The sequence below is a fragment of the Tamandua tetradactyla genome, chromosome 8 (genome assembly GCF_023851605.1).
Source record: "Tamandua tetradactyla isolate mTamTet1 chromosome 8, mTamTet1.pri, whole genome shotgun sequence".
NCBI lineage: Eukaryota > Metazoa > Chordata > Mammalia > Pilosa > Myrmecophagidae > Tamandua > Tamandua tetradactyla.
The window spans coordinates 111,815,256-112,053,437 of record NC_135334.1 but is presented as its reverse complement, the minus strand read 5'-3'; the positions used below and the strand labels follow the sequence as shown (position 1 = coordinate 112,053,437).

Genomic DNA, 238,182 nt, shown 5'->3' with positions numbered 1-238,182 from the left:
TCTCTGTGCAACTTTTGTAAAATCCTTATTTTTTTGTTTTTTAGCCTCAGAACAAGTCTACAGAATGTTGAAAAAAAAAATCAGAATTCCACATGCATTTCTGTTTTATCCAGTTCATTTCCCTGGAAATTATTTCCATGTTTGCGCTTGAAGCAAGGATTAATGCAGCATACTGAAAAAAAAAAAGAAAAGAAAATCAACAAATGTCAACTCAAACATCAGCATAGTGTACCTACTGAATCGTGTTTCTTACTTGGTTATTTCCACCTTCCCAGGCTGAAAAGGAAACAACTTAACTTTCACAACACAATGTTATCACATTTGGAAAATTTTTAAATGATATTTTGATATTTTAAGAGGATATTTTTGTTTCCAGGGTCATGGAGGGGCAGAGGTTGTCTTGTTATCGTTGTTACTTGTTAACTTTACCAAAAGGAAATTAAAATTCCATACTGTACAGTTCAGTATTTGACAGTTTGCCCTCTTTTGAGCCCTCAATAGAGGAAACTTAGAGACAGAAGGTGATAGAACTTTTAGAAAGGAACTTTATAAAGTTCTGGTGACAAAATTTGGCAGACTCACTGAGTCAGACCTTCTTGTACACCTCTGCATGGAAAGCAGAACTGTCTGATTCCCAGAAATTAGAATATTTGGGAGCATCTAGAGACAGTATTCTTGACATATTATTCTATTACTGCATAGCAGATTACCCCAAACTTGGCGTCTTAAAACAATAAACAATGGTGGCTCAGTGGCAGAATTCTCATCTGCCATGCTGGGGCTCCAAGAGCCTGCCCATGTGTTCTAGTTTGCCAGCTGCTGGAATGCAACACACCAGAGACAGATTAGCTTTCAATAAAAGGGGATTTATTTAGTTGAGTATAGTTCTTCAGAGGAAAGGCAGCTAACTTTCAACTGAGGTTCTTTCTTACGTGGAAAGGTACACAGCCATCTGTGCTGGCCTTCTCTCCAGGCCTCTGGGTTCCAACAACTTTCCCCAAGGTATTTCCTTTCTGCATCTCCAAAGGCCTGGGCTGAGCTGTGAGTGCTTAGATGTGGTATGTTGAGCTGCTTGGGCTGTGCTACGTTGAGTCTCTCATTTAAGCACCAGCCAGTTAAATCAAACATCATTCATTGCTGCAGGCATGCCTCCTGGCCAACTGCAGATGTAATCGACAACAGATGAGGTTCATATACCATTGGCTCATGTTCACAGAATAGAACTAAGTACCTTCACCTAGCCAAGTTGATGCCTGAATCTAGCTGCCACATCATGCCAAAAATACAAAAACAAAAACTATAATCAATTGTTATCTCACAAATTTCTGAGTTAGGAATCTGGGAGTGGCTTAGCCAGGTTTTTCTAACTCAGAGTCTCTCAAGAGATTTCAGTGAAGATGGCTGAGGCTGTAGTCACCTGAAGGCTTATCTAGAAATGTAGAATTCAATTCCAAAAAGGCTCACACACATGGCTGTCAGCAGGACACCTCCATTCCCTACAGCTTTCTATAGGGCTGCTTGGGTAACCTTATGACATGGCTGTTGAAGTTCCCCAAGATCAAGTGATCCAAGAGAGGGCAAGGTGGAAGTTGTAATGACTTTTATGACCTAACTTCAAAGCTCATACGCCATCATTTCTGACACAGCCTATAGATTAATTTAGATGTCTTAACTAATGATTTTACAGCCACATCCTCAGTTTCAACCTTAGATGTTACTTTTTGGACAGTGCTTTGTATTTTACCTTTGCCTAGAAGCCATTTCTTCATTTTAATATCATTTGCCCATTGATTTTCAAAACTAGCAAGTCTCATATCCTTTTTGTTTTATAAAGTGCTTCCTTTAGATTATCTCTCTCTTCTCACACTTTTCTATAGTCAACAAGAAGTCATCACAATGGAATTGAATAGAGTGTTCTGATATAGACCCTCTCATCTATGGAGAGTTGATCTTTGATAAGGCAGTCAAACCAATTCACCTGGGACAGAATAGTCTCTTCAATAAATGGTGCCTACAGAACTGGATATCCACATGCAAAAGAATGAAAGAGGATTTATATCTCACACCCTACACAAAAATTAACTCAAAATGGATCAAAGACCTAAACATTAGATCTAAGACCACAAAAACTTTTAGAAGAAATAGTAGGGAAATATCTTATAAATCTTATAATAGGAAGCAGTTCCCTAGACCTGACACCCAAAGCACGAGCACTGAAGAAAGAAAGACATGAATGGGAAATCCTCAAAATTAAACACTTTTGTGCATCAAAGAACTTTGTCAAGAAAGTAAAAAGACAGCTTGTACAATAGGAGACAATATTTGGAAACGATATATCAGATCAAGGTCTAGTATCCAGAATATATAAAGAGATTGTTCAACTCAACAACAAAAAGACAGACAAGCCAATTACAAAATGGGCAAAAGACATGAACAGACACTTCTCAGAAGAGGAAATACAAATGGCCAAAAGGCACATGAAAAGACGCTCAATTTCCCTGGCTATTAGGGAAATGAAAATCAAAACCACAATGAGATATTATACCCACCAGAATGGCCATTATCAATAAAACAGAAAATGACAAGTGCTGGAGAGGATGTAGAGAAAGAGGCACACTTATCCACTGTTGATGGGGATGTCAAATGGTACAACCACTGTGGAATGCAGTTTGGCAGTTCCTCAGAAAGCTAAGTATAGAATTACCATATGACCCAGCAATATACCATTGCTAGGTATCTACTCAGAGGACATGAGAGCAAGGACACAAATGGACATTTGCACACCAGTGTTTATAGCAGCATTATTTATAATTGCTAAGAGATGGAAACAGCCAAAATGTCCATCAACAGACGAGTGGCTAAACAAGTTGTGGTATATACATATGATGGAATGTTATGCAGCTGTAAGACAGAATAAAGTTATGAAGTGTGTAACAACATGGATGGATCTGAAGGACATTATGCTGAGTGAGATTAGCCAGAAACAAAAGGACAAATTCTGTATGGTCTCACTGATAATGAACTGACATTAGTGAATGAACTTGGAAAATTTCAGTTGGTAACAGAGACCATCAGGAGATAGAAATAGGGTAGATATTGGGTAATTGGAGCTGAAGGGATACAGACTGTACAACATGACTGATTGTAAAAATTCAGAAATGGATCACACAATACTACCTAACTGTAATACAATAATATTAGAACATTGAATGAAGCTGAATGTGAGGATGATAGAGGGAGGAGGGCTGGGGGCACAAATGAAATCAGAAGGAAAGATAGACAGTAAAGACTGAGATGTTATAACCTAGGAATGCCTAGAGTGTATAATAATAGTGACTAAATGTACAAATTTAAAAATGCTTTTGCATGAGGAAGAACAAAAGAATGTCCATACTGCAGGGTACTGAAAATAGCTGGTAATTCATATTTTAAAACTTTAACTTATGTTTGAGACTAAAGCAAAAAATGTTTATTTGGTGCAAAATTTATATTTTGACTAGTGCATTTACTAATATAACTTATGTGGACAGCCTAATTGAACACCATAGTACATGGAACCTTGAGTAGGGCATGATATTTTGTAGGTTTGTCTAGAGTGATGCCCTGGTAAATCCCAGAGTGATTTGAACAGTGAATAAAAAAGTATTTGCAAGGTCCCTGTCTAGTTTGCCAACTGCCAGAATGCAACACACCAGAGATGGATTGGCTTTTAATAAAAGGGGATTTATTTCATTAGTTCTTCAGAAGAAAGGCAGCTAACTTTCAACTGAGGTTCTTTTTTACATGGGAAGGCACAGGGTGATATCTGCTGGTCTTCTCTCCAGGGCTCTGGGTTCCAACAACTTTCCCCAGAGTTATTTCTTTCTGCTTCTCCAAAGGCCTGGGCTGAGCTGTGAGTGCTGAGATGAAGTATGCTGAGCTACTTGGGCTGTGCTACATTGAGTTCTCTCATTTAAGCACCAGCCAGTTAAATCAAACATCATTCATTGCAGCAGGCATGCCTCCTAGCCAAATGCAGTTGTAATGAGCAACAGATGAAGTTCATGTACTATTGGCTCATGTCCACAGCAACAGAACTAGGTACCTTCACCTGGCCAAGTTGACAACTGAATCTAACTACCACAGTCCCCTTGAGGGAATGGTAAGAAAGGGGGAAAATTCAATTTCCCCAAGTGGAGAATTTTTGATATTCCCACAAGCAGTGGGGACCACCAAAGCAATAGGCTGAGCCCCCAATCTTTGGGTTTGTACATATGGAATCTAACCCCGCAAAGGATATTCTAAGCCTACTTAAAATTAGGCATAAGAGTCACCCCCAAGAGACCCTCTTGTTGCTCAGATGTGGCCTCTCTCAGCCAACACGACAAGCAAACTCACTACCCTCCCCCTATCGACATGGGGCATGAATCCCAGGGGTGTGGACCTTTCTGGCAATGTGGGACAGAAATCCTAGTATAAGCTGGGACTCAGCATCAAAGGATTGAGAAAACCTTCTTGACCAAAAAGAGGAAGAGTGAAATGAGACAAAATAAAGTGTCAATGGTTGAGAGATTCCAAATAGAGCCGAGAGGTTATCCTGGAGGTTATTCTTATGCATTAAATAGATATCACCTTTTTAGTTAAGGTGTAATGGAGAGGCTGGAGAGAACTGCCTGAAAATGTGGAGCTGCATTCCAGTAGCCATGTTTCTTGAAGATGATTGTGTAATGATATAGCATTCACAATGTGATTGTGTGATTGTGAAAACCTTGTGTCTGATGCTCCGTTTATCTACCTTGTCGACAGGCAAATAAAACATATGGATTAAAAATAAATAAATAATAGGGGGAGGCCATTAGAGAAATGCAAATCAAAACCACAATGAGATATCATCTCACACCCACCAGAATGGCCATTATCAACAAAACAGAAAATGACAAGTGCTGGAGAGGATGCGGAGAAAGAGGCACACTTATCCACTGTTGGTGGGAATGTCAAATGGTGCAACCACTGTGGGAGGCAGTTTGGCGGTTCCTCAAAAAGCTGAATATAGAATTGCCATACGACCCAGCAATACCATTGCTGGGTATCTACTCAAAGGACTTAAGGGCAAAGACACAAACAGACATTTGCACACCAATGTTTATAGCAGCGTTATTTACAATTGCAAAGAGATGGAAACAGCCAAAATGTCCATCAACAGACGAGTGGCTAAACAAACTGTGGTATATACATACGATGGAATATTATGCAGCTTTAAGACAGAATAAACTTATGAAGCATGTAATAACATGGATGGACCTAGAGAACATTATGCTGAGTGAGTCTAGCCAAAAACTAAAGGACAAATACTGTATGGTCCCACTAATGTGAACTGACATTCGAGAATAAACTTGGAATATGTCATTGGTAACAGAGTCCAGCAGGAGTTAGAAACAGGGTAAGATAATGGGTAATTGGAGCTAAAGGGATACAGACTGTGCAACAGGACTAGATACAAAAACTCAAAAATGGGCCGCACAATAATACCTAATTGTAAAGTAATCATGTTAAAACACTGAATGAAGCTGCATCTGAGCTATAGGTTTTATTTATTTATTTTTTTGTCTGTCTGTTGGTTTGTTTGTCTTTTTTTTTACTATTATTATTTTTATTTTTTTCTCTATATTAACATTCTATATCTTTTTCTGTTGTTTTGCTAGTTCTTTTCCTAAATCGATGCAAATGTACTAAGAAATGATGATCATGCATCTATGTGATGATGTTAAGAATTACTGATTGCATATGTAGAATGGAATGATTTCTAAATGTTGTGTTAATTTCTTTTTTTTCTTTAATTAATAAAAAAAATTTAGGGTGATAAAGTGAAGTGAAATAATTCTCAAGATGAGATCACTAGGGTCAAGCTGTCTTTGGAGACAAGTTGGCTGTGTACAACAAAATAACGTCGTAGACAGACAGAACCTGCCTTGAGTATCCTATGTCTGTGTGACCTGCCACCATTTCATTTCAGCAACTTAAAAACAAAAACGGCAAACTTGCCTCTACGGCACTTGGTATGGAACTCAGAGAAGCCATTATCTGAGCCATTTTGCAGACTGAATTAAGTGGATTTATTGGGAGTCCTTAGTTCATCTGTAAGGGTCATTAACAAATGGAGATTTTTGAACATTGTTGTAAGTAGCAAAACTTTTATGAAAGGAAAGGAAGAAGGATACATTTCTGTCCTTTGATGTTACATTGCACGACTTTTCCTGCATTTTTTAATATGTTGAGTTTCAATAACTATTCACTTTAAATAATCTGATCCATCCCTTTGAACTGAAAGATTTTCCAGAAGATCAATAGTAACTGTTCCTAATAAAACACTTCAGAAAAGTTGGAATAGAAAGAAGTTGCTTAAACATAATGTAGATTATTTTCCAGAAAACTCAACATTTATTCAATCAACAAATATTTATTGAAGGCCTGCTAGGTGTTTTCACTGTAGATGCCAGGATATAAGGAAAGTAAGATACTGAAATAGTCTGATTTCATCAAGTTTATTGTCTAGCTGAGATACAAACAGACAAGTAATATACCTGCTATGGTATATGGGAAATTGGTGCTATGAAGAAAATAAAGCTGGATCATGTGAAAGTAACTGAAAAAAAAATAATAATAGGGGGAACAAATGTTAAAATAAATGTAGTAGATTGAAATGCTAGTGATCAATGAAAGGGAGGGGTAAGGGGTATGTATGTATGAATTTTTTTCTGTTTTCTTTTTACTTCTTTTTCTGAATTGATGCAAATGTTTTAAGAAATGATCATGATGATGAATATACAACTATGTGATGATATTGTGAGTGATTGATATGTATCAAGAATGGAATGATCATATGGTAAGAATGTTGGTGTTTGTATGTTGTTATGTTTAATAAATAAATTTTAAAAATTTAAAAATTTAAAAAAAGAAGTCATCAGTCGGTGTTAGAAAAAATGCCATACTTGAAAGTGAATAAACGCTTACCCAATTGCGGAGAAGAAAATAATTTATTCACGATTTTGCAAGAATGGGCACCCAGCCAAACAAAATGGTGGCTGGTGCACCAAGTAAAAGAAAAATAAAACTATTATACCTGTGCCTAGCTTGCAGACCCTCCCCTGTTTCTCTATTGATTGGATAGGTTGCAGCCTATCTGAATAGTCTAATTCAAATTTCCAGCGGAAGATAATGACCCTGGCCGTTACTTATTTAAACTTGCTTCTACCTGTTTGGTGCCAATTCTAGGCTTACGTCAGAGGTACTCTCTTTCCCTGCTTGCAAAACCAGTTTGAGTTATTCTACAGCCCTTTCCTGTGCCATCTTGTGTGAAAGCTAAACTTAATTTTCTTACAGTCAGTACCTTTAACATTGTACTGGAAATGTACTTAGCTAGATCACCCATCTGATTAAGTATTGTGTCTACTTTTCACATTAATGCAGGTAACAGCATTGCTAAACATCCTACCACTACATAACAAGGACCCCCTTTCCTCCACTTTCCAAACACATTTTCCTCATTTTGTTTTAAACCCTCACAGAAACCCTCCTTGGGTCAGCAGGATTCTACTCACAGTTTCTCCAAGACTTTCCAGGTTTTCACTAGTGCTCTTCTCAAATTCCTTCCAGCTTCCATGCACTGCCTAGTTCCAATGCCATCCCGTTCTTGATAACAAAATCTGTATCAGTTCTCTATTGCTGCATAACAAATTACCCCAAAACTTGGAGTCATCTTCAGTACTGAACCACACTTGGTATTGGCACTATCTTTTCGTTAAAGTTAGCAACAGCTGTAAGACATCTTCAGGATGCTCAGCAAGCAGTAGATGTAGAAAAGAGGGGAGTCATCAAATGGGCTTTGCAGTCGAAACTGCTTTGTGTTTGTAAGTAGAACTTAAAGACATAAATGGCATATTCCCAAAATAAATAGGTATCTGCTATTATGTGGGTGAGAGTTCTGAAGTCAGTAGAAATGTGAACTCTATACAAGTGAGGAAACAGATCCAGAGAGGTAAAGAAACTTGGTAAAGATTACCTATCTAGAATGTGTCTGAATTAGGATTCAAATTCAGAGACAGCTGACTCTGTCCTATCATGTTGCTTGTAGTATGAGTGGGTTATACCTCCAAATTGCTTCAGTGCCACCTAGTAAATTTCCAGCTTCTGAAATTCATTTCTAACCCACAACAAGCTCTTCTATCAAAATAGGAGAACCGAGTTTGGTAAGATTCTTAACAGACTTAATTTAATTTCAAAAAAGCCTCTGGAGGTTGACAAGAGAACAAGGTAGAATTTCTAAGCCCCCTGCTTTAGAAAAGTTATATGCTCCCCCTCAGCTGGTCCCATCTTATGTAATTAGACTGTCACTGTAGTGACTGATTTCATTTTCCCCAACAAGCTCCTGCGATCACCTAAATCTCATCTCATGCTGTTATCATATTAGCCAACATCTTATCCTATTAAAGTCAGTACAGTGAAATATGATATTCCCCTAGCCCATCCCAGCTCTGCCAAAACAGAAAGAATGACTCCTTTACAGGTGGGCCTGACTCTTTCTGTTCCTCAGAAGGCTATTGGAGAGGGGATATACAAAATACTTCCATTTTTATTTCATTCAGTGCTTACGAGTGAATGGTTCACTGCTTGGTAATATAATGCTATAAACATTCCTGCCACTTAAAAGTAAGTACATGTGAAGAGAACCCTAGATAAACTCTGATCTGGATATTTTTTAATTACATCATTTTCAGAATGTTACTTAGAAACAGTGTTGAATAGCTCTTTTACCAATAATAATAATACAAAATGCCTCATTTCCGTAACCACCATATCTTTCACTCCAAAAATTCTAAAGATTCCATTGACACTTGATTCAGTTTTCTTCATCCACTTTCTACAAAGTCCCTGCTGATAGATGCCTTCATTTGATGGTGTGGAAACTAAAGGCCAAGTGATTTATTTTAAAGAACATCCAGCCAATTAGGGTTCACCTCTTACTTCCTCCCTCGCCTTTAAACCACCTCCCTAGGCCCTGGATGATGGTGACTCATTTCGGCAAAGTGATGCTTTTCAAACTCTTCTCCTCGAAAGCATTTTCTTTGGGTGGTCTTAGGTTTTATTTGAGTGGGCTGCAGGAAATGAAGACAGACACTTAATCATCTGTGTTTGGGAGTGAGAACAATCCCTAAATTGGCCTTCCATTACTGCAGTTGGGAAAGCAGTCATCTATGGACTAGAACTAATGAAGACTTTCTATTTCAGTGGCTAGTATACTACCCTTGTAACTCAGGGATTATTAGGGAAAATCTCCCTGAAAATTTTTTCTCCATTTATTTATTTATTTGGGGACTCAGAAACAGATAATCAAGCTATTCATAATGCTTAATTTGCAGCATATCTCTAGTCCATACAGTATATCTTTCTTATTTCATTTCACTTTGACTTAACTTGATTTTATTGCTGTATCTCCAAACCCACTCCCATTCCCCCAACTTCTTCCCCCAGAAACTGTCTCTAATGTATTTGATAAAAGTACTTGACTATGTATGTATTTTTAAATGTTCTGTTATTTCGTAGATGCATGCATTAAGCTTTACATAAATATTTGGCACTTAAAAATGCTTTCTGTTTCTTTCTTTCTTTTTTTCTAACCCATTGTTGTGATTGTTACTATCTTGGTTCTTCACTCCTTACCATATTTGGTGGTAACCAACTTTCCAATTTTCATCAATTCAATGGGTATAACATGGTAACTCATTGTGGTATTATTTTCTTCATCTTGAATTACTAATGAAGATGCATATCGCTTTATATACTTGCTCTATGAATAGCCTATTCTTAACTTTTGCCATTTTTCATTGAGCTCTCTGCCATTTTGCAGGAATTTCTTGTACCTTCTAGTTATTAATCCTGGTCAGTTTTAGACATTGCAAATACCCTCACCCAATCTGTCACCTGAGAATTAACATTGTCTATAGTGGCATCTTTTTTGAATAGAGATCTTATATTTTGATGTAGCTGAATCCATTCTGTTTAAGACGTCTTTGTCCAGCCCAAAGTCATAAAGATAGATCTTATGCTTTTATCTTTATGGATTTATTGTTCAAATTAAGATGTATCTGGAGGTCACCTTTGCATGTGATTTGAGGTAGGCATCTGTATTAGTTAGAGTTCTCTAGAGAAACAGAATCAACAGGGAAAACTCGCAAATATAAAATTTATAAAAGTGTCTCACGTGACTGCGAGAACACAGAGTCCAAAATCCGCAGAGTAGGCTGTGAAGCCGATGATTTCCATGGAGGGTCTGGACGAACTCCACAGGAGAGGGTCACCAGCCGAAACAGGAAGAGCCTGTCTCTTCTGAATCCCCCTTATAAGGCTTTCAGTGATTAGATTAAGCATCACTCATTGCAGAAGACATGCCCCTTTGGCTGATTACAAATGGAATCAGCTGTGGATGCAGCTAACATGATCATGATTTAATTCTATGAAATGTCCTCATCGCAACAGACAAGCCAGCACTTGCCCAACCACCACTTGGCCAAGTTGACACATGAACCTGACCATGACAGCATCCATCTTTAATTTTCTCTGTATTGTGAGTCAGTTTTCTCAATATGCTCACTCAATTTATAATCCTAAACATGAATGAATTTTGTACTGTGAAGGTATCATAACAAACTGACTAAGATTAGAAAGTGAGGGGCAAGTACAGAGGGTGTATTCCCCCTAAACATGTCCCCTAAAAGTTGTGCCTTTTCAAAAGCTATATTAAGGAAATATGTTTGCATAATATACTTTAGACTATAATGACAAGGCATTAGAGGCATGGAATTAGAGGAGTAAAAGGCTCCAGTTCAAGAAAACAGGTAGGCTACAGATGCAATAAAAAAGAGGAAGAACCATTCTGAAAATTCTTGATGCAGCCTCTTCTGCTGAGGGTGGGGTGAGGAGTGAGAATGAGTAATTGTAGGGTTGGTGTTAGCAGAAAATTCATTTATTCATTCATTTAATATATGTTGGTTGCTTTCCATGGGCCAGGTACTCTTCTAGGCTCTGACGATGCAGCCACAAAGCACAGCCAACAAGAGCGCTGCTGACAGGTGCACTCACATTACTCGCATAAGTTGATGTTCTTCCACTTCCGGTTCCACCTCCATGCCGCCACCAGAATAATTATTTAAATGTAAATTTAATTAATATACACTCATCTCTTGAACACCCATTAGTAGAATTCTGTTGCCTACAGGGGACTTGGCATAGTATACAAGGTCTTCTATGATATGTCTTCTCTTTAATTTCATCTCTTGCCACTCCACCAAATCTATGCCTTGGTTTCCAATAGGGCAAAGCATTGTATGTGCTCAAAATTAGGTGACCCAAATATAAAGTAATTCCCCCATTGTCCCATGGGAGGATCCTCCAATAAAAGCTTTTATGGCCAATTTAAATGTATAAATGTTTGGAGATAGAGTTGAAAAATATAAATGTTTACTTGAAATATTTAATGTATTAATTTAAACATATTTTAAATGAGATATTCCATGAAATATTAATTTATATATATATATATTTTTTGCACGGGCAGTCACCGGGAATCGAACCTGGGTCTCTGGCATTAATTTATAAATAATTTTATGCTTCTAAAACTTTATGAAATAATTTTATTCCAACTCTTCATGGGTGGTACTACTAATAGTGTCTTTTCATCATTAATGGAGCCACTTGTTTGAGTCATTGAACACAGTTTTTCAGAGCATACTATCTTCATAGCTTTCTATGTTTTTTGAAACGTTTTTTACAATTTTTAGAACTGTGAATGCTGCCTACCTTGGAATTTTTATCACAAGTCACATAAATCCCTTCATGGAAAAACTGGACATTTAAAAATGTCTCCAATAGGTGTATATATATATTCTTCACAATGTAACCATGTGCCATGTTGGTTTTTTTCAAAGTGGTCTTGAAAAGGCTTGTTTATGGTGACATGTACCACTTCAAGTTGTGCGGACACACCTCAGGCCAGGGTTAAAACTAAATGTGGATCAAATCAAAGCCCCCGCTCCACCCCCACCTTCTTTCTCTCTCTCTCTCAGCTGATTTCATCCATACACACTCAAAAGTAATGTTTCTTCTCCAAAGGGTAGTTTTTTTTAATTCAAAATAAAGCAACTGGGAGATCACCTGTTAAATGAGAAAGTTTGGAAGAAATAAAATATAAGGTGGCCCTTTTCTGTAAGATAATTTTGGGGGTAAAAATGTTGGTCACCTGGGGCAACTGGTTTCTATGGGTTCCTGAACATGCCATGCCGTTTCATGTCTCCAAGCCTTTGCACTTGCTGTTCTCTCTGCCTGAAACACTCTCCCTCATAGCCTCTCTCAACTGCTGCCTACCACTGTGCCCAGCAAGACCTCTGATTTGTGCTTCATAAAGCAGAAAACTATTGTTTGTCTCCTTTACTGAGCAGTGAACTCCTTAAGAGCAGGGGCTATGGCCCCTGATCCTGGTGCCCTCAGTACTCGTCGCAGCATCAAGTTTCTCTTTCTCGAAACATGAAGTGGTGAGCTGAGAATGACACATTATCAAAGGAGTTACCTGGTAATTCATCATCCAAACTCGGATACCCCTGAGAGTGGAAGGGTACCTACTGACACTTATGCCAGGACAAATGCCAGGCAAAGACCAAAACTGTGCTGGGTAAACTGAAATGTATGCTCATCTTATTAAGGTGACCAAGGGAGACAGCCTTAGATTTCTGGTTCCTGACTCACTTATGATCAATATTTTACCTTTCCTGGATCCACCTTCTTTCCTGTTTATGCTTTCTTTCCCATTTTTCCTTCCCTTCCTTTTTTTCTCTCTCTCCTCTTTCAGCAAGGCTCATATGAACTTGTGAAATTACAACGCTACAATTCTCTTCCTTCACAAGACAATGAATCCTGATATGTAGTGTGCAGTATGTGGGGGTAGGGTGGGAAATGTCTTGACACCTCTTGTGAAGCAGAAAGAACTAAAACTGTTTTTTTCTTTTTTTTTTTTTTTTTATTATTTCCTTCACCAGAATGAACCCTGGTGAACTAGAGCAAATGCTCAACAAGAAAAAATTCTTAGAATGATCCAAACATGTTTACTCTGGCTTCATTATGTGTGCCTGTTTGAAATTGTTGTGTCCCTCAGAAAAGCCATGTTCTTTATTCCTCATTCAATATTGTAGGGTGGGATCTTTTTTATTTAGTTATTTCCATGGAGATGTGACCCACCCACTTGTGGGTGTGACCTTTTGATTAGGTGGTTTCCATAGACATGTGTCTCCACCCAAGCACCCATTGGTTGCTTACTGGAGTCCTTTAAGAGGGAACCATTTTGGAAAAAGTTTTAGAGCCCACACAGCCAGAGACCTTTGGAGACACAGAAGGAAAATGCCCCTGGGGAAGCTGTTTGAAACCAGAAGCCAGGAAAGAAAACTAGCAGACATTGCCATGTGCCTTCCCAGCTTACAGAAAAACCCTGAATGTCATCGGCCCTTTCTTGAGTCAAGATATCTTTATCTGGATACCTTAGTTTGGACATTGTTATGGCCTTAGAACTGTGAAGTTGCAACTTATTAAATTCCCTTCTTAAAAGCTGTTCCACTTCCAGTATATTGCATTCTGGCAGCTTTAGCAACCCCAAACATCCTGAAATCCATCTTGATCTGAGAGCACATTTTAAGAGATCAGATGCAGAGTTAGGCTGAATTGAATCACAGCACTGTGCAGGAAAGGAAAACTTGATTTGTTGTGGAAATGCCCTTGCATGTCAGCAGAAGCTATGTAACATGACTGTTTAAAGAACAAGACTTTCAGAACCTGACAGATACACATTTCAATCTTGGCTCTACCACCTACACAGCTGGGGTAACTCTGAACAAGTTAATTAACCTCTTTAACCTCAATTACCTTATCTATAAAATGACTCCCATTTTATAGATAAAATATGTAGGTTTTAGCTAAAAAAAAAGTAGGTTTTATATGTCAAACCTACTTGATAGGCTTGTTGTAAAGATTGTTTGATAATGCATTTAGTATTATGTCAAGCACATAGTAAGCACTCACTCAATGCATACTATTACATTAAACACAAAAAGCAAAACGTTACAAATGCTCCCACTTTGTCTGGATGGAAATAGTATTGGCAGCTCTAGCATGGTACAATGATCAGAGCAGTGTATTGAGAATGTAGAGATCTGAGTTCCAGTCATGCCTCTGCCACAATTTAATGTCTCTGGTTCTTCGGTCTTCTCTGTGAAATGAGTAAGGTGGAGCAGACAATCCCTGCTTCAGTTACCTATTCCCGTTTCACACCCCACTCCAAAAAGCAATGTGTGAACACAGCAAGGACTCACTGTTTTCAGAATCTTGGTGGCTGTCTGGGCTGAGTTGGAAGGTTCTTCCGCTCCTTATGATGTTAGCTGGAGTGATTGATGCATGCAGCTGCTTTCACCGGGGTGCTCAGCTGGGCTGGGACATCCAAGAAGGTCTCCTTCACATATCTGGCAGTTGGTGCTGTCATCTGGATAGTCTCAATTCTACTCTGTATGAACTTTCATACTCTAAGGCCTCGCACTCCCTGTGGGCTCTCCAGAGAGATAACCTGGACATCTTCACATGACAGCTGGGTTCCAAGAGGGCAAAAATGGAAGCTTCAAAGCTTCTTAAGGCCTAGGTCCAGATGTCACAAACTGTTACTTCCACTGTAGAACACTGGTCAAAGCTAGTCGGCGGCCAGCCCAGACTCAAAGGGAGGGGAGAAAGACTCCACCTGTTGACAGGAGGGATGGCAGAGTCATATCACAAAAGGACACTCAGGGTGAGAGGCATTGTTGTGTCTATCTTTCAAAGTAATCTACCACTATCCCTATGGTGCCTGCTGGCATTGACAACCCCTGATTAAACCTAAACCTCTAAATCAATCTCACTCCTTCTCGGTTTGGTATATTGACTCTGTGAAAATACAGTGAGTGCCTAGTATTTTCCAGGTGCTGAAATGCTCTCTGTTCTCAGTTTAGTGCCAACAGAAATCATTCTTTTTGCCTCCTAGTGTCCTCTCAGCCTCCTTCTTATGACCTAACTCCACAATTTCCATCCAGGGAACTAGTGCAAACACAGCTACTTTCAAGTCAGCTGCCATTCCTCATTCATCCTTACTAACAGAACTCCGATCCCCCCACCACCACCCCCGCCCCAGATATTTAGATGTCAGCATCTTCAGTCCCGGGACAGGAATCTTCATGGTGCCAAATCAACCATGATAATTCCATCACCTTTTGCCAGTAGTTGTTTTTGAGGTGCACATGTGACCCAGTTCTGGCTAATGAGAAATCAAAGCAAGTCTGGGGTGGGGGGGGCAGGTTGTAGAAAATAATTTAACCTTGCCAAAAGAGAATCTGGCCTTTACTGTCAGATTCTGGGAGGTAATCGCTAAACCCTTGGAAGGTCATACCTGCCGGAGAACCTTTGTTCACCTGGGTCCTAGGGCGAGCCATTAATAACAGTGTGGTTTAGGATGGGGCTTTAGATCACATGGAATCAGCTCAACCTCCTGAGGAGCTAGAAACTGAGATCAGCCATGCAGGTAGGAACCCCAGTAAACACTCACAGCCCTTCTCCACCTTGTAGGAAAGTTATTCATTCACTCCACAAGTATCTACTGAGTTCTACATGCCAAGCCTGGTAATTGCTGCCATGGACTTGGCAATGAGTGAAACAGTCATTTCCCTGCCCTCAAGGAGGCATGTGCTCTATGGCAAATGGGATTTTATGAAAGTTTATTTGGTAATGGGCTCGGAATACACCAAGGAGAATTAGAAGATGCAAGTCAGGACAGCTGTAGGGAAGAGCTATGGGACAGAGACCTAGGAAGAGAGTAAGCAGCAATAGGCTATGGTCAGAAAAGTAGCAGGAGGGTTTGTCAATTGGAGCAAGAGTTGGGAGAGCAGCTGTTTGAAATTCCACATGAGACACAAGTCCTGAAGTTAGGTTGGTCTGGCTTCTCTGCGTGTGGGCTCTGGGAGGAGGGCGATATCAGTTTGGGTAGGAGGGGCTGTGAAGAGGGGACAGGAGTGAACATTTCACAGGTGTCAAGCACTGGGCCATCTCCTTTATATAGTGATGCTTCAGCATCACAGCCTTTTAAGAGATGTTGTTAGATCCCTTTTACAGAGCAGGAAATAAAGGCTCATAGAGTTTAATTACCTCAAACACATTTACACAATAAGTAAATGGCAAAATAAAATTTTATTTATTAACTTAATTAAATTAATTTATTTCTTTAACAACCAAGGAGCCACAAATCCTCCCTGTCTCTTGTGCTGTGTTGGCTTAGTTGTTTTGATATCTATGTCGACCTCATGTTATATATTATTTGGAGGAGAAAACTGTTTGGGCTGATTTACTCAGAGCAGTGCATCAGGAAGCTTAATGCTTACTGCCATATTTCATCAAATCTTAGACACTATAAATTATAATATGCACCATTATTTTACACAGCACTAAGAAAAACTGCTTGAGATTGTAAGGTGCATCCTAACCTAAGTGGTGACAAAATACGTTCTTTGTGTCCATAAAAATGAGTAGTATTTATTTTTTTGACAATGTTGAAAAAGTTGTCAAATTTCAGTTTGCTGGTCTATTCATAGGCTTATACAAGATCTAGGCTTTTTATATTTTAGCCCAGACAGTTTAAAAATGTCTCAAGTAAATTCACTTTGAGCAATTCCTCTGGAGGTTAATATTGTCCAAAATACAGTACTATCAGAAATGTCTGCACAAACATCAGTAAAGATATATACCATTTATTATGTGCCGGGCCCTGTGCTAAATGCTTTCAATACACTATACCTCTTGATTTCTCATGACAATCTCATGAATAATTAGGGTTTTACTATTGCCAGTGATAGAAGAGAATATCGAGGCTCATAGAAGCTTGGTTATTGTCCAAGGCTGCCAGCTAGCAAATGCCAGGAATAAGAGTTGAGTCCCTGATGGGGACTTCTATGCTTGTGCCTTGAAACACTCTTTCTCATATAAGCAAAAACAAGAGGGGAAAAAAAAGGCCTCTATTTTCCTTTTAAAAATATTCCCCGGCCTTTGGATCATGTAATGAAGATCTGCTTTTGCTCAGTGTTTCTGAGTACTTACCCAGTTATCCCCCCAGTAAGTGCTTTTACCTCCCCGTACTTAATTCTTGTTCTTTTACAAGTCATTCTCCAGAATTGTAATCATTTTGGCTTGCTTTTCTGACAACCTAACCAAAGACATGCCCTGGAATTGCAGTCAGAAAAATGCCCTGAAAACTTAGAATAATAATAATAGTAAAAAGCCTTTTATAGTCGTTTTGATCTACACAGGAAATTAGAAAACACCACATACTTAACAGGAAAAATATTTGAAATGAAATGAAAAGGAGGTTTACTGTTATTTAGATTTTGATTAAAAAATATTTATCCCTTATCTAAGGCTTGGGGACACTGGAAATGAAGGAGCTTTATGGAATTCCAATGATCTTCTCTTATGATGTTATATTACCATTTCCTAAGCCTATGGTCAAATACAATAGCTTTATAAAAGCTGTGATTCGGTTAGAAAGAGGAATGAATTTTTCTGCCACAGGAGCCCTCGTGAGAGATGAGAGAAGACCACAGTGCTGCCTAGGGGAAGAAACCCCCCCAAAAGAAACCATGGGCTGTGGGTGCCTGGGCCCCGCAACCCCACCCCCAGGGACTGCCCTTCCTCCTTGGAGCCAGGCTGGCCTGAATTCACTGCCTAAGAGCCCCGGGGGTTACTAGTCGGCCAGGCCATTTAGAGAAGGAAAATGAACAAAATAGAAAAGGAGGTTCTAGGGGCTGCAGTTTGTTTAGGGAATGCAGCTGCCTGTGTCCTGTCTCCAGTTCTGATGGAGCGCCAATAATCACAACGACTCGCAATGCAAGCATTTACTACCGGCCAGGCACTGTTCTAATAACACGGTCCATTTGTTACATCATTTAATCCCCTCAATGACCCCGGGAGGTAGATACTATTATGATTTGCACTTTACAGGTGAGAAGACTGAGGCAGTGAAAGCAACTTACCTATGTTTACACCGTTAAGTGGAGGAGTTGGGATTTGAACCGACACTTTGTCTCCAGAGCAGGAGAACTCAGCTGCTATACTATACAGCTCAGCACCCACCTGCTTCTGGCGGCAGGCCATGCATGCACTCTGGAGGCTAGTTAGGTGTGGGAGGGAGAGAGCCTCCCAGAGAACCAATAACTTCAGTGCAGCCTGAGAATAGAGGGATTTGGAAGGAAATTGTTATGGGGCCTTCCGACTGAGGCAGGGCTGGCTTCCTTTGAAGGGAGAGAAAATGAAGCAATTTCAAAGAGTTGAGTGAGGTTAGAGGTCAAGACTAAGCTACCGTAGCTAAGTGAGGTAGAAATGCAAGGCTGTCATTGCTAAAGTGACAAAATAGAATATCAGGACACATTCAAAACAACCTCACACAATTAATATGGAAATTAACTGTTGCTATTTCTGAGGCATTTTTGCCAGCTGTATGAGGAACATATGACATCATGAACAATTACTGATGAAATAAGAGGATGAGGAACTGAGACTTGGGGCAACCATGTGTCCTTGGCCCAGTTACTTAACCTCTCCAAGCATCAGTTCCTTCATTTGTAAAGTGGAGATATTAATAGTGTTTACCTCTTAGTGTTCTTGCAAGGATTAGATGATGGTAATGCAGGCAAAGTGCTTGGCACAATGCTCAGTGCACAGAAAGTACCCAACATATGTTAATTCTCCCTCCGGCTCTCCTGTCAATTCCACCTGCTATAAAACTGGGTCCCATCTGTCAGGAGGGAAATAATTATTTACCCGTGAAGAGAAGCCTTTGAATACCAATCATCCAACAAATATTCGTTGAGTCCCTTAAGGATGAATGTTAGATAACTGATGGGGAGAACCCCATGGATCAAAAGGGTCCCAGGTGAGAGGAAGAGCAAGTGAGAAGTCTCAGAGTAAATGCGGAAGGAGGCCTGTCACAGAGCTGAATGCAAAAATGGTCCAGTTTGGCTGGAGCTCAGAGAGTGGGAGGTGGCTGGTGTCAGAGAAAGAACCAGAAGTGGGAATAGAGAGGTCTTACAGCCACGTTCTGGAAGCCGGCTTCTCAGGCGAGGCCCAGAGTTTAGCAGCAGCCTCAGAGCACTGCAAAAAAGTCTAGCGTTAGGTTTCAGAATGGTAGAATCCCGTGTTGTGTGTGAGTGTGTGTGTGTGTGTGTGTGTATTTCTTTGTTTCTATATGTAGCCAGGTTCAATTGGGAAAACAAAGGCAGTTGGATGTATTCTAAAACTGAAAGGTTATATAGAAAGAATTTGAGTTTTATAAAACTGGGGTGGAGGGAGGGGACTGGAGGAGCTGAGGTCAGGGAAGCAGCCTCTGACCATCTAATCTGGCTGCCCCAAAGCAGGGGACTCTCAAGGGTCTGCTAGGGAGTCACTGTGGATTTGTCTGCCTGCGCATCTGCCTGCAACTACTCCAGGAGAAAAAAAATGGCCTCTCCTATCCCTCCTTCCGAATTCTACACAAGGGCTTCTTCTCTGCCAGCTTGAACCTGAAACCATGCAGGGAAGGAGGTTCTGGAGAAATCTCTGAAAGGCAGACAGAGCATCAGTAAAACATCTCACTGTACAAGAGATGTACAATGTTTTTATCAAGTCTGAGACACACTATTATTTTATGTGCCACAAAGAAAAAAAAAATGCTGTGATTAAACAGGCACAATGCTTTCTGGTCATCAAAAGATAGACACATCACATTTCACAGATGTAAACATGTAGGCAAAAAAGTGCCTCTTATAATTGAAAAATGATAATTAAAAAAAAGTTAGCCACTGGCCTTTTCAACTGAAGTCTTAACTTCCAAAAGAATACTTGCCTTAAGGAAACTGAGACAGCTTTACAACCCCACTCCTTGTCAGGACTGAGAAACCTACTTTTCTTTCTACTGGGTATAAACATAGCAGTAGATTTGGATATGTGTTCAGCTTTACAAGATACTCCTGACCCTTGAGTATTAGGTTCAAAAGAAGCTTCCTTGGCTTTGTCCCTCTGGAGATCACAACAGCCCTGCTCAGGAACTTTTTTCAAAGAAGCTTCCAGACAAGGACTTGAACCCCGGACACATTCTGGAGAAAAGAAAATGGCTTTCATGTAAGCAGCTGAGCAAAGAATGGAGCAGCAGGCACATTCTCTCCAGGCAGAAGGAAGAGTTAGGTGCAGGGATGTGCTAGTTAAGTACACTAATGCTCGGCAGCAACGGAGAAGACTTTCCACTGGAAGTGTCCTTTGGGAGGATTAGTTCTTCCTTCACCTTATTTGGCACCTTGTTACCTGGGCAGATCCAAAGTTTCGGGTTTCAGGGGCCTCTATATATTTTGCATCCATGGCAACGCATGCTTTACATACCATTTTATTCCAAATAATGGGAGATTAAACACTTGATGTGGGGCAGTGTCAGGTTTCAGGCTGAAGGGTGGGAGAGGGGGACAAACCTGTGTCTCCAAGTGGCAACATGTTGTAAGGAATGCCTAATGAACTTAAGGAAAAGTGTTGATAGAAGGTCTCCTTGTTCTTTGGCCTGCATAAAAAATATCTCTTACTGCCTGCTTCCCTCAGCTTTCCCCACCCTTGCACGCTGATTGCATCTCAGAATGTAAGACACACACACACACACACACACACACATACACAGAGCAATTCTAAGGATTAAGCAGAAAAATAATAAAACAAACCAGTCTTTAGAAGAGAAGACGTTTGGGGGGCTAACTGGCAGAATCAGGATGGTAGGCACTCAATAAATGTTTGGTGAATGAATGAATAAATGAATAAATGAATGCAGGCATGCACTCCTCAAGAGGGAAAAGGTGACATTGGGGATTGGATTTCGTTTTGTGCCACAGTTTCCTTATGATGACTCTTAATGATTTAATTCTGTGATTAACTTTATATCCTAATAAAGTACTTTTAACAATTAGGGGCTGCCTTTCTGAAGTTGTATTTTAAATTAATTAGGTGGTGTATCTAACAGCTCCCACCATCTGTTAATGCCAACATGTACAAATGGCAGGTGGGGAGGTGCAGTCCTGTTCACAGCAACAATCCTGCCTATCTCTTTTGAAGTTTTGTATTTCATTTTTGTTGATTTGTTTTTGTTTTATTCTCGCTCCCCATCAGTATCTCAAGAGAAGGGAAGAGTGGCTAGTGGCACTGGCAGGACAAAAAATCAAGTTCGGTGTGAAAAGCAAACAGATTTAAGGTTCTCTCCTCCTTTTTGTCTCTTTTGATGTTGAAATCATTGACATTAGAGTTTTGCATACACAGAGGCGTCGCTGGCTCCACAGAGGGGAGACCAGGATGTTCTCGCCACAGTGTTTTGGTTTAGGATTAAAAGTCTCTATTCCTTGTCACTTGAACGGAATGTTACGTTTGGTTGCAGGTTTTTTTTTTTCCTAATAAATGTATAAAACACACTCACACTCACAAAAGTGTGAATGCCTAATATTTAGAAAGACAAGTCTGGCAGGTGGAAATGAGCTCTTTTGACAAATCTCTATTTATTGTGTTACTTTACCAACAAAGGCTCAAATGCTAACTAGCTTTGTGAATAATTTGTGGATGGGAATGTGATCATTTTTCTAAGTCAGCCGGTGGGCTCAGTTTGTCGCACTCCCCATGTAAAAATAAATTCTCTGGCTGACTGTGAACATACCGATACTTGCTGCAAGTGAAGCAAACTTATGGGGACCATTAAAGTGCCAGGGCATTGGAAAATAACAGTGAAGTGACTGCTGATTTGCATTTATATCATAAAATAACTTGTCACCTTCAATTTATCACAGTAATTGGTAGCAGAGGAGAATGTTTGATGCTTATACTTGGTTCAAAGCCACCTTTCCTCACCTCCCAGTCCCTGCCTCTCCCTGCCCTGAGACAATAAGGGGTGTATTCCTAGAGATGAGCAATCTTGGTTCTTTTCCATATCACTGGAGCTTGAGAAATAAGATGCATCAATATATTCAAAGAAATTAATAATAATGACTAATATACATTGCGTGTTTATTTTAAGCTGGGTACCATGCTAATCAATTTCTTTCATAAAGCAATTAAATCTCCCAATAATCCAGTGAGGTAGCTGCTATTATCCGCACATGATAGATAGGGAAACTGAGGCACAGAAAAGTAAAGAAATTTGTCCAAGTTCCTATAACCAGTAAGTCGTGAAGCCAGGATTTCTTACTGCGCAGGCAGTAAGAGCCCAGAGCCCATGATCTTAGGCCATACTTAATGCTATACTGCCTGGCTTAGAGGGTAATATGAATCCTAATGATAAATATTGGGATGACATCAATTTCTGGGGAAAGCACATATCCCCAAGATCTTCAGACCCATAAGAAAAAACATAGTGAGAATGGCACATCGTTACCATTTTCAAACCAAGAAAGAGACCCAGCTGGGGGTAAATAAGTCATCCCAACTGGGTTTAGAAAAATAACCAGTGGTTTGTGATCATTACAATGCAGTTTGGGCTTGGCTTTCTTGATCATGATGGAATGCTTTGAATCCTGCAATTTCGATAAGCTGCATCTTTATTGGGGAAATTGTCCAGGTCTTTCTCCATTTGGTTATTACCAGCACGCACTATATTTTAGTTCTGTGCATTATAAGTTGAAGTCTTCTACTGATGAATTCTAAAGTACTTCTGAGCTTGGGTTTCCCATGTTTCAGAGAACAGGTAAATTCTGCTCCATCTAACCCTGGTTTATGAACGCCCTGAGAGGGTTGCACTTTTTTCAAGCATTTTGGGGGTGTGTAAATTGTACCGCGCTTGACAACAGGCAGAGAGCAAGGCTCACATCCTTGCTATTTCACTGCAGTAGAACTTGGGCAATTTACTAGAACTCTCTGATCTCCAATTTCTGACTCTGTCCAGGGAAGCTGATGATACCTCCCTGAAGGTTAAGTAGTTACAGCAAGTGCATACATTTAGCTAATATTTGTAGGACACTTACAGCTTATGGAAATGAATATGCAAGCTGTCTTTCATTCGCTTCATACTTTGTAAGCATTTTGATCACATGCACTGGGCTGAATGTCTTTTTACATATTATTTGGCATTAGCAGAGGTGCTGAGAGGTGCCATGGGGGAGTCTCAGGTGCTCTTGCAGGAAGGGCCCACCATCAACCCCCCCAAATCAGTCCAGTGACCTGCAAGGCAGCTCCGTAAAAACAAGCGTACACTATTCAGTCACTTAGATCCTCTGATGCCTGCCTTTCCTTCCTGTAGATGGTTGACAGATTGCCAGAGTAGGGGAAAGTAATCCCCAAGATATTAGAATGCAAACCAGAATGGGGAACAATATGGATTAAAACTGTTTTTCTCTACTGTTTTGCTATAGATATGTGGCTGAATGTGACACATATCCCACTCCCACCCCCACCTCCTCTTCTCTCTGCCAAGAGCTGAGAGCTAGGGTGTGTTAACCCTTCCCGAACCAGCATCAATGACTTCCTCAAAGCGTTCAATGTTTCAGCAGCCCTGCCTCTGAGCAGTAAGTTAGCTGAGAAGCTGCCAGTCACTTGATGACATCAATTGTACCATAACTGACAGACACTGAAAAGTCTCATTATCACCAATAACAGGAGCACCTTATCCATATCATACCTGTCAAGGCAGTCAGGTTGGGTTGTGCATGTATCTGGCAAAACTCATCTCTAGCATCACACACAAGGAGAATCCTGCACTCGGGTGAAGTGCCTCACCCACTCAACTCAGTCCCCCTGGAGAAGCTGCAGGAGAAGATCAACCAGTAAAGACTATCCAGAAACCAAATTCATTACTATGTTGATGTAGCTTTTAACCTGTTCCTGATCTTAGCAGAGAGGTAGGCTTTTCAGTGAGAAAAGTGTTGATTCAGTGGATCATGAGAAAGTGACAGGGACTTAGGAGGGAGCCATCTGAGCTGTAGCATTGCAGTGCAGCCCTGTGCACTTTGCAGAGTCATCTTCCTGAGTTGTCCAGACAGGGCTTTCTAGGAAAATCACTTCTGACTGCATTATCAGGGGGCCTGCTCTGAGGGAGACGTCATGGGACGTGGCATGATGATCATGGGTTTGGTGGCAGACAGACTGGGGTTTGTGCATTAATTATGGGCTTATCAGGTATGTCACAGAGGGTAAGTGACTTAACCTCTCTGTGCTTGTATCCTCATCATTGAAATGAAGAGCATTAAAAAAATATCTACCTTGTTTTTGTCATTTATTAGCTATATGGACTTTGGGAGTTCAACATTTAATAAGCTTTAGTTTCCTTCTCTGTAAACTGTATATAATAACTCCTGTCTCTAAAGAGTATCTATGAAGATGAGAGAAAATTTAGGACAGGTAAATGATATATAGTACACAGTACTAACATAACTGATAAATATTTCAAGCTGCCTCCCATTATTTTTTTTCAACTCCCATCAATTTTTTGTGGGGTATGCGGTGAGGGTGGGGAGTGCATAGGCTGGAAATTAAACTAGGGCTCCCACATGGCCAGAGAACATTCTACCACTGAACTACCTATGCACTCCCACTTCCCATCATTTTGATGGTCGATAGGGCATAAAATTAAAATATACATACAGAAGACAAAATTTGGCCTCAAATAGAAAAGATTTGTATTGAATTTACCTGGGAAATTGCCACTAGCATTATTTGTCAGGGTTCTCTAGAGAAACAGAACCAACAGGAGAGATCTGTAAATATGAGATTTATCAAGGCATTTCATGTACCTGTGGGAATGGAAGAGTCCTGAATCTGTTGAGCAGGCTGTGAAGCTGGCGGCTCTTATAAAGGCTCTGGACGAACTCCACAGGAGAGGCTCGCTGGCTGAAGAAGCAGTGAAAGAGTCTCTCATCTTCCTTAAAAGTCTTCAACTGATTGAATTATTTCATTTGTGGGAGACATGCCTTAGTTGATTGCAGATGTAATCAACCGCAGATGCAATCAACTGACTGATGACTTAATACCTCAGCCTTCCGGTTTGTCAACCAGCCACAAAATATCCTTGCAGCAACAGCTAGGCCAGTGCTTGCCTGACCAGACAACTAGGCAACATCACTTGACCAACTTGGCACCAGAACCTAACCATCACATTATCATTTCTGCCTGGATATTTGAGTCTGACTTTTCACACTCTAGAGGGCGGGAGCCTTTCATAATTCAGATTCTCTCTGTCAGCATGATGCTGTAGTTAAGTGAGATGCCTCTAGAGTCAGCTCACAGCATTTCCATTTTTTAACCTTATGATTTTTAAAATTTTCTTAATCCCTTTGAACTTCAGTTTCCTTATCTGTAAAGTGGGGACAAAATTTTTTCCTGCCTCAGAGTTTATGATTAAATTAAATGAGTTAATACACGCAGAGTGCCTAGAATTGTGCCTGATACATCCAGGGTGCAGTGTTTAGTTAGTCATTATTATTACCCAGAAGCTTTCCTATGTGGCTTTTATAGTTAGAGGGGCTGAAGCAGGGGTGTTTTTTGGTGCTGACTCACACAGTCTCTGAAGAGCAGATTGTATGTATCTCTCCCAAACTCTGCATTCAGTGACATCACATTGATAGCTTGAAATTGGCCAGTGTGACATATTTACACCATGGAAATTGGCAAACACTGCATATCAGCACCTCTCCCTTACCATTACCCAAAGTCAGTTGTTATACATTTACCAGCACACTGCTGGGTGCAACAAACCAGCTGCACCAGGAAGCCAGCCTTTACATGGCTCCCAGTTGGGTCAAAGGGCCAATAATCAATCAGGCAGATAGGGTGAGGCAAGTGCTTTTCCTCTCCTGACCATGTAGTCTTCACTTCTATTTACCCTGTGACAAAGCATTAGATGAAATATCTGTTGTCACAGGAAATCTTCCAACACATTGTTTCTATTCCTTCTACTTTTTGATTGCTCTCTGTATCTGTCAGGGGTTTTAAGTGTAAGCCAGAGAAACCAATTCTGGCAAACATAAGCAAAAGAGGAATTTAATGGCCAGAAATGGGAAGACTCACAGGCTTGTGAGTTTGAAGGAAGTTGAAATAAGTGGCTTGGAAGAGACAGGTTCTGAGCAGCTGGAGAAGATTCTGGTAGCAGAAACCCTTCAACGTCTCATGAGCTGAAATAAATAGACTCAAAGTTTCTTATTTCTTTCTTGCTTAAGAAGCAATCTCAGGAGAGAGAATCCAACTGGCTGAATTTGGATCACATGCCCACTCCTAAACTGTACGGGATCATCTAAATTTAGGACTCAACAAAATTACCCACACTGGGTAATTTCCCAAAGTAAACCAGGATGTTCTGGGGAAGAAGAAATGAATTGCAAATATTTAACTCTATCTATCTTCTCAGTCCATCTGGTTGGAAATGTTCTGTGGGCCCTTTCTCCAAAGGGGGTTGTGACGGTTAAGTTCATATATCAGTTTGGCTAGGTTATGGTGTCCATTTGTTTGGTCAAGAAAGCACTGGCCTGATTGTTACTCTGAGGGTATTTTGTGGATTTAAATCATTTAGTCAGTTGATTGCCTCTAAGCCTCATTAAATCTACAATGAACAAAGGAGATTGCCTTCAGCAATGAGAGAAGTATCATTCGATCAGTTGAGGCCTTAAAGGAGAACTGATGATTTCAGCAGTGAAAAAGAGGAATTTTTATCTTTATTTCAGCCAGCCAGCTTCAACTAGGGAATCCACTGAAACCTTCATCGGATTTCCCAACCTGCGACCTGCCCTATGGAATCTGGACTTGCCAGTCCCCACTTGTGTGAACTAATACCTATAATAAATATCATAATAAATATTTCCATGTATATCCTGTCGGTTCTGTTTCTCTGGAGAACCTGATTAATACAGAGGTGGCCATACCAACCAAACCTCACGTGCATGGTATCTGACAATAGCACATATCAGGGGAAAACCCTCAAGGCCCACCAGACTGCCGAAAATAATGTTCTCAAGGGAAGAGCTCTTTGCCTTTAGTTTGAACAATCCCAAAGTGTATTGCGTTCATGATAGTGCACTTCACAGAGTGATTTCTATGTGGCATTCTCTAGGGAAAGACATAAGAACTTAATCAGCCCTTTTCACCTCCAATTTCTCCTGTTCTTACCCACAGTGATTAATGCCATGATGGCTTTGATGATAACTCTGTGGAATCCTCAGGGATCTATAATCTTGGGCTGGCATCAAAGGATGATTTGTTTCCTCCCAGGCAGGCCCTCATCCATTCCTACAGGCACCATCTAAGCACTTGGGAAAGTCTTTTGTAAATCCGTCAGAGGTATGGCTGGACCTTGGTGCACATTTTCTAATTTGAATTTCTTTTTCCTTCTATTCCTCATTGTAATCGATTTCAGGGAGGTGATTTCATCCTCTTTCCCTTTTTAACAGCTCTGTAGATGATGGCCTTGCTTCTTTGACACTGTCTGGATGATCACCCTTTAACAGCAGGTTTCTGGGACTTTTAAAGACTTTGCTAGGAGATTTGTTCAAGGAGAAATCAGTAGCAAACCCCAAAGGCATGTGGAATGTCCTTTTGATAGAGTGGGTCATGAGAGGGAAGTCAACAAGCAAGCTTCTCATGACCCACTGGTGAGACAACAGCACAGACAGCACTGGTACCTTTAAATGGGTTATTAAACTCGGAATATTTTACTACAATCACCTTTGAATTCAGTAGAAATAGGTAAAGAAAAAGCTACTTAATCTATATGTGCCTCCATTTCTTACGTGTGTCCTAGTGATCAACTTCTAATATTTTTCAAGTCTACCACGCAATATTCTAAGGGCTTTACAGGTGTTAACTCATAAAAAGGTAAGTGCCATTATTATCACTCTTTTCAGAGAGGACACTAAGGGTCAGAGAGCATAAGTAACTTGCCTAAGGTCTCAGAGCCAGAAAATGGAAGAGCCAAAGTTTGAGACCAGAGAGTTTCCTCCCTTCAGAATTCAGCCCTTTCCACTATGTTATGGTGACTCCCATAGCCATCTCTTGCCCTCTGCATCCGGCAGGTAGTAGGTGTCTGTTCACCTCTCTAGCCTTAAATGGTGCAATTCTGCCTTGGGGACAACACTCTCCCATCATATTGGACTTCTTCCATTTCTGAACAGCAAGCTCATTCTCTCATGGACTTAAATATGTCATTTTTTTCTGACTGAAATGCTCTCTACTCCCTCTCTTCCTCTCTACACTGAGTAACTCCTGCTCATTGCTATGATTTCTGTTTAAATAGCACATCCCTCAACCTTCAATGTGAGGTTGTCCCCTATTAACACTCTCATAGGGCCCATGTATTTTCCTGTCATCTTGTTTATCACAGCGATGATTTGCTTAATGTCTAACTCCTCTACCAGATTCTGCATTCCAAAATATCAGAAACCAGTTCTCTCTATTTTGCTGACCTGTCCCCAACATCTAGTTCCATGCCTGATCCCAAAGTAAGCAGCCAGGAAATATTGGTGGGATGAATAGAGATTCAGTGCATGCTTGCCAAATAAATGAAGGCTTTACATAAAACAGGAGAACCAAAGACGGGGCTTAGGATGACAACTCAACTGTTCCAGGGAGTACCATTATACCTTACAACCTGGGGGCGTTATTTAAATCACATAACTGAGCAGTCAGAACTCATTGCTAGTTTTAGTGTTGGGCCCTTCCTAGAGATGCCCTGCTATGCCAAGTGCTAACCCATCAGTTGCTGGATCCTGGGAAGGTAGAGGTGGGAAAGGAGAGGAGCTGGGGTAGTTGGGAAGGTAGGACACTCTGGGGACTCAGAGGAGTAGGCATTAATCAACCAAGCTGGAAATATTTCAGTAGTTTAACAACCAATATAACTGAACTGATATGTACTGCACAAACCTGGGCCATGGGGAATGTCATGAAAATAACCCTATAGGGATGTCACACGAAGTGCCAGCTTCTGAGTTGAATCCAGAAACATTTCATTATTTTTGTATGACATGAGCCAAGCGTCTAGGATCATAGCATCAGAAAAGACACATGCTTTATGAGTTGGGTCATCAATATTATAGTTCAGGGAGACATTGGATGGGCTCTAACTACAAACAGGTGGAGGAGAAGGGAGCCACTCAGCAACTTTTTTTTTTGACATCTTTTATTAATTTGACATCTTGAGAAGTCAAAGATGCTTAACCTCTGCCTTCATTAGCATTTTCAAATTTGCTAATGGGTCACTAGAGACGGGCTCACAGTAATGAAGCCAAATGCGTTGCCTCTGGAAATACAAGGTTTATATTCAAGTGTGATGGCAAAGGCTTTGTTTTCCTCACAAGTGTTGGCAGAGTCAAGTCTTTAGTGTCAAGGGGCCGAAGATCAATTGGTGATGGCTGGACTTCTCATCGTTGGGAGCTGTGGCAGAGGCAGGAAGCTGACTGCAGAAGGAAAGTCATTTTCCCTGAAGTTACTTGACCTTTCTTTAATCCTAAATGTAACCTGCAGAGGCACTGGTTCTTTTGCCTGCAATGTGGTCTCACTTTTGTTGGCTCTGATGCTGATTAAAGTTCAATCTGAGAGCTAGATGTACCAGAGGCAAAGTCTGTCCCTTTGCCACTCTGCCACATGTGCTTCTTTTTAACAATCCACCTACCCCCCCCCATTCCTTGTTCCTCTTCTTCGTCCTTCTTTCCTTTCTTCTTTCTTTTTAATCATTTTCCTGGCTTTTATCTAAAACTTGCAAGTGGAAAACAGAAGAGACTTGACTCCTGGGGTCATTTGTTTCCTGGATTATTTCAGGTCAAATCCTATTAAAGTAAATGTTTCCACTGTGGGGAAATCTCTCCAAAATAACAAAATAGGGCATCTAATCCTCAAGTAAGGGCCGCTTATTGAAAGCAGGATTTGATTGTAGGGTTTAGAAAGAGCTCAGGTGGACTTTGTTTCCAGCAATAAGGCAAACTACATGACCTAAAAACCTTCCCTCTGTGAAACACCTATAAATGTTTTATAAAATATAGCAAACATCTTTTTAAATGCATAACTGAGCTCATAAAAATGTAAGGGAAATCCCCAGGGAGCCTAAACAAAGAGAGAACCAAAATCAGAGTGATAAGTGTGAATTGAAATGGGCTGTCCTGATTTTGTTTGGGGGGTGGGGGCAGTGATGGTGTTGCTCATCTTTGTAATAAGGAAACTTCCCCAGCTGGGGGAAAAGTTGGCCCTAAGACCTTCAAAAGCCAAGAGCCTCAGAAGAAAAATCTGCCCTTCCAGCAAAGGAAGATGTGAGAGGAGATTGTCTAAGGTTGAACTCTGATTGGGGGAAAAAAAATCAAGGCTTCTGGAAGACTCCTTCTGTATATCACACATGTGTGGTATTTAAATTTACACTATCGATTAAGATCTCAACTTCTAGGCAAAATAATTAATATAAAAGTGAACCACTTCTGGCATTAACCCTCAGGTGCCAGACACAGGAAATGAAAACTTCTTGGGAAGAACATACCTTCAAACCAAACAAAATGAGAGTGTTACGGATAAAGCCTGACTGAAATTTAGATTATAATCTAAAATTACAAAATACCTAGAGAAATAAGCTCCATAGTTATGTTGCCAGACTTAGTAAAAAGAAGGAGGAGAAGGAGGAGGAGAAATTAGGACACCCACTTAATTTTGAATCGCAGATAAATGACAAGTAATTTTTTTAATATCAGCATATCCCAAATATTGCATGCAACATACTTATTTTAAAAAAGTATCCATTGTTTAGCTGATATTCAAAGTTAACTTGGTGTCTTGAATTTTATCTGAAAACTCTACATGTACAAAAGCCAGGAGCCGCAGCAAGCAGTATAATTAAACTATCCCAGAACTTCAAATCTAGAATAATTAGATGTATACTTTCAGACGATTGAATACCTTAAGGTCTGAAAGTCTTAAAAACAAGAAGAGACAAGAAGACAATATAAAATGACTGGGAAGTTTTGAAAAAGAACTAAATAGGACTTTTGGAAATGAAAAATAAAGTCATTCAATATTTCTAAAAGGAAAAAAGTAGAAGGAATAAGAGAAGAAACACTTAAAGAGATAATGACTGAGCATTTTTCTAAACTGACAAAACAAAAAAAGAATCTTTAGCTGTAAGAAATGCAACCAACAAGTTCCTATTAGGAAAAAGCAAATAAAAACCCACATTGATGATCATGGTGATGAAAACACAACTATGTGATGATATTGTGAGCCACTGATTGTATACTTTGGATGGACCGATTGTGTGGGAAGATATCGCAATAAAAAATTAAAAAAAAATAAATCTAAACACAGTATGTAATGAACTACAGGACACAGAAGACACAGAAAAGATTTTAAAAGAAACCAACGAGATAAGACCGAAATTTTTTAAAAAAAGGGAAAGACAAAATAGAAAGGAAGATTAAAAAAAAAGGAGCAAAAAGTGAGATACAGCTTTGGCATTAGACAGATCTGTTTTCAAACCACAGCTCCTCTCTTCTAATTATGTGGGCAGTTTATAAAACCTCTTTGAGCCTGACTTTTCACATCTGTAAAATAAATATTCAATAGTTCAGTAGCTATTATTGCTAATTCTCACAAGCCTGAAAAATGTCTAACACAAAGTCTTGTTCAGTAGAATGTGTTCAGCAAAAAGTAGCTGTTAATATTATTTACAGAACTAATTTCCCCATGATAGTTCCTGAAGCATCACCCTCTCATCCACCCAAACTCAGGAGGATGAATATTTAAGTGACGGCATTCCTGCTGGAAGAGCTTAAACCATGGGGTCCCCTCAACCCTCCAAGGCAAGATGTTGAGATCATGCCGTTTAAATTTTCCTTGACTTCTCCCCGGGCCAGCTTACCTATTCCTGTCACATGGTCCTATTGTACTTTCCTCTACTGTAGCATTTATTGTCCTTGGTTTCCATTAAAAATTTTTCCATTTACCCTACTAGACTCTAAGCTCCATGAAGGCAAATTCCTTATTATCTTGCTCACTATAAAATCCAGTGCCTAGCAATTGGCCTGGGACATAGAAGTCACCTAAAAAATTACTGAATCTGCAGGTAGAGAAAAGAAACTGGAAGTTAGGAAAGTAATTTATTTGTGGAATTGCTGTACATAAAAGTGTGACATTTTTCTAGATTTGAAAGGGACTCTAGAGACCATCTAGTCTTTCCATTGCTTTTCCAGATGAGGAAAATGAGAAGTCCATTAATTTGCCTGAAGGCTATTAAATAGTGGAAATCAGGTACAGTTCTGCCAGTTCCCAAATGACATTGCTTTCACCCAAACATGTTGCCTCCACGATCAAGATCAGGGCTGTGCTGTGCTCATTCTCCCCACTCTCCTTGTCTCTGCAAGCTATTTGTAGGATGAACGTTAAAAAAAGTCTTCGATGACTGTGAAAAATTGATTGCGAGGAAGGTGTGAACAGGCAGAGACAAATGTATGGTACAGGGCCATCAAATTAAAGGTGACACTTCTCTATTATTAACCTACAATTTCTCACCAGAGTAAAATCTGTGAGCTTTTTATTGGAAAAATGCCAATTCTGTAGGCTATTTAATTTTTTTTGGATAGAGTATAAAATAACTGTTAAAACCATAAAAGACACCATATGGCACTGAAGAAAGGGAAAAAAAAGGAGGTTTTTTGTTGTTGTTGTTGTAGTTGCTTCAATGAACAATTAGTTCTCTATTCTGCTAAAAAAAATTAAGGTGCCATTAAGAGAAAAATTTCAAAAGTGTCAAGAAGACATATCCAAAATGGAAGGAGAGTTGTAAAGATAAATAAAATGTGCATTCCTTTAGCTATATTTGGTGGAGTCCTGCAGAGAGAAAAATTCCAGCTCGGCAGCACTGAGACATAGCTTATTAATGCAGTTTCCCCCACAGCAGGACACAGAAAGAGAAACTGGTAAAACAGTCGCATTAAAAAATTATGACTCCTACATCTGATCTTAATGAATACATAGAAAATAAACTGTCCTCTTGAGTCATCCTTGGGCCAGGTTGAAGCAGAGATGCAAAGGATTATTATTTTTTCCCTCTAAAGACCCACAACAGCACTATTCGCTCACACACGGTTGGAACAGGCTGAAAGTTACTTCACATTTTTAGGAGATTTTAAAAGTATTTATAAAAAGACCATAGGTAAGATAGCGATCAGTTGTCCCAATTACATTTTGAAATAAAGCACTTAAGTCTTTGGTTTTTAAAGAGCACACAAAATTGAAATGTTTTTGTATTCCCTTTTTGGAAAAACTGTATGTGGTGGTGGTAAACTGGCTACAAATGGAATTTCCCTGGAATCTGGAATGGGAGGTCACCAACCATCTTCTCCAATGTTTTTCATACTGTAGTTTGCGCCCTACTGATAAATTATGAAATCAGTTTAGAGGATCACAATTAGCATTAGAAGGTAGGAGAGAAAGAGGAAGAGAATTGAATACATAGAAAAAGGTATATTGCACATACTGTTTTGTGAAAATTGTTTGCTTTATGAATATATGGGGGTCACAGTATAGTATGTTGCTTATTGTAAGTTACAAATAAAAAAAAAAATTGAAAGGTACCAATCCTGTGGAACACCCTGCTACTCCAGATAAAACAACCGGAGCGCGTCACACAGAGTCTGGAGAAACCCAGGTCTCCTGACTCCCAGTGCCCTTTCCATTAGGCTCTAATGATGAAAGTATGCTTAGGAGTGGGTACCAACCTTGCAGAATGGTTGCCATACCACCTTGGCAGCTGACACTATTTCCTTCTGGAGTGTTTCCTGTGCTTCTGAATCAACCGGACTTCCCTCTCTGCTTCTTCAGCATTCCCACCCCACTCTTACATCACAGGGGGTCAGTGATTCTGTGGGGTGGGGCAGGTGTGTGGAGCAGTGCATAATCAGTGCCCAGGCTTGGATGCTCCATGACTACTGGGTAACTCAGAAGTGCAAAACCCCACAGGTAAAAGAAAAAAGAAAAGACAAAACCCCACAGCTCACATTACTCCCTGGAGCCGATGAGTCAAGGGAGAAATAAATTCACAGCCTCCCTGTGAAGAAGAGAGGGCTACGTATAACGACTCACAGAGAGGGCATTCTCAGAAACAAGACAACCAGTTGGAGGCTGTGGGCTTGAGGTAATTCCTGCCTGACTCATGCAGTCTAGCTGGTCTCCCTGGACCAAAACAGCAGCATAGGAAAATGTGCTATAATAGCAGAGAAATAGCAGGATTATGAAAGAGAGCCCTGCTTGGTAACCCTCTGGTTTTGACTTACCAGTTGAAAATGTTCTAACCCACCAATAAACAAACACACATATTGCACTCGCTATGTGCCAGGCACTGTTCTGAGACTATGACAAATATTTATTCATTCAACCCACATAATCACCCTCTAGGCCTTAGAGGACTCTCCTAGCTGTAGTCTTAGGCAGAAGGTTGAGAAGTATTAAGACATGTTAAAACAATTTGTTTTCCTTCCTGATTCGAAGACAGGAGGGGGTGAGTACACAATAGAGTTTAGACCTATGTCATTGATAAAGTGAATTAACAGTCAAATCCAGGGAGAAAAGGTCAACTACCTACTTCCTCTTGGCTGAAGGAATTGGGAGGATGGTTCTTCTTGCAAAGATTCATTACTTTTTGATACTTTCTAAAAGTGGTGATAGATTTTTTGCATGGGCAGGCACTGGGACTCGAACCTGGGTCTCTGACATGGCAGGTGAGAACTCTGCCTGCAGAGCCACCCTGGCCCACCCTACTTTTTTTATAATCACCCTCACATGTTTGTAGCATAGCTGCCAGGGTGCAGGGGCTCTGCTTGGGTCCCGAAACCACCACTCAAACCCATGTGGTATCAAGCCTGTGCCCTTGACTTCATGATCCAGTGCTTTACATAATGTCTAAAGAGGGACCTCAATGAATTGTTGAATTTCTTTGCTACCACATGCCAAAAACTGCACCTGACCTTGGAAACAGCTCGATTTGACTTTGATGATGAAAATTAGTAGACCTTTACTGAAGTGTAAGAAGGGGAAAGAGTTTTTTTTTCTTTTTAAGTATCTATTAAGTGCCTATATGTTTTATACGTTAACACTTAAATCCCACAATACTCTGATCGAATCTCCATTTCACAGATGAGGGAACTAAGTTAAATGACTTGCTGAAGGTAAATAGATGGAGGACAGAATTCAGAATAAAGTCTGCCTGCAGACCCCATTACTCTTTCCACCACATCACGCTGCAGCCCGAAAGAAAGTTTTTTTATTTTTTTCTTTCAGAACGCTTTGGTTCCCTCAGCATTCACTGACCATGGCAAAACTTTAATTGATCTTTCCATGCCATAGCATATTGATTATCCATAAGGAATAGCAACAGTTAAAATCCATTCTCTGTAATTAAGTCTTGGTTCCCATGACTTAACAACTCTACCATGTAATTAAACTTATTTCTTGAACAGACAGATATGGTTCACTAAAGAATCTTAGAAGAGACATTTAAATTACGCTCAGTTTCTTTCTCTAAGTTAACCATGGTCAAGTTTGGGCTTGGGACTGAAGTTTAGGAGGAATGCAGAGAATGCTGCTGGGCCAGAACTCACCAGTGATGAAGCTATACAGGAGTCAGGGGGTATTTCCTGTGCAATCTGGGAAGTTTCTGATTTACTGCCACTCATTGTTTTCCTCCATGAACATGTTGGGTAAAAATGCAGTTTGATGAATATTTATCCTTTCCTTCAAACAGCTTCCATTGGTTTCAGCAGCAAATTTCCTATGGCTATTAACCTTCAGAAATGGAAAGTGTTTATGAAAGGTTTAATTATCAGAGACGCCATACTAATGTCTTGAAAAAAGATATATTTGCTATTATCAGTATTATTCTGTGGCTCTACTAGGAGAAAAATGGGCTTATGCCAGAACTAGTTTAAGGGCTGCATTTTTTTCTTTCTTTTTTTTTTTTTAGTAGAGTTAAGATTTGGCTTCCCATAAGGTACTGAAAACATAAGGATGGAATAAAACAGTTAAACATGATGCTGTAATGTTGAGTGAGTAGGGGACCCCTCAGAGATTTAATACGTTCACGTGCCTGTAAAACCCTAGGCTTACACATGGAAGTCAAATAAAAAACTATTAAAGTCATAACCAAAAGTTGCTCTGAGTTCAAGGCCATGAAATAAAAAGATAACAGGCAAGATTGCTTGGACCCAAATACCAAATAAAATGCCCTGATAAAACACCAACGGACTATAAAAACAAACAGCAAAAATCACTCCCTCCTTATCCCCACCAATGGGTCAAATAGGAGTTTAAGAAAATCCAAAAATACTTTCTAAGGTTGAAGTCCCCAAGAAACAAGGATTCAAGCATCACGTACAAACTACTGCACATTTCTCTGGTCTCCCAGCAGCTGCTGTGAGAAGACCATACAATAAGCACTGGGAAAACACAGTACAACCTCCTGGGAGACCTGGGTAAATCCAGATGTTGACGATTATGATCTTCTGAATGCAATGGAATTTATGCCAGGAGATTAAAGAAAAGAAGTAATTTATGACTTTTTCTCTAACCTGTTTGCAATATGTGCTCAGCTTATTATCTGCACATTGTGATGCACGGTAATTACAATGCTGAAAATAACATGCCACACGTGACCACTCTACTTAAGTTTAAAAGGGGGGCATTTGTTATTTTTTAAGCCTGCACATCTGGTTCTATCATATTTGCCAAATGATTAATATGGAAGTATATTACAGTGAAATCCTTTCATATCAAAGTTTTATTTGCCAGGAAATAGAACACTTTCCCCATATCTCTTTCTACACCTCCCCCACGTTCTACACTGAACTCTGAATTTTCTAGCGCTAGGGTGCTTTCGAGCCAACAAGACAAGGAATCTGTTCTTGCCTTCGTTCAATTCTGTAAGTTCTGTAGTCACAACTGGGAGAAATATGCTTCCTTTGTTTTAAAATGCACTTCCACAGGGAGAAAGCCATGCGCTTATTCTGTAAGCAGGTGGTCCATCAGGTACCTCCAACAGTTAAAACCACAGGAATTAAAATTCTAAATTTTAAACTCCTTTTTATTGAAATATAAGTTTGTTTAGTATATTTACACTGCACTTTATGCACATATATACACAGAAGGCAAATTCTGTCAAAAAAGTTTTTCTTAATAAAAAATTAAAATAAACAAAATAAAGTGCATGAATTTTTTTTCCTTCTGTGGAACATCCTATCCTCACTGTCAACATTTTGGTAGGCTGGGAGGGGAAGGAAGAAGAAATTCATTATTTGACTCGGTGCATATAGCTGGTCCTGCCTTCGTTGCTTTCTTGCCAAAACGACAAGCTGTAAGGAAGGAGTCACACAAACTGTCAGGGTCTGCAGGGCTCCCGGGGGTCTGGAGGTCGTGCTCTCTTTGTCCTATTGGGAACCCCTGCTCTTAACAGTGATCTCACCCTCACCGCGCTGGAACAAAGGGCGAACACAGGCAGGGGGCTCCACCTAGCCAGTGTCACAGCACTGCTCCGGGGCCACCAGCGTTGTCTTTGGTAGGAAATTGCCGAATTAGCTCAACGGCTCTAACGCAAAATTTCCTTTTTTTTTTGTTTCGGAAAGGGAATGAGGGGGCCCGGGAATGGGGTGCATCTCCCACAAAGACGGCCACCCGGGGGCAAGAGCCCGGCAGCCAGTTACTTCGGATCCCAAATTCCGTGTTAGCACAGAGAAAAAAAATAATCCTTTTAAAGGCTAGGTGGAGGGAATGTTACACTTCTGGCCTCGGTGAGTTTGCCCCTCTAGAACTCAGAAAGGAAACAGCGTGGGATTGAGAGAAAGGGGCAGGTGGATCCAGCTGAAGTTTTTTCAGACGCCTCCGCGCTCGGGCCACTTGCGGGGCGTTGGCCAGCTGGTCCCAGGCGCTGGAAGAGGCGACGGTGTCGGCCCTTCCCTCACTGTCCAGACACGAGTCCGGGGTCTCTCTCTCTCTCTCCCTCCCGGTTCGGCTAAGTCCCCAGCCGCCGCCCGTACTTGGTCTTACAGTGCAAAATGTGCTTGGCGAGGAAGTCGAGGCGGCGCTGCAGCAGCTGAGCGTGGGGTTCGGCGAGCGCTGCCAGCTCGGGGAAGCGGGGCTCGTGGCGCTGGTAGAGACGCAGCAGCCGGGAGGCCGCGTCCTGGCCGCGGTGCAGCTCCAGGACACGACGCGCCGTCCGCTCGCGGAACACGCATACCGACTGCAGCAGCGGCTCGTTGTACTTGTCCCACATGCCCGCCACCCGGTACCCGTGCACTAAGCCTGCCTCGTTGTCCAGAAAGACCAGCGCCCCGCCGGGGCCGCGGTGCAGGTTGCTGGTGGCGCGCTCCATGACGCGCGGGTCCCACTGCAGGCTGAAGAGGTTGCTGACCAGCCGGTCGAAGTTGGCAGTCAGATAGTCGAAGAGGATCAGGTCGGTCCATTGCACCAGGTCCACCAGTTCGGCCCGGCTGCGGTTGGCCAGCTCGCCCCCGGCGGCGCGCAGGGGCCGGAGACGGCCGTCCTCGGAGCGCCAGGGCGCCGGCACCACCACGTCCGTGAGGTTGGGCAGCCAGCGCGTTAGGCTCACCACGCTACCCTCGGTCCAATGCGCGGCGCGCAGCTCCTCCTGCACCTGCGCCCACTGGGCGCTCCGCGCCTCCACCCGCGCCAGTGCCAGCGGCGGCACGTGGCGCTGGAGGCCCAGCAGGCGCGCCAGGTAGTAAGACAGGGCCTCGCCCTGGATCTGCTCCGGGTTGATGCCGTAGCGCACGCAGGCGCGGGTGCCGTCGGCGAAGCGAGCCAGGCGGTTGGAGCTGCGCCCGCAGCCCCCGCGCTCCAGAGCCAACACCCGTGCGCCGCGGACCACCTCCAGCCACACCGCCGCCTGCGCCTCCGAGAAGCCGCGGGGCACCTGCTCCTCCAGACTGCGGCTCCAGAAGACGCCCCCGTGGTCCGCGGCGCGCTCCTCGGGCTCGGGCTCCCCGGCTGACACGTGCCGCCTGCGCCCACTCGTGGGCCGCTGAGGAGGGCCGTCCGCGCCCGCCGCCAGGGTGAGTAGCGCCCGGAAAGTTTTGAGGGAGCCGCCGCGGACATCCCGCGGCAGGGGCGGGGGCAGCGGGAAGCGAGGCGCCGGCGCGGGGTTGCCGCTCCGGGCCGGGCGCCGCGGGAGTCGGTCTTCGGGCGGCCAGGAGGCGGGCAGCTCCATCCGCGGCGGCAGGAGCCCGCCCCAAAGAGCCAGCAGCGAGCCCAGCGCCAGCAGCCAGAGTCCCGCCGTGGCGGCGACGCCCCGCATTCTCCTGCCCATGTTCCCGCGGCGGCTCGGGGCCGCCGCCACCGCTTCAAGCCGAGCCCGGGCGGCCGGGTCCCGGCGGCGAGGCGGGCCCGGCAACTCGCTGGCTCCGGGGCTCTGGGCGCCTCAGCCCCATCGTGGTCGCGGGGCGTTGCGGGGCTCTGCCCGGCGCTGGGAACTCGCTTCGCCGCCGCTTCCCAGCTGCTTTTGTATTTCGCTGTGAGACCCTCCGGCGGGCGCGATTCACAGGCGTCCGGACCACGTGGGAGCGAGGGGGGATCCCCCTCCCCCCTCCTCAGCCGCCGCTCCCGCCCCCCGCTCCCCCGCCCCCTTCCCCTCCTCTTCCACTTAAAGCGGCGATGGCGCCTTCCGACCGCGAGAGCGGCCCCACAGCGGGTCCCGGACTTAGGGGCCGGGAGGAAGCGGGTTGGTTGCGCCCGCGCGGGGGCGTCAGAGGGGGCGGCGCCGAGCTGGAGTCAGGGGCCCTGCCGGAGAGACGCGGCCCTGGCGGGGGTGGGGGGTTGCCCCGCCCTTTGGCCTTCCGCAAACTTCACCCAGACCCGGACCAGGAGACGATCTGGGCGGGTCCCTTTGCATTCAGGGTTTCGGACGGGTGTGACTCACGCGGCCTTATGCAAGTCCCTGGGAATCTCTCGGAGCCACTGAGAATGTGACTCCAGGCGGATAGAGGACCATCTGTGGCAAACAACTTTGAATGAGCCCCCGAGCCCCCCTTCCGAGAGCGCTCAATAGTAGGGGTTACTGCTGGCGTGAGAGCTTCGAGAGGCCGCTCGCTCCGGACGCACAGGGAATTAAGCCTCGCTGTGCACGTTAAACACCTGGGGCAGCTCCCTTTCCTTCGTTCCGGTTATTCGACGGGGCAGCTCTCTTCATGTGGTCCCAGAGCAGTGAAATGCACAGATCCCGGACCAGTCCTCCCGGAGCTTACACCCTAATGAGGGCACATAACCGGGCATCCCTTCTAGCGCGCGGGACGGGGCCGCCAGGGGCACTTCTCTGAAGAAGTGATAGTTTTGTCCCTGAGAAAACACGCACAGGGAAGGGATGGGACTTGCTCAAGATTCCAGAGCTAGCAAGAAGAGAAGTGAAAACCCAAACTCGGGTATTTAGTACACAAGCTACCGATTTTTTCTCCAACAAGGAAGTTCAATAATTGTATCAAGTTGCCAGCATCCTCAGTTTTAAAATTCTCTGTCATCTCGTCGGTTGCGTTATCCCCCAAATGTGATTTTCATTTAAACAAACAAACCAACGAACAATCTCATATAGCATTTGAGTCACGTGCTTAATGGGAAAAGAAGTGGTGGTGGCGTTGGGATGTAGCAAGAAACAACACATCTTTAAGCCACCTTTGGGTTTGCCGGGAAGGCTCTTGGGCCCTTCCCCTTCCCTCTGCACCCAAGTCTGTCCCAGAACTGAGCCTGGGTTCCCATTATCCAGGTTGAACATAAGGAAGGCAGGGGATGGGGGAGAAGATCCACCTCCTGAAAGCTGGAGTTTGATATCTGTTTCCTTACATGTGTTCCTTTTCTTCCTCCCTCCCCCCGTCAGGTGCATGTGAGGGTTTTCAACTGGACTGGCCCATCATCTGGCACTGATTATAATTTTTCCCCAAAGAATGAATTTTCTGGAGGTATAGGGCAGACATCCTAACGCTTGTGACTGAGCAGATGCAAAGAAAGACCCATTTAGGGCCCTAAAGAGCTGATCCAGGATACTCGCAAATGTTTTCACTGGTGTAGGTAGTATTGGCTGAAGTGTGGAATCTCCGTTGAGTCTATTCCGTACCACGCAGTGGCTGTATCGTGCCTTTCTGTATTTTTAGTGTTGATGAGATTGCCGTGGCTCCTATATGAATACTTCAAAACATAATAATATGCTAAAACATATTGTCTTTCTGCTCTGCATACTTTCCCTTCCTCCGCCTTTTCCTAGAGGAAAGGGACTATGTCTTAGCAACTTTTACTTTTCCCTACGCATCTAATGTATATTATGCTAAATAGCTGAATAGGTGGTCAATACATTTATTTATTTTTTTGCCTTTCGGTTTAACTTCTATGGGGAATTTTTTGTTTTAATTGTAACATTTCGGATTGGGCAAACTGTAAGCAAGTGCTCCACCTTGTGGGCACAAGTAGACTATCACCTAATTAGGGGAAAGTAGACAGTAAAAAGTAACTGGAGGTAACAATTAAATTGTGAGAATATTAAGTAGTTACTAAGACCAAGCCATGTCCTAGAGGCTATGAGAAAATACCAGGTAGTTGGTGTCTGTCATTTTGGCTCTTAACAAAAGTCACAATAACTAAAAAGGGATGGTTTCCTGTAAACTCTATGAGGAATCTGGCTTATCCATTGTTTTATGGTTGTCTGGCCACAATGCCTGACACTTAGTGGGTGTTCAATAATAATGTACTGAATAAATCATTGGAATGTTAATGAGATGAAGCTCTCCAAGTAATATGTATCAAGTTTTATTTTTCTCAACACTTTACTACTGAAGGATACAGAATACTAACTTTCCTAAATTTTAAGGGGGGGGGCGGGAATATCCCTGAAGTCTTTGCATAGTGTAAAGAGAGGAAGTACATGATTTTCAGTCTAGGAGAGACTGTAATCTACCCCTGATCCTGTAATCTACCAATCATGTCACTGATTTTACTAATAAGGAAACAGGCTTGGAGAAGTTAGCTGGTCTCTTGCACCTCTGAAGATGGGACTGATATCACTGAGTAGCCCTTTGCCTGTAGCCACAGGACAAATGTACCAGGAGGCACTAGTAGAAAACTTAAAGTTCATTGAAATGCAGAATTGCAGAAAACCAAATGGAATCCAGTTCTCAAGTGTTTAAAACACTCCTCTGTTTAACTACTGGATGAAAACACTCCTGCCACATTTACTTCTGGTCCTGGAGATTGCCTCCTGTCCCCCAGCCCGAGCGCCCCTGGCTCTGGTTGGTACAGAAGAGTTCATTGTGAAGTGCCATCTCAGTCCCTTCCGCTCTTCTGGCTATTGATGGGGACAAGGGAAGGTTTTGTGACTGTGCCTAGACAGGCACCTATTTTCACCTTGCAAACTTCCTTGATATTCCTCAGAGCCTTCTCCCAGGGCCTCGCATTCCAATTTCTTCAAACTTTTTGCACAGTGCCTCCTGGGAAAAGAGAGCACCTGAGGTGGAGGGTTGGGAGCAGGGGAGGAGGCTGAAACTGGAAGATGTTTCAAGGCTGGCCATTCCACTCCCAGCTGTTTTCTTGGTCTGCTTATTTACCATCTATGAGCTTTTGTTTCCACATCTGAGGAATGAGAATAATAAATCCTAGCACCCTCACAGGGTTGTTATGAAGCGTAAGTGAAATGTTGATAATAACTGCCACAACAATAGCAGCAAGCACTCATCCACTGCTTATTAGGGGCTAAGCCTTGGACTTGTGTTATCTTATTTAGTGCGCCCAACAAATGCTATTCTTGACCCCACTTCACAGATGGGAATATCAAAGTTTAGCCAGTAACTGGCCAAGAGTTGTACAGCAGGGAAGTGGCAGGGCTGAGATTCCAGAATGAGGGATAGAATATCCTTTTTAAACTATAAAGTGCTAGAGAACTGTCAGGTATAAAAATCATTGCCCCAGATCAATGTTGAATCAAATCAGATACTATTTTGCTTTGATATATTCTCTGGGGTTGCAACTAATAATTGGGAATGTGACCTCTGAAGTCTGATTGTCTGGGTGTGAAACCCAGCTCTGCCATTTACCAGGTATGTGACCTTGAGTAAGTTACTTAACCTTAAATGCCTCAGTTTTCTCATCTGTAAAATGCAATCATGATAGTAATATTATTAGTTTTATTAGTAATTTTAACAATGATATACTATTTAATAATTAATAGTAACAAGTCCTATAGATTATTGCAGTGACTAACTTAATCCCCATATGGAAAGTGTATAAAAGACCATCTTAGGGTTCACTACTGTTATTTTTGTTGTGGTTGTAATTTTTTCTTTTGATTTCACTGTTTCATAGGCCACATGGGGATTTCCTTTGTTTTCTGTTGCTGCTCTCCTCCAAATTCACTTGGGTCTTTATTTTATTTCTTACTGATATATATATATATATACTACCATATAATCATCCAAAGTGTACAATCAGTGGTTCGCAATGTCATCATATAGCTGTGCATTTATCAAAACAATAGACATTTTTTCTTTTTTATGAAAAATAATGTATAATAAAAGGCAATAAATTTCAAAGCACATCGCAACAATTGTAGGACAGATTTCAGAGTTTGGTATGGGTTACATTTCCACTATTTTAGGTTTTTACTACTAGCTGCTCCAAGACACTGGAGATTAAAAGAAATATCAATATAATGAATCAGCAGTCACACTTATTTGTTAAACCCTACTTTCTCTGCATCACCATCACCTTTGATCTTTCACTCACCCTTTAGGGGTATTTGGGCTATGCCCCTTGTAACTTTTTCATGTTGGAAGGGTCTGTCATAATATGGGAAAGGGGGATGGAATACTTGATGTTCTAGAGAGGCTGGCCCCTCTGCATTTCAGGACTTACCTGGTCTAGGAACCCATCTGGAGGTTGTAGGCTTCTGGAAAGTTACCCTACTGCATGAAGCCTTTGTAGAATCTTATATAATGTTCCAGGTGTTCTTTAGGACTGGCAGGAATGGTTTTGGTAAGCTATGATAGGTAGCAGTGTCTAACTGAAGCTTGCTTAAGAGTGACCTCCAGAGTAGCCTCTCAATTCTATTTAAACTCTCTCAGCCATGATACCTTATTTGTTATACTTCTTTTCCTTCTTTTGGTCAGGATGGCATTGTTGATCCCACAGTGCCCAGGGTCAGACTCATCCCTGGGAGTCATCTCCCATGCCTCCAGGGAGACTTTCACCCCTGGATGTCATGTCCCACGTAGAGGGGGAAGGCAGTGCTTTCACTTGCAGAGTTGGGCTTAGAGAGAGTGAGGCCACATCTGAGCAACAAAAGAGGTCCTCCAGAAGTAACTTTTAGGCATACCTATAGGTGGGCTAAGCTTCACCGCTGCATAATAAGCTTCACAAGAGCACGTCTCAAGATCAAGGGCTTGACCTACTGATTTGGGTGTCCCTAATGTTTGACACAGAATCAGGTGTTTTCCTGGTGGTAAAGTTAAATAGTTCCATATTTTTTCTCCCATCCCTAGAGGGACTTTGCCAATACTTTTTGATTATCTGCTTAATATCCTCTGGGATGTATCCAGGCATTTCATTAAGATATGCAGGATTAAAGACCTTCATTTTTATTCTGGGCTCCCTGTGTTTGGATTGTTTAAATCATCTATTCAAACAGGTTGAGTTAGGTTATGTGCTGCTGAAGATTTAGGTTCTGGCCAAAATAAACCTTTCTTCCTTTGGTCTCAAAGAATAGGTGAAATTCTAAAATACAGACAATGTCTTCCTTCCCCCTGCATTCTGAATGACCTTAATCCTGACCTGGTTATCTTTGTTCTTATCTCTAAATGCTAGTTTATACATATAGAAAATAGCCTCTCAAAATCCAGAAATGACAAATACTGCTCTGGACTAAATGGGACTGCTATAAGAGCTTACACTCTAGGCTCCAGTTTTCTTATAAATGTTGTCTAAATGAGACCATACAATAATTGCTGTTTTGTTTCTGGCTTATTTTGCCTCACTCAAATGTCCCACAGGTTCATTCACAACATTGCATGCCTCACAACTTCATTCCTTTTTTTGTAACAGCACAATATTCGATCATATATATACACCATTGTTCACCAGTCTATTTTTCAGTCAGTGCATCCTTCAGCCACCTCCATTCATTAGGCATCATGTATAATGTCCAATGTCAACAGTGCATCAACACTCTCAATTTTAGATAACTTCATTGTTCCCAAGCGAAAGATAACTGATACACATACCCTCACCAAACAGAAAATCCAAACCTCCCCTTAACTTTTGTCCCTCCCCACATTATTAACCCCTGGTATTGCTGTGATACTGTTGATGTATTCCTGTTAAACATGGCATGTAGCATGCAGTAGAAGTTTTCCCCCATACCCCCAAATTATGCAGTCTTTGTACAAGATTCAAACCTTTGCAGTAGTTCGTTCAAGAATTTATTTATATTTATAGTGTTAACTGGTGGAACACATGAGTGTATACAACCCCTTTCAATCATGTTCATCTTCAATATGATAATATTACTTATAGACCCACTAGAGAACCACCTTCATTTCCATCTATTCCCTTACATTTGAGTTCACCCTCATTAGCCTACTGTTCACCCATCTCTAGCTTTCGAATATCTCTAGGTCCCCTTTCATTGGGTCTTGAGAGACCCAATAAAGGTGGTGATCCAGCCCAGTACACCCTCTTTATTCCCTCAGTTGGTGTCTTCCCTGACATTTTTGCTGTTTTCCTTCCTCAGGGAGTGGGACCAGCTGGACTCTACCAGGATTTCCAGTGCAGCCCTTGCTAAAAGTCCATGACCTCTCCCAGCCTCGTGCAATCAGCTCTGACTTCTACTCCACTGCTTCTGCCAGTCCTGACCTTTCCTGAGTCTCCTGAGTTAAAAGCCCCTCTGAAAGAGCTCCCCAAAGATAGCCTTATGGATGCCTCTACTAAAAGGAAGCGAGGGAAAGAAGGTGCCAGGTAGAATTATAATATTCCTTGAAACTCCTGCTTCAGCCTTTGTTAGCTGTGTGACGCTGGACAGCTTTCTTAACTCTCTGGGATACAGTTTCATTTTCGTGTCTCCCTGATCCCCATTCTTTATTCCCTGAGAGTATGTTATTTTTCTGTTTAGAAATCATTTTCCTTTTCCTGGAATCTCTCTGTTTGACTATGGTCTGGGTCTTACAAGAATCACTGCACCGATCCCATCCTCACATACCTGGCTGTTAAGAGCAGGCAGATAGAGTCCTGGTTCCAGGTGAGTCATATGTAACAGCTAGAAGGGGGTCCAGAACAGCTTTTGAATGCAGTTAACCTGCCTCTCTGAACAAGCCCCACTTTGAAGATTGTGTTTCTAGTGAAAAAGTCAAGGTTGACATACACACTTTAAATTATAGTGGGACTAACATTTGTATGATTTCTGTATTCCATGTGGCTGTCTTTTGGGCTTGCTTTTGCAAAAGGTTCCTGTAGTCACCTTTTAAAGTGTTAAACACTGGACTCTAAAGGTCAGAACATTGCTCAATTAATTTCGTGAATGTTGGCGTGGCCGCCCACACACGTCTCAGGCCCACGCTCAGAGTGTGATAGTAGGAACTCTGGTCTGGGAATTTGGGGATTCAATTTAATTCAACCGACATTGATTGTTCCCATATTAAAGGCCAGAGAACTGGGTGGTAAATGATGGGGCATCAGATTTCTTCTCATCCTTAATGCCTGCATCAGGGAACATTGGATTTCTTCCCTTCATCCTCCCTCTCCCCTCCCTCCTCCTTCGCAGGTCTTCACTCTCCTCCTCTTTGTGTGAGGCTGAGAGGGAGGCTGGACCCTGGGTGGGGTGAACCAGTGCTGGTGGTCTCAGTCCCCTTGCTGGTGATGGGTGTAGGTAGAGGCCACATGACTCGCGCCAGGAGACCTGAAGGGAGGTCCACTGGGGGTTTCTGGAAGAGATTTCCACACCATTGCAGAGACAGAGGACGTTAAGGACACTCTTCTGCTTTGGATGGTTTGGTTCTGAGTGGGAACCAGGCCTGGAATTGGGCCGCCATTGCAGGACTGCAAGGAGAACTGCGTCCACAGTAAGAGGGAAGGACCTTGGGCCCTTAGTGATGTCACCCAGTCCCCAAATTTATCAGCTCTGGAGCCACCCTTCCTCTGGACCTTCCTTATGGCATAACCCACTTTGAGTTGGGATTTCTGTGGTTTGAAAACAAAAGGTTCCTAACTGATATATATATATATATATCCCATCCATAGGAGTTCATAGCAAGCAGATCTCTTATATCACACCTGTGCTACCAAGGAGGCAGTGTAGTTTAGTCTTTTGGAGCATGTTCTTTGCAGCCAGGCTGAGTCTTCTACTTACTAGCTGTGCCATTTTGGGAAAGTCATTTAACCTCTCTGGGCCCATTAACTCATATGTAAACTAGAGGTGATAACTGCACCTGCCTTGTAATATTACTGTGAGGATTAGATGATTGCATGTAAAACAGTTAAGTAGTTGGTAGATATTATGGAAATAGAAACTATATGGGAGCATAGAGGAGGAGCATCTTTTTCTGCCAGGGAAGTCCAGGAGGACTTCACAGAGGAGGAAGACATTGAGCTCAGTCTTGCTGGGTTGGGTAAGAGTTTGCTGGTCAGGGTTGAGGAAGAAGGGCATTCCGGGTGGACAGCAGGAACAGCATGTGTGTTCAGCAGCCGTGTGTCCAGTGGTAGATTGCCACATCTTTCAGAGGCTCAACGTCCTTATCCTTGAAGTACACTAAAGTGTTTTGAATTAGCTTAATTCTCTTTTAATAAAAGAAAAAAAATATCTCAGCCTTCCTTCCCTAAATTGAGAGGCACTGGATTTGAACATTTCTAAGGCCCCTTCAAGCACTAACCTATGACAATTTCAACCCACCCTGGAGAAATTCACTCAACAAACATTTCCCAGTAGAAGAGGTGCCTCTCATCAGCTTTGTTGATTTCCTTTCTTCATCACCACCCAGAGCTGTATCCAGCATGCAATTAGCAATGCTGTGTCTCCTCAGCTACCCGAGGCCACATCTCATCAGTCAGATAGATGTTGAGACTTAATTAAGCTTGTAAAGCTTTTTGATTTCCTCCGATGAAAGGGGGCCCGTAAGTACCAGATTTTATTTTGGTGGCTCCTGCCAGGGATTATTATAAATAGGACTTGGTGTGACGTGGCTGAGCTCTTAGGGCGATAATGTGTCAAGACCAATCCAGACTGCCGAAAGCGGAGGTATTATCATAATGATTCCATCATAGGCAGTGGGTGTTAATGGAAGTGGCTGTGAAAAAAGAAAAGTGCTACAGGCAGTGAAGCTGGAATAGAGGTGTCTGCAAGTGAAATATCAGCTGCTTGTGGAATCTCCATCATAATCATTAGCTGTATTAGCCTCAGAACCATTCTTCTGCCATCTCTTCTAGACCAGGCCCAAACTCAAATAAAAAATGGATGCTTTAACTCCAAATGAAAATATATTCTCTTGCTGCTTTTTAAAATCCATTTACATTAAAATGATGGCCAGCAGGTAAGTAATTTATAACTGGAGGCTTTTTGCAGAGTGGGCCAGTGTCCTCAGAATGATGAGCAGAGTAAGTAGGAGACCAAGGGATCTCCAGACTGGGAAAAGTTATCACTATTGACTGAGGAAGGGCTGGCAAGGACACCCAATGTCAAGGAGTACCCATGGGCACTTACTGGTGGAGAATATTGAATGCAGAGGTAGTTTCATATTTCAGCAATAAGGTGGATGAAAAACCACCTGGAAAGTTCTTCAGTAATGTAGCGCTGGCTAAGAAAGTGTTAGCTTCATGGCACCAGGTTTCATTGCCAAAAACTACTGCTCTGTATCCCATAGACAGATAGATGATCGATAAAATTTAATGATGATGATGATGATGATGATGAAAAATGGTATACACCTGTTGTTGGTCAAGGCGTCTCTGCTCCTTTGTGATCCAGATACACAGGACCAAAATTCCTATTCCATGGAGGATCCAGGGACCTCCTCCTGATTTCTGTGGGTCCTCGGGCCTTTGTTTCTCGAGCTTTTCTCTCTGCGTCCATCTCCTTCCATACTTGATGCTTTGATCAGCACACGTGAACATGGCATCAGGTTCAGTTCCTTAACTGACTCCCGCCCCCCACAACAAGCCATCTGCACCAAAGATAGCATGAGTTTAGTAACTTTACTGAAGATTTGGGGGTTCCCCAAGGGGAGACCCAATGCTGTGCAAGGCCTTGAACCACTTAGCTATCCTTTCCCTCCTCTCTTTCCCTATTTCTCAGGCAGAATTTCTTTTCTCATGTAAAATAGAGCTACTCCTATTCAGGCTACCTCAAGATCTTGGGTTCTACCTCAGGCCAGCAGACCTGCCAAGATTTGTCTTCTGGTCAATTGGGGAGCCCCCTTAAGGAATTTGTTGAACACAATTTATTCTACCTCGTTATGAGAAGGTACATTTCAGGAGCATTTTCCACATACTGATAGTTTGCTAAGGGCTTTCCGTGCACTGAATCTTTAAGATCTCCATGGAAGGTATAATCCCCCATTTCAGTGATGGGAAGACTGGAGCATTGTGAGAGTAATCATGAGACCAAGGAGATGCCCACTAATTAATGAATGAGAGTCTTCAACTCTGGTGGTAGACCAGAAGGCTGAAGTTGCATTACCCATAATTCCGCATGGCCTCCTTGTGCTGAGAAACACTCTGGTGAATTAGCAAAGTGGTCTCTTTCCTTCACACTCGCACATCATCTTTCTCCAAGTATGTATGAAGCAAGCACTACTTACATCTCTCCTTTTCTCTACTGTGTGATTGAGCTCAGGCCCATTTACACTAAGACAAGTTGGCACCCAGAACTCTCCCCATGGTTATAGGGTGGTGTGGTAGTTAGATTCGGTTGTCACCTTGGCCAGGTGAAGGTATCTAGTTCTGTTGCTATGGACATGAGCCAATGGTATGTGAACCTAATCTGTTGCTCATTACATCTGCAGTCAGCTAGGAGGTGTGCCTGCTGCAGCGAATGATGTTTGACTTAATTGGCTGGTGCTTAAATGAGAGAGTGCAATGTAGCACAGCCCAAGCAGCTCTGCATTCCTCATCTCAGCACTCGCAGCTCAGCCCAGGCCTTTGGAGATGCAGAAAGAAATCACTCGCGGGAAAGTTGTTGGAACCCCGAGGCCTGGAGAGAAGACCAGCAGAGGCCATCCTGTGCCTTCCCACGTAAGAAAGAACCTCAGTGGAAAGTTAGCTGCCTTTCCTCTGAAGAACTAACAAAATAATGCCCCCTTTATTAAAAGCCAATCTGTCTCTGGTGTGTTGCATTCTGGCAGTTAGCAAACTAGAACAGGTGGTAAGTGGGTGAGTGTGGTTGGAAGAGACTGGCCTCCCAGTGCTGGAGAGAGCCCTGTCTCTATCTTGAGTAGCCTGGGAAAGCATGGCAGTGCAGCATGGCTGACATGATTTCTCCTTTGGCTTTACCCCTCCAGGAAGCCAACTCTGAGATTGCCGCAGGGAAGCCGCCTTTGTTTCTGGGCACAGGCCTGGGTGTGTTTCTTATATATCTTGTTCTGAAATCCACTCCTGATTCTCTGGTCCCTTTGCATTTCACCTGAGGGAGAAAGGAAGAAAGAAACCTCAGAGGCTATTCCTTGCCTGCCTGAGTTTCAAAGAATTTTTGCATTTCGGAGATGCATGTACCTGAGAGCAGCAGCAGGAGGAGGAGGAGTGGGGGTCATGTATTTATACAGCCCCTCACAGTTCTCCCATTCCAGTCCCATTGGAGATTTCCCAACAGCCTTCTAGGGAGGGATGGCAAGGCAGGTGTTATTTACTGTTCCTATCTGATGAAGGAAAAAGCTGAGCTTCGGAGAAGTTATGGGATGAGCCCAAGGCACACAGCTACTTCCTGACAGACCGGGAATTTGAAAGCATTTTTCCTGATGTCTGCATCGGAGCTTTATATGACATCCCTTCTTCTCTCAGTTCTGTTCACATTTGTAGACTCTGCCACTACTCAGGTTTCCCATATGGATATATGTATGTGTTGCATGTATTTTCCAATTTTCAACTAAAATTCCAGTAATGAGGGCAGAAAAAGGAACAAAGGGATGGTTCTTAACAATCTGGAATGTTTAAAAGCCCCTCTTCCATTAAGAGATGCTTTCTATCTCTCTTGTTCACAGCAGTGATAGAAAGGAGGAAGAAAAGAAAAATGAGAAAGGGGGTTAGGAGAGAGAGAGAGCTGGGGGTGGGGAGAGAGGGTAGCAGGGGTGAGAGAGAGCGGGTGAGAGAAAGAGAGAGAGATTGATTGAGATTATTTTAAATGCTATTTATCTGGCCCTTTCTTTAGTTAACAAGCAGAAGATCTGCTCAAAGGGAGTGGGGGGGGTGTGATGGTGGTGGTAAGGGATAAATATGCCACCAATTGTTTCAGTTTGCTCAAGCTGCCGGAATGCAATATACCAGAAATGGATTGGCTTTTACAATGGAGATTTCTTAGCTAAAATATACAGTTCTGAGGCCTTGAAAAATGTCTAGATTAAGACATCAATAGAACAATACCTTCTCTGAAGAAAGGTGGCTGGCATCGGGGTTCCTCTATCAGATAGCAAGGCACACGGCCAGTGTCTACTGGTCCTTTGCTCCCTGTTTTTGTTGATTTCAGCTCCTGGGTCCAGTGGCTTCCTCTCTGAGCTTCTGTGGGTCCTTTCTTAGTATCTCTGGTCTTCCTCTCTTTCTCTCCCCTGTGGGCTTTATCTCTAAGCTCTCTCCAAAACTTTTTGGGTGTTTCTCTCTGAACTCTCTGGGGCTTCTTCTCTCTTTTATCTTCTCACAAAGAACTCTAGTAAAAGGATCAAGACCCATCTTGAATAGATCTGCACCCACGGAATGGGTTAAAAAAACATAGCCTTTTTCTGGGGTACATAACAGCTTCAAACCAGCACACCAATCATTGAATGTTTTTCAGAGAAAGAGACCAAAATAACAACAATAAAAACAAAACTCATCATAAAACAATTCTGACATGGCTGAGAGGAAATGGTAAGAAACAAAAGCTACCTCTTTCTTTTCTGCTCCTGTGCACGTTGCTCAAATAGGGTAAAACCTGGCCAAAAGATGAAAGGATAGTGCTTGATTTTGTCTTCATCTTTCCCCATTGACAGCGTCATTTATCAGGGATAATGACAGATCTGCATGGCTAATTAAGATCAGTGAGGATAGCTGGAGTACATAAGAGTCTTCCAGTCTTGGTTTTCTCATTTATAAAATGGAATGTTAATGCCTGCCTCATAGCAGTATTGTGAAAAATAAATAAGGTTATGTGATTAGATAAAATATAGTAGATGAAAAGTTCCAATACATTCCCTGTCATATAGTAGGCATGCAAGAAATATTTAAAACCACAGACACAGTTGCATAAGAAAAATGTCTGGGAGGATACATGCTAATCTGTTAATAGGTGTGCTGGTTTCAAAGGAAGTATGCCCCCTAAGAAAAGCCATGTTTTGATATAAATCCCATTTCTTAAAGGTAGAATAATCTCTATTCAATGCTGTATGTTTGAAACTGTAATCAGAACTGTGAATGATGCGATTTAGTCAAGAGTGGTTGTTAAACTGGATTAAGGGATGACATGTCTCCACCCATTTGGGTGGCCCTTGATTGGTTTATTGGAGTCCTATAAAAAAGGAAATATTTTAGAGAATGAGAGATTCAGAGAGATTCAGAGAGAGCAACACTACAAAGCAGAGAGTCCACCAGCCAGCGACCTTTGGAGATGAAGAAGGAAGACGCCTCCCGGGAGCTTCATGAAACAGGAAGCCAGGAGAGAAAGCTAGCAGATGACGCCGTATTTGCCATGTGCCCTTTCATCTTAGAGAGAAGCCCTGACTGTGTTTGCCATGTGCCATCTCACTTGAGAGAGAAACCCTGAACTTCATCGGCCTTCTTGAACCAAGGTATCTTTCCCTGGATGCCTTCGATTGGACATTACTATAGACTTGTTTTAATTGGGACATTTTCTCGGCCTTAGAACTGTAAACTAGCAACTCATTAAATCACCCCTTTTAAAAGCCATTCTGTTTCTGGTATATTGCATTCAGGCAGCTAGCAAACTAGAACAATAGGATTATACCTGGAAAAAGTGTTTGAGTGTGGGACACACTTTTGCTTTTTACTGTATATACTTTAGAAAGCATGTAAGAATGCCATGCAAATATTAATGGGTTTATGTGGATGTACAGTTAAAAGTTATCAAATATGGAGTAATAAAGACTGTGACATATTTGTAGTCTTGTCTTTGTGTAATTGTAACATTTGTATTCACTACATTGAATCAGTTCACGTTCCTTCAGTGGCAAGCAACACAAAATGACTTGCTAAGTTAAGAAGCAAAAATGATGTTTCTTAGAAGAGTACTGGGATAGCGCCCACCATTAAGGAAGAACTGAAAACTGGGCATTGGGAAGCAGCCCTAGATGTCAGCAAGAGGGCTTTCTCTTAAGAGTGTGGGCATAAGATGTCTCAATACAGTCAGCTTCCATTCAAGCTTTTACATTCCGAGAAGAGATGTCTGATTGTTTCACTGTGGGCCCAAAGTTTACCCCTTTGGCTCCTCTAGCCTTTGCCAAGTGAGAAGGTGGGTGTTATATAAAGAACAGTTCTGTGCATGTTCATGTATTTCATTACACTTGGTAATTTTTCTGTCATTATCTCTTTGACTATTCCTTCTTTCTCTCTTTCTTCTCTTTTTTGGGAGTCCCATAATGTGTTTATTGATACTTGATGGTGTCCCACAGGTCTGTGAGGCTGTGTTCATTTTTTCCCCATTCTTTCATCTGCTTTTCAACCTGAATAATTCTGATTGTCTTGTCTTTGAGTTCACTGCTCCTTTCATCTGCCAGCTCCAATCTGTTAATGAGACCCTGTAGGGAACTTTTCATTTCAGTTCTGTGGTCTTCAACTGTATTTCTGCTCGGTTCCTTTTCTCATATTACTCATTCATTGTTTTCCTTATATTCTTTAGTTCTTTCTCTGTGTTTTCCTTTATCTCTTTGAGCATATCGAGGATTATATATTTTAAAAAGTCTTTATCTGGTATGTCCAAAATCTGGCCTTCTTAGTTAATGGCTTCTGGATTTTTTATCTTGTTTCTTTGGATGGGCCATCATTTCTTGTTTGTTTATCTTGTAATCCTTTGTTGTACTCTGTGCATTTTAGTATTTTAAAGTGTTAACTCTGGGATTTAGTCCCCGATCTGTCTGTTTCTTAAGTTTGTATAAAGCTAGTGATATGACAGAGAGTTCCTTGAATGCCAGGCGCTATCAAAAACAAGCCAATGCCAAAAAACACCTTTCACGATCTTTGCAAATTGGCCGTGCATTGACTGGTGCTCTCCTTCAGGGTTTAGCTCTCCATTAGAAGATCAGCTCGAGATGAATGAGGAGTGCAGTCTCCTCTCTGTCTTATTTGAACATTCAGCTTGTCTTAGGTTTATGCTTGCTTGTGGCCTTAGGAATTCCCCCATTTTCAGGCAGAAGTCCTCCTCTACTCCCTATGAAATAGAGTTTCTTCCCTTCCTGAATGCCCAGTTGTATGACTGAAAACAGGTCTAGCCTGCTTGGATTTAATTTGCTCTAGCCTGCTTGGATTTAATTGTTTCTTCTGCTTTAGCTGTCTGCAAGCTGCTTGTGCCTACAGGGCAAGTCTGGGACAGTGAGGCAGAAAAGAGGTTCCCAGCCTAGTCTTTCAGGCTGCCACCTGATAGATTGGCACTGACAAGCAGGCACCCAGGATGTGCTTGGGAGTTACTCTGCTGGGTCTGGAGCAGGGCCGTGGACCCAGGATGGGAGCGCAGGCTGGTCCCATGCTGCATCAGGCCGATGTGTGTGTATGTGGGGCCAGCAGGGGAGCCGCGAGCACCTCTTACCATTTTTAAAGGTGTGTTTTCTTGATTTGGCACTCAACCGGCTACTCAACACTTTCATTGTTTTCCAGAGTTTTGGGGAAATGGCTCTGCCTGTGGGTTTTGTTTTTTCCTATTTGTTCAAAGATTCCGTGGGGGAATGACACCCTGGTGTGTCTTACGCCACTATCTTGGTTGACTGAGCCAATTTTTGCCTTACTTTAAAAATAATTAAAAAAAAAACTCTACAACAATTCATAAAACAAGTAGAGCTATATTGAAAGATCCTAACAAAGCATGATCTTTGCTTCTTCTGCAAGGAGCCAATAACATTTGACACCAAGCAACATGATTTATCACTCACATGCCTAGTGATGCGTCACTGAGTGACACATCTGCCTTGGGGCTGGATAAATGTTGATTGTGACCGCAGACACACCCATACAGTGATAGCAAGACTCGGATTTTTGTCTCCAACAGTTAGCGGATACAGAACTCCCATACATTTGCTAAGTGCTGGCTCCCAGATTGGGGTTATTATCTTTATTCAGATAAAGAAAAGTAATAGGGCATCTCCTCAATTGTTCTTCTGCAATGATTGGGAAGCAGGGAGTATGAAGCACATGCAGGGTATATGTAGTATAGTCTGTGTGTGTGTGTGTGTGTGTGTGTGTGTGTGTGTGTGTGTGTGTGTGAAAGAGAGTGGCGGAGAGGGGAGAGGGAGAGAGGGAGAGAATGTCTCATTGCTCTGGGGAAGAATGACATTTAGCCAGTCTCCTCTGAGGACTGAACTTTCTATGCTGACCGTCTGTGTTTCCCAGGAAAGAAGGGCCCAGCCAAAGCCCAGGAAGTTGAGGAGAAACAGAGGAGCAGAGAGCTTGTCCAGTCTGGGCGGGGCTCGGGGAATGCTTGTGTCCTTAGTAATGCCTCCTGGTCACATCCACAGAGGCCTCGTTTGGCTGCTTGGTCTCCTGTCAGCCCCGTAAGCATTCTTCCCAGTGTCAACAAATACTCCCTGTGGCCCCCACTCCTTCCTTTTGACTTTATTTTGGTGGGGGGAGGTACTGAGGATGGTGACTAGAAGCTACTTATTTGGAGGCGAAAACCACATCTCTAAAAATAAGAGGAGACTAACAGAGAATACCATTTACTGACTCTTCCTACATTCTCACATACTCTTAGCTGGATTCTATAACCCTCATTTACGAAAGAGCAAACCAAGTCTCAGAGAGCTTAAGTAAATTGCTCATGCTTGCACAGTTCATAAATGGTAGGATTAAACCTGGGCACTGTGCCTCCAGGCCACCTGCTCCTAATCCTTTGTCCATGTTAGAAAGCCAGCTCAGAAGGACTCAAGTCCTGGAGCCACCAATGATCATCGGCTGCTCTGGGACCGCTCATGAAACTGTTGAGGTCACGGTATTAACTACAACAAATTGGTAATTATTACATAATACCTGCCCCCAAAGCCAGCACTGTAATAACAGTTTTAAGCCAGGCAACTTGTATGGTAGGGAATTCAAGGTGCTGTGGACTCACAGTGTTCTTACCCAGTTGTTAGAATTGTTTCTTCTAAGACACCTTGTCTGCAGCTTTGGATTCTACGTATTCTAACCTTTAAAGTTGCTGGAACAGGACGATTAGGCTGAGTGGTTTTACTAGAATTTAAAATATTGTGGATTTCGTGATAACTCCTCTAGCCATAGCTGGAATAAAAAATGACATTGCTCCAGACAATACCATGTGCTAATTAAACCAGTGGAGAATGAAACAGAAATACAACAGCAACAAAAAGTGGAGTCACTGGCTAGCTTCCAATCACTCCCCAAACAGGGCAGTGGAATTTAAATTTCTATTCTTTTCAGTGAATGTGGCCCTAAGGAATCATGTAGGAATTTTTCTTATGTGATTTCAGGACAGATTCTCTCCTGCAATATAATAACTTTATAAAGCTACAGCATGCTTTGTTAAAAAAAAAGGCATAAAATATGTGCATCCCTAGGAAAAGTCCAGGAGGACACACACATAACAGTTAACAGGGTTACCTTAGGGAAAGGACATTAGAAGAGAAAGGTCTTTATTCTTTTTCTTTCTTAAAACAGTCATCTATTTCCAGAGTGTTCAAATTCCTTATACTGAGCATGTATTTTTGAGCAGATTGGAATTTTTAAGGGGATGTTTTAGAATGAATGACTCATCATCATGGCACCAGATTATCAAAAGGCAGATTAGGTAGGCAACCTTTAAGAATCTGCTCTGCTCGTGACCCCAAATGGGCAAAGAACTTAAATAGATATTTCTCCAAAGAAGATACACAAATGGCTAATAAAATACAAAAAGATACTCAACATTGTTGGTCGTCAGGAAAATGCAAACCCAAACTATGAGATACCCCTTCACGTATAATAGGATGGTTAATATTATAAAAAGAGAAAATAATATTAGTTGACAAGGATACAGAGAACTAAGACCCCTTATACATTCATGATGGCTTTATGAAATGGCGCAGCCATTGTGGAAATCGTTTTGCAGTTCCTCAGAAAGTGGAGAATAGAATTACCATATGACCTGACAATCTCACTTCTTGGTGTATATCCAAAAGAATTCAAAGCACGGACTCAAAAAAGATATTTGCATACCACATTTTGTTTATCCATTCTTCTGTTGATGGACTCTTTGTGTGCCGGCTTGAATCAATTATGTACCCCAGAAAAGCCATATTCTAATCTTGATCCAATCTTGTGAAGGCAGCTGTTTCTTTTAATCCTGATTCAATATTGTAGGGTGAAAAATTGATTAGATTATCTCCACAGAGATGTGACATGCCCTGTTGTGGGTATGACCTTTTGTTTAGATGGAAATGTGGCTCTTGATTAGTTTACTGGATTCCTTTAAAAGGGAAAGCATTTTGAAGAAACCTCAGCACAGAGCTGATAGAATCGAAGTAGATGGTTAGAGAACAGTTGCTTTAGAGAGCAGAGAGAGATACAGATGTCTGGAGATGCTTGCAGCCCAGCAGATGTTGCCGTATGCCTTCCCATGAGATGTTATGCAAGAGAATGACATGAAGAGAATCAAGGGAAGCCAAGAGATGAAAGTCCCAGAGAAGCAAAGTGAGGAACCCCCACAGGAACAGAGGCTGAAAACAATGGAGCCTGGGAGCTGGGGACCAGCAGATGCCAGTCACATACCTTCCCAGCTAGCAAAGGTGTTTCAGATCCATTGGCCTTTCTTGAATTAAGTTATCTGTTTTAGTTTGTAAGCTGCCGGAATGTAATATCCCAGAAATAGAATGGCTTTTAAAAAGGGAATTTATGAAGTTGCAAGTTTACAGTTCTAAGACTGTGAAAATGTCCAAATTAAAGCATCCAGAGAAAGATACCTGAACTCCAAAGAAAGGGCTGATGAAGTTCAGGGTTTCTCTCTCAGCTGAGAGGGCACATGGCGATGTCTGCTAGCTTTCTCTCCTCATTTCCTAAGGGTTCACTGGAGGTGTTTTCCTTCTGAATCTCCAAAGGTCTCTGGCTGTGTGGGCTCTGTTGGCTCTAAAGCTCTTTCCAAAATGACCCCTGTAAGCAACCCCACCTTGAATGGATGGAGACATCTCTATGGAAGCCATCTAATCAAAAGTTACCACCCACAATTGGGTGGGTCACATCTCCATGGAAACAATAAAAAAAGACCCCACCCAACAATATTGAATGAGGTTTGAAGAGCATGGCTTTTCTGGAGTACATGACAGTTTAAAACCAGCATAGCGTCTTTTCCTGGATGCCTTAATTTGGACATTTTCATAGGCTTAGAATTGTAAACTTGTAACTTATTAAATTTCCTTTATAAAAGCTGTTTCATTTCTGGTATATCGCATTCTGGCAGCTTAACCAACTAATACACTTGGGTTGCTTCCATCTTTTGGCAATTGTGAATAACATTGCTATGAACATTTAGTGTGCAGATAATCTCTTTAAGTTCTAACCATGAGAAACCCAAATCCAAATGGCTTAAACAATAAGAGAGTTTGACTTGAGGCGCAAGTTACTAGGTCTTCTTGATTTGTTTGATTTGGTTGGTATCAGTGTCATCATATGCCTGGCTCTGTCTAGCTTTCTGCTCTGCTCTTCATGCAGCAAGTCTGGCTTCCTTGTGGTGGCAGAATGGATGCAGCAGCTCCAGATTTCTGTCCCCATTATCTTCTTCAAGGAGATAGAACTCCCCCCACCCCCAGAAGTTCCCTGAAAAATCTCCTATCAAGTCTCACCAACTCAAATTTAGTCTCATGTCCGTTCTTGACCGAATCCCTTTGGCCAGGAAAGATTGATTGGCTTAGGATATGTGAGGCAGTTACAGTTACATGGAGAATGTGAGTGATGTCAGCTCACCCTCCCCCAGCCCATATGGTGGCTGCCTAGTAGAGAAGGGGTGGAGGGGATATGGGAGAGCCAACAAGCTCTTGTGTACGGACCACCAAGCTCTGGTTTAGGAAGATGAAGCAGAAATGGCTTGTGTTTATGGATGTGTGGGGAATGGAAAGAGTTGAAAGAGGAAAATGGTAAAGGGTGAGGGTGGGACAGGGGTGATGAATTTTCCCAACTGCAAAGCGGGACCGTGAGTTTGTGGTCTACTCGTGGTTGATGCCGGGGTCCCCTCTAGAACAGCAGCACTAAGCCTATGGGTATGGATCCGGAGAAACAAATGGTTATGAGGGTGCTGGGAGACTGGGCATGAAGAACCAAGGTCCTAGTGTTGTAGGCAAGGGGCCTCCAGGGCCAAGTGTGGCTGAGAGGAAGTCCCCTGAGGAGATGCTCTCTTTCAAAGGCTGTGTGGGTGTGAGCAGGGAGCTGGGAAAGTGGCACCCCATGCTAGCCTGAAGCAGCAGCACTGGACATGTGTGGATGGTCACAGACCCAGAGTCTCTGTGACCTCTAGGGCACTGAGTGATTCATTTAAGTACAGTGTTGAGAGTACAAGGCAGGAGGGCGCGCCCAGTGACTATTATAGTAATTACTATTATTACTTTAAATTATTATGAAGTAATGAGAAGTAGTAGATAGCAGTAGCAGAAATAGGAGAACAAGAGATCCAGAACTCCGTCCTGCTTGAAAACTGCAGCCTGATGAATCTCCTTTTGGACCATGTGAGCCCCCGGGAAGGGAAGCCTCAAAAGTGGGAAGACTCGTGTGGGAGCTTGAGCAGGTTCTGATTGAAAAATAAAGACCTGTGGCGTTAATAAGAGCATGGAGTAGTTGCTATATTACAGACTTTAAATACATACATTATTTTATTCAATCCTTCAGCACCATATGAGGTAGTCATTATTATCACCATTTCACAGAGGAGGAAAATCCAATTGGAGGCATGAAGTCCATGGCCCAAGGTCTAGAGCTAGAATATAGTAGAGCTGGTACTTTAACCCACTATCCATCTCCCCCACCCCCAACTATTCTACCTCCCTAACAGAATGTAAATTTGGGCATTTATCCCACCATCCCCCATCAAGCCAAGTTCCTCAGGGAGCATGACCTCACCCTCAGTTCCAGGGGAGAGATTATTGATCTAAAAATAATTTCTTTCCTCTTGACCTAATTATAACTGTTGGAACTCTGTTGATGGGATTCTGGGAGAAATTTTCTCACTTCCAAGAGAGAGCAATAGGAGTAGTTTTTCTCCTCTTCCTCTGTATATCATCACATCTGGATAATGTGAAACTGTTGCAGCCACTTGCTACCAACCTGAAAATGAGGTCAGCACCCACGTGGCAAAGCAGAGATTGAGATAACCTGGTGTCCCTGATGGTCTGAATGAGTCACTAGATAACCCACCCTGGAAGCCTCTACCAGCAGATGCTACTAGTTGCCTACCCAGTGTGCATCCTTCTCTTCTTGTTTAGTTACAGAGAACCTGTATTGATGGGTGTAGCAATGTACCCAAATATAAAACCACATTTCGCAGCCTCCGTTGTTAATGGGGCCAGCCAGTGACATGTTAAGTGACCCTTTGTTCTTGCCCATCTTTACCTTCCTGCTTCCTGAAATGTGGACAAGATGGTTAAAACTTTGGCAGCCATTATGTGACCATGTAGCTAACTTGAGGATGGAAGCCACATGCTACAAGAGATGGTAATGCAGAAAGTGTGGGTTTTGAATGACTGTGGAGCAGCCATGCCAGTTTTGACAGTTATTTCTGGGCTTCTTTTATGTGAGAGAAATATCAGTTATTTGGGTTTTCTCTTATATGCAACTGAGTCTAATCCCAACAGAGAAATCTGTATATTTCTGAATTTCCTGTTGGGTGGGAATTAATTTCCTTCATGTGAAAGTGTTTGGAGTTAGAATTCTTTTATGTGCAATCAATAATCTCCCAGTGTTTTCCTCTTCAAACCCCATAGTGTTCATGTCTGCAGTCCGTAGTCAACTACAATGCAAAGCTGAATTCTTCAATTCTCTATTATTCTTGGTGTGAGAGGTCCTAAGGTTTGGATCCCCACCATTTTCTGTGTACCTTTTCTGCCTCTACACCCCCATCTTGGGGCAATAAAGAACTTCCAGAAAGCCCAAACAAAACACTAATGCTCTGGCTAGCTGCTATAGGGGTGGCACAATGTTGGCAGGGAATCCAGGTGGTTTCCTCGGCACCTACCCCAGACCATCACAGTAGTACCCTCCCACCTGACAGGTAGGGTCTGGGCTTTGAGTGGTCTCCAGCATGCCCTTCCACTTCCCCCCTGCTTGCTTCTCAGTTCCTCTGCCCAACCATGTGGTCTGCCTCCCACCCAAACCTCAGGGTGAGGAGCTTTTAATAATCGGCGAGGCAACTATTGACTCAGGTTTTGTTTGGTTGCCACTAAGTTAGCGTTTAATAAATGCAAGAATCTTGGCTTAGTAGGTCGGTTATTGGGTATTATTGAAATGACAAATTAATTATAAAAAGCTATGCTTGAGTTATACCAGGGATATAACCAAGGTGGCCTCTCTTGTTCCTAATTTGCAGTAAATGTTGCATTTCTGGCCAGTCAGTATTTATTTCGGGCGTAATAACTATCTTGTTAAAACCAAGTCTGTTAAATCTAAATGAAAGTCAGGAATTAGTCATGGAGGGTGGGGATGGGGGGCTTAGGCTGCCTCTGTTGAGAGCACCCCAAACCACTAGTTTCATTACTTCCATTTCCCCATGAGATGGCCAAAGCCAGCTAGTAAAGCGTGGTTGAATTAATAATCATTCATTATCTAGGCACAGAGCCCATCTATGATACTTAGTCTAAGTAGCTTTCCTTTGGATAAAAATCTATAAAGTAATAATGATGATAATGATAGCCATGATTTATCAGTGCTTATTTATGTGCCAGGGCTTTAATTCCATGATCTCCAAATCTCACACTCATCCCAATTTTCAGGTCAGGAAACTGAGGCTTACAGGGGTGAAATAAACTGCCCAAGATCATACATATTGTGCTGGTTTGAAATGATGTATGTACCCTAGAAAAGCCATGTTTTAATCCTAATTCCATTTTGGAAAAGGCAGCTGTTTCTTCTAATGCCTATTCAGCATTGTATGTTTGAAACTGTAATTAGATCATCTCCTTGGAGATGTGATTTATTCAAGAGTGGCTGTTAAGCTGGATTAGGTAGAAGCGTGTCTCCACCCATTTGGGTGGGTCTTGATTAGTTTCTGAAGTCCTAAAAGAGGAAACATTTTGGAGAATGAAGGAGATTCAGACACAGAGTGGAATGACATAGCCACGAGAAGCAGAGTCCACCAGCCAGCAACCTTTGGCGATGAAGAAGAAGAATGTCTCCCGGGGAGCTTCATGAAACAGGAAGCCAGGAGAAGCTAGCAGATGATGCCGTGTTCGCCATGTGCCCTTCCGGATGAGAGAGGAACCCTGACGGTGTTCACCATGTGCCCTTCCACTTGAGAGAGAAACCCTGAACTTCATCAGCCTTCTTTTTTTTTTTTTTATCTTTACAGACTTTATTTATAGATATTCTTTTTATTAATTAACGGAAAAAAGAAATTAACCCAACATTTAGAGATCATACCATTCTACATATGCAATCAGTAATTCTTAACATCATCACATAGATGGATGATCATCATTTTTTAGTACATTTGCATCGGTTTAGAAGAACTAGCAACACAACAGAAAAAGATATAGAATGTTAATATAGAGAAAAAAAATAAAAGTAATAATAATAGTAAAAAAAAAAAAACCCTATAGCTCAGATGCAGCTTCATTCACTGTTTTAACATGATTACTTTACAATTAGGTATTATTGTGCTGTCCATTTTTGAGTTTTTGTATCTAGTCCTGTTGCACAGTCTGTATCCCTTCAGCTCCAATTACCCATTATCTTACCCTGTTTCTAACTCCTGCTGGACTCTGTTACCAATGACATATTCCAAGTTTATTCTCGAATGTCGGTTCATATCAGTGGGACCATACAGTATTTGTCCTTTAGTTTTTGGCTAGACTCACTCAGCATAATGTTCTCTAGGTCCATCCATGTTATTACATGCTTCATAAGTTTATCCTGTCTTAAAGCTGCATAATATTCCATCGTATGTATATACCACAGTTTGTTTAGCCACTCGTCTGTTGACGGACATTTTGGCTGTTTCCATCTCTTTGCAATTGTAAATAACACTGCTATAAACATTGGTGTGCAAATGTCCGTTTGTGTCTTTGCCCTTAAGTCCTTTGAGTAGATACCCAGCAATGGTATTGCTGGGTCGTATGGCAATTCTATATTCAGCTTTTTGAGGAACCGCCAAACTGCCTTCCACAGTGGTTGCACCATTTGACATTCCCACCAACAGTGGATAAGTGTGCCTCTTTCTCCGCATCCTCTCCAGCACTTGTCATTTTCTGTTTTGTTGATAATGGCCATTCTGGTGGGTGTGAGATGATATCTCATTGTGGTTTTGATTTGCATTTCTCTAATGGCCAGGGACATTGAGCATCTCTTCATGTGCCTTTTGGCCATTTGTATTTCCTCTTCTGGTAGGTGTCTGTTCAAGTCTTTTTCCCATTTTGTAATTGGGTTGGCTGTCTTTTTGTTGTTGAGTTGAACAATCTCTTTATAAATTCTGGATACTAGACCTTTATCTGATATGTCATTTCCAAATATTGTCTCCCATTGTGTAGGCTGTCTTTCTACTTTCTTGATGAAGTTCTTTGATGAACAAAAGTGTTTAATTTTGAGGAGCTCCCATTTGTTTATTTCCTTCTTCAGTGCTCTTGCTTTAGGTTTAAGGTCCATAAAACCGCCTCCAATTGTAAGTTTTATAAGATATCTCCCTACATTTTCCTCTAACTGTTTTATGGTCTTAGACCTAATGTTTAGATCTTTGATGCATTTTGAGTTAACTTTTGTATAGGGTGTGAGATATGGGTCTTCTTTCATTCTTTTGCATATGGATATCCAGTTCTCTAGGCACCATTTATTGAAGAGACTGTTCTGTCCCAGGTGAGTTGGCTTGACTGCCTTATCAAAGATCAAATGTCCATAGATGAGAGGGTTTATATCTGAGTACTCTATTTGATTCCATTGGTCGATATATCTAGCTTTATGCCAGTACCATGCTGTTTTGACCACTGTGGCTTCATAATATGCCTTAAAGTCCGGCAGTGCGAGACCTCCAGCTTCGTTTTTTTTTCCTCAAGATGTTTTTAGCAATTCGGGGCACCCTGCCCTTCCAGAAAAATTTGCTTATTGGTTTTTCTATTTCTGAAAAATAAGTTGTTGGGATTTTGATTGGTATTGCATTGAATCTGTAAATCAATTTAGGTAGGATTGACATCTTAACTATATTTAGTCTTCCAATCCATGAACACGGTATGCCCTTCCATCTATTTAGGTCTTCTGTGATTTCTTTTAACAGTTTTTTGTAGTTTTCTTTATATAGGTTTTTTGTCTCTTTAGTTAAATTTATTCCTAGGTATTTCATTCTTTTAGTTGCAATTGTAAATGGGATTTGTTTCTTGATTTCCCCCTCAGCGTGTTCATCACTAGTGTATAGAAATGCTACAGATTTTTGAATGTTGATCTTGTAACCTGCTACTTTGCTGTACTCATTTATTAGCTCTAGTAGTTTTGTTGTGGATTTTTCCGGGTTTTCGACGTATAGTATCATATCGTCTGCAAACAGTGATAGTTTTACTTCTTCCTTTCCAATTTTGATGCCTTGTATTTCTTTTTCTTGTCTAATTGCTCTGGCTAGAACCTCCAACACGATGTTGAATAATAGTGGTGATAGTGGGCATCCTTGTCTTGTTCCTGATCTTAGGGGGAAAGTTTTCAATTTTTCCCCATTGAGGATGATATTAGCTGTGGGTTTTTCATATATTCCCTCTATCATTTTAAGGAAGTTCCCTTGTATTCCTATCTTTTGAAGTGTTTTCAACAGGAAAGGATGTTGAATCTTGTCAAATGCCTTCTCTGCATCAATTGAGATGATCATGTGATTTTTCTGCTTTGATTTGTTGATATGGTGCATTACATTAATTGATTTTCTTATGTTGAACCATCCTTGCATACCTGGGATGAATCCTACTTGGTCATGATGTATAATTCTTTTAATGTGTTGTTGGATACGATTTGCTAGAATTTTATTGAGGATTTTTGCATCTATATTCATTAGAGAGATTGGTCTGTGGTTTTCTTTTTTTGTAATATCTTTGCCTGGTTTTGGTATGAGGGTGATGTTGGCTTCATAGAATGAATTAGGTAGTTTTCCCTCCACTTCGATTTTTTTGAAGAGTTTGAGGACAGTTGGTACTAATTCTTTCTGGAATGTTTGATAGAATTCACATGTGAAGCCGTCTGGTCCTGGACTTTTCTTTTTAGGAAGCTTTGAATGACTAATTCAATTTCTTTACTTGTGATTGGTTTGTTGAGGTCATCTATTTCTTCTTGAGTCAAAGTTGGTTGTTCATGTCTTTCCAGGAACCCATCCATTTCATCTAAATTGTTGTATTTATTAGTGTAAAGTTGTTCATAGTATCCTGTTATTACCTCCTTTATTTCTGTGAGGCCAGTAGTTATGTCTCCTCTTCCATTTCTGATCTTATTTATTTGCATCCTCTCTCTTCTTCTTTTTGTCAATCTTGCTAAGGGCCCATCAATCTTATTGATTTTCTCATAGAACCAACTTCTGGTCTTATTGATTTTCTCTATTATTTTCATGTTTTCAATTTCATTTATTTCTGCTCTAATCTTTGTTATTTCTTTCCTTTTGCTTGCTTTGGGATTAGTTTGCTGTTCTTTCTCCAGTTCTTCCAAGTGGACAGTTAATTCCTGCATTTTTGCCTTTTCTTCTTTTCTGATAAAGGCATTTAGGGCAATAAATTTTCCACTTAGCACTGCCTTTACTGCGTCCCATAAGTTTTGATATGTTGTGTTTTCATTTTCATTCGCCTCGAGGTATTTACTAATTTCTCTTGCAATTTCTTCTTTGACCCCCTTGTTGTTTAAGAGTGTGTTGTTGAGCCTCCACGTATTTGTGAATTTTCTGGCACTCCGCCTATTATTGATTTCCAACTTCATTCCTTTATGAGCCGAGAAAGTGTTGTGTATGATTTCAATCTTTTTAAATTTGTTAAGGCTTGCTTTGTGACCCAGCATATGGTCCATCTTTGAGAATGATCCATGAGCACTTGAGAAAAAGGTGTATCCTGCTGTTGTGGGATGTAATGTCCTATAAATGTCTGTTAAGTCCAGCTCATTTATAGTAATATTCAGATTCTCTATTTCTTTATTGATCCTCTGTCTAGATGTTCTGTCCATTGATGAGAGTGGGAAATTGATGTCTCCAGCTATTATAGTATATGTGTCTGTTTCCCTTTTCAGTGTTTGCAGTGTATTCCTCACGTATTTTGGGGCATTCTGGTTTGGTGCGTAAATATTTATGATTGTTATGTCTTCTTGTTTAATTGTTCCTTTTATTAGTATATAGTGTCCTTCTTTGTCTCTTTTAACTGTTTTACATTTGAAGTCTAATTTGTTGGATATTAGTATAGCCACTAATAAAAAAATTAGTATAACCACTAATAAGAAAATTAATATAGCCACTAATAAGAAAATGCTCTTTTCTGGTTGTTTTTTGCATGAAATATCTTTTCCCAACTTTTCACTTTCAACCTATGTTTATCTTTGAGTCTAAGATGTGTTTCCTGTAGACAGCATATGGAAGGATCCTGTTTTTTTAATCCATTCTGCCAGTCTGTGTCTTTTGATTGGGTAATTCAGTCCATTAACATTTAGTGTTATTACGGTTTGGATAATATTTTCCTCTACCATTTTGCCTTTTGTATTATATATATCATATCTGACTTTCCTTCTTTCTACACTCTTCTCCATACCTCTCTCTTCTGTCTTTTCGTATCTGACTCTAGTACTCCCTTTAGTATTTCTTGCAGAGCTGGTCTCTTGGTCACAAATTCTCTCAGTGACTTTTTGTCTGAGAATGTTTTAATTTCTCCCTCATTTTTGAAGGACAATTTTGCTGGATATAGGAGTCTTGGTTGGCAGTTTTTCTCTTTTAGTAATTTAAATATATCATCCCACTGTCTTCTAGCTTCCATGGTTTCTGCTGAGAAATCTACACATAGTCTTATTGGGTTTCCCTTGTATGTGATGGATTGTTTTTCTCTTGCTGCTTTCAAGATCCTCTCTTTCTCTTTGACCTCTGACATTCTAACTAGTAAGTGTCTTGGAGAACGCCTATTTGGGTCTAATCTCTTTGGGGTGCGCTGCACTTCTTGGATCTGTAATTTTAGGTCTTTCATAAGAGTTGGGAAATTTTCAGTGAAAATTTCTTCCATTAGTTTTTCTCCTCCTTTTCTCTTCTCTTCTCCTTCTGGGACACCCACAACACGTATATTTGCGCGGTTCATATTGTCCTTGAGTTCCCTGATCCCCTGTTCAAATTTTTCCATTCTTTTCCCGATAGTTTCTGTTTGTTTTTGGAATTCAGATGTTCCATCCTCCAAATCACTAATTCTATCTTCTGTCTCTTTAAATCTATCATTGTAGGTATCCATTGTTATTTCCATCTTTTCTACTTTATCCTTCACTTCCATAAGTTCTGTGATTTGTTTTTTCAGTTTTTCTATTTCTTCTTTTTGTTCAGCCCATGTCTTCTTAATGTCCTCCCTCAATTTATTGATTTGGTTTTTGAAGAGTTTTTCCATTTCTGTTCGTATATTCAGCATTAGTTGTCTCAGCTCCTGTATCTCATTTGAACTATTGGTTTGTTCCTTTGACTGGGCCATATTTTCAATTTTCTGAGCGTGATCCGTTATCTTCTGCTGGCGTCTGGGCATTTAGTCCGATTTCCCTGGGTGTTGGACCCAACAGGTTGAAAGATTTTTCTGTGAAATCTCTGCGTTCTGTTTGTTTTGTCCTGCCCAGTAGGTGGTGCTCGTGGCACACGTTTGTCTGCGGGTCCCACCAGTAAAAGGTGCTGTGGTTCCTTTAACTTTGGAAAACTCTCGCTGTGGGGGAGGTTCGCCAGCCGAAGCGGCTTGGAAGAGTGCCAACCGGCCCGGGGGTCTGAACGCGGGGAGGGTCGCCGGCCGCTGCAGCCTGGGAGAGCGCCCGTCCAAATTTCCTAGTCGGCCCCGGGCACCAAGCGTGGCGGGAGGGCACCAGCCGCCGTGGCCCAGGAGAGTGCACCGTTCCCAGCCAAACCAGGGAGTCACGTGTTTGGAAGGGACCCCCCCGGTCACAGTTCTCCGCGGCCTGGGGATTTCTGATCCAATTTTCTCAGTTGGTCCGGGCGGCTGCGCGTGGTGGCGGCGCCAGCCGCCGCGGCTTGAGGGGACTGCCTGCCCAATTCTGCCAGCTGGCCCGGGAAGGAGGAGGGGAGGGACTCCGGCCGCTTGCCGCCCCGCCCGGGGAAGCTTGCACCCCTCGGCGATCTCACCGGAGTGGGTTCTCCCAGCCAGTCATCTGTTCCAGGATGGGGTACGCTGTCATTTTGAACTCTGTCGTGGCTCCGGGAGCTGTTCTGTATTGTTTCTACTCCCCTAGTAGCTGTTCTGGATGAGGAAATGTGAGGATGGCAAGGCTGTCGAGGACAGTGGCGGAGGAGCTGGTGAAGGCGGAAGACGGCACGGTGGTAGTTGGAGAGCCGCTGGAGTAGGAGGAGAAAGGGAAGGATAAGATGGCAGATGGAGCACCGCCAGAGCAGAAGGGGAAAGAGAAGGGCAAGATGGCGGCAGGAGCGCCGCCGGTGGAGAAAGAGGAAGAGGAGGGCTAGATGGCGGCGGGAGTGCTGGCGGAGAAAGAGGAAGAGGAGGGCTAGATGGTGGCGGGAGCTCCACCGGCGGAGAAAGAGGAAGAGGAGGGCTAGATGGCGGCGGGAGCGCCGGCGGAGAAGGGGGAAGAGGAGGGCTAGATGGCGGCGGGAGCGCCGCCGGCGGAGAAAGAGGAAGAGGAGGGCTAGATGGCCTTCATCAGCGTTCTTGAACCAAGGTATCTTTCCCTGGATGCCTTCAATTGGACATTTCTATAGACTTGTTTTAATTGGGACATTTTCTGAGCCTTACAACTGTAAACTAGCAACTTATTAAATTCCCCCTTTTAAAAACCGTTCCTGAATCAACGTTTCTGGTATATTGCATTCTGGCAGCTAGCAAACTAGAACACATATGCTAACTGGGAGAGCTGGGATTCAAACTCAGGTCATCTGAGTTCTAAAGCCCACCCTCTCACCAACTGCCGAAACCCTGAAGCCTTGGAATGTATTTCTGTGTTCTACACAGAAGAGTTCCGTGTCTTGCCTCGCGACTCAGCACCTTATTACAGAGTAGTCTATTTTAAGCCCAACCCCAACTCAGACCTGGATTGCTCCTCATTTGCTTGGGTGGGCACAGTTGCCTTCTTCCATTCTAATGTGAGAGGAAGCTCTCCTAATCTACCTTTATGTGTTCACTTTTTTTTCTGTCCATTTGTCCAGGGTTGCAGGGCTATAATCCAGCTCTAAGAAAATCTTGGAAAACTCTAAGGAAAAGGCAAAAAGACCCCCATGAAGATGAAAATTTCCAGTGTATCCAAGCTAGTTTCCCATATTCTCTCTTTGAGGTCCTGCTTTCTGAACCTGTTAGATCCCCTTCAATGTGGGCCTTGGGCTTACAGCTGAGACTCAGCAGCCAGATGGTGGAGAAAACATAAGGCACGAATATTACTGGAACTTTATTATGGCTCAGACTTAGGATGCCAAGGTGCCTAATTTGAACCATGCATAATGTTGCTTTGCAGCCAGGCAATATGACTCAAATAGGAAAATTCTACTGGGCTTCTATACAGAAGAGCCATGTGATTCATTCATTTATTCATTCACTCAACACATATTTGTTATTTTACCTGCATTATTTCAGTTATTGTTGTAAGGCACTAGGTCTTTGATTTCACGTTAGAAATCATGAAATTCTGGGGCAATGTAGATGAAGGAGCACTAGAGAGAGAATTAGGAGTCCTGGGTTTGAGTTAGGGTGACCAATTGCCCTGGTTTGCCTGGAACATTCCTGGTTTTAGCAATGAAAGTCCCGCATCCCAGAAAATCCCACAGTGTCTTAGTATGGTTGATTAATCCTAGTTTGAGTGCCAGATCTGTATTTACTAGTCCATCAGTCAATAAATATTTCTTGAGTATCTATTATGTGCCAGACAGTGTCTTTGTGTTGGGAGAGCAGCAGTAAATAAAGCAAAGTCCCTTTGCTTGGTTGCCACGTTCTATAGTGACAGATGATACAAGTAAAACCAAATAAAAGAAGGCATATCTAATAACATTAAAGATGAAAGAGGTACTGTGAAGGAGAGTGACTGCCTAATGGAGGGGACTGTTTTAGTTAGGATGCTCAGAGAACACCTCAGAGGGGACTGAGCAGAGGCCTCAGTGATGAGAAGGAGGCAACCATGTAAAAGTATGGGAGGTAGCTGTCCAAGCAGAAGGTTCACCAAGAGCAAAAATTCCTGAGATGAGAATAGATCTTTCAGGTTTGAGGGTCTGAAAGTGGGTTAATGTAGATGGTTACAAAGAATGAGGGGGTGAGAGGGTGAGGAAACGAAGAGGGAGTTAGAGAGTCTGTCAGGGATCAGATGATAGAGGGCAGTGGGCTCTGCACAAGGTATGTGATCTGGGGGGAATTACTTTCAAATGAGGAAAGAGTGGGGCCAGATACCCTATTCCATAGGGCTGAGGTCAGTTCTCATAAGTTCCTCCCCAAACCTCCTTTTCATCTTGGGTTTTTTTATCTTAGTTAGGGTGTCATCACTCACAGAGCTGTCTGAACCCAGAACCTCACTGAGTTGCCTGGGTTTCTCTTTTCTGCTTCACCTCTCCTGTCCTTAATCAGTTAGTCTCCAAGTCTTGTCATTTCTACCTCCTACCAAACCTCAAATCTGCCACCTTTACCCATCTCTGCTGACCTTGCTCTGATATTATCTCTGTCTCCATCTCCTATCTGCAATAATTTCCTGACTGATCTTCTTACTCTTAATTTCTTCCCTGTTTTTATATGTGTTGTTGGTACTCTTTACATAGACCAAATCATGCAACTCTTTTACTTAAACCAGTAACACTTAGCATATCTTCTTAAGTTGGATTTCCTGGAAGCAGGTCCTGAGATGGAAATTTATGTGCAGAAAATTTATTGGGACTTGTTCTCAGTTGCTTATATGGTGAATTACATTAATTGATTTTCTAATGTTGAACTAACCTTGCATTCCTGGGATAAACCCTATTTGGTTATGGTTTTAAATAATGCTGGATTTGATTTATTAAAATTTTGTTAAGGATTTTTGCATCTGTATTCATGGTTGTAATCTTTTGTAATGTCTTTGTCTGGTTTTGGTATGAGGGTAATGCGGCCTCCTGATGTGAGGAGAAAGAGACTTAGAGAGTAGGAGTGGTAAGCCATGGAACTGCTGTTTTTCATTTTAAGATTTCTAGCACTATTTAATTTTTTAAGTTTTCCCTCTAGTCCATTAACATCAATTTTTAAAAACACTAGAAAAATAATAGAAAACAAAATACAACCCTGTGGTTTTCCATGAGTGATTCTTTTTCTGAAAGTGGATGTAGAGAAAGAACTGAGGTTGTGGTAATTTTCCTGCACAATAAATAAAGGGTAGGATTAATAAGCCTGAATCTGCGCAAGGTAATCATATATAGAGCACTTCCTAAGTGTTGGGTACTACACTAATTTAATTCTGATAAGAGCTTATATCCATTAACGATCTTGCATTTCAAATCATTCCAAAACTTAGTGGTTTAAAACAACAATTATTCAGCTGTTTGGGTGTGTTCATGATTCTGTAATTCAGGCTGGACTTAGCTAGGTGGTTTTTCTCTGGTCTTGTTTTGAGTCACTTATGTGTCTGGTGGCTCAACTGGGGCAGAACAATCCAAGATGGTGAGGTGATCAACTGGTGATCACTATGTCTGGTGATTAGCTGGAACTGTCACCTGTGATAGCTAAGTTCTTTTCCATGTGGCTTCCCTAATAGGATATCCTGGTTTTCTTACATGGTGGTGGCAGTACTCCAAGAGGACAAACTGTAATGCATAAAGCCTTGTCAACTGCTGGAGATATCACATGTGTTGGTATCCCATTGGCCAAAGCAAAGCACATGAGCAAGCCTTGAGTCAATGTTGGAGGGGCATATGCAAAAGTGTGGATACTGGGAGATAAGATTCATTGGGGACAATCAATGCAACAATCAGAACACTATGGAGCAGGTATTTATTCTTTTTCGTATATTGTAGATGAGGAAACAAAATTAAATAGCTGGCCCAAGATATGGTGGAGCTGGGTTTTGTATTCTTTCTTCTGTTTGACTCCAGAGCCCAAACTTTAACTACTATGCTGCAGTATCTCTGGTTCCCTGCCTTGGTATAATTTATTTTTGCATAGTCCATTGTCAGATTATCCTGATTGACATGATGATGAATCATCTGTTCTTAGGTCTGCTGCTGATCTCCTATGTGTCTGCTTTCCAACTTCCTCCCAAAACACTACACACACACACACACACACACACACACACATAGACACACACACACACATATCCAAGAGAATACTGATCCATGTTTCTCTCTGCATATTACTGTAGAGACATTACAAGGATAATTTCCACTCATTTCTTTATCTGTGGGGCCTAGGGTTGAATGAATGCCTATCACATTTATAGGGATGTCCCTTTGTATCTTGTACCATTCCAGGGTTGAGGTGAGTCCATGTATCTAGTTGGTATGAACTGTTCTCTTTTTAATCATCCTCTTAGCATTCGCTTACAAGGAAATGGCCAACTCAGACAGAAAAGATCTGTATTCTTTAAACCATCTTTGACTCATCCATCTCCTTCTTCCTTTTCTGGCAAAGGAGCTTGCTACATTACTTTCCTACCCCTCAGTAGACTGATGGAAACAGGAGAAGTCGAGTGCTCTCCTCATCTTTGCTATCAGAAATTCTGTAGTGTCTGACAGACTGAGACAGATGGCTTCTAATTCAGTGAGGCCTGTATTGGTGACAGGGTGCAGCCCAAAGACCCCAAGCACCATTTTGATGTTGTTATTGGCAACATGATTGAGAGGGAAGCTTGGCGGTCTGTCAACTTGACCTTCGTGGGACTACTAGAGTGAAGCAAGAGATAAAATGTATTTTGTTTTCAGCAAGGTTCCATTATATGTCCTGCATGATAAACTCCAAGACATGCCATAAAAATATGGCTTCTTATTATCCCTGCCTTTAGGGCACTGTGAAATTGTGAGGAGAGGTACAAGCAAAGAATTGAGTGTTAATCCTTCCTGAGCCATATGATGCTACTCCTTCTAAAATCTGACTTTTCAGCACTCCTTGTGGAAGGAAAAATAATCCACCCCACCACCAAGAAAAAAAAAGATGTCCATGTCCTGGTGTATTGGAACCTGTTGATATATTATGTTATATGGAAAAGGGCAGTCAAGGTTGCAGATGGAATTGAAGTTGCTAATCATCTGGCCTTAAAGATTTTTAAATGGTGATGATCCTGGATTGTCCAGATGGGCCCAATATAATCACAAGTGTCATTAAATTGGAAGAGGAAGCCAGAATGTCAGAGTGGTAAAATGTGAGAAAGACTTAACCTGCCTTTGCTGCCTTTGAAGTTGAAGGGGAGCCATGAGCCAAGGAATGCCAGCAGCCTCTGGAAGCTTCTGGAGCCTCCTGAAGGAATACAGACCTGCCAACATCTTGATTTTACCCCAGTGAAACAATTTTAGATTTCTGACCTCCAGGATTGTAAGGTAATAAATTTTTGTTGTTTTAACCCACCAGGTTGGTGGTAATTTGTTAGAGCAGCAATAGTGAATGGATGTATTATTTTTTTTATTAGTTCCTTGAATAATGGCCAAGGTTCATAGCGTTTATGGAGGGCTTCAACATATATGATAGGAGCAGAATTAATAGTCTTGCCTGGGGATACTTATTACCCCATTCCTCAAGCTTCCATAGAAAACCATATTAGAACCACATGTCCTGTCTGCCCCTATGCTGGTGAAACTTATCTCATTGATGAGGCTCAGTAACAATTTTTAATTGTCTTCTGCTCATATATTCCTTTGTTTGATGAAGATTTTGTGGGCTGGCAATCTGTGCAGAGCTTGGCTGAGATAGTTTGTCTCGGTTCCATGTGATGTCACTTGGGGTCACTGTTGTGTTTGTGGTCAGTTCACAGGTTAACTAGGTGTTGGCTGATCCTGGAAGACTCACTCGCAGGCATAGCAGTTGACTGGGCTTTGAGCTGGGGCACTTTGGGTTTTGTCCTAATGGCCTCTCTGCTAGGCAAGAATGGCTTTGGGTTTCCTCAGTAGTGGCCAGGTTCCAAGAGACAGAATACAGTGGTCTCTTGAGGCCTTGGCTCAGAAATTGTATAACATCAACCCATGCTTCCTGTTGTCCAGGGCAGGTCACAAGGGAAGCCATGTTTAAGAGAGTAGAGAAACAGATGACTTCTTGATGGAAGGAATGGCAGCACCACACAGCAAAGGGGCATGCATGCAGGGATGGGAAGAATTTGTGACTATTTTTCAACCTTCCACACTCTTTTTTTTTTTTTTTAGGGGGGTAGGTGCCCTGAGTGTGTCTCCATTCTTCCTTATGTTCCTGCCTCTTCCACATGATAAGCCCACCAGGTCAAAATCTCCCCATAAAGAGAGAGGCCTGCAGTTTTCCTGCTGCTGGGACTGTGACAGGTGGGTAAGGGCAATTTAGAGGGCAAGGATGAGAAAGCTCCTTTATGCCACGGGTCAGTTTCCATTCACCAGTTCAGGTAGCCATCTGTATTATTATTCAGACTGCTGACTGACTCTTTTGTATATTTCTCAGTATGTTCAGAACTTGGATGGGAGAAAGGCATGATCAATTAATGCCCTCAAGAATCTAGTGATTCTGCCCTCCTCCCCCCTACGTTGGACATAACTCCCAGGGATGAGCCGAGACCAACATCAAGAGATTGAGAAAGCCTTTTGACCACAGGGGTAAGAGAGAAATGAGACAAAATGAAATCTCATTGGCTGAGAGATTTCAAGCAGAAGTTATCCTGGAGGTTATTCTTACACATTATATAGCTATCCTTTTTTAGTTTATGGTATATTGGAGTGGCTAGAGGAAAGTAACTGAAACTGTTGAACTGTGTTTCAGTAGCTTTGTTTCTTGAAGATGATTGTATAACTATATAGATTTTACATTGTGACTGTGGGTGAAAATCTTTTGTCTGGGCCCCTTTTATCCAGGTTATGGACAGATGAGTAAAAAAAAATACAATACAAGGCAGCTAGAAATACAAGAGTTGATTTTTAGAAAGATAGTTTGAGTCTACCTTCCTCTTCCCCATACTACAGCAGGTCACAGAAAATGAGAATTGTAGCAGTGACTTAGGAGGAAAGTGAGTGGCATGCTAAAGGTAACTGGTGTCCTTGGGACTATCCGTTGACTTTCATGCTCCCACCCAGGCAGTGGTACGCACATCTCCTTCCCAGGCATGAAGGCAAGAAAGTCTTCTCCCTTGCTGGGCAAAACCAGAAGGAAACTTCCTTTATTGTAATAACTAATGAAGCCCTCAAAAGAGGAGGAGGCAAAACACAAAGATTAGGCTTGCTGATTAAAGAGAACTCAATCTCTTCCAGCTCAAGATGGTCCCTCTAGGTAAATATTATGAAATTCTGTTTCCTTTTCAGGTATGTTTTTCCCTTTTCAAGAAATTGTTCTCTACTTTTTTCCCAAGATGGCATCTGAGGCAGAGGGCACAGGGAGCCCATAGGTATCCTTGTGGGAGAGGAGATGGGCCCCTTGTCTGTGTGGTCCTCTAGTTGAAGTATCTTGCTCCTTTCTTCTCTGGGCCTCAGCTTCTGCTCTCATGGCCTTCACTGTGTCAGTGGAAGCTTGGTGTATCCTGTGGACATTCCCTCAGCTGACAGAGTTCAGCCATCTTCCGCTGTTGCCTCCGGCCCATCTGGAATCACACCAGTACTGAGACTTGGTCATACCACCATCAGACCCCCAGACCTGGCCAGATCTCCCTGTGGTCTCTGCTACAGAGACTCCTCATCCTATATCTAAGCAGGCTTCTTTGTTCTTGATTCTTGACTACCTTTCCTATTCCTTTACAGATCCTTGAGAACTTTGTTTTGCTCTCCTGAAGCCAACAGAAATTCGAGGCACTATCTTTATAGGTAACTGCTTCTGCCCATGCTGCCTGATTGGACCCATCATTTGATTTACATGGTACCCTTTGGAAAAGTGAATTTCTTCCCAGACTTGTAACTCTCACAGGCTGCACGTGGGGAAGCAAAGCACAAACCACAACATTTTTAGGTTTCTTCAAACCTGTCTTGATGTTTCTGTGTGTGCTTACACCCACCACAGCCTGGAGGTTTTGATCTGGATGGGGTGGGGAATCAGGACACCATGTCTCACTTGCCCCTCTGTTCTAGTTTGCTAGCTGCTGGAATGCAATATACCAGAAACAGATTGACTTATAAAAAGAGGAATTTAATAAGTTGCTAGTGTACAGTTCTAAGGCTGAGAAAATGTCCCAATTAAAACAAGTCTATAGAAATGTACAGTCTAAGGCATCCAAGGAAAGATTCCTTGGTTCAAGAAAGCTGATGAAGTTCAGCATTTCTCTCTCAGTTGGAAGGGCATGTGGTGAACATGGCAGCATCTACTGCCTTTCTCTCCAGGCCTCCTATTTCATGAAGCTCCCCCAGGAGGTGTTTTCCTTCTTCATCTCCAAAAGTTGCTGGCTGATGGAATCTCTGCTTTGTGGTTCTATGGCATTCTGAAGCTTTCTCCAAAATACTTCTTCTTTTATGGGATTCCAGTAAACTAATCAAGACCCACATAGAATGGGTAGATACAGTTTCCATGTAATCAAGTTTAATGCCTACACTTGATTGAGTCACATCTCCGTGGAGATAACCTAATCAGGTTTCCAAATTATAGTACTAAATAGGGATTAGAAGAAACTTGCTCCCACAAGCTTGATTAGGATTAAAACATGGCTGTTTTAGGGCACATAAATCCTTTCAAACTGGCATACACTCCTTCTCTGTTAGCCCTTCTTCTCAGTTCTTTCTTCCACTGGAAGCACTTTCTACTCTCTACTTCTTTCTGAAGGAACTGTCCCCATATCATCTTTTTTTTAAGAAATACTTTAATTGAGAAATCTTCCCATGCATAGTCCAGCCATATTATACAATCAGTGGCTCATGATCTCATCACATAGTTGTATATTCATCACCATGATCATTTTTAGAACATTTACATCACTCCAGAAAAAAAAAAATAAAAAGAAAAGAGAAAAAACTCATACATCCCATACCCCTTTACCCCTCTCTCTCATTGACCACTAGTATTTCCATCTACCCAATATATTTTACCCCTTATTCCCCCTATTATTTATTTATTATCTATATTTTTTTAGTTATCTGCCCATACTCTGGATAAAAGGAGCATCAGACACAAGGTTTTCACAATCACATAGTCACACTGAAAAACTATATAGTTATACAATCATCTTCAAGAATCAAGACTATAAAAAGAAAAAGGCTATGGAACACAGATCAACAGTTTCAGGTACTTTCCTCCAGCCATTCCAGTACACCATAGACTAAAAAGGGATACCTATATAATGAGTAAGAATAACCTCCAGGATAACCTCTCAACTCTGAAGTCGCTCTGCTACTGAAACTTTATCTTTGTCTCATTTCTCTCTTCCCCCTTTTGGTCAAGAAGGCTTTTCTCAATCCCATGATGCTGTGTCCTGCCTCATCCCTGGGAGTTAGGTCCCATGTTGCCAGGAAGATTTATACCCCTGGGAGTCATTTCCCATGTGATGGAGGTAAGGCAGTGAGTTCACTGCCCAGTTGGCTTAAGGAGAGAGGCCACATCTGCTTGGGGGTGACTGTTAAGCATAATTGTAAGTAGGCTTATTCTCTCCTTTGCAGAAATAAACTTCATAGGGGCTAGCCCCAAGATAGAGGGCTCAGCCTATTGAATTGGTTGACCCCACTGCAGGCAAGAATATCAGAAATTCCCCAGATGGTGAAGCTTAATATTTCCTTCTTTCTCCCCAGTCCCCTCAGGGGACTTTGCAAATACTCTTTTATTATCTGCCTAAAAAACTCTGGGATATATCAGGATATCACACTGACCTGTATAAACCAACAAGATCTCATGCCCTGTTCATGAGTCCATGTAAATATGATATTCAATTAAACTAATGATACAAGTTAAATTAGATAATTGTGCTACCCTAAATATAAATTTTGCACCAAGTAAGCATCTCACCCCTTGGTCATGCACAAAAGTTGAAGTTTGAAAATATGGGCTATATCGTTCTTTACCCAGTATTCTGATTTACCTTAGTCCTATCCAGATCAGCTTCATTCATATCTCTTGTCGAAGTCTGATAATTTTTTTCCACTTTTTTGACAATTTCTGAATGGGGTAGTATGGACTTTCTTAGCTTCGGTGTTTTAACTCTGAGTCTCAGTTACCTGAAGTTTCTGGGAATGACCAGGTTATATGCAAATAGCTCAGCTATCATCATTTCTTTCCTGTTCTTTGGCCTTTGCCCTCCCCTTTTCAGGTCCAAAGAGGCAGAAGGACTACAAGGGAAGAAAAAAGATTTCCATCTAGGGTGACTGCAGAAAAGAAGGTGTCTGCCTAAGGCTGCCTGTTCCCAAGGCTTGGTGAAGCCAGCAGAGCAGGCAGCGACTCAGCCTTCATTGAGACAGTTTGAAGCTGAGAGCACCCTTAGATTTCTTCTGCTGTTAACTAGGATGAGGCACAGAGAAGCGAGGTGATTTGCCCAAGGTTACATTGCTAATAAGTTGATTTGGTTCCAGCGTTCATTCTGTTTTGCCATGCTACCTCTCTATAGCTAGTTTAATATCAATGCTAAAGCATTGCGAATAAATATAGGGAGGTAATAGCAGTAATAACAAGCAGAGACCCACTGCTGTGGATCAGGAAGGAGTTAATGGGTTTATCCAAAAAGGATCCACTACCTCATCGCAATGGGCATAGGGGGTTAGAGATCACATCTGGATTTCAATTTTAAATGGCCATCTTGGCCCTTCTACACCATATCAAGAAAGGAAGGAAGATAGATGATGCTGGAGGCAGGAAATGGAAACAGGGTGTTTCCTCACTTTCATTAGTTAGTTCATATTTATATGAAGCAAAAACCAGCTTAGACTCACTTTGGTTAAAGGGGGAGTTTATTATAAAGACCTAGAGGAGTCTTTTGGAGGCCTACAATGGGAACCAAATGGGAGCCTTGGAAAAGTACTAGGGTCAGGGACCAGAACAGGGGTCAGACTCATTCTGGGTCTTGCTTCTGATCTCCTCTCCATTCTTCTCATTCTTGCTTCTGATCTCCTCTCCATTCTTCTCGTTCTCTGGAGAATTGCTTCCTCTTCTTCTTGATTAACATGCACTGAATATGTCCATTGTACAAGTCTAATCATCCAAACAATGCCATACTCTCTTTTTCTTGATTCCATTTCCAACTCCTGGGGGAAGGGAGTTTGGTCAGCACAACTTGGATGAGTTGCCCATTTCTGGTCCAATCAATTATGGCAGAGGATAGAGGAAGCAGTTTACAAAATGGCTGCCAGAAACTCACAGCTGTGGATGAGGAGGGAGTTGTGGGTTTCAATGTGAATTGGGCAGATGTTGTGCAAAATGAACCACTCCCCCATTTCAGTGGGTGAGGACTCCAGTGAGTAAAGATCATATCCATGAGAATTAGAGTGGAGCTCTTGCCTCTCCCTAGCATTCTATCCATTCTCTCTTTGGCCCTTTCTTAGTAACTGATAGCAGCAAAGAGTGTGGATGGGAAATGCCACCCTCCTTCTTGTCTTCAGCCGAGGGCTGATATGGCTTGTAGCTGCTGGGAACTGAGGGTCATGCCATTGCATTGCCCGAAAATGAATCTCATTCACAATTCAGTTCATGGTCCAAGAAACAAAAATAATATTTAATGAGCAAAATCTTCTTTATTTAATTATGGTAAATGTCAAGGTTGAATCCAAGTGCTTTGCTTAAGGTCAAATGCTCAGTGCTATCAAAAGGCCTTTAAACCAAAGCTGATGGGCTATTAAAGCCTAGGCTAGTTAAAATTGGGCACAGTCCTTTTGTGATTTATTCTCCCCTATTGGAAAAAGTAATGTTCGAGCTGGAACAGTTCACCAGCAGCTTGTGTTTTGCAATTCCCTGCTGTTCTCTTTTTAGACTGTGAGGGATTCCCTGATGGAAGCAATGCCCCAAGTCTTCCAAAGAGTTACCCCCATGACTTAGGAATTCAGGTTCCATCAGATCAGTGTTTCTAACCGGCCTGCATATTAGAATCACTGAGCGGGCTTTAAAAAGTTCCGATGCCCCGGTTTCTCTCCCAGAGCTTCAGATTTAATTAATCTGAGATGTGACCTGGACATTGATATTTATTTAAAGTTCCCAAGTGTTTCTAATATGTAGTGGGGCCGAGAACAACTGTGTTAAATGCTTGGCTTAGTTAGTTAAAGCAAAACGTGGAAAGCCCTTGTGTCCTGAACTTTCCTCCATATTGCTCTATCCTTTCTCATAGTTTGCATTCAATCCGAATTTATATTCCTCCCTGCTGCCTCTTATTATTCGAGCCCTGAGCTGCCTCCTAGGAGAGCACTTCTGTTGCCAAGCTCCATAAAGGGCCAAGTTGCAGTGCCATGGTTTCCCTGTACTTGGTAGAGAATGAGATGGAAACTGTCCCCAAAACTTCCCTAGCCCCTACCGAATGGATTAGATAAGATCAGTTCTGAAGGTTTAGGAGACAAATGAGGATGCAGATTATGGTAAGGTCCCTTCAGGCAGTCGGAAAAGAATGGGTCAGGAGAGCTTCGCTGAACAGAAAGGAAATCTTTCTCCTTTTATTTATGAACAAGACTTCACTGTTCCTTCTTTTCTTTTTTGTCATATAATAGAAATAATGATCTTGATGCAAGACCCAGTGCTGCGCTAGGACAATTAATCACCCACCAAGTCATTTATTTCTTTATACTCTTGTCCACCAGGACCATTATCCTGTAGGTAAACAGAGGTGCCAGTAAATCATGGACAGAACACAAGTCAGTGGGAGAATAGCTGATTTAAGTGTCTCCATAACTTACAGTTGTATAACACCCTTCATCCCAAAGGATCTCTAAGCACCAGATGGACTGATGAATACGCCTCTAGCCAGCCCCATATTTGTCATTTTCCACACCAGTGCCTCAGGGGGGTGCACTGTTTATAGCCCTTGTCATGCAGTTACCCTCGAAAACCTGTAGTCTTGGATTAGACAGGAGGCAAAGAAAAGAACTTTTCCGCTTCCTTATCCTTTTAGGCAACAGAAATCAATTACCAAGCAGGAATTCAGTAGGAGTCAGAGAGTAACTGACCTGCCCTCTTGGGTAAAATTTCTTCGGTTAATGAAATGATGCGAGTTTTGGAGAATTCCATGTTTACTCTTCTAAATTTGGCAATGACAGAGCAGACATTGAGGTTGAATGGCTAGCTAGGTCAAAATCTAAAATAAGAAAGTGTTACCAGGGCAGAAATATTTAAGGATCTGCTAGAATTATAGTCCAAGGGGAAAATATTGAAGGAAGGAACACATACACACTAGATTTTAAAAATATTCATGGGCCACAGTGGCTCAGTGGCAGAGTTCTCACCTGCCATCCCGGAGACCCGGATTCAATTCCCAGTGCCTGTCCATGCAAAAAAAAAAAAAAAAATTCATGCTAGTTCTGCTCCTTAAACTGAAGTAACATGTTAACTTCTTTTAAAGAAAAAAGCAGTTTCTACTTTCCTCCCAGTGTTTACTTCAATTGTTTAATTATAATGCTACCTTTAAACTTATGCTTATAGCTCTAAATAAGCATAAAACCAAAATGAATTTACAAATTAAATTCAAACAAAACTACAGTCAATGTGATTCAATTTAGCAACTGTAGTTTAATGGAAAGGATGATGGCTGTTTTGCTGAAACTAAATTACTTCTCAAATGAGAACACGATACTGACTGCTAGTCTTTTGGCATGCCTGTGCTACTGAGTACCATGTGGTGACCCAGTTTTCCACCATTTCTCTCTATTTGAACTGCCATGGACCCTCCCTTTGTGAGGTTCACTATTAATTTATTTGGACTTAATTTGGGGTGAGCCCAACATTTCTGTGCTAAATCTACAGATGTACACTGAAATACCCAAGGCCATTGGAATCCCATGGCAGGATATACTTATGATGAGTCATTAAAATGATGCAGAAGATGGTAGCATTCAGTTTTAAGATTATGATAAAAATAAAACTTCCCAATTGGAAAAAATCCCCATAAAAACTTTTAGAATCCACTGGGGGTTTGTGGGAGCCACGGAGCCTAAATTAAAACACATATATCCAAAGCTCTTAGGTTTAGGCCCACAGTGGGTTCAAAGCTGGAGTCAGTAATAAATTCTGGAAAAAAAAAAAAGCAAAGTAATATTAAAAGATAGCATGGCAATAAAACTCATTCCTTATTAGAACTGCGGACTTGGCTATGGAATCTTGTCGTAGGCATGGCAGAGGTTGTTAAATGTCCACCTGTGTCCATTCTTTCACTTTTTTCCTTTTAGTAAGAGAACCCCACTTCTCACTCCCACCCCACAGGTACTATCGAGGATCATGACTAATCAGCTAGAGACCTCATTTCTCAGCCTCCTTTTGAAGCTAATTGTGGCCATGTGATCAGAGTCTTGCTAATGGAATAGGAAGAGAAGTCTACAGCTGCCACATCACTCCTTTAAAAGGAAATTGCTTGCGTTCCACTCTCTTTCCCCCTTCCCTCTGGCTGGTTCTTCCCTATAGTACTGCTGGACCAGCCTCAACCATGCATGTGAGGTCAACACCCTCAGAGGGTATAGAGCAAGAAAATAGAAGGAACTCAGGTCCCGGTACTGTCTCCTGGAGCAGAGCTGCCAATCTCCCCTGCTTACCGCTATTTTGTTATGCGAGAAAGATATAAATCTCTGTTTCTTTTAAGCCACTGTATTTTTGGGTCTCTTTGTTACAGTCTTTTAATTTATACCCTACCCGGTACAGAAAGTGAAAGCTTAAGGTCCTATTCCATTCATTCAAAAATATGTTTTACATACTTATTACATGTCATTCACTGGGGAGGGAGGATTTGTTTGATACTGCATGTTCAGTTAGTGGTTGTGCTGGGGCAAAATATAAATCTTATGATTTCCAGCCTCGCACTCTTGCCACTTCATTATATGTCCTCCTCTAGCTGTGTAGGTGATGCTCCAATTATTGCAATTAATTAGGGGAGTGCCCAGCGTTCCCAGAACTGTTGGTGACCCACTAAGCTTTACTCTCACGTGGCTTGTGTGACCCTTGTTTGTTTTGGGTTTTATTTTTTAAAGGAAAAAAATAATAATAGTCCAAGCCAAATTAGAGGAGTTACTCACCGAAAAGAAATGTTTATTCATCACTGCAGCCCAACCCTGTCCCCTGTGTATTGAGAAATGTACAGGGAAGCTCTCCCACAGTATCTCAGGGATATGGCTGCCAGCAGTCATTTGTTAGGGGAAGGCAGAGACTGGAGCATATCGTCTAAGCCAGCGTTTGTGTCAGAGAAGAAAATGGACTGGAGTCGGATTATAAGGTCACCAAAATGATGCAAAATAAAGCCTGAGGGACAAGAAAAGAAAATAGCAGTAAACATGATTAAACACAATAGGTTCTCTTCTCTCTCCCCCAAGAAATCATTCTTAATTGCATCATGATTTTTATTTTCCTTAAGATATTATCATGATCAGATGTTTTCTTCTTTTTTTTTGTATTGCCATTATCTTTTTTTTTTGAACTTTTTTTATTGTATGGTATAACATATATACAAAACAAAGAAATAAAAAAGCAATAGTTTTCAAAGCACTCTTCAAAAGTGGTTACAGGATAGATCCCAGAGTTTGTCATGGGCTACCATATGATCCTCTCGTATTTTTCCTTCTAGCTGTTCCAGAACATAGGAGGCTGGAGGGCTTAAATACTTTTTATCATCACAATTGACTTTTTTTCCTTCTTTTTTTGTGAACAATAACATATATACAAAAAAGCTATATATTTCCAAGCACAGCACCACAATTGTAGAACATATTTCAGGCTTAGATAGGGGTTACAAATTCACAATTTTAGGTTTTTACTTCTAGCTGCTCTAAAATACTGGAGACTAAAAGAGATATCAATTTAATGATTTAGCATTCTTATTCATTTGTTAAGACCTATCTTCTATGTATGATTCCACCATCAACTTTGATTTTTCCATACCTGTCTTTGGGATTGTTTGGCTGTGGCAATTCTAAATTTTTGATATTAGAAGGGTCTTTCACTGATATGGGGTAGGGAGACGGAACTGTCTGATGCTCTTGAGAGGTTGGGCTAGGTTTCAGGACTTATCTGGACCAGGGACCATCTGGAGGTTGTAGGTGTCTGTCAAGTTATTATAGTACCTGGAACCCTTGTGGAATCTTATAAATTGCCCTAGGTGTTCTTTAAGATTGGCTTGAATGGTCCTGGTTGGGGGTTGGCAGGTTATGATAAGTAGCAAGATCTACCTGAAGCTTGCATAAGAGCAACCTCCAGAGTAGCCTCTCGACTCTATTTGAACTCTCTCTGCCACTGATACTTCATTAATTACACTTCTTTTCCCCCGTTTAATCAGGTTGGAATTGTTGATCCCATGGTGCCAGTCTGGATTCATCCCTGGGACTCCTCTCTCACGTCGCCAGGGAGACTTTCACCCTTGGATGTCATGTCCCATATGGGGGGGAGGGCAATGATTTCACTTGCAGAGTTGGGCTTAGAGAGACTGAGGCCACATCTGAGCAACAACAGAGGTCCTTCAAAAGTAACTCTTAAGCATGTGTATAGGTAGTCTAAACTTCTATGCTACCTACATAAGCTTTGCAAGAGTAAACCTCATGATCAAGGGCATGGCCTATTGATTTGGGTGTCCCTAAAGTTTGACACAGTATCAAGGGATTCCCTGATGGTAAGGTTTAATAGTTCCATAGTCTTTCTCCCTCAGGGGACTTTGCCAATACTTTTTGATTATCTGGTTAATATACTCTAGGATGTTTCCAGGCATTACAATAATCTATACAGGAGTAAAGCACCTCTTTCTCATTCTGTGCTCTCTGTGTTTCAGTTGTTCAAATGAACTATACAGATGGGTTGAATTAGATTAAGCACGACAGAAAATTTCAGTTCCAGATCAAATAAACCTTTCTTCCATTGGTCTCAAAGAGTATGTGTGGTTCTGAAATATAGACACTGTCTTCCTTATCCCTATATTCTGAATTACTTTAACTCAACTGTTCAGCTTCATTCTTATCTCTAAATACCAGGTTATATATATATAAAACAGCCTCTCAAAATCCAGAAATAATAAACACCTCTCCGGACTTAATGTGTCTGCTCTTAAAGCTTACAATCTGGCCCCTGTTTTCTTATAAGCATTTTCTAAAGGTGACATACCATTGTTTTTTATTTCTGGCTTATTTTGTCTCACAAATGTCCCACATGTTCATTCACATCATTGCATGCCTCACGACATTGTTCCTTTTTGTGGCAGCACAGCCTTCGTTCATAAGGATACACCATCGTTTGCCAATCTACTTCTCCGTCAGTGCATCCTTCAGCCACCTGCATTCATCAGGCATCATGAAGAGGGCCCAAAGTCCACAGTCCATCAACATTCACAATTTTAGATAATTTCATTGTTCCAAAGAGACAGAAAACCCATAAACATACCCTCGCCAAATAGGAAATCTAAACCTCCTCTTAACTCTTGTCCCTTATCCCATTATTTACCTCTGCTGTTGCTGTGGTAGTGCTGATGGTTTCCTTTTGGACATAGCTCATAGCATGCAATAGCAGTTTTCTCCCTGTACTCTGGACTTAAACACTCGTTATACAAGAATCATATCTTTGAAGTGATTCTTACAAGAACTCATTTGTATTTCTAGCTTGAGTCAGTGGGACACGTGGGTCTATACAAACCTTTTCAATCTTATTCATCTTCAATATGGAAATATTACTTCTAGAACCACTAGAAAATCACCTTCACTCCTATCTATTCCCTTGCATTGGAGTTCAACCTCATTGGCTAACGGTTCACCCATCTCTAGCTTCTATGTATCTCTAAGTTCCCTGTGTTCTGTATTATAAGTCTCTGATTATACTTTTATGCTGGTCATAAAAATGGTATCATACAGTATCTGTCCTTTTGTGTCTAGCTAATTTCGCTCAGCATTATGTCCTCAAGGCTCATCCATCTTGTCATGTGCTTCATGACGTCATTATGTCTTACTGCTGCATAATATTCCATCGTATGTATTTCCACATTTTATTAATCCACTCCTCTGTTGATGTGCATTTGGTTTGTTTCCATCTTTTGGCGATTGTGAATAATACTGCTGTGAACATTGGTGTGCAGATGTCTGTTTGTGTCATTGCTTTCAGTTCTTCTGGGTATATATCAAGTAGTGCTATTGCTGGGTCATAAGGCAGCTCAATATTTAGTTTCCTAAGGAACTGCCAAACAGTCTTCCATGGTGGCTGCACCATTGTGCATTCCCACCAGCAGTGCACAAGTGTCCCAGTTTCTCCACATCCTCGCCAACATTTATAGTTTCCTGATTGTTTAATAGCAGCCATTCTTATAGATGTGAGATGGTATCTCATTGTAGTCTTGATCTGCATTTCCCTTATAGCCAGTGAAAATGAGCATCTCTTCATGTGCTTTTGAGCCATCTGTATTTGTTCTTCAGAAAAATGCCTATTCATATCTTTCGCCCATTTTATAATTAGATTGTTTGTTCTTTTGTTGTTGAGTTGTATGATTTCTTTGTATATACAGAAAATCAAGCCTTTGTCTGATATGTGTGATTTTCAAGTATTTTCTACCATTGAGTTGGCTGTCTCTTCACCTTTTTGACAAAATCTTTTGACGTGCAGAAGTATTTGATTTTGAGGAGTTCCCATTTTTCTATTTTTTCTTTTGTTGCTTGTGCTTTGGGTGTAAAGTTTAGGAAGCTACGTCCTATTAATAAGTCTTGAAGATGTTTCCCTACATTTTCTTGTAGAAGCTTTATGATGCTAGCTCTTATATATAGGTGTTTGATCTACTTTGAGTTCATTTTTGTGTAGGGTATAAGATAGGGAACCTCTTTCATTCTTTTGGCTATTGATATCCAGGTCTTCCATGCCCAATTATTGAAAAGACTATTTTATTCCAGTTCACAGGATATGGGAGCCCTGTCAAAAATTAGTTGACCATAGATTTGGTGGTCTATTTCTGCATCCCAGTTCAGTTCCATTGGTCAATGCTTCTGTGTTTGTGCCAATACCATGCTGTTTGACCTCTGTGGCTTTATAATAGGTTTTAAAGTCAGGGAGTATTAATCTTCCCACTTCATTCTTCCTTTATAGGATGCTTTTATCTATTCAGGGTTTCTTTCCCTCCCAGATGAATTTGGTAGTTAGCTTTTCCAAATCTTCAAAGTAGGTTGTTGGAATTTTGATTGGTATTGTGTCGAATCTGTAGAACAATTTGGGGAGAATTGACATCTTAACTATATTTAGCCTTCCTGTCCACGAGCAGGGAATGTCTTTCTACCTATTTAGATGTCCTTTAATTTCTCTTAGGAATGTTATATAGTTTTCTGTGTACAAGTCCTTTACATCCCTGGTTAAGTTCATTCCTAAGTATTTGATTCTTTTAGTTGCTATTTTGAATGGAATTTTTTCCTTAGCTGACTCCTCAGCTAGCTCATTGCTTGTGTATAGAAATGCTACTGATTTTTGCACATTAATTTTATATCCCGCCACCTTGCTGAATTTCTTTATTAGCTCAAGTAACTTTGCTGTAGATTCCTCAGGATGTTCCAAGTATAGTGTCATATCATCTGCAAATAATGAGAATTTTACTTCTTCCTTTCCATTTTGGATGCCTTTTATTTCTTTGTCCTGCCTGATTGCTCTAGCTAGAACTTCTAGTACAATGTTGAATAATAGTGGTGACAGTGGGCATCCTTGTCTTGTACCTGATCTTAGCCAGAAGGCTTTCATTCTCTCTTCATTGAGTATGATGCTGGCTATCGGTTTTTCATATATTCCCTTTATTATATTGAGGTTGTTACCTTTGATTCCTATCTTTTAGAGTGTTTTTATCAGAAAAGGATGCTGAATTTTGTCGAATGCTTTTTCAGCATCAGTGAGATGTTCATGTGATTTTTTTCCCTTTTGATTTGTTAATGTGCTGTGTTACATTAATTGATTTTCTTGTGTTGAACCCTCCTTGCATTCCTGATATAAACCCCTCTTGGTCATGGTGTATAATTCTTTTAATGTGTTGTTGGATTCGATTTGCTAATATTTTATTGAGAATTTTTGCATCTATGTTCATTAGGGAGATTGGCCTGTAGTTTTCCTTTCTTATAGTATCTTTACCAGGTTTTGCTATTAAATGATATAAGCTTCATAAAATGAGTTAGGTAGAGTTCCTTTTTCCTCAGTTTATTGGAAAAGTTTGAGCTGGATTGAGTTAGCTCTTTCTGGAATGTCTTCATTTTTTTGTTCGTACTTTATTTTATTTTACTTTATTTATTTATTTGGATGGGCAGGCACCGGGAATTGAAGCTGGGTCTCTGGCATGGCAGGCAAGAATTCTGCCACTGAGACACTGTCGCACTACCCTTTGTTCATACTTTTGTTGCCAGTCTCTCCTAAAACAAGACATTTCCCCAGCTGTCTAGGTGTAGCACTTATTCACTAGTGACAGGTAGACTCTCCAAAGTATTGTTGAGCATATAAAAGAAGAAATGAACAAACGAACAGGAAATGTGATAACCCCCAAAATAAGCTATATAAATCATGAAACATGGTACAGTTCTGCTTGTTTAGAGACAGTGTAAAGATCATATTTTTTCCAATTAATAAAAAAAATTGAGTGTTAAAAATATTAAAGATGGGCTGTCATTCTTTGGTGGCCAAGAGAAGGGTCCTTGTAGACCTCTAACTACACAGAGCTTCATTGACCAAGGGCCCAGCTGCTGTACTCTGAAATCCATCCCTGTGCCAAGGGAAGCTGTGCCAAAGCCGAGCTTCCCATGGACTGCTCCAAGTCTCTGCCTGACGAGCAGGGGTGCTGAGGTAGACCTGTTCCTGGGAGATGCAGGACTCCTCCAACAGCCGACTTTGGCTTTACCGAACCCATCTTTCACTGCATGGTGGTCTGGGATTCTTCCCCCCAACCACCTTTTCCTCTCTTCTTCATTCAAGGTCAAACACATCATTGTCCCATAGCTTGCCCAGCTTTCTCTAACTCCCTCCCCCATTTCTCTCATAGGGTTTCCCCTGTGCAGTCCTTGCATGTTTAATCTTATCTTGGAGTCTGCTTCTAGGAGGCTGGGAGTGACACAGCCTGTGTGGGTTGGAAGGCTCCCTCACCCCTAGTGCCATCCCATTTTGTATCCAATGCTTGCTCTCTCTCTCATCCAACATGCCTCATACACCCAGATGCAGCCAAAAATCGGAAACCCTAACAGAAAAGGGAGGTCTAAGGCAAAGTCTCTTATTAGTTCCTACTCTAAATAACAAGCATGGGCAGGGAGAGAAGGTATCTCAAGAAAGATAGGAGAGAAATTGACGAGGGAAAATAAAGACATAAAAACTTCTTTTGTGTTCCGAGTCTTCTTCACTGAGAAGGAGGATGCCAGTCTTGACAAGCAGTTGCCTGTTAATTCAATTTTTTAAGGCAAGAGAAGAGAGAGTGGAGAATTCAAATGAATAGTGGCAGTTCTTGGAATGGAAACACTTAAACATACAGTGTTGTTGTATTTATATAATTACAGAAGTTGGTACATAATTGGATAAAGCATGTCAAAAACTAGATTTCATAGTTGCCTTGGAGAAAGACAATGGACATGGCAATTTTTGTTCCCAAGAAATGGATTTCCCGCAGTTCCAACCTGCTGTATTATCTGGATCATTCCCAGCCTGGCAGAGCACAAGATTTTGTCCTTTCCTATTAAAGGCAAAGATATCTTTTTTTATCAATGTGCAACCTTGCAGAAGAAAGTATGTTAGTTATCTATTTCTGTGAAACAAATTACTCCAAAATGTAGCGGTTTAAAAGCAACGGCAACATTTTTTAATCAACCAGTTCCTATGGATCAGGAATCTGACATAGGTTTGTGGGTGCCCTGCCTCCAGGTCTCTCCTGACCTTCAGTTGGGTATCATCTGGACTGCCACCTCTCAAGGCTCAGCTGGGGCAGGATGCACTTCCCGGTGGTGGCTGCCAAGATTCAGTTCCTTGTGGGATGTTTGTGGCATAGAGGGCCTCAGTTTCTGGCTTGCTGTCAGCCATCGGCTGATCTTAGTTCCTTGACAGGTGAGCCTCTCCCTGGGGCAGCTCAGGATGGTTGCCCTGGAGTGGTTCTAAGTGAGCACATGAGAGAGCAGAGGATGCAAACAAGATAGAAGTCACAGTCTTTTGTAACCTAATCTTGGAATTGGCTTTTAATATATTAGTTATCTATTTCTGTGAAACAAATTACTCCAAATGTAGTGGTTTAAAAGCAACGGCAACATTTTTTAATCAGCCAGTTCCTATGGATCAGGAATCTGGCATATGTTCGTGGGTGCCCTGCCTCCAGGTTTCTCCTGACCTCCAGTTGGAGAAGGTCCCCAGCCCTTTGTCATATTCTGTTAATTAGAAGCTAGGTGCAGCCCACACATAAGGGGAGGGGGTCACCTGAGGGCATGAACACCACTAGAAAGGGGTCATGGGAGCCATTTTAGCTGCCTTGCGACACAAATCTGAAGCCTAAATACAAATAAACTTGCCTGGCGAGCATAATGGAAGTACGACATGGAGGAAGGATGTGGACATTTCCGAGGATGTGATCCTATTAAAGGGTAGAAGCAGTGGACGAGTGATTATTCGCATTCAGATAGTGCTAGGCACACTTCTCTACAGAAGTTCCCATAGTCGCTGAAGATTATAAATGCACCCGTGGCACCCAAGGCAGTCTGTGGTAAACAGGTTGTTTCTTTAAGCTTTGTCTTAAAAATTCACACGAATTTTATGTTCCAGGCCATAATGTATGTTTGTTTGAATATAAAAGTATAAAAATTACTTCCATTAAACAAAGATTTCTCCATGTGGACTTAGTGTGAAGAGCCCTGCCTGACTCAGATTTCACAGCTCCAGTTCCCTTTCCATGGGTCATCTCTGTTGAGTCATCGGTGCCCATTTCCTCTGTGACATGGGGAAGTTAATTATTATCATCTGCTAATCAGGGAAAAGAAAGAAAAATTTCACAACATCTATTTTTTTTCTTTCTTTGTTTTAGGAGTTCAACTCCCCACCAGCTGCTGCTTGTGTGGTCCTCACACCAGAAGTTAAACAATCTTTGTTCTTCCCTGAGCATGCCAACACCTTCCTGCCTTGGGTTATTTGAACGAGCTAATCCCCTCAGCCTGGTTTGACTTTCCCTGCCTTGTCTCCCTGTGTCTTTGTTCTCCACCCCTTAATTCTCAGTCTGGGAAGTCAGAGGAGTCTTGGAGATATGGTGACACTTTATCTGCCTGAAGGGTTACACCTACGTAGGATTCCTGGATGGCCCTTGTGCAGCCTCATTTGAGTGTTTAGACAAGGAAATCTAAAGTGACTATACATTTCAACATCTCTTCTAGATGTGAGCTCCTAAGGGCAAGGATTCTGAGTTTCTCTTCTTTTCATCCCACATATGGTCAACAGACTTTAGCATATCACAGATGTTCAAAGAATGGTTAGTGACTAAATCAGTGGTTCTCAAACATTTTGGTCTCAGAAACTTTTTACGCCCTTAAAATTAATTTAAAACTTCAAGGAGCTTTTGTTTATGTGGGTTATATCTATTGATGTTTACCACATTAGGAACAAAAACTGAATAATTATAAAATATTAAGTCATTTAAAAAGAATGATAACCCATTACATAACATAAATGAAATTTTAATAAAACATATATATGCTGGTTTGAAATGTTATGTACCCCAGAAAAACCTTGTTCTTCTAATCTTAATTCAATGTTGTGGGGTGGAAACTTTGATTCCTTGTTTCCATGGAGACGTGACACTATTGTAGGTTTGATTAGAAGATGTGACTCTGCCCATTCAAGGTGGGTCTTGATTAGTTTACTGGAATCCTTTAAAAGAGGAGACATTTTGGAAAAAGCTCAGAACTAATATAGATGCAGACATTTGGAAATGCAGAAGCCCCAGGAGGTGACAGGAGCTCAGAGCTGACAGAGACGCAGACATTTGAAGATGCTTGGAGTGCTGACAGAGAGAGCAGAGGCCTAAACATGGATGTTTGGAGATGCAGAGCCCAGTAGACCTTGCCATATGCCTTCCCATGAGATGCTAATTAAGCTGGGACCCAGAGTTATGTCCCAGAGGAGTTAAGTGAAGGCCCACAGATGCTTAGAGAGGAAATCACTGGCATCAGAAGCTGGAACTGGGAACAAGAAACCATCAGATACCAGCCATGTGCCTTCCCATGTGAGACATTGGCCTTTCTTGAGTCAAATTATCTTTATCTGAATGCCTTAGTTTGGACATTTTTAAGGCCTTAGAACTGTAAACTTGTAACTTAATAAATTCCCATTTCAAAAGCCATTCCATTTCTGGTGTATTTCTTTCTGGAAGCATTTAGCAAACCAAAACAATATTTTTTCCAAAACAACAACAAAAAAATTTAGTCAGAAGAACTGCAAAATTTTATATGTTCACAGGTCTGTGGGATGTTTGTCTCTGCTTCAGCATTTGGGCTGTTGTGATATGTTGTTTTCATTGACATGTCTGAAGAAAATCTGTCCTCAGACAAGATGTGTAGTTGAAAAAGAATGACATTTTGAGAACCACTAGACTAAAAATGAATTATATCTACTTCTCTTTTATGTTTGCTCCAGTCTGAAAGCTATATTGAAAGCCTTTTCTTTTCTCATATGACAGATATTTTGCTACAGGTTGATTTCCTGAGCTAGTTGTAATTGTCCCTCTCCTTCAATATATATTTATGTTTGGAATTAGTTATTCATCCTAAAATGAAATAACATAAGAAATATGCCTTAGAAGACATCTGTAGACGGTCTCTTCCATCTGCTTTCTCCAGTGCACCAGTACAAGCTTGTGGCTGCTAAGAACAACTGATTTGGTCCATCATATTGTCCCAGGTCTACAGAAAACAGATGATAACCCAAGAAGGTTTTTATTTTAAAAGGGGCTATTCACAAAGGTATGGGTACTGGAAAACCACTAGGAATAGTGCAAAAACATGGACCTAAGTAGGAGCTGAGCTGTTGCTACCACAAGGTCTGGTAGGAAAGAGGGAGAGAGTGGAGCTGGTGGCTCAGGGAGGAGCAATGAGCTTTTGTGAACAGACCAGCTAACTCAAGAAGACTTTTCAGGGAAGAAGTCAGGAACACATTCCCAGTCTCCCTCCAAATCTGCCCGGGCTCCTCAGGGTCAAAGCAGCTGGAAGCCAGAGGTCATGAAATTCTGTGCTGTGATCCTTGCTGGTCAGCCTGCCAGTTTTGGAGAGGGTGGAGGGAGAAGGAGGATGGATCTGGAGGGGTAAAAGAAGATCTCTCGACACATGCTGTACTTATTCTATTTTTTTTAAACTAGTTTGTTGAAGTTGACATAACAAAATTAACTATTTTAAAGTGAACAACTCAGTGGTATTTAGTTGTGCAGCCGCCCCCTCTATCTAGTTGCAAAACATTTCCATCATTCCGAAGTTAAACTCCTTACCCATTAGGCAGTTTCTCCCTGTTCCCCCTCCCACAGCCCCTGGTAACCAACAATCTGTGTTCTGTCTCCATGGATTTCTCTATTCTGGAAACTTCATAAAAATGGAATAATACAATATGTACCTTTTGTGTCTGGCTTCTTTCACTTAGCATAATGTTTTCATGGTTTATCCACATTGTAGCATGTATCAGTACTTCATTCCTTTCTATGGCTGAATAATATTCTAGTGTATATGTATACAACAATTTGTTGATCCATTCATCCATTGATGGACATTGAGCCGTTTACACTTTTGGGCTGTTCTGAATAGTTCTGCTATATGTGTATATACTTGTTTGAGCACTTGTTTTCACATCTTTGAGGTATACACTTACTAGTGGAATTGAAGGGTCATATAGTAATTCTGTGTTAAATTTTGAGGGAACCACCAAACTATTTTCCACAATGGCAGAATATGCTTTTGATCAGGCATCTTTAGAACTTAGAAGTTTAAAATGGGAGAAATCTTAGAAATTTTGTCATTTAGTAACTCCATATTAAATCCTCTTATTTTATAAACCAATAAAATGAGTACTATTATTGAAAGAAAATATTTTTGAATATTAATAGGTCATTTCCATTTTTCTCCCATTTTTTAATGCTTCTTTGCCCTCTCTTTCCTCCATGTCTTCCTCTCCCATCCAAGCAGTTGGACCATTCTATGACCGCAGAAAGGAGATGAGATTGCAGATTAGGGAGAGAAAAAATATTTTCCTGGCTTTTGTATTTCAAAAGCCTGGGCCTTTGAGGGAACCTGAAAGCAGAGATGAAAGATTTGGACACAAGAAAAAGAATGAGGATCTTTAATCCTATATTGCTTAATGTAATGCCTGGCTACATCCCAGAATATATAAAGCAGATAATAAAAAAGTATTGGCAAAGTCCCTTGAGGGATGGGAGAAAAGATATGAAACTATTAAAATTCACCACCAGGGAAACCGCTGATACTGTGTCAAGCATTGAGACACCCAAATCAAAAGGCCAAGCCCTTGATCTTGAGGCTTGCTCTTGTGAAGCTCTTTTTGTTGTGGAGAAGCTTAGCCTACCTATAGGTACACCTAAGAGTTACTTCTGGAGGACCTCTTTTGTTGCTCAGATGTGGCCTCACTCTCTCTAAACCCAACTCTGCAAGTGAAACCATGGCCTACCACCCTACGTGGGACATAACATCCAGGGGTGAATGTCTTTTTGGCAGCATGGGAGATGACTCCCAGGGATGAGTGTGGCCCTGGCACCGAGGGATCAACAATGCCTTCCTGACCAAAAGGGGGAAAAGAAGTGCAACACATAAGGTATCAGTGGCTGAGAGAGTGCAAATAGAGTTGAGAGGCTACTCTGGAGGTCACTCTTATGCAAGCTTCAGTTAGACATTGCTGCCTATCATAACTTGCCAAACCCCAATGAAAACTGTTCTAGCTAGTCCTAAAGAACACCTAGGGCAATACATAAGATTCTACAAAGGTTCGATGCACTAGGGTAACTTTCCAGACACCTACAACCTCCAGATGGGTCCCTGGGTCAGGTAAGTCCTGAAACCTGGAGGGCCCAGCCTTTCCAGAACACAGCTAGTTCCATCTCCCTACCCCTTATTATTGATAACCCCTCCCAACATGAAAAGTTTAGAATGGTCATAGCCCAAATACCCCTAAAGAGTGGGGTAAAGATCAAAGGATGATGGAGTTATACAGCAAAGGTAGTGTTTAACAAATGACTATGATTGCTAAATCATTATATTGATATTTCTTTTAGTCTCTAATATCTTAGAGCAGCTAGAAGCAAAAACCTTAAATTGTGGAATTGTAACCCATACCAAACTCCGAAATCTGTTCTACAACTGATTGTCATGCTGTGCTTTGAAATTTATTGCTTTTTTGTATATATGTTATTTTTCACAAAAAAGAAAAAAGTCAATTGTGATGATAAAAAAAATATTAATTCCTTCTAGCCTCCTCTATTCTGGAGCAGCTAGAAAGAAAAATCTGAAATGATGGTATGGTAGCCCATGACAAAATCTGGGATCTTGTTGAAGAGTGCTTTAAAAACTATTGCTCTCTTCTTCTTTGCCTTGTATGTATGTTATATTATACAATAAAAAAGTTAAAAAAAAAAAGTAGGAGAAAGATCAAAGGTGATGGTGGAGTAGTATACAGAGAAGGTAGGATTTAACAAATGAGTATGATTGCTGAATCATTATATTGATATTTCTTTTAGTCTCCATTATCTTAGAGCAGCTAGAAGTAAAATCCTAAAATTGTGGAATTGTAATCCATACCAAACTCTGAAATCTGTTCTACAACTAATTAGTTGTGCTGTGCTTTGAAATTCATTGCTTTTTTGTATATATGTTATTTTTCAAAAAAGGTTGATTGTGATATTTAAAAAAGTATTCCTTCTAGCTTCTGATGTTTTGGAGCGGCTAGAAGGAAAATTCTGAGATGATGATATGGTAGCCCGTGACAAACTCTGGGATCTGCCCTGTAACTACTGTTGAGGAGTGCTTTGAAAATAACTGCTTTTATCTTTCTTTGCTTTGTATATATATATGTTATACAGTAAAGAAGTTAAAAACAAATTTTTGGAGCATACTTCATAAGTAAGTGCAAAGCAACACTTTCCCACCCCAGGAAATGTTTTCCTGGGCTTAGAGGAGTGGGTTTAGGGGAACTGAAAAGATTGTTGATGTTGGTTAGTGTTCTAGTTTGCTAGCTGCTGGAATGCAATATACCAAAAACGGAATGGCTTTTAATAAGGGGAATTTAATGAGTTGCAAGTTTACAGTTCTAAGGCCGAGAAAATGTCCCAATTAAAATAAGTCTATAGAAATGTCCAATCAAAGGCATCCAGGGAAAGATACCTTGGTTCAAGAAGGCCGATGAAGTTCAGGGTCTCTCTCTCAAGCGAGACGGCACATGGCGAACACAGCCAGGGCTTCTCTCTTGGCTGGAAGGGCACATGGTGAATACGGCGTCATCTACTAGCTTTCTCTCCTGGCTTCCTGTTTCATGAAGCTCCCCAGGAGGCATTTTCCTTCTTCATCTCCGAAGGTCGCTGGCTGGTGGACTCCCTGCTTCGTGGTGCTACGGCATTCTCTGCTCTCTCTCAATCTCTCATTCTCCAAAATGTTTCCTCTTTTATAGGACTTCAGAAACTAATCAAGACCCACTCAAATGGGTGGAGACATGTCATCCCCTAATCCAGTTTAACAACCATTCTTAACTAAATCACATCAACCAGGGAGATGATCTCATTACAGTTTCAAACATACAGTATTGAATAGAGATTATTCTACCTTTATGAACTGGGATTTATGTTAAAACATGGCTTTTCTTAGGGAGCATGCTTCCTTTCAAACCAGCACAGTTAGGTTCTAGTGTCAACTTGGCCAAGTGATGATGTCTAGTTGTCTGGTCAGGCAAGCACTGGCCTAACTGCTGCTGCAAGGATATTTCCTGGCTGGTGAACTAAATCATCAGTCAGTTGATTGCATCTGTGACTGATTACATCTGTGTTCAATGAAGGTGCATCTTCCCCAGTGAGATAATCCAATCAGTCAAAGTCTCTTAAGGGAAAAGAGAGACTCTTTTGCTGCTTCTTCAGCCAGCGAGCCTCTCCTTTGGAGTTTGTCCAGACACTTCACCGAAACCTCCAGCCTGACAGCCTGCCCTGTGGATTTTGGACTCTTCCATTCCCATGGTTGCATGAGACACCTTTATAAATCCCAGATTTACAGATCTCTTCTGTTGGTTCTGTTTCTCTAGGGAACCCTGACTGACACAGTGGGTATTTTAATTTCCTGTCTGCTAAAGCAAATACCATGCATTGGGTTGATTTAAAAACTGGAAATTTATTGGCTCATGGTTTTGAGACTAGGAGAAATCCAAAATCAAGGTGTAATTGAAGTGATGGTGATGCTCTGTCCCAGAAAACGGTGGTGCTCTGGACTGGCTTCCCTGACCCTTGGTCCTTGACTTTTCTTTCACATGGCAATGCTCATGTCAGGCCCTCCTGGCTTTTCCTTTCTCTTCTTGGTTCTATTGACATCAAGTTTCTGGCTTCTCCCTGGGTGGCTTTCTCTCTGTTATCTTCCTATGTTAGTTTGAGGCTGTTATGTACCCTGGAAAAGGCCATGCTCTTTTTTTTTTCACTAAAAATATTTTTATTGAGAAATCTTCACACACATATAGTCCATGCCATGCTCTTTTGTTGGAAATGTTTTAATTTCCCCCTCATTTTTGAAGGACAGTTTTGCTGGATATAGAATTCTTGTTTGGCAGTTTTTCTCTTTCAGTAACTTAAATATTTTTATCATCCCACTGTCTTCTCGCCTCCATGGTTTCTGCTGAGAAATCTTTGCATAGTCTTATTGGGCTTCCCTTGTATGTGATGGATTATTTTTCTCTTGCTACTTTCAAGATTCTCTCTTTCTCTTTGACATCTGACATTCTGATCAGTAAGTGTCTTGGAGTACATCTATTTGGATCTGTTCTGTTTGGGGTATGCAGCACTTTTTTGGATTTGTAATTTTAGCTCTTTCATAAGAGTTGGGAAATTTTCAGTGATAATTTTCTTCATTAGTTTTTCTCCTCCTTTTCCCTTCTCTTCTCCTTCTGAGACACCCACAACACGTATATTCATATGCTTCATGTTGTCATTCAGTTCCCTGAGTCCCTGCTCATATTTTTCCATTCTTTTCCCTATATTTTCTTTTGCTTGTTGAATTTCAGATGTCTCATCTTCCAGTTCACTAATCCTATCTTCTGTCTTGTGTAAACTAACATTGTAGGTTTCTGTTGTTTTTTTTTCATCTCTTCTCCTGTGCCTTTCATTCTCATAGTTCTGTGATTTGTTTTTTCTGACTTTCAATTTCTTCTTTTTGTTTGCCCCTTGCCTTCTTTATATTCTCCCTCAATTCATTGATTTTATTTTTAATGAGGTTTTCCATATCTGTTTGAACATTCTGAATTAATTGTTTCAGCTCCTGCATCTCATTTGAATTGTTGGTTTGTTCCTTTGACTGGGCCATATCTTCAATTTTCCTAGTATGATTCATTATTTTTTTGCTGGCGTCTAGGCATTTACTTTCCTTAATTAGTTTATTCTGGAGATTGTTTCACTTTTTTTACCTAGGATTTTCTTGCTGGATGGCTTTGTCTGTCTGTTCTTTGACATTCAGTTCAGTTTATTCTAGACCTCTAGCTTAGGCTTTGTTTAACAGATCAGAATTTTTCAGTTCCTGTTTTCTTGTTTCTTGCCCTGCTTGTATGGTGCCTTTTTTTTTTTTTTTTTATCCCATTCAAAGGGTCTACTTAGGTATTTTAGACTCCAGTCAGATTTTCCCAGACCCAACTGGCCTCCTTTCAGGAGGAAAGAGTCACCTGTATCAGTTTTCCCTGAGGGTGAGACCCAGCAGGTTGAAAGACTTTCCTGTGAAGTCTCTGGACTATGGTTTTCTTATCCTGCCCAGTATGTGGTGCTTGTCTGCTTGCAGGTCCCACCAGCATAATGTGATGCAGTACCTGTAACTTCAGCAGACTCTCCCTGCTGGGACGTGGTGGAGACAGAGGAGAGGGTATAGGCTGGCTTTAATTGCTTCTCTTTTCCAGACCCTGGGGTCTGAGTTCCTTGAGGGAAGGAGGGAATCCACCTCCCTACCCCTCTCCCAGGGATGGCACAGGCTCCAGACAAACTCTCAGACAAGCTTAATTTCGCCCTTGCCTGGGGCAGTTGGAGCCTGAGAACCCCTGCAGCTGTATCCAAAGAGCAGTCAAGCCGTAGAAACACAGCCACAAAAAAGAAAAGAAAAACCCTTTTCAGAGCAGGACCCCTGTTCCTTGGATTTGCCAATCAGGAGCATAAATTGATATGTTACTTTGTGTACCTTCAGGTCCTGTGTGCCCCCTCCTTTCCTTCAGGGCCCAGACCCTTTCAAGTATTTCGTGCTGTCTGATCCGAAAAAAACTGTTTTGTTTTTTTTCTGTCAGCCCTGCTCCCTCTGCGCTGGGGCAAAAACCAGCAACCTCAGCTTTTACTCGAGGTTCAGCTGATCTGGGGGCCTATTTTTAGTAGTCAAAATTTGTTAATTAATTCCACAAATTTGAGCTTGATTGCTCAGCTCCTTGCTGTTAGTAAAGTCCCTTTCCTTTCCCCTCTGGGGAGCAGCCTGTGGGGAGGGGCGCCGGCATGGTTCTGGGGGGCTCGCAGCCAGTCCAGCTGGTCCAGACTGGGGTTCGCTGTGTGTCTGGTCACAGATATGGCCCCAGCAGTTGTTTTGTACTGTTCCTGGCCGTTTAAGGATGAAATAAATCCCACACCTCTCTAACCTGCCATCTTGGCTCCTTCTCCTCTTAGAGATGTGTTTAAAAGCCCATGCCATGCTCTTTTAATCCATTCCTGTGGGTGCAGAGCTCTTGTGGATAGGACCTTTTGGTTAGGTTATTTCGATTGAGATGTGATCGAGCCCATTCAAGGTGGGTCTTAATCCTTTTACTAGAGTCCTCTTGTGAGAGGATAAAAGACAGAAAAAGCTCAGAGATTTCAGAGGAACACCCAGAGGAGCTCAGAGAGAAACATCCAGAGAAGTTTGGAAAGAAAAAGCCCCCAGATGAGCTGAGAGAGGAAGCTACTAAAGCCAGAAGCTGAAAGCAGGGAAACCTGGGAGAGAAGAACCAGCAGAAGCCAGTCATGCGCCTTCCCATGTGACAGACATGCCCAAGATGCTGGCTTCAGAGAAGTTATAGTCCTGTTGATGTCTTAATTTTGACATTTTCATGGCCTTAGAACTGTAAATTTGTAAGCTAATAATTCCCCATTGAAAAAGCTAATGTATTTCTAGTATATTGCGGTCCGGCAGCATTAGCACCCCAAAACATTTCCCTATAAGTCTTTCAGTAATAGGATTAAGACCCATCCTGGTTCAGCTGGGCCATACTTTAACTCAAGTAACCTCATCCAAAGGTTCTCTTTACAAGGGTTTGCATCCACAGGAATGGCATAAGTTTAAGAACATGTGTTTCTGGGGCACGTAGCTCCAGACCTCCATGGTGGGTCTCTGGGAAGGAGCTACACCCAGGGGTGGGTCCTGACCACAGAGAGGTCTGTGTACCTCAAAGTGACAAGCTCCATTTCACAGGCACAGTCCAAGAGAGGTGGCCAGCATCCTGAGAGAGGGAGCAGCTCTATGATCTGTCTCAGCAGATGGCAACTTAGATGGCCTTACAGAGTTTTCCAGGTTCCGAGGTGGCCTGGATTCTGGACACCTACATGTGTCAAGACAGTTATGGAGAGAGCCTCAGACAAGAGAGCAGAAAAGAAAGAGTGTTGCATGGGGAGTGGGGGGCAGCAGGGCTGCTCTGGCTGACAACCCGATCTTATGAAAAAGGATCAAAGGATTTGTGCTTTTGTTGTTATCAGTATGGACAGCTGGCACTCTGCTATTCAGCACTTTATAAGCTCCCTCAGAACTTGGTTATGGGTAAAAGGGCAGAAAACCCCTGGATTGATTGAGGGGAATATATGCTATTCAGACACAAAGGGAGTTGAAGGCAGAAGTTAAGCTGAGATACTGAAAACAAAATATTTCTCACTCACATGAATTTGTGGACTGAAATATGGACCTGCTTACAACCATTTCACAGATGAGGAAGCTGAAACTTAACGATAGCAAAACACTTGCCCACAGTTAAATAGTTAAGTGGCTTGGCTGGGATTCAAGCACCAGAGCCCAGCTTCCTAAACTCTGTTCCTTGTCTCTCAGAGGAGTAAACTCAAGCCTGGTGATAATCAGTGCCCAAGGCCACTTGAGCAGCCAGGGGTGGACTTAGAGCTGGAATCCCTGTCTATTGACTTCCAGCCTGTGCTATTTCTAAGACAAATGGAGTCTGTATTCCCCTCATCTGTGCTAAGTGAATTACTGTTGACTTCCCAAAAGACCATGAGAAAAACCTATTGATCTAGCCTGGGTCTTCTCACCCTGGCTTTGCAGATTACCAGACTTATTTATTACTACCTAACTTGGGAAAGTTATTCAGCCTTTCTTTGCCTCCATTTCTTCTGTACAGTGGGGCCCATTTGTTCATCTCCCCACTCCTTAAGTGTGGGTGATGCACTGTGACTTCCTTCTAAAGAGTAGAGTATGGAAACGGGGGAAAGAGTCACTTCACAGTAGATGTACCTGACAGCGCTGCCTCTGCTCGGTGGTCGTGGCCACGTCAACACCGACAGTGAAGAGCCGTGCTGGCAGGATGTACCCTGGAGATGATGCAATGAACGTTGCACCTTACTCTGGACTCTTCCTCCCCAGAGCACAGAACCCTGGTCTAATCGTGAGAAAGACATCAGGCACATCCCCCCCCGAGACGCATTCTGCCAAACACATGATGAGTGTTCAGACTGTCACAGTCAGCAAAACAAAACTGTCACAGCCAAGAGGAGCCTAAGGAGACATGAGACTAATTGTGGTGAGGTGTCCTGGGGCAACTAAAGAAATCTGAATAAAGTATGGATTTTGTTAATAATCATATATTGATACTGGTTCATTAATTGTGACAGATGTACCTTACTAATATTAAATTTTAATAATAAAAGATTCTGGGTGTGGGGCATATGGGAACTCTGTACAATCTTTGCAGTTCTGCTGTAAATCAAAAAGTATTCTAAAATGAAAAAGTTTATTAAAAAAAGAAAGCATATTGAGTTCATAAGCATTGGTTAGGAAGTATCCTTGAATGTATTTTATTTTATTAAAAGTGCACTAAATCTAAAACTTGATTTTAATTATTTTTAGTAGCAGAGCACTTGTGGTATAGCAGTGGGTCAAGAAAATTGGGTTGAAAACCATTGAGGTAAGTGGTGTCTACAAAACCCTTTTTGGAAACTCAGGCTGCTTGAGCTTCTTTCCTGAGTCTGGTCTCTGCCTACTGTTCAACTCCACTTGTAGCCAACTTGATCATTAGCCTCATGGGAAGACTTTTTTTTTTTTTTTCTGCATGGACAGGTACCGGGAATCGAACCTGGGTCTCTGGCCTGGCAGGCAGGAATTCTGCCTGCTGAGCCACCGTGGCCCGCCCCTCATGGGAAGACTTTTAAAAAAACAGTTAATATATTTTAATTAGGCCAATCTATCCAGAATTTTATAATTTCAACATGTCATCAGAAAACATGACTGTGATACTTTACATTCTTTTTTAAATATTAAGTCTTTGAAATCTGGTGTGTAGTTTGCAATTACACAATTTCCATTTTTAAAAAGGCTTTTATTGTGGTAACATAGCTTTTTTTTTTTTGCATGGGCAGACACCGGGTATCGAACCTGCGTCTCCAGCATGGCAGGCGAGAACTCTGCCCCTGAGTCACTGTCGCACCGCCCGGTGGGAACCTATCTTTAACACAAAATTTCCCTTAACCACTTTCATGTGCATGATTCAGTGATAGTAATTACATTTACAATATTGTGCTAACATTCCACCATCCATTACCAAAACATTTTCAACACCCCAAACAAAAACTTATGCCCGTGCAGTGGTTTGGAACTGTATGTCACTCAGAAGAACATGCTCTTAAACTTCATTCATTTCAGTGCGTGTGCATTGTAAATTGGGTGTTTTGATGAGATGACTTCAGTTAATGTGTCGCCCAGGGTCTTAATTCTATGACTGCAGTCTTTTATAAGCAGAGTGAAATTCAGGCAGGAGTAGAGAAAGCCAGGGGAAGTGAAAAGCTGAAGGTTGACACAACCTGGAAGAGAAGAGAGAGGCCAGGAGAGGCTGCTGTGTGCACTGCCATGTGACAGAGGAGTCCAGGGCCAAGGATGACCAGCAGCCAGCCCCGGAATGCTAGTGCTTTGAGAAGAAAGCTTTGCCCTGATGATGCCTTCATTTGGACTTGGACTTCTGGTCTCAAAACTGTGAGCAGATAAATTCCTGCTGTTGAACCCAACCTATTTCATGGTGTTTGCTTGAGCCGTCCGGGAAACTAAAACAGTCCATTAAGCAATAACTCCCCATCCCTGCCCACCCCAGCCTCTGGTAACCTGTAATATACTTTTTGTCTCTATGAAATTGCTTATTCGAGGTATTTCATAAAAGTTGAAATCATGCAAGATTTGTCATTTTGTGTTTGGCTTATTTCAGTCCACATGATGTCTTCAAGGTTCATACGTGTTGTAGTATGTAGAACTTCATTCCTTTTTATGGCTGAATAATATTCTATTGTATGCATACTTTGCTTATATACATACTTTGCTTATCCATTCATCTGTTGATGGACACATGGGCTGCTTCCACCTTTCATCACGTTTCAGTTTGCATCAGCCACATTTCAAGTGCTCAGTAGCTACACGTGCAGCTGTGGACCATGATTTACTGGAAGAAAGGGCCCGGTATCATACACATATATGCACGCACATGGACATAATCATAGTCTCAAAAATTTTAAAATGAAGATATTTAGATGAATAAAAAAATGAACTACCTTGTCTTATTAGTATTCTCTCTTTTCATTGTGAATGCCTTTGAGGCCCATGCAGGTTCACATCCAGGTGTCTTGGCTGTGGACCCAGTTGGGATGGGTAGAAAGGAATAATGGTGTCTGAGACAGCCACATCTACACCTGAGTTGGCTCCTCCTTCCTACATTGACTAGGTCTTATTAAGAGCCTATGCTGTGCCAAGGGTTGGTAGGTGCCAGTGATACAATACTGAGAGGTTAAAGACAGATGAGTCCTCTAACCTCATGGAGTTTCTAGTCTGCGCCACTGAAGGGTTAATTACACAGGAAGCTGAGTTCTCTGCAGTGCTATAGCCAGGGTGTGGCTGTGGGAGCTGTCTGGGTACAAGCAACGAGGGGGTGTGTTGCCTGTAGAGGATTTAAAAACAATAATAAAAAAATATACGGTCTGCTTTTTATTATGACCATGCACCACAATTCTAAACCATGTTAGTAATAAAATATTCCTCACCTCACGGGAAAACTTTTAAGCACTCAGATTCCAGTCACTAAACCAGGATCTCCAGGGGTTTGGTCCAGGCACCTGAATGCTTAGGAAACTCCCCAGGTGAGTCTGAACTTCATTCAGGTTTGGGAGCTCTTGATCTAGACCAGATATAGTTCTCTCTAACAAATACAGTTCTTCTGCCATGCTGACTGGGAAGAACTTTGAGGCCTCAATGGAAGCAAATACTCTGATCAGTGACATCTACCAAGTATGACAGATGTTTTGGTCTGCCTGATTGCTAACATGTAATATACCGGAAATAGGCTGGCTTTTAACAACAGGAATTTATTAGTTTACAAGCTTACAGTTCTGAAGCTGTGAAAATGTCCTAATCCAGGCATCATAGAGATGATGCTTTCTTTCTGAAGACTGGCTGCCAGCCATCCTGGACTCCTGTGTCACATGGCAAGGCATATGGCAGCATCTGCTAGTTTCTCCCTTCTCTTCCAGGCTTCGTTGCTTCCACCTCCTTGCTTCCGAGGCTTTCCCTCTCTTTGTCTTTAGTTTCATTCCCTTATAAAGGACCCTGGTAGGAAGATTAAGAACCACCCCGAATAAGGTGGGTCACATCTTCAGTTAAGATCCAACACATTAAAAGATCCTACTTACAATGGATCCACACCCACAGGAATGGATTAACTTCAAGAACATGATTTTCTGGGGTACATAACAGCTTCAAACCATCACAACAGGAGATAGAGGTGGGAAGAGAGGGCTGACGGAAAGTATTTGCCATAAATGTCGTGCATTTGCCATCCCTATAATTCTTTAAGGTTTTACCAGCCTCTGTGATGGTGAATTTTATTTGTCAACTCAGCTATGTTATGGTATCCTGTTTGGTCAAACACTGACCTAGATGTGGTGGTGACAGTACTTTGTAGAAGTGATTCACATCTACACTTAGCAGACTTTAAGTAAAGGGGATTGCCCTTGATGATATGGGTGGGCTTAATCCAGTCAGTTGAAGGTCTTAAGAATAAGAACTCTGGTTTCCAGAAGTAGAATAAAGTTTACCTCAAAACTATACCCTCTTCTCCTCTCTAAATTTCCAGTTCACTGGCTTCCTCAAGAAGTTTGGACTCAAGACTTCTACATAACTCTTATCAAAATTTGTGGCCCTATGGAATTCAGCCTGTCTTATGGAATTTGGGCTTGTCAGTCCCCACGATTGTGTACACCAATTCCTTAAAACTTAATCTTTTTAAATGTGTGTGTATGTAATATGTATACACATAGATTCTGTTGGTTTTGTTTCTCTAGAGAATCTTATCTAATGTACCCTCTATTCTTATTTTCCTGGATCCTCTTTTCACCCTTACTGGCATCATGGCTTTTATAATTATGTTTATGAATTCTCAAAGAACTTTATACCCTTTGCTTTGACCGACACACCCTCCCTGGATTTTTAAAACAGATGCTGAGGAGCTAAGAGCTGTTGTCTACATTTGCCTATTGGAGAGATTCTTTGAACTTTTTCCTTTTGACTTATTTTGTTTTTCCATTCCTTCTCTTTAGAGTTCTGGGAAAAACTTGGGAGTGATTCATTAGTCATAGATTCTAACTTTGAAACAAAAGAATCTCTGGCATTAGCTATAAAAGGAGACATTGAAAATGTAATATTATCGCATCCCTTTACTTTTTCATTCACTCAGACTTCAGTTTTGAGCACCTTCTAGGGGTCAGACCCCATGCTACTCTGCATTTGGAAACCAAAGATAAATAGAAGAGAAAATCCCCATTCAACATAAGAGCCAGATTTGATATCAAGTGATTATGTTGCGTTTAAGTGCTATAATAGAAGGTGCTGAGGGAGTGCCCATTTTTGGTCAAACGGGTTTTCTGGAGGTGCTCATCATGCCTCTTCCTCATGTGGGTTCATTCATGCATTAAACAATAACCACTCAGCACTTCTCTGTGCCAGGCTCAGATCCAGGCACTTGGGACACACCAACCAGTGAAGCAAACAAAGATCCCTGCCCTTGTAGAGCTTACCTTGTAATGGGGGGAGAGCAAATGAGAAATAGATCGAAGTCTCAGATAGATATCAGCGTATCAGATTTATTAGATGGGGAAGGGGGAAGGGAGAATGTGGCTTAGATTTGTGGCTAGAATCGGACTTGTTCATCCTTCCCTCCCAACATCAGGATGAAAGCTGTCTCACCTGCCCAGCCTCAGGGTGAGCCTTAAGAAGCCAAGCCCTGGGCTCCGACCCTGATGAGTGGAGGATACCCCTGACTTGGGGGTAAGGTTAGCTGGAAAGAGAAATTTTTTCCTACTTTGGCATTCAGATAGCTACTCCTTTTTCATCAGGACACGAGTGGAGGAGTCTGTGATGATCGTGATGTAGCGGGCAGGGTGGGGGCGGGTAGAGACAAGGAGAGCCAGCAGATCCTGTGTTGGGGGCCTGGAAGATGGCAGGGAGAGGGAAAGATCTGGGAGTGGATATGCAGGGGTTATCCTCCTTGGGGAAACCCTGGACCAGTGGCCAATGGAGCCAGTCGATAACTATCTCCTCCTCCGTCCCTTGGACATCCAACACAGCCCCCTAGAAGGTCCTTGCAGGGCTGAGCCCAGGCACCCTCAGTGGTGGTCAATTCCAGAACACCCCTTTGGAATGGCTTTCTCCTTTTTCATGTTTTACTTCTTTTTTAGTCTAGCCGATTTCCCATACTTATCTGCATGAAAATCCTTGACCAGGCTCTGCTGGCTGAGGGGGAGCCCAGCCTAAGACAGAAACTACAGTTCTAAAAGGGGTCACAGTGGAACCGAGAGCAGGAATTCAAACTTGGGTTTGACCTGAAAACAAGTCCCTTCCTCCTGCTGATACGGTTCTTCTCTGCAGGTTTTTAGTTGCTGAAATCTATTCCCATTCACTGTTTGGGTCTTCTAGGCCAAGAGTTAAATAAATCCAGGATTGAAAAAGGGTATTTTGTACAGTTTGAAAACCTTACAAAAGTGTTTTTCCTTCAAAAGTTACTTTTGGAACAATATATTTATACCTCTCAGGCACTATTTCAGAATATTGAATTTGGAATGGTTTCCTTAAGCTTATTTGATTTGAAATCTATTTCATGTGGTTTGCATAACATGCTCATACTTTTTAAGTCAGTGAAAGCCCGTTTGATTTCAAACTATTTTTTAAACGAGACCACTTAGGCAAAATGTTTTTGAAACATTTTTGTACTATTTAAAATTAAAGAATTTTAAAACCAAACAAACTTTAAGCTCTTTAGAAACCTATTTATCTCAGTACCAAGGGTTCTGGATAAGTTTCAGACTAACTTCAAAACAGTTAGTCAAATAGCTTGGATCCAAGACAGATTTCAAAGCTGTATACTTTCACACTGGCATCTAGATAACAGATGAAGATATATGGACCATTTTATTGCCCTGGCAATAGCTTCACCCTAGTATGAAATCAGCTTCATATTTTTTAAAATTAGAACATCTGTGTGATGTGCAAATTAAATTAAATGTTTTTTTTTTATCAATAATGTGGAAACTATTTTGAAAACTTTCAACCCAGTGCCTTTTCCCCCTCATAGGGTTATGACTGTGTGGGTTGTGTATCACTGGATGTAACCAGTACTTGTTGGATTTGTCTCATGCTTGCTGCTTTACTTGTACTATCACTTGTAGAATTCTCACACTACCACCATGAAGAATATAATATCATTATCCCTTTCAAAGAGAACACCGAGGGTGAAGAAAAGGTGAGACAACTGGCCTAATGTTGTAAAGTCAATAAAGGGCAAAAATAGCTTTCAGGCACTTTTGGTTCCGTATGTCAAGCTCCTAAGCTGCCTCCTGCTCAGTGTTCATAAATTTAACTCACCCAACCACCCTGTCTGCCTGTGTACGGTCCCTCGTTCTGTTCTCTGCTTCAGTAGTTCTCTACCACGGAATTGCCATGCACCTGCAATCATTTGTCAGTTGTCAGATATATTACAAGTAATTTGCCACTGACAACAAAGTACTGCGATTAGCTAATGATTTATGTTCAGGAATTAGGAACGATCTGTAAAGTAATATCACTCCCACACATTTCTATTCATATATGATTCTTGACTGGGGAAGAAAAGGGGGAAGGTACAATTAGAGAGCTAGAAATTATGTAAACCAGATGAAAGGAAGCCTGTTTAGCATCCTCTAGGATGAGAATGATCCTTAGCCAGGAATTGAACATTTTCCTTACATATGGTTACTCTAAATGTAGGCTGAAGCTGACGGGGACAGTAATTTAGAGGTGCGTGGCTCTGCAATGGCACACCTGAGGAACATACTCTGAAAGGCTGAGAGTAGGGGGTTTAGGGAATCATACTTTGCACAGTAGCAGAAAGTCCTAACCTCTTTATGTGAAAGATAGCCTCACAAATTAAGAATGACAATATAGGACTAAATAAAAAAATATTTCTGCTTTTTCTGGGATGACAGCGCTGGCTCTGAAACTAATTTTTGTCTTTGGAAATGTGACTGGGTGTGTTTGGTTTTAAGTTAAGAGCTGAGCGATAGGGAGAATTATGAAGTATGTCTTTCACTTACATTCTTAAACAGATTTCCAAAGCATCACAAAGATACCCTGAAAAAATCTGTGGGCCTTGGGGTGCCAGAGGGCATGGCTGAATCTTGCTGGAGCCCTCCCCAGCCCCCACCCAGTCTAAATGAATCGGAAGTGGGAGAGTGACAGCTGGGGAGGGCTGCTGGATCCTGGAACCGAGTCACCTTTTTCGGACTGGGGTAGGGTTGCTCCAGAGGCCAGTGGGGAAATTTATAGGAGAAGGTGACAAGAGCTGCTTCCTCCGACACCACAAACCTGAAGACAAGAGAAGGAGGCTGGGAGCTGGGGTGTTCTGACAGGGCACCCCCTGAATGCTTTATATACTGGCCCCTTCAGAAAATCCTTTGTTTTCTCACCAAACCATTACATATGCCTCTTGTAGATCAGAAATAAAAAACAAAAGTTTTGCCCCTACAAAGTGCACCCTAATTAAAATAATTTGTCACAGACGGATACATCCTAAGTGCTTGTTAGGGCTCATCGACCAGAATTAAACTATTTTGCTTCTAACTTGGTATAAACCTTTACATTAAATGAAGACTCAAGACAATTATACAAATAATTTAGCCTTCAAATATCTTTTTTTTTCCTGAAAAAATTCAGCTAATTAAAGCAAAGGATTTTTATTTTATTTTATTTTTCTCCAAATGACTTTTAGGTTATGTTAATAAAATTACTTGCTGTGGGAAGAAATGCTGCTAAGTTGGGGTGGGGGAGTGTTGAGGTTTCTGTGTAGTGGGAGGAATTATAATTTACTAAATGAAATGATTGGCTGCATTTCTACTATCCAGGAGAGGGGCTAATTTCATTTTAGAAGTGGGTGGCTTTTAGGTGAGGGAAAACACCTTGAATTGCTTTGATACCCTTTTAGATTGAGAAAGGTAAAACTGCTGGCTGAATCTAACTGGGCAACAGTAAATTACTGTGGATATGTCATAAGAATTAGGATTTAGGAAGCTGACAGCGAGAGTAGAGTGGGGGTCCACTGAGAGAGAGGGAACCCCATGAATGAAGAAAACAGCAATATACCCATAAGGAATTCCCTGTGGCAGAGAATGGCTGAAAGATTTTAGGGGAGAAATAACAAATACTAATTTTTGAAAATATATGATTGTGTGACTATTCACTCATTTTGTTTTTGCAAAGTAAATAAAGAGAGCAAATTCAGAAAATATAAAAGAATCAAAGATAAATCTAAAATTTTGATTCAGGAGCCATGTTTCTTTTGTTTAAACCTCAGGTCCAACACTCCCTATTTGCATAATCTTGGGCAGGCAAGTTTTTTAATTCTCTGTGCCTCAACTTCCCCAATTTACAAAATTAAGATAATGATACCTACCTATAGAGTTGTTGAGGGAATAACATTTGTAAAGGGTTGGGAACAGTGTTTGGCCTACAATAAGCACTTCATATGCTCTAAATGTGTTAAATATTTTTAAAGCTTCTCTTAACCCCACTTTGTCTACCGGCTACTGCTCCGTTTCTTTTATCTCTTGCACAGCAAAACTCACTTAAGCTTTGTTTATATTCTCTGTCTCCAGTTCCACTCTTGGCATTCTCTCTTTAACAAGTGTTTCTCAAGCTTTTAAAATTTTGTGTCCCCCTAAGGACCATTTTTAGGCCTTTTTTTCCCTAATAGTCTCCTCGCCTATTGAATTTTTAATGCCACAGATATATTATATAGCTTTATATTCTATATGATTATCTTTGCTTATACATGAAAAAAGTAGGATTTGTTTCATCCCCCCAAAATAAACTGTTCCCTGCCTTGAAGGAGATACCTCATTGAGAATGTATGTGTTTAACCTTCTCCAGTCCTTTTGCCTCCACCACAAAGCTGTTCTTGTTCAAGGTTAAATCATTGACCTTAATGGTGAAAATACATAGTCAGTTCTCAGTGCCCACTGTACTAGACCTCTTACCAGCATTTTCCACAGCCGATTGCTCCTTCCTCCTTGATATGCTTTCTTCACTTGGCTTCTAAGACACCATGCTCTCTTCATTTTCCTCTTGTTTGCTAGTTGCTCCTTCTCAGTTCCTTGCTGGTTCTTTTCTTCTCCTCTTCTTAATATTGGAGGGCCCTGGACTCAGTGCTTAAGCCTTGTCTGTCTGTCTCACTCCTCAGCTCATCTGATGTCACAGCTTTAAATTTCAATATATACTAGTGACTCCCAACTTTGTCTCCCCCGACTCTGCTAGACTCCAGACTAGTGTATCCAGCTACTTACTCTCTAATAAATCTCCACACATCAACATATCCAAGATTCAACTTTTAACATTTTTCCCCCAAACTATTCTATTCACAGCCTTTCTATCCTTTCTCTTTCTGTTTTGCTCCCATTAATCCATTAGGAAATCCTGATAGCAAAATAAACCCAGAATCTGCCACTAGCTTGGTGGAAGCCACCATCTCTCTCCTGAATCACTGCAACTACCTTCTAACTGGACTCCTTGCTTTAGTGCCTTGCCTCTCTGGAGTCTACGCTCAGCCGAGGAGTCTGAGTGATCCTGCTAAGCACAAGGTAAGTCATGTTACTTCTTTGCTTAGAATCCTCCAGGGGCTTCCCAGCTTACACAGAAGAAAACCCAAAGTCCTGACCATGGCCTTCCACATCCTACCTTTCTAACATTTTGTCCTCTCCCTCCCTCTTGTTCATTCTGTTCAGCCACACCTCTAACACACCAGGTGCACTCCTGTCTCGTGGCCTTTACACTGGCTGTTCCCTCTCCTTGGAATTCTTGCTCTCTGGTTATCTTCCAGGACCCATCCCTCACCTCCTTCTCGCCTTCTCAGCATGGACTTCTTGTCCACCTATTTAAGACTGTAACGTTCCCCACCTCCTTCACTCCTGAGCTCCCTTACTTGATCTACTTTTTCATAGCATTGATTATCTTTTTATATGCTGTATGGCTTATTTATTTATTGTTGCTTGCTGTTTGTCTCCTCTCAGCAAAATCTAAGATCCACGGGGACAGTGATTATTGTCTGTTTTGTTCACTGATGTATCCCAAGTACCAAGAATGAAACTTGGCACATAATAGATGCTCGATTGATATTTGTTGGATTGATGAGAGTCTCCTTGCCATCCCTGACTCCATGTCCGTCTGGGTAATGAATCCTTCCAGAGATGTTCTGTGCACATACAAGTATATAATAATACAACTTAAGTCAGTTTTTATGTTTTGCTATGTTATAATTGTGTTGTTTACCACCTTCAGGAAAAGATTGCTCCTCACAATTTTAGAGGTACTTGGAAGGACTGGAGGAATGGGATGGTGTTTGGTGTGTGGCAAGTGGTACGGAGAGATGAAAGGAATCAAAAAGGGTAAGTCATGGAATAGGGAGAAATAATGCAACAGAAACACAAAATCAGGGTAAGACGTGGCCTGAAGAAACATGAGGCTGAAAGAATTCACAGAGTTTTCTTGGGTAATGATACCTATCCATTTATTACTGTATTTGAATGATAAATGAAAAGGCCACTGCCCCACTAAGGCTGGAAGATTTAGTGATATCTAGACAGTAGGTATCTTTTTTTTTAACTTTTTTTTTATTGTATGCTATAACATATATACAAAGCAAAGAAAGAAAAAAGCAGTAGTTTTCAAAGCACTCTTCAACAAGCACTTACAGGACAGATCCCAGAGTTTGTCATGGGCTACCATATGATCCTCTTAGATTGTTCCTTCTAGCTGCTCCAGAATATTGGAGGCTAGAAGGAATTAATATTTTTTTATCATCACAATCAACTTTTTTTTTTCTTTTTGTGAAAATAACATATATACAAAAAGGCAATAAATTGTAAAGCACAGCATCACAATTAGTTGTAGAACAGATTTCAGAATTTGGTATGGGTTACAATTCCAAAATTTTAGGTTTTTACTTCTAGCTGCTCTAAGATACTGAAGACTAAAAGAAATATCAGTTTAATGATTTAGCAATCATATTCATTTGTTAAACCTGACCTTCTCTGTATAACTCCATCAGCACCTTTGATCTTTCTCCCACTCTTTAGGGGTATTTGGGCTATGCCCATTCTAACTTTTTCATGTTTGAAAGGTCTGTCAATAATAAAGGGTAGAGAGATGAAACTAGCTGATGTTCTGGAGAGACTGGCCCCTCAAGGTTTCAGGACTTATCTTGTTCAGGGACCCATCTGGAGGTTGTAGGTGTCTGGAAAGTTACCCTAGTGCATCGAACCTTTGTAGAATCTTATGTATTGCCCTAGGTGTTCTTTAGGACTAGCTAGAATGGTTTTCATTGGGGTTTGGCAAGCTATGATAGGCAGCAATGTCTAATTGAAGCTTGCATAAGAGTGACCTCCAGAGTAGCCTCTCAACTCTATTTGCACTCTCTCAGCCACTGATACCTTATGTGTTACACTTCTTTCCCCCTTTTGGTCAGGAAGGCATTGTTGATCCCTCGGTGCCAGGGCCACACTCATCCCTGGGAGTCATCTCCCATGCTGCCAAAAAGACATTCACCCCTGGATGTTATGTCCCACGTAGGGTGGTAGGCCATGGTTTCACTTGCAGAGTTGGGTTTAGAGAGAGTGAGGCCACATCTGAACAACAAAAGAGGTCCTCCAGAAGTAACTCTTAAGGTGTACCTATAGGTAGGCTAAGTTTCTCTCCACAAAAAGAGCTTCACAAGAGTAAGCCTCAAGATCAAGGGCTTGGCCTTTTGATTTGGGTATCTCAATGTCTGACACAGTATCAGGGGTTTCTCTGGTGATAAAATTTAATAGTTCCATATTTTTTCTCCCATCTCTCAAGGACTTTGCCAATACTTTTTGATTATCTGCTTAATATGACAGCAGTGTCTTTTTTTTTTAGTTCTATGAGTTAAAAAAATATATTTTTATTAATAAAACAACATTAAAAAAAAGGGTGGTGCAACAGTGGCTCAATGGCAGAATTCTTACCTGCCATGCCAGAGACCTGGGTTCAATTCTCGGAACCTACCCATGCAAGAAAAAACAAACATATAAACATTTTTCACATACATGGTATACAGTCAGTAGCTTACAGTATCATCACAAATAATTGTGTATTTATCACCATGATCATTTTTGTGGACATTTGCATCACTCCAGAAAAAGAAAAAAGAAAGAAAAAACTCATACATAAAATACCCCTCACCCCTCCCTCTCATTGACCACTAGTATTTCCATCTACCCAATTAATTTTAATCTTTGTTCCCCCTATTACTTATTTATTTTTTATCCATATTTTTCACTCATCTGTCCATACCCTAAAGGAGTTAAAAGGAGCATCAGACACAAGGTTTTCACAATCACACAGTCACATTGTAAAAGCTATATCATACAATCATCTTCAAGAAACAAGGCCTCTAGAACATAGTCCTACAGTTCAGTTATTTCCCTCCAGCTACTCCAATACACCATAAACTAAAAAGGGATATCTATATATTGCGTAAGAGTAGCCTCCATGATAACCTCTTGACTCTGAAATCTCTCAGCCACTGACACTTTATTTTGTCTCATTTCTCTCTTCCTCCTTTTGGTCAAGAAGTTTTCCTCAGTCCCTTGATGCCAGGTCCTATCTCATCCCAGGATTTCTGTCCCATGTTGCCAGAGAGGTTTACACCCCTGGGAGTCATGTCCCACATAGAAGGGGAGGGCAGTGAGTTCTCTTGCCATATCAGCTTAGAGAGAGAGGCCACATCTGAGCAACAAAAGAGCTTCTCTGGGGGTGACTCTTAGGCCTAATTATAAGTAGGCTTAACCTATTCTTTCATGAAGACGTTTCATAGAGGCATCCCCTCAAATCAAGGGCTTGGCCTATTGGTTTGATTGTCCCCACTGCTTGCGAAAATTCTCCAAATGAGGAAGTTGAATATTTCTCCCTTTCTTACCATTCCCCCAAGGGGACTTTGCAAATACTTATTTATTTACTGTCCAGATCTCTCTGGGATTTATGGGGGCATCACACTAACCTGGGCAAACCAACAAAATCTCATGCCCTATTCAAGATTCCATGTACTTATGGTGTTAACTAAACTGACTATGCAAGTAAAATTAGGAAATGCACTACCCAAAATATTAATTTTGCAACAAATAAGCATCTCTCCCTTTAGTCTCACACAGAAGTTGAAGTTTTAAAACATGGACGATATCATCCTTTATCCAGTCTTCTGATAAACCTTAGTCCTAACCAGATCAGCTTCATTCGTATCTCTACTTGAGATCTGATCACTTTTTCAGCTTGGGGGTTGCTGACTTTCATAGCTTCAGTGCTCTAACTCTGAGTTTCAGGTGTCACATAAATACCCGAAGGTTCTGGGAAAGACCAGGTTATATACAAACAGCTCAGTATCTCAGAATTTAGAATCAACAGTTACACTTCCTGATATATGTGACTAGCCTCCAATCTAGGACCCTTTACAATAAACCCCAACCTGATAACCCATGCTCTCAACTTTAGTCCACTGAATTTTTATATTATGGTTAGTCCATATGATTGAGGGATGAAAATATTTGTCTTTTTGTTTCTGACATTTCATTCAACATACAGCTCTTAAGGTTCATTCTTTTAGTTGCATGCTTCACAACTTCGTTCTTTTTTGTGGCTACTCAGCAGTCCATTGAATGTATACACCATAGTTCCCCCTTCCATTCCTTAGTCGTTGTACCCTTACGCCACTTCCATTCATTGTGCATCACTGCTGCCAGAAACATCAGTGGACAGCAGGTATCTTGATGAGACTAGAATTGCCCTGATTCTTCATTTTGTTGTGCTGATGTAAATATGATGGGGGTCAAAGTCTCAAATAACTGATCTCTAGATTTCAACACTTTCCTTTTTTTCTATTGTTAGTATGACAAGGTCACCATTGTGATGGCTGAGACCAAAGATGTGGGAGGAAGATGATGGAAGCTTGTAAGATTGGCTAAAATTCCTTAGGATCTCACCCTGCTGGCTCCGTATTTCCTTCCTTGCTGCTGCGGTGGTTGAAAATGCAGCAGGGCTCAGACTTCAACTGCAGGACTGACCTTCTCAGTTGCTTTTATGGCAGCACCAGTGTGTTTCCTTCTGGCTGAAATGCCTGGGATTGCAGGTCTGGAACATGTATTAGTGGAGTAATGTCTGGAGAGAAAAGGACGATAACATGGAAACACTGACTGCTATAGCAACAGCTGGAATAATAAACAACTTTTTTTTTTCTAGGGAAATCATAAGATTTGGCCTTGAGGCAACATTAGGAGGGGAAATATATAATACACAAGTGAGATCTCGGGTTTGACTTGATTTCCCTGCCCACACACCCTCGGCTGAACAGATTTGCTAAGTGCCTCATTGAGCAAATGGAGGCAATTATGTGACATTCAAAACCCCATATACCTTTCTAGACATTTTTAAAAACAGAAGTAATTCTGAATGTATGAATCAAGAAGTGAAAATCATCCCTCTCCCTTCTCATACGGACTTTTCTGGGACAACCACTAAGAGGAACCATCATAAAATTCCCATATACATGCAGACACATTGCTAACTGGACTTTTTTGTTTGTTTTTGATTGAGTGGAACTTGATAGGCTGCAATTGGTAGTTGGCACAATTTTTCCCCCATTACCTCCTTCAGATGTATTCTAATGACTTTCCTTTTCCATCTCAGATGATCTCAGAGCTTTCTGACTTCTGTCAGGTGTTAAAAAGTCATCTGATATAAATTACAATTTTAATCTCTCATCTAATTCAAAATTTCTTTCCCCACCAATCCCTTCCCTCTACTCCAGCTCTGACCTGACCTGATGGAGAAGGAGAGGTGTAGTGGCGTGGTCTGTTCTTTCAAACTCCGTACATCCCAATTTCCTTTGTGGCTTTTGGCTCTCCCATGGCAGGAAAGAAGAAATGAGAAAAGAAAAAGGGCAAATCCTTATTTAATTGGTGCTATTGTAATCTGTGTGACAGATGCCCAGATGCTGGCTCTTTGGAGATCACATGAGCCTCCTGCCACAGGGAACTTTCCTTTATACCATTTGATGAACTTACTGCTCTCCAAACCTGGACCCTGACTCTGGGGATATGCCCTGAAGTCTACTTGTGACTTAGCCCCATTAACTTTCCATGGAATTCATTTGGCCTAGTACTACCTTTAGACCTGGGTAAGAAAGGTGCCAGCTCCAGACCCCATGCATTAAAAAACTCTACTTTTACTGTCTTCTACCTGTAGCCCTACCAATGGGGTACAAAATCAGGAGGCCCAAGAGGATGTTCCTACCTGGAACTCAGACTCTTCTTCTAGTCCTCTATTTTGGGTAACTCAGGCCCCAGGTTTCCCTGATTTCAAACCTATTTCCAAGGTCTTCATGGGCTTCTTCCCCAAGTTCACCTGGGCCGTGCTATAGATGTGTGCACCTAGGCCCGACGGGTGGCTAAGAAGAGCTGTCTGTAGGAGATGTGGCTGGGCATTGCATCTGTGTGCTGGAGCATGAACCCAGGGGTAAGAACAGAAGGGACGCTTGTCAAGGCCCATTCTCACTGTGTCTCCACATTCAGAAGTGAGCTCCAAAGATTATGAGAACCCTCAATTTGAACCCAGCCTCCCAGATCATTCTGAATATAGAATGATAGAGCACGTTTTATTTAGCTTAATTATAATTTGCAAACATTTAGATATAAGGTATGTGGGCCTCCATTTGTACTTATGACCTGGGCCCTGGCAATATTAGGGATGGCTATGACTTGGTCCATGTCTGTGACTTGGTTCATAGGAAAATTTGGTCCATGGGACATGCCAAACCTTGCCCTCTCTCTTCTTCACAGCATCACCAGTAGCCCTAGCCAGACTTCCTCGTTTTAACTTCTCCAAACTAGAGGTAGGCACTTTATCTCCTTGTCTGCACCCTTCAAACTTTTGGGGCTATATCACTGATCCTTCCAGGAATTCTTTGCACTCTTTCAGCATCAGTGGATGGGCTTGTGAGTTGTTCCCAGAACACATCAAGGTTGAGGGTGAGATTCAGCCACTTCTCCTGGCAGACAATCCCAGACTCCATGAGTGGTTCTCTTGGAGAGCATCTCTTTGGGAACATTCCAGTCCAAAACTGAGATAAGTGACAAGTATCCATGCATTCTAAAGAGAAACAAGAGACACATCCATGCAGATCTTACTATGATATAACCAAAAAAACAAAGCTTTTTTTGTTTTCAGCTTTGGACTTCAGCAGATTCCAAAGACAATAGGTAAAATCCCCTCTAGTAATCTATTACACATACATGTACACTCTTTTACAGTCTTGAATTTGTATTTTTCATTTGAAGTACAGTTTATACAGTTCTTCAACCACTGTATAACTTTTGATGTGGTCCGTGTGGAATGTAGCATGATTATTTTAACCATTCTTGTAGTAATAGTTATTTAGGTAGGTTTTTGATATTATAAGTAATGCTGCAATGAATATTTCTTAGCATATGTCCTTGTGCCCTTATATAAATATTCCTAGAAATTCCTAGAAGTATGATTGCTATGCTGAAGGGTACACATATTTTACATTTTGATAGGAAGCATATTTTGTGTTTTGATAGACATAGCCAAATAACCCTTCAAAAGTCATGCTAACTTAAGGATCTTGGAATATGCTTTTTCCAAAACCCTCAACTATACTAAATATTGTCAACATAATCTAATCTAATCTATTAGGTGAAAATAATATATCATTCCTATTTTTATTTGCATTTCCCAGATCACTAATGATGTTGAGCATCATTTCATATGTTTACTAGCCATTTGTAATTCTGTGAATTATGTTTTTATTCTTTGATAATTATTTTTGATGTATGTGTTTTAGTCATAATAACTGTTTGACTATAAAGTATGTTGCAAATATTTTTCTCCCAGTCAGTCATTCTCAGGATGTTTTCATCATAAATAGACACATTCTTGAGGCCAAAGGATTATTTTGTCTTTTTGGAAAATAGAGAAGTGGAGTGAAAATGGTCTAGCTTCAGTAACAAATTATTCCAAATTTCTGCAGCTTCACTCAGTGAAAGTTTTTCACTTCCGGTGTGGGTGTTTCTGGTTGGGTGGCTCTTTCCTAAGTGGTGACCTATGGACCCAAGTTCCTTCCATCTTGTGGCTCTGACTTACTCTAGATTCTTGAAATTTTCCCTAGTCAATTGGCAGACAGGAAAGAGAGAGAGAGCAGATTTCACAAGATTTTTATGTTCCAGGCTTGGAAGCGGCAGATATCACTTTTGCCAGCAGTGAGGTCTAACTGTGAGCCTATAGGAGAGGGTGAGCACACAGTGGTGGAGCAGACTGATAGAGCAAATATACTCCACTTCTCCAGATTTCATTGCTTTCATGAAGGACTCGTCTTTGTTTATATGCTTGACCAAACTTTTGAGGGTAGCAAATGGTGCTCAAGTGATCTTTAGCTCTGAGGGGCTGAGACTCGTTCTGTGAACAGTGACCTTTGCACTGGTTGGGGATTTGGTGGCTGTAGAACATGCACATGACAGGTCTTGGTGGGACCATCTTGGAGAATGCATCCACCATATGTGTTGCTGGGACTGAGGAGTTTGACAATAAAATTTCCATGGGTATCAGCCAACAAGGATTCAGAGCTGGACAAAAGCTGGGCGAAGTCCTGACTGATGTTCTGGCCCTGCCTCTTATTCCTCAAAGTTCTCCCAATATTTGCAGATCCAAGATATACCCAATGTTACCAAAATGTCAGGTTGCAGAGTATGGAGCCTTACATAGACTGGGGTTGGTCAAGACACTCATGCAGAATGCTGAACTTGCTTTTTCCTTAACCCGGGCAACTCCTAATTCAACAAACATGAGGGAGAGTAGTTACTAAGGGAAGTCTTAGGCTGATTAATTAGTTTCTTAAGTGTGGCTGTGAGATCACAGCTGATGCCACTCGTCCCTTTGATCAAGCCTTCATTTTGTGCACTTTATAAGGAAACAACTGGGAGGAAAAAAAATGAATCTACCAACTCAAAAGGACAGTTTTGGGAGAGAAGCTCATAAGTTGCAGTGACAATTTCTTAAACAACCTTTTTCATTCAGGGTGCCCGTACAGAGGCTGTGAACTCCTGGAGGCAGGACCCATGCTCTACTCACCATGGTTTTGTTGTGCGTAGAGCGGCAGCAGCTGAGTACGTCCTGTGCTCCCCCTGCAATGTCCGTGATGGCTGCTCCCAAGCTGAGAAGCCCTTCTAGGGGAGCGGGACCCCTCGGTGTTTGCCCAAGTTGGCAATACTATCCTGTTTGGTTTCTTACTTTTCTCATTTCACATTGTTTTGAGATCCACCCTTACTCCTAGGTGTAAATCCAGCTTATTTATGACTGTTGTATAATATTTCGTTGTACATTTATGCCAACCCCCTTTGATGTGGACTTCTGGGTTGTCCCCAACAACTGTCTCCAGTCCCCAGCTATCTCCTCGCTAGCGGTACATCCTTGTCCTTTTCTTCTTCAGAAATGAATCCGTCTTTACTACTTTAGTGTGTGCTCCAATGGTTTCAAGTATTACTTTATTGCCTTCTTAAGTAGTTTGTTAGTTCCCCCAGAGCAGATCCTACCTCACAGGGTGGTTGTGGGGAGAGACAAGATAATGTGTACGAAGTGCTTAGCACATTATTTGGCAAGCAGAAAATTCTCAATAGTTGGTATAAGCCCTCCAGAGTGTAGAATACATTAGGAGTTTAATAAATACCTATTACAATAACGAATGTTTGATTACCTCTGGTGATCTGGGGGCTCCTTCCCATAAAGTTAGGTCCCAGCACACTTGAAACCTGAGGTATTCAGGAGATTACAATTACAATAGTCCCCATTTATCTTCCCAAATTATTCCCCTTTTACAGATGATGAGACTGAAACTCAGAAAGGTTACGCATCTTGCTTATGAACATTCAGCCTTGTTAGTGGCAGAATTGGGGCTCAAACCAGGGTCTACCTCCGAAACTTTTATCTGTAACTACTCTGCTATATTATCATCCAGAGAATGTGAGCTTAGATTATTACTATTTCAGCAACTATAACGTCTGTTTTTTCTGTGTGTGGATAATAAAGAATTTACGATTCAATTAACATTTACTGAGACTTAATATGTGCCAGGTTCTTCTAAAACCATTGTTAACCTTTAGGGTACATTTGTGCAAATTAAAAAAAGATGCCCCTTCTGGGTGGACATGGCTGTGAGCATATGGCTTGGTTAGTACCAGGCAGGTTGGATTCTGGCCTCTGTGCGTCCCCTAGCCTAGGCACTGTGTGCACTGACCCTGGGAACTTTCTGTGTGCTCTCTCAGTGCCCTCTCATTGGCTCTCCCTCTCCACACAATCCTATGGGGCAATGCAATTCTATCTGACAGGTGAAGAAACTAAGATTCAAAGTTATGACATCCCCAAGACTGCATGTGTCTCTAATAGCAGATCCAATGCTTGAATTAGAGTCCTTTGACTTAAAATCCAGAGACTGGTTAAATATAAAACAGGGTGATTTAGTGGGGTCCGACTGGAGGAATTGCTGACCTGAAATTTAGGAGTCATTGGGTAGAACCTGCCAAGTTGACAACTACTGCTCTGATGATCTCATACTTTGGTGTAGCTGCCTCCCTGGTGAGTGATGGATGTGGTCCCTGTTGGAATTCTAGAGGAGACAGGGTCCCAGGCAGGCGTCAGCCCCCCTGGTAAGAAAGCTCCGATGAGCTTGGTGCTGTGGAATGTGGGTACTTGAAGGATTCCAAAGGCCCCTGGGGTAGGGTTTCACGACACACACACATTGTGTGTCCTCTGTACTGGGGACTAGCAGCAAATCTGCATTTACAGAATGGCACATGCTTCAGCAAGGTCAGATGGCCCTGCCAATGGCTGACCAGAGTGCACAGCCCGTAAAGTGTGCTGGGCAAGACACTGGGCTCTGGACATAGCCACACTGGCTTGGTGCTTTTAGCAAACCTCTTAAAGCTTCCCTCTCCTCATCTCTTCCCTTATTCGTCTGTGACTCCTCTAGCCCTTTTGAGACTGAATTTATGATCTGCCTGCAGAGTCTTCAGTGCCCAAAAGTCAAATCAGTACGCTGAGGATGTTGTTCAAAAGCTCCTGGGCTTTTTATGCCTACGAGGGAGATACGCCTTTGGATGGGTGATTCTGAATCTAGCTCTTGTGCCTTGTGGATATTCCTTTCCCTCAGTGCCAAGGACATTTCCCCCCACCTCAAAAAAAATTGTACTAGGTGTTAGAAATATCATGAAAATACTTCCTACTTTGAGGGCACTTACATCTAAAGGGAAGCAGCCCAATAAACAAGCGTGTATAATATGGCATGTTGAGAGCTAAAATAGGCACTGACACCTACTGGGGGAATCAGAGAAGACTTCCTGGAGAAAGTGATGTCCAATTTGACTTCGGAAGAACAAGTAAAAAGTGGAGTGATTTCAGAAGTGGAAGGAGCAATTTGTGCAAAGGCCCCAGTAAAGTCAGTGTCAATTTGTTTGAGGAACAGAAATATTGGCAGATGAAAGAATGTGCAGGGATGTTTATTTTAAAACCGCATTAATACATTTGGACTTCATCCTGGTGGCAATAGGGAGCACTGGAAGGGTTTTGAACATCGATTAACCTGCCCTGCAGTTGAGAAAGGAAGTCCATCGTGGTCCCGTGGAGAAGGGGGTGGAGGCTGCAGGCCGGGAGACCAGTTAGAAGGCTGTTGTAATCACCCAGATGTAGAATTATTTAAGGAATCCTAAATATAGAAGTGTCTATTAGGAGAAAAACTTCTCTCCTTCCACCACTCTGTAGCTAGACCAACGTCACCTACCTCTGGAATCTCGCAGGCCCGTCAGGCAACAGAGAGCTGTTTTCCTGGCTTCTAGACTGTCAGCTTTGAAGCTTACCCCCTCCCACTTCCCATTCCCTTTCAACCATCAATCCTTTCCCCCTCCAGTTACTCTTTCCTTCCAGCATCCCATTGGCTTCTAGAACAATCACCAGTATTTCATCCTGTGTCCTCTCATTTCCCTCCTGACTCCTCTTTGAGCTCTTGGTCTCCCCATGGCAGACGCAGAGATAAATTTGTTGGCTGCAGAGCAAATCTTGTTTCCAGCTCTGGCCCAGCACTTTCCCTTAGCTTGTCAGGGCAGAGGCAGCAGCTTCTGGCTGGGTCAGGGCAGAGGACCAGGGAAGGAGCTCTAGTTGCCAGAAGGCTGTGTTGTAGACAGGAGGAAGGAGAGATGAACTAGTTCTGTTCTCCTCTATCAGGAGCATGTACTATCTCAGTGGTTTTGAACCCTGGTTACACAATAAGATCACCTTTGGGGCTTTTTTATTAAAAAAAAAAAATGTCTGGTTTGCAACCCAGAGATTCTGCTTTGATTATTAGAGAAAGAATCCAGGGATCTGCAGTTGTGAAAGCTGCCCAGGTGATTCAAACATTCAACTGGACTTGAGAACCGCTGCTTCCTTAGCATCACGTTTCAGAGACACTGACACTAGGTGATGTCCAAGCAGGAATATCAGCTCTTACAATTTTTTTTTTTGGCTGAGTTGACCTTGGGCAAATCATAACAGCTTTGAGCCTACATCTGTTTCCTCTGTAAGATGGGAATGATGATAGCACCTACTATTATCTACTGTTCACTTAAGATTGTGTAAGCCAGCTCAAGTCAAGCATTTGCATTGCCTCGTACCTGGTGTTCAACCATGAGCACACCTGGCTGTTTATTATTATTATTACACCTTTGAGTTAGGCATTCCTCCAGTTATTTTTACATGGCCGGCTACTTTGGTATGAGTTGGATGACCAGATTTCTGTTTGTGAGAGAGGAGAGACACTAAATGAGGGAGGGAGGTGCAGTTTAGCTCATGCACAAAATGGTTAAATAGGATGCATTTGTTTCCAGGAGCCCCACCTCCATTTCTTTCCCTGTGTCCTCAGGCCTATAGACAGCATTTGAAGGCAATGGAGGTACTTCAGTAGCGCCTGGGAAGATGGAAAGATAATTCTTCTGGAAATCTTTCCTTAAGTGGCATTGTGAAATAAGACTTTCCATAGCTTTCCTGCTGACTCCATTGGTCTCTAGATAATGACATTCTCCTGATGGCCTGTGGGGTCTTTTCCTATGGGCAGACTCTCAGAGTCACTTTCTTCTCTCTTCTTTTGGGTGGATTACGGGGGCTGGTGGTATCTAGCCCAGTGAGGGAAAGAGGGAGCCTTCTTAGTCACTGTTAGCTCTGCACAAAACGCTGTCCCCTTACTACTGACATCACAAGTGTGTTTTGCTTGCCATAGCCGAAATGTCAGCGGAGGGTAGAAAGTTCTGTGCAAACTCATCACTGCTTCAAGAAAAATAGCTCATGACATGCTGTAATGAGCAGAACTATGTGTCCTTCTCAAGACATTTGAGACTCAAAGAGATGGTCGTCAGTGCTCCAGGACAGTGGAAATTGAGTTCCAGAGACAGGTTGAGAGAACCAAGGGATGGCTGATGGGAGGGGCCCACGCCTTCACAGCAAGTACGACAGACTTCCAAGCCAAAGGACACCGCAGTGCTTCTCCACAGAGATTGGCTCTGCATTAAAACAGAAAACAAACTGGTTTTAAATAGGAGCTCTAAATGGATTAAACTAAAGAATCTAAAAGCAATTCAGTTTCTGAAAATTGACAATACTTTTGAAGCAGCAGTACATTATCCCCAAATTGTCAAATGCTGAAAGAATAACTGGATAGCCTATGCATGAATAATCTTATAATTCCACAAACATTAACTGTGCCAAGGAGCATATTTCCCATGTTTCATCACCATTGCATCACAAGGACTAACCTTCTAAATTGCAGGCATTGATTGGTGATTGAATTGCTCTACCTAGGCCTCTAGGTCTCACAGTGAGCAGCTCCATGGATTTAATTGTGTGTTCTGGAGAAATGAATGACCAATTCACTATATAGAGATGTTTTATGGCAAAACTGAGAAATATCAGCTTGGTAGTAATTACTAACAATTATAAAAAAATTATTATGACTCCATTATTAATTTTTATTGTTTCCATTAAACTTTATATAACAGGGGCTCATCATTTCTCCTGAGCCAACTTAGTGTTACCTTTAGTGGATATAGTATGCCACGTGCTTAGCCATTTAGTAAGCAGATGAGAAATCATTGCCTTCATTTTATGAGAAAATTATAATTTTTCTAAAAGATAAAAGAATTTTGCATTTAACTCTGATTATCTAGGAGGCCTAGTATCCCAGAAGTTCATTGGCACTGTGGTTTTTGACTGGCTTTGTTCTTTCTTTAATGAATAATCACATTAACAGCAACTCCTGCATCTATTATCATTATTATTATAAATGTTCATATTATTATAAATATTCATATTCATGGTAAGAGTGGCATGGGGTGGTCATAACTGTAATTGGCATCAGTTGTTTCTACTTGCTCAGTACGCTGGTCGCTGCCTTTGGTTCCAGGCCAGCACGACCCCGAGACCAAAGAACGTGCTAGACAGAAGATTACCCACGAGTTTAATTAGGGACTTGAGGACAGGAGAAAGATCTTCCCAACAGCAGCCAGTTGGGAAATCAGAGTCTGCACTCCACCCAAAGACAAGAGAGAAAAAGAGAGAGAGAGAAGGAGACATGCCCAGGAAATGGTGGAGTTTCAGTGGACTCTCGTGAGATTTATTAGGGGAGGGGGCTTTACATTCTTTGACCTATAACCTCTTTCCTGGTTGTGTAGGTGGTGGTGTGACTTGCTTTCAAAATGGCGGAGGGGGCAGGGCCCGGGCCCAGGGCCTTTACAGTAACATCTACATAGTCCTTTGATAGTAACTCCTCCCCATTGGATTTAGTCTTGCTTGGGATGTCAAAGCATACCCTGTCCTCTGGATGATGATTTAAAGATGGTTTGGACTGGTGGGGCTGACTCATCCTGTTAGCAACCCCTTGGAGAGAACACTCCCGAGTTCCTGTGACTCACATCTCTGGACCTCTCCTGCTTCCTGGTTCTTTGCAAAGCTTGGCCATTCAACTTATCCTTTGATTCTGCCAACTATCTCAGAGCCTCCCAATAAATTTGCTTTTCTCTTTTCATAAGTTAAGCAGAGATGATTTTGCTTGGTAAGCCAAGAACCTTAAGTAATACTTGGTAGATAATATTAGTAGTAGCAGCTCTGATCATCATGACCATCCTTTTTAAAGTTGGGATAGTGATTACTACCGCTTCCTTACTATTTGCTAGGTGTCGGATACTATTCTCTTATCTCGTTGTATGCTCATAACAACCTCTTGTGAGGCAGCAGATACATATTGCTGTCACCCTCTTTTGCAAGTAAATTGTCTACAGCCACTACATATTGACACCAAGATTAAACCTCAGAATTTCCAATTCAAATACTTACACCCTTGGTCAATATACTGCTTCTCTATTCAATGACTCAGTGGTGGCCTGGCAATGTGCATCAATGAATTTGCATCAGTTGCCTCCTTTAATTTTCATGAAAGCAATCACGTTCATTATGGGTTCTGATTGCAGCCACACCGAAGAGGAAACAGTGGCTCTGTCCATTAACTACTTTGCCTGAGGCCACTGAGCTACCAACATCACGGAGCAAAGTCAAGCAGCTGAGAAAGGTCCGAGTCTGGGGAGACGGATAAAGAAAATGGCCTGGTCTGTCCAGACTTAACCTCACTCACTGTTTTCAGAACAAACGATCCTTTAAAAAATAGAATTTTCAGGCCTCCTTTGGAGGATTCCCAGGAGGTGTCAGCGGAAAGGAAAACTTCCTTGTACTGAGATAACTTTGAAACCCTCGCATCTAGGCCAGCATTTTTTTTTCTTCTTCTTTGAGAATTCCAAGCCAGTTGAGATCATGCTCTGGGCTCGTGTCTGCCAAGGGCCATGGTTTAAATCACTGGGCTCCTGATGACCTTACAAGAACATCTGAACCAGATCAATCTATTTGTCTTACACTGAGATAATGGAAAATAAAGCAACCCCTACTCCTCTCCAGGAGACCTGGCTTGCCAACTTGGTTTTCATAACATACTTTACAGTTGATTTATCTTCCCTGAAAAGTGAGATTTTAAAACTAAAAAGCAGAGAAACTCTTCGTGGTGCTTGCACCAAAAACAATGATGAAACTCACGCGTGTTGTCATAGACCCTGTTTCCGGGATCGATAGGTTGATGTGTTGCCAGGCATGGGGACACAGAACCCTAATTCCATTGGTCTGGGGAAATGTTCAGTGGCTGTAATTTCAGGGCTGTGTCAGGAAACAAATGATGTGCAAGACACTTGTGTGGACACTGTTTGGCGTCCACCACCAGTACCAAATTACCCCAGCATTTCTGGTTTCCTGTTCCAACCTCCTAGTTCAACAGAGGGTTGGAAATCTTGAAATGTGTGCCTAGGAGGTGGATAGGGCCATTTTGAGAGGATTATTTGGCCGAGATTACTTTTTAGTAGGTGCTGATGGCGGTGGTATGAGGAGGAATCAAGAGAACAAAGGAAGAGCAAGTGATTTCTGCTTTATCTTTTGTAGCAGTTTTTTCTAGATGAAAACACTTTTGTCAAAACTTTCCGAAGCATGGAAGGATGGGATTGCTGTTGACTTACTGTCTCTTTGCCTTATTTTCTTTTCTGTAAAATGAGGCTAATCCAGTGCTCAACTCATAGGCTAAATGGGAGGATTTCATGATATTATGCAGGTACAGCATTTGATGTAGAGTAAGTGGTCAGTGGATAGTAGGCTTTTATTACCATTATCCCATTCTCAGCTGCTTCCTACCCTATTACACTGCATCTTGCTCTGTGCCCACTGGTCTGTCTCCAGTGGCTTTTGGCTTACTTAGATTATCTCTAAATTCCTGCCTGCATTAATATTCAGTTATCTAAGTCCAGTCCCCTCATTTTATAGCTGAATAAACTGACATCCAGAGAGGTTAAGTGACTTGTTCAAAGTCACACAGTTAATATGACTCTGTCGCCATCTGTTCGAGTTTGAAAGCTGCTGGAATGCAATATACCAGAAATGGGAAAAGGGAATTTATTAAGTTGCAAGTTTACAGTTCTAAGGCCATGAAAATGTCCAAATTAAGGCACCAACAAGAGGTTACTTCACTCAAGAAAGGCCGATGAAGTTCAGGGTTTCTCTCTTAGCTGGGAAGGCACATGATGACGTCTGCCTAGCTTTCTCACCAGGAATCTTCAACAGCTTCCCCAGGGCTCTATCCGTTCTGTAGGCTCTGTCGGTTCTGGTGGCTCTCGTGGCTCTAAAGCTTTTTCCTAAGTGGTTCCCTCTTAAAGGGCTCCAGTAAGCAACCCCACTTTGAATGAATAGACACATCTCCATGGAAATAATAAAAAAGATCCTACCCAGCAATAGTGAATGAAGATTAAAGGACATGGCTTCTCTGGGATACATAATAGCTTCAAACTGGCACACTATCCTTCTATATTACTTAGCTATTGCTGCATAACAAATTACACCAGAGCTTAATATCTTAAAACAACAATTGTGTTCTCACACAATCTCTGAAGATCAGGGATCTGGGACCAAGTTAGCTGGATGGCTCTGGCCCAGGGACTCTCATGAGGTTGCTGTCAAGTTATTGGCTGGGGCCGCGGTCTTGGAAGACTTGGCTGGGGCTGGAGGACCCATTTCCAAGACGGTTCGCTTGCACAGCTGCTGGTAGGAGCCTTCTGTTCCTTGCCGTGTCCACTGGCTGCTCAGGACAGAGCTTTTCCCCAAAGGCAGGCAGGAGCTGCAGAGTATCTTAGCATCCAATCTTAGAAGTGAGGAAGTGTCACCTCCACTGCAGCCTCCTGATCTCAAACCTGCTACAGTGTGGGAGGGACCAGACAAGGTTGTGACTTCCAGGAAGTGGGTGACATTGTGGGCAATTTTGGAGGCTGGTGACCAAAGCTTCTTAAAGAACATCAAGACCTTCCATTGCTCTTAGGTTAAAGACAAATATCCTTCACTTGGCCTATAGGGACCTGCTTACCTTATCAGCCTCCATTCATAAATGCTCCTTGTTCCTCCCCGGGCTCCAGTTTACACTGGTAGTTTTTTAGTTCGTTGCATATACCATGTTCCTTTCCACCCAACCTTTCTCAGTATTGCTTCCTCCACCTAGAACACTAATGTATCCCTCCAATTGTCTCATTAGTTCCTCTTCATCCTTTAAAGCACAACTCTGCCAGTACTTCCTCCAGGAAGTCTCTGATCCCTAGACCAGGGCTGATCTTCCAGTCACACATAGTCTATTGGTAATAATTGAGTCATCAATTATTTAATGCTGTCTGCCTTACAGAATCTGTGGGCAGACAGGGAGGACAGATCATAAAAAATTAGTTCCAGTTTCCAGATTTCTTCACTCTGAATCCTGGGTCTATATATTTAAAAAACACTTTTTAATATCATCATTCCTTGCTGTTATTGTGCTTTGTCCTAACACAAGGCTCTTTTCATTAGTTCTAGAAATAGGATCAAACTGATCTTCCGGACTGAGCATCTAGCCTATATTCCTGCCTCTAGGCCTCCTGTTAGCCACTAGAAAGCACTTTCTTCACAGTATGTTATTTTATTCCCCCATCGATTTGATCCTTTTTTTTATCGGCAAGCAGAGTTTTAGAAGTCACCAGGAAAACAAAAAATAAAAGTCACCAGGAACACTATTTGTCACAGGTTTTACTTTGGAAGATTTGAAGACTAATTCCTGTTTCAGGAATACATTAGGAGGAAGAGTTGGAGAAGGTTCTTTACTTTACCTAGTATTGTACTTTGGCATACTGGATGAACTGCTTGGAGGATGCAGCCCTTTTATCTTTCACTTTTCTAACATATACACATAAACACACATATGCTTACACACACACACACAATCACATGCAACTTTGATGTATTTGTTGCAATAAAATAAATAGAAATGACAGAATCAGATAAATGTACGTGTATGTGTCAGGGGCATCAGCCTGAGCCTAGGGTGGAGTGTAAGCATGCTGTGGGAGTGGGGTCTGGCCACCAGGAGGGCATTTGCTGGAAGGCTCACCCACCCCTAACTGGGGCTGAAAGGGGCAGGGGGTGGGGAGGACATGAGGAAGTTAGGCATAGATTTAATTGAGTCCTGTAGAAAAGCAGCTTCTAGAGAGAGACCAAGGAGCTGTTTGAAAAATAGAATAACAGATTCTGTGACTCTTGAGACATAAGCAGGGCCTTTTGGAGGCCAAGCGACCCCAAGTGATGCTGAGTGGGAAAGAGGGGCCATCTCCTCACTTTGGAAAGGACCAGGGCAGCTTGTTGGAATGTGGGAGGCCAGCAGCTGTGTGTGATTAGTGGTAGGTCACCCTCTTACCAGTGTATTGGCATTCTCATGATGGACTAATAGCAGCAGCATCTGGGAGATGCATTATGAGCCATTGGGGGACTTTAGATGAAAGTGACACAGGTGAGTGGGGTAGGAGAGGAGAAAAACCCACTGGGGACAACTGGATGCACCATTGTGTCTATATAACTGATTGGTTTGTAGCACTCAGGAGATATCTCCAGAGGATGCCCAGTTACTGAAAACTGAGATTTTATGGGGATATGGGGGGCTAATGTCCCCTAGGAACCTGTGGGAAAATGCTTATGATAGGAGACCCATCCCCACCCAGATCAGAGATAATGGGAAACTCAGATTAATCTAGAATAAATCCATGGAATTAGAGGTTGAGCAGGTCTTTAGAGATCATATAGTCTAGTCCTTCACTTGATGGAGAAGGAAGCTGAAAACCAGATGGAAAGGCATGTTTTCCAAGCATGCAGCTAAGAATGGAGACCTACATTCTAGCTTTCCTGGCTGGATCTTGGTACCTAAAGGAGTTTGGTGAACTTACACACATTGCTCTTTCCTCAAGACCACTGAGATTTAGAGAGATAGACTGATGTTAAGGGGCAAGCAGGGTCCTAGGTTGGGTGGCTCTATGTGGTATGATTAGAAGGACAGGCTCACTTGGGTTCAGTAATGCCCTCCATCAAGGTCACTCCTTTGGTTTGCAGCCTTGTACTTTGCAAATATGCTTTTATTAGAGGAACCCTCTCTAGAAAAGATGGGCAATTCCTGGGGAACTGGACCCCAGGGTGAACATGGGCAAAGGGTTGGAGAAGGGAGCTGCAAGTCCACAGCAGTAGTAACTGTCAGAGATGGCTGGCCTGGGTAAGCAGATGCTGAAATGGGAAAAGCATAAAAGTGGAAGGCAATGGCAAAACCATTTCCCAATTTTGCCTGGAGACCTCCAGCAAATTTCCCTTGCCTCCTCTAGGTAGGATACTCAGGTTTTCACTGGGTCTCATGTGTATCAGCTGCATGCTAAAAAATGCCTTTCCTTATTTAAGTGACTTCATACTTAGGCTTTTAAAAATTTAATTTAATTTAATTTTTTGCATGGGCAGGTACAGGAATTGAACCCAGGTCTCCGGGATGGTGATTTTTTTTTTAATTGAACTTTTAATGTTGTATAATATAACATATATACAAAGCAAAGAAAGAAAGAAAGCAATACTTTTCAAAGCACACGTTTGACACATTTGTAGGTGTATGAGCTCTGCTTTCCTACAAAGAGGGGAAAGAGGTAGGAAAAGAGGGAGATGGAAAAAAGGGGAAAGAGAGAATGAGGGAGGGCAGAGAAGGAGGAGAGAGACAAATGAGAGAAAGAAAATGGGAACCAGACACATGCACAGAAAGAGAGACACACAGAGAGAGGGAGAGAGAGAGCAGGCATGGCCATAAATTGATTGCAGGGTGTAAGGAACCAAATACACTCACTTTCAAGACCTTCTGGGGCCACTGTTTAATAGCATCCAGTTGCCTGGCTGCAGGTGGGCCCCTACCTGGCTCCCATGTGAGTTCCTTGCCTCTGGAAACCAGCATGATTTATAGGTCCCCCTGGGCTCATGGCCAAACACCCCCTCCTCCCAACTCATCACATACAGGCTGACCCAGAGTTGTCCTCCTTCTTGCATGTGGTCCAGCAGGTGGATTTACATTTCTAATGACTGCAGACACCTGTGTTTCCCTGAAGCAATTGCCATGGTGATGGAGAACAGACCCAGGCCATGTGCAGAAGCAAGAGCGCAGTGGAGGAAATATGAGAGACGGACTTGTTGGAGGCATGAAATATCACTGAAAGTGTGGACCCTGTTAGATTCCATTTACTGTTTACATTTCCCTGGGTGCATTCCATTGGTCACCTGCCCAGAAACAGAATGGGAAACACAAACCTTAAATGAGATCAGATTTTCCAGTGAAATAGAAGGAGAGTCCAGAGCCAAATTACAGGTAAAAGGCCCAGTTGGCCAGAGGGATATTCACGAGGAGCCTGATGTCAATACTGCCCAGATCCAGCCAGACTTATGGTTGTCCTGAGGCTCTGGGAGGCCCCCTGCGGAGGAGGGGCAAAGTGGGTTTGCAGAGCTTGAGGGAGGCCCCCATGGACTTGGATTTATGGGGAGCACATACCAGATCTTTCCTAACTTCTAACTCCTTTGGAGAGTAGCATACTTCCCCTGATTACAAGTCTGTTGCAGTTTTGGATACTGGAGATTGAAAGCTTCAGGCTTATGGTCAAGCCAGCAGTGCTAGGAAAAAGAGAAGACTTTGTTGCAAATCCTAAACCCCTCAAGGCGCAATATAATCCATGCTGCTCACCTCCAAGCTGCTTAGCAAAGAGTATCCCCTTCATTCCCAAGGAGTGGCGTTTGAAAACCCTTCCAATCGAGTCAGGCTGAGCCTGGAGATTCTGGATTTCAAGGGCCAGCAGGCATTTGCTGCTGGCGCTGTCGCTCAAGGGAAAAGTGTTCCCACAAAAACTTTCATGACTCCCCTTTAGAGCCCATTGAAAAAACTTCTCCCTTCCCTATAAACATTCCAGCCCATAAGCTTAAAGGATGTAAGCTCTGCCCCTCTAAGACCTTGCTCTTCAAACTATAGTCCATGCATCAGCATCACTGACATTGTTTGGGACGTCATTTGAAATGCAGAATCTCAGGTGTCTGCCCCAGTGCTGCTGAATCAGAATAACACCATATCAGGCTCGGCATTGGTCCCTATTGTTAGCAGGTTGGATATCCAGAGGTGACAATAGTTAGATTGCCTTGGTGAGTGCAAATCCAGGTTGTTGGTCCCACTTGTAACCAACATCTCCGCTACCATGATGATTCTGTTTATGTGTCCAATGAAAACATAGGCTAATGTCAACAAATGTTGGTTTGTCTATTTGGTTATTCAAAGCTTCTTCTATGGTGGACACTTTCTTGTCCACTATCACACTTTCTGATCACAATTACTGCCCACGTCCAAATGCCCATCCACATCCATAGGCCTCTGACCTTCTTATCTCCAGTCATCCAGTCCTTTCATTTTGGGTGCCTTGTCAGTGAACTAGGCCATTTGCCACTGCCAATGAGTCTATATACACCATATGTTAACCTGTGAGAGGGGCACTAGGCAACCATGGAGGATGGCATGGAAGTCTGGGGTTCTGGCTCATGAGGCTTGATTTTGCCCTCTGGTCCTGCTTGATTTTGATTCTGGGTGACCAGTTTTCATCTTAGGATGGACTCCTGCTGGGCCTTTAGAACTTTGTGACTTGGAGGGAGAATCTGACAGAATTTAGCTCATGATGGGCAGTTCCATACTTACAGCTACTTTAATACCTCATAGTCAAGTGATAAATGTCCATCAGGGTCCAGTAACACCCTAGGATCTATTTCTCAAAAAGTATGTAATTCTTGGGCGGGCCACGGTGGCTCAGCAGGCGAGAATGCTTGCCTGCTATGCCAGAGTACCCAGGTTCGATTCCCGGTGCCTGCCCACGTAACAGAAAAAAAAAAAAAAAAAAGTATGTAATTCTTTGCTGCAGATAGCATGGAAGAGGGCCAGAGCCTACATTATAATTCTCCCACTGGGGCTTACTATAAACTCTATACTGTAACTATTCCCACCATTGACACTTCTAATACCAGAGGATCTTATGGTCCAAATGTTAGTGCTACTTGCACCAAGTCCTGCACCTGCTGGAGATCCCATCATCGCCCCCAGACACCACTCAAAACTAACCACTTTTCAAGTTTCCTGGCATATGGGCTGGAGTTATGTTTCTGGTGTGGAATATGTTGCCGCCAAAATCCAGAGAGGCCTACCAAATACTACCCTTCCTTCTTTGTGGCAGGGAATCAAGATTCAGCAACTGTCTTGTACTTTGGATGGAATTTCTCAGCATGGTTCTAACCAATGGATCCCTAAAAACTTTACCAAAAGGGCACAATCCTTGATTTATACTGGTGGCACTAATCTTCACCATCTCCCTGGAATATGATATTGTTTTTGATTTAGTAACTTTTATATAGAGAGAATTTATGAGGCTTCTACTTGGCTTTCTCATAATGACAGTCCTTACTAGCATAATGTAGGATCCCATTGTTTCATTTTGCTAATGTACTGGAATGCAATATACCAGAAATAGATTGGCTTTTATAAAGGGGATTTACTAGGTTACAAATTTATAGTTCTAAGGCCATGAAAATGTCCAAATTAAGACATCAACAAGAAGATACCTTCACTCAAGAAAGGCCGATCTCATCCGGGATTTCTCTGTCACATGGGAAGGCACATGAGGATGTCTGCTGGCTCTTCTCTCCTGGTTTGGTTTCAGAATGGCTCTCTTGACTCCTGTGGGTCCTTCTTTAGCATCTCCCAGAGCGTTCTGTCTCCAAGTGTCTGGTCTCTGTGTTGGCTCTCCAATCATCTGCACTTTCTCCAAACAGCTGAGTATGTCAATCCCAAGTATATATGCAGGGACCAGGAAAATGATCACTGGGGGTGAGTGTGGGGGAATTCATAGATCCAGTGAACCCTCTGTAAGTTGGACTTTGGCCAGGACTCAATTTATTGCCTAGCCTACTGTGCCCATAACAGGTGGCCATGATGACATTTCAGGTCAGTTGGTATCAATGTCATCTCAACTCTGTGTCTAAAAACTCCCAAAATGTGTGGGTGGTCCCTTTTCCCCAGTGTATAATCATCTGAGTGTGGGTTATAGGTCCTTTCAGGGAAGAACTATGGGAATCATTACAGTATATACTTGCCATGGTGTTGCTAAGTCCTTCCTTCTGGGGACCCATACACTTTTGGAATCAATGGGTTCTGGTTCTGAAACCTGGCTCTGGTCCAGAGATTGAGGAAGGGATTATGATTTCTTATTGGGGTGACTACCTTCAACCTCTTGCTTATCCATGCTTACCAGGTTTGGATGCATATATTAATCAGAACCCTTCTTGTCTGCCTGTCTATTTTTCCCTAGAAATTCCATGTTCTACTAACCATTTCCACTCCCTGGTGACCAACCCTTCTTGGCAGCCTCACCAATTATGCTGGCTGTTACAGTAATTACAGCTCTCATTTCTGGTGGTTAAACACCATCACCTGGACTCTATTGCTTCAGGGCCTTTCATTCCCATTGTTGTAAATAAGCCAAAATCTGTGATCATGCTTCCTATGGTCTGACCTGGCATGCAGAGGAGAGCTCCCGCTGAACAGCTAAGTGATGCTGGTTCCTCCCAGCCTACCTTTGGCACATTCCTAATGGACTTGGTGACTAGTGGGTTCTCTAGATTCCATTGAAACAAAATCTCTGATGGATCTTTTGTCTTCACATGATATATCCCCGAGCATGCCCACTTCAGAGCCTTTTAATCATCACCATCTTTCATGGCATTGCAGGCATTTCCACTTTGCTCAACATGGGCCATTACTTTCTATGGCTTCTAAGAGTTCTCCTGCAGCAAGTTTGCCCCATACCATGAAGTTCTTGCCAAGATGTTAAATCCCATGTCATGAGAGGGTATCCCCAAATAAATTAACTCTTGCTTATTTGTTCTCATTTTTTGAACTCCTTGATAAAGCACCCTCAAAATCCAATCTCACTGATACCCCCCTGGCTCCTGCTGACAGATACCAGGTACTTCTTGAGCTCCTTTGGGAGTTAGTCTCTTTCCTCCCTTATCAGGCCCATCATGTCCCAAGCTGGGATTATGCTGGGATTTAACCCCAGCTATTGACCTGGCATCCAAGAGAGGTAGAAGAACATCTTAAGGAGTATATCTGTTTCTGAACAAGGGGGAGGCCTATCCTATATCTAACTACAGGGACTTCATAGGGATGAATGAACCACCTTGGTAGGCTCAGGGAATTTGAGACAAGTTACAGCCAAAGTCTTTGGGGTCATCCACCTGAAGTCTCATTTCCATATGTGCTGTTTTGAAACTGTTATCCACCCTGGAAAAGTCATGTTCTTTTAATCCAGTCTTGTGGGTGCAGACTTACTGTGGGTGGGATCTTTTGATTAGTTTGTTTCCATGGAGATGAGACCTGCCCAACTGTGGGTGGACCTTTTGATTAGAGTATTTCCATGGAAATGTGGCCCTGGCCTTTCAAGGTGGGTCTTGATTAGTTTCCTGGAGTCCTTAAAAGAGCTGACACATAGAGCAGACGCCTAGACACAGACGTTTGGGAGATGCTTGGAGAGCCACAGAGAAAGCCACTGGAAACAGAAACTGAAAGCACTGCAATCCAGGAGCAAAGGACCAGGAGATACCAGCCACGAGCCTTCCCACCTGACAGAGAAACTCCAGATTTGATTGGCCTTTCTTGAGTAAAGGTATCCTCTTGTTGATGCCTTAATTTGGACATTTTTATGGCCTGCAAACAGTAAACTTGTTACTTAACAAATCCCCTTTGTAAAAACCAATCCATTTCTGTGTATATTGCATTCTGACAACTTTAACAAGCCAAAACACCATGTTTTCCAAATTGGTCACTGATTTTAGCTAAATAGACCTGCCTTGACAGAGCATTCAACTCTCTTTGAATTTTGGTGACTGTAAATATTTGACTCAGTTTGCTCCTCAGCTGTGTCCACTATGCCCGGAGTGCCCTTTCCTTATGTCCTCATTGTCTTTTAAAAACTTCTCTGTTCTTCAGGTCTTAGCTTATACGTCACCATCTCAGAGAGACCTGTCCTGATTCTACAAACTACTGTTTCCTCTCTGTCACACTCTAGCACATTTCTCTGTTGTATTTATATCATAGCAGTTTTTGCCATCTGATACTTTCTTATGTTTATTACACATCTTTGCAATTTTATTACATATCTTTGCCCAGTAGTATGTACGTTCCATAAAAACAGAAATAACTCAGTCTTGCTCCTTAGAATAGTGCCTAGAGCAGTGCCTGGCACATTGAAGGAGCTCGAAATGTTTTCTTAAATAAATGCATGCTTGTCTTCTCCTTCCATTAGGAAATATTTTCCTATGAGCCCCCTTCCAAATCTCTTTGTAACTACCTCTTTATAGCACCATAAATTATAGATATGTTTATAAATAATACAAGCATAAAAAAAGATTCAGACAATAACAGATATCTATATACTTGCCTCAAATATTAAGTAGATATTGACATTTTGCCTAATTGCTTCAGATTCTTCCTTTGCTTCTCTTATATTTTAGCTAAAATTCCATACACCATATTTTGCTCCACTCTTATTTTTCAGAGGTAACTTCTCTCTTGAAAGTAGTGTATGCCATTTCTATATGTTTGAATAATTCAGTGATATGTATTTGAATTCATAGGGAATATATGTTATTGTATTGTATGTTTTAAAAATTTTATATAGGCAGGCAACAGTGGCTCAGTGGTAGTGTTCTCGCCTGCCATGCTGGAGATCCGGGTTTGCTTCCTTATACCTGCCCACGTAAAAATAAATAAATAAATAAAATAAAATTTTATATAAATGCCTCCGTGCTGTATATATCATTTTTTGATTTGGACCTGAGTATTTAACATTGTTATTGAGCCACAGAATTAACCAACTCTGGAGACGCCCTACTTGCAGACCTATTATAATATGAGATGATAAATGACTTACTGTTTGAACCGCATGTATCAGGTCTGTTGTTACACGCAGCTGGAAGCCCCCTAAAGGTGGTAAGCTCACCCAATTATCATTTCTCATCGTTCCCTCCTTAAGCTGTGTCTGGCTTGCCTTTCTCTTGGCTGCAGGTTTATGGACAGTGTTAGTGTCGCCTCCAACCCACATGGCACAACCCTGAGACCTTTTGTATTAGTAACTTATTGCTGTGTAACAAATTTAGCAACCTTTTCTGAGGCTCAGGAATGTGGGAGCAGCTTTTCTGAGGCTCAGGAATGTGGGAGCAGCTCAGGAATGTGGGAGCAGCTTGCCGGGTGGCTCTGGCCGGGCTCCCTCATGGGGTTGTGGTCGAGCTGTTGCCTGGGGATGGCATCAGCCGAAGTACTGGAGCACCTGCTTTCAGGCTCACTGTGTGGTTGTGGCTGGGAGCCTTTAGTTCCTGTCCACGTCAGCCTCTCCATAGGGTGCTCACTCAGGGAATTACACAAAGCATGAATTCCAGGAGGCAGGGATTTTTGGGGGAAACTTCGTAATGTCTGCTCACCGCACCTTTCAGCTAGATTCTCATTTATTTATTTTTTCCTGTGAAAATGACCAGGGTGAACCAGGCAAAACCATCGCTTATTGGTTCAGCAGTAGAGTGCTCGCTTGACATGTGGGAGACCCGGGTCTGATTCCCAGATCATGCACCCAAAAAACCAAAAAAAACAAAACCATCACTTATTTAACTGCACAGTTAGAGAGCAGCAGGAGCTGGCTTAACTAAATCAACAGGAAATCCAGCCATCCTTGGTGGTGGTCTTTTCCCATCACATAAATCAGATTGGCAGAGGGATACAGATCGCTGCCTCTTCACAGTCCAGCTGTGCCTGGTTTTTGTGACCTGTTGGTAGTTTGGGGAATCAAGGACATTGGCGGAAGGAGCTCTCTGACAATACGGACAATCTCCATACAGGAGACAGTTCCCTCAGCAGCATGGGACAGCGGGAAGCACACAGGTTCTGGACTTAGGTGAGTCTGGGTTCGGATCCTGACCCCATCACTTAAAAGCTGTGCTATTTCTGACAAGCTCATTTGAGCTTTAGTTTTTTTAACTGTAAAATGGGGATAATAACATCTACCTCATATTGCCATTCTGAAGATTAAAAGGGATTGTTTAAATGAACTAAGTATAGTAGGTGTTCGGGAAATGGAAGCTAGGCAAACTGATACAGACCTTTCTGTTGTCCTTCTACCTATGTGAAAGCTTCTTGCCTACCTCCTTTGCCGGCTCTCACTTGTTAAATGTTGCTTTCCCGTTTCTGTCGTAAGGCTTCCTTTTTTCTCACTCTACCCACTTATCCCGTGTGACTGAATCTCCTTCCATGGCCTTAATTTCCCTCCTTAAGCAGTGAACAGCCAAAAAAATCTTTATGAGATCTCCACGGGGAAAACTTTCTGGGACCTCTTATGTAGCGTGTTCTAAAGTAAGACCATTGTCTTCCTTTCCCAGGGTTGCTATGACAAATAGCACACAGCGGGCTGGCCCGAACAATGGGAATTTATTGTCTCACAGTTTGGGTGGCTAGAAGTCCAAAATCAAGTTCTTGACAGGCCATGGTTTTTCCCAGAATCTGTAGCATTCTGGTGCTGGCTTATCACATCCTTGGCATTCCTTGACTTGCATCTCTGCCTCTGTCACCTGCTGATCTGTCTCCTTGCTCTCCTTCTGTGCTTTTCTCTGCCCGCCTGTGTCCACATTTCTTCTGCCTTATAAGGACTCCAGTCATATGGATTAAAGCCTACCCTGATTCTATTTGTCCTCATACAAATAGGATCTTTCAAGATCCTATTCACAAATGAATCCACACCTTAACTAATAATACCTTCAAAGGTCCTATTTATGGATAGTTTCACACCCACAGGGGTGTGACTTAAGACTTGAACATGTCTTTTGTGGGGAACATGATTCAGTCTTTAACAACCATTATCTTCACTCCCTCCCCTGCCTCAAAATGACCCCTCCTCTATGTATCAGCTACTGTCCAAGAGGTCATCAAACTGGGAGACACCTCTGACTCCTCTTGTCATATCCAGCTCTAATAATGCATGCTCCATTATGGAAGCAATTACAGATTCTATCCTTTTTATCTACTTTTTAAAAAATCTCAGGGCCTCTCAGGTCAAGTCTTTTCTCTCCATCCTGTTGAATGCAGGATGCAGCCAGAGAGAGCTGAGTCTGAGATATAAAGCTGATTCAGTCATTCTCTAGCCCTCAAATTGTTTCTCATTGTCCTGAGAATGAATTAATGGTTCTTAAGACCTGCCTTCATCTCCAGTCTCTTAATAGGTGATCCACCTTCCTCCTTTGTCTCGACTTTCCTTACTCTCTGTTTTTCTTTATATCTGAGGTTCAATGTCACTCCCTTGGGAAAGCTGTTCTGACCCTCACACAAGATTGGGTCCCCTGTTACATACTCCCAGACTCTTCTGACCTCACTTGTGTTGCTCAAAACTTTTGCTCAGCATTCCATTGGTCTCATTGCATACTGACCTGTAAACCCTTGAAGCCAGAGATCACACCTGGTTGGTTCATAGCCATATTCCCATCACCTGAAATGATGCCTGGCACATAGCAGACTTGCAATGAATTGAAAACGTGAACAAATGACCCTTACCTGGTAGGTATGGGTGTGTTCTCCTTTGCCTCTTTCCATGGGAGGGAATATGCGGTTTTATAGACAGACTCTTCTTATCCCAGTGAACCACATGTTAAGATTGAACCAGACATTCACCACAAGGGCCTTCTAGAGGATTCTCTGGGTCTGTGACATGGGCCAATTAGGACAGGCTTCTATTTTTAGTCTTCAAATGAATGCACACTCTGCTTCTTAACCACCTGGAAGCATGCATGTACAAGACAATATGTTTTTTCAAAATATATTCAAATCAATATAGGAACATAACCTCACTTACATTATCAGACCTGAGGAAAATGGTACCTAATTTAGTTAAATTCCAGTTAACTACCTCAAGGAAGGATTAAAAAAAACTCCAAGGTGAGGAGACATTATAGATTTATAGAGACATTTATAATAGTTAACATTGATTGAGCTCCTATTATGTGTATTAGACTCATTTTAATCCTCCCACCAAAAATTATAAGGCAGCTACTACCTCCTTTTTTACAGAAAAGGAAACTAAGGCTCAGAGGGGCTAATCAATTTGCCCAGCAAATTCACACAGCTGGTAGAGAGTAAAGCCTTGTTGGGGTCTGTCTGATCAATGCCCCTTTGTTCCACTGCACCCAGTTGCCTTCTCTTGCAGCTATTTTACTTTGCATTTGCTTCTGACCCTCCAGCCAAAATGGTTCAACTGCCTATAACTCTTGAGCTAGCCACTTGGTAGTAAACTTTTATGCCGGTGTTCTTTGCAAAGCTTTACAGTTTCATTGCATAGCAGACGTATTTTTTAAAAAAATTGATGTGTGTAAATATACATATGGAAGTCAAAATCAGGTTTCTCCAAGTGATTCAGAAGCACGTTGAGTACGAAGGAGAGAAGCTTGTGCGCCTTCCACAGTTTTTATGAACAATGACATAGCGCAGGAAGAATGCGGTCCAGAAAGAGCCCCAGATGCACCTACCCCCTTGCCTGGCTCCCAGTGGGAAGGGAATGAAGCTGAGCCAGACCTGAAGGTAAAACATCATTGCTTGTGGTGTAGGTGAACAGCCGGGATTCATTAGGACTGGATACTTCCACGGAGGGGCCAGTTATAGCAAACTCCGGTGGCAGGGCCTTTTGTCTTTTCTACGATCCTGCCCTTCTCCCTGTCTGGTTCTGCTTGACTTGAACTTTGTGCTTCGTACAGCTGATGAAAGCCAAATTTATTTACCAGAAGCCTGCGATGCCCCTCTCACATTTGGAGACCAGATCCACCCTGCCTCTCTCCTCAGGATTTCCCTGTATGTGGTTGCTGCACAGCTTCTGATCTGCAGAAGTCACAATTTGGAGATTAGAGAGTTGTTGGCATTCCAGAAGAAAGGCTTCTGGTTTCTTCCTCCTGTGTACTCACATGCAAGCTGCCTCCCTGTTGGCACTGCAAAAGGTACAGGTTTTGTTAGCGTCTCCTCCTTTCATGTGAAAATTAGTGGGTGCTGTGACTCGTAATTAAATGGGTGGCCCCACTCCATCTACTACAAGCAATTGTTGATTTCTGAGTGCTGATGGTTCTTCATTCCAGGTATCTTTCCTTACTTTCCAGCATGCCACGGTGCCTTTTTTATGCACTGCCTTTCTTGTGATTTATTCCTCCCAGGACTGGGAGAGGGAGATAATCAAAATAAAAGCAGCTAGCTTTGCTGAGTGCTTACTTTATTTTAGATGCTTTTCTGAGCTCCTTACTCCTACCCTCTGGGAGCAAGTACCAAGACTCTTCCCATCTAACAGGTGAGGAGAGCAAGACCATCACTGGGATGAAGTAAGCTGCCGGACACACACAGGTCAAACCGGACTCAACGCTACGTAGGATGAGTCACAGCAGCTACTCCGACCGCAGGAAGAGAACAAACCATGTATTGGGGGGAGACTTCTAAATGCCCAGTGTGCAGCTTATAGCCTAGGCTCAACAATCGTATATACAAAACCACTTTGACCAAATGCAATAAATGTTTGGTCATATTTTCAATTTCAAACGCTAAAGATTAGTGATTCTAAAAAAGTGGGGAGTTTGAGAATTTTTAAAAGGCTATTTTCACTCCAAAAAATGTAATCAAAATGTTGCATATAATTTTGATAGGTTCAAAGGCCCTCTAAAACCCCCCTCCTAACAGTGAGCTTTGCTTCTCTTATTGAAGGGGCCTGGAAGCAGAGGCCTACCCTTTTGTTCCTGGAATCCCCACAGAGTAAAATTGATCCCTGTAGGTTTGTTGTCATGAATTTGGGTTTGAAGAGACTCTGGAATGGAACTCTTAAAAAGATGCTTTACAGGGCAGGCGATGGTGGCGCAGTGGCAGAGTTCTTCCTGCCATGCCAGAGACCCAGGTTTGATTCCTGGTGCCTGCCCATGGAGAAAAAAAAAAAAACCGGTTTAAGAATCCCTGATTTACATGATGATGAATATGCAACTATTTGATGATATTGTGAATTACTGACTATATATGTAGAAAGGAATGATCAAAATAGGAATGTTTGCATTTGTTAGGTGTTTTTTGGTATTTAAAAAAATAATTAAAAAAAAAAAAAAGAATCCTTGATTCACAGCAACACTAAAGTCCACCAATTTGAAAAATTGAGTTGACCATAATGGGAAGACAGGAAACTAAATGTGACTCAAAATTTTCATAGAGTGTGTGGCCTCAGGTCAGGTACTGGTCTTCTCGGCATCACAATCATATGACATAAACCCTCTGCCAAGGTTTATTGTGAAGCTCAACAAAATAATAGCTGATCATTGCTTTGAGTCCTCCTGAGAAACCTGGCCCACTCTTTTGTGGAGCATCCTTTTTTTTTTTTCTCCATGGGCAGGCACCAGGAATCAAACCTGGGTCTCTGGCATGGCAGGAAGAACTCTGCCACTGTGCCACCATCGCCTGCCCTGTAAAGCATCTTTTTAAGAGTTCCATTCCAGAGTCTCTTCAAACCCAAATTCATGACAACAAACATACAGGGATCAATTTTACTCTGTGGGGATTCCAGGAACAAAAGGGTGGGCCTCTGCTTCCAGGCCCCTTCAATAAGAGAAGCAAAGCTCACTTATTGAACTTTGCTTCTCTTTGCTTACTTATTTGCTTCCCCTACAATAAGAGAAGCAAAGCCCTGGCATTAGAGATCTCTTTTAGGAGGCAGGGACCCCTCCCTGGCTAGGGGTACAATTGCTGTAGGTTTGAGGCTGCTGTGAGGCTGGGTAGTGGTGGGAGAGAAGGAACAAGGAAGTGGTACAGCCTGCTGGTGCTAGAAAGACATGCCAGAGAGATTCAAATACCCACGATTATTTGGAAAAGAATTCACCTCCTCCCCCGCTCAATGCTAAAGGATGATGGCTGGTGGGTCAGCAACAAGGTCCACCTCCCCCCTTCCAACCCCTGCCCCCATCTGTTAGATATGCTGCCCTTTGGTTTCCTTCTCCCCTGGATAGGGTAGTTGAGGGAGAGGAAGAGGACCCATACCATGTGATTGCTTGCAGTCAAGTCTTGGGGCAGAGAATACTGATAATGATGAATTTTTATTGAGCATTTAGTATGTGCCAGGCACTGTGCTATGGACCTGAAGTGTAAAATCTCATTAAATTCTCCCAACAGTCCACAAATTAGGTTTGACTATTATTTCCATTCTATACATGAGAAAACTGAGATTCAGAGAGGTTAAACTTGCCTAAGTTAACATACTGCCAGACAGCATGAATCAAGGATTTGAACACAAGTCTCTGACTACTGAGTTCTTGCTTTCGGCCACTTGACTGCCATGGCCCTACAGGCAAGGCAAGGGTCTAGAAATTTCTCCTGCAGTGGAGTACGTGTGTGAGAATGCCTGCCCATCCAGGCTGTCCCCAGTGGAAGACTACCTTCGTCAAGTTTCTCCCATCATCTTCCCCACCTACTTCTACCACCTACTCCTGACTCCAGGACGTCATCAACAGTCCCATTTGTTCTCTCTGCAGCAGCCCCAGCCACCTCCATCCCTCAGCCTGGATGCCACAGTGATGTGTCTTTTCAGGACTCTGCTTTGGACCCAGCACCCTCTTCTCCTAAACCATGAGAGGTCTCTCCATCAGTTACAGAATAAAATCTGAGCTCCTTGAGTTGACTTTCAAGTTTGCCACACTCTTATACTTTTCCTGTCCTCTGCCCGTCTCCAAAGTAGTGTGTATTGTTCACCTTCTTTTGTTCTGATATGTATGTATATATCAGATATGTGTATATAAATATCGCATATATATCAAAACTGTTCAAAATGAATTTTAGTGTTATATATATATTGCCATGGATCTTTTGGTAAAAATATAATGATAAATTATGATATAAACTTAATACAAATACTCACTATTCCCCAATGGCACTGGCCCACTCCCCTCTATGGATTAGAGATCGTTCCTCTCTCCCAGGCCACAGGATCGGCCTTCCTGGCTCTGGGAAACCTCCTAACTCTGTTTGGTTCTTAACCTGACAATCCAGGCTGGGACCAGGCATGGCAGAAGTGCTAGAGCTGGCTGTGAGCCCTGGTCTGCCACTTCCAGCCAAGTGATTTTGAGCAAGTCACTTAATCGCTGAGCTTTGGTTACTGCATTTTAATAGGTGGACAGTACCACCTATCATACGCCATGACTGTAACGGTTAAATAAAATTCCGTAATTAACATTTATTTAGCATCCTGAAGAAGTTAGGACTGAAGGCTCTGGACCCCAGCTGCCTGTGTTCCAACTCGAGCTCGGCTACTCACTGCGTGACGTCGGGCGAGTTACTGAGTGCTCAGTGACTCAGTTTCCTTAACTGTAAGATGGAGATGATAGGTTTATTGAGCGGGATAAATTAATATTTGGAAGTGCCTACAAGCCTGGCACAGAGAAAGTGATTTTTTTTTTTTAAAAAAGTCAGCTATTGTCTTGAAACTGGATAGTTTCTAGCACTTATTGGGCATTGGACAAACTCCCGCTTCACAGTGACATTTGCTGTCTCTGGACCCAGACGGGATTCCTTACAGCTTCTGCCTCTGAGCCTAAGCCCCTGCCTGGCAGGTAGAAGGCACCCAGGAGTCACAGGGGCGGCCAAGTCACCATCCTGGACCAGCAGGAATATGAGAAATTTTCCAGCAACTTAGAGTCGAAGAGGATAAAGTTTCCAAATTTGTGATTTCCTGAAGCAAACATAGAGGGAATGGACAGCTAGAGGGTAGAGGTGCAGTGTTGGGTGGGGAGGAGGGGTTGGTTCTCTTTGTCTTCCCCCCAGCCCCCTTCACCCCCATCCCTTCACTACGCTTTTAATTAGGCTTGATGTGTGCAGTCTCGCAGGCACAAGGGGCTCCCACCCCAAGCTCCTGCGGCTGAGAAGGGGAGGGGCAGGGGCGGCTGGGGAGAGGGAAAGGGGCTGCTTCAGGCCTCACCTGAGCTGCCCCATTTGCCTCTGCTCTCTTATAGGGTGCCATCAGCCACCTCCCCTTCCCGCCCTGGCCCCCACCCTCTCTCCCTTCAACCGGGCAAAGAGAGCCCAGTCTGATCTGGGCTAACCTCCGTGCCTGCCGCAGCTTCCCTTCCAGCCACAGCGCCCCCGCCGCCCCCGCGCGGCCCTACCTCCCGGGCCCAGCAAGGGTTAAGGCAGCGGAGAGGAGAGGTTTGGGCTGACGTCGCAGAGGCTGAAGGTGGTTCCCCACCGATGAGGATGGGAGAGCTGGCGAGCTGAAACCCGAGCTCCAGCTCAGCTGGGACTTGGGGAGGTCCCAGTAAGCAGCTTGCCCGCCTGCCTCCCCCAGTCCCTCCTCTCCCTCCCCAGAAGTCACTCCGGGCACTGGACGCGGGAAAGATGGAGCTGGGCTGGTGGACACAGTTGGGGCTCACTTTCCTGCAGCTCTTTCTCATCTCCTCCTTGCCAAGAGGTACTGTGAGTAGCGTTGAGGAGCCCCCAGGAAGCGCACTTTCCGGCTGGAGGCTGATAGGGGGCACAAGTGTGCTTGGAGGTGGGGTGGCAGCGGCTGGTGGCGGTGGAGCTTCTTTCAGTGATAATCTTGGGGCCTTGGGGGCTGGTGCTGGGGCATCTGTTGCCCTCCCTGAGAGTGGGACAGGATTTTGTCACAAATTCCAACTTGTGGGACTAAAGTGCCTTAGGAAAGAGTACCAGTTCCTGTTTTATTTGCTTTTATTTAATTTAAATTTTTTTTTTTTTTTGCTTATTCTTTAAGCGCAAAATTAGCGCTGGGAATCAATGCAGAGTGAGTTCTTGGCTCTGATTTGCAAAAGCTAAGATTTCCCTGGAAAGAGCTGCCTCAGAGGTGAGCAAGGAAAGAAGAAAGGGAAGGAAAGGAGCAAATAAAGAGCAGGGCTCGCAGCAAGCCAAACCAGCGCTTGCTTGGGTGTTCCTCCTGGCGGCCCTTGCTTGGATCTTACTGGCGACCCTCTAGACCAGACCCCAGCGCGGGCGGTTTCCCCACCCAGCTTATCCATGCTTCCGGCTAGATAAGTATGAGAAAGATGAAGAAAAGGGCGAGGTTAAAAGTGCATGTTGTTTCTGGGAGTGCACAGTGCTTGTTTTGAAAGAGCCGTGGCTTTTGTGTATTTCATATGTCATTATCTGAACCACAAACCCCGTGCCAGTGGGCTCTTGGGGCAGATGACGCTGGGATGTGACACGTAGCTCCTGGGAGCCTTTGACCCAGCTAAGGGCAGAAGTGAGGGAATGGAGCTTTGTCTTATAATTGCTTACCGGCATGCAGGGAAGAGGGGACTTCTTGGTAGCCGCTGTCCTTATATGCCCCGGGGGTGAGGCTGCAGGAGGTGAAATGAGCCCTCAAGAGGTGAGGGCAGGCTGAACTGCGCTGACTTGACATAACAGAGCAGCTGTTTTAGGAGCAGGATACCTATGGGTGTTTAGTCCTCCTTCTGGCTGGTTACCTGTCACCTGAGCTCTACCTGAGAGGTGATGCTTCACTGAGACAGGACAGGTGGGGTGGTGAGAATGCTAAACACTATACCCTGTTGTCTAGAAGAGGAATGAAGCCATGATGCACACGCCTTCATGATAACCTAAGAGCCGAGATCTACGTGAGCTACCCATTTTTGTCAGTAGTTTCTGTCTACCTGTGGCCTGCCTGCCCTGGGGTGGACACTTCCTTTGTGGTTTCCTAGCAGGATGGCAAGAGTCTCTTCCCTTTGAATTTTGCCTCAGCGGCAACTGGACAGCCCAGCGACATTAATAAAGGAAGAAGGAGCCCACGCGGGGCCTGATCTTCCGTAAAGCAAAGTACCTGCCTCCTCCCTGTCCCATCTCTGCCTTCTGGAACCAAACTTCCAGGGGCTGGGTGGCCTTAGCCCAGCTCCAAAGCACCCTGGGTTCTTCCCAAAGCACCAGTGCTCATGGACTCATTTCCTCACGGTGGCATCCACGACACCCTGCTTTGCTTTTATAATGTGGTAGGTGAGATGGCTCAAACTCATAAAAGTTGAAAAACAAAGCTCGACAGCCCCTGTCTACTAACCCAGGAGCTGAGAAACCCATTTGTTCCTGCCCTGAGAACTGCTTTTACCTTTTGCTGTGGAAGAGCTTCAGGGAGGGTGTTTTTTCGGCAGCCGCAGCTGCTGACCGCACAAGAGAGGAACCTCATGTGTTCAGCAAGGGCATTCTGGTTGTTAAGTGTCCACATTTAGAAGGGAACACAGAGAAACAGAGGGGAGAAGGGAAATAATTCTTCAGATGGTGGGTAAGTCTACTCCCTGCTGGAATTCTGAATCTGGTCCTGTCTAGAAAAGCTTAAAAATGTATTTCCTGTTTAATTATTTTTTTTCCTTAAAAAAAAAAAGCATCGGGTGCGGTATAAATACCCACAGTGATGCAACGAGAGATTGTGGTTGCTCATTGTCATGTGACACATGTTTGTGGACAAGAACCCAAACATGAGGCCAAGTGATAACCCGACATAAACAGCATGTGAAGGGAGAAACCCAGCTCCACTGACCTCACCAAAGAGCAGTACCTCCGCCAGCGTGATTCTGCCGAAGAGGAAAACCTCATTTAAAATATGTGACTTTTGGGAATGAAACCACAATATGGATAACTTCTCAAGTGTTGCTTCCAATAGACATTAGCCTGTGGGGAATGGACATAAAGGCAACTGGGGAAGATAATTTGAAGCACAGATATTCCATGGGCAAGGAGCGGCCAACTGAGAAAGGCAACAGGGAAAGAAAGCAAGGGGGAAAGGAGTAGTAAGAGGAATTAGATGTTAGTTTTTATTGGGATGTGTTAGCGAATTCCAGGGAGAGAGCTTTGAGAGTTGGGCCTTCTTGGCAGGGGTGGATTTTTCCGGGGATCATGAAGAGGGTGTTCCCATAGCAGATACTCTGAGAGCATCTGGCTTCTTCCACAGCAAAATAATTCAATGGTGGGATCATGAATTTTGGAGCTGGAAGGGAATTGAGAGATCGTTTAGTCTTAGCCCTTCAATATCAAGGGATGATGAGATTAAAAAGCTAGGTGATTTTTATAAGTCTTTATGATATGCCCAGTTGTTGAGTTAAATATTTCACATGTGTTAATTCTCAGACCACCTCAATAAGGTAAGTGAATTATCACTCCTGTTTTACAGATGAGGTTCAGAAAGGCCCGTGACCTGTTCAAGGATATGTGGGCTGATGAGTGGAGCTTGGGATGAGCCTGGACTAATTCCTGAGTCTAGGCTCACTTGTTATGTGGCTGACTTAAACACTTACATCTAGCAGACTGATTTCTGATGCTGATGCACATCTAATCCTGGCATGGTTTAGGGACACACACGAAGGGGGAGAGAGCCCTGCTTGCCCCAGTTTTGGTGTCACTGTTGGCTCTGTCTTGTCTGGCTGTGGTAAAGAGGGAGGCAGTCTTGCTGAAGGTACTGCAAAGTGGCAACCTTATGGCCAAAAGGTTGCAATATTTAGTAGGACACAGTGCTTAAAAATGTTTTGAATCTAAATGCCTTTTGGGGAACTGTGTCCTCTCTATGGGTCTGACACCTCCATCTTTTCGACCCCCATGGTGATGTTACCTGCTAGCCCTATTGGCATTTGAGTTTTGGGTCTCCGGTTCCTGAGAAGGAGGAGGCAGGAAAGGAAAGTGAAAGGAAGGGGATGGAAGGCTAGAATGTGGATTGGGGAGTGGAGAAGGAATGCAAGTGAGTGAACTCCTAAGGATGGATCGACTGATGGAGTTATTGAAAGCAGGACCATCTAATATAGTTGAAGTTGTTCATTTTATGGAACATAATCTCACTTTTCTCTATGATGTCCAACTCTTTGGTAAAATGTTTTACTCTCAAGTGTGCCCTTGGAAGTGAACTTTTTGTGAAAACTGAGGAAGAGCCTGGGTTTTATGTCTGGATCAACAGATTGTAGAAAAAGACTGCACCTTCGGAGCCACGAACCCAGAGGCGGAGGTGACCTCTAGCTTGTAAATCCCTTGGAATTATGCTGAAGTCTTAGGGAGGACTTTGGAATGGCACTAGCATGGATCAGGGGTTTGACTTCATTTTATCTACATCTGGGTTACACTGGCTAGATAGAAATGGCCAAGACAATGAATCTGAACAGCTAAAGGCTGTCTTTAAATCAAAAGCTTATTTCAGTATGCCCCACTGGGGGTGACCAATTCTAATGTGTGAGCAGATATCTCTACCTGCTTCCCCTGAGACCAGCTCTAGAAGCTTCAATTGATTTGGGAGGTGTGCAAATTGGGAAAAGTGCCATTTCTATGATAGATGATGGAAGGTTATGTGGGAGGTCCTGGCATTCTCACTCAATGGATATTTGACCATCACAAGAGCTCAGCCTCCCTTCCCCACAACCTTGTTTTATTTTAAAGGGGAGGGAAATGGAGTGTTTACATTTTCCAGTTCCTGAATTCCAGAGTAGAAGAGGCCAGCTGGAACATTGAAGGCTACCAGATTGGTGGCAGAAAGTCTCTTAGATTCCAATCCTAGTCCATGTTTAAGGAATTCTGTTTGTCATTCATCACAAGTTCTGGGCCAAAGCGTTAAATTTATGGTGGAGAGAAAGAAGTAAAAAATGTAGGACAAACCAAACCTCATACTTGTGAATAAAACAACTCAAGAAAGGCAAGGACTTAGAGTTGACTGGAAACTTTCTGTTCTCTCAAGTAATGTGCCTTTCTACTATACCTTGCTCCTCTACTCCTTTACTTTTCTAGGTTGAAATTATCTGAGACAGATACGGAGCCCAGGTGGGCTGAGAGGCGAGTAGGTGGGGGAACCCATTCATTCTCGATGATGGGAACACCAGCAGTAGGAGCCTCCTAAGTCTGGCCACTCAAATAATTTATTGAGTTTGGGGGTATGCCAGGCACTCTTCTATATGCTCTACATATATTTATTTAATCTTCACAATAAACCTAGAGGCAAGTACTACTATTAGTATCCCCAGGTCGCCCATGAAAGATCTTGGGCAGACAGAGATTTGGTACTGTCCCAGGCCCCATTGCTGGATGTTTGCGTTTCGAACCCAGATAGTCTGACACCATAACACATAACTTGGAACACTACACAATGCTATCACAGTGAGCAGGAGGTCTAGCCATGCCCCACTGGCTGTATTTTGGATGAAAGTTAAAAGAAAGCTAAAAAGCGTTGGCCTGACCATAGTGTTAGTAAAGAAACATGATTATCTCAGACATTCCAGGTGCTCAGACAGTCCTGACCAAGGTCACCTTTGTGGAGGCTGAGTGGACAGGGGAGAAAGGGCAGGTCAGCATCAGCCCAAGTGGGACCATGTGGAACCCAAGAGGAGCCATCTCCCAGAGAAAACAGAGGTGCTAAGAAGACAAAAAACCCAGTTTCTGGGATAGCTGTCCATAGTATCATGCCATCTCATTCTGATTAGGTGTGGAAAGTGAGAACAACTTTGCCCCATGTCTCAACTTTTATAATCAAAATCATGCATCTGTTTGCAGAGGAACACAACTGAGGATGAGATGTATTTCAGGTCTGCCCTGACACCCTATGTCCCTGCTTCTTTATAGATTTATTTGTCAAGATCATCAAGGTATAAACTCTTAGGTCATTGGATGGAAGGGGCAGGTCTGGAAGGAATAGGGGAAGTATTTTTTTTCTTTTTTGACATAACACGATAGAGACCACAAAGGATGGAGAATTTTTCCCCTTGAATTAACACCAGAATGCGTTTTACTCAATTCATTTCGACCTTGAATGAGGATCTGCTGTCTACTGAAGACCAATGTCTGGGATTTTATCTCCAGTGACTAAGAGAAGCAACTCTCTTGACGGAGCAGCAAATGAAGAAACCTATTTCTGCCTCTGGAGCTGGAGAAAAGCCTTTCTTCCTGCAGTCTGCACATCTTTTCTTGCTGCCCTCTCTGAGGTTCTGGCTGTTGGAGAGAGCTGAGTTAGTGGTTTGGCAGCAAGTATTCGTGTAAGTAGAAGTCTGGTCAGTCTGTTGGGTGATTGGAAAACCAGGGCTGCTGCTGCCAGAACAGAGTGAGGAGCGCATTCAGGCAACCTTAGCTCATGGGGAGACACAGCAATTGTCCTCATAGGCCAAATTCATGGTTGATGAAAAAAAATTTCCAGCTGGCTTAATGGAAAAACCACCAGTTGGAAGGGGACATTGGCCCAGTTTGCTTTAAACCTATTGGATTATTAAAGAACTCCGAGGAGCTAAAGTGCAAAAGTTTTAAAAACCCAGGTCCAATTCTCTTTATTTATAGGATTCCTTTGAAGGTGATCAATTAATCCCTCATGTCATGGAATCATCCTTCAGGAGTCAACAGTAGTGGGGTCTCCAGTGGAGAACATCTGAGACCTCCTAGGACAAATCTGGCTGTAACATCTACTCCCTTATTTTCCAGTGTCCTTGGCTCACCTGGATGCAAGCAGAAGGGAAGACTTGACTTAGCTGCCTGGTAAAGACTCTTTGTTTCAGGTCTTCGTCTGGCTTCCTGCCTTCTGGTAGGGGGTGACTGCCTGCTTCCAAATGGGTGTTCAGCCCCCTCGTGTGCAGCCTGGCTCCCCTGGCCAACCTGCTGGGAGAACAGAACTGGTGAGCTTCTCAAGCCTTTATGGAAATGAGAAACAAGCTATAATAACCAAAAATGTTCAGCAATGGTGGGCCCTGTAGATTCCTCTTACTGTGCAATAGAGACTCCAGAAGTCACAGCAAGACACATTTCTAACATCAGTCTTTGCCACAGATAACCTTTGCCTTGGGAATTATATGACTCACCATGCCCATAGTCATGTATTCTTCCAGCAAACTGTTTCAAGCACCACCAGGTGCCAGGCATGACCCTAGGTGCTGAGGAGGTGATGATTAATAGGTCCTTTTCTTCAAGGTGTTTGCAATCCATGGAATTGATGATGAGATAAGTCTGCAGAATTGTGGAGATTATGTATAAAGCATAGTGTAGGGTCTGAAAAGTCCTGCAATAAAGAAAGCTGCTCTTAGTATTTTGCAAGGTTGCTTAACCAAAGAACTTTTTAAAAGCATTTTTTATTGTGAAATATGACATATATACAGAAAAGTGATAAAATTCAAAGTATAGTTTTACAAGTAGTTATAGAGCAAATTTCAAAGTACGGTATGGGTTACAGTCCTGTAATTTCAGGTATTTCCTTCTAGCTGTTCTAATGCACTAGAGACTGACAAGAAATACCAATATAGTGATTCAGTAGTCAAAATCATTTGTTCAATCCTATCTCTCTGTTACAACTCTTCCCTCCAGTTTGAACCTTCTCCCAATCTTCAGGGCTATTTAGGCGATGACCATTCTAACTTCTTCATGTTGAAAAGAGGTGTAGGGGGCTGCAACTAGTTGATATTTTTGGAGAGACTGGTGCCTCTGGGTTTCAGGGCTTATCTGACCTAGGACAATCCGGAGATTTTAAGTTTCTGAAAAATAAACTCAGTGAGTGAAATTTTGCCTCAGATAGAACCCTGGGAAAAGAAACGTTTTCTCATATAATATCTTATACCATCCTGTGGAATTAGTGTTCCATGGACGACAGTTTGGAAAACTATGATCTCTTGCCCGTAATGAATAAAACATTTAAGGATATCGCACCATTACAGAGGACAGGATAAGAAGGGAATTTGAAAGGCTGTAAAGCATGGGCTTCTCTCCAGTCCTTTGCTGAGGTACCGGCAGGAAATCTGACATCCTCGTCATGTCACATTTGCTGAGATGTTGAAAGAATCATGGAAATGATGACGTGTCCACGTTGCTGTGAGAGTAGTTACCAGCACCGGCCAGCATGGTCGACTGAGAAAACTCCTTTCCTGTATTCAAGTTGTTTAAAGTAATATGTTGGTATGAGATCTCTGGCAAACTGGGGCGCACATCTGATTGATGAGTGCCCATGGTGAGGCAGATCTGGGGAGTGCTAAGAGCTGTGACTTGGTTTCCTAACTAGAATGTATCCTAAGTGCCAGCCTAGCTGTCTCCTCTTTAAAAATAAGGAGAATGTTTGAGCTTCCTTCTCATCACTAGGGGTATTGAGTCCAAGGGCCATTCCTCATCAATTAATCACCCACTCTTCCCCTACTCCCACATACAAACACACCCGCACACCCACAAACAAACCTTCTCTCCAAACTCTTGGTATTTACCCTCATGTTTTCCACTTCTGGTATAGTTCAGTTACTGTGACCCTGATTTCACAACCTTGAAATGTTCTGGGCTCTTTGCACTGGGCCTGTACCCCTATAGAGACAGCTTGCAAGTTTGAGCTATTCATCAACCTTTTGTTTGCTGTTTCTGGGACCTGCTTTTTTCCTGTCTCTGCTAAATGTTCTTGTTGTCATGCACCACGGGATCTCCCTTGGCCCTGGCATTGCCTTTTCTCTCTGCCCAGACTTGTTCCAGAGTGGATGACTGCAGTGGCAAGGGGTGAGGAATAAAACCAACTGTTCCGTTAAAGGGCATCCTTCCTAGGAGGTTTGCAGCGACACATGGTCTTCTCAGTCAAGATTCAGCCTGTTCTAGTTTGCTAGCTGCCAGAATGCAACGCACCAGGGACAGATTGGCATTTAATAAAGGGGGATTTATTTTGTTAGTTCTTCAGAGGAAAGGCAGCTAACTTTCCACTGAGGTTCTTTCTTACACGGGAAGGCACAGGATGGTCTCTGCTGGTCTTCTCTCCAGGCCCCTGGGTTCCAACAACTTTCCCCAAGGTAACTTCTTTCTGCATCTCCAAAGGCCTGGGCTGAGCTGCGAGTGCTGAGATGAGGAATGCCAAGCTGCTTAGGCTGCGCTACATTGCAGCCTCTCATTTAAGCACCAGACAATTAAGTCAAACGTCCTTCATTGCAGCAGGCACGCTTCCTAGCTGACTGCAGATGTAAATCAGCAACAGATGAGGTTCACGTACCATTGGCTCATGTCCGTAGCAACAAAACTAGGTACGCTCACCTGGCCAAGTTGACAACTGAATCTAATTACCACACAGCCCCACTCACCCTATTTATGGGATTGATCTTTGATATAGACGTCTTGGTATGGATGTGTTCAAGTTTGCATATGAATGCACACAGGCGGAAAAAAGCACAGATGTGGATGGGTATATGTATGTTATTTATGTGTATAAATAGGAATGCATATGTGGTGGTGGTATAGAGTATTGTCATTTTGAAAATGGCCAGGTTTTGAATCCTGGCTCCATCATTTATGGTTATTTTTCTTGGGCAAGTTAACCCCTAAAATATAGCCATATCACCTCTCCATCTGTCCACAAAGGATAACAGTCATTCAAATGGTTGAATGAGAGGAGCCATTTTACATGCTTAATGTAGTACCTGGCAAAAATGAAGTGCCATAGAATCTTTTCCTTTCCTGCCTCCTTATGTTTTTCCTATTACTGCAAGTTTCACAAGGAATTGAGAAGGAGCTATACTGGGTGTTTTCATAAATAGGAGGCTGGAAGCTATGCGGGCCTCTTGAGGCTCACCTTATTTTATAAACCCATTCTATTCATTTGTGACTCTGTCAGAAAAAAAAACATCCTTAAAGCTGCACCACACACAAGCCTCTTGAGACTTGCTTTCTCTCCTTGGTTTTATCAGGCCCCGATCTTCCAGCCTTAGGACAAATCCCTTCCTCATGCCATTCCTTAATCTCCACATGTGAGTTAGGGCCGATGGCAGGTTCTTGCAGGACTGAGGAGACAGTGCCTTGCAGAGCAGATGGCGCTGGGTCAATGACTTTGCCTCCCAATACAGAGGACCCCTTCAAAGTCTGTGTGTGTAGTCTGAAGCTGAGCTCATGGCCGCATTGTGATTCAAGGGTGGAGCCAGCCATGAATCCTCAGTCAAAAAGAAGTTCTCCTTCATCTTGTTCTAGCTTGCAATGCCAGGGTAGGTAACTATAACAAGGGCTAGCCTGTCTGAAGCTGCTGCCAGCTCCCGGCTCAGGGAGCCATCGGACATACCATTACAAATGCATCACCCTCGCGCGATGTCCCTCCTCACCCAACACCTCTTGTTGAGCAGCTGCCTTTGGTGGAGGGGAAAATTCAGCTTCCTTCAATGAACCTGGTTGTGAAGACAGCAACACTCATTTTGGAAGCTTTTAGCAGAGAGGTGGGTGGTGACACAGCAAAACCCCCTGTAGTCCTGATGAGCTCTGATTCAGAAAGAATGTTTTGATGTATGGAAGATGGAGAGCAGGTGGGGTAGTGGAGTTCCTGGGTCTGGGGAAATCCAGATTGGATTTTTAGGGAGCAGCTTAAATTTCATTGTTTTCCATATAGCCATTCTAATACTTGAATTGATCTAATGCTTGCTGAGTTCTATTGCCAAGTACTTTGAGATGTATTATTAAATTATTTTTTTTCAGGAAACAATGCTGATAAAAATTAAGATTGATTTAGCTCATAATTTCCATGTTTGAAATAACCCAGAAGGAGCTGTCCTTTAGGATTTTCAGCACCATCGTTGTCAAGGATAATCCAAGATGCTAGAGTTTGGGTTTTGTTCCCTTTGACTAAGGATGTGGAATTTCTTTTTCTAAAGACAAGCAGCAGGAGGGTGAGGTATGTCTTGTTTCATGGTGTCTGAAGGGAGACCAGGAAATGTGGAGAAGAGAGACCAGGAAATATAGAAGCAAGGGGAAAGGAAAACCCAGATTGCTTGAAAATTCCATGTACGTGCGGGTCTCTGGAGGAGACGTTATTGCTCATTCCCTTTGCTTCCTTAGCCATTTGTGTCTTAGCCAAAGTTGTGATGGATTTTTGTCCTGCAGAGAATAATGGTAATCTATGACAAGTATGCATTTTTTTCCTTCCAAAGCCCGTTATGCCCATTGCCTTCTTCAGCTGCAATGATGCCAAGAATCCCATCCTTTTACTTCTATCCTCTTGAGGCTTAAGAGAAATGCTGTGACAGAATGTCTTGTCCAGAGCATAAAAGGGGGGTAGATTTCATGGACCCTGACCCAGAGAACAATTCAGAAGGTCAGAAGTCTCTTTCAAGACCAGTTGACAGTCAAGGTTATTATCCTTGATCTTTAGACAAGAGGGAAGGGAGAATAGCCATACATGGGATAGAGGAAGGGTGAATTTGGGGGTGGGGGGGAACACATTTCCTAAAAAGAGTGAGAGTAGCATAATATGGGGAAGAGATTCTCAAAGCCATAAGCTTGTTTGAAAGGCAGAGACTTGAGCTCCACCCCCAATATTCTGAGGGAATCGGTCTGGATTTGTGTTCAGGAATCAGGCTTTTTAATAAGCATCCCAGGTGGTTTTAGTAAAGAAGGTCTGGGGAGTGTGTAGTAGATGAGAAAAGTGGGTTTTTGATGCACTAGACTGAGTCCCAGCTCTGCTACTTACTATGTAATCCTGATCAAAGTGTTTAATCTTTTGGAGCCTCCATTTCCTCAAAATGTGTGATTATAATGACACTGTAAGGTCTAAATGAAATAACACATGAAAGCACTCAGACTCTACCTGGCTCATGAAAAGTTCTCAATGTTTGTTTTAATTTGTAAAAGCTGCAAGAATACAATATTCCAGAAACAAAATGGCTTTTAAAAAGGGGAATTATTAGGTTATGAAATGTCCAAACAATATACCAAAAACAGAATGGCTTTTAAAAAGGGGAATTTATTAAGTTACAAATTTACAGTTCTAAGGCTATGAAAATGTCCAAACTAAGGCATCCAGGGAAAGATATCTTGATTTAAGTAAGGTCGATGGGTCAGGAACACCTCTGTCAGCTGGAAAGGTACTTGCAATGTCTGCTAGCTTTTTCTTCTCATCTCATAAGACTTCCCTGGGGGCATTTTCTTTCTGCATGTCCAAAGTTTTCTGGCTGCATGGGCTGTGTTGGCCCTGAAGCTTTTTCCAAAATGGTTCCCTCTTAAAGAGCTCCAGTAAGCAACCCACCTTGAGTGGATGGAGACACATCTCCATGGAAACCATCTAATCAAAAGTCACCAGCCACAATTGGGTGGGCCACATCTCCATGGAAACAATAAAAAAGGTCCCACCCAGCAAAGTTGAATGAGGATTAAAGAATGTGGTTTTTCTGGAGTACACACCGGCTTCAAAATGGCACAATGTTTATTGTTTTGTTGCCTTTCAGAACTGTTGGTGATGCATCTGAGAGCCAGAACTACCAGTTGATTCAGTGCTCTGACTCTGGAGCCACAGAGCCCAGCTTTGAATTCTGTCTCTGTGTGATCTTGGGCAAGGCAGTTAACCTATCTGTACCTCAGTTTCCGCATCTGTAAAATGGGTGTATTAATTGTCCCTAGATTATGGGATTCTTATGGGCATTAAATAAATTAGTAGAGCTGAAGAACCCAGACCAGTGTCTGGCATACAGAAAATGCTGCAAAGGTGTTTGCCATTAGTGTTATGTGAGATAGATTTTTAATCAACCTTTTGCAGTGATTTCAAATTATAGCAATGTCTCCCCTTAGCTTTCCTTTGGAGTCGCTATTAGAAGCAGAGCCCTGACCTGGATGCACTATTGATATGACCCAGAGCATATACACTAGTCCACTTTCATTAGCGCTTTTATTTCTCATCACAATCATGAAGAATACTATTATTATCCACGCATCACAGATGAGAAAACAGACCACCTAGTAACTGATGGAGGAAGGATTCAATTTTGGGCAGTCTGATTCCCAAGTCCATACACATCACCAATGCTGCACCCCCCTTTTTTTTTTTAAATGTAATTGTACCTTTTTTAAAAAAATTTTTAAAACTGTGAAATATAGTGTATATACAAAAAGGCAATACATTTCTAAGTACATTTTAACAAGTAATTATAGAACAGATTTTAAAATTCGGTATGGACTACTGTTCCACAATATTTCATTTTTTTCCTTAACTGCTCCAAGACATTGGAGACCAAAAGAAATATCAATATATTGATTCAGCAATCATATTCATTTGTTAAATCCTATCTTCTGTGTTATACTCTTCCCTCTCTTTTATTCTTTTTTTTTGTGTGTGTGAAAAATAACATATATCTACAAAAAAGCAATAAATTTCAAAGTACATCACAACAATTAGTTATAGAACAGATTTCAGAGTTTGGTATGGATTACGATTCCACAATTTTAGGTTTTTATTTCTAGCTGCTCTAAGGTACTGAGACTAAAAGAAATATCAATATAATGATTCAGCCATCATACTCATTTGTTAAACCTGACCTTCTCTGTATAACTCCACCATCACCTTTGATCTTTCTTCCACTCTTCAGAGGCATTTGGGCTATGCCAATTCTAACTTTTTCATATTGAAAGGGGCTGCCGATAATATGGGATAGGGGGATGGAACTAGCTGATATTCTGGAAAGGCTGGCCTCTCTGTATTTCAGGACTTATCTGGTCCAGGGCCCCATCTGGATATTGTAGGTTTCTGGAAAGGTACCCGAGTGCATGGAACCTTTGTAGAATCTTAGGTGTTCTTTAGGATTCGCAGGAATGGTTTTGGTTGCACCCCTCTTCTTAATCTGCAAAGTTGGAAATATGAATTCTCAAGAGTCAAGAATCATGTTTGCAAAGAACAAGAAGCTAAGTTCACATCTTTCTTCTTTCACCTAAAAGCTGAGTGACCTGGGGCAGTTTATTACCTTCTCTGTTCCTCAGTCTCCTCATAAGATAAATGTAAAACGTAATTACCTACTTTGAAGGGTGATTATGAGGATTAAATGAGCTGGGATTGTTCCAAGGGTTTAGGGAGTAGAGAATTAATGAAAAGTCACAGTGTAGTCAGAATGCTTAATAAAGAATGAGGAGAGAAAGAAATGGACAGATTGATTTTTGTTCCCCTATGTCCCCTGCCCCCTCACCCCAAATATAAATGATCCTAAAAGCCAGGTTCCCAGAGAGGTCACTGAACGTTTTCTTACTCCTGTTACCCAAAGGAGTTGATGAAATCCTTGGCGCTCTAGCTATCAACCTCTCCTTTAACAAGACGAGCTGTGAGAAGGGCAAGACAGAGGTGACTGAGGTTAGGGACCCAGCCAGGCTGTGGCTGAGGGTCGCTTGGTGACAGGCTGGCTCTCAAAAGCTCAGGGCAAGAGGTGGCGTCACCAAGGGCCCCTGGTGAGCATTCCATCTCCCACGAGTCACGGTCTCCTCATCCCTGCTGGGCTTTGCCTGCCTGTCATCGTCCCCCTGGCGCCAGCAGCCAGACCTTCCAGCTGCAGGGGTGTGAGTGCTGGTTAGATGTCAATACGGGGAGCTCCCATGGCGTGGAGGAGGCGGGGGCGGTGGGGGGCAGGAGTGGGTGGGGATGAGTGAGGTGTCCAAGCTTCCTCATCATAGATCTCTCTGATTCAGATGTCTGTTTTCCTCCCTCGGTCTCAGAAGGTTTATGAAATGGCAAGACAGTAAAAACAGAACTGAACTAAACGAAAACTCAGTAGAAATTTGAATTCCATGTGGTTCGATGGGAAAGCTCTAAGACTCCTGGAGGCTGGTTCTAACACCTGGGTGGAGCGGACACAGAATCAAAGGGCCTTTCTTTGCCACCTCCTGGGGTGGTCTCAGCCCGGGCCTTTAGTCTGGGAGCTGAGCTTTCATCAGGTGTGGAACAGGCTGACCTTTGTTTTTCATGGAGTGTCCTCAGATCCTTTCAGATCCACCTGGACAGCCATAATGTCAGTATATGGCCTCAAAGTATAGGGTTGGAAACGGCGCTTTTGGAGACGCTGCTAAGGAGCTCCTCCTGCCATTCTTCAGAGTTCAGCCCCGCTGGGCCAGGGGTTAGGTCTGTCCGTCTGTCCGTGGTGGACGGGGATCAGTACCGCAGAGTCTTAAAGCAAGCTGGCAGGCTGGGGAGGGGAGGCTCTGCAAAATGATGATGATGCCGACGACAGGCACAACAACAGCCAACGTATTTTCGTTTGCTCATTCAGTCATTCATACATTAGTTCAACAAGAGTTTTTTTGCCTCTCAAAATTGGCAACATATTTTGTATGAGAAATTGCTTTATTTCTTTACTTACGTCATGGGCGTTTTCCCTTGACAAACACACGTGATTTTAAATTACTACATAATTATCTCTTGGGTTGAAGTGCCCCCCTGCTGTTTAATCAGGATGAGCAAATATTGAGAAAGTCGCAAAGATGGTGTGGATGAACCCTGAAGATGACATGTTGAGTAAAATAACACAGACACAAAGGACAGATATTGTGTAACTTCACAAATATGAAATAATCAGAATGGGGTCAGAGACTAGAATATAGTCTACCAGGGGCCAGCTTGGTGGTAGGGAATGAGGAGTTGATGTTTAAATTGTACAGAGTTTCTGTTTGACTTGATGAAAAAGTTTTGGCAAAGGATGGTGGTGAGGGTAGCACAACCTTGCGAATGTAATTAACAGCACTGACTTATCTATCTGGATATGACTAAAAGGGGAAATTTAAGGTTGCATATATGCTCCTAAGAGCAAAAAACGTAGGACTGTACAACACAAACAGTGAACCCTGTTGCAAACAATGGACTACAGTTAATAGTACAATTATTAAAATGTTCATGAATTGGAGCAAATGCACCACACTAATGCAAGATGTTCATAATAGGTTGCGCTTCATTTCCTCATTTTATTCCCTGGAAAGAAAGCCCTGACAGGATGAAACTAATCAAAGCTTTTATAAAACTGTACTTAAACATGGAAGGCAAAGCAAGGTTTCCTTGACTCAAGCAACAGACTTGTTTACTTCCTGCCTAGTTCTGGGATTCTGTGGGCCTCTATTTCCCCCAGAATTAATTCCTTAAAACAGTTTTTTTTGTCTTTTCTTTTTGAGTCAGTAGACAAAATCAGCTTTTCCCTCTTGAGCCTTTTTTCTCACTGGTAAAATTAGGAGTTGAACTAGATGACTTAAAAGTAAACGTATTACTCACCTCACGGGTCATTTTGAAATTAAAATACATAAAGGATATAGAAGCACCTTAGCTAAAGATATGCTACGGTGCTCCAGCATACTTATGAAAACATTCTGAAACTTCTACTGCTATGTCTCTAAATCGTATTTCTGGAAATAGCCCTCAGAGCCATACTGAAATTCCCCGAAATTTGAGCAGCTGAAGCCAAATAACCATGCGGCCTTTCTTCTTAAATGTAATTCTAGCAAATGGAGGGGAAAATCCAGAAGACTGCTTGTGTCTTTTAATCTCTTCAGTGGATCAACTTTAAATTTTTTTTTTTTTTTTTTTTTGCATGGGCAGGCATCGGAAATCGAACCCGGGTCCTCAGGCATGGCAGGCAAGCACTCTTACCTGCTGAGCCACCGTGGCCCACCCTAAATATTTCTCATAGGATGTTTCACTTATATATTTAATGTTTACATGTGTGTTTTGTAGGCATTTTCCTTTCTTGGCTCATACTGGGAGAGAATTAGGGGTGGTGGACTTGCCAGACCAAAGGGGAACAAATGATAAAAATCAGCCCCTCCACCCATCACCGCCATATTCCTGGGAAGTTGCCTTATCTTTGCGAAGTGCTCAACCCCCCTCAATCCTGTGAAGTCTGTAGATGTGGTGCTAATGTTCCTTCATGGCCATTCATTCATTCTCAAAGCATTCTAGATTTCCTTTATCACAGTTGGTGATGATATATTTGTGGGGTCCTTTGATTAATGTCTTATCCTCTACTAAACTGTGGGCTTCCTGAGGGCAGGGATGCTGTCCATTTTTCTCTCTGCTGTATCCCAGCACCCAGCCTCCTGCCTGGGACAGAGTCAACTCAATTTCAGTATTTTCATTCCGTAAATGAAAGAATGAATTCATCATTTCATCCACTCTCTGGGCACTATACTCAGTGGGGAAAGTGAGGCATAGAGTGGCTAAATGATTTGCTGTGGGTGAACCTTTCTTTTTAGGACACAGAGTCCTTGAAAAGGAGTGATTTGTCCTGATGGGAAGAATGTAAGTGGACTTCCTCTGGGATCGTTCCCTCTGCCCAAGGTGGTAGAGCACTCTGGTCTATGATTCTGTGAAACCATGGTACCACCTTACCTATAAAGTTAGTATAATGAGTGATGGAGGGCAGAGGTGGGCTTGCTCACTGAGGCAAAGAGTAATGCCAAGAAAGTTTTTTTTAGGGAATTAATTCCGGGGTAAAGGGGAAGTCCCAGAATTCCAGGGCTGGGCCGAGGTGGACAAACTTGCTTCCTAGGGGTAAGAAAGCTTTGCAAGCTACTGGAGTCGAGGACATCTTAGCTGGCCTTTAAGTACAAAGTCTTATAAAAACTGCAAATGAGTTTCCTCTTGTCAGGGCTCCCCAGGGATTATTAGTATTAGTGAATTCTTAGAAAACCTAGAAGGATATAGTACTTGCCCCGGGGTGACTACAGGGAAGGTGTGAGATGAGGATGCTCTGCCTCAAAGGCATATTTGCTGTTCAGAGAGTGGGAGAGAACATGAGGCTGGAGGAAGTGGGGGCAGGAGTTGAGGAATATGGACCCATAGCAGATAACCTAGATGGACAGTCCCAGGCACTCTGCGAAGGGAGGGGACAGTTCCCAGCTCCAACCTCTGTCAATTAGGGGTGAAGCAGACCCACTGGATTGTAACATTTGGCTCCTGAAAGGAGGGTGGCTCTGGAGTTGAAGCTAGATTCATTCAACGGGTATTTGTGGAACCCGTCTTGTTTGCCAGGTCCTCTCCTAGGAGAAGTGAACAAGTTATGTGGGGTTCTACTAGCTTTTGGTCATTTAAGGGACACAGACAATAAACAAGCAAATGAAAACAGAGAATGTGGTTCTGAACTGTAATAAAGGCTATGCAAGGAAGTAAACGAGATGCTACAATAGAGATTATTGCTGATGGTGTGGCCGGAGGTATGTACTTCAGATGGAAAGGCCAGTGGAGACCTCTCTGAAGAGATATCATTTGCACTAAGACCTAAAGATTGAGACAAGCAGTGGGAAAAGCAAGTGTGAAGGCCCTGAGGTGGGTAAGAGTTGGGTGGTTTGAGAAACCCATAGAAGGTGGGAAGGAGTGGGCAAGAAAAGATTGGAGGGGTTGTCAGGGAGCAGAATCTCAAAGATCTTGTGGGCCGTGGCAGAATATTTGAGTTTTTTTCTCTGTGCAGTGGGAAGCTATTGGAACATTTTAACTAAGAAACTGATATGATCCAATAGACATTGTTCTTTTTTACAAGCTCCTTAAGAAATGTGGATGTTCTGTGTCATTGTTTTCTTTAAAGCTATTCAGTATTGGATTTGCTTATAATCCAGGCATAGTATTAAGTTTTTATGTACATAATCATAGCTAGATCTGGTCTTTTCAACAGGCTTGTAAGTTAAGTAAAATGTACTCATTTTACTATATAGCAAACTGAGGCTGGGAGAGAGTAAAGTAATTTAGCTAAGGTTATCCAGCCATCAAAAAGTAAAATTTCCATAAAACTAAATATATTCAATTTAAAGACTGTTCCTTGTTGTGCAAATGCTTACTTTCTATGATTCTGGAATGTTCTTTTGACCTGAGGTTTTTATTTATTTATTTACTTATTTTCGTATATATTCACATACCATGTAATTATCCAAAGTGTAGAATCAGCAGTTCACAATATTATCATTTAGTTGTGCATTTATCAACACAATAGACTTTTTTCTTTCTTTTTTGTAAAAATGATGTATGTCCAAAAAAGCAATGAATTTCAAAGCACATCACAGTATTTAGTTGTAGAACAGATTTTAGAGTTTGGATAGCTTCTTTATATGGTTCTATTTGGCCAATTAAGAGTGGTCAGACCTATGTCAGGTCTCCAAATTTTGGGGAGGAAAATTTAAAACTGAACTGTGAGGCTTAAGACTTTTAGAAGCCATCACAGATGCTAGAATGGATTTGTGTGGGTCCACAAAGCATCTTGGGGATCCCTGCCTAGGGTTTCTAGAGAAGGTTTTACTGTGACCTTGCCCAGATCCATTTTCTTCCCCAAATATCTCGTCCCTTTAGGCTTCAATTGTCACCTTTGTGCAAAAGTTTTAGAAATGGAGAGTGGGGAAAAAAGAAAAGCAAATTAAGGTTAGAAGCTCTGTTTCTTACCCCGAGTTCCTGTTGGCATGTCTGGAGTGATTCGTCTTGTAGATTTTTCCAGACAATTTTTATTTTTCACTTGCTTATGGTATATTTAAAGAAGAAAAGGAAGAGGAAAAAAAATCCCACCCAGAAGGAATACTTTTTTTCTCACGGGAAAGAACTCTCAGTTGTATTTGGGAACTGAATGAGGTTCTGCTAATGAGTTCACCCTTGTAAAACATTGAAATTCTCCCAAACATACTAATTAAGGTACTTTTTGTCTTTCCTGGTTTTAGCTCTGAAGATACCATGAAAAAGGCATGCTGTGAAATTGAGGAGCCAAATTTGGAGGAAATGACCTAGCCTCTACTTGGCAATCGGCCTTCCACTTGAATGGCCTAGTCTAGAGAATGTTCTCCAAAGTTTTTGGATGGCCCACCTTCCTGGGCTGGGCTATACGGTTGTGCAGTTGAATGGCTCCCCCTGGAGTTGTGCTGTACACAGCTTAGGTAGCCGCAAGCATAGCTTGATGTACCCCAACAAAAATAGAAATGGATGTGGATCCCCAAGAGATGGACACTTGTTTATAAATTGTATATGCATCTACTGTCAAGCCACTTAGATTATATATTGGTAGAGCATGATTTCCTTCCTTTCTTTTTTTAATGATTAAGAAATAAAAATGAGCAGTCTTAACATAGTGCATCTGTATCCCCAAGGATGGATGGTCTTCAGCACCCTTGAAGGTAGGCCACCCCACTTTGGAGACTCTAGTCCAGGAAGAATTCACTTGGGTCTTCTCTGTCAGGCAGAGCAGCACATTTCTAAGCGAGGTTGCTTCTGAGCAGTACAGTATCCGTGGCTTATGGGCCAGCCCCCTTCCTGCCAGTACCCGGGTCCTCACCTGCTGGGTTTCTCTTTCAGAGTACACGGTCATCAACGAAGCCTGCCCCGGGGCAGAGTGGAATATCATGTGTCGAGAGTGCTGTGAGTACGACCAGATAGAGTGCGTCTGCCCCGGGAAGAAGGAAGTCGTGGGCTATACCATCCCTTGCTGCAGGAACGAGGAGAATGAGTGCGACTCCTGCCTGATTCACCCAGGTGAGTATAAGACGTGACACCTCAGGTTGCCTTCATGTTGTCTCAGGTTATGAATGAGAGCACAGGCTGACCTCAGGTGAACACCTGAATTCTGGCAGCCTTTCAGGGGCTGTGGTGCTTCATTTTTAATAGTAACAACATTCAATCCATTCTGACTACAGGCAAAAGAATTAGAGTTTGTACTCTTTTCCATGTGAAACTCTTAAAGCTGTAAATTTATCCACTCATTCATTCATTTAGCACATAGTTGGAGCAGCTGCTATGCTCCAGCTAGAAATTCAATGATTAGTAAAGCAGACCCATTCCCAGTATTCCCAGTGCTTATAGCCTGGTGGAGGAGAAGGAGAAGTAAGCAGGCAGCTGCAGTACAGTGTGGCAAATTCTATGACCAAGAAGCACAGGCACCATGGAAGCATGAATGGGGAGGGGCCAGGTGGAGGGAAGGTACAGCCGAGACTTGTTAGAGGAGGTGATATGTGTGCTGTAGATGGGGCAGCAAACTAAAAGGGGCAAAGGGGATCTGGTAAAGAGGTCAAGCCACAGGAGATAGCATGTGGTAAGGGCCAGTGGCAAGAGGAAGTATTGGGTTTAGGGAGTTGGCTGGAGAATTGTGTGTGTATGTGTGAGAGAGAGAGAGAGAAAGAGAGAGACAGAGAGAGAGAGAGAGAGAGAGAGAGAGAGAGAGAGAGAGAGAGAGAGAGAGAGAGAGAGAGAGAGAGAGAGAGAGAGAGAGAGAGAGAGAGAGAGAGAGAGAGAGAGAGAGAGAGAGAGAGAGAGAGAGAGAGAGAGAGAGAGAGAGAGAGAGAGAGAGAGAGAGAGAGAGAGAGAGAGAGAGAGAGAGAGAGAGAGAGAGAGAGAGAGAGAGAGAGAGAGAGAGAGAGAGAGAGAGAGAGAGAGAGAGAGAGAGGTGAGAGATAAGAGAGGGAAAAGCGAGAGGGAAGAAGAGAAAGGGAAGAGGAGAGAGGGAGAGGGAGGATTAAAAGAGAATAATCTGAAGAAGACAACAATGGTCAGATCTCAAAAGGCTAAATTGCAAATGTAGGGCATATCCTGAAGATATTTTATTTATTTATTTATTTATTTTTATTAATTAACAGAAAAAAAGAAATTAACCCAACATTTAGAAATCATACCATTCTACATATGCAATCAGTAATTCTTAACATCATCACATAGATGCATGATCATCGTTTCTTAGTACATTTGCATCGGTTTAGAAGAACTAGCAACACAACCGAAAAAGATATAGAATGTTAATATAGAGAAAAAAATAAAAGTAAAAATAGTAAAAAACAAAACAAAACAAAACAAAACAAAAACCTATAGCTCAAATGCAGCTTCATTCAGTGTTTTAACATGATTACTTTACAATTAGGTATTATTGTGCTGTTTGAGTTTTTGTATCTAGTCCTGTTGCACAGTCTGTATCCCTTCAGCTCCAATTACCCATTATCTTACCCTGTTTCTAACTCCTGCTGGACTCTGTTACCAATGACATATTCCAAGTTTATTCTCGAATGTCGATTCACATCATTGGGACCATACAGTATTTGTCTTTTAGTTTTTGGCTAGACTCACTCAGCATAATGTTCTCTAGGTCCATCCATGTTATTACATGCTTCATAAGTTTATCCTGTCTTAGAGCTGCATAATATTCCATCGTATGTATATACCACAGTTTGTTTAGCCACTCTTCTGTTGATGGACATTTTGGCTGTTTCCATCTTTTTGCAATTGTAAATAACGCTGCTATAAACATTGGTGTGCAAATGTCCGTTTGAGTTTTTGCCCTTAATTCCTTTAAGTAGATACCCAGCAATGGTATTGCTGGGTCGTATGGCAATTCTATATTCAGCTTTTTGAGGAACCGCCAAACTGCCTTCCACAGTGGTTGCACCATTTGACATTCCTACCAACAGTGGATAAGTGTGCCTCTTTCTCCACATCCTCTCCAGCACTTGTCATTTTCTGTTTTGTTGATAATGGCCATTCTGGTGGGTGTGAGATGATATCTCATTGTGGTTTTTTATTTATTTATTTATTTATTTATTTATTTATTTATTTATTTTTTTATTAACGGAAAGAAAAAAAAAAGAAATTAACACAACACTTAGAAATCATACCATTCTACATATGCACTCAGTAATTCTTAACATCATCACATAGATGCATGATCATTGTTTCTTAGTACATTTGCATCGGTTTAGAGGAACTAGCAACACAACAGAAAAAGATATAAAATGTTAATATAAAGAAAAGAAATAAAAGTAGTAATAATAGTAAAAAACAACAACGACAAACAAACCAACAAGCAAACAAAAACAAAAAAAAACCCTATAGCTCAGATGCAGCTTCATTCAGTATTTTAACATGATTACTTTACAATTAGGTATTATTGTGCTGTCCATTTTTGAGTTTTTGTATCTAGTCCTGTTGCACAGTCTGTATCCCTTCAGCTTCAATTACCCATTGTCTTACCCTGTTTCTAACTCCTGCTGAACTCTGTTTCCAATGACATATTTCAAGTTTATTCTCGAATGTCCGTTCACATCAGTGGGACCATACAGTATTTGTCCTTTAGTTTTTGGCTGGATTCACTCAGCATAATATTCTCTAGGTCCATCCATGTTATTACTGGTTCATAAGTTTATCTTGTCTTAAAGCTGCATAATATTCCATCGTATGTATATACCACAGTTTGTTTAGCCACTCTTCTGTTGATGGAGATTTTGGCTGTTTCCATCTCTTTGCAATTGTAAATAACGCTGCTATAAACATTGGTGTGCAAATGTCCGTTTGTGTCTTTGCCCTTAAGTCCTTTGAGTAGATACCTAGCAATGGTATTGCTGGGTCGTATGGCAATTCTATATTCAGCTTTTTGAGGAACCGCCAAACTGCCTTCCACAGTGGTTGCACCCTTTGACATTCCCACCAACAGTGGATAAGTGTGCCTCTTTCTCCACATCCTCTCCAGCACTTGTCATTTTCTGTTTTGTTGATAATGGCCATTCTGGTGGGTGTGAGATGATATCTCATTGTGGTTTTGATTTGCATTTCTCTAATGGCCAGGGACATTGAGCATCTCTTCATGTGCCTCTTGGCCATCCGTATTTCTTCTTCTGGTAGGTGTCTGTTTAAGTCTTTTTCCCATTTTGTAATTGGGTTGGCTGTCTTTTTGTTGTTGAGTTGAACAATCTCTTTATAAATTCTGGATACTAGACCTTTATCTGATATGTCATTTCCAAATATTGTCTCCCATTGTGTAGGCTGTCTTTCTACTTTCTTGATGAAGTTCTTTGATGCACAAAAGTGTTTAATTTTGAGGAGTTCCCATTTATTTATTTCCTTCTTCAGTGTTCTTGCTTTAGGTTTAAGGTCCATAAAACCACCTCCAGTTGTAAGATCCATAAGATATCTCCCAACATTTTCCTCTAACTGTTTTATGGTCTTAGACCTAATGTTTAGATCTTTGATCGATTTTGAGTTAACTTTTGTATAGGGTGTGAGAGATGGGTCTTCTTTCATTCTTTTGCATATGGATATCCAGTTCTCTAGGCACCATTTATTGAAGAGACTGTTCTGTCCCAGGTGAGTTGGCTTGACTGCCTTATCAAAGATCAAATATCCATAGATGAGAGGGTCTATATCTGAGCACTCTATTCAATTCCATTGGTCGATATATCTATCTTTATGCCAATACCATGCTGTTTTGACCACTGTGGCTTCATAATATGCCTTAAAGTCAGGCAGCGCGAGACCTCCAGCTTCGTTTTTTTTCCTCAAGATGTTTTTAGCAATTCGGGGCACCCTGCCCTTCCAGATAATTTTGCTTATTGGTTTTTCTATTTCTGAAAAATAAGTTGTTGGGATTTTGGTTGGTATTGCATTGAATCTGTAAATCAATTTAGGTAGGATTGACATCTTGACTATATTTAGTCTTCCAATCCATGAACACGGTATGCCCTTCCATCTATTTAGGTCTTCTGTGATTTCTTTTAACAGTTTTTTGTAGTTTTCTTTATATAGGTTTTTTGTCTTTTTGGTTAAATTTATTCCTAGGTATTTTATTCTTTTAGTTGCGATTGTAAATGGGATTCGTTTCTTGATTTCCACCTCAGCTTGTTCATTACTAGTGTATAGAAAAGCTACAGATTTTTGAATGTTGATCTTGTAGCCTGCTACTTTGCTGTACTCATTTATTAGCTCTAGTAATTTTGCTGTGGATTTTTCTGGGTTTTCTACATATAGTATCATATCGTCTGCAAACAGTGATAGTTTTACTTCTTCCTTTCCAATTTTGATGCCTTGTATTTCTTTTTCTTGTCTAATTGCTCTGGCTAGAACTTCCAACACAATGTTGAATAATAGTGGTGATAGTGGACATCCTTGTCTTGTTCCTGATCTTAGGGGGAAAGTTTTCAATTTTTCCCCATTGAGGATGATATTAGCTGTGGGTTTTTCATATATTCCCTCTATCATTTTAAGGAAGTTCCCTTGTATTCCTATCTTTTGAAGTGTTTTCAGCAGGAAAGGATGTTGAATCTTGTCAAATGCTTTCTCTGCATCAATTGAGATGATCATGTGATTTTTCTGCTTTGATTTGTTGATATGGTGTATTACATTAATTGATTTTCTTATGTTGAACCATCCTTGCATACCTGGGATGAATCCTACTTGGTCATGATGTATAATTCTTTTAATGTGTTGTTGGATACGATTTGCTAGAATTTTATTGAGGATTTTTGCATCTGTATTCATCAGAGAGATTGGTCTGTAGTTTTCTTTTTTTGTAATATCTTTGCCTGGTTTTGGTATGAGGGTGATGTTGGCTTCATAGAATGAATTAGGTAGTTTTCCCTCCACTTCGATTATGTTGAACAGTTTGAGGAGAGTAGGTACTAATTCTTTCTGGAATGTTTGATAGAATTCACATGTGAAGCCGTCTGGTCCTGGACTTTTCTTTTTAGGGAGCTTTTGAATAACTAATTCAATCTCTTTACTTGTGATTGGTTTGTTGAGGTTGTCTATTTCTTCTTGAGTCAAAGTTGGTTGTTCATGTCTTTCCAGGAACCTGTCCATTTCATCTAAATTGTTGTATTTATTAGCGTAAAGTTGTTCATAGTATCCTGTTATTACCTCCTTTATTTCTGTGAGGTCAATAGTTATGTCTCCTCTTTCATTTCTAATCTTATTTATTTGCATCGTCTCTCTTCTTCTTTTTGTCAATCTTGCTAAGGGCCCATCAATCTTGTTGATTTTCTCATAGAACCAACTTCTGGTCTTATTGATTTTCTCTATTGTTTTCATGTTTTCAATTTCATTTATTTCTGCTCTAATCTTTGTTATTTCTTTCCTTTTGCTTGCTTTGGGATTAGTTTGCTGTTCTTTCTCCAGTTCTTCCAAGTGGACAGTTAATTCCTGCATTTTTGCCTTTTCTTCTTTTCTGATAAAGGCATTTAGGGCAATAAATTTCCCTCTTAGCACTGCCTTTGCTGCGTCCCATAAGTTTTGATATGTTGTGTCTTCATTTTCATTTGCCTCTAGGTATTTACTAATTTCTCTTGCAATTTCTTCTTTGACCCACTTGTTGTTTAAGAGTGTGTTGTTGAGCCTCCATGTATTTATGAATTTTCTGGCACTCTGCCTATTATTGATTTCCAACTTCATTCCTTTATGATCCGAGAAAGTATTGTGTATGATTTCAATATTTTTAAATTTCTTAAGACTTGCTTTGTGACCCAGCATATGGTCTATCTTTGAGAATGATCCATGAGCACTTGAAAAAAAGGTGTATCCTGCTGTTGTGGGATGTAATGTCCTATAAATGTCTGTTAAGTCAAGCTCATTTATAGTAATATTCAGGTTCTCTATTTCTTTATTGATCCTCTGTGTAGATGTTCTGTCCATTGATGAGAGTGGTGAATTGAAGTCTCCAACTATTATGGTATGTGTGTCTATTTCCCTTTTCAGTGTTTGCAGTGTATTCCTCACGTATTTTGGGGCATTCTGGTTCGGTGCGTAAATATTTATGATTGTTATGTCTTCTTGCTTAATTGTTCCTTTTAATAGTATATAGTGTCCTTCTTTGTCTCTTTTAACTGTTTTACATTTGAAGTCTAACTTGTTGGATATTAGTATAGCCACTCCTGCTCTTTTCTGGTTGTTATTTGCATGAAATATCTTTTCCCAACCTTTTACTTTCAACCTATATTTATCTTTGGGTCTAAGATGTGTTTCCTGTAGACAGCATATAGAAGGATCCTGTTTTTTAATCCATTCTGCCAGTCTATGTCTTTTAATTGGGGAATTCAGTCCATTGACATTTAGAGTTATTACTGTTTGGATAATATTTTCCTCTACCATTTTGCCTTTTGTATTATATATATCATATCTGACTTTCCTTCTTTCTACACTTTTCTCCATGTCTCTCTCTTCTGTCTTTTCGGTTCTGACTCTAGTGCTTCCTTTAGTATTTCTTGTAGAGCTGGTCTCTTGGTCACAAATTCTCTTAGTGACTTTTTGTCTGAGAATGTTTTAATTTCTCCCTCATTTTTGAAGGACAATTTTGCTGGATATAGGAGTCTTGGCTGGCAGTTTTTCTCTTTTAGTAATTTAAATATATCATCCCACTGTCTTCTAGCTTCCATGGTTTCTGCTGAGAAATCTACACATAGTCTTATTGGGTTTCCCTTGTATGTGACGGATTGTTTTTCTCTCGCTGCTTTCAAGATCCTCTCTTTCTCTTTGGCCTCTGACATTCTAACTAGTAAGTGTCTTGGGGAACGCCTATTTGGGTCTAATATCTTTGGGGTGCGCTGCACTTCTTGGATCTGTAATTTTAGGTCTTTCATAAGAGTTGGGAAATTTTCAGTGATAATTTCTTCCATTAGTTTTTCTCCTCCTTTTCCCTTCTCTTCTCCTTCTGGGATACCCACTACACGTATATTTGTACGGTTCGCATTGTCCTTGAGTTCCCTGATACCTTGTTCAAATTTTTCCATTCTTTTCCGGATAGTTTCTGTTTCTTTTTGGAATTCAGATGTTTCATCCTCCAAATCACTAATTCTATCTTCTGTTTCTTTAAATCTGTCGTTGTAGGTATCCATTGTATTTTCCATCTTTTCTACTTTATCTTTCACTTCCATAAGTTCTGTGATTTGTTTTTTCAGTTTTTCTATTTCTTCTTTATGTTCAGCCCATGTCTTCTTCATGTCCTCCCTCAATTTATCGATTTCGTTTTTGAAGAGGTTTTCCATTTCTGTTCGTATATTCAGCATTAGTTGTTTCAGCTCCTGTATCTCATTTGAACTATTGGTTTCTTCGTTTGACTGGGCCATATGTTCAATTTTCTGAGCGTGATCCGTTATCTTCTGCTGGCATCTGGGCATTTAGTCAGATTTCCCTGGGTGTTCGACCCCACAGGTTGAAAGATTTTTCTGTGCAATCTCTGGGTTCTGTTTTTCTTATCCTGCCCAGTAGGTGGCGCTCGTGGCACACGTTTGTCTACGGGTTCCACCAGTTAAAGTTGCTGTGGGTCCTTTAACTCTGGAAAATTCTCGCCGTAGGGGAGGTTCGGCAGCCGAAGCGTCTTGGAAGAATGCCAGCCGGCCCGGGGTTCCGAATGCGGGGAGGGTCGCCAGCCGCCGCAGCACGGGAGAGCGTCTGGCCGAATTAGCTAGTCGGCCCGGGGCACCAAGCGTGGCGGGAGGGCGCCAGCTGTCGCAGCCCGGGAGAGTGCACTATTCCCAGCCGACGGGGGAGTCACGTGTTTGGAAGGGATCCCCCGGTCACCGTTCTCCGCAGTCTGGGGATTTCTGACCCAACTACCTCAGTTGTTCCGGGGGGCCTCGTGTGGTGGGGGCACCAGCCGCCGCGGCCTAAGGGGACCGCCTGTCCAATTCTACCAGCTGGCCTGGGAAGGTGGAAGGGAGGGACTCCGGTCGCTTGCCATCCCACCCAGGAAAGCCCGTGCCCCTTGGTGATCTCACCGGAGCTGGTTCTCCCAGATAGTCAGCTGTTCCAGGATGGGGTACGCCGTCCCTTTGATCTCCCTCGTGGCTCCGGGAGCTGCTCTGTATTATCTCCACTCCCCCAGTAGCTGTTCTGGAGGAGGAAAGGTAAGGGCGGCAAGGCTGTAGAGGCTGGTGGTGGAGGAGCCGGTGAAGGCGAGGGAAGAGGGCACCGTGGTGGTTGGAGAGCGGCCGGAGCAGGAGGGGGAGGAGGGGGGAGAAGGAGGGCGGGCGGGCCGGCGGAGAAAGAGAGGGGAGAAGGAGGGCGGGCGGGTCGGCCGCTGCGGGGCGTGGGCGCCGCGTGGCGGGCCGGCGGAGAAAGAGCTCTCATTGTGGTTTTGATTTGCATTTCTCTAATGGCCAGGGACATTGAGCATCTCTTCATGTGCCTTTTGGCCATTTGTATTTCCTCTTCTGGTAGGTGTCTGTTCAAGTCTTTTTCCCATTTTGTAATTGGGTTGGCTGTCTTTTTGTTGTTGAGTTGAACAATCTCTTTATAAATTCTGGATACTAGACCTTTATCTGATATGTCATTTCCAAATATTGTCTCCCATTGTGTAGGCTGTCTTTCTACTTTCTTGGTGAAGTTCTTTGATGCACAAAAGTGTTTAATTTTGAGGAGTTCCCATTTATTTATTTCCTTCTTCAGTGCTCTTGCTTTAGGTTTAAGGTCCATGAAACCGCCTCCAATTGTAAGTTTCATAAGATATCTCCCTACATTTTCCTCTAACTGTTTTATGGTCTTAGACCTAATGTTTAGATCTTTGATCCATTTTGAGTTAACTTTTGTATAGGGTGTGAGATATGGGTCTTCTTTCATTCTTTTGCATATATCCTGAAGATATTTTAATAAAACTGAAGATCTTTGAGTAAAGAGCAGATTTTTTCTTTAACTCCAATGTGGAGAAAGGGTTGGAGGAGAGGCAAGACAAGACTTGAGGCAGGAGAGGAAAGATGGGGATCTTTAAGGGAGGTAGAAGCCCTGTGGATGGAGAGATTGAAGGACTTGAACGTTACTAAAGAGGACAGAATGAACAATGTGTTGGGGTTGGTTGGACATGGAAGGAGAGGGAAGGGAAAAGCCAGAGTCAAGGATGGTGCTCTGGTCTGAGCTGGACATTTGGAAGGTGGTCCCAGTAAGAGGAAGTGTCTTCGGATGAGATGGGGTCTTCTGAGGCCATCTTCCCCATTCCTTTTCCTTTGCATCCTCCTTCCATCCCACCCCCTTCGCTCCCACCAGCCCCTGCCTCAGAGAGGACAGTGGTTGTCCTTTTAAGGATTGCAGATTTGATAACTTCACTGAATTAAGTGCCGTGTTTGGATGGAGGCCATTGTGAACATTGAGCCTTATATTGAAGAGGTTTCCAATGTGATTAGCAACTTGAATATTTTCTTGGTGCATTCATGTTTGCTGCCTTGCACTTCTGATTTTTTCTAGGGGAGTCTTACCTTTTCCCCTTTTGAATGATTTTCAATATTTTCAAAAGCCTAGTGATTACTGTTGGGGTGAGGGTGGGCTAGGTTTTGATTAGGTAGCAGGGGGTCATCTGAAAGGCAGGAGAATTTTGTAGGAGGCCCTAAGTGCTTTCCATTGTGTCACACAAGAGGCACACAACATCTGCAATCCCACCTTGAGTGATGCCAGGATGGATCATTGAATCTAAGTAACAAGAATTGTCCCGTATCAATCAGTTGATTGCCCTGAAAGGGAAGTCAGGGTGAAAGGTCTTTTCTTCTAAGTTTCAGAATAGTGAATAGGTAGAAGTGTCACCAAACAGTTTCTAAGAGTGTGCCGTTATGAACTCATACATTTTAATTTATATACATGGTTTAATCCATTGCCGTCCTTTTTCATTTTAATGCACGCATTGTCCTGTCCAAGGACAGTGTGTGCCCCTTCATGTTAGCTTCTCTGTCCCTCTGACATGATGACACTGGCCTTTGAATGCCTGAGTTCTCACATAACAAGACATTTCAGGCTCTCCTTGTACCTTTCCTCCCCTTGTCTGCAGTCAGACATTCCTCCAAGGGATTTTGTTCTGAGACCACAGTCTGTCTGGGCATCTCTGATGCCTTGCTTCTGAAATATCACTGTTACTTTTTTTCTTTGGCGGATGAAGCTAGGAAATATATATTCCAAAGTATATAAAAGAAAACAAATGAATTCATGCTGATATTCAAGTTGAAATGTAGTATCATAAGGTTGTTATTTAACTTCTTTGATCTTATATTTGTATCTCTTTTCTCTCATGCTAAAAAGATTCCATTTCCTGATAGTAACCTCATCACTCATTTGTTTTATCCTCTAACATTATAACAGAGTATAATTGTGCAAAATAACAAGAGCACTGCTAGTTCCAACAATAAAGCCATTGAATGAAGTTAAGATTTCTTTGTGGACATTTTTGACCTTAGAATATATCTCATAGATATGTTCGGTCAAAGTACTATGTTTTAGAGTCACTTGATGTAATTCTTTTTTCTGTGGTGTTTTGCCATCTACTTGATGTACAGATAGGTTTACTGTTTCACTTTCAAAATATAAGCAAATATATTTATTTATACATATTTCTTCCCCTTTTTGCACAAAAGGCAGAATACCATAAACACTATTAACCACTTTGCTTTTTTCTCCTAACAATATGTGCTGGAGATCACTCATTGTCAGTATATGATTATCTTCATTTCTTTTCACAGTTGCATAATATTCCATTGAGTGGATATCATAATCGATGAATATGTAAGTTATTTTTCAGCCCTCTGTTGTTATAAACAATACTGGGCACATATCATTTAGGATTTTTTGCAGTATATTTTTGGGATAGATTCCTGGAAAAAGCATTGCTGAGTCAAAGGGAGGTGCACATATAATTTTGCCAGCCATTGCCAAATTCTCCTCCCATACATTTTGCATTTACCCCAGCAGTATTTTAAGAGTACCTGTTTTCCAAAGCCTTGCAATAGAACATTTGGCAATATGTTGGATTTTTACCCTTCTCATGGGTAAGAGGTGGGATCTCAGTACAGTTTTAGTTTGCATTTCTGTCAGTATGATAGTTGGCCATTTTCCGCTTGGTGGCGGCAGTGGCTGCAGGGGGTGGAGGTCTGAGGGCACTGTGGCCGGGATGTGAATGGTGATCTCAGCCGTGCCTGCCGCTGGGCGATGCAGCACTAGAGTTCTCACCCGACTGACTTCACTCTGTGGTTTTGTGCATTTGTCTAGGCTTTGTAGCCCTGAATTTGGCTCTCCAGCCCTTCTGCCCATTTTGTGAGCTAACAGTGTCTTTTTTTTTAATTAAAGAAGTTGCAGATTTACAGAAAAAGCATAAAATAGAGAGTTCCCATATACTCCCTATTATTGACGCCTTGCATTAGTGTGGTACATTTGTTGCAATTCGTGGAAGAACATTTTAGTGCCTTTTGAAGATAGCCTTGTTCATTTAAATGTTCAGTTTGGTTTTTGTGGCTTGCAGCTAAGGACTTAGCTGGTGACTGTGCCAAGAGAATCGACAGGGTCTTTGAAGGTAGACCAGTAAGTAGGGGAAAAAGAGGGGAAATTGACATGTGGGTGAAGGTGGGCTTTGGCAGGCCCAGTGTCCAGATCTACTGGAATCTGACCAATCATAGTAGCAACTCCTCTGGTGGGAGGGGAACTGCACAGGGCAAGCAAAGTCAGGCTGGTGTGGACAGAGGGGTGGGGGTGGAGTCTCTCTTCTATAGAAACCACGCATATGCATACAACATGATTCTACAGACCACCTAAAACCTAATTTCAGCTGCATGCAAAGACATATGACATCAGTTCAAAGAGATGTTAACCTTTCAAGAAGTTCAGAAGCCTGGATTAGCAATTCAGACATTCATTTATTGATTCACTCAATTGATATTTACAGACCATTTACTGTACGCCAGACACAGTGTTAGGAGCTGAGGATATAATGTTAAACAAGATACCATTCCTGCCTTTGATCTGTTATAGGAAAACAAAACAGGCAGTTAATTTGACCACGATCCATGTGGTGGTAGGAGATGGTGGGGAGGAGCAAAGGGGAAATAAGGACAACCAGAATGCTAATGGATATATTTTGGAGTTACTTACTATGTTGCTAGGCGCTTTGCACATCTTGATTAACTTTTTTTTTTTTTTTTTTTTTTTTTTTTTTAGAAGGAAGGAAGGATAGAAGGAAGGAAGGAAGGAAGAAAGGGAAACATTTTTAAACATGTTCTTGTTTTATTGTATTCTGTTTCTCCGTTTTTGTTACATGGGCTGGGGCCGGGAATCGAACCGAGGTCCTCCGGCATAGCAGGCAAGCACTTTGCCCGCTGAGCCACCGCGGCCCGCCCTTGATTAACTTTTAAAACAATCCTATAAATGGGCACAATTTCTAATCCCAGTTTAACCAATGAAGACATCCACTGAAGCACTGAACCCTTAAGTAATTTACTCAAAGACACACCAGGACATGGCAGAGCCAGCCTTTAAGTCCAGGCAATCTGGCTCTAGAGGCTGAGCAGTAGATAGTCTGCTGCTTTCCCTCTTTTGCAAGCTTGTTCAAGAGGTCAGGATGTATATTCTAGGCATTTTAAAAATATATATTTTTATTAATACATCTTTGCACACATACAGTCCATACCTGGTGTACACTCAGTAGCTCACAATAGCATCACATAGTTGTGCATTCATCACCATGATCATTTTTTAGAACACTTGCATCGCTCCAGAAAAAGAAAAAAAATACACCCAATACCTCCCTCTCATTGTCCACTAGCATTTCCATCTACCCAATTTATTTTACCCCTTATCCCCCCTATTATTCATTTATTTTTAATCCATATTTGTTTTACTAGGCAGAGGATCTTATTTTTCTTTCCATTATTCTTTTTTTAATGAAAGAAATAATTTGTAACACCATTTGGTAGAATTTAGACCTCCATTTTAAAAAATGAGATTGAATTATCTCTGTCTGTCCCCACTATCCCCCACACCCATTAGAGACTCTTGCCATTTACCATGACCCTGGCCTGGGAACTGCCCAACCCTCCTTGGTGCCACCTGCTGGTCAGCGGCGGCCTGACACCTCTCGGGGCACCTCTTGTTTGGTGGTGCAGTTGTTTCCAATAGCAGGCTCTTGTGGCAGAAATACATGCCATAGAACAATAGTGAATATTTACTATCTATTATTAAGTGGGAAAGTGAGCTGCAAAAATAGAATCTATAGTATATAGTATGAGCCGAAATTGGAAAATATGCATGTGTACATATGCAGAGAAAGAGTGCTAACAATGGTTTTCTGTGGGAGATGGGATTTTAGGTGTTTTTTGAGTTTCTTTTTAATGATTATTTGAATTTTCTAAATATTCCAAAATAAACATGTATTACATTTATAAGGGGGAAAAAAAAGACACAGTGTTTTGATAGCTGCTGCCTTTTACTACAGGATATTTCATGTTATTTTTAAAATACTAGCCACTAACTGAGAAGATAGCTCAGACCCTCTAACTTCCCCAGGCTGGATTCTGGTGAACCTAGCATTTTCCTTGGGATGGGCAGTTTTCCATTGGGTGTTTTTACCTCTCTAGTATGATGTCCTTGGTTGGGACAGGGTCCAGAGAAGGTGCAATTTTTCTCTTTAACAGGCAACCCCTCAGAACCTGGAAGCACACAGTCTAACACCCCCTCTTCCTGGAAATGTTTCAGGTTGTACCATCTTTGAAAACTGCAAGACCTGCCGAAATGGCTCATGGGGAGGTACACTGGATGACTTCTATGTAAAGGGGGTCTACTGTGCAGAATGCCGAGGTGGCTGGTATGGAGGAGACTGCATGCGTAAGTAGACCCAGAAGTAGCTCCATCTCTAGTGCATGCTGTTTAAAGTTTCAGCTTGCAAAGGACTAAGGTTTATCTCACTGGAATCTGAGATCTGGGAAGCTGTGGCCAAAGGGTTTTCCAAGTAAGACTAAAAAAAATGAAGATGGGTTTCCATCTGTTGGATGTGGGTTGCGGACATCTGTTTGGAGTTGTTGGCCACAGTTTGGAATTGTTGACCACAGGAGGATTCCGCCTGCTTTGAAATTTCCCCTTTCTCCTAAATGAAACCAAGCCATTCTGCACACAACATGCCTTGTGTCTATTCCAGAAGCAGCTGAGGGGTAGCACTGGTCAGCAAACTGAAAAAGTCTCCAAATAAATGTCTTTAGTGTGAAATGTGAAATTCTGTTGGTAAATTTCTTCACTCCTTTGTTAAATTCCTGAATCCCACAGCAAATTACTAGCATGCCACTTGTCCCAGGAAAGGGATTCTTTCTGGGATCTACTTGACCTCAAAGAATTGCTTATGTTTTATTGAAAAGTTTTTCTCTGAGATTCAATAATTCTTTGAAAGTAGTGTAGAAATCTAACCTCCCACTCAGTTTAGAATTCTCTTAGAGGGTGACTGTCCCTCTAAGAGTCTGGATCTCAGAAAGTCAGGGTAGAAATCACTGTTGTCTCATTAAGCCTATTTTATGTTTGAATAGAAGCAGTCAGGATACTATTATAGGCTGAGCAATTTTACCCTTATGAATGAGTTCCCAGTTGAAAGAGATGGAGGATGGAGTGGTATTGGCATTCTTTGCCTGGCCCAATCTGTTGGAAAATGCCAAGAGTTTTAAGAGGCTAGAGCAAAGGGTGAGGTGTATGGTTTGCAGCTGGGAAATAACTATATCCCAAGGAGAATGGAGTTGTTGAAGCTTCAGTGTGAAGCTGGGAGTTAAATTATCCAGATACTTTTGAAGGGGCTGGTCTTGGTTACAGATTTAAGACTCTGATGGCACTTAAGTGGTTTCTAGAAAATTTAATTTAGTACTTGGTAGATTACCTTCCAGATAGATTAGTTTATGGATTTAAATCCGGCCTTTTCTTTGGCAGCTGTTCTCTGGAGACAGTATAACATAATAATTGAAATCACCAGCTCTGTAATGACTCATACTGGGGTTTAAATAATGGCTTTGCACATCACTAGCAATATGACTTTGACCAAGTCACTTGACCTTGCTACTGTCCATTTCCTCTTCTTTAAAAGGGAATGATACTACCTACCTCATAGGACTATTTTATGGGATGAAAGAAGATATTGAATGGCACATAGGAAGAGCTCAACTAATGCAGTAAATAATAATCATTATTACTCAATATTCTCCTCAATAGCTGAACTGATAGGTGGTCCAGAAATAAAACTACTTTCAATATTTAGTTTAAGAAAAACGCACTTAGAGTTATAATCCACGGGTTTAGATTTCATATTGACCTTTGGAGTATATAAGATAACTTTGTTTTCTCTTCCAGTGCTTTGGATCCAATTGAACGTTGCTCTTTCTTTTTGTGAGTGAATGGGGAAGGGCGGTGTGATGGGGTTGGAGTAGTGGGCCTGGGTCCAATCATGGATGGCCTTGTAGAGAGGGGAGTAGGGGGAGGGTTTAGATGCTATTGTAGGAGTAACAAGAAACCAAGGAAGGGCTGTGAACTCGAGTGTGTGTGAAGTGCCCTGAGAACATAGACAAGAGACAGTCAATCACAAGGAGTCAGAGATTGGGAAGACTTTGGACAGAAAGTGGTGGCTGAGCCATGTCTTTGTCCAGGCAGGGGCAAAACAGGAAGATTATCCAGGCAGAGGGAACAGAATAGTCAGATGTGAAATGAAAGGTGTATTTGGGAAGTATGCAGCCTCAGGTGTAGCTAGAGCAGAGTGGTGGTATTGGGAGATCCCTTGACTTTTTGGTCACATGGCAGCATCTTCTTTCTCTTCTGAGATCTGCTCTTCTGGCTGCTCTCCTTGCCTTCTCCTTAGGTGTCTAATTTTCTCTGCTTATTAGGACTTCAGTCATACTGGATTAAGGCCTGTGCTTATTCAGTCTGGGCACACCTTAACTGAAAACATCTTCAGAGGTTGTATTTCCTAATAGGTTCACTCCCACAGGACTTTTTGCAGGAGGCATGGTTCAGTTCCTGGCGATGGGTTAGATGGGAGACAAGCTTAAAGGAAGAACTGGCAGGATTCAGTGCAACACTGAGGGGAGAACTGAGGAATTTCAAGTTCCTAGTTTGAGTGTATCTGTAGAATTTGGTGCTCTTAATTAGATTTCTCTCTGATTCTTCATTGGTTCCGACATACCTGTTCAGTTATGTTTGTTCTGAAAGCCTTATTCCACAAGATTCATTTCATCTCTAGATTTTCACAGCCACAAGCCTTTATGGAGCCTTTGCTCTTGGAAGAGCGTGGGATGGTCACTAGGCAACACAGAGAGTCCTCAAGGAAGTTCCAATCCATTTATGGAAATAAGACTTGACCGTAAGAAATCACCAATATCGTGTTATTGGGATGTTTTCACCTACACCTCACATTTGCACTAAAAAAAAAAAAATGTGGCATGAACTCCTAGAGGCAGCAGATCATTTCAGTACTTGTGGAATGTCTGCTCTGTGCTGGACACTGGGTGCTGGTTGCTTGTATTAAGCTGGAGCGCGGGGCTGAGCCCCTGGTCAGTGCGGCGTTTTGCCAGCAGATGGCGTGCAAGTGAGCTTTTCAGAGCCCGGCATCTGGGAGGAGGGCTCCCGCCGGCGCCAGCTGCAGGACCTGGCATTGTTTCCGAGTGCCTTCGAGAGCAAATGCAAGTGAGGATGAGAGCCACTTTATAGTCGAGCTATCTTCAGCGCTGAACGGACTCAGTAGACCTTCATTTGCTCACTGTCCTTGACGATGTGATTATTAGTATTAGCCTAATTCGTAGCGATGCGTTATGTGATCAATTCATTCATAACCGTTGGTAAGAGTAACATCATCAAGAGGACAATGTAAGGAATACCTGGGAACAGTTGCCCTTAGAGACAGCTAACTAAAAGGGCAGATTTGACTCACTTGGAACTGTGGGGGATGATAGAGACCAGAGAAAGACTCCATAAATGCTAAGTTAAAGAAAAGAAACCCTTACACACGCACACACACACACACAAAGATAACAGACCAGCATGAAACTGCCAGTCTGGACGCTCACCCCATGCTCGGTTCTGCATGGTTTAAGAGATGCACAGTGGCAATGCTTCAGCCCAGGCACCTCTTGTCATGGTCGCTGACCACAGAGCCAGGGACCCAAGGCCAGATAGTCCCAATGTGGGGCCCACTTGGTTGGCATGAGCGAGCGCACAGAGTGGTCCTCCAGAAATTAGAGTGACCCACAGTAGAACTCTTGGCCAGCTGTGTACACCCCCAGCCTGGTCCCCAATTGCTGGTGCACTTTAATGAAAAAATCAGGTGTTTTGAATACTGATCCCATCTGGCTCCCTGGGTTGGGATCCTCTGACATGGAAGTTACCAGAGGTAGGAAAGCTGAATGAAAAAGGGAAACTGAACCTTAATTAGGCAGGGCAGACCCAAGGCTAAAAGCTGGAGTGAAAATATGTCCCAGAACACAGGAGAGGATTTGAGCAAATAATAGCCAATAGGGAGGAAAATGTCTAGAAAAACAAGGAGAGCAGCCCAGTTGTCCTGGAAACGTTGCAGAGGAAAGGAAATCCTCCCCTGGAGAGAAAGACTACACATAACAGGGTCATCTTAGCAGTTATTGTTCATGGCCAGAGGCAGGTGCAGAAAGACCCAAGAAAATCCAAACTGTTAAACACGGGTTGCTCTAAAAGTTCAGTAAAAACTGGACCAAGCATTGAAGAATATCCTTAACACACAGCCATTCTACACTCAACCCAGCTGCAACCCAGAAAGGAACTGACTTCCAGATTCAGCACAGCAAAACAATCAAATGTCCATACATCGGTACAAGATCATAAGGCATAGAAGGAATAGGAAGTGAGGCTAGGTCAAGGAACAAATTAAGATTTCAGAGGAAATGTAGTAGAGCAATTAATCAAAGATGTTCAGGCAAATCTCCTAAACCAATTTAAGGTTCTAAAGGAAAATATGGATAGAAATCAACTAAATTTGGATATAGAGCTAAAGGATATAAGGAATACAATATGTGAACAAAAAGAATTAGAAAGTTTAAAAATAAACCAAGGAGCATGACATAACTTATGGGGTTGAAAAATACAATAATGGAGGTTAAAGATATACCAGATGCATTCAATAGCAGATTTTAATAGGTGGAAGAAAAAAATCAGGTAATAGAAGACAGGACGATCGAAGTCATACAGTCAGTAGAGCAAACAGAGAAAAGACTGAAAACAAGGGAGCAGTGCCTGTGGGACAACATAAAACAAAACAACATATGCTTATGGGAGTCCTAGAAGGAAAGGAGAATCGTTGAGGAAGTAGTGGCTGACCATTTCCTAAATCTTACAAAACACAAAATTGTACATGTCCAAGAGACACAACAAACTCCAAATAGGATAAAACCTAATAGACCTGGTCTGAGAAACATGCTAATTAAAATGCTGAATGCCAAAGGTAAAGAGAACTCTGAAGGCAGCAAGAGAAAAGCAATTGGTAACATACAAGGGATCCTCAAAAAGATTCTGTACTGATTTCTCATCAGATATCATGCATGCAAGAAGGCAATAATTTAACATATTTAAGGTACCTAGAGAGAAAAACTGCCAGCCCAAAATTCTTTATCTGGCAAAACTGTCCTTCAAAAATGAGGGCGCTTTTAAGATGTTCACAAACAAAACAAAAACTGTGAGAGCTCCTTGCCAACAGACCTGCTTTACCAGAAATGATAAAGGGAGTTCTTTCAAGTTGAAAGGAAAGGACATAGTAACTTGTCCAGTATTAAGAAGTGGAGATCTCAAATAAAGTTAATTAGTGGAGTAAATTCAAAAATAGTATGGTATCCTGTATGTAACTTTTCTGTTTGCTTCCTATAAGATTTAGAATACTATTGAATAAGAAATCATGTTTCCATCTTATGGACACAAAATACAAAGAAGTAATGTGAAAAATAACATAAAGAGGGTAAATAGAGGGGTATAGGAGGAGAGACTATGTATAGTATTGAAGTTAAGTTGGTATCTTTTCAAATTAGTAGCTTATAGACTTAGATTGTTTAAGACAAACCCGAGGGTAACCACAAAGAAAATATTTAAAATACATGCAGACATGGAAATGAGATCAGGATCAGTCAGTTACTACAGAAAATCAATTATACACAAAAGAAGACTGCAATAAAAGAAAAGAGGGACAAAAAAGATACAAGATGTATAAGAAACAAAGGACAGAATGGCTGAAGTAAGTCCTGTTTTATCAATAATTATCCTGAATGTAAGTGGATTAAACTCTAAGATGAAAAGACACAGATTGGCAGAATGGTTAAAGCACATAATCCTACTGATGTTTATAAGAAAACAAACTTAGAGCCAAAGACACAAATAGGTTGAAATTGAAAGAATGGGAAAACTGTTTCATGCAAATAATAAGCAAAAGAGAGCTGGGGTAGCTATACTTATATTGGACAAGATAGACTTAAAGTCAAAAAGTTTTACAAGAGACAAACAAGGACACTATTTATTAATAAAGGAGCCAAGCCACCAAGAAGAAATAACAATCATAAACATTTATACACATATCCACAGTGACCCAAAATACATGAGGCAAACATTGAAAAACTCAAGGGACAAACCAGACACCTCTACAGTAACACCACTTTCATCAAGGGTAGAACATCTACCAGCAGGGAAACAGAGAACTTGAACAATACTTAAAATGAACTAGAACTGACAGTTACATACTGAGTACTGTCAGCCCAAACAGCAGAATACACATTCTTCTCAAGTGCATGAGAATCATTCTCCAGGACAGACCACTTGTTAGCTCACCTAACAAGTCTCAATGAATTTAAAAAGATCAAAATTATATAAAATGTCTTCTCTGACCAATGTAGAATAAAGCTAGAAATAAATAATAGAGGAAGAACTGGAAAATCCCCAAAATATATGAAAATTAAATGGCATACTCTTAAATAATCAATGGGTCCAAAGTAATCCCAAAGGAAGTGAGGAAATATCTTGAGATGAATGAAAAGGAAAACACAACATCTCAAAACTTAAAGAACACAATGAAGGCAGTGCTCAGAGGGACATTTATAGCTCTAAATGCTTATATTAAAAAAAAAAAGAAAGCTCAAATCACAGACTTAACCTCACACCAGGAGGGACTAGTAAAAGAAGAGCAAAGTAAACTCAAAGTGAGCAGAAGGAAGGAAATAGCAAAGATAAGGGCAGAGATAAATAAATAGTGAAATAAAAATAAAAGCTGAGAGAATCAATGAAACCAAAAGTTGATTCCTTGAAAAGACATATAAACCTGACAAACCTGTAGCTAGACTGACAAGGGAAAAAAGGAGAGCAGATGTAAATAATTGAAATCAATAATGAAAAGTGGGATATTATCACCAATCACCCAGAAATAAAAGTGATTATAAAATGATACTAGGAACAACTGTTTGCAAGCAAACTATATAACCTAGATGAAATGGACAAATTCCTAGAAGCATAAAAACTGCCTGTACTGACTCAAGAAGAAATAGAAGCTCTCAACAAATCAGTAACAAGTAAAGAGATTGACTCAGTAATCAAAAATCTCCCAAGAAAGAAAAGCCCAAGACCAGAAGGCTTTGCTGGTGAATTTGACGAAACATTCAAAGAAGAATATAAGCCAACACTGTGCAAACTCTTCAAAACAATTGAAGAGTGGGAATACTTCACAACTTATTCTATGAGGCCAGCATAACCCTAACACCAAAGCCAGAAAAAGACATCACAAGAAAAGAAAATTACAGACTAATATCCCTAATGAGTATAGATGCAAAGATCTTCAGTAAAAGATTAGCAACAAAATTTGTTAGCAAATACAAGAATCCGACAGCATGTTTTAAAAATTATAGATCAAGTGGGATTTATTCCAGGTAGGTAGTTCAGTAAAAGAAAATCAATGAATGTCCTATATCACAATAATAGAATGAAGGAAAAAACCCACATGATTATTTTAACTGACACAGAAAAAGCATTTGACAAAATTCAGTACCCTTTCTGATAAAAAATATTCAGAAAACTAAGAATAGAAGGTAGGGTCTCCTTAGTTTTGTGTCTATACCACTGACCTAAATCAACCAATTTGGCCAGCAGTAAAACCTCTCATAGTAATGGGTAAAGTGTATATATGGAGAATCCGCATTTGACATCCTACTCAATGGTGAAAGACTGAAGACTTTCCCCTTAAGATCAGGAAGAAGATAAGGGTACCCTTTGTCACCACTTTTATTCAATGCTGTACTAGAAGTTTTAGCCAGAGCAATTAGGCAATGAAAAGAAATAGAAGTTATCCAAATAGGAAAGGAAGAAGTAAAACTAACCCTGTGCTAGTTTGAATCTGCTGTGTTCCCCAGAGAAACCATGTCCTTTAATCCTCATTCAGTATTGCTGGGTGAGAGCTTTTTAATTGTTCCCATGGTGATGTGACTCAGTCAATTGTGGGTGGTAACTTTTGATTAGATAGTTTCCATAGAAATGTGTCTCCACCATTTCAAGGTGGGTTTGTTTACTGGCACCCTTTAAGAGGGAGCCATTTTGGAAAGAGCATCCAGAGCCCACACAGCCAGAGACCTTTGGAGATGAAGAGAAAAAACGCCCCAGGGGGAGCTTCATGAAACAAGAATCCAGGAGAGAAAGCTAGCAGACATTGCCATGTGCCCTTCCAGCTGAGAGAGAAACCCCGAATTTCATTGGGAGTGAAGGTAAACTCTTTGTTGGTGCCTTAATTTGGACATTTTCATAGCTTTGCCTTAATTTGGACATTTGCATGGCCTTAGAACTGTAAACTTGCAACTTAATAAATTCCCCTTTTTAAAAACCATCCCATTTCTGGTATATCACATTCTGGCAGCTTGCAAACTAGAATACATCCTATTTGCAAATGATGATCCTATATGGAAAAAAAACTGAAAAACTACAACAAAACTATTAGCGCTAATAAATGAATTCGGCAAAGTGGCAGGGTCTTTCTATACAAGTGCAAAAATCAGTGGTGTTTTTATATACAAGTAATGAACATTCTAAAGGGGAAATCAAGAAAAAAATTCCATTTATAAGAGCAATTAAGGGAATCAAATATTTAGGAATATATTTAACCAAGGGTGTAAATGACTTGTCCATGAGAAACTACAAAACATTGCTGAAAGAGATTAAAGAAGACCTAAATAAATGGCATGGCATTTCATGCTCACGAACTCAAAGACTAAATATTGTAAGATGTCAATTCTACCCAAAGTGATATACAAATTCAACGCAATTCCTATCAAAATTCCAACAGACCTCTTTGCAGAAATGTAGACACCAATCATCAAGTTCGCGTGGAAGGATAGAGACCCCAAATAGCCAAAACTATTGTGAAAAAGAAAAACAAAATTGGAAGATTCATATTTTCTGATTTTAAAACTTGTTACAAAGCTAAAGTAATCAAAATAGCCCAGTATTGTCACAAGGATGGGCATATAGACAAATGGAATCAAATTGAGAGTTCACCCTCAAAGTATACCCTCACACACTGGCCAATTTATCTTTGAAAGGGTGCCAAGTCTTCTCAGTGGGCAAAGAATAGTCTCTTTAACAATAGTGCTTGGGGAACTGGATGGCTATATGCCAAAGAATGAAGGTGGATCCCTACCTCAGGCCATATGAAAAAAGTATCTCAAAATGGATCAAAGATCTGAATATAAGAACTAAGACTATAACACTCCCAGAAGAAAACAAACAGAACATCTTCAGGACCTTGTTTTAGGAAGTAGCTTTTTTCTTAGCGTTTACACCAAAAGCACAAAGAACAAAAGAAAACATAGATAAATGGGACTTTATCAAAATTTAAAAACTTGTGCAGCAAAGGACTTTAATATTAAAGTAAAAAGACAACCTACAGAATAGGAAAGATAATTTAGAAATCATATATCTGATAAGGGTTTAATAACAGAATATATAAAATACCCCCACAACTCAACAGTAAAAAGAAAACAATCTAATTTTAAAATGGGCAAAAGCTCTGAATAGACATTTCTCCAAAAAAGATACACACAAATGACTGATAAGGACATGAAACACCACTGAATTGTGTATTACATAAGGGAAATTATAGGTTGTCTATAACTTACCACACACACACATGCATAAACCCCCATAGAACTATAAAACACAAAGAGTGAACCCTAATGTAAACAGTGGGGTAAGGTCGATAGCATAATTATAACAACATCGTTTCACAAATGATAACAAAAGTACCACACTAATGCAATTTTTTACCCCAAAATACTTTGCTGCAAATTTGCTAAGATAATGCAAAATTTTAATTATAGAAAAAACTGTGTGAGTCTGTATGTGCACAGTGTATTTAGAAACTGTAATTTCTGCATTCTATTTCTGTAAACCTACAACTGCTCTAATAAAAAATAAAAATTAAAAGCCTTTCACATAATTATTGGCAGCTTGTATTAACCAGGAGAATAAGAGCAGGGTCTAAGCCAGTGAGCCCAAGAGAGGGCCCATTCATATCTTCCTGCCCAGGAAAGAATTGCCAGACTGAGAAATCCCAAAATATCCAAGCCAGGGAAAGGAGCTGATTCTTTCTTCTTTTCTCAAACTTACTGGTTTGAAAAATTTTAAATCTACAGAGAGATTTCTAAAAGAATTAAAGAAATCAAAAGAGAATTAATTCTAAGATAATTAAAAGAATAGTACATTCATAATCCTTCATCTAGATTTACCAATTATCACTTTCTTCATCAATGAGAAAGAAAGTTTTTTCTTTCTCATTCTCTGTACTATGGACTTAGGAGTTTTATTTTGTCTATATAAAATTCATTTTGTCCATATTTCATAATCCATTGTGGTTTTAGTTTGCTAAAGTTGCTGAAATGAAATATATCAGAAATTCGTTGGCTTTTGCGATGAGGATTTATTAACTTACAAGCTTATAGTTGTCAGGCTGTGAAAATGCCCAAATTAAGGTCTCATCAAGACGATACCTATACTCTGAAGACAGGCTGCCAGCAATCCTCAGCTCCTCTGCCACATGACAAAGCATATGGCCGATCGGCTGGTGCTCTGGTTTGAGGCTGTTGTGTACCCCAGAAAAGCCATGTTCTTTTTCTAGTCCAATCTTGTGGGGCAGACTTATTGTTTGGGTAGGATCTTTTTGATTAAGTTGTTTCCATGGAGGTGTGACCCAGCCATTTGTGGGTGGGAACTTTTGATTAGGTGGTTTCCATGTAGATGTGTCTCCACACATTCAAGGGAGGTCTTAGTCCACTTACTGGAGCCCTTTAAGAGGGAACCGTTTTGGAAAAAGCTGAGCGCCAACACAGACAGAGATATTTGGAGATGCAGAAAGAAAATGTCCCTGAGGAAGCTATGTGAAACCAGAAGCCAGGGGACCAGCAGTCGCCAGCTATGTGCCTTCCCACGTAACAGTAATCAGCCTTTCTTGAGTCAAGATATCTTTCTTGAGACGCCTTAGTTTGGACATTTTTATGGACTTAGAACTGCAAAGTTGTAACTTAATAAGTCCCCTGTATTAGGGTTTTCTAGAGAAACAACGCCAACGGAGATATCTGTAAATATGAGATTTATAAAGGCGTCTCATGCAACCATGGGAATGGAAGAGTCCAAAATCTGCAGGGCAGTTTGTGAAGCTGGTAGCTCCACTGAAGGGTCTGGAGGAACTCCACAGGAGAGGCTCACTGGCTGGAGTAGCAGTGAAAAAGTCTCTCTCCTTCCTTAAAAGACTCCAACTGATTGGATTAACTCATTGGTGGGAGACATGCTTTAGTTGATCGCAGTTGGAGTCAGCCACAGCTGCGGTCAGCTCACTAGGGATTTAATATGCCAGCCTCCTGGTTTATCTGCCAGCCACAAAATATCCTTGCAGCAATGGTCAGGGCAGTGCTTGCCTGACCGGACAACTGGGCATCATCACTTGGCCAAGTTGACACCAGAACCTCCTCAACCCATCCCCCTTATAAAAGCCACCCCATTTCTGGTTTTTGCATTCTGGCAGCTTTACCAAACTAAAACAGCTGGTCTCTCCCTTCTCTCTTGGGTTTTTTTCCTTTCAGCTTCTGGCTTCTCCATATGTGGTTTTCTTTCTCTGCCTCTGTGTCCTCTCTCAACTTCTGTGTCTTTTTATCTCCGTCTTCTCTGTGTTTCTGTTTCTCATTCTTTATAAAGGTCACCAGTAACAGGATTAAGACTCACCTGGAGCATGCTTCCACTGGAATAACCTAATCAAAAGGTCCCACCCACAATGGTTCTGCACCCACAGAAATGGATTAGCTTTAAGAACATGATCTTTTCTGGGGTCTATTCAACTCAAATAACTACAATTATATTCATTTTCTTTTTGATGGTCAAACTGTTTTAGATTTCACCAATGGAGATATTTCAAGCTGGCTCTACTCCATCATTCTTTGACCACTTCCTTGCTTTGGGGACTCCCAGAATGTTTCACATTCACTTTGTCTTTCTATGTCCTTACCCTAGAACCAGCTATTTTTCAAAGTAATCTTGATTCTTTTTCATAGGGAAAGGTGTTTAGGAATGGACGTGCGTGCTGGTTGCGAGAGACCCTGATATCTAAACTCAAAACCGAGGCTTCCTTCCAAAGCTTCTTGAATTGGAAATTTGAGTTTTTATGCAGAATCCCTCTGCTGACCTTCACTGCTAACCTCCGCAGTGGAGTTTATTTAACTTGGCCCTCAGAGGTTCCTTAACCATCAAAAGAAATGGGCACTGACAGGGCTGGATTGTGACCCACGATGCCAAATCTTTGGTCAGCATTAGAGTGACCCCACCCTTTCATCTCTGAAGGGCCTAGGGGGATCTAAAAAGGTTGTGAAAGTAACCCAAATGAGACAGTATTAATGAGGAGGCTTTTAAAATATTTTATCTTCTTAGTCATATTACGGATAGAAGCAGGGAAATAGAGGAACAGGCCATAAGCTATACCCGTAAAATTTTGTGGAGCTAGAATATTAGAGAGGAGGACAGTTTGTGCAGGCTGATTCCTGAGCCATCACCAGGAATGATAAAAATTAAATGGGCAAAAGAAAATTTGAGAGAGAGAGCAAAGAAAGAAAAGTGTCACAAAGCTGTGTTATTGACCTATGGAGCTGTCCTCCTGGGCAGTCATGGAGTCACCTGGAGTGAACTCACTGAAAACTGGCTCATCCTGCTCCTGCCTTTTGTGTCCTGACACTTCCAAGAAAAGAATAATGCCCGATTGGGTCCAAATGGGGCAGCATCACATGGTGGTTAACAGCCTGGGCTTGCAACCAGTGGGAACTGGATTTGATCTCGGCAACTTCTACAACTTTGTGAGCTTTAGTTTCCTCATTTCCAAAATGGGCATGATTGTAGTGGCCTCTCAGAGGGTTTTTGTGAAGGTTAAGTGACGAAATATTTACAAAGCCCTTAATGTAGAGTCTTGTAAATAATAAGTCCTCAATAAATGGCTGCTACGCTTATTACTACTGAACCAGAGCCATGAAATGAGCTCTTCTTCTTGTTTTCTGGGAAGGAAATCAATATAGGGTCAGTTAGGGAAAATAATAAAATGGAATTACTAGAGGGACAAGGAAATATACACAAAGTATGAAGAAGTAGACTTCTCAGAACAAGTATTGTGTGGTAAATAGCATTTTATATTTTATGTGCTGCAGCTCTTTCTCTCCAGGGAATTACTGTTTGAACCTTTTAAAGGATTTTATTTTGCCAAAGAACTCATCCGTCAGAGCTCAGCTTCTGGTTAGGATGTGAAAGCCCCTCCCTCCTGCTGAAACAATGAGAAATCACTAAGGTATACCAAAAATAACTATAGTTTTCTTTAAAACCATCCAATAGTCTTAAACACAAAATCTAAGAGAATTAAACTCCAGAGGGATGAGTTCTTCCTGGGTGAATAAGGGGTCCAGGATGCTTTCATACCTGGGGCCAGCTCCTAAGGTAGGTGGTAGGACAGGTGAGGGGGTGGGCTTGCCAGGTAAGGAGGATGACCTGGCCTTTAATAGACTGGCATATTGATCTTAAATCTGCAGGAGTCCTCAAAGAAAAGACGATCCTCTCTGCCAAGTAATTCTCTTAAATGAGATTTTGCTGGAAGTGAGGCTGGCAGGCAGATCTTGGGATATTATAGTCTTGTAGCTTCCAAAATGTGTGATCCCAAAGTTTTGAAGTCTCACAGGCTTCCAGTTTCACAGTCTTACAGCTATGGAGATGCAGGAAGTTGGGAGGCAGGGAGATATCTCCATAGGTTCCTGGTGCTTGAATTTCAAGGCCCTCTTAGAGGGATTATAGCCTCAGTCCTATTCCAGACAAATTAACTCCTGATTGGATCAGTCCCCCATCCTACCTGCCTAATAGAGGAAAGAACATTCCCATCCAAAGGAAAAAAATGTATAATCCCTGCTGTGAAAGAGCAGGAGAATGTGACCTGCAGTCAAAAGAAAATCAGTAGAAAACAAACAGAAAGACTGTGGAAGAGTCAAATATTGGAATTGCAGAAGCAAAACCCTTAAATAAATATATTATAGGATCTACAGGAAAGAGAGCTATAATGAGTGAAGAAAGGAGGAATTTCAGCAGAGAACTGGAAACTGGTTGTTGTTTTTTTTTTTAAGGAACCCAATGGAAATCCCAGTAATGAAAAAATACAGTTACCGAAGTAAAAAATTCTGTGGGGGAGAGTAGCATCAGCTTGATCACAAGAAGAAGGAAGGATCCGGAAACTTAAAGACAAGTTAGTAAAAGTCAACCAAACTAAAGCACAGAGGAAAAAGAAAAAGATTTAAAGCATTCAGCAGTCTGAATGCTTTGTGCTACTCTAGCCCAGACACTGTCTTTTTTAAAAAAAATTTTTTTAAATACCAAGAAACACCAAACAGATGCAAACATTCCTGACTTTTGATCATTCTGTTCTACATATATAATCAGTAATTCACAATATCATCACATAGTTGCATATTCATCATCATGATCATTTCTTGGAACATTTGCATCTATTCAGAAAAAGAAATAAAAGGAGAACAGAAAAAAATTCATACATACCATACCCCCACCCCTCCGCCTCACTGATCATCAGCATTTCACTCTAAATTTATTTTAACATTTGTTCCCCCTATTATTCATCTTTATTCCATATGCTTTACTTGCCAGACACTGTCTTTTGAGTTGGATTAGCAGGACTTTCTAATGTGCGGTGTATGTGTGTTTGTGTGCTGGTTTGAAACTGTTGTGTACCCCAGAAAAGCCATGTATTTTGTCTTTTTTGGAGGGTGCTGGTGCATTGTCCGGGAATGGAACCTAGCTCTCCTGCATGGAAGGTGGGCATTCTACCACTGAACAAACCATGTCCTTTCAATCCAGTCTTGTTGGGCAGACCTATTGTTGGTTGGGACCTTTTGATTAGGTGGTTTCCGTGGGAATGTGACCTCACCCATTCAAGTATGTCTTAATCCTTTTACTGCATCCTGTTATGAAGAAAGTAAAGATAGAAAACATAGAAAGAGCTCAGAGCTAATTCTGAGAGCTTAGAGATGAAACCAAGTGAAAGGTGCTTAGAGACAGAAAATGCTCCAGGAGATGATAAGCTAAGAGGTGAAATCCAGAGTTTGCCCTGGAGAAGCTAAGAGAGGACCCATAGACACTTAAAGATGGAAAACATCCCAGGAGAGGTCAAAAGGACCCACAGGATTGAGAGGACCATTTTGGAAACCAACCCAGGAGAGAAGGGCCAGCAGGCATTGCCATGTACCTTCCCTGTGACAGAGAAACCCCGGACAGGATCGGCCTTTCTTGAATGAGGTATCCTTTTGTTGATGCCTTAATTTGAATATTTTCATGGTCTTTGAAATGTAAATCTGTAATAAATTACCTTTGTAAATCCAATCCATTTCTGGTATATTGCATTCCTGCAGTGTTTTATTGTGTAAGCTGCTGGAATGTAATATACCAGAAATGGAATGCCATTTAAAAAGGGAATTTATTAAGTTGCAAGTTTACAGTTCTAAGGCCATGAAAATGTCTAAACTAAGGCATCCAGGGAAAGATACCTTGATTTGAGAAAGGCTGATGGGTCCAGAACACCTCTGTCAGCTGGAAAGGCATATGTGACATATGCTAAATTTCTCTCCTGCCTTCTCATTTCGTAAGGATTCCCCAGGGGTCTTCTCTTTCTGCACCTCCTGAGATATCTGGCTGTGTGGCTGTTACAGCTCTAAAGCTTTTTCCAAAATGGTTCCCTCTTAAAGGGCTCCGGTAAGCAGCCCCACCTTAATGGGTGGAGACACATCTCCATGGAAACAATAAAAAACATTCCACCCAGCAATATTAAATGAGGACTAAAGGACATGGCTTTTCTGGGGTACATAATTAGCTTTAAACCAGCCCAGGCAGCATTAGCAAATGAAAACAATGTGTGTGTATGTGTGTGTGTGTGTGTGTGTGTGTGAAGACCCTGACAATTTAGAGGAGCAGAGACTTTCCACAGCAAAGTGATCACTATCCCTGTATTCTTTGATACAGTTTTGATACACATGCACAGACATGTGGGACAACTGTTTCAACTGAATGAACTGAAGAGACTGATTTGGTACAGTCTCTTCACAGACTGTACCAAATGTGCACAGGTGTGTGTGTGTGTGTGTCTGTGATCTTTAAAAAAAGTTTTTTTAGGCAGGGATATGTTTGAATTCATTATTTAGTATAGCCATTCATTCAATTAATTAAATGAGCACCTATTCAATGCATTTAAAGGTATAAAAAAGACAAGGTCCCTTGTTTTTACAGAAGTGTGTCATGGGAGAGGCAAACAATTAAATAAGCAATCATTTTAAAGTATCAGGTCGATCAGGGTCATAAGCCAAACCACAGGGTGACCTGTTGAGTCCCTCCTGGATCTCTGATGCAGGTCTGAGTCTCTGATGAGAGCAACACTGAGCACTTATTATGAACCAGGCATTGTTCTAAGTACTTTCATGTGACGACTTCTTAATCCTCATTATAGCCATTTTATCGGTGAGGAAACTGAGGCACAAAGGGATTAAGTAACTTTCCTGCTGTCCTAAAGCTTGTAAGTAGCAGGGCCAAGATGCAAATTCAGAAGTCAGGTCCCAGAGCCCATCTCTGCCAAATGAAACTGCCCCTTGGTGTGCAAAGCATTTGTGTTCCTCACTCTGAATGCCTGTCTGAGGACTGGTGTGAAAGGCATACCAAGCAGGCCAGGCCGGGATGAACCAAGCTTTGTTTAGGTGTGAGCCTCCTTCAGCCTCCAGGACGGGTGCATGGCACATTTCCTGCGTCTCATCCAGGCCTTTGCTGTGTCATGTCTTTCTGGGCTGCTGGACCTGCTGAGTTTAGGGTTCTAGCCAGTGAGATTAGAGATGAGCGCTAGAGCCTCTGGAAGCCGTGTCTCAGACTGAACTTCCCTGATATTTTTATGGCAAAGATAGTCTCAGATTCAGACAAGGCTCAAGAAATACAACAATATTAGTTGGCACTTACTGAGCAATTTTTAGGTAAGTGGTGCTAAGTGCTTTACATATAATATCTTATTTAATCTTCAAAAACAAGCAAACAAACAAGGAAATAAAACATGGTGGTAGGTGCTACTATTATTCTCACTTGCAAAAGAGGAATTCAAGGCACAAAAATCTAGTGACCTTGCCCAGGATTACCCAGATAGTAAATGGCTGAACTAATTCAGACCCAGTTAGCGTCCCAGGATCACCCTTAACCACTGCACAGCCCCACCTCTTTAATGATCTTTGAGGGAGGAAAGAAAATGCAAATGCCTCTCTCTGTCTGAAGGCTTTTTCAGTCCTCTTTTTCTTTCTAAGAGAAAAGATTAAAAGACAAAAACTAAAAAAAAAAATGAACCAACCACTTCTCAGAAGTATGTTGTGTCTTTCTCCTCCCACCCCCTCCCCACCCCCTTGCTGGAAATCAGAATAAATTGTCTGAATCCTGGAGGTGTTCATTTTTGTTGGGAACCTTCCAGCGTTCTTAGTTTAGAAATGAGGACTTTCTTTCAGCTTTCTAGAAACAGGGTCTATCCAGTTCTCCCTCCTGTTTTGGCCTGTAGCAGTTGGGAAGGGCAGACAGGTGGGAGGTGAATCCAGGATGTGAAAACCCAGGCAGATCCTGTTCCTTACACACACACACACACACACACACACACCCCTTTTCCCCCTGCAGCAAGCCATTGTTAGGGAATCCAAGCAGTCTACCAGGTCCTTGGCCTGCTTTGGCCTTTCAGTCTCTGGACCACCTGCTTGGTTGGCCACATTTCCTTGGCAGGGACACTCAGCTGTGTTCACTGTTTTGCCCTGGACAGAGAGGTGGGGTTCATCTGCCCCTGCACCCAGGCCCACCAGCTCCCTGAGTAGAGGCAGGAGTGAAAGGGCCTGAAGACATCTCTGAGGTTGGGAGGGATGGTGGGGCTCTCTCCTCCTCTTCCTCTTTGCCTCTAAGAGGAAGCACATTTCCAAGAAGTGGTCTCTTTGTCTCTGGTTGGTTGGAAGTTTTCCCCCATTGTGGGTATTTGGCTAAAACAAATACCATAGGATGGGTTGACTTAAAAGCAGGAATTAATTGGCTCATGCTTCAGAGAGGAGAAGGTTTTCTTCCTCTGGGGGTTGGTATCTCCTGGCCGGCTGGCTTTTCGGTCATGTGTTAGTGTACGCGCCGATGGCTTCTCCTTTCTCCCCTGGTTCTGTTAACTCCCAGCTCCTGGCTGCTCCCATGGCTTCTCTCTCCATCTGACTCTCACTCTGCTTATAAAGGATTCCAGTCATCACATTAAACCCAGTCGGATTCAGTCGTGCCACACCTTAAGTGAAGGAAGATCATGAAGACTCTCACTCACTCCGGGTCCACAGCCACCAGAATGCGGCCATTGACCAAGAACACGTACCAATGGGTGCACAGTTCAATCCAACACGCCGTCGGAGGGAGCAGAAATATGAAGATTCCAGGCCTTGCCTATGCTCTGGAATCCTGGCTCCTTCTGAAGGACAGCCCTTGGACCTGCAGCAGCGAGTGTTCTAGCAACACTCATGCCCAGGAGGGTGTCTGGGGGAGGACGGGAGGATGGAGACCCTAAGCCCTAAGTCCGAGGCCCTGGAGATAGCCAGAGGTCTGACAGCCCTTCCAAGGAGTGCTGAATGGGGGTGAGCACCCCCAGGGGCTTGGAGAGGGGCCCAGGGACACTGCTGTCTGGACTTTTTTCCAGAGGAAGGGGAGAAGATGGAAGCAGCCTGGCAGCTCTTATCTGCTGGTTCTTCTAACAGGGTCCCCAACAGGAGGTTTGCCGGGGAAGCCAGGATTTAACACTTTGCTGGGTGGGAAGCTGCCAGCCCCTGAGGGGCGGAGGCTGCAGGAAGACTTTTCTTTTTTTGTCTCACACTCCCTGCGGATCACTCCCGTGGCCCTGCATCAGATGGGCAGATGGAGGACGAGGAGTGTGCGGTGTGCACGAAAAAGGAAGTTGTGCTTCAAGAAAAGGTGGAGGTGGTGGTGGTGGGAGCTCAGAGATTAAATATATCTCTTTTGGGGTGGAAAAATCCTGCTGCTTTAGGAGAAAGCTGGATCAGGAAGCTCCTAAGGCAGTTTAATATACCGGCCAAGACCCAGCATTGGTAGTAGTCAGCTCTAAGTTCAAATTCCTGTTCTGACACTGAATAATAAATAACCTCTAACATTAACTGCCTTTTCTGCTTATGTCTTTCCATGCATAACCTTATTTAAGTCTTGTAGTATCATAAGACGTGGGTGTTACTTTATTTCCCGTTAGCTCCATATACTGAGTTCTGAGAGAAGAAATAGCTTACCCAATGCTGCACGGCAAGTGAGGATAAAGCTGAGTCTCAAACAGAGGGCAGGCAGACTCCAGAGTCCCACTTCTTAGCTATGGCTTTACAAAGCTTTCTCACTGCCTAGTTGTCTGACCTTGCGGAGGTCATTTAACTTCTCCCCACCTTAGGGCAATGGAGAGATGAATGTGGTTCTCCTAGGTTTCTTGTGAAGACTAAATGAAATAAAATTTGTAAAGCTTTTAGCCTAGTGTCTGACCTATAATAATAGCATCATTCATTCATTTGTTCAACGCGTATTTATTGAGCACATGTTATATGCCCGATATCATTCTAGGTGTACAAGCTGGAAAGCTAGATAAGTTTCCAGCTCTGGCAAAGAATGGAAACAAGTGAGTCAGAGAATTTCAAATGATATTTAAAAATATAACCGAGTGATGTCAATGAGTGTAGAAATGTGAGGGCATATCTTAGCTGGGTGGACGAGGAAGGCTGTCTGTGCAGAAGTGGTGGTTGAGCTTAATTCCTGAAGGAGGAGCCAGGCTTGTGAAGACACAGAGGGAGATGAACTTTCTAAGTCAAGAGAAGAGCAAAAGCAAGGTTTGGAGTTGGGAACAGCAAGAAGGCCAGTGAGGTTGGAGCAGCATAAACAAGCGGGCGAGTGATCCAAGCTCAGGAAGATCAATCTGCAGGGGAGGTGGGGCTGTGAAGGGGATAGGACTCGTGTGCAGGTTGGAATCCTTGGAGGGCTTGAATCAAAGGAGTAATTTAATCTAATTTATTTGTTTAGACGGTGGCTGTGGGTGCTGTGTGGACAGGAGAATGTTAGTGGATGTGGTAGTTAGATTCAGTTGTCAACTTGGCCAGGTGAAGGCACCTAGTTCTGTTGCTGTGGACCTGAGCCAATGGTGTGTGAACCTCATCTGTTGCTCATTACATCTGCAGTTGGCTAGGAGGCGTGCCTGCTGCAGTAAATGATGCTTGATTTAATTGGGTGGTGCTTAAATGAGTGAGCTCAATGTAGCACAGCCCAAACAGCTCAGCATACCTCATCTCAGCACTCACAGCTCAGCCCAGGCCTTTAGGAGATGCAGAAAGGAATCACCCTGGGGAAAGTTGTTGGAACCCTGAGGCCTGGAGAGAAGACCAGCAGAGATCACCCTGTGCGTTCCTGTGTAAGAAAGAACTTTGGTTGAAAGTTAACTGCCTTTCCTCTGAATAACTAATGAAATAAATCCCCTTTTATTATGTTGCATTCTGGCAGCTAGCAAACTAGAACAAGGGACAAGGATGGATTCAAGGAGGCCAGGGAGGAGAACAGGATTGCAGAGAGAGATGATGGAAACTGGGGCTGGAGGAGCTCCCCAGATGGAAAATACTGAGTGATGCTTCCCATGAATATGCAGTGGGGCAACAGCATTAAAATTCATGGTGAAGGGATGAATCATACAACCTAAAAAAAAAAAACAAGTCTGAGACCTCACAACTTGTTGAAAGTAGAATTTGGGTGCTTTCCCTAATTGTAGACCTTAATTACTACCATGATTCTGCATTGGAGCAGTGCCCATTGATACTGTAGTTTTCTTTTTAGTGAAGGGATTTGATACTGTGCGTGTGCATGTGTGTGTGTGTGCATGGTGGGGGAAGGGATTTGACACTTTTTTCAAAGTTAATTGACTATATTGCATATCTAGAGTTTACAATGTCAAACTGGATTTCTCAGTAAAACAGGGGTTGGCAAACTTTTTCTATAAAAGACTAGATAGGAAATATTTCATGTATTTGCAAGCCACAAGGTCTTTATCCTAATTACTTAACAATGCTGCAGAAATGCCTATGCAGACATAGAAAATATGTAAATGAATGGGTCGGTCTATGTTCCAATAAAACTTTATTTCTACAGCAGTAGACTGCATTTGGCCCATGGATTATAGTTTGCCAGTACCTGGTATAATACCTATTTATTTGCATGATCAGAATAATTTTTTTCCCTACAAAATCATTTTAAGATATTTTCTCCAAACCGTCTTGTAAAATCAGGGTGCATCTAACAAACCTGTGCTTATCTTAATACCAGAAAGTATGATCTAATTTATAGACCATCTGTTCCAGGGTTTCAGCATCTTAAGGATCCCTTGGAGGAAACTCGGGGGACAAAGGACAGGTCTTTGGGCCCTGCTTCTACTTCAACTAGGAGCCCCTCTTTGATCCATGTCTTTTTACTGGTGGTCTCCACAGGAGTTTATTTGAAACAAAGAGGCTAGGAAAAATTTGAAAACCGCAATCCAGTCCAGAGAGTTGAAGATACCCTCTCCCTTTCAGGACCTTTCAATTCCTTTTACATCAGTGTCATGTAATAAGGAGGCATTTATTACTTAATTGTTCATAGAAGAAATTAACACCACATTTCTAGCTAGATATTGGAGGCAGCAGAGAGTTTCTTTTGTGGCTCTATTTGGGGGATAGAGCATGTGCAGGGAGCACAGACCAAAGAAACTCATGCAGATTTAGACTCCAGACAAAGGCCATCCTGCCCCTGGAGTAGAGCTGTGGGAGGGTCTACTTTTTGAGCCTTTGAAGGCCACCAAGGGCAGGCTTGGAAAGGCAGGTGGCGAAGTGATTTGGAATTATATTTACGCACAGTTGAGTTTAAATCCATTTTGCCACTTAACAGCTTGTCTTAGTTTGCCAGAGCTTTCATAACAAAGCTCTACAGGGTGGATGGCTTAGAACAGCAGAAATTTATTGTCTCATTATTTTGGAGGCTAGGGGTCCAAGCTCGAGGTATCTGCAGGAAAACGCTTCATTTGTGTTCTATAGTGAAGACACTGTAAGAGCCTCTCTTCCGGCTTCTGGTGGTGGTTTGCTGGCATCTGTGGCATTCTCAGCCTCCATTGTCACATGGCATTCACCTCTATATCTGTCTGTCCACATTTCTTCCCCTTATAAGAACACCTGTCATATTGGATTAAGGGCCCCTCTACTCCGGCATGACTTCATTTTAACTTGCCTCATTCCATCTATAGCAACCCTACTTACAAATAAGGTTATATTCTGTGGTACTGGGGATTAGGACTTATATATATATATGTATAAATATATATATATGTATAAATATAAATATATATATATATATAATTATTATTATTATTTGGTCTGGGAATCGAACCCAGGTCTCCTGCATGAAAAGCGAGCATTCTACCACTGAACCACCTGTGCACCCCTCAACATGTATCTTTGGAGAACACAATTCAATTTTTAACATAGCAGGAGACATTATTTCACTCTCTGATTATGTTTTCCAGCTGGAAAACTTCTCTTCTAAGGTGGTGGGTGGATTAAATGAATTAATCTGTGCAAATTGACTAACACATTGCCAGGTTATTTGATAAATATTAATTTCTATCTCCCTTTTTCTTCTTCATTCCTGTCCTCCAGGGTATGGGAGGAACTCAAAGACTCTTGGAGAACTTCTCCTATATCTTTCCTATTGACCCCAATCTCTGTATCTTGATCTTATATTCTCTCTTCAGGATGTGGCCAAGTTCTCTGGGCCCCCAAGGGTCAGATTTTGTTGGAGAGCTACCCTCTAAATGCTCACTGTGAATGGACCATTCATGCCAAACCTGGATTCATCATCCAACTAAGGTAAAGGGCTGAAGTCAGAATTAAGGAATCTGAGCTTTGAAGGAAATAGTTATGGGACTGCGGACCCTTGATCCAAGAGGCCAAGGCTAACACCCAAGAATTGGTGTGTTTTTTTTTTTTTTCATGAGCAGGCATCGGGAATTGAACCTGGGTCTCTGGTAATGCAGGTGAAAACTCTACCACAGAGCCACCGTTGCCCACCCAAGGGTTGGTTTTTAAAAGCAGAAGAAGTGTACTGGAGTCTTTTTCTTTGCTTCTGAATGGCTCAGTGGTTTAAGCCATAATCATAATTACTGCAAATTAAATACTTGCATTCCTACCCTAGAACTATGAGATTCAAATGTTTTTGCTTCAACCAACAAAGCAAAATACTAAGAGAAATCTGCTCGTTCACCAATAGTTAACACATTTACCCAGTACTATGCAGGGTTCTGTGGAAAGGATGTGAAGAAATAAAAGGTGCATGTCTAACCTTCAAGGAATTTACACTCTAGATTGTGGTTTATGATTGTCATCTCTTAATTGTTGCTCTCAGAAAACAGCAACCACTCCTACAACAAATAAATTAATTCTCTCTGTGGAAGAGGAGCCATTTCTTCTTATAGAGATTTGGAGTACTCAGCAAATATTTAATTTATGCCAAAATCCGAAGTATAGACCTGCTCCACGGTAAATATTGATAAATACACAAGAGAGTGCTGTTTAATGAGAACTGTTCATTGCTGCCTCCTAGTGCTTGGAAAAGTGCATGGTACACCATAGGTGCTCAATAAATACTTATTGCATGAACAGCATTGACAGAAATACTTCCTGCCTCCAATGTATCTCTTCTTTCCTAGCAAACTTCTCTCTTTTTCCTCCCCAGGGAAGCGGAGTGGTTCACTTGCCCCTGAGATTTCTAGGAACTTTGTCTACTTAGCTCTTACCTTTTCTAACCAGTGGGGAGGGTAGCGGTGATGGACATCTAAAAGCCTGCAGAACAGAAGCTTTCAGTAAATATTTTTTGGGTGAAGCAATGCACCCAGAAGTTACTACATGCCAGCTGGCCCCTTAAATGTCACTCTGTCCTCTAGAAAGGGCAACAGGGTACCACACATTGGAAGGATCCATTGCAAAACAGAACTCCCCAATCCTCCTCACCAAAACAGGCTTATGGTAGCTGGTCTCCCTGTACCCTGAGGTCTAGAGGTTGAGAGTGGAGGCTCATTAATTGGCTTTCCCAGGAGAAGCTAGTTCAAGCAGCAAGTGAAGAACCACACTAACCCACTTAATTGCCTCGAGGCCAGTTCTGCCAGATGTAACAAGGATAAGTGTTAAATAATTCATGTGAATATTTCAGCAGCTCAGGGACCAGGCCAAGTGGTCCCATCAGAGTCTCTGATAGAGCTTCTCCAATATCTAGGATGCAAAAAAAAAAAACAAAAACCAAAAATGGTAGAGGATTTGAGAAGGTCTGTCATCTCTGCCCCAGAAAGGCTGGAAAATTTGTAAATTTCTTTCCAGCTCATTAAACCAGGACCTCCTGGCCAGGGAGAAAGATGATGGAAGCACTCTGGAGCATGTGCACAATGCTGAGGCCCAAAGCTGAGCAGTCCCTTTTCATCATCCCCCACATCCAGGCCTTCACAAAACCCACCTTTTTTCTTAGCCTTTAAAATAACCCCAAGACCATCCCCACATCTCCATCTCCAGCACCATCACTCTCCTTCACATTGCCACATCTCCCACCTGGATTCTGTCTTGGCCTCTCAACTGGCTTCCCTGTTCTCACTCTTTCTAGTTCTGCACTCTCCTCAGAGTAGTGGCAGTGATCCTTCAAAATCACAAATAATTATTTTCCTGTTGAAACCTTGCAAGGGCTTCTTTTTTGGGTTTGGAATAAAATCTGAATTCCTCACCATGCAGGACTGGACTCCTGGTGTCCTTGCTGACCTTGTCTTACACCGCTTTCCCCCTCACTCATCACCCCACAGCTTCCATGACCTCCTTTCAGTTCCTCAGATGTGCTGAGACCATTACTGCCTCGGGGCCTTTGCACTCGCATTCACCCATGCTCTGCCTTCTGACCTTCACGTGGTTGGCTCCATTTCACCATTTAAAGTTCTGTCCAAATATCATGTCCTCAGAAAGGTCTTACTTCTCCGGTCAAAGAAATCCATCTCATCTCCAATCTCCCAGGACCATTTTCCTGTCAGATTAGACCAATGGCTCCATCATTGGTCCTTGAATATGCTCAGGGGCCTCAGGACTGCCCAGGACCCACCTGTCTCCTTCTGTCACCCGCTCCACCCGCAGGTTGGTCATGTTGAGCCTGGAGTTTGACTACATGTGCCAGTACGACTACGTTGAGGTCCGTGATGGGGACAACATTGACAGCCAGATCATCAAGCGTTTCTGTGGCAACGAGCGGCCAACTCCCATCCGGAGCACGGGCCCCGCTCTCCACGTCCTCTTCCATTCTGATGGCTCCAAGAACTTTGATGGCTTCCATGCCATTTTTGAAGAGATCACAGGTAAAGGCCATGGAGACAACTGTAGCATTTTGTGGCTGTGCTCCAGGCAAATATCTCTACTCTGGGTACCTCCCTTTCTCTCTGCTCAGACTCTGCTATTCCAAGTCCTCAAAAGTAACCTAAACATTGAGAAGAGAAAGATTGGCAAGGTGTGTTTCAACAAGGTTCGTGCAAAACCAGAAGTGAGAATTTTATCCCCCTTTCACAGATAAAGTGGCTGAAGCACAGAGAAGTTGGGTAATCTACCCAGGGTCACAAGCTATTTGAGATAGAACCAGGAATTGGGATACCAGCAGTTCGACTCTCGTGGTTAACAACACTGACTTTGGCTCCCTGGCAGATCAAGCTGTGTGACCTTGAGTAAATCCTTCTACTCTCTGGGCCACAATTTCTTAATCAGTGATAAGGGAATAATAATATATCCTCCACCATTATGGAGACTCTGAGAATTAAATGAGATAGAACAGATAAAGAGTGTCTGGTATATAAAAAGCACTCCATAGCTGCACACCCCAGGTGTGCCCTTAGCCTCCATTTTGCCTTATGTAAAATAGGTATTAAAAGCCTTAAATACAATGGTATATACCATTTGCTTTAGGAGTAACTCTAAACATGATTTGAACTCCTGCCCTGAAATTAGGAAGTAGGATTTGACCAAAATCAACAAAGTGTTCAATTCTAAGGCCACTCCAGCTCTCATTGTTCTGAAATGAGATTGCATCAGATTTTACAAACTAAACACAGGCTCAGAGTTCTATTTTCCGAATGCCAAATGAAAAAAAAAAAAAAAGAAAGTGGAATGTCATGTTGACCATGCAGGCCTCCTTATGTAAGGTGTGATACAAAAGTCTCAGGAAAGAAGGTGGGTGGCAGTGGGATCACTCTTTAGGCCCCATCCATTCAGTGAGGCCAGCAGACACCCCCAACCCTCCTGCCTGCTCCCTTCTCCACCCCAAATACTCCCTACAGGAGCTCCCAGAACCTGCCCCCAGGAGTCCGCGTGCCTTTCTCTGATGACGTGGCCTGTGAGCCGTGCACGGCCTGGAGCAGGCGGAGGGCTGTGGTTTGGCTGCTGTGCTGTGCTGTGCTGTGCTGTGCTGTGCTGTGCTGTGGCTTAGCCTGAGCAGGGTCTCCTGCAGAGTAAAGCTGTGGGTATTTACAGCATTTGGCGAGAGGCTTGCTCCAGGGGAGCCTGGGAGGGAACGGCAGGGGCAGCTTAGACAGTGTGTGACCCTATGAAGGGAGGGCCGGGAAGCTCTCTTCACCCTCTGAAATGTGCTCTTCAACCTCCCCTTGAGAATGTTCTGTTTCCAAAAAGCCCTCGGCCATGCCTTGGAAACAGTATTCAGCCATGTTTTGGAGTGAGGCAGAATTGGCATGAATGTTGGCTCTGCCACCTGGGCACTGTCTCTTTAAACCTCAGTTTTCTCATCTGTAAAATGGTATTTATACCATCTCTCAGGATTATTAGGGACTATATAATTTCAGTGACTGTAAAGGGCTGGCCACATGGACCTCATGCACCCCTGCAATAGGTACTATCTCCATTTTATAGATGAGATGGCAGACAGCCAGAAAGGTCTGTTAGCCAAACTGGCTTCCAATCTTGGCTTTGCACTTGATGACGATGTAAGAAGTAGATTCTTTTATTTTCAGCACCCTTATCTCTAAGGTCCAGAGGATAATGCCAAGTTAACGATGAGGCTTAAAAGTGACAATGTCTCAAGCACTTTAGCATGGTCTTTGGCACAGACTGAGGCCGCAGTAACTGATTGCTTTAGAATAATGCTCAGGAGCTTGAATTAGCAGACTAAAGGCTACTGCTGAGTCCCCAGCTATAATAGCAGGAAGTTTCCTGCCCTGCCTTTGAGAGGCAGGGAAGGCACTGCCCCTCCCCAAGAGCGTTTCCCGCAGAGGGAGGTAGGGACGGACTCCAGGCCATACCCCCATGTGTGCCCAGATCCCCAAGTCAAATAAAACAATTGGTTTTCTTCAATTCATTCATTTATTCAGTATTTTTCCCCCATCCTTCATTATGTGTCAGACATTGTGCTGGAATGCTGGAGAAACAGGAATCGATAGAACAGATAAAGTACTTGTCTCCATAGAGCTGAGAGGCTAGGAGACACAAACAAATACATAGATAAATAAAGTTGTTGCAAGTTACAATAAGAATTGTAAAGAAATAAAATAAGGTCCACTTGAGTTGGAGAATAATGGAGAAGGCTCTACTTAGGTGGGGTGTCCAGGGAAGGCTGCTCTGAGGAGGTGGCATTTAAGCTGAAACCTAAGGAACAGGAAAGGACTGGGCTGCAGAGAGAGAGAGGGCAATAAAATGGAATAACGCATTTCTAGGCAGAGGAAACTACACTTGCAAAGGTTCTTATGTGGCAAAGACTTTTGCACGTTCAGTGAAAAGAAAACCAGGGTGACCGGAGCAGAGAGAGGCAGGGAAGCGTCACGAGATGAGGTAGAAAGAAAGTCAGAAAACCCGTCATGCCAAGCGTGGGAGGAATTTTGATTTTGCTCTAAGTGCCAGGCAGGCGCTGGGAGGCGTGAGAGGGTGGTGCTGTGACCATTTGCCTTTCCTGTGCATGATGCAGCGGGAGGTGTGGTGGGGAAAGGGCAAGAGGCTGAGAAGAAGGAGCCATCGGAGAAGGGGAGAAGAGAAGTTCCCGGACAGAGGAACGTGGCAGCAGAGGGATGGAGGCTCAGGCTGCAGGCTTGTTCTTGCCATGCCTTTTTCTGATGCCTCGCTCTGTATCGGAGGTCTCAAGAGTGGGTACATTTTTGTCTCAGGAAAAAAATATAGTATGTCTACTGGTGAGGAAGGACGGCTTCTCACCATCCTTTCCCTAATAATTAATACAGAGTTAGAGGATGTGTAAACTGTTCACTTTGGGGGTAATTAAAAAGGAAATAGGATTCTGATCACAGCACCCTTCTGACAGCCTTTAATTATTCCCCCAATTCTAAAATCCTCCGCTCTCTGGCGTTTGGCTTTAAAGTGCTTTTCCACTCTTATACCGCTATCACCAGATAGTTAGACAGTGCCACTTCCTGTCCCGCCCCCCCACATTTGTCTGCATGCGGGCAGCGTCTCCCCCATGCCTGCACATCTGAGGGGCTCCTCTCAGATTCCTCCTGCTCGGCTACACCTTTCTCTTGCTTGCTTCAATGGACTGTGAACTTCTCTTCTTTTCTGACACTTAACTGTGCCATGCCTCAGGTTATAGTTGTCATATATATATATATATATTATTTTTTTTCTCCCTGTCTTCAAAAAGTTTTGATGTGGTTAAGCAGGATGCCTTGGCCATCTTCGTCTCTCTCCAGCACTTCACACAGAGCAAGCTCTCCAGATTCAGATTTGTCAAATTGAACCAAGTGCTGTGTTTCTCCTTTGGGGTGAATGGCTGTCGGGGTGGTGGATGGTACGTAGACCAGTGTTCCCCAAAGTGTTTTCTGTAGAAAATAGTCTCTGAGATGCTCTGTAAAATGTGGTTTCTGTGGTCAAATAAGCTTGAGAGAGGCTCAGAAAATCACAATGCATATTAGAGCATCAAAAGTTCTGAGTTCTGCAGTAAAGAAAAATGGTTAATTGCCATTTAACTCTGCAGTGCTTCCCCAGTGTATTTGAGCTCAGAAATCTTTTTTAGTTGAACACATTTCAAGGGACGAATCGCAAGGGACTGATGCTCACAGAATGTAGGCTTGGAAATTGGTGGCAACTCTCTCAACAGTATCATGAAGCCCATTTTCCAGTTTCTTTTACCCAGTGTTGAGGACGCTGATCTTTCTTGAAAAAGATGAGCTCTCAACTGACCCAAGAATGCCTCTCTCTGCTGGAGGCGCTACAATTGTGCTTTTATCAGTATGGTGCCCATTTGCCTCTGCCTTATGCTCTTCAGACTATAGGTGTTTTTGAGCAGCATCTGGAAGCTTCAAGAATGTCAAATAACATCAGCACTGTTTGACATTTGATGAGTACCTGTTTGATGCATTTCCAATTAACGGTAGCCTAAATTTAGTAAGAGGAGTAAAAAATAGCAAGGTATTTTAATAGATGGTAAAAACTCTGGCATGATGCCAGGTATGAAGCAGTCAACTCATTGCACTGTGGCACTGAAGGAACTTTTCTCTTACAGCGTGTTCTTCGTCTCCTTGTTTCCACGATGGCACGTGTGTCCTTGACAAAGCTGGAGCTTACAAGTGTGCCTGCCTGGCAGGCTACACTGGGCAGCACTGTGAAAATCGTGAGTATGTCTCCGGACAGGGTGTCACCTGGACCTGGCAGGCAGAGACGTTGGGTGGACCTGGGGTCTCGGGTCCCCTGTCTAAGATGGTGGGCAGTGTGGACACTCCCAATGCATGGTTCTCAGGAGGGCAAGGCTGCCTTTGAGTTAGGTTGTCTGGAACCACCCAGGTTTGACTGTTGTCATTTTCAGCCCTGCCCTACTGCAAATAGCTATAAAAAAAGATATGCCTTTAAAGCCCTTGGATGAGATTCAGAGCTCAGATACACTGAGCAAGGGACAACAATGGAAAACCGCCATTATATGCTCTCCTATGGTTCCGAGTCTGAACCCCTGGTCCTTCCATGCTCCAGGGCATGGATGGACTCCAGTGTGGTGTTGCTCAGTCTGAAGCCCTGTGTGGAGGATTGTAACTGTAAGGATGAGCATTGCCACAGTTTCCCTGGCCCAGTCTTAGTTGATGCCTTTTGTCTTCACATAATTATCAACAGCTCCCTATTTCATGCTCAGAAGTATCCAGGATTGGATGGTAAATCACTTGTCCACCCTATAAATAATGACCAGATTAGGTGAAACACAGACAAACCAACCAGTATTTATTGAGAGACAACTGTGCATCAGGTTGTATGGAAATGCAGCGAAAAAGCATACCTGTTTTTCTCCGAAGGAGCTTACCCTGAGGGGAGAAAATAGCTATGCTTCTTTTGTAGTTTTTGAGCAAACCTGGAGTGACATGGGGCTGTGGGAGATGGTGCAGAAAGGAGGAACCACAGTGGAGTGAATCCTTCCAACTATACAATGCAATAACTAGTTGTTTCTAAGACAGCACCCTTTCCAAAGTAAGCCCTCATGATCCCCAGCACCTCCTGCCTGAGCTGTAGCCTGCCTGTCCCATTGCATCAGCCAAGTTCAGTTCTTGCAGGTAGAAGTCAAGGCAGAGAAGTGGCCATCAGTGATGTAGGCTCAGCCAAACACTGAGAACAAGGAGGGAATCCACCTCTCACAAATGACCCACTCCCAACAAGGCAGGGCTTTCTAATTCATAGGCAGAATAGCGGGAAATGGCTCTTCTCTGTTATTTGATTCAAACCTTTGCCAAAGAAGAAGAGTAACTAGAATCCTGCTTGTTCTAAGCAGGTATCTGACGGGGTAAATCCTTCTGCCCATGGAAACAGGTCTTGTCTCCCACTGCATATGTTGGCACCAAGACTGTTCAGCCCAGCTGTGTGGTGCCTAGGAGTGTGTCATTGGAACTTAAACATGATGACCAGAGATAATTTATCAAGTTGTCTTTGACCGCTTAACCACGAGATGTGTCCTAACAGCACTTTGAGACCCAAAGCAGGTGTCACGAACTGCAGTGATTAGTCTGGAATGAGGAGTGTAGAGGAACAGGAAGAATTAAAATCGGGGTAAGGGGAGAGGAGAGTAGATGATGTCCTCGGCAGGGTACGTCTGAAGCAGGTGCTGAGGGTGTGTGGGGATACTGAGGATGTGCCCCCAGGAGACGCAGACAGGGAAATGAGGAAGGTGGACTGGGAAGGGCTGAAGCCAAGTTAGGGTGTGATTTCAGGCAAAATTCCAGCTTCTGCCTTAAGGAACAGTGGGATCTGGAATGTAAATTACACCTCAGGGTCTGACCCTGGCTACAGGCTGCCCTGGAGGGAGGAGGGAAATAAATGCTCAGGAACCCTGGCAGTCTGTGCCAATGGGCAGAGCGGCCCCAGCAGCCCTCACGCTGGCATCTGAAAGAGAGTCACAGGTGAGGCCTTTGGAAGCAAAACAACATACAATGGGGAGAGGGGATGAGGGGCCCACAGAAATAGTGAAAGGGATCCTTTTGTAAAGTTCATGAATTTATCAATGAATTTTCACTAATGTTTCCTTGTAAATGATGCAGATGGAAACCTTGGTTTCAATAGCGGGTCCCTGAGTGTGTTCCATGGAGTTCTACTGAAAACAACCCTTGCTTCAGCTTAGCACAGCTGATTTGAGTGTGAGTTACGTCAGATGCTTAGAAAATGTACTGGTTCTTAATTCCTACCTTGTTTGAGAAAGGTAGAGCAGAAAATTTTTGCTTTTTCTTTCTTGCAAGGATTGGTGTACAGAGTGATTTTAGAGTCTTGGCAATGGCAAGGCATGGTTTTACCATTTAGATTCAGAGAGGGAAACAGAGCAAAAAGGGACGCTTAATTTCTTGAACTGAACAATATTGGGGTTTTGATAAACAAAGGTTGAATTAGAGAGTGATTAAACATCACCAAATAAGCCAAAATGTCTTTAATGAAGCTGGGTCAGAGTGGGGAGAGAGTGGGAGGAATTGGTCCGAAACTTGTGACTGAAATATTTATGGGTAGCTTGTGAGCCAAATATTCAGACTTCTCCACATTGTTATTCCATCCAGAAAAAAAGAAATATAATGAAAAAGAATGTAAACCAAGCCATTGTGAGCTTATTCATAAGGTGACAGTCTGTCTCAAATCACTTTAACACAGCAGCAGAGATGGGAAGAGAATGCCTTTTTGTTGGTTTTCAAAGTTATTCAAAAACCACAATTCCCTTGGTCCCATGTGGTTGTAACTGAGTGAGGGTATTGGCGGGTGATATCTGATGTCATTTGCTGCCATCATTGTGGTGAGGTGTGGGGGATACATGTTTTATTGTTTTCTTATAAGATTCAAATTTGTTTTCCTTCCAGGAAATTTGGCATGAGTTGCAAGTAACTCAGTGGGGGAAGCATTGCAAGAATTGGCTGTGGCTGTGTACGTTATAATTTCTGAAAAAAACCGTAACCATCTTTTTCAGAGTAGTTTGTCTGTTAGAAAAACAAGGAAAAATAGAAAAGAGATTTGCTTTGTTTTTCCCCTGGTGACCATGTTGATGAAAGGAGAAACTATCCTGGGAAGGGAATTTTTTCAAAATTAGAAAGAAACCCCAGCAACCCAGGATTCCCCAAACTCTGAAATGCCCAAATTGGACTAGACACTTATTTAAAAAACACTTCTAAAAGCACCAAAACGATTAGTAACGAGAACTCCATCTTTTATTTATGCAGTACCAAATCTGACGGGAGATGGGGGAACAACTCTGGGGATGCTGCTTTAATCATCTGTCCTCATAATGTCTGGGTGGAGAAGTAGAATGCTCCTTTTTGCAGATGAAGGATTTGAAGCAGGGGGTGCAGGAGACTGGCCACTATCAGTCAGAACCAGAGGCCAGAATTTCACATTTCTCCCGTAATTCGCATCACTCAGACCTGGCACTCTCTGAGCGAGAAACTTGGTAAGGCTTTGGACAATTGATCCGCTCATGAGCTCCGGGTCCCCTCCGGTCTTATTAGTGAGTCTTCTTAAAGGGTCCTGCACCCCACCCCAGGTAAATCCCATCTGCTCTCTTTTCCAACAGGAGTACCCACTGGCTGTCTCTTGATAAACGCTGTTCTCTGTACATTTTTTGGTATATGTGTGTTTCTGTGAGCAGGAGTGAAATTAGGAGTAGACTTTTTACTTAGTTACAGGAGAAATATATACAGGTAAAAAAAAAAAATCAAATGGTAGAAAGGGATATAAAATAAAAAAGGACACTGTTTGCTTCCCGGGTCCTGGTTCTCAGTGGCATCGCTGTTAATCCCTTGGCGTGTATCGGTGGGACACACATCCAAGATAGAGACGCGTCATTATATTCAACCAGCGGTTCTCACCTGGGGCCGATTTTGCCCCCAGGGGAATCTTGGCAATGCTGGAGTCAGTTTTGGGTCATAACTGGGAGACCGGCTGCTATTGGCTTCCGGTGGTGAGAGCCCAGGGGTGCTGCCGGCCAGCCTGCAGTGCTGAGGGGGTGCTCACCCGAGGGAGTGATCCATTCCAGGATGGCAGGCGTGCTGAGGATAAGAAATGGAATAACGCATACATTCAAATTTGCAGCTTGTTTTCAGTACCAGTATCATGGATTTCGTTCCCTGCCCATCCACGTGGGTCCATCTCCTTTGAAAAATTTTTTGCCGAGCATTCCATGTTATGGATGAATGTGCAGTTGTATATTCATCTAATTCCTTAAGATGGGCTTGACATAGTTTTATATATATTTATATTTTATTATTATGAAGAGGGCTGCAATGAATACCCTTACATATTTTTCTTTGTTCACATGTAGAGGTATTTTTCTGACACAAATTCCTAGATGCCAGAGGGTAGTTCAAAGGGTCGGGTAATGACACTTTTGAAAGCTGTCACCCAAACACCGCTGAAAGGTTTTACCCATTTACAGGATGAGTCATTATAAACATCGGTCCTCAAAATAAGAATCTGGACATGCATTTCAGAAACTAGTGTCTCTTCTTGTCAACGGACTTATTTCCAAAAGGAATCCCTTCGCTCTGGAGACAGCGTCTCACCCGGACCCTGCGGGGTGTGCGGCAAAGCGGGAGGGGGAACCGCGGGCAGCCTCGGCGGGGCCCAGCCGTCAGGAGGGCGGTGACAGCCCCCGACCCCCATCTCAAGGGCCTCTCTTTCCCCAGGTCGTTTCCCAAGGAGGAAAAACCTTCCCCTGCTCCCTGTTGGCCTTCTCTGAGAGCAAAACAAGGGGAGGGAGCCTCCTTCTCAGCCTCGGGGCCAACCTGAGCTCCTGCCAGCCCCTCTTTGACCCCCCCCCCAGCCTCTCTGGCCCGCCTTGTAAGGAACCAGGGCCCCCCTTTTCTCCCCTCTGAAGTTTCCTGTTTCTTTGTATGCAGCACAACGACAAAATAAGTTCTTGAGTAAATGGTCAGAATCTTGTTTTGAGAAAGTGCAAAGCAGAGGATTCATTGCCCTGCTCCAGTTTCCATGTTGCTTTTGTTTGTCTGGCCCTGTTGAGGGCGCCTGGGGGTCCCCCCCGCATCCTAATGAAGGGCCGTTGGAGAGGCCGCGTCTCGGGGCACAGTGTTCACACTGCGAGCTGTGACACGCCTTTGCACAAAACAAAACGGCTTCCACCAATTAAAGAAAAATGGTGAGTCTGGATTCATTTGGGGTTTGGAGCATCTGAAGGTTTCCCACTGGCCTGTCCCCAGGGCTGGTAAGAAAAGAGCCCAGGATGAGAGGCACACTTTATACTTTAGCTTCAAAGGGGGAACCCGCATGTCTCATCAGCAATAAGTAATTAAGGACTTTGGAGTTTCCACGGAAATATTAATGCGAGGTATTGAGGATCTTCTGAGACCCTCTGTGGGCAGCAGTCGTATCTCCCATCAGAGACAGATGCGTCTGTGCTGCAGGCTCATGGGATAAATGCAAACAGTTCTAAGATCTCTCAAGTGAGGCATTTAGAAATGGAATTATTTACTGGCCTTTTCACAGTTCTAGAGGCCTGCCTTGTCCTTACTACATGAAGGATAAGTATACATCCAAGGCAGGTGGTATACTCCAGAGTAAAGAGCTTGTATTCTATGGCCAAAAAGCCCGTGGCTTGACTCTGACCCTACAATTTACCAGCCAGGTGACCTTGAGCAAATCATTTCACTCCTGTAAGCTTCAGTTTCCCCATTTATAAACTCGAGAAAATTAATGTTAAACCTCTCAGGTGTGTGCGGAGTCTGAATGAGATGACCCACACACGGCGCTGGGGAAGTAACAGGGGCCATTATCTTATTTCTCTCTTGGCCCCTGGGTTATGGCCATTGAAAAGTTAGGCAGAAAGCGGGGCACCCTTGGGATAAGGGGTGAGCGCAAAATCACTAGTTTCTACAGATTAGATGATTAGCAGAAACCTTTCTCAGGCTCCCAGGGTTTAAGAAAATGCTTCTGAGGCTTTCTAAATTCCTCCATGATCTTCCTGGATTATTGCCAGACACCAGGCATTGCTATCACTGGACACAGGCAAAGATCTGGTTTTGAAAGGGAAGGGAGGCACTGCCAATGCCATTTTCGTAAAGGGATGCTGGAGAAGTGGGGGCCTCTGTGGCTGGGGAGGCCTGGAGAAGGGGCTGCAGAGATGATAAATGGAGGAATGTGAGATGGGCCTGGATTTGGGCTCTCCAGGGCAGGTCACCCAAAGCATCATGTTAGCTGATCAACCTCTCTGTTTTTCATGGAGTTTTAACAGTCACTCATTAGACATGTGGAGGGCTGTACATTGGTCTCAAAGTGGTCCTTTTGGAAACTGGAATTTCAGAGCATCACTTATGCATTTTATGGTGAGACATGAAGAACACGAGAATGTTTAGTCTATCTTGAGAGTATGAGGGGTAAGGGATAATTCCATGGAAACCAATCCTAAGAAATTCATAGTTCTTATTCACAAGCATTGTTGACCCACAACTTTGAGAGACTGGGGGAGTCCTGGAAAGAGTATTACTGAGATTCATTAGCTAGCGGACCATTAACTTCCTACATATCTCCTGAGGTTCCTGTCTATTCTCTCTCTCTACCATGAAAATGAATCGCTGACATCCATTTTGGTATATTCGAGGGATGGCCATCCCATTTGTGTATAGATCCAAAAAGGAAAAGCTGCCACAGAACACAGTCGAAGCTTCCCTTATGTAGTTAGTAAGGTTATTATTATTTTTTAATTCAAAAGAAATGTTTCTTCTTCATTTGAATCATTCCTTGTTGGGTGTTCCGGAGTCCACATAAAAAGTGGCATCTTATCATTAATGCTCCTGGACTTTTTGGGGCCTGTGAATTCTTAACCAAATCACTGCCGTATCTTATTCAGAGTAAGATGCTTGGGGATGAGCCTAGACAAATGGTGCATTTTCCTGTCAGCAATTATTTTAGTATGGAAAGCATTCCAGCCAAATAACAAGAGGACAGGTGAGGCCTCGTAAGCAGTTTTCCAACCTGACTGTCTCTTAGAGCTTTGGGATTCAGCACCCACCAGTGTGGAAGAGGCCAGGCCCATCATTGCTTCACTAAGGCTTTGCTTCCAGTTACTTGGTCCTTGTTGAAGCCCTCTTGCCTTTCACTTTGGCAGATGAGGTCACTGAGACAGGGCTTAATGCAGGAGGCAGATTTTATTGTGGTTTGGATTAAGAGGCAATCCATTAGAGCTGGGAGGGGCTGTCTGCCCACTGGGAAAAGCAGGCGGAGGACACAAAGAGTAGAACGATGAGCGCATAGCAGAGTGAAAACAAACATCCCTGCTGTCATGGACCCTGAGATTAACTCCAGAACCCTGACAAAGTCTGCAGAGCCCTCATTTCCTCCTTAAAGGCTCCTTCCTTGGTGGGACATGTACTACCTGTCCATCACTCTGCTTCAGAAGATGACACCTTCCTCTGTAAAACACAAAGCACCCATATATTAAAAATAACAATAGTTATGCTCTGAATTCTTACTGTAGGCAAGCCTCTGTGCTTTGCTTTATGTGACATTGTCTTATTACATTGTCACATCCCCATGGGCTAGTTACTATTATACAGATCCAATAATTTGGGACAGGCAATGGGGAAATGGGGCAGGACCATTCAGTGTACTTTTTACCTTCTAGGTTGCAATACCAGAAAGCAATTCCAATCTTAGCTCTTTTCCAGCTTAGGGGAGTATTCCACAAACCAGGTGGTTCCTGGCTACACCTTCTCCAGGAAGGCTTTTGGGAATGGTGACAGTGATGATGAAGTTACTGAATACTTTTATGTGTCAGGCATGGGCGGGATCTCTTAGAACTCAGGTGCGCTCAGCAGCTCAGGACTCAGCTGCAACGTCATTTTCTTCATTCCCCAGGCTAAGCAGAGCAGAGTTGCCCAGTTTGGGCCATTTTCAATGTGAGCATTCCTTATATATTTTCTATAGCAATTGAGAATTATTACTTTCCCTCCTGCCCCAGTAGCTGACTCAGAAACCTTCTGTGATTTGGGAAAGCCCCAAGAAGACCATTACCAAGGAGATCTCTTAGGTAAAGAATTAGTTACATTAATTACCTATCTATTTGATCAAATAGGGATAGGCCAGGTTAATTTGGAACAAGAGGCAAAATGATCAGGACTTTCTGAAGATTTTTCAAAGTTGACCTGTCTCTTAAGCACAGGCAGTTTCAACTGTCTAATTAAAGAGGCCGTCTAAATGCTGGAAAATTGGTATCTGAAAGACACAGTGTACCAGGGACCAAGGATAATACTGATTAAGATCAAACAGCTAATTGTCAGCTTCAGCCTCCAAATTGCTACTGGATGAATGAATAGCAGTGTGTGCAATCCAAGCCTAATTTCACAGGGATGCCGTCTCATTTCCACCCACAGAAGACTGGGGAACACCAGGGGCAGGATTCCATTGGCTGGAAAGGGATAAAAAGAGTTGTCAGTAGGGATTACATCGCCAGTTGGTGTCATTGTTCCTGGTTGATGAAGACTTTTGTGGGAGTAAAAGATATTTGGTTGGGTCCAGAGGCCCCAAACTCAAATTTAAGCCCAACAGGAAAAACAGGGGCAGAGATGAGATGCCATTTGATGGTTGTCCTTGGATGTTGGTCTTGTACTAAGTCGGGTTTCCAAAATGACAAAGCCCCAGTGAGAAGTTAATGCCTTTTCCAAACAGAACAGAAATTCTGTCACAGCTCGTTTCCTTGGTTTGCATGATGAGCGAGACTGGGTGGGAACCAAAAGTAGGTTAAGAATTGACACTGACACCCCTCCACCACCCCCAGTTCCACCTCCCCACCCCCCACCCCCGCCACCAGCTAGATGATGGGATAATGAATTTTGTTGACTTTGGAACTATTTCCTTTGCTGGAAATCTCAGAAAATCTTACAGTTCCGAAACGCAGCTCCTACTAAAGGAACAGAATTGTACCCTTGCTTGGTTTTTTTGTTCAGGAAGCTATCTGGCTGCTGTAAATGTTTCACTGATGTAAAATGGGAGAAAGGAAAGGCATATTTTTAATGCATAATTTTGTAAATGACCTAAAACCACTTCTGAAAGCAAGAAAGGTATAAATAATAAAAATAAAAAAAAAGTAATACAGAAGCAGAACAAGAACAATCAAAAGGAGAACTCTAGATGGAATGGGAAAATGAAATTCATTTTCAACAGTTGCATCAGGTCAAATGATGAACCGCAAAAGTCTGTGATTCTGAGTTTCCTGACAGCAAATGCAAAGAGAAATGCCTTAGTCGGTGTGACGCTCGTCTATGAAAGGAAATTGAACACAGGTGCATCTGGAGATGTAAACATTTCCCACTTTGTTATATCACTTATTCCTTTCCTCTTCTTAGATAAGGTTGGGGAAAAGGTTGTGGGGGAAATGTTTTGTACTTTAATTTTTTCAGTGACAGAAATGTTAGTAGTTTTTAATACCACATCTTTCTCAAAAGTAGATCGATCCCGCTCACTCCCCTGAAAAGGAAGTAGCTGGTCTTTAGTTTGCTAATCTTATCTAGCCAGCATTCGCCATTACTGTGCACGCTTACCCAGCTGGCTTCCTACCTCATGCCCTTGCGTCTCTGCCTGAGCACTTTCTCTGGCTCTCAGCCTACTGGCTTATATTGTGCACAGACTGGAAATGCTGGGTGGTCAATGTCCATCATCCTTCAACAAGTGATTGACAGCAGTTGGTAGATGTTAACCCCATTCCTTGCTCCTTATGTGAGATAACTCTGAGCCATGCTCTATACCATATCCCAGCATTCCCCATTGGCATTGAGCCTCAGTTTCCCCCAGTGGTAACTTGCATAATAATGTAAACTTCCTTCCCTATTCCCCTATTGGCCCTTCCTGGGATCACCATCTAGATAAACTACCCTTGTCACATAGTCTACTTCTAGGGTAGCCCAACCTAAGATGCCTCATGAAAATTATTTAATGGAATATTTGATTGGAGAAAGCTAATTTTATAGAAGGCTAGAGCATGGGGCAGCTAGATTATCATTGTTTCTTTAAGCTAGTAGGTAAGGCTTTGACCAGTGTTGAATAACATGTGTATCAGGGCTGCATTAGCTGAAGGGCGCTCAAAATACAATTCTCTGCATCGAGGATTGAAAAAGAAGCAATTTCAGACTCAAGAATTGATATCCTGCATATACATATACTCTCTTTATCTATCTAATCATCATCTATCATCTATCCATAAAATCTCACTCTGGTGATGTATGTGGAGAGCTCAAATAATACCTCCTAAAGGACTTGGAATCTTTTGAAGGATTTTGTCAAACTCTTCCATATAGCATTTTTTTCAGACCGGGGCTGGGAAACAGTTGCTTCCATCATAAAGAAGCATTACGGGGCCTCCTCCAGTGGTCTCATCTTTTGTAATTGTGCCCCCGATCTACTGGCCACATGGCATTAACCACAACATTAAATGGTAATCTCTGCATCGGCAGTCTGTCTACTACTGCAGGGAGAGCACAAAAGTGATAATACTTGAAGCCCAAATTCCATCAAATACCAAGTGGCCATTCTCGGCAGAAGCAGCTGAATGAGATTCTGGTTCCATTTCATCCAGGTTCTCGCCTTGAGATTAAGAGGTTTTCTTCCAGACAATGCAGCAGGCTAAGAGGTATCAAGCCAGTTCTGTCAATTGTGCCTGATGAGTTCTTTGTGCAGTGCAGGCAGCAATCAGCTGCTGGGGCTGGATAGTATTTGCTGAGGTTCCATACCCCATTCAAATTCATGGAAAGCCCCCATGATGACTTTTACTTTATTCCTTTATTTTGGGATATACTAGAGATACAATGGAAGAAGATGCCTGTTTTACCATTGCTGAGATCTGAGTTTTGGGATTTTCTGAGGGGTGAAGAGGAGGGGCTTAGCACCTAAGCTAAGGATGAAGAGTGTGGATTTCCTTTCTCATAATCAATTTGCTGATCTGCCTAGAGGGCATGGCAAAAATGGCATTATTAGTGCCACTAAGAATGGCACATGCAAACATTTCCTAAAAATGTGTCCATGTTATTCCGACATACTCCTCAGTTTCCATTATCACATCCACTTCTCATAGACTTTCTGGATCTAGTCATCTCAGCGACCTTATATTCAGTCTTAATCTTAGTGTATAAATCAGATCAGAGAGAAAAAGATATAACTTGATTTACTTTAAATAAACTTAAATCCAACTCTAAGACCCAAATTCGGGTTTATGAGAAATTCCTTCTCACTCATTGCTGGGGCTTCCTCTGTGCCCAGGGTTGTATAAAGGTCCCTGGTTTTACACAGGCAGCTCCATATCATCAAGGAAAATCCTATGCTTGTGGATCCTAGGGCCACACTGTTAAGCCTGGGGAAGCCCATTGTCTTAGATCAGCTGATCCCTTCAGGGTAAGCAGCTCCTCTCGTGGGGCTGGCTGGAGCCTGAGAGTATTTGCTGACACGGGAAGCCCTCAGCATATGTCCTCTCGAGTTGCCTCCAACCATCTCCAAGATCTCACTTCCCAGGAACACTGAAAGACATGCAGGGCTTGATGCCCAGGGTTTGGACAACCAGCCTTTCTGGGGTCTTGTCACCTCCCAGAAGTGCTCATGGCCTCAGACCCATGATGCCCACGGTTAAGAAAACAGTTTGAAACACAACAGAGCTGAAATCCTAGGTTCTGCTTGATCCCATGGGGTACTGGAGATTGTAAATTAAGTAGGGCTTTTGTATTTCCATATCCGTTAGTTATTGGTTACAGGCAACCCCAGGGTTGGCATGGGAGCCAGAAAAATTTCATAGGCATTTTTCAGTTTTCCATATGGGTGAGATGACACCTGTGCCCAAGGGCAGTCTTCTGAAGATGGAGGGTGCCTGCTGTTAGCAGCAAAGCACTCATGCAGAAGTTGAGGGATGGGTGCCCCAAGTTGATAAAAGGATATACAGGTGGGACACCAGTAGTGTTTACCACAAGAGCTGTGAGAAGGGTATCTGTGTAACCTTCTGGAAAGTGGTATCACAGTGAACTGCCTTATACTATTGCCCTAAGAAGAAAAGAAAATGAAAATGAAGATCTTTTGCTAAATACTTACCTGAAACAATATCCCAGAGAAATGCATCCCCAAGTGTTGTTTTGGTTGCAGAATAGCGTGTAAGGTATTCTAAGCTTGGTGTGTTTATGTACCCAGCAGAGTTTCAAAAGTAACAGGGAAGTGTGTTATTTATTATTAGTCATGGAATACTTTACTTAACAAGGTAGGAGCTCACTGCTTATTCGGGCTAGAGATGTAGATGTTTAAAATTCTCATTTGTATTGGTGTGAAAACATCCATCCCACTGTGGAGATTTAAATTGAAGTACAAAGCCTTTGAAAAATCAAGTAGAGAAGTACCATGAATCTGTTGAGTGGGGAAATATAAAGGTTTCTAAAAAGAGAATCCAGAAAGAGATGGTTCTGAAATGAAACCATGGGGAGGAGCTCTGATGAGATGTAGATGGGCTTATGAACCCAACAGGTGTATGTCTAAACCAGGAGAGGAAAGGATGGATGAAGGATAGGAAATTCTGTGCACCTTTGGAAAGCACAGGAAATAAATGAAAGGGAAGAAGAAAGAATTCCCAGTGGCTTTTTGATATAGGAACACTATTGTGAAGCTACACTGTGCACGATTAAGAGAGATGAAATTACAGAGACTATGGCTGGTACCCAAAAATCTGAATTAACCCAATGCATAGGGAGCCAGGCCTGGAAGCTGCTGGTAGACTTTACCAAGGGCCAGAGATGGAGTGGAAATATTACGTGATGCTCAAATAGGCCCAATAATGGGCCTTTATTTGGAAATGGATAACATGACACTGTGATGACAGCACAGTAAAGTGTAAAGTTGCAAAGCTGAGTGTGAGTGTGGTTGAAAGAGGAAGGAAAGCTAGAGGATAAAAACTGGAACTGTATAACCTAGTGAAACCTAGAGTGGGTAATGATGGGGAATAGTTATATAAATATAAGAGAAAGTCCTTACGTGAACTAGAACAAATGTTCATCACTATTACAAGTTGTTAATAATAGGGTGTTATGTGGGGAAAAATACAATTAAGGTAAACTAAGATCTATATTAACAGTAGCATTGTAATATTGCTTCATTAATTGTAACAAAGGCACTATACCAAAGCGAAATGTCAGTAATAGGGCGATACATGGGGTATGGGTTTTTCCTTTGGAAGAAATGGGAATGTTCCCCTTTTGACTGTAGTGGTGAATGCTTTAACTATGTGATTATACCAAGAGCCAGTGATTGCATACTTGGGATGGATTGTATGTGTGTGAATAAAACTGTTAAAAAAAATAATAGTGGGCTTTTAGATTTCTGTGAATTTTTCTTTAAGTGTATGAATTCAGGGAATTGATATTTAACGGCGGTTGGGTCGTTTGTAAATAAAGGCAAACAAAGGAAAAGGGAACCATGTATTATTTATATTACTCTTCAGAACCAATCCTGCCAAATAATGTTATCCCATTTTACAGATGAGGAAACAAAGCTTGCAGAGATTAAATAATTTTCCCAGGCCCTAGTTTATTAAGTGAAAGAATAAAGAAATTCACCTTTTATCCCTTCTACTCACCAACAGATATTTAGGGAGTCCTTACTGTGTGTTTTTTCTGGATCCTGGGGAAACAGATGTTTGTTTGAACCCATACTTATCTGATCCTGAAGGCCATTCTTTTTCCACCAGAGTCTAGTGACTAGGCTCATTTAAATTCAAGTCCAAGGAAAGTTGGATTATAAAATGGTAAAGAGATTTGTATGGGGTGGAGAGAGTAAGGGAATATAAAATAAGGCATGAAGATTTAATGCTGGATTTAAAGGCTTAGCAGGAGGACTCAAGAAACTTCACCTGATTTTTTTAAAAATGATGACAGAAACCACAAAAAATTATAATCAGATACAGTTTATTATTACGAAACCTTAAAAAAGTGTAAGGAAGCAAAATAATTCTTAATCTTAAAAAACATAATTATTTAAAAATCTTAAATATTTAAATATAACATTACACAGCATAATATAGTATTGTATAATACAACATTTTAGAGTGTAGTCCTTTAGCCTTGATTTTTCCTTTTGCTGCTTTAAAATATTTTTCTTTGGTTTTGCTTTTTAATAGTTTTATATAATATGCTTATATGGTTTTTTTTAATTATTTATCTGGCTTGGATTCCTAGGGCTTTGTGAATCTGTAGGTTGATGTCTTTCACCAGTTTTGGAGAACTTTCAGCTATTATTATTGACATATAATGTTTCCATTCTCTCTCTGCCCTCGTTCTGTGATTCTAGTTAAAGCTATTTATTAACTTCCTCACTATATTCCCTGTGTTTCTTACATTTTTCCAGGCATTGTCATCATTTTGACTCTTTAGACTTCATTTTGAATTTTTTAAACCCAAATTTCAGTTATTAATACTCTTTAGCTGTATCTAATTTGCTATTAAATTCATCCACTGAGATTTTGTCATTGTTGCTTTTTAGTTGTAGATTTTATTGTTGGTCCTTCATCCGTGTTTCCAGCTTTCTGCCCAAGTTCTCAATCTTAAATTGTATTTCCTTGAACATATTCAGCATAGTAATTATTAGGTTTGTGTCAGACAACTGCATTTTCTGGATTCTTTAAAAGCCTATTTCCTTTGTCTGCATATGTCTTGATTTTCAGTCTGGTAGTCTTGCCTCTCTTTGATTGGACCCTAACTCATAAGCACCACTTAGCTCTACCCTAGTGACATTCCATGAGCAATAACTTAAAAACAAGTAATAGTAGGGCTTCTTCCATTCTAAGTTCTCATCAAGTGTAAGAGGCACCGTTGATTTATTTATAGCTTTCCTGGGAGCATGAAGATAAAAAATACCCCATGAAAAGTACATTTGGGACTTACTTTGAGCTGAATTGTGTCCCCCTAAAGCTATAGTGACATCCCAACCCCCAGTACCTCAGAGTGTGACCTTATTTGGAAATGGGGTCATCGTAGATGTGAGCAGTGAAGATGAAGTCATACTGGAGCAGGGTGGGTCTTGAATTCATTCTCACTGGTGTTCCTGTGATAAGGGGGAAGAGACCTGTTGACACACAGAGAAGGCCCTGTGAAGACAGAACAGAAAACGGAGTTAGACGGCGACAAGTAGTGGGACTCCAAGGATGGCCACCCACCGCCAGAAGCTAGGAAGAAGCAGGAAGGATTCTCCCCTCAGGTCTTTGGAGACAGAGCACACAGTTTTGCTGATGCCTTGATTTTGGACTTCTAGCCTCTAGAAGCATGAGAGAAGAAGTCTCTGTGGTTTGAAGCCATCCAGTTTGTGGTAATTTGTTACAGAAGTTCTAGGAACTGATTTCAGAAATATCAGACCATACAACTGTATACATCTAAGAATTCAGGAAAAATAGCACTATTCCTCAGCCTTGGGCACAGATGCTGGTACACTGAAGGTCATTTTATCTTTAAGTCTTCTTTTAAGCTTCTTCAGTGAAAGAAACAAAAGGACTTGAATTGTCCTAAGATTTTCTACCTCCAAGAGCCCAAGAACTCTCCAAAGTACCAGTTGGTCAAATCCATTACACAGAGTGGAAATATAATCCATAAATCGTGCACGAGGGAAATCATGGGATGAGACCGCAATGCACAATGGAAGCACTTCCTTCCAAGGGGAGAAAAAGCCAACCATCAGGCTGAGGTGTCAAAGCTAGCAGTTGAAGGGATTTCCTGCTGAGGCTGATGTGGCTGGAGTATATTCCACTTTCTTTCAGTACTTTAGGACTGGTATTAGGTATATTATCCTTCATGGCCAGGACACCCAATATCTATTCCTTGGCCGTGAGCTCTATCAAGTCTCAAAATGGATGAGGAGCACTTGTAAATTCCAAAAGTCACATCCCCCAAACAGGCTAACTGCCCGCCAAAGCCGGTCAGTCTGGTGGGAACTGTGGTCCAATGAAGAACTCAGCTGCCGGCTCAACAGAGAGCCCTTTTCGACTCTAGTTTATTGTTGCCTGGCGGGGGAACGTAGGCCCAGGGTTTCCAGGTCTGAATTTTGTTGGAAGCCAGAAATACGGATTTTCATCTGAAAGCTCCCAATTTTTCGGTTGGCAACTGATAATTCAATGCTTTTCACACTTGCGTGTTGTGTTGAGATGATTGCAGGGTGTGGGCCCCAGTGGGTGTCCTTTGGGCTAAATGTTCTGAATTGAATGATACTGTACTATATAGGAAGGCAGCTCCCCGCCCCCCCCCCCCCCAACGCAGTACAGATAGGCTTCTCTGCCCCCTCCTGCCATGTCAGAGAGGCATGCCTGTAAATATAAGAACTGGGGTTTTCTGAGTCCATTTGAAGCTTTAGAAAGCACATTGCCCCCTTTTTAAACAGCTCGTGCAGTTGGAGTCCCTTTTTTCACTCGTAAAATACGGTTTTGGGTTCGCTCGTCAGAGTAATTGCTCATATTGCATAGCCCAAAAGCACACAGAGAATCATTGAGATACTCTGCTCCAGAGTCTGTCTTAGAGTACACAAGCCAGTAATTTGGGTAATTTTAGCCACCTTGCCAAATTACATACAGGAAATTTTTAAATTTATTTTTAACTTTAGTATTTTAGAGGTATTATCTGACCGGAGATTCTTTTCATGCCTGGAGGCATGCAAGCAAGTTGTTTAAAAGTAATTGGGACAGATGCCTGTCAATGCGTAATCTCATCTCATGGGAATTTTGTTTTCTAAGGATAAGGCTGTGCTCTAAAAGAAATGAGTGAATAGAAACCAGGGAGGCTGATAGAGCAATGGGTACCCAAACTTTGTAACTAAAGGGTGAATTCTTCAGAGGACTCGCTCTGTTTCCTTAGGCAATTCATATTCAGTATATGCCATAATACATTTGAGGAAAACATGGTACCTGTCTGGTAGACTATTTCCAGAATATTTCTAAAATCCTGTTTGGTGCACAGAATAGCTTATGATGCCATTTCTACAGTACGCAGCCATCCAGCATGAATTATAGAATATCATTAAGTGTTTAGATGCAAATTGAAAATTTTATTTGCAAATCAAGGGAAATTTGTTGCCTCTCTGCATTTATAGTATCCTCTATTATTTTTAACTATAACTTCCAATATACTTGTTTTCCTAGAGATGAAATGTAAAATCTAAATCCATTTCCTACATGCACTCTTGTTTCTGTTCAGTTTTACTCTCTGGATACAACATAAATAGGAAACTAATGATCTAGTTTAATCGCCCAAGCTTTGGGGCATAAAGAAGATAATGCAGCAATACTGAGAAACAACTTTTCTATGCTGATCTTAAAATCTCGGTGAAATGTTTCTTTTGTCCGGGTCTTCCCAGCTCCTGCAATTTGAGAAAGAAATGAACAAGAGCATCTGAGAGTCATTTTTTGGTGTCAAATTTATTTATACATAGAATGAAATACATCTCAGTTTATGAATAAATCTTTACAAATAAATCTTTAAGGGGGCAAAGTGTCTGATAAATGAATATTGTATTATGAATTTTCTCTTGGTAGGTCTTTTTTGATCACTGTTGTTAGCAGGCTCCAAAGCACTGCATATTTAATTCAATGAAATATGAAAAGATTCGATTCTAAAAGGGGATTTCCAAATTTTTAATAACTCTTCTTAAAAAAACTTTTAAAATTGTATAATACAACATATATACAAGGCAAAGCAATAGTTTTCAAAGTGCTCTTCAGCAAGTAGTTACAGGACAGATCCCAGAGTTTGTCAAGGGCTATTGTACCATGATCTCAGATTTTTCCTTCTAGCTGTTCCAGAACGCAGGAAGTTAGAAGGAAAAAAAAATATATATATATATATTTGAATATCACAATCGACCTTTTTTCTTTTTTTTGTGAAAAGTAATATATACAAAAAAAGCAATAAATTTCAAAGCACATCACAACAGTTAGCTGTAGAAAAGATTTTAGAGTTTGATATGGGTTACAATTCCACAATTTTATGTTTTTACTTCCAGCTGCTCTAAGATACTGGAAACTAAAAGAAATATCAATATAATGATTCAGCAGTCATACTCCTTTGTTAAACCCTACCTTCTCTGGGTAACTCCTCTATTTTTTTTTTTTTTTTTTTTTACTTTTAGTCCTTGAAGAACAAAACTGCTCAGACCCTGGCAGCCCAGTCAATGGGTACAAGAAAATAACAGGGGGCCCTGGACTTATCAATGGGCACTATGTAAAAATTGGCACAGTCGTGTCCTTCTTTTGCAACAATTCATACGTCCTTAGTGGGAACGAGAAGAGAACGTGCCAGCAGAATGGAGAGTGGTCAGGGAAACAACCCATCTGCATAAAAGGTAATTGACAAATGTTTCTGGAATCTGTAAACATAGATTGAGTTGTTGGTCCTTTTAGTACCTCCCAAATGGGTTTGCGAGCCCCATTGAAAAATGTCTTTCTCCCTTAAGTTCTCTTTGGAACCACGTTTAACTCCTAAGCTGGAAACCATCCTAAATGCATTTACTTCTTCTTTGGACCTCAAAAGGACCTGCTTGTTCTAATCACAACTTCTTGTTGTGATCAAGAAGGCTGACATAATTGGAAGAATAGTTTAGAAAACATGATAGGGCTGAGTTTTATATATGCAAATTCAAGGACAGAATTGAGACACTTCATAAGCATTTATTTATAAAGTTATATTAATCTGTTCTATATCCAGTATTAAGTTAGGGTGAGGGAAATAAAAGAACTGAATGAACGCATCATCTCTGCCAGCCTATGTAGAGGAGATAAAATGTCTGTTTAAGAACAAACAAACAAAAAAGATAGTCAGCCCTTAAACACCTGAAGGAGATATGGGAGGAGAGGCCTAGAAAGTTCAGAGAAAGGAGAGATCCGTGCTGCCTGAAATAGGGATCATTTTATGAAGCAAATAGGATTTCTGGGGAGGATTTGTAGAGGCAAAGAGGAGGTGGGCTGATTTCCCACTTGGAAGAAAAGGAAAAGAAAAGAGGTGTCGGCAGAAGTGAAAAAATCATGGTATGCTCAAATGGGGTGATCTGGGAATCTGGGAGGCAAAGTAAGAAAGGTAGGTTGGGATGAGAAAAATGGAATGTCCTGTGGAGAAGTTTGAACCCCCTTCCTTGTCAAGAGAGTTTCTTGCCACTTTGAGTCACTGGTTGCTGCAATCACCAGCCCCTCTCTTTTGGGACAGGTTGCAATTATCTGGCTGAATACTGGGAAGAAAAGCCTGCCCTTGGCCTAGATTATCCAGATAATTGCCTGAATTTGCTACTTTCTCTCTGGGTGTTTGTCAACAACCGGAATCATGGGAAAAGGAATGAAAGAAAGAGAACGGTCTGTGAAAGGAATAAATCACTTTAGACTTCAGCCAGAAGCGACTTTCATCCCTACCAGCACTGACTCTGATTCTTGAATTCATTAAGTATGGAAATAGTGTCATATATGTCCTTGGAGATTTTTGTCAACCCTTCTCTTAAATTAATACAACTAAAGTTCTCTAAGTTGCTAATTAGACAAATGTTGGCTGCTTGATTGGGAAAGTAGATGGGAAGGATTCCCTCTCACTTTTAAAGAAAGAGACTTCTACAAAATTCAGCTGGGCTTTGGGTGTCCCTCAAATGACCATCAGAGGTTTTAGTTGCAGAGGAAGAAGGAGGACTCAGGTACCCAAGCCTTGTCTATGGGTGACACTGCTGTCTGGTTTTGAACGAGAACCTTCTCATTCCCTACATGGGGCTGTATTTTAGAACCCTCACTTTGACTTTGATTCCATTTTGATCAAGTTTGTTAATACTGTTTACGTAAGCAGGTAATCCGAATCTATTAACTGCTATTTCCCCAAATCGCTGAGATGGAGCAGTTGGCCAGTTTCTCTTTTCCGAGGTGTTTACTGAACCTGGGTTCTTCAGAGGTGTGGTCAGTTTTGGGGAAAAGCAACAGGCTGTCATCTAAGTGAGCTCTCCAAGCTAGGCTGGCAGGTCTCCCCTGAAAACCTGAGGAACGTGCACCTGGTGTCCAGAAAGTGTGATCAGGGATGGAGCTGAACTGATGATAGGACTGGTGAACACAGAAAAGGATAATGCAGCCTTGTCTTTTCTCCTAGCCTGCCGAGAACCAAAGATTTCAGACTTGGTGAGGCGGAGAGTTCTTCCAGTGCAGGTTCAGTCCAGGTGAGTTCTTCCAATGAGAGCTCCAACACCTGAACTCTGCTTTAAAGGCGATTGAATCGTTCCCTTCCCACCCCCTGTCCCCACTGGTATTTAGCCAAAGACAGTCCGGGGTTTCTTAGGGACATTCAAAGCTGACTAGTCATGAAAGAGCAGGGCTTGTTAGATGGAGGCTTGTTAGACGGCTGTCCCTAGCCAAGAGGTAGCAGCTGTTGGAAGATGTACAAATTTCCTTGGCTTGTGGGAAAGTAGGGGGTTGGTAGGAGACAGGACCTTTCCATGCTCTTTGAGGAAATGAATTTGAATACTTGAGTCTTCCGGGCATTACTACTTATTTATTATGGGAGCTTCTGGGGGATGGGATTCCTTCCAAATGCAGTCAGCTATGATTTAGGAAGTTCTTGATAGGAACTCATCAGATGGGGCTGGCTCTCAGGGTTATGTGTGTGAGTCCTCAGGCTATAGCTGGCCTTTCTCCTGGACAGGTGGAGGTGAGGACCAACTGGTGGACAGAGAATAGGCACATTTCCACTTCTCCTCCCCTTGTTTTGGAGGAAATGGTGTTCGGATTTTATCTACACAACCACTCACTTCCTTACTCTATCTACCCCAGCCACGTGGGCCTCTTTGCTTTCCCTCGAACACTGCAAGAATGGTTCTGCTTTGCAGCCACTTGCGGCTTCTTCTCTCTGGAACTCAGGGAGGCTGAATGTCTCACTTCCTGCAGCAGTCTGCTCCGTTGTCACCTGCCAGAGATACCTTTCCTGATCACCCTTTTAAAAATACCCCACTCTCTACTGTGACTGCTGAGCAGACTTCTCGCCCAGCATTCTTCTGTCTTCTGTGCTTCAGTTTTTATTCTTAGCATCTCTCACCACCTGTTATCTTACTTACATTTTTCTTTATTCAATTTCTCCCATCCCTCCCCACAAAAATGTAAAAGTTGCAAGTTCAGGAACATTACCTGTTTTATTCCTGCTGAATCCCCCATGCCACATGGTAGGCTGTCAATAGATATTTACTGAATGAATAAATTGGATCCATAAACAAGGTTTCAAAATCTGGTTCTACCTTTCTCTAGTGCTGGGTATTTTGGGTCAAGTTCCAGAACTTGCTGAGCTTCAGTTTCCTGTTTTGAAAAATGGGGATAATCATAATGCCTGTTTTTGGAGATTGTAATGAGGTTTAAATCAATATGAATTTGAGTGTTTTCCATGTACCAGTTGCTCTTCTGAGCACTTTACATGAATTAAATCATATTATTATTGCATTTTCCAGATGGGCAAAATGAGGCACAGAGAGTTTAAGGAACTTGCCCAAGGTCACATTTCTAGAAGTCCCAAAGTCAGGATGCAGACCCAGTATCTGGCTTCAGGGTCTGCTCTCTTACGCACTAGGCTTTAACTAAATCTCCTTGTAAAGGTCTTAGCAGAAGATGAAGGCCTGACACATACACATGAACACCTGCTCAATGGTAGCTATTATTGTTAGAAATTGGAGTGGTTGGAACTGACTCCAGTTACCTGGTCTGGAATAGTCATCAATCAGGAGAGGTGTAAGGCCTCTCTATCCTTCCTCAGGCTATGCTCCATTCTGTCTTTCTCTTTTCAAGCAGAAGAATCCACATTCTGCCCCACTGTCTGGGATCTGTGATTGAGCTGGGACTGAACTCTCCACTAAGTTGGGCAGAGCTGTTCTTTCCAGGGAGGTGTCTTGCAGAGGAGCCTCAGAAAAGCCTCTGGGCTCCCACTTTGAAAACAAGTGCATTCTGGAGGTTAGGTGACAAGGGACCAGGAGGCTCACGTAGATGAGAAAGCAAGACTAAAACTTGGTTTTAAGTATCTTTCAGGAAGATGAGCTGCTGGAGTGGGGACTGTGCTGATCTCCAGCAGCCAGGCTCACGCAGGAACCCCCAAAACCCAAATGAATCCAAAAGATCTTCAGCATCTAAGAGATGAGCTCATTTGCAAGTCCAGAAGCTCCCTGAACTGCACACTTGGTTCTAAAAAGGAGCTAAAGATTTATTGAATCAAATCAAAGTGAATGTAGAGTGTTCTGAGCAAAGCATTCTAAGACACATAACATAGATTTCTTAAGATGACACAAATTGGAATGGTAGAGACACCAGGGTGAGGATGGGACTGCTAGGTGCTGCTTGGGTACCATCTTACCTTCCTGTGTGTCCTTGAACCTACCATGTGCTTTCTTTCTCCTTTCATCAAACAGGGATAACAGTATCAACTCCTAAAGGAATTTCAGCTTTTTGGTTGACAGCCATGCAGTGATATAGAATGAACACAAGCTGTACAACGTGTGTGCCTCTCTCCTGAGAATACCTGGGTGGTCTCAGGGGACCTGAAGTTCAGGGCTCCTTGAACGTACTCTTTCCCATTTACATACAATGCTCTCTATCTCTCCCAGTCACTGTGCCCTTAGAGAAAGTTCTATTCTCTGAGGTGTGCTAATTACATCTGCTAATTGCTAAATCAAGCTACTGTATCAACACAGTTTAGTTCCAGTCAATTCTGAATATTGCTCCATTATGTTAATGTTTAGAGGAAAAAATACGCCCGGATTTCTCTCATTCAAATTAACTCCCTTTGCTATGTAATTTCAGAAATAATTTTTTGTATGCATGCTCAGTGAACCTTTGCATAACAACTATCATACCAGATATTATCCTCTTTGGTTAAAATCCTGGGCAGCTGGAGGCTTGCCAGAAATGGAAATTGAGGAATGAAATGAAGGCTGAGATGTGCAGGAGAATTTGCTCCATGGTAGAGGGGAAATGTATATGCGTGTGAGAGAGAGGGATGGGGTGGGGTGGGGCAGGGAATGAGAGAGTAATTTCTTCTTCTGCATCAAATATTTACATGGGGGATGACGTAGATGTTAAAACGGGCCATAATGATTGTCTCTCACCCTGCTCTTTCTCTGGGCCCCCGTGCCCTGACCCAGGGAGACACCGTTACACCAGCTCTACTCAGTAGAATTCAGCAAGCAGAAACTGCAGGATGCTCCTACCAAGAAGCCAGCCCTTCCCTTTGGAGACCTGCCCACTGGGTACCAACATCTGCACACCCAGCTCCAGTATGAGTGCATCTCACCCTTCTACCGCCGCCTGGGCAGCAGTCGGAGGACGTGCCTGAGGACTGGGAAGTGGAGTGGGCGGGCCCCATCCTGCATCCCTAGTGAGTTAAGGCTCATCCTTGGGGTGGACTAGCTTATATTTCCCATGGCTGCCTGTGAAAGGCCATTCATCTGTTTTGGAAAAGGCTCCTTGTCCAAAGGAATGACCCTTCAGTGCTTTACTTAACTTGCAGAGCTCATATTCCACAGTTAGACCTTCTTTCCTTTGGCTCAGATTTACTACCCAGGAAAAATTAGCTCAGAATTTTAGTTTTTTCTTTTTTTTTTGAGGGGGTGGCATGCTTTTCTGTAGCTCATTCTATCAGATCATTTCCTGAAAGTAGAGTTTACTTGAAGAAAAAGATAGAGAATAGGCATTAAATACCAAGTGGCGAAGGGAGTAAAAGGGCCAGAAGGCTTCTATTTATGTGATCTTGGCTAGACTATATGAGCCCCAGCTTTCACTTTCATCATTCAATGGGGATAGTATTAATTACCTGATAAGATTGTGGCGATGATTACTGAGATGACAGAGAAGTACCTGGAATCAGGTCCTGCACGCTCTAAGCTACCTTCCCATCCTCTTTGTCAAAGGTGAACACCTTGGCTTAGTTCATGGTCATGTTTATGAAGAGTCACAGTGTTGTGAGTCTGCTAAGCATTTACACACATCGTCTCATTCAGTCTCTTATGAGGCCATCAATTGTCATTTTATAGGCAAGAAAACAGGGACTCTAAGAGATTAGGTAACTTGCTAAAGTCCTGATGATAGTAAGTTGGAACCCAGATTTCATTTGATTGCAAAGTCTTCAATTTTAATCCTAGACTTTATAGACATTTACAACAAGGTGCATGATTAATATTTAAAGGGAAAAGAGAAACAGAAGGTAGAGGTCTTGGTGGTTATCATCCACACAGCCCACCTTTTCGAGTGACTCATTTCTCTTTAGATAGGGAAGGTCTGGCTTTATCTTAATGAGCTCTTATTTCTCCATAGTCTGTGGGAAAATTGAGAACATCACTGCTGTGAAGCCCCAGGGAGTGCGCTGGCCATGGCAGGCGGCCATCTATAGGAGGACTGGCCGGACACACGGTGGTGACCTGCACAAGAGCACGTGGTTCCTGGTCTGCAGTGGCGCTCTCGTGAATGAGCGCACCGTGGTGGTGGCTGCCCACTGCGTAACTGACCTGGGAAAGGTCTCCGTGATCAAGACAGCAGACCTCAAAGTCATCCTGGGGAAGTTCTACAGGGATGATGACCGGGACGAGAAGACCATCCAGAGCTTGCGGGTGAGAGGGGGCTGCAACCTGGGAACGTTCCCTGCCCCCTCCCCCTCTGTCCCTCCCTTCCTTTCTTCCTTCCTTCCATCCAAACATCCATCCATCCATCCATCCATCCATCCATCCATCCATCCATCATCCATCCATCCATCCATCCATCCATCCATCCATCCATCCATCCACCCATCCATCACCATCTGGTGTTGAGCTCCTAAAATGTGCCATTCACTGAGAACTGAATGAAAAAGGAATAAAGCATAATTTTTACCCTGAAGAGGCCACAGCACAGTGAGAGAGACAAACCAGTCTATTGTGATCAGTGTAATACTGGACAACCTCTGAGGAAGTACACCAAATGTAGTTGAGGCAATAGGACATAGATAAACAAAAGATACAGGTTACCATGCATGTTAGCTCCTAGAAGCCTCCATCAAAGAGAATGATCCCCAAGGATTGGAGCAGTCAGGGGAGACTTTCTGGAAAAGTCTTGTGGAGTGGCTTGAAGGTCCATAAAATGGTTACAGTAGACCAGAGATGGCAAAGCCTGCAGAGTTTTGTGCTTTGAAGGCCCTAACATAGTTTTAAAAATCTGTTATTTATCAACATTTAAAACTCAGATAAGAATATGAAGTTCTAGTTTCTCTGGCCAAATTAGAATGCTTTATGGCAGTGCTCAGCTGGGGCACAACTGTCCACTTTAGATGGGTGTGCACTCCTGTTCTCTATAGCCCCACCTGCCTGTCCGTCCCACTTATTGAATACCACCTGCCAGGCTCCAGCAGCCTTTCAGGTTGCAACCCTGGAAGTAGAGCAGTTGATTTCTATAATCCCTCGAGCAAAGTTTCTCCAAAGAATGACATTTGCGTCTTAGACATTTTCTCAATGATTTAGCCTCAGGTTAATTTGTGCCTGCCCATGGGGAGTTGGGCTGCTCACCATCCATTGCTGTCTGTCCTTCCGCCTGCAGGTCTCTGCTGTCATTCTGCATCCTAACTATGACCCCATCCTGCTTGACTCGGACATCGCCGTCCTGAAGCTCCTGGACAAGGCTCGCGTCAGCAGCCGGGTCCAGCCCATCTGCCTGGCTGCCGCGCGCGACCTCAGCACCTCCTTCCAGGAAGCCCAGGTCACCGTGGCCGGATGGGAGGTCCTGGCCGACGTGAGGAGCCCCGGCTTCAAGAACAACACGCTGCGCTCGGGGGTGTTCAGGGTGGTGGACGCGCTGCTGTGCGAGGAACAGCACGAAGACCACGGCATCCCCGTCAGCGTCACGGACAACATGTTCTGCGCCAACCGCGACCCCATCATCCCTTCCAACATCTGCCCGGCAGAGACGGGGGGCATTGCGGCAGTATCCTTCCCGGGACGGGCCTCCCCTGAGCCTCGCTGGCATCTGGTGGGGCTGGTCAGCTGGAGCTATGATAAAACTTGCAGCTGGCGCCTCTCCACCGCCTTCACCAAGGTGCTGCCTTTTAAAGACTGGATCGAAAGGAACATGAAATGAGCCTCAGGCCCGCGGAGCAGCTTTTCCGCACGTGCATCCACACGCGTGGGGGGTGTGTGTTGCCTCCTGCAGAGAGGACCTGAAGTGTGGTGTTGTCCGTGACTTTGGCTCCACCAGGGCTTCTGATTTCAGGGACAAAGCTCAGTGGAGGGGAGAGATTGGTTTCAGGTGGCCCACTGCCTTTCTGACTGCTTGGACAACCCATTTGGATGATGCCCGGGCTTGCAAGAATGGAGTTTCTTCAAAAAAGATAATATTAATAGCAAAGCAAACCTCCCCATTCAGTTGAGCAGAGTGAGTGTCTCAGTCAGCTCGGGTTGAGGAGAAGGTAGGCTGTGGAGGTCTGGGCTTCACGAGGCCACTTCCAAGGCTCCAGCCAAACCTCGTTCCGAAGAGCTTCCTGCAGGACAGCTCTGAACAGTGGAGCTTGGACATGGTGCATGCTTTTGTGTACACTGCCATGGTAAAGTCCGGTCCTTTTCTTTCCCAATTCCCTGTATACATTTTAATAAAACAAGGGTTGGTTTCTGACCTACAACACAAAAGCGTTACAGCTGATTCCTGCTTGTGGCATCTCTGAGCTATGCCTAGTGGACCCAAAGACTTGATGACGACATTTTTAAAATAGAGGCAGGAGTTATAATTCCCCAAAAGTGCACCTGGCAAAGCCAAGGCCATCTTTTAAATACCAATCCTTGGAGCTTGGTAGATAATGGGCTGGGGGAGGAGGGATGTGTTCCATCAGATAAGGCACAGGCAGGGAAATACCAGGGATGAGCTGATTGTCAGTGTCTCCTCTGGTTCTGCTCCAGCACAAAACTCCTGCTCTGAACTTCCTCAATCATCATGTTGTATTTTTATAGCATCTGAACTGGGATCACATTACTTACACTAGATTTAGAAACTGTAACCTCACTGTTTCCTATAACTGATATGATTTTCCTTTCTAGCCCCATCCTTGGCTCCCACTAGATAGTGGAGTTAAAAACTAAATTCAGTCCAATCAAATCTTTAAATGGTCTCTTTAGTAGCATTCTCTCTTTGGGTGACTTTCTTTTTTATTCTTTCTTCCCTTCTCCCCTAACCAGATTTTTCCTCTTTCAAGATGATGCCTTGGAGGCTTACAAGACTTCAAGCATTGGGGTAAAGGGGGGACCCCTGAGATCCTTGAGTTCCCTGGGTATGTGTGGTGGGTCTTTCCTGTCCCTGGGCATTTGCTGGCTCAAGTCTGTAACTAGTGTAACTTGTGCTACGTTTTCTCTCAGCTCCCATGGGGCCCAGGGGTCCTCCCTGGTGACTTGTCCCCTCCTCAGCTTTTGCTGGTTCTGAGGTACTCCTGAGATCTGTTGGACTCTCCTATTTGCCCCTGGTTTGAGTCACTCATCCTCGTGGCCACCATGAGGCTTCCCAACACTCAGCGACCTCCCTCTCCTCCCGTGGGGGCTTGCAGGAATTCCTCCGTCTTTTCCACACCACGTCAGAGCTGAGAGCCCAGGCTTGTTGCAGGGCATTCTGGGAGACATTCTCCTCCATGAGTCCCTATCAGGAGCTCTGCGGTTGTCTCAGTCTCTCTGAGAAAACTTCTGCCTCAAGGACTTTAACCCCTAGACAGGAAGTGAGGGGTTTTTTTTGTCTCACCACCTGCTTTCCCCATCTCTGTGTCTATATAATCTCCTGCGACAGAGGGGAATCATTTGTACTTTCTCCTTTTATCCTCCCTTACCCCCATCCTCATGGTCTAATCTATGGGCAGTGTATTACTTATCAATTGCC

General features: G+C 42.3%; 2 protein-coding genes across 5 annotated transcripts; one reads left to right on the top strand and one right to left on the bottom strand.

Moving 5' to 3' along the window:
• Positions 1-35,297: 35,297 nt before the first annotated feature.
• On the bottom strand, positions 35,298-39,394 carry FJX1 (four-jointed box kinase 1). The gene has a single exon (XM_077114419.1). It carries the CDS (start codon positions 39,392-39,394, stop codon positions 38,081-38,083), a length of 1,314 nt encoding a protein of 437 aa, XP_076970534.1. The 3' UTR covers positions 35,298-38,080.
• On the top strand, positions 39,080-236,944 carry PAMR1 (peptidase domain containing associated with muscle regeneration 1). 4 transcript variants are annotated; one of them, XM_077114417.1, is made up of 11 exons: positions 39,080-39,140; positions 167,053-167,229; positions 180,937-181,065; positions 203,603-203,717; positions 206,013-206,230; positions 210,379-210,486; positions 228,450-228,662; positions 230,432-230,498; positions 233,454-233,686; positions 234,622-234,914; positions 235,873-236,944. In XM_077114417.1, the coding sequence occupies exons 2-11, from the start codon at positions 167,100-167,102 to the stop codon at positions 236,407-236,409; spliced, it is 2,043 nt and encodes a 680-aa protein (XP_076970532.1). In that variant the 5' UTR covers positions 39,080-39,140; positions 167,053-167,099; the 3' UTR covers positions 236,410-236,944. The 4 variants fall into 4 exon arrangements, with proteins under 4 accessions (XP_076970532.1, XP_076970531.1, XP_076970530.1 ...); XM_077114416.1 differs by lacking the exon at positions 39,080-39,140 and adding an exon at positions 113,320-113,340; XM_077114415.1 differs by lacking the exon at positions 39,080-39,140 and adding an exon at positions 147,185-147,525.
• Positions 236,945-238,182: the final 1,238 nt, after the last annotated feature.

What these genes read in the sequence shown, in the direction of transcription:
- FJX1 (XM_077114419.1), bottom strand. Translation starts at nt 39,394, where the DNA reads ATGGGCAGGAGAATGCGGGGCGTCGCCGCCACGGCGGGACTCTGGCTG.
- PAMR1 (XM_077114415.1), top strand. Translation starts at nt 147,453, where the DNA reads ATGGAGCTGGGCTGGTGGACACAGTTGGGGCTCACTTTCCTGCAGCTC. An exon ending in CATCTCCTCCTTGCCAAGAG is followed by an intron (nt 147,526 to 167,052) that starts GTACTGTGAGTA and finishes TTTCTCTTTCAG; the next exon opens with AGTACACGGTCATCAACGAA. An exon ending in CATTTTTGAAGAGATCACAG is followed by an intron (nt 206,231 to 210,378) that starts GTAAAGGCCATG and finishes TTTCTCTTACAG; the next exon opens with CGTGTTCTTCGTCTCCTTGT.